General features: G+C 46.4%; 5 protein-coding genes and 3 long non-coding RNA genes across 15 annotated transcripts; 3 read left to right on the top strand and 5 right to left on the bottom strand.

The window, feature by feature from the left end:
* Window positions 1-79,292: 79,292 nt before the first annotated feature.
* On the bottom strand, window positions 79,293-102,802 carry LOC119170479 (cytosolic non-specific dipeptidase-like). Its single transcript, XM_037421656.2, has 12 exons — window positions 102,656-102,802; window positions 101,803-101,926; window positions 99,824-99,994; window positions 98,094-98,249; window positions 89,013-89,170; window positions 88,212-88,286; window positions 86,734-86,878; window positions 84,045-84,144; window positions 82,539-82,710; window positions 81,988-82,073; window positions 81,090-81,256; window positions 79,293-80,380 (listed from the first exon to the last, which is right to left on the bottom strand). The coding sequence occupies exons 1-12, from the start codon at window positions 102,697-102,699 to the stop codon at window positions 80,333-80,335; spliced, it is 1,446 nt and encodes a 481-aa protein (XP_037277553.2). The 5' UTR covers window positions 102,700-102,802; the 3' UTR covers window positions 79,293-80,332.
* A 10,553-nt stretch (window positions 102,803-113,355) lies between these two features.
* LOC119170480 (serine/arginine-rich splicing factor 5) lies at window positions 113,356-115,233 on the top strand. The gene has a single exon (XM_037421657.2). It carries the CDS (start codon window positions 113,842-113,844, stop codon window positions 114,760-114,762), a length of 921 nt encoding a protein of 306 aa, XP_037277554.1. The 5' UTR covers window positions 113,356-113,841; the 3' UTR covers window positions 114,763-115,233.
* Window positions 115,234-118,700: 3,467 nt separating this feature from the next.
* LOC119170482 (uncharacterized) lies at window positions 118,701-244,830 on the bottom strand. Of its 6 annotated transcripts, none has more exons than XM_075887257.1 (14): window positions 198,865-198,970; window positions 195,915-196,001; window positions 192,126-192,327; window positions 190,311-190,391; window positions 188,840-189,132; window positions 184,345-184,592; window positions 176,051-176,351; window positions 163,802-163,989; window positions 158,790-159,035; window positions 149,001-149,236; window positions 138,084-138,197; window positions 130,043-134,738; window positions 126,743-126,871; window positions 118,701-119,395 (listed from the first exon to the last, which is right to left on the bottom strand). In XM_075887257.1, exons 5-14 carry the CDS (start codon window positions 189,078-189,080, stop codon window positions 119,270-119,272), a joined length of 6,525 nt encoding a protein of 2,174 aa, XP_075743372.1. In that variant the 5' UTR covers window positions 189,081-189,132; window positions 190,311-190,391; window positions 192,126-192,327; window positions 195,915-196,001; window positions 198,865-198,970; the 3' UTR covers window positions 118,701-119,269. The 6 variants fall into 6 exon arrangements, with proteins under 6 accessions (XP_075743372.1, XP_037277556.2, XP_075743371.1 ...); XM_037421659.2 differs by having other exon boundaries at window positions 192,126-192,312; XM_075887256.1 differs by lacking the exons at window positions 192,126-192,327; window positions 198,865-198,970 and adding an exon at window positions 244,728-244,830.
* On the bottom strand, window positions 204,932-205,647 carry LOC142787022 (uncharacterized). 2 transcript variants are annotated; one of them, XR_012889217.1, is made up of 3 exons: window positions 205,542-205,647; window positions 205,309-205,462; window positions 204,932-205,219 (listed from the first exon to the last, which is right to left on the bottom strand). It is a non-coding gene; the product is annotated as an uncharacterized LOC142787022 (long non-coding RNA). The 2 variants fall into 2 exon arrangements; XR_012889218.1 differs by having other exon boundaries at window positions 205,538-205,645.
* Window positions 208,864-210,805, top strand: LOC142793466 (uncharacterized). The gene is made up of 2 exons (XM_075885777.1): window positions 208,864-209,231; window positions 210,599-210,805. Exons 1-2 carry the CDS (start codon window positions 208,864-208,866, stop codon window positions 210,789-210,791), a joined length of 561 nt encoding a protein of 186 aa, XP_075741892.1. The 3' UTR covers window positions 210,792-210,805.
* A 1,121-nt stretch (window positions 244,831-245,951) lies between the features above and the next one.
* Window positions 245,952-249,489, bottom strand: LOC142796491 (uncharacterized). Of its 2 annotated transcripts, none has more exons than XR_012893882.1 (3): window positions 249,397-249,489; window positions 249,164-249,317; window positions 245,952-249,074 (listed from the first exon to the last, which is right to left on the bottom strand). It is a non-coding gene; the product is annotated as an uncharacterized LOC142796491 (long non-coding RNA). The 2 variants fall into 2 exon arrangements; XR_012893881.1 differs by having other exon boundaries at window positions 249,393-249,473.
* Window positions 249,490-252,651: 3,162 nt separating this feature from the next.
* Window positions 252,652-259,961, top strand: LOC142793435 (uncharacterized). Its single transcript, XM_075885776.1, has 5 exons — window positions 252,652-252,742; window positions 252,899-253,297; window positions 253,770-253,774; window positions 254,136-254,299; window positions 259,380-259,961. The coding sequence occupies exons 2-5, from the start codon at window positions 252,930-252,932 to the stop codon at window positions 259,959-259,961; spliced, it is 1,119 nt and encodes a 372-aa protein (XP_075741891.1). The 5' UTR covers window positions 252,652-252,742; window positions 252,899-252,929.
* A 22,380-nt stretch (window positions 259,962-282,341) lies between these two features.
* Window positions 282,342-282,951, bottom strand: LOC142787016 (uncharacterized). Its single transcript, XR_012889216.1, has 3 exons — window positions 282,805-282,951; window positions 282,572-282,725; window positions 282,342-282,482 (listed from the first exon to the last, which is right to left on the bottom strand). It is a non-coding gene; the product is annotated as an uncharacterized LOC142787016 (long non-coding RNA).
* Between the last annotated feature and the right edge of the window lie 5,407 nt (window positions 282,952-288,358).

The following is a 288,358-nucleotide window of genomic DNA, read 5'->3' as shown; positions in this document are numbered from 1 at the left end:
GGAAACAGCCACCGAGACGGGAAAGGTGAGAGGAGAAAGAGAGAAAAGGGTGTGCAGAATAGGTTAGTGGTCGCGCCTTTCGATCGATCCACGAAGAAGAAATAAAAAAGGGCAGCAAAATGAATACGCATGAAACAAAGAGAGTTGAAAGATAGAGTTACCACCCAGAAGGGCGGAAATTGTGTTCAAAGGTTAGGTGGGCCAGCTTGGGCAGGTGGGCAGGCTGAACAAAAAATAAAAATATGCCTTAAATAAGATACTTTAGAACCAGGCGCTTCGTATAAATGGCTCTACTTCCCCTGCCAGTGAATGTATCCACACTCACCTACCCACCTTTTTTTTTTTTTTTTGCTTCAGTACCAACGACAAATATTTCAGTCGCCTGCCTCGACCACAAAAATATTTTCTTGAACAAGCAATGTCCCGCATGTGTGCACCATGGATACTGACCTTGTAATAAGAGAGCTGACAGATATAAAACCTAAAATTATGTAGAGAAGGTAACAGCATGAATATTCCAACCTATTAGCACTACACATCGTCTTCGACACGACAATGCAGATTAGACACAAGGTTATGCATTGGCAGTGTCTGTGCTCGTTTGCGCCCCCGGTGTGAGTATTGCGCGCACAAAATATAAATAGATTACTTGCTAAATTAGATTGTCGAATTTTTTGTCGAAGAATTGTCGAAGAATTTTTTTAGGAATATAGTATTTCCATTTTTTTTTCAGTAGACCTGTTCACCTTTGTAGATCTTTAATACCTGTTTTTTTTTGTCCTTATACTGTGCATTATTTCTTGGTTTCCTTCACTGATCCATGTAACCACCAATTTTCCGCTTTTTCATTATGTTGTGTAACCCACTCCCCTCTGTAATGCCCTCGGGCCCTGAGGGTATTGAAATAAATAAATAAATAAACAAGTGAAAACCACAATCTAATTGTGATGAGTGCAATTGTATGGTATTGCCCCCACAACAGGTGCTGAAAACAGTTCAATTAAAGCCAAATGCCGATTAATTTAAGTATTGTCTCATTTCATCTTACGATGAAAGAGCGATAACGGCAATACTGCGATGTCCAGCTGATCCGTGACAACGTACTGAAACGCCTGATGACAGCCAGGACGCTCGTATACTGCTGCATAGCAGCCCATGTATATTGTGCTGCGTAACACGAACATCCTGCTCCACCATGTAACAACGTTTATCTACCAGGTAATGTACGATACACTTCGATGACTTGAAAGATTTTCAGCGGCACGCCAATAGCATTTCTGTTGCTTTTATTGCTTTGTCAGCCTCGCCAGGTTACTTGTCAGATGAATGTCATGAGAACTTTGTTAACCTAAGTCTGATTATAAAATTGACAAAGCGTGAATCATATCGGTCTCTGGCAAGACAATTTCCTTCAGTGCTTGCACATAGCACAAAATAAATTGCATCAAAGAACACAACCATTGCGCCACGATGCCTGCTTATACGTATACACACACGCACACACATACACACACACCATATATATATATATACATATATATGTGTGGATACCGTTTCGGTCTACATTCCCCCAATCAACTAATGTTATATACTGGCCCCGCCACCATGGTCTAGTGGCATAGTGCTGCGCTCGGCCGCTGACCCGCAGCTCGCGGGATCGAATCCCGGCTGCGGCAGCTGAATTTTTGATGGCGGCGAAAACTCTGTAAGCCCGTGTGCTCAAATTTGGGTGCACGGTAAAGTATCCAAAGTGTAGGAATATTTCGCAGCCCTCCACTAGAACGTCTCTCATAATCATAGCGTAGTGTTGGGACGTTAAACACCACAAATCAATCAATCATTGTTATACGCTGCAGCTCCCGGTAGCATGCAAGATTTAAAAAGGTGTAAGAAAGAAATGTACTTGTTCCGATTGAATATTTCACGAAGGCCGTGACAATGCAAAGACTATCCTCGCCTGCTATTCTCTTTTTTTGCTATTTTTTGTGAATTATAGAAAACGTATCCTAATACGACGAGCTAGCGGAATACCGTACTTCAACTTTTGGTCCATGGCTCTGATACTTTTTAGAAAGTTGAATAGGAGGACGAGGCTAGGAGAACAGACCAGTATAATAACAGGTCATTATATCACCTCGATATAATAGTATAGCTATTGCAAGGGAAATTATCGGATCAGCGAGCTGAGGACACGACCTCCGGGGACAAAAAAGGAGCCGCCCCGGCAATGTTTCTGTTTCTCGTGCAAGCTTCACTGGCTGACGGCGATGCAAAAGCCGGTAATAAATAGCACGCAAGCCAGGAAGAAAGCGGGACGGGTAACAAAAAATGCATACGTATCGATCAGCGCTCAACAGCGGAATACACAAAGAAAAACGTGAGGCAGCGCACGTCCTGTGTCAATCTTCTGTCTTCAGTTGTCCCGCGTTGATCAATAAGTGCCCATGAATAGCCTACACAGAGACGTCATGCGACAATGCTCTACACACAAAGTTTATCCCCAGGTTTACTTTGTTCTTTATTTTTTTCTTCATACGAATATTTCTCATCTTTTTTTTTTTATGTGCGTTTATTACGCGGTCGACTTTCAGAGCAGGGCAATTTTCTAACAACGTACATTGATGTAAGTCGGAGATTATGAGGAGGAGGAATAAATGAGGAAGGACAGGGAGGTTAAGTCAGAGATTATAATATGCGAAAGCCTTATAGGCGCTTTCTCAGGCAGGAAATGTGGGCGTGGGCACGTAGTCGAAGTAATGCAGCGTAAAGAACAAATTGATGGCATAATTGGTGACGTCATCAAAACGGACCAGATCACCAAAATTAGTGACACGATTACGACTTATCTATGGTGTCACAAGATGACGCCATCACATGACATCTTGGTCAAAGATGCACCAATCTCGGAGGCTGTGTCAAACTACGTGAGGTGCAGAATGCTCACAATGCCTCCGATCTCAGAGGCAATGCAAAGCCACATTAGGTGCAGGAGGACTTCAGGGCAGAGGGAATGGGGCGACCATGTAGAATCGGAAGGGAAGAGGAAATAAGCAAGCAATCACCTTCCAGTAGTCCGAGGCGAATGTATTGGAGACAGTCTGAATATTTTAATGATTAAATTATACGGACGTGACAGCACAGAGAATTAAAGCCAATAAGCAATGAGTACGATCAATGAACATTTTGTAACTTTTGCTCCTTAAAGGCAAGACATTTCGAGCTTCTTACAAAGACACATGGGGGGAGGGGGGCTGAATATCAAGCGTTATAAAAATATGGCGCACTGACAAATGAATAAGTAAACCTTATTTAGGTCTAATAGGGCAGTTTCTATCGGGTGGAGCAGGAGGAAAAGGGGACTGACTGCTGCCCCGTCCCACCCTCCGTCAATGATAATGGTGGTGCCTAAGGTGATGGCTTAAAATCTTGGGGCTCGGACGGCGTCATAGACAAGCCGGGTGGCTCTAAGCTTGTCGGGTGACTCACCTCTCAGTGGAAATAAGATTGAAACTTTCTAGGCGTTGCTTTCAGACAATGCTTGTTACTCATGCAGCGTCTACTGCAATTTCTGAACAGTCTGTGACGACAAATCAACGAAACCCAGTGTCAAACTGAACTGCTTCCGTCAAGAACGCACTGGGAGTCAGTGGGAAGATCAAGGACGACTCAGAACAATACGTTCGCATTATACACAATCTTATAATAGTATAATATATTCAGTATAACAAATCAGTATGGAATATGTAAAGAATCTCGAAAGGTGGCAAGATTGGGGCGCAATCGGTATTTATATAAACCATAATGCATGTTGAGAAGGCACAAGTTTACGTTCAGTGGAGCTACCAAAATATTTTTTCTTTAATTTAAAAGCCTCATTTTAGGCATAATTATAATTTTACGTTAACAAGTTCGTATAGTGCAGGTAGTTCAATACTGAGTTATGGTGACGACACTTATCAAATTTCTAGGTAGAATCAAAGAACAACTTTTTACCTTTTTAAGGGTAATTGATTAAGGGGCAATAGGAAAGGGTGTGGTGATGAAGAAATACATGAAGTAGTTCTCCCCTACTCTCTCAGCACACTTCAGGATGGCCTCCTGAATGCCGGACCTCGAGCTACGCAAGGCAGCCTCCCACTGCTCCTCACTTGAAATTATGCGTTTCAGGAAAGGGGGTAGAGGGTGCTTAGGGCAGCGCCACACGAGGGAAGGGGGAAATAGAAGAAAAGAACGGCAGGGAAGTTAAGCAGCCTATAGACAACCGATTTGCTACCTTGCGCATGGGAGGAGGATGGGGGAGATTAAAGGTAGAGGGGACAGAAGAAATAGAAATAAACACAGCACATTAAGCAGCAGACGCGCGCACACTCAGTCATAGTCCAGTCTAGTCTTTCATGGTGAGTGACATTGCTGTTATAGCCGCTTGTTCAAGACCGTGTCGCGTAGGAATTTCAACAGAGTTTTCGTCGCCTTCTGTTGCAATGTCTTCTCTCGGGCACTTGACAGAAAAGTGTCCACAGACATTTGGCTGTTGTCGATGCGCGCAAGAACGGATGCCAGCGACTGTCTCTGGATGTCATACAACGGACAGTCGCACAGGATGTAGTGTAGCGTCTCTTCGCAACGACAGGCATCGCAGAGAGCGTTGTCGCCACACGAAGGTGGCAAAGTCGGATTTTATGCAGCCCGGGATTAATCTACCGCACGTGTTCTGCATACGTTTGCTGTACTGGTGTGGCAAAACAGTGAAAAAGAACCTCCATTTCTTCTTCTCACCTTGATGAAAATCAAGAAGCACAAGCGGGCAGGGACGGGCAATATTATGAGAAGCTAAGGAAGGCTGGTCACTTGTGACAATAGTTGTTGCGATGAGACATTAAAGCACACCTTTTCCGACTGTCCTCGCTATACAATGCACTGACGAAATTACTCGCAGCCGCTCTAGCTTGCGTACATCGCAGACCGATGACGGGGGAAAATATTCTGGAATGTCGTCCTGATAAGTAATTACCGGTAAAGTTGTCGTAGGCGATGCGGTGTTCAACTTTTTGAAGTCATCGGACTTGCACCATTGGGTATAGATAATGTAGTCATAATGACTGTAAGGTGAGGACCATGAGTACGTACTCTTCTCTTCCCCTCTTTCTCTTTGGCTATCTTTGAATCTCTCTCATCCCTTTCTCCATTGTAGAGTAGCACATCAATCCTCCTTGAGTGGTTAACACGTCCGCCTTTCTTTCTCCCCTGTTCTTTCCTTTTTTTAAGAGTAACAAAGTGTATTCCAAGACAAAGGAAGTGCGGTAGGAGGAAGGCCAAAAGTGAGGTGAGCCAATGGTATTGAGAAGTTCGCGACAATAAAGTGGCCACTGCAAGCGCAGGAGACGGTACAGTTGAAGAATCGTGGGAGACGCCTTTTACTCTACAGTGGGCGTAGTAAGGCTGATGCCTCTTTTGATATAGTTGTAGAAAGCAAGTTACTTATCAAACGTTAGGATTTCATACTTGTAGCTTCGCAAAATCGTTGCACAAGTTCCCTGTCACCATGTCTCTAAGGGGTAGCAGCTGCAGAGCGTTTAGTTATTGTGCGTCTCAACATGGGTGAAGACGGAAATATCGAATTCAGTGCACCCGAAGCACGGTGATGGGAGAGAACTGATCGTTAGACCTTTGGATTTTTGTTCGTTCGTGCCAGCGAACGTTGTCACTGGCAAGCACCGACCGAAGTTGAGAAGGTTCAAATGCGTCTATTCAAATGCACGGGCTTGCTCAGCTGGCGTCTCAGTTTACATTTCTGGAAAAAAATATTCCGGTTCGCCCTCAGGAAAGTTCGATGGCGCAAGAAACAGCAAGAGGCTCAGTTTGCTGTATAACGAGTGACACGTGTCGTGGAAAAGAGGGCTTGAAGGACAAGAAAAATATTTGTAATGACGAAGCGCAACTCAGCAAATTAGCTTTCTTTTTTTTTGTATGATACTAGACGCATTGAAGAATTCTCATTAGCTCACAAGCGTGTTCTGCGACCAATGTTTAAACTGTGATTCTGCATCAGCGCAAGCATTCGCGTCCGCATTTAGATTTTTTTTTGTTAAAGCAAACAGCGATAATTCTCAAGAAAATGGTCCGCGAATATGTTTGTTCTTTCAGTGACTATTGACGGAGGAAACAGATCATTAAGAATATAAAATGCAAAAAGTGGTTTCCAGCAGAAAGACGACACTATATTTATGAGTACTGAATACATATAAAAGCTTTTCTATGTTAGTATATTATGCACAAATAGTTGAACAAGATGGCATGCACGTGCTTCGGGTTGGTAAAAATGACGTGTACCAGCATGTATTGTGCAGGCACAGTGTGTAGGTACGCGTCTGTTATGTAGTTTCATATCTCTATCTTATCATCCTGTGATGTCAGTGACGTTTCCGTAATGTAATTTTATAATCAGTCCCCTCACTCTTTGTGATGCTATGAATATTATACTATATACTGGTGTCTTACGTCCAAATATCACAATAAATGGGGGCTTTTTAAACATTTTAGTTAGCGAAGATTCTTTAACGCGCTATTAAATATAAATACAACGTCATCACCTTAGCAGCGTATCACCGAAACCAGAACGCTGTCACAACGAATGCAGTGCTGTTGTACGCATTTCTAACTGCATATGGCACGATTAAGTCAGCGACGTCTGCTCAGTGAAATATATAACCGCTTCATAATAGAAAAATTAAGCACTGAAATGATGCTAAGGATGCATCGTAGAAAACGCACGCGACACGGGCTTTGGAAATTCATGTGGGGCCGTTTGTTTGGGGTTGCTGTCTCGGCTGTCTACAGGCTATATTATGAATGAGTTTCAGTGGAGTGTTAACCATTGCATTTTGCATCTTTAAAAATAAATAGTGTTACGGTAGGCTCATACGCATGACATGACCACCGGGCGCATGAAAATGGTTTGGTTGGCACATATGAAGTTTCATAATGGCCTTATTTTTTCATGTTGCAATTATAATGTAAATGCAAGGTCAAAAGCGGTATCAGCGTTGGTACAGAAGCAGCAAGAGCTGGCCGGGGATACGGGCAGCGTCGCAGCAGCAACCAGGCAGTCTTAGCTCGTACCTCGCGCCGACGTGTCGATGTCGCTGCAGTAGTGGCCATTCCTCTTCACTACACTTCGCCCCCGTCGTAAAAGGAGCCATCCTGGCGACTCACGGTGAACAGAGTACGAGTGGATCGTAATAAGGTTTCAACCGCTGTACGTGAACGGTTTCACGACCCCGAAAGCGCTGGTCTGTGGATGGCGTAACGGGTTCGACAATGTAGTTAACAGGTGAAGTCTGCGAGACAACGCGGTAGGGTCCCTGGTATTTTGAAACAAGCTTCGAGGAAAGGCCTGTAGGCTCAGCGGGAACCCAAAGCCACTCGAGAGTGTCCGGAACAAAGTTAGGGTGCGGCTGGTTATCATCACGTCGGAATTTTTGTCTCCATTGGTCGATGGTTGTAAACGACTGGGCGAGCTTAGGGCATTTCTCGGCACGGCGGGCAGCTTCAGAGATAGGCGTAGACTCGGAGGAATCTGGGTGGTAGGGTAGAATGGTATCTAGTGTGGTGGAAGGGTCTTGGCCATATAACAGGAGAAATGGCGAAAAGCCCGTGGTTGCCTGTGGAGCAGTGTTATATACGTACGTCACAATAGGCAGAATGAGCTCCCAATCGGAGTGGTAGGAGGCAACATACTTTGATATGGTGCGGTTGAATCTTTCCGTCAATCCATTCGTCTGCGGATGGTAGGCGGTGGTAGTCCGGTGAATGATACGGCATTCGGCAAGGAGTGCGTTGACGACTTCAGAGAGGAATACACGTCCTCTGTCGCTTAGAAGTTCACGTGGTGCACCGTGACGGAGAATGAAGTTCCGCAGGAGAAAAGAAGATACGTCGGGTGCTGTGGCAGCAGGCAAAGCGGCTGTTTCTGCGTGTCGCGTCAAGTAGTCGACAGCGACAACGATCCAACGGTTTCTGGAAGCCGTGAATGGAAGAGGCCCGTACAGATCTATTCCAATGTGGTCAAAAGGCCTGGCTGGGCAAGGGATTGGCTGGATCGGACCAGAGGTATGATGAGGCAGAGCTTTCCGTCGTTGGCAGTGCGGGCATGACTGAATGAATTTGCGCAAAAAGGTGTACGTGCCTCGCCAATAAAACCGGGAGGAAAGCCGAGCGTATGTTTTGAAGATGTCCGCATGTGCGCACTGAGGGTCAGCGTGGAAAGCGGAACATATTGCAGCACGAAGATGGCGAGGTATGACCAGTAACCACTTTCGACCGTCAGACTTGTAATTCCTGTGATAAAGGAGGCCATCGTGGACCTCAAAGTTAGCTGCTTGACAGCGCAACGTTCGAGAAGATGGAGAAGTCGACGGGTCTGAAAGGAATCGCAGAAGAGAGCTGATCCAGCCATCCTTACGTTGCTCAGACGCCATGTCACAGTTTTCAGGGAACGCAACCATTTCGTACACGGCAGATAGAGATGCGGAGCTTTCGGAGGACACAGGGGAGCGGAATAGAGCGTCGGCATCAGTGTGACGTCGGCCAGACCTGTAGACAACACGCATGTCGAACTCTTGCAGCCACAAAGCCCAGCGAGCTAAACGACTAGAGGGGTCCTTCAACGTGGATAACCAACAAAGCGCATGGTGATCGGTGACTACGTCGAAGGGGCGACCATATAGGTACGGTCTAAATTTACCTAGACCCCACATAATTGCCAGACACTCCTTCTCTGTCACAGAATAGTTCTTCTCCGCTTTGGTGAGGGTACGGCTTGCGTATGCGACTACGTACTCTTGGAATCCCAATTTTGCTGCGCGAGCACGGCGCTGAGTCCAACACCGCTGGCATCGGTGTGTACCTCAGTCGGAGCAGTCGCGTCGAAGTGACGCAAGATAGGCGGCGAAGTTAACAGGTGGCGCAACTTTTCGAAAGCATCGTCACAGGCGGGTGACCAAGCGTAACTTTTCAAATCACGGCGTAGAAGTTGAGTCAAGGAGGCGGTGATCATCGCGAAATTCCGAATAAAGCGGCGGAAATACGAGCAGAGGCCAAGAAAGCTGCGCAGATCCTTCAGAGATGCAGGTTTAGGGAACTCTGCAACTGCCCGAAGCTTGGCGGTGTCATGAATAATACCCTCTTTAGATACAACATGGCCGAGGATGGTGAGCTGACTTGCGCCGAAGCGGCATTTCTTCAGATTGAGCTTAAGGCAGGCGTCAGTTAGGCCCTGCAGTACTTCATCTAGCCTGCGGAGATGCGTTGGAAACTCTTGTGAAAATATAACCACGTCATCCAAGTAGCGCAGGCATGTTTTTCACTTCAGGCCACACACAAGATTGTCCATCATCCCCTCGAATGTTTCGGGCGCGTTGCAAAGACCAAAAGGCATGACACAGAATCCGTAAAGGCCATCAGGTGTGACAAAGGCTTGCTTAGGCTGATCTTCAGGTGCCAGAAGGACTTGCCAGTAGCCACTCCGTAAGTCAATAGAAGAGAAGAACTCCGCACCTTGGAGGCAATCAAGGGCATCGTCGATTCTCGGTAAGGGGTAAACGTCCTTTCGAGTTATTTTGTTAAGACGACGGTAGTCAACACAGAAGCGAATTGACCCGTCCTTATTCTTAACGAGAACGACTGGAGATGCCCAGGGGCTATTCGAAGGCCGGATGACGCCACGCTTGAGCATGTCAGCTACTTGGTCATCGATAACCTGGCGCTCGGCTGTGGAGCCGGATGACGCCACGCTTGAGCATGTCAGCTACTTGGTCATCGATAACCTGGCGCTCGGCTGCGGAGACACGATAGGGTCTTTGACACAATGGCGCAATGGTACCCGTGTTGATGCGGTGACACACAGCTGACGTGCGGCCGAGGGGAGTATGTTGGCAGTCGGAGGAAGAACGGAACTTGTTCAGCAGTCGTAGAAGCTGAGCACGTTGTGAAACGGTTAACGTGTCGGCGATGGAGCTGCTCAGTACGTCAGGTCTAGTAGTCAGCAGCGAAGAGGCACAGGTCACTCCAGCGACTTCGTGTTCGGCGGAAGGAACAGTCGGCATGTCGATGATTGCAGAAGGGTCGAGACTGTAAACATGCCCGACGCACTCACCCCGAAGTAGTGTTACAGGACATGACAAGAGGTTCGAGATGAGCAGTCAGCTGACGCCGTCATGAAGTTCTAGAAGGGCATTAGGTAGCGGCGAATACTTGCGAGGAACGAAAAGAGCAGATGGCGGGAAAAGGGCTCTAGACTCAGCGAGCGAGTTGCACGACACCATGGTAAGGGCGAAAGAGTGTGGCGGTATGATGACGTCTTCAGCAACAAATAGTTCGTCCCCGGTTTCAAGAGCATCATATAACGGAGTGTCACTAAACACTTCAAATACCACCTCAGCGCGAGAGCAGTCGATGAAGGCCTTATTAGCGGAAAGTCCCAACCCAAAATGAGGTCACGGGAGCAGGAATCCAACACTAGCAATTTGACGACATAGATAAGGCCATCGATCGCGATGCGAGCAGTACAGGCAGCGGCCGGCGTGACGTGATCTGCGCTGGCTGTACGAAGTGATATACTTGCTAGTGGCGTCAAAGCTTTTTGAGCAAGCGGCAGAGTCTAGCACTGATCACTGAAACTGCGACACCAGTGTCGACAAGAGTGAGTGTATCGACGCCGTCTACATGTACGTCCAGAACATTCGTTGGTGAAGTGAGAGGCCTTGGTCTTTTCCCGGGCAACGCAGTTCTTGCCTCTGGAACTGTGGCAATTAGTTTCCCCGCTCCGGCGATGAAGGACGACGACGCATTGGCGATGGCAAGCGGCGTCGAGGTGATGGCGAGCGGCGGTTAACAGGAGGGCGGTGGTCGGTGTACGATGACGTCTGGTTGGGAGCTGAGAGCCTGTGAACGAAGGGCGTGGTGGCACATAAGGGGCAGGTTCGAAGCTCTGGTCGTAGCTCTGGTGGTATACAGGAACGCGCCGATGGCAGTATCGCGCTATGTGGCCAGGTAGCCCACAGGCAAAGCATATTGGGCGATTGTCGAGTGTACACCATTGTCCACTACTCTGGACGGGCCTTGGCTGAGCGAACCGAGGAGTGGGTCGCAGCGGCACGGCTGAGGGTAGTGGCGTAAAAGTCTGAAGAGGTGGTCGAGCCGCCACTTCAGCATAGCTTAGAGGCGCTTTTAGCTTGGCACCGGCAACAGGGCTCGGCAACGGTGAAGTGTTACGGGCAGAAGGCAGAGCCGCGCAAACTTGCTCCTGGATGATCTGGCGAGTGTTTGCTGGCAGAGGGGATGGTGGTTGGCTGGCTGTTGATAGCAGCGATAGCTGGCGAGCGACCTCAGCATGAACAAACTCCTTGATCTGCGATAGCAGTGACTGAAGGTCAGATGTGGTGGTCAGGCTTGAGAGGGTGTCATTCGGGACGTTAGGGCGTCGCGTGAGAAGACGCTGTCGTCGCAGCTCGTCGAAACTCTGACACAACTCGATTACCTCAGAGACAGTGACAAAGTTCTTCGAGAGCAGCATTTGAAAGGCGTCGTCGAAAATGCCTTTCATGATATGGCGTACCTCGTCAGTTTCTGTCATCGTCGGGTCAACCCGTCGGCAGAGGTCGAGGATGTCCTCGATGTAGCTGGTGAATTTCTCACCAGTTTGTTGGGACCAGCCTCGTAGGCGTTGTTCTGCGCGAAGTTTGCACACACCAGGGCGTCCAAAAACATCTGCGATGCAGGTTTTGAAGGTCGTCCAAGTGGGGATATGCACCTCATGGTTTCTGTACCACAGCTTGGCAACATCCGTTAAATAAAACATCACGGTACCAAGCTTTGTGGAATCGTCCCATTTGTTAGTAGCACTGGCTCGTTCATAAAATTTCAGCCAATCCTCAACGTCTGTCTCGTCGGTGCCGCTGAAGATGTCGGGTTCTCGCAAGAGCTGGGCACCGGGACAGCTCCTGCGTGGCGAAGCCGGTGGGGGTGTGAAGACAGCGTCGTCAGGCATGACGAACGGCAGCTTCCGGCTACGCAGTTCCATGACCGGGGAAGACCGCAGCACTCTCCACCAAAATATATTGTAAATGCAAGGCCAAAAGCGGTATCAGTGGTATAGAAACAGCAAGAGCTGGCCGGGTATACGGGCAGCGTCGCAGCAGCAACCAGGCAGTCTTAGCTCGTGCCTCGCGCCAACGTGTCGATGTCGCTGCAGTTGTGGGCATTCCTCTTCACTACACAATATACAAAAACAAAAATATCGGGTTAAAAGACCAAGATAGCAGCGCCCAAATGTTCGAGGTAATATAGTCTGTTTGGAAAAATTTATTGTCACAGACGTCAATAACATTTTAACGAAACTTTTTTTTCTTAGACATATAATAACGATGATGATAAAACAGACTTCCCTTACATGAACACGGATATGAAATTATGTGGAAAAAAACGTGCACATTCAATGGTTCAAGCAAACATAGCCGCATAAAAGTGTGTCCCAAAAGAACAGATACACATATGAATATTGGAACGTAAACAAGAGGCACAAATAAAACATGAATATGTACAACATAAAATTGCTCTCTGTGGAGAGAGAGAATGAAGAAGCCCCGCCGCGGTGGTCTAGTGGCTAAGGTACTCGGCTGCTGACCCGCAGGTCGCGGGATCGAATCCCGGCTGCGGCGGCTGCATTTCCGATGGAGGCGGAAATGTTGTAGGCCCGTGTGCTCAGATTTGGGTGCATGTTAAAGAACCCCAGGTGGTCGAAATTTCCGGAGCCCTCCACTACGGCGTTTCTCATAGTCATATGGTGGTTTTGGTACGTTAAACCTCACATATCAATCAATCAGAGAATAAAGAAAAATGCCGGAAGAATAACCACTTAGTAGCATCCGGTTCGCTAGAACAGGTGCGGGGAAATAAGGGCAAGCAAGAGGGTGTAGAAAGAGAGAGAAAAAAAAAAAGACGCACGCGCGTTCCGCATTAAGAGCAGTGGCGCAGCCAGTGGGTGGTACCCTGGGCCCCCTCCCCTGGCGCCAAAATTTTTTTTTTATCGTGATAGCATTGAAGAGCTCGTTTCACACAAAGTCCGGTGTTGGCATTGTAGGCTGTGAGTGAGGAATCACCTTGTTTTTGACCGTAAACTTGAGAAGGGTTTTAAAAAATCTGAACGAAATACAAATTTTCGGGTCCGAGTGAGGCTTAAACTCAGGCCGTCTACGTACAAGCCGGTTTTCTACCACAGAGCCACGAGATCTTTCCTTCTTTATTGGAGCTCTTCAATTTTCAACAGTACAATTTTTTACATTTCTTTCACGTATAGTTATTCATGCGAAGTACCCTCGAAAGTATCCTATGGCGCGTCCAGCATCGAAATCTGCAGGGCGTATAGCCATGCATGATCTCCAAGTATTATGCAGGGCCAATAAGACGTTCAATGGCCGATTTCCGCGTAGCCGCTTCTCCGCTCTCTTAATAGTTGGGGGGCTGTTCAGCCTTTGGAGAAACCGATGTGAGGCCGTAGCTGCCAATTGCCGCCGGCGTGCCTTGTGGCCGATACTGGGGAGAATGAAACGAGAAATCCTCGCGTTCCTCTCCGAGGAGCTTTTCTTCCTCGAGGAGCAAGAGTTTCTGCGGCATTGGTCGTGCCCTTTCGTCAAGGTGGAACACGAAAGGATACAACTCATTTTTCGACCGACTTGGTGCTAAGCAGCGCCCGTTGAGTTATTATATATGGTTTCATTTGTTACAAATTGTGTTTCATTTGGATCTATTGTATCGTTATACCCTTGTATCGTGATATCACATTGAATTCTTGTGTACATGTATGCCAACATAGTCATGTATATTCGAGTAAATGTCTTCACTGTAACGTAGTGATATTAGTCATGAAATATAGATGCGCCGAAGTGTATGTGCCCTGTTACTGGAATGGTATGAAACCTTTGTGTTCTGTACATGCTGTAAATAATTTTTTTCTAAACAGAGTACCCGGTACTCTAAATCGTTACCAATTTTTTTCTAAACTCAACCTAGTACTCTAAATCGTTACCCACTTTTTCTAAACACACTGTACTACTTAATATTTATCGCGAAGTGGGCACTAACACAGTATACGCACTATGACAGTGCTCGCAGTATACGCATTCAATAATAATATTAAATGACCAATGTTACGCGCACAGTCATTCGTTTTCTTACAGTGCCCGTCTGTTATACTCGCCAGTGCTCGTCTCCTCTTTCTTATATTGTCTGTCTAAGTTGCTAAGTTCCCGCCTGAAATGTTCTGTACCAACTATACCCTACGGAAGTTTTGAATTAGTTTCTTTACGACACTGTTGAAGCATGCACCGGGAACCGCACCTGGTTACAAGTTCAGAGGGTGATACTCAAGTGTCCCGATTACGTTATCGCGACCTATGTTTGAAAACTAAGCTCAAGCGCTCTCATTGTCTGGTTGATTAATCATTAATTAGTTAATCAATTATTCTAACAATCAATTAACCAATTCGTTAATTATTTAATTATTTAAATAAATAATAAATAATTAATTAGCTATTCGGTTGATTGATGCAGAGCACGAAACGACACCCGACAATGTATGCCTGCTCGCTCCACATAGATCAAGAAAGTGCCTGCCTCAAACCACGAAAAATGTTTCTGCTTATGCCCTAATTAAGATGGCCGAGACCGCAGCCTGTGGCCACGGCAGCAATTTAGAAACTATTGAACGTATATTTAGTGACCTACCACAGCTCAGTTCTCAGCGACTGTACTTTTGCAACGCGCTCAAAAAAGTGGATAACCGACCTTTTTTTTTTTTTTTGTCGGACGAAGCTATTTTACGCTATCGACAGGACATGACATCGCAGAAGAAAGCCCTGACAGCGTTACCACGCTTCGTGCGATCGACCGGACTTTCTGAGCTGCTGTAATCAGAACACCCTTCCTGTGTGTGCGTTGTTTGTTCTACAGCCAACCTTATTGTTGTGCCTCCAGCGATGCTCGGCAAACACCATTTCGAAGAGGTCTGACGCACACTTGTCACAGCTCCGGGTCTCATTCTGTTCGTCGCGCTGGGCTTAGGAAGCGAAGGCTCGGAATGTGTGCGATCTCATAATGCTTGAGATTATTTTGATTCTTTCGTTATTTTTAAATACTGCAGCTTAATACAGATCTATTGCAGGAGTTAGGTGCATAACTACAACAGCAGAGTATAAGAGTAATGTCACAACTTCTTTACAGAACAAATCTCACCACCAAAGCTCAACCGGGTACAGAATGAAAGAGAAGATATCATCCTCACTCAGATGACTCCCCAAGGTCTGATATATTCATTTTGAAAACAGAACCAGGTAGATTGTTCTAGTAAAAATAATCCTTGCAAAAAACCTGTATTTAAACGTGTTAGTGCGTGCAAAAAATGTCTTTATGTTAAGATTGTAACTACATCTCGACGGCAGAGCATCAGCATACACGATGTGATTGCCGCTAACTGTCATGACAAATGAACAAAAGAGTGCAATAGTTTCAAAGAGCCGATATCGTGCTTAGTACGCAATGGTGATAACTTCAAATGTTTCATAGCAGAGGAGAGACAAATATTATGGTCATAACGATAAAAAAGAAACGACCAGTTTTGCTTTGGACAAATTCAGTTTTATTCAGATCACACACTTTGTATAGACCCATTCACTGTTTATAAACGCTGGCCCTTCATGACACCTGGTTCATCCGCCGATGTGCCCTAATAGCATGAGTGCACAACAAGAGCTTTGGAAAATAACCCGCGCATTTTCTACAGTTTTTCTCGCTTACTTCGCAAAATATATTCAAATAAAAGTTGTTTTGAGTTACATAAACATAAAAACTCCCTTGTGATTTACGCACGTTCTTATGTGAAAAACAGAAGAGGCAGTTTCCTTACTTTTGAAAAGAACTTGAAAACATGCTTTTAGTTTCAGCGTTAGGGGTTAGTAAATGAAGTGACCGGAAGTTTTCTTAGGGTACAACGCTTGCAACTTTGAAACCGTCCATAGATTACATACGCATGAAGCGTACTCTACTATAGGACAAATCAGTGTCTTGTACATTAGCAATTCAGTGCTCTTTGGAGATGTAGCTGACGTATGCCTTAAGTAACCTAATTTTATGTTGCTTTATATGTAATGTAGTGTTTCTTTATTGGTATGATATATAAGTAGATGTTGGCGCACAGTTATGGCACCGGCTACTCCTTAGCCGTTGAGTGAAACTTGAACACATATCTTGAAGCAAAACATACAAAGCAGTGCATGAAAAATAGAAAACTCGGGCACAGATATGCAAAGACACACTTATATGCGCATATCACAACATAATGGTAAGGGAATGGTCGAAAGTCAATGAATGAAGTCTCTGATAATGTCCCTCGTTAATATTCGGTTTACCAGCACAAAACAGCAGAGCACACGTCTGGTCCTTATAAAGATGCATTCGCTCGTGTGTACATAATAGTCGACACGTCATTCATTTCACAACACACACACATGATGGGTGTCACTTGATGCTGTACATAATAAGTACATGTGTTTCAAATGAAAGTTCGTTATTTTTTAATACTTGTCAGCAATCCCGCTGTCTTGTAAAAAAACGTGTTAATGCTTTTAAAGCGAGTGACTGTAAAACTCCAGTAGGCCATAGGCCCAAAAGTTTCTTTATGTTAAACGGTCTGCGGTCTATTGCCAACAGTTCAGACTTAAGACGGCGTCTCAGCGTGTCATGATGTGGACAGTCTATGAGAAAGTGACATACGTCTTCATCTGTAAATCCACATTCGCATTCGGGAGTTTCAGCTCTGCCGATTCTGTGCAAAAAAAAATGTTTTGTGTATGCGGTGCCTAGCCTCAATCGGTGAATTAGAGTTTCCATACTTCTATCTAATGCCGGCGTAGTTTTGAATTCAATAAATGGATCGATGTGATATAAATCGCAGCTCTTTGTACTTTGGTCAAACCAAGCAGTTTTGCTCATTATGAAAGTTGTATTCTTTGTAATACTACGCAATTAATTTTTTGAAATTCGTAACGAAACAGTAACGTCTTTACGATGTGCTTGTCATGCTGCTTCATCGGCAGCTGCGTTTCCAGGAATGTTTCAATGGCCAGGTATCTACTGGAATTTGATCTCATGTTGCGCCTTCTTTGCTTTGGTGAGCTCTTTCAGCGTTTCGTATGTCATACTATCACTTATTGCTGTCGTGTTTGTACTGAAAGTGATCTTAATGTGGCCTGTGAGTCACTGAAAAGTACCCATTTTCTAGCGTCTGCTACCGAGTTTATAAACTTTAGAGCATACAGAATAGCGAAGAGCTCAGATGTAGTATATGACGTCATGCGACATAATTTAAACGATTCCTGAATATTGAGCTGTGGTATGATAAATGCCGATGTTGAAGACGTTGTAGTACTTGAGCCTTCCGTGTAAATGTGTACGTACCCTGGATACCGCATGTGTATCTGATGAAGCACTAGTTGTTGAGCAGCTTGAATGAACATGTCTCTCTTTCTGATAATGCCATCCACTGAGAATTCAATGCTTCGTATTGCAAGCAGCCATGGAGGATAGTCCATTTCAGAGCTCCAAAATTCATTCCTCGATAATATATGTACATTACTCTGTACATCGTTATTAGCATTGCTTATATCTCTTAGTAAGATCTCCAGTGCCAATGGGTGGTCCTTGTGTTGCGTCTGTAAGCGAAAAAAATGGCGGCATGTTTCAATTATTCTCATGACTGGAAAGGGTGGTTGTCGAGTCTCTGCTACGACAAGGCTGCTGGAAGCCGCTCTTGAAACATCTATGCAGACGCGCAGTCCCCTAGCTAATGGTCTTTGAAGTCGCTCCTCTAAAGTGCGGGAAAGGCCGTGTAAGACTGCTGCAAAATATGCAATGTAGTGTATTTGGTGCGATTTTAGCGTGCTGCGTGTGAACATAACGCGAAGGTATCTGTATATTTGTGCTCGTTGAACGGCAAAGTGTTGAATGTGTTTATCACTACATACAACACCCATCATTTCTAACCTCATTGCTATGTGGTCAATGTCTTCGTTGGAATGAACAGTGATAGAAACCACGTTTAAGCTGATGTACGGCGGTAATGCATAACAAATACTTTACAGAATTTGAGACACCACAACAGTATTTCCAGCATTACGCGAATCACAGGAAGACCGGTGCACAAAAAGCAGTGAAGACGCTCGGCTATTCTGCAAGAACTCTTTTCCTAAGAACTTAACGAAACAAAGCATAACAAAAAAACAAGCGTAACTAGTGAAATGAAAAAATAAACAAAGCATCAAAAATAAATGTTAACACGTGAGAAGCGAAGTCTCGAAGGCACGTACGTGAAACTATACGGTGCGGAAACTTCACGAGAATTTTCGCCTCACTTGCTTCAAAACTCACGGCACAGAGTCGAGAATTAGGTGCCATAATTCTAAGCTTCGGCGCTAAAATAAATCGGACCAAAAAAGAGACACCTCTTAGTCATCGGAGAACCGGGCGTTATGCGCCAGCATTCACGCTGCGTGGGAAGACAACGGCTAAATGGCACATATAGTGCGAGGCTAGCGTTCCCCTAACGTCTGGTAGAACAAAGGAACGGGTCTTTGGGGATGTCTTGGAAGGGTCGTCACCTCCCTACCGTACCTGGTTTATTCAGATAAGGAAAACATTTAGCCCCGTCCTTGTGCATCCACTGATGCGCACAGCTTTACCCACATTTCTTGTGTCCCATTAGTGCGTTTTTTTTTTTTTGTTCCTTTTTTTTCGTGCGTGTTAGCTTTCTCTCTTATCTCCTCGCCAGCACTTTTTAAAGGAAACCCTTTACGAAATATGTTCACAGACAACGTTTAAGAAATTGTTTGTGGTATATTTTTTTTTTGTTCTTGCTCCGTGGTATACTATCGGCTGCCTAAACAAGTGATGCGTGAATGAATAATGAGGTATAAGCGTGGTTCGTTACAGGTTGTTAGCAATACTCCCATTCAAAATTTTTTTTTCAAAAAAAAAATCTATGTCGTGAGGCTTGCGATGAAAGCTTTCGTTCCGCAACGTTGCATTCGGTAAATGCGCCGTTGGTTCCCAAAAGTACGGGAAGCGTATACATCACTGAAGTAGCAGAATTATATTCTGAAAGAAATGCAGTAGGCGCATTAGCATAGCTTCTTGTATGGAATGCATTTTACGTACCTAGAAAGTTGAATGATGGTAGGTATGTGAAGATGGGCCTCATTTCCGATAATGAGTCGTGATTGAACTGAACACTAATAGCAGCTTGCAAAATCAAATAAACATTACCGATTAAAGAGAGGCATTTTGTTTAACTTTGTTAAAATGTATAAAAGTGAACAAATAAAGTTGTTTATTTTCTCACTCCTTTAGGAACGTCTTTGTCAAAGATAGTCCTCTTTCTAAAGAATGAAAGTTTTTGTCACAGCATTTCCAAACAGATGAAGTTAATTTCACTGTTTTTTTTTCAAGCAGACGCCCGCTTGCCACTCAAATGACCCGGGTGCAATCACCACTCGAACCAAGAATTTTTCACCGTTTATAAGCATGTTCAATGATTTCTCAGTCATGCACAGAATGATGATCTTTCGCTCACAACCAACTACGCCAACGCTGGAATCTCTGCGAAACGAGCCCTTTAACGATGGTACCTGTATTCGCAGAAGTACTTCACGCCAGAACTCTTTCTAAAAGAGATGTGGGGCATCTCATTAGTGGAGTTGGTCGGCCAACGAAACAAAAGTACGCACACAAAAGAAAATCCCTTGAATTTTACCCGCACTGAGCTCGTCGTCTCGTTACGCTCCTTGCATGTCACCTTGCTCGCTGGCACGCTCTTTTCGGTGGGCCCAGAACGTGGAGTATTGTTGGTGGTCCACACCGTAGATGCTTAGATGATCCACCCGCCAAAGACAGGTACGCTTTAGGCGCATCTAATTACGGCTACGGAACAGCAGCGCCTGTTTTTGGCTGCTTGAATAGTGTCGCTTTCGATTGACCACGTAGACCTCGGAATAGCGAAGGCCACTCGGAACTGCCCATGCCATTCCCTTAGCTCCATAAGTCACTTTTATTAACTCTACTAATTATCTCTAACGTACAATAATTAGCACTCACACTTGGGTACGACAAGCTGTTAAAGACCCCGGTATATGGTTGGTGCGTGAGATAAAGTAACATGGTCAAAAACTCATTCGCCTTAGACAACGCCAAGGTCACCTTCACGTCGTCTCCTTCCTTTGTGTCGTATTGTTCTTCAAATTCGTCTATTGATCTGCAGCCCTCCCTTGAAAGCATTCTGCACTTAACGATGTCTTGCATTGCCTCCAAGATTGAAGGTATCGCAGCTTTCGGCGTCTTACGTGGTTTTGCAGCACTGCTTCCGAGATTGGCCCACATTTGACTCCGTGACTACGTTGCATTGGTAATACCAGATTCGAAATGACCAAGCGACCATGTGGGTATGATTTATGTGTGAGAGGGGGTAGTGTGGTTAAGCTCTTCAATGAACATTCATTTGTCAGCCAAGAGCTTGTTCATGTCTGGTTGTTCCCCTTCGCAGTCTTCGAGTGTTCTTGCGCTCATCCGATTGCTATTAGAGAGCAATAGCTGAGCGGTTCGGTGTTCCAACAAGCCCAGCGAATAAGCAGAACGCAAAACGCGCATACGCGGCACGCTGAGCGAGCCAGCGATTTCACGAAGTGAGATGCTCTCCCGCTCATTTCCTCCCTCAGAGGAGCGCGCGCAGTGGACCTGCGTGCGCACGTTCTCCAGGCGAAGCCTCTGCTCAATCGACAGTAGCTTAAACTATGTTGAACAGGTGGCGCAGCGATGCGCTCGGCTGTACTCGGCTGTCTCGCTGAAACAAGCGGAGCAATGGCTCGGCTATAATGCTTCCTTTTTTGTTTAGCGCTCTGCTCGCCCCTCCGCTGTGCCCGCTGGCCCGCTCGGCCACTCTATATTAACCAACTCGCTGAGAAAGCTACGTTGCTGAACTAAGAGGTATGATGACGCCACTATGTGACGTCAAGTGATGCGACGTTCCAGTAAGACCGCGATGTCACCACCTTATCACGCCACTGATTCTGGTAACATCATTGCATGATATTTTAAATGCGGAGCACCTAGTCACAAATCATTCGACACCGCCACTGCACATGCTCGCGTCTCATGCCACATGCTCGCATAGAGTTTCCTAAAATTAACTAGAGAGGGATCTGGCGCTGCGATCATTCAGTGATTATGCTAATGATAGGTAGTATACATATTATGCTAATGATAGGTAGTATACATATATTTGCCTAGTCTTTGTAATTGCCGGTGGCGAATCGCACTTGAGGCTTCGTTTATTGCTGTGTTAAGGTTTTGTTTTCGAGAAAAGAACAAAGCCTTTTGAACTTCGTGACACGATTTGAAATGGTAAGCGTAAAATATTAAGGTGGTTAAGTGCAACCACTGAACATTCGCGGATTTTCGTTTCGCCGGAATACAGCTCCGAGTCACACGAACACACCTAGAGCCAGAAATACGAAGACTAGACAAATCCGTCTGCTCCCCATCATTCCAACGCTTGCTGAAGCACTGTGCGTTGCATCTCCCATAGACACCAGCGCCAGAGTTTTCTCTAGTGTAAATTTAGGAAACTCTATGCGTGCTCGCGTCTCGTGTGAACTGTCGCTCATCAGGCGTTTAACGTGCGGTGGCAGGCAATATAGGAAATCAAAGGTCAAGTAAAGTCCACGTCCCGATAGACGTTCAAAAAACGGTGAAATGCCTTCTTAGAAACACGCCCGACGACGCAGCTATTTGCGTGCACATAAAACGAAAGCTCATAAACAAGCCCTCTTAGTCCGGTCTATAGTCTAGAAACAGAACAGTCGCGATAGGCTGAAGTATACCTAGGAGACTCTCCCCTCTACAAAAACCTAAGTATAAAGAAACCATGCATAGACTTCGTGTTTGCCAACGTCAAGCTAAATTTTATCGAAGAAACATTGGCTCTACATTTCACAAACCACAGAGCAGTAGTAATGAAGGAGAACCGGAATGCAGAACTCATCACAACATACGAGCTATTACCATCAAAACATTGTTTATACTGTAGACATATTGTCACTAGTTTACATGCACGTGTGGGCGGGCTATTCCACTCACCAGCGCTTCGCCAACTCGTCGATCATGACGCGCTTCTTGAAGGTGCGTAGATTTTGTTCATGAGTATATCTCAAGGCCTTCGCTTCATTAAAAATGAATCAAGGAAAGAAAAGCTTTTAACTAGCAACAGTCGTTGCTCCGATTAACTTTTGTTAGATACGACACCACCGCTGTGCAAAATACATATAAAAAATGCATAGCGTAAACTTTGGCTCAAGCAGAGTAAATTACCTCATTTCGCTCTCAAAATCACATTCCCTCTCTACGAAGTGATACAGCAACAATTAAATGAGGAACGCAATAACACAAAGTTCAGAGGTTTCTGCAAGACATTTGATTATCTATGTCAGATGAGAACAAAGGATTGGTGATGAAAATTATATCCGCTAATAGATTAAAATACTGATCGTCAATCATGAACCCGGAGAATTTCCATGCTTGCAGTCACTAGCCACATTTGCGATAGCATTTCCGGCTCTATCAATATTGGTAAAAAGCTGTACACACATATGAGAGGCAAAAACGCAAAAGTTGGGGGGGGGGGGGGGGGCTTACGTCGATATTTTTACCTTTTATCTTACCGTGATTTTTGTGCAGGCTAGAGAATTGAACGGATTTTCCCAAAAGATTGCCGCCGCTACCACCCACTCGAGGGATTTCTTAAGAGCCACATCAGATAGCGTGTCGAAATCAGAACATAAGCCAAGTGTTGTTCGTTCACCGTTGTTGTGCCATATTCGCCATTTCAGGTACTAAATTCAAATTAACTACAAATGTAAAGTTTCGGAAAGCACTGCGCTGTTTCAAGGTAGAAGACCAGTGAGGCTTTTAAGGCGCACGATGAGAAGTTGTCACAGAATTTGCGACTGTGTGTCATTATACAGGCTACAACTAAACCCAAACTGACTATCCAGAAAGTCCGTTTGGGGTGTTGTCACAGGTACCGTTAATTTATGAGGCGATCGCCAGGCTAATTCCAAGAGCCGAAGTATCGGCCCCCCGAACCGCACCACGAAAGCGTGGACAATTCAGAAATGGTCATATTTGGTGCGCCAGCGGACGCCGGCTGTAGCCCAAAGAACAAGTCAGAGCCGAGAGTTGATAATCAAACAAAATTATATTCTCAATTATGGCAGATCAAAACGATACACAAGTATGCACACTCGACAATAGTTGAATACAATATGTCACCAATCAAACAATGTACTACACAGTACAATCAGCCACCCTCGAAACAACGGACACAGACAACAATACGCACTACAATACAGTCGCATGCATCGAACAACCAAGACACTTAAAGACTAAGGAGTTAGAAAACTTATTCAGTCCAAAGTTCTTGGAACAAAAGTCTGAACGATACTCTTCCGAGAATCACTCACTCAAAGTCCAGCGTTGTTGTCGTTCCGCTGCCCCCTAAGTTTCTCTTCCAGGAAACCTCGCGTATTCACTTGGCCGCTCTCCAAGCTTCAAACTTCTTCGCCGGAAACACGTCGGCTTCCCACACGCAGTTGTTGCCACGCGTCTTCGCTCGATAGCGGTAGACACACACTCTTGCCTGTAGCTCGAGTCTTCACCCCTCAGGTGGAAATCCTCTTCTTCTCCTCCTTTGTCACGGAAGACAAAAGGCTTCGCCCACAAGGCGGAACACCCTACGCACTCTGGCGCATACTTTCTTTTTCTCCTGCTTTGTCACTAAGGACAAAACCTTCACCGACAGACGCGCCGGAATACCCTAAGCACCCTGGCGCTAACTTCCTTCTTCTCCTGATCTCCCACCTCGGCTGCTCGATTAACTACCTTCCGCGCGAGATTCCAGAAAGTTCTCATTATTTCGTCGGCGCGATTTTCTTTCTCTATGGCGAAGGCTGGGGAAAGGGCGAGACGGTACGAGGGCCGTCCGCGACGGATGACGAAACCCTGCATCACCACACCCTTTCCATCGAGAACTTTCTAGGACTTGCTCGGCCGCCGATGCGAGGAGGTTTCGTCGGCGAACCCACGCTTCCCAGGGGAGAGGGACGCGCGCCCGGGGAGTCTTTGGATGCTTCTTTTCTTTTTTTTTATCGTTGACCTCGAGGCATCCTTCCGGCGTTTCGTCGCGAGAATTTGGCGGCGCGCCCTTTTTGAGCGCTCGTTTTGTGACAGGTGTATATTGTTTATAATCATTTTAAAGTTTTCGAGTTAGACTGAATGCGTCTTTTCGCTGTGGCATGCGCCGTCTTGCCTGGCTTTCCGCATGCCCCCATCGTTACCAATCTTAATTTGTACTTGCCACCCACGCCTCTCCTGCTTCATTACTATAGTGGACCGGCAGTGCTGGTACGCGCAATGACAATCGGGCAAACCTCTAGTTCGGTCAGTTCTTGTGGAACGCAAGAATGCTGATTGTTGGCCTAGTTGGTACTTGCTTAATGACATGCTTTAGGCACAAATAACACAAACACAGAGTAAAGGCACACACAACGACAAGACCAAGAGGAACGTGCTGTGGAACGGGCCTGCACATGATATGGCAAACGGACTAATTCGCCAAGTCAATATACAGCTTCACTGGAGAACCTCCCGGCATGCGTTCTCTCTTGACATTTTGTAGATTCTGCATTTTTAAAGACGATAGTCTTTCTTGGGGACCTTCGACGGAAAAAGTTTGGTCTGTCTGTCTGTCTGTCTGTCTGTCTGTCTGTCTGTCTGTCTGTCTGTCTGTCTGTCTGTCTGTCTGTCTGTTTGTCTTCGGCGAAGGGCCGCTAGTAAGTCCCACTATAAAGTACCAAGTAAGTCCCGTCTGTCTGTCTGTCTGTCTGTCTGTCTGTCTGTCTGTCTGTCTGTCTGTCTGTCTGTCTGTACAATTGTCTGTTTGTCCGCCCTTATGGATACCTCAAACGGCACCAAACGGCGAACCCCATTGGCAGCGCCCACCATTATTGCTCTAGGTTTAGCGTTGATAGTAGTGCGATTGTCAATGAAAAAGCAAATATTGCATGCACAGATCTGAGGCACCATAACAACACGTCGATGTTTTGCATGTCTGTCTTTATGCTAGAAGTGGCACACACAAGTAACACTAAGGTCTGAAGTGTTTATCGCGTTGCGCGGACAGTGCCACGCGATGCTCAAAAAGGTGTTTCCAACGCTTTGCTACGACGCCACGGTGGTGGCACCTGCCCGTCGCTTTGCTATCTACACCTTATCACCTCCGAGACTGGCGCGCATCTTTTTCCACGGGCGCGCACGCCTTCGTTTTCGAAGATAACTGCCAGATGGCGCTTGTGTCTAACGTGTCTAGATGCGCTCGTTGGCCTCTGCTACACGCTCGAGGCGCTCTGATTCAGCATCTACAGAATGTCATTCACCGATTTTCTTGCGCAGAACATCAAATAAACGTTTTGGTCACTCTCTACAGTCGCAATACTATCGTCTTTCGACGACGTTTGCAGGGTAACATGCAGATTTGTGCCAATTTTTTTTTTTTTAGGAAGAACGTCCAGCCCGCGCGCAACACACTCACAGCATAGCGTATGTACAGCCACAGCCATAACGAAAACTGTAAGAGTGGCCTCTCATATTAAACAATCCACTCGTTACGGCAATTACACTGTGTGACTTCTAGTTGCTGTTTTACTCATGCATGCTATACTTCCAAATTAACGCGATTCCTTGCCCGACATCGCGCCTGCATAGGTTGTTCTTGCGAGGAAGTTTCAAGCACCGCCACGGCTCTGTGATAGAATGCTGTACTGTCACGCAGAGGGACCGGGTTTCAAATCCCACACGATTCGAGATATATCTTTTTCGTATGTTTCTCCTCACTTATGGAGAGTGGCGGCGGTGACATGCAGCGCCATCAAAAATGTTATTGCTGTCAAATTACGCATACAAACGAGAAAAAGATGAATGCCTTGCTGCAAGCATAAAAAATTTCTGGCCACTTCATCAACGTTGTACTTCAGAGGCACTCACTGTGCTTTTTATCGCGCCATTGCACGCATTAATATATTATCACCCGAAGAGTGGAAGCATGAACGTGACCACGCTATACGACGATCGCCTCTGATGAAAAGTAGGTTGCACCGAACAGACGCCACGCCAAGTGCTATCGATCATTGCACGGGCAGACTTAGTCACAGATTATTCACGATGTTATGCGCTTGGCTATGCCTGACTTCGAGAGATCAGAGTTCGCTCGGCGGTGCAACATCATTCGTTCTTTTCTTACGTTGCAGCAATACAGTGACATCAAGAAAAAAAAGCAATTTGCCTTCACTTCTTGATGTTGGAGCAAATGCACGATGTCTAGTTTTATTGTTCTCACTCTCTGCTGAAAAATAAATGCCATAGGATACTTCTCGTACTTCGAATGAATTACATGCCTTGAGTGAACTCCTGAAGGTCGATGAAAAAAGGTAAATGATACGCTGTGTTCAGCAAGAGTTGCTGATTCTGAAATGTTGGGTACCGTTCTGTATGATTCTTTTTTTTTTTCGCTGCAGAACTTCGTGATATGGAGTAGTCGAGGCACTATGCACCTCAACCTCTTCACAGCAAAATAGTTAAAACAGAACAAAACAGATGTTAATAATAATATTTTTTGGATATTTTAGTCTTTTGTGGTTAGTGGCGCAAAGGGGAGGGGGGGGGCACTGTTTTCTCTTTAACAGTGAGGCTCACCAGGGGTGCTGCTTTTCAGCGTCCGCGTGTATTTCACAGTGTCCCTCACATAATTTATTTTTATTAATTTCATTTTCTTTTGACAATGCAATTGCGTTGCCCGCGGTCAGGACAAAAGGACAAAAGGAGGTGGTTTGCATCCTCACTCTCAAAATAAAGTTTCGAAAAATTCCGCAGATTCCCCGTACCTTGGGAATTGATATTATGAAGCATGCAGTTGCAAAGTGAACGAGTTCTAACTTTTTATTGAGCGAGACATTATGAAGCAGCGCTCAATATATGTACAAATCCGCACGCACACACACATACGTTATAGACAGCTGCATATGTTTTATGTAAGCAGTTCTTTGCAGTTGCATAACGATGCCAACAGCAACATGGATATTAGCATCACCAGAAGCGGTAAGCTGATATCAAACTTCATGGTGTTTGCGCTGGATCTCACGAGGATGGCAGCCATCAAGACTGCTACACAAATCAACCATCACGGATGGCGCTTAAGTACACTTCACATTTGCCTGACATGACGGCTGCAACAGAGGAGTACAAATGTAATGTTTACAAAACTTTATAGCTAGTACTTCAACCAGAATTGACATTTCACTAACATTGGGGCTATTCGCATAGTAGTTCTGAGACCTGGCGTGCCTCTGTGGTAGAATACCCGATTGCCACGCAGAATGCTCGGGTTCAGTTCCTGCTGGGACACCCACATTTATTCTTTGCATTCGTCAGGTCAACGCTGCCTATGTCACTTTGTTCTTAACGCTGAAGCGTTAAAAGTACCCATGCGTGTGTTAGTCATTCCTGGGTAGATATGACATCTGTCACCTGTGGCAAACACCCGCATACCAGTGGCACATCCCGGGTATGTGCCACTGTTTTTGGAAAGTGTTTGACGACGTACGCGACTGGATTATGACAGTCATGTAATGACCTGCGCGTCATATTTGCCAAATTATCTTACCCTCTCGTACTAATTTTCGTGTACCCCTCGCCCTTTTTTTCTCTTTTCTCGGTTTTATTTTGATGAATGCAAGAAGTCTTTTTTGCATGGGCCAGTGACAAAGAGCAAACACCCTGAAAATGTTAAGATATCGCGTTGCAACATAGAAACACAGAATTCGCATTCTGTAAGGATGCACATCTCTTTATGTTTCTCTATTATAATTTCCTTTCTAATTTCCGTTCATCTGTGCATAGTACAGCTTGCACAATTATGGAGACAATGGGAAGCAGTGACACCTGCGTCAATTCTTGAAGGCGAACATATGCAACAGAAAATGTAAAGCTTTGTTATATGGTCCCAGCAAAGCCGATGATTCGTTTCGATGATTAGATTCGGTTTAATTATTTATTTTCTTTCGTCATAAGACACAAAAAGCCACAATCTCGTCAAAGTCCCTCGTCATGTCTGTGATGACGCGTCAATATTTCGTAAAATAATCAATTGTGTGTAGACCCAACCCCCCCTTTTAACCCACCAGAAGAAAAAAACTCTCCTGTTTGATTACTTTTGATAGTACTTGCCATTCTCGTGATTGTTGTGCAGATATAATTCACGACCAGTTGACAACTGCTTTGCCACTAAGTAAATCGACGTCTCTGTTACTATTAGGACAGTGTGTGTTACCTTATAGTAAACAAGACGTCTGCACTTTCACATGCAAATATTGTACTCCATGTGGACTGCTCGATTTACTGATACTCCAAGCCCTGAAAAAAAAGCAAAATATTTGAAAGGTAATGAGCAATCGTAGGCCAAGCATTACTACAGTGGCTCGTCTTTTTTTTTTTGCATATACAAAACAGGTAAGATAAAAGGAAAGATTGTGCGGCTTCATTATTGAGTTGTTACAAATAGTTTTTCATGTGAGTCGAATGTTTTCCTTTAGCCGGCGTCTGCAAAACCAGAGCCAATTTTGGTTAGGGCTACTTGATTAAGTTCCCATGATAGGCGAAACACAGACTAATTGCGGCGCCCTGTTCTATTACAGCTTATGATTGAATTAAGGCACGAAAATAACACTGAGGGCCAAGTAAGTCCCGGCACGAAAAAAAAAATATCTATATAGGTTAGGAGCGCTTCTCCGATGCTTAAACTTACTTTGTATGGTGTCCTTTCTAGCGCTAAATTATCTTGTCAATCACGCATATGGTAGGCCTCAAAAAGGTTATTTTAGGCCAGGCAACGAGCACATACCACACCGGACTATAAACCTTTAAAAAAAAACAGGGACTGTGGTCGCCTGTCCCACGCCCACTCTACTATTATCTTCAAACATAACAAAGTGGAAGAAAATTAGTCCACTTTCAGCTCATAACCTAAGCACGTTTTTTTATTATTTTAATAATTTAAGGGTTATTGCCGGCCGCGTTAATGTTCAGGGCGTAGTACACAGAACGTAGAGCACCGTTCGTGCCCACGCACGAACTCGGTTTTTTTTTTTTCGCAGAAAAAGAAGGCAAGAAGAAAAAAAAGATAGAGTGACGCGGAGTATAATAGCGGACAGTGACTGCGTATCTATCGAGCGACAAACTTTCGGTCAGCTTAAAACCGCGATGCTTTGGCTAAACGGCAGTTAGCAGAAGTGCAGGGCGCGGCGCAGTTTGCCGGCCTTGTACATAATTCACGTGGGCTGACCGATGTGCCTCCACATAAAGGCTGCGTGTAACCACTCTCTCTCATTCTCTCTCTAGATTACAAAGTATGTTCTTGTGTGTGTTTGTGTGTTTATTCATTTTTTTCCATTGCTCATTTTGTTTTTGTTTCATGTTTGACAGATAGTCAAGTACAGAGAGGTTGGCTTTAGCTCTATACAGTACAGTGGGAAAAAAATGAAGTGGTTAAGCTTGGTCCCAGTAACGCAAGGCTTTAAACAGCGAAGCTGGACGGATCTGAAGACTAGTATGTTTGATTATAGCTTGTTAATAGGCCTTAGCTCGGTGATGCATGTTGTTTTTAGGTTGACTACAGGTTATTGCTAGTCTTTAGATGTGTGATGCTAAATTCTTTCTAGGTTGCTTCTCAGCGTAAAGAGATTCAAGTTAAACCACCAAAGATAACAGACATGATCCGTATGTCCAATTTCGAGCGACAATTTCGCACTGAAACCACGCGTTCGCTCCTCCCATAAATCTACGGGCCCGCCGTTGTTAGCGCAGGGTTTCCATCGCTTCGAGATTTTCTCGCAGGAGCCGTTGCTTTTTCAATTCCCTATAGCATTCTCTTGCTGTACGTACCACTGAAGCATTTCTTACAGAGGCTTCGGCAAAGCTAAAACGCGTCACCACGAAGTTCATCACTGGGTGAAACTCGGTGGTTCAATCAATATAGCTTTTCTCAATTACTTGTTCTGTCTTTTTGGATTGCTTAATTGTCGTTGGCCGCCCGTCCCTTTCGTCCTTAATCTTTTAGTAGGCCAGTGGTGAGAAGCAAGATTTGCTTAATTTCTGTGACGTCACATACCTGTTCTGGCCCGCCTTCTGCCTCCTTCATTTTTAGTTCACCGGAAGGGAGTAGCGGGATTTGCTCAACTGCTGTGGCACATACCCGTTCTAGTTTCACAAAAGTTTTATGTGGGGGTCCACCACGCCTCCTTGACGTACTTTCGTCATGTATATGACGCTATGAAATATTTACCAACAGAGTGAAAAGAAAGTGAGACGAAAAGCTCCGCAGCGTGGCGTCGAGCAAGCGCCTCAGCGTTCCTCCGCGCATGACACTAACCACTCTGCCACAGAGTGACCCTTTTCCATCAAGTTAACGGTGAGTGATTCATATACCTCATGTATCGCTGGCGGTCTTCAGAGCTCAGCAACTTCAGCGCGTTTCCATCATCACTAGAGTGATGTAACTACGAGTGTGCGTTTGGCGCGCCGCACCCCGCGCGTCGCTGTTCACGCGCGCCTCCACTCGGCGTGATCAAAGTGTGTTATTGAAGTTCTCTAGCATGGTGGCTCACACGCGCATGCGCTTATCTCGCAAGTCGGCTGCTTTGCGCCTCTTGTGCTTCCACCGCAAGTTTGCTTTGAATTTATGGTAGGCAAAAAGAGCACGAACGTAATTTCGCTCGCTCCCGCAGCCGCGTTTACGAAAGGAGCGCACTGCTCACACGAAGAAGTAAGAATTGCGACCGTTTGTCGCGCTCGTTTTGTGTATACTTGTGCGTTTATTTAGTGTGTCTTTGTTTCTCTTTGAGCACGGACTCGCTCGCTGGATTCCGTGCCGACTGGTCGTACCCTCGCGATCTCCGACGTGAGTGCAGCTCTGGCTGACTGGGTTGGTCCTACGCCACCTCCTAACGCCGGTTTCCGACGACGACGACAGCGTATAGCTCTGGGCCGACTGGATTAACCCTACGCCATCTCCTGTTGCCGCCAAGAGCTCTCGTCAAGTGGTGCCCCGTCCTCGGACTCCTGCGACCGTGTTCATCTTTCCTATCTTCTTTTTACTTCCGTCGCTTCCTGTCCCTGCGCCTCTCTCTGTAATATATACCTTTTAATCATATCATTTTAATCCCTCTTTACCCCCATCCCTCTTGAGCTACTGTTGAGGTGTCGCGCCCGATGCAGACAGTTACGGGGCTGACTTTTCTATCATTTTCCCTTTATTAACCACATAAGTAAAAAAAAAAGGTGTGTTCTGTTTGAGCAGCGTGCTGTAAGGGTCGAGCTGTGACAGTTGTTTGTCCGCGCTCGTGCTGTGTGTGTTCGTTTCGTGCATGGTTTAAGCTTGAAGTGTGCGCCTCATGTTTCGAGCAGCATGCCGTCTTGCGCGTGAGATTTAAGCTCTATTCTGCAGCATTCATTTGTTCGCCCTTGCGGCCAAACAATGCACAGTGTATCCTCAACTACGTCTACGAGGACATGTTTCACTTTCGTGCAACATCGATTGCTAAAAAGAGGGATCAGCAACGTTTTTTTTTTTTCTAGATATCATTTTGTATACAGCATGGTTTTTACGGTCGGCCAAACGAGCTTCGTTAGGGCGGCCGTGAAAAAGGAAGAAGCGAAAATGTTTCACGAAGAGTACTAGTGATAGAAAAATAGAAATATGCGTTTTTTTGAACATGTGTACTAGCAGCATAAACACTCAGATTAACTTTATAGCAAGGCAACTTAACATAGGGCCGACCTTAGTTTATGAACGACAACACAATAATGTAAACAATTTTTCATACGGATGTAGTTTTTTCTTTCAAGTTCATAACTATAAATAATGGAATATCAAGTACACGCACTTTCAGAATGAGCAGTTTGAAAAGAACACATGAGCTAACATTGCAGCTTCAGCTTAACATTAGGCTCACTTTTGCCAAATATTATATAGTGTTCCTCTTATGCAACCGCTCGACATTATCGCTAGGGGCATTGAGGCCTTGCTCAAGAACCTCGACGAAAGTAATCCTGGTTGGGTTTCTAAGAGTTAAAACAGAGTGCTCGTCCAACTTCACCTTACCTTTACTTAATTTTTGAAAAATTGTTATGTACTGGTCAGTTACCACAATATTGGTAAGTAGCGATTGTAGTACCAATTAGCAAAGGAGGTTCCAAGAAAGACGTCGTGAATTATTGACCTATTTTGCTTACATCGATATCCTGCAAGATTAGTGAACATCTAATACACAAGGCTCTAATGAAACACTGATTGGATCATGATTTATTAACAAAGGAACAACACGGTTTTATGAAGGTTTTTTATGTACGATGAAGATTCTTGTCTTTTTTAATGACCTGGCATCAGCAATTGACTTGGGTGGGCAAACAGACTGCATCTTTCTCAATTACAGCAAGACCTTTGACACCGTTGCCCATCCTCTGCTTCTTAAAAATTACGAGCGTTAATTATAAACGAAAACATTCTTAATTGGATAGAAAGTTAATTGTGTGAACGCCACCAATGGGTTGTTTTAAATGGCATTAAATCGGAATTACCTGAGGTCGCATCAGGCATCCCCCAGGGGTCTATGCTGGGGCCTCTGTTATCTATCATTTTTATCAATGACAATAATGTAGGCATAGGCTCCACTATTTGGCTGTTTGCTAATTATTGCGTTATTTACAGAAAAATCAAAATGAACATGATGTAAATAAATAGCAGGCTGACCCTGAACGTATCTATCAATGATGTCTTAAGGGGTAAATGAATTTAAACACGAAAAATTGCGTCCATGTGGGTTTTTCAAAGAAAAAATAAGTATTTCTAACTATTACTTACGGGGAAGCATTTTAGATAGGAAATGTAGGTACAAATACTTAAGTGTATTATTGTCGCAAGAGTCGTCCTGGAATGTGCATGTGGATTATGCGGTTGCTAAGGCTACGGTGGCATTGAGCTACATTGAAAGAATTTGAGATATGCAGATTATCAGCTTAAGAACACGCCTTACCTCACCTGTATTCGACCAACTTTAAAATATGCTTGTACTCTTTGGAACCCGTCTCAAGTAGGTTTAATTAATAAACTAAAGAAAATTCAAAACAGAGCAGCCATGTTTGTCTTGAGTCAGCATGGAAGAAATCACAGATGTACCGAAATGAAAAAAAAATTAACTAGGGGTCACTTTCATCACGACGTAAAAAATTACGTTTGAAGTTGTTATAATAAATATTTCATTATAAAACAGGAATTGAGAGAGTCCCTTAAAACAACCAGAGTACATATCTTAACGTATAGATCATATGCACAAAGTAAGGCCATACCGGCCAGGACGAACCTGTACGTGAATTAGTTTTTTGTGAAAACCATTAACGAGTGGAATGGAATGGTCTATTGTCTCAGATGTGTGCAGTAACAATGAAGATGTCTTTTTTTTTCATGTTTGTACCCCCCCTGCTGCAACAACTTCGAGCAAAGTGGGGTTATGTATGAATATATAATAAAGAATAAAGACTACCAGAAAAAAAAAGAAGTTTATAGCTTTGCTTATAGTCGCGCTGAAACATGAGCTGCACGCTAGTGTGACACCACAAATCGCAAGTTACTTTTATTTGTATATTTACAGCCTCGCATTTTTCAAGACTCCTAAAGGGGCATGTAGTATCACACACCAATATTAGGACTTTAATTTGAAGCATAGCGGGAGATTTCCAGTTCATTTTATCCAGCGTCGATATCTAATGTGAACTCAACGTGCGACACACTAGCATTTCCGAATTTTTCAGTTACGTCTTCTTCGGAAGGTAAGCGCAGAAACATTTCATTCTAAATAAACAACTAAATGCATACTTAATTAAGTATCTCCTCAATAGCGCGGTGAAATGGGTGCATAACACGAGCAGCGTGCCTCTGCATGCAGTTCACGGACCTCAGCTCGGAGGAGAGAGTCGGAAGAGGCATAAGAAGGATAGCCAGTATTCGGTTAACGACCCCTGTTTCGAAATGCTCATGGACTGCCAAAGTATTCGCGGACACGAAGGCCTTCGGAACAAAAGGAAAGCGCCGGCACCTGGACAGGGCGAGGGCAGCGAGATAATCTCGACGAAAACCAATTACCCCCATCGCGTTTTCAGTCCGAACGAGCCACCGCTAGACGATCTTCAAAAAAAAAAAATATGCGTCATATGCGGGATCATGTGCACTATGAGAAAACATCATTATAAGTCTATAGCCGCTTGTGCGAAGTATTCTCCTTAGAAATTTTAACGATGCCTTCATTGAGAAAAACACTAAAGAAACACGGCGTTCTCCTGTAATGTGGCACCTTCTCATCAGTCGCCTTCTTATCCAACTGGATCCGCACGCTGCTCCTTCTCTATGTCGGTGCCATTTCTGTAACCGGGTGTACGTACGCAAACCATTTTTGCTAAAGATTTGTTCAGACACGCATTACGCAGGACCTAAGGTGTCCTTTGATAGTGTAATTATGTGATTTTACGCGCACAACACTAACTTCTCAACTCATCTTATGCATATATAGAACATGTCATATACTACTGCATTGGTTTATTCATCACAAACAGCACACTGATCTATACTCGAAAGCGCATCATTAAACTTGTATCAACTATTTATCACGTCTCATAATCACGTTGGCTTTCCATTTCTGTATTAGTAAAGACTTGACTGCAGTATACTTGATCGTTGTTTGTTTTTTCTCTTCCATTTTCTCTAACAAAGGAACATAAAATCAAAGAAAAACTCAGTTTCATATAACTCAGTCGACAAGCGAAAACGAGCTTCAATGATTTTAATTGTGTGAGTCACATGCGTTCCTCGATTAAGGAACCGAACAACGTACAAACGAGTACAAAGGCATTCAACAGGCAGGTGTGGATAAAACTTCGCATCAATCAAGAAAACGAAAGCAAAAAGAGGAGTTTTTTGGGGCCCTGCCGAGAGATTCCTGAAGGCGTTTTAGTGTGCTGAAGTGAGTGTCTCAGGCTTCGGAACCTTCTTGTGACCACCTACGCCTATGAGCCACAGTTCAAAGTTGCGCTTTCAAATGCTAATCAACTAGTATAAAATAATCTTGCTTTGGCTTCCTCCACAGATCACTTCCACAATTTCAATATACGTGTCAGAGCTGTCTCGCACTTCAGCTCTGCCGGTATCACCGTCCTATAGCTTTACTCGGTTTGTTCACTGAGGTGTCACCCCACACCAATAAGGGTTGAAATCTTTTCTACAAAATGTGCTTCCATCCAAAGCTTTTCAAGGATGATGCCCAACGTGACTTGCTACGCCGGTCTACCAAGTCAATATACCGAGTTGCGTCGCCTCGCTAACTGTTCTAAAGTAAACTACCAAGTTCTTGACAAAGTTTCTTTCGCAAACCTAATCCCTTCTTAGAAAACGTTGACCAGCCTATCTAAAGAACATATACACTCTATTTACAAACGTCATTTTTTATTTTATTTTTTGCAGATACAACAACGGTCGCGCTAACTCGGTCTTCAAGAATGCCCTGCGCGTTCCATGGTGCTACACCGTAACCATGTTCTGCGAGCTTCGCTTGCTCGACTGTATTGAATTATGACGCGTCAAAGCCTTAGCTATACCGTGCAAGTAAGTTAAACTCGTTGCCCAAGCCTACATCCTCGTCGCGTTGCGCAGCCTTTCAACGAAACATCGCCTCCGCTCGGCTGCAGCCTATCCCCGTCCTCTACGTGCTCCCTCGCCGCAAAAGCTCATTAGCAAAATCAACGAAGGTCTAGCGGTACCTAAATGTGCGCCGTTCGTAATTAGTGTAACTTATGTCGGAAGCGAAGCTCTCGGCTTTCCCCCCGCTCCTAGAGAAAATTAGAAATTTCGATCGATACCCGTGATTAATCTCGTTTCGTATACGCTTATGAGTTGCTCTGTGCACGATGAAAGAAAACTAATTGAAAATAAAGGAAAAGGTAGGGAAGTGAAAGGTGAGAGAGAGAGACAAGCGATACGTTATAAGCCAGGGCCCCCTTTCTCCTCTATTGACTCTGCGCTATATAGACCTTGTGTATGCGCAGCGGATGCAACACTCATTCTTCATGTCACGAAAAAAACGATATAAGCGGTGCCCAAACTAGTGTTTAAAAAATTTGCTACTAAACTCAGTAACAACGAGGTCGAATTCAACTTGCTGACTGTTGCCTGGAGTGAGGCAGACTATCTATTGTGTTCAGATTTGTTTATTATTTATGCCACTTTAATGAACTAGTTCTTGAAGCAACGAGGCTGAACAAAAAATATCAAGATAAATTTGTAAATCTTGTCACTAAACGTCGGATCAGACCGTTTTTTTTTTACTTTCCATTGATTAATTATAAGTGTTTTTCTGCTTTCTACTCATACCCCAGCATTTTCAATAGAGACGAAAATGCTGTAGGCCCGTGTGCGCAGGTTTCGGTGCACGTTAAAGAATCCCAGGTGGTTCGAAATGTGCAGAGCCCTCCATAACGGCATCTCTTACCATATCTTAGTTTCGGAACGTAAAAACCCAAATATTATTTAATAATATTGCTACAGACACCTCATAAATACCAAAAGTAACACGTGGCATGCCCGCTTGTACGCCTATGCGCTCCGTGATTGCGGTGTTCTCTAACGTTCCGCGTACAAACGATATGCTTTTCTAACACCGGTTCTTGAAAGCGGTAAGCAGACGCAGTGGTTATCGTTTGTGTTGCTGCAACGCCTCCTCTGTTTTATCAACGCCAGCCATATGCGTCCAATCCAGCCGTTCAGCAGCCTCTCCTCTAGCCGTTTCTTGCTTTGGCCCATCGCTTTGTGGTCATGCGGGTAGAACACCTGTTCACGAAGACACTCAAATTAATTTTTTTATTTATTGTGTACAGATTGGCGGGGCAGTGTCTTTCGTTCGTCGTGCTCACAATATTAACTGTCACGCTTACTTCGTAAAAGATACTGTTAGTGTGTCGCCGTTCGTGGCGCTATGCGGCCAACCAATGGGGAAGCGTCCCAGCAAGGCTACAGCATGCGCTGACTTTAGTAGCGCTGTGACGCCGCGAAGCCATTGCTTCGAGCCACAAAGAAGGAGCCCGAAGGAACGAATCTGACCGACGTGTGATGTTAGAGTGGGAAGTACTTCTATCGCATCTCCGGGAAAAGGCGCTAGGATGCACGTGTGACGCAAGCAGCGCTACTCATCACGTAGCGTCGCATCACGACCACTCCCTGAACTAAGTCGGACCGAAGGTTCCCGTTGAGAAGCGCGCGTTTGCACTGGCAGTGAAATAAATAAACGAGGCGTTGGTTGCAGCTAGCGAAACGTGTTCGTCATACAGCCACCACATTGCTTCACTGCCCTGTCGACACACCACAAGCGGACGCAACCGGTGATTGTCATGTGCAGTGTTAAGGAGCACCAAAAAAGATCGCGCGCACTGGCACGCCAGTGGGCATGTGACGTGGTATTTATTTAATTAGTGATGTATTTCATTTTTTTCTTTTTTATTTTGTGGGCATCTGTAGTAAGCATAATTAACAGTACTATTTATTAGACTGAAAGCTAGAACCAACTTTCTGACTGGATGCTTTGCAAACTTATCTATGGCATCATCATTGGAACATGCAGGCCAGCTTTGTTGCTTCAATAATTAGCCACTTTAATAGGCCTCATGAAGAAAAATGACAGCACGATAAATAGTGTGACGTACTCCAGGAAAAATCAGCAATATGCAGTAACGTGGTCGCCCCGTCATTGAGTGTGTTACCCTACTACATAGGCTGAAGATAGCTAGGGACACCCTGTTTATATTATATATTATACACCTCTATCAGTTCGTTGATGGTAACTTGAACTAAAGTAGGAAACTAGTAGTTAGTTCTTACCAGTTGCTAAAAACCTGTACATTGCTTACCAATTTATAAATAAGTTAATACGCATGCGCTGCTTTTAAACGTTCTTAAACTTAAAGACGTTTGGTGCTGAAGTACAAAATACCAATGATTGTGATGTATCGGAATTCGTCTTAATTTGAAATACATACTCAAAACTTGCGACTGAAAATCCATCAAATCAGAGAAAAATGAACGACCAGATTTCCAAGTGGGAAATAAAAACATTGGACTACTTCCGAAGATGATAAAAAGGATCGACTACTTCCTTTATTCCCAAACTTGTCAACAACGCAAAAGTGGGATTATTTAATGTAAGCTTAAGATTAGTCACGCTTTTTGTGAAGCCTGTACTGTCAGATAATGATTCGAGCCCTCGCCTACTTGCCTCGCAGACGTTTGATTCATATTAACAATCATTCATATGTGCAATGTAATGTCCTGATTTATTAGGCCCAAGGGTACTTGTTCCGTAAAAGGTATAAGTCCACAAAACAGTCTAGTTCATCACTTACTGTTTCATTCGTAATCACACGCTTAAGTCAAGTATCGCCACCTGTCGAGTAAATGGCGAACTCTCTCTATGCGCGGGAGATGCAAATTGGATCAAACACCCGTTCCGATGAAGCAAATAGGAATTTTGAATTTGATTACTCAGCGCCAACGTACGTGTCCACTCTGCCCCGTTATCTTGCCCTAAATTATTTTATTGTTCAAAAGTCCAAGTGCGAGCGTTTGTCACATACTTTTGTCAGATGCCCTTATCACATTTACAGAAACGTTACAATGTAGCATCATGAAATAAATGTATGCAGTCGCTAATATAAAAGCTTTTGTTAGGCCAAGGTTTTTGTAATACCTTAAATGTGAGTTCTTCAAGGAAAATTAAGTAAATAAAGCTTGTCATAAGCAGTGAAAACACTCGAAGTGCCTGAAGCGGACGCTTGTCGTGTGTTGCAGTGGTGTCCTAGACTTCAAGGAAAGATAAAGTGTCAGTTGGCTGGTTTTCAGTGTAGTGACCTAGGCGATCATTACACCCTCTTGGAAGAGCCCAGAGACCCACCACCACCACCCAAGAGAGTGTTAACGAATCTTTACAAACAGCAAACCGGTTATCCTGGACTGGTTGACCACCTAATCTTTCCTTCTCTCCCATTTATATTCTATATTTATTCTATATTTCTTATTTTCTATATCTATATCTCTCTATAAGAGAGATATAGATATAAGAAAGAGAGCCGTATACGTGGCAGGCCAAGACTCGCCGATTTGGGCAACGCATACTACTTTTCGTTTCTTGGCTAAGGACACAAATCAAAGATAGCTTAGAGTTCCCGGGTCTCAGGCACAAGGACCCACAAACAGTGTAACGTTACTTATTCACAGAAAGTTGCGCACACCTCTCGTGCAGCTTGATTGTGAGTGACAATTGCACGCGTTTAGTTCACTCTCTTTAAACCGCATGACATACGTAATTGCAAACAAATAAAAAAACAAAAATCGAATTACACCACGTATATTTTCTACACTGAAAGAGCAATAATGGAATGGAAGTAAAATTTACTAAAGGTGAGCCGATGAAGAATAAAAACGTCCACAACTTTTCAGAACTTTACCGTTCACTTCAGCTAGAGTGGGTTACGGCGGATTAAGTCTGATGGATGATGAGCTCTTTCATAATGACTTTTAGAAATGATTACACACGCACCCACGTATAGGCCTTGTGTAAAAATTGCTGTCATCTATCAGCTGTCGCGTGCATAGCCGCGATGTTAGAGGCACCATGTTGCAGTACGCAGAGTTCGTGCACGCCGGCGCGTATTTACGTATACGTAACGTCAGGCGTATCGACATGAAGCGTGGATTGGCTGATAATCGCAATGCCAGCTTATTCCTGCGTCCCTTGCTGCACAGAGAGGGCAACTCGAAATGCTAAATGAAACAAAGCTAAGCTGTAAACTTTATGGTGTTTTTTTATTCAAGCTGACAACGCTTCCAGCATGCGCTCCGGCTACTGCTCCCAACAGACGTCGTTGCGTTTGCCTTTCTAGGCGATCAAAACGTGCACTAACATTTCTACTCATGTTCCCATAATTTTTTCCATGCTAAAGCAAGGTACATTTTGCGACGTTTTCGCTAGCAGCCATTTACCAAGTGAAGGTTGCTCGTAAGCATGACGTAGAAGTCATATTCCCACAACGAGCTTTATCAGAGCTAATTGAGCAAGCCTACCTTTCACTAATGTGCTGAGCACATGAAATGCTTCGAAAACGTGCGCAGTATTGCGCTGATCATCCGACTAAACGGTAACTTGTCACACTCCAGATGAGAAAACGAAACAACGTGAAACAAGAGTGCTTTAGCACCGCGTCACTCCCTTCTCAGGTTACACCGATGACGTGCACTTGCTTCTAGTTAAGCATGTCATAATATTGATGATAATAATAATAACTGTTGAGCCTTAATGCCCCAAAGCCACCATACGATTATGAGATACGCTGTAGTAGAGCGATCCAGAAATTTTTACCTGGAAATCTTCTGTAGCATTATCGTTACCACTAAAAATGCGGCTGCCATGGCTTGGATTCGATGCCGTGACCTGCGAGTCAGCAGACGGAGTCCCTAAGCCACTAGAATACCGTAGTAAATCAAATTCAGCGTGTGCCATTACCAAAACGCAATAAACAATTCAACACATTCAACAAAATGCAGGCACGCGCAATTAGCCGCGATAAAGCTCGTTGCGTGAAGCGTACGAGTCACCTTCGCTTCGTAAAAGGTTCTCAGCGAATACGTTGCAAAAACTGCCTTGCTTCGGCATGCAGCAATTTACGAAAACACGAGCACGAATGATAGTGCACGTCTCATTTGCCTAAAAAGGCGAAAGCAAAGACGTCTTTCGGAAGGAGTAGCCGGAGCACATGCTGGAAGCGTTGTCAGCTTAAAAAAAAATAACTAGTGCCATGAAGTTTAATGCCTACTTTTTTTCCTGTCAGCATTTCGAGTTCCCCTCTCTGTAGGAGCACTAGCCGGAGCACACGCTGCAAACAATGTCAGCTTGAAAGAAAATAACAATTGCCATAAATTTTATGGTTTACCCTTTTCCGTCAGCACTTTGAGTTCCCCTCTGTTCAACAAGGGACCAGCAATATGTCGGCATTGCGAATATCAGCCAATTCACGCCTCACGCTGATACGCCTCAAGTACACGTAAACACGCGCGGATCTGCCCGAACTGTGCGTAGCGCACCGCTATGAGTCTCTAATATGGCGGCTACGCATGCAATGGCCAATATATTGCCGCAGTTTCGCATAAGGTCTATACTTATCAAGTCCTATGACTGGCGCACAAATGTCCTTATAGGAAATAAAAAAAGCTGCAAGTGAGCTCCAAATGCCCACATATTAAACTGTTCAAAACGTAACAAAAAGCCCTTTTGTTGATACAAAACTTTTCCGTCAAGCTTAGGACCTCCGAAAGGTAAAGGCAATTACCCCTATTTTGTGTTGTGAGAGATGTGTTAAAGGCAGTATTTTTTAGGTAGCTTCACAAGTAATCAACTTGTCTTAATTGTTTAAGTGTATCGTGTTGATACTCTCACTGGAGCTTCACAGAGGATTATTAGACACGCGGTAGCAAAATTAAAGCAAGGCGTTAACCACTGAGCCCCCCCCCCTCCCCCCAGATCACAAGCAAGTGTTAAGCAATGTCCACATCCCTCGACAGCCCACAAGGCAGTGAAAGCCCTGCTGTGGTTCTTGAGAAAGACGGGTTTGTGCGAACGCCTCTGACATGCAGTGGAGTTCTACACGCTGCAATGAATTTACTGTCAGTCTCTCTTTTTTTTTTCTTCTCTTCCTTCTTTCTCGTCTTTCTTGTCTCCTTCGCTAATCCCGCAGTCTATTGGTAGCCAACCGGATGTATTTCTGGTTAACCTCTCTGCCTTCTCCCTTTTGTTGCTTCCTTTCTTCCGCAGCTAAACCTTACGACACAACTTTGACCATGTCCATTTCTGTTGACGATGCACAATTTAAATACTACCCGAGTGTTCTTGCACTCCACCCCTGTTGGAATAGTGCCCTCCAAGTACATAATCGAACCTGTAAATTCATGCTGTATACACGCTGCAGAACGCGATATGCAATGGACTACCTTGGTGATACCAAAAGGTGCAATCATCGCAAGCACGCATAATGAAATTATAGTCTTTGCTTCAAACGCATTAGCGAAACATACATGATTCACACTCTAAGGCAAAATTACCCGAAAAAAGGAGTAACGGGGCCCAATAGGCGCACGCGATGAACGAATAGACCGTTGAGAAGCAACCACAGAGGGAATCGCAGGGAATCCTCGGTATTATAGATATTACTAAATGGTGCTACGAAAACCAACTTATTATTAACCCAGCCAAAACCAAGTTTATGATATTTAGGTCCGCTCAAAGGCCATTGCCTTTTCATCAACCCTTAAACCTAGGTCCTCACTCTATACCCACCTGTGATACTGTAATTTTTCTTGGTGTACATCTTGACTGCCATTTAAAGTTTAATCTCCACACTGATCACCTCAGAAAGAAAACTGCATTCGGAATTCGGACTATAATAAAAGCTCGTGAAGTTTTTCATATAAACGTACTTATGTCTCTGTATTTCGCCTTCATTCATTCCCATATCATGTATGGTATCGCTGCTTGGGGAAACACGTATGACTGTCATCTATCACCCATTCAGAAAATACAAAATCAGGCGATCCGCATTATCAATAATAGCTCACGATACTCCAGTGCAGGCCATCTACTCCAAGTCAACAAAATCCTACCTGTTCGTAAGTTATTTTTTATAGCATAGCCGTTCTTCTGTTTCAATTGCGCAATGCACTGCTACCGTTTGAGTTCATTGATTCAGTTTTCTTACAAAACAACAATGTAACCAGATTTGCAATGAACCTTAACTTTCTGCTACCCGCGTCGCGCACAAATTATGGAAAAATGACTTCTGCCTTTGCGGCCATTACTTTTTGGAATAACATGCCTCTTTCTGTTAAAACGATGCCCACAATGTCATTATTCAAAAGGTCGCTTAAAAGTTTTCTGTTAAATTATTAGCTGCCTGTATATGGGCTTTATGGGGGCTTTGCGTTTTTGGTTATGCCATTTAGATCATTGCATTTCGATTGACAATGTCCGCCACTGAACGAGATGTTTTTTTTTTTCGTTCTTTCGATCTAGGAACTACGACGTGGTGCTTGTGTGTACGCCTGGATGAGCGTGGGCGGCTGCTTTAGCGTTTCGCTGCACCCATGAACTCTGGAGCAAGCCTCGACAGGTCACCACGCCGCGCTGCATATCTCTGGCTTCAAGATAGTCATGACCAACACACAACAGCAACAGTTGGGAAGGCCAATATGGCGGCTGAGAAGAACAGGCCTATCGGATATACACTTCAGTCCGACTCAGGGCAGAAAACGGCGCTGGATTCTAAGGCAAGTAGGTTATCATTCTTTATTCTGCTCTACTTATCGCGTTTGCGGTTGCAACACACGACAGCAACAGCTGGGAAGGCCAATATGGCGGCCGAGAAGAACAGGCCTATCGGATATATACTTCAGTCCGACTCAGGGCAGAAAACAGCGCTAGATTCTAAGGCAAGTAGGTTATCATTCTTTATTCTGCTCTACTTATCGCGTTTGCGATACGGATCGCGCTTGCCGGCAACGTGCTCGGTCGTGTTGTATATCGCGCACGCACGAAATGCATCACGAAGGTCAGCTTCGGCGTCTGCAGTTTGCTTGTGCTTTGCGACCGCCTGGTAATTGGCCGCCATTGCCGTCGGCCTCCCGCACGCTCGCTCATCGATTGCTCACCTGTCTTCGCCGCCGCGATGAGCCTTGTGCTGACGATATTGGGCTGAGACCTCGTCGCTGTGTTGGGAGTCGTCGAAAACACGTTGCGGGTTCTCGTAAAGAGCTTGGTTGTAGTATGTCCCGCGCTCTAAGTGCACCAGCACGGGCTGGCGGGGCTTTCGTTAGCGTCGGAACTCGCTGAAAATTGGCCGCCATTACAGTTGGCTTCCCCGTCAGTCGGTCGCAAGCAGCTCAGCGCAGTCCGTTGGCCGCGGCGGCGGACTCGCGTTTGCACGCTGCACTCGCTCGAGTTTGTGGAAAAAGGCCGCATTACCGCCAATTTCTTCGGCGCTAGCCCCAAACCAGCTCGGTGCTGTTCGTGGCGGCGGCCAAGCATACGCTCGCTCTCCTGTTCAATGTACAACGGCGGCAGACACTCCGCGTGCAGTGCCGTGTTTGGTCTCGCGTTCGCTTGCTCGAGCTGAACGACGTCCCTCGCTTAAGACTCGCCGACTTGTTAGCGACACGGTGGTTCGCGGATTCGTGACTGCGGCCGCCGCTCCTAAGCTTTTGCGCTACGGGGATCAAAATGAGTCTTTGACGATGTGTGACATCACGGTGAAATTATTAGCTTGTCATATCTCACATATGTTTGCATTTCACCTTGCACGTATTTCTCATATGCATTTGTATTCATCCTCTGTCACGTGTGACTCACTATTTTACATACTTATTGTGCAGCCGTCGGCACACGCCGTGCTGAAGACTGTGCGCTGGCGTCTGCGATGCCCGTCATCCATCTCTTTCGTCAGCGCAGCTTCAGAAGGACTGTGCGATATGTGAAGGTAAAGTCATTTGTGTGTCATATTTTAACACTTGTTTTTATATTAACGTGCACGTACTTGTCGTATGCGTGCATCTTTACCTTCTTTGACATGTTCCTAACTATTTTTACTATATTATTGTACGTGCAGCCATGGGAAAACAACAGGCAGAAGGCTGCTTGCGCTGGCGTCTGCAATGCCTGTCATCTATCGCTTCAGTCGGAGGAGCTCCCCAAGGAGTGAACAAGATTTGACAACGAGGCTGGACTTGTGCACTTCACCATGGATTCACTTAAATGAATGGGGAAACTCCATGTGTATGTAGAAAAATAAAAAATTTCGATGTCTCACTTTTGTCTTTCGTTGTTGCCGTGACTGTGAAAGCAGTTACACATAGGTGGCTAACTACTTTTTCCCGTGTTCTTTTTTGCGGAATTTGTTGCCCACTGCGCAGAAAAACAGTCGAAAAAAGTATTAGAGGCCTGGCGGGAAAGAAACCAAAAAAACAATGTTTGAACTGAGGACAAAAAGTTCATCCGATTGGAGTATTTGAGTGGATCAATCGTTCGTCCGGCAAGGTGCAACTGAGAGGACTAACGGTTGCCCGGTAAAGTGTAAATGTGGGGATTAACAGTTGCTCTATAGGTATCAAATATGAGGACTAAATGTTAGTCCTTTGGGGTGAACTGTGCGACTAATGGTTACTTACTAAGGTGTAAATGTGAGGACTAAATGTTAGTTCCTTTTGGGGACTAACTGTGGGACCCAGTGCCGTTAGTTCTTAAAGGGATTAATTGTTGTAGCAGTCTCATTAGTCCCCAAAAGGACGAACCACACACCCTTTTAACACCCTTTTGCCTTAGAGTGCATGTTGAGTACGCGCACATGATTCGGATAAGGAGTTGTCGCATGTACGAAAGATTCCGACGGCCCAAAGATTGCTTACGTGTCTTGCTATAATTTTTACCAGTAAATGTAATTGCACGGTTAAATACTAGTTTGAAAGAACATAAAAAGGAAAGAAGGAAGAGCATTGTTATTTCCTTGTTATAGAAAAATTGTTTCAAAGAGCTACCGAATAAAAAGGAAACTCTTGTTACGCTGAATACCGGCTCTTAATACTCGTCATACAGTAATTGAGGGTAACCCATTTTTTCTGGTAGAGCCATTTTTCCCTCTCTTGCTGTTTTCTTTCACTCTTGAGGTTCTCGCTGCTATGACGCGTTTATTGTACAGCAAACTTTGTTCGGTTCTGTCTACTATATTACTAGCATTAGAAGTGAAAGAAACTAGGAAAATAAAGAAAATTCATTGATACTATTTAAAGGTTGAGCAGCACCTTCGGCTTTAGGTAAGCTTTTATAGCGCCAAGCATGAAGTTCTGTAACCGTTTAAGATAATAACTGGTCCCCTATTCTTTGAATACGCCATGTTTCTTTCGTTCTTCACCGACCAGCGTAGAAATGCAAGGTATTTGCGACAGGCGTGAGCGTGATAAGAAGCCTATCAACGCGCTAACAGCGGACAGCGCATAGACTAATTTAGATATGTGAATAACTCGTCAGGTAACTCACAATTCACAAATCTTTTAGCTCTCAATAAGCTACCTCTCTAAGTTTTCTTTCGTTTTCATCTTGAAAGAGAGAAAGAGAGAGAATAAATTGAGAGGAAGTCTCATGCTAAATTCGTTTGCAACAACAGCAGCGTTCAGCTGATGCAAGAGTGACTACAAGTCACGGTCATATTAAACAAAAACAAAAAACACAATGTACTGTCGTTAGTGAGCACTACGTACGATGCAAGCAAATTATTAAAACCACTGAGCGCTTCTAAACTTGAATTATCGATTTCTTCAGGCCTCACTTTTTCATTCAGACGCAGGCCGACACACACACGCTGATCGTAATCATTTGTTTGTCATATTCAGGTACGCAGTAATTTTTCTCATGAACAACCTAAAATATACCTTGGATTGTAGATTCCATCAAGCGTAACGTTTGTGTAGTTTGACGTTTCAGTCAATAAGCGAAAGCTTCAGGTTTGCCTTACGAAATCACGTCGCCGCGTATATTATATACACGAACTTTTACGCATTCAGGTCTAGCCTACTGTCCCGGCGCTAGTGATAAGAATAATAACAATTCATGAAGTTCAAGTTCCCAAAACCACGATATGATTACGAGAAACGCTTTAGTGGAGATCTCCGGAAATTTTATCCACCTGAGGTCCTTTAACGTGAACCTAAAGATAATATAAAGATAAAGACAATATCTCGGTAACCGAATACTTCTCAACAAACACTCGTACAGCGCGGAAAAAGCTAATAGAATTTGGAAAAAGGCAACCCGGCTCACCACTTTTCAAACTTCGCTATAAAAAGTTGTCAATCGGTAACAAACAATACATGTACGACCCTGTTACCGATGCCGTTCAAGAAATACGGCCGCAAGCGGCACGTGTACGTCATTCTTCTAATCCTGCCTCGAGTTCCTCGCTGTAGGAAAACGAGAGGGGCAGTGGACAACCGATCTTATCTTATGTATCTGTTCTCTTTACAAATATAAGAAGCATCCTTAACAAACATAACGCTCTATCTTCCGCCATAGATACTTGTTCAGCCCATATAATCGCTCTGAAACCTGCAGCTTAATGCGCATGTGCGTGATTCTGAACTTTTTCTGAATTCCTCCCGCTTCTCAATTTATCGCTGCGACCGCACTGAAAAACGTGGAGGGGGTGTTTTGTTGGCAATATCAAAGGACATTTCTTCTTCGCCTGTGCACGTGCGCAGCAATCTAGAAATAATATTTAGCTCACTTACAGTAGGCCACGAAAAGTACATTGTTGGTGTATGTTATCGCCCTCCTTCCTTATCACCGACTTTCGTTAATGAATTACACGATGTTCTTAACATCATTCATACCCGTTTCCCTTCGTGTCCTTTGTTTCTTTTTGGCGATTTTAATCTCCCAAACATAAAGTGGCATGCCGCCCCACCCTTTTTGTCACCATCTTCAAGCGAAGCTAGCGAATTCCTGCAACTATTATCGACTTTTTCGCTTACACAATTAGTTACACTACCCACGCGGGTAACATCTCACGCCGCCAACACCCTTGATTTAATTTTAACAAATACACCTGACCTTGCATCCAACATTACCTGCTTACCGGATATAAGTGACCATTCAATACTCACATTCTCTATCAATGCGCCATCCCACACATGTAGCAAGAAAATAAAAATAATAAGGAACTGCAGGAAAGCAAATTTTGAGGCCATAAATGATGAACTTGCTGTATTCCTTGATGTTTTTTTGAAGGATTATGATGAGCGAACTGTTCAAACTAACTGGGATATGTTTTCTGCCGAAGTTCGCCGACTAACCGATAAGTACATCCCCACGAAATTCATTACGACTCATGCACAATGCCCATGGTACAACCCAAGCATCAAACGCCTATCAAACAAAAAGAAACGTTTATATCGTGCTGCTAAACTTTCTCAGACTAATGCAAAATGGGCTGCCTACAAAGAAGCTTCTGATAGCTATGTGACAGCTCTAAAAAATGCTAAAGAAAATTTCATGTTGAATGTATTACCTTCCATGCTAAAATCAAATGTGAAACAATTTTGGCGCACTATTAACCCGACGTCTAATGATTCCATCTCTCTCCTAGATATGTATGGTGATTATATTTCTGAAAGTGAATGTGCTGGTGTCCTTAATGAAACATTTGTAAACAATTTTTCGCATAAATCCAACAGCTCTTTGCCACACCTACCTTACTGCAATTACGTCCAAATGCCACCAGTGAACATAGACGCTCCTGGTATTGCCGCCCTTATAAGCAATTTGAAGTTTCATTCTTCACCTGGTTATGACAGCGTTGACGCTAAATTTTTGAAAAATACATCTGCAACTAGCTCAATCATCTTGGCAAAAATTTTTCAGCAATCACTCGATCAATCTACGCTACCTCTTCAATGGAAAATCGGGAAGGTGGTTCCTATCTATAAATCCGGAAATAAATGTTTTCCTACTAACTATCGCCCCATTTCCCTTACTAGCACCTGCTGCAAGCTTCTAGAACATGTATTATTCACAAATCTTGTAAATTTCCTCCAATCAAACTCCTTTTTCACTCCTGCGCAACACGGGTTTCGTAAAACATACTCCTGTGAAACACAGCTCATAACCTTCACTGAAAAACTGCACACTATCCTGGACAGTTCGTCTCAAGCAGACTGCATTTATTTAGATTTTTCTAAAGCATTCGATAAGGTCTGTCATCAACTTCTACTTCACAAACTAAGTAACCTCAACCTTGATAGAAACGTGCTAAAATGGATTGAATCATTCCTTACCCGCCGCACCCAATTTGTTCATGCTAATGGCTTTAACTCTTCTTTCAGCGAAGTGCGCTCTGGGGTCCCACAAGGATCCGTCCTAGGGCCCCTTCTATTTCTTATCTATATTAATGACCTCCCTTCAAAATTGTGCTCTAATATTCATTTGTTTGCAGACGACTGTGTGACATTTCGTAAGATTAATAATAGTGACGACATTAGAATCCTTCAGTCTGACCTAACCGCTGTTTCTAACTGGTGCCAAACTTGGCTGATGGAATTAAACATTAACAAATGTAAGGTTATGCATGTATCCCGCAACCCCAAGCATCAGTCAACTTATTACCTAAACAACATAGCTTTAGAACTAGTTACATCATATAAGTACCTTGGAGTGCACATTACAACTAATCTCAGCTGGTCAACACATATTGAACATATCATCAACAACGCTAATAGCATGTTAGGGTATTTACGCCGCAATTTTTCTAGAGCCCCATCGTCACTAAAATTATCGCTTTACAAATCCTTAATACGCCCCAAGTTAGAGTACGCAGCATCAGTACGGGATCCAAGCCAAAAAAAAATCTAATCGCTTCTCTCGATCTTGTACAAAATAATTCCGCTCGCTTTATCCTGTCAAACTATAACCGTACTGCCAGCATATCTTCAATGAAAAGCAGCCTTTCCCTTCCCTCTTTATCATCACGCAGGAAACTTTTTCGGTTAACCATGCTACATAAAATATATTATCATTCCTTCCTGCTCAACGAACTCTTACCCCAACCACTATACATTTCCCATCGCATTGACCACCGTCACAAGGTTGGCATTAACTATTATCATACAAAATCTGCCACTCAGTCATTCTTGCCCCGTTCGTCCCGGGAATGGAACCACCTTCCCGCTGAAATTGCGGGTATCACCGATAACCAACTGTTCCGTGCTGCCTTAGCCAATATTGTATATGCAGAAATATCTGATGTTTAATCTGTGTTTGTGTGACCACATTGTTGCGATAATACTAATTTGTTTTGTCTTTCCTTTTCCTTTTTATGTACACAACGTTTTTTGTAACCATGCTACCTCATGTTATGCCTTTGTTCTGTACCACTCCCCTCTGTAATGCCTCTGGCCCTGAGGGTATAATAAATAAATAAATAAATAAAGATAAGTACACAGACCTTGAGCATTTTCGAATCCATCTAAAGTGCGGATGCCGCGGCTGGTTTTCGATCTCGAACACAGCGGGTCAGATCGAGAACTATAGCCCATAAGACACCCCAACTAATCAGCCGCGGCTTCGGTGCTTTTGTATTTGATATTAAATATTGTCATTTCTTTTTGCCACGGTCACGTTTCACTAATTCTGGAGAAAAAAAAAGAATAGAACAATGTTTTCTATTGCGAACTTGGCCCAGCCTTGACGAATACCGTTCTGATTACTGCTATAGTATACATAATTGCCTTTGTAATAAGCCACTCTCATTTACTCAGCATTGTCACTTTCATCATAGCTTACTCTTCGTCCCTATTCCAAGATTGTTTCCAATCGTTTTAGCGTAACGACTTCCCCTACCAGAAGTTCACAGGGGACGAAGCTGCCAGCAGGAAGTTCATGCATACCGTAACCTACGCAAGCTTACCCTTCCTCAATCCTGGACAGGCTAGACTATCTCCGGCCTGCCTCCACCCACCTCCCCATCATTTGACCGAGTGAGTGTGGAGAGGCGAAAAGAGTTGCTGGCCAGCGATAATCTTCACAAACAGCTCAATTTTATTGACAAAGCACGCAGAGCACCAACTTTCCGGGCGCTCTGGGCTGAGAGCAGCCAGCACTGCTATATGAAACCCGCAGAACAAGCTTGCTTGCCTTGCCTTGCCTTGCCTTGCCTTGCCTTGCCTTGCCTTGCCTTGCTTTGCCTTGCTTTGCCTTGCCTTGCCTTGCTTTGCTTTGCTTTGCTTTGCTTTGCTTTGCTTTGCTTTGCTTTGCTTGCTTTGCTTGCTTGCTTGCTTGCTTGCTTGCTTGCTTGCTTGCTTGCTTGCTTGCTTGCTTGTACATATGTGTTCTGGCTCGTATACTACGGGGTACTGGCCATCTTCATCGTCATATTCCTCTTAATTTTCAGCTTCTTCTTCTCATCTGATCTTATCTCATGGCTCATACCCAATGCAGTGAAGCGACTGCAGTTGAATGGCCAAGTAAAGGGTGATTTTTCTTCCGTGTTTTTTAACATAGTGCTCGTATAAGCTGGAATCAACTTATGTGACTAATTTCACTATGATTTATTGGTAACGAAGTATTTGAATGATAAAGAATTTAGCTAGATATTCTTCTACACTGTCTGAAGAATCCCTCAATGGCGAAGAAAGCATCATTGTAACTGTAGCGCAGAGTTTAGGCGTCAAAAGAAAAAATAACTAGTTTCGATACTTCCGGACCCTACTTTCATCTGATATTTTCCTTCTCTTTCTAGCAAGCCCACCATAATAAAGAGTTCACCATAGTGGGACCGGGTCATATTTCTCACGGCGAGTAACCACAAGAAGTAGAAAAGGCAAAGGAAGAATGATAGGCGTCACCTCGAGGCCGCCTTGCAAGAAACACGGCGCGTCGTCGATGGACCCTCCCAGCGAGGAAATCAAGTCCCGCCAGGTGTCTACGGCCGTGGTGGCAGCCGCCCTTTCGGTGACCATGTGCGTATCGATGCTTCTGGGCGTGTTCACGTCGGTCATCTCTTACTACGAACATGCCAGCGGCACTGGTATCAACCAGGCCCTCAGCACCGAGCCGCCGCTCTCCGATTTGAATGACACGGGCCACCAAACCGTGATGCCAGGACCGCCTATCGGGGTTTCTGCGGCGGCTGCCAACAAGATCACGAAAGCTAATGAAAGTGACGAGGAAGTACCTATATGAGAGACACCTGCTGCATGGCGACCCTATTGGCGTATCGTTGCTCGATCAAGTTTAATGTTGAGCCATCAGACTGTCTTACTCGGCGATGCTTCGAACTGAGCACTTTTTGGTGTTGTGCGCATGCTTCGTTAAATATAGTTGTTTTGAAACGATGGCTGATCACGTCAGCAGGCTGACTCACTTTGCTCCACTTTTACAGAGTATACATTTTCAATAACACCCGCAAACAAAAAAAAGTGAGAACGACTTATTTTTCAACAAAATGTTCGCAGACAGACCGGAAATAAGTAGTGCGTGCGCCAAAAATGCACACTTAGATTTTTGTACTCCTCACTATTTCCTTTATAATAGTACAAGAAGACGTGTATTTACATATGTTTATAAGCAAGGTCATGGCTGGCACACTGGCGGCCTGGAACCAGTCTTTCCATTCAATTCGCATTTGTCTTCCTTGGAACGGGACCCTCTACGGCCTTATGCCCCAAATACACTACTGCTTCGTGACATAACCCGTGGAGTAAAAGCGCCGACCCGGCGCTTGTCACGGAGGTGGAGTGTTGGGTGCCCCGTACGACCTCAGTCTTACGAGGTGTACAACAATAAGACTGAAGTGGCGTTGGGTGCGCTGAATAGACGACTCGCTGTATCTTGTATGCGAGGTCAGTGACCTGGCGCAGGACATTGTATGGTCCGTCATCGCGAAATAAGAACTTTTCAGAGAGGCCGATGCGACGACATGGCGTCTACAATATTACTATATAGTTAATCTGCTGTACACTAAACCCGGTGGTCGCGATCGTTCCGGTCCTTCTGAGAGGCTTGACAAACGATGAGCCGTTCAGTCGAGGGTGATCTGTCGTGCTGCGTCGGCTCCTTCTATGGCATCGCCAACGTATGTGACAGGTGAGCTAGAACCAGCGGGAAGGAGTGTGTCAAAAGGCAGAGAGGGTTCTCGTCCATAAAGGATAAAACGGGGAAGATAAAATAGCCTGTGGTGTCATGTCTGGAGGAGTTGTAATCTGAGGTGACGAAGGGCAACGTTGCGTCCCAGTTGCAGTGGTCTGCCGAAACATACATCAATAACACGTCGGTGATAGTACAATTGAAGCGCTCTGTCAGTCTATTACTTTGTGGATGATATGCCGTTGTGAATTTGTAGTTCGTGGAACAGCAACAAACGATATTCTGCATGACGAGAGATAAGTATCGGCCTTGGTCAGTGGCGAGCTGTCAAGGAGCACCGTGATGCAAGATGGTGTCATGCAGTTGGCAACGTCGGTAGCGTATAGCTGGTTGAGAGAGCACGGGTGATTGCGTTGCGAGTCGCGTAGTTGGTCACTACGGTAACCCACTTGTTCTCGGATGCAGAAAGGGGAAATGACTCGAGAAAGTCGAGCCCTACGTGGTGGAATGGTTCAGCAGGTATCTCAATGGGGTTAAATAGGTCATTTTTAAGCATTGTTGGTCGTTTTCGACGTTCACAAAGGTCACAGCTGCGGACGCAATTTTGCGCAGATAGATGCAGGCGCGGCCAGAAAAAAAAACGCCAGGCCTGCGCGGAAGGAGCAGCACAGTCACAGCGAAAGCAAGAAAAGTGGCCTTTCGGAGCTTTTTCTAAACACTCATTGGGTAACTGCTGCAAACACACTTACTGGGTACCCGCTATGGCACTAATAATAATAAATTCTTGGTAGTATACCGGCATTCTTTATGCTATGCTTCGTCATTCTTCTGAGAAATGGGCTGTTCGCTAAACACTTGCAAGGAATTTTGTGCCTATTGTTCATGCAGTGGCTGACGACCATGAGTAATTATGCCTGAAGTGGGTATGCGCCACAGTTAATGAATGATCAAGAAGAAACTTTTGTAATGGGTTTGAACATTGGGCGACCAACTCGTTACGCTATTCGCATTGTGTGACAACTTTAGTTGCCCTTTTGCTGTTACATTCATCCATCCACCCATGCCTCTCCTGCGGCGCGCACACGGCCTAAAGGTGTTGCTCGATGTGAAACCATGAAATGATGGTTATCGACGAACAAGAGGGAGCAAGGGGGATTCTTCAAAAAGAATTCGGGGGGGGGGGGGACATATAGACGAGCGTCTCCTTTAAAATATAGAAACTAATGTTAACAAACTGCTCACCGCATAATGTAGGTATACGCATGTTCTGGTGGATAATACCAGCTGAAACTCAGTAAAAATGTGGAAGAATTGGTTAACGAGGCAGTTTGCAGGAGGCATAAAAAAAACACTAGCAAGTATCGGAGAGAACAAGACTATATATATATATATATATATATATATATATATATATATATATATATATATATATATAATATATATATATATATATATATATATATATATATATAACCAATTCCGGCAGTAAACCATGCTAGCCCGGAGGACACCGTGCAAGACGCGTATGCTGCAACGCTCCAGCAGTTGGACGTGATTTTCGACGAGCAAGTCGATCCGATGTGCCTGTGTGCCTCTTTCAAGACGTTGTGTCAACAACCAGCCGAGACCGCAGTGCAATACATTCTAGAAGTTAAACGGCTTGCTCGACTCTGCAATTTTGGTGCGAGTACCGACAAGCTGGCATTCACCCAAATTGTAGAATGAATCAAGTCCCCGAATCTGCAGAGCAAAATTCTGAAGATGGCAGCAGAATTCTCGATTCAAAGGGCCCTACATCTTGCCATAGAATAGGAGCGCGTCGACTGCGCGTTACAACAGCTGGATGCCCTTTCAAGCGACGCTGTTTCGTCGCGTCAGACGCGACTTGGCGACCTCCCTTGAACCCTTCAGAGCGTTCCTCCATCTCCAGCTGCTTCGCAAACCGGCGTCGTCTGCTCACCGACTGCGACCGCTCCCTCTACTACCGGCGCGTTTGACACCGGTTCTCCGGCATCGCCGTCAACTTGTGTGGGAGCGTGCTTCCGCAGTGGTTCGTCTAGGCACTGGGCCCAACGCTGCCGCTTGCCCTGCGAGCACCCGCACCTCTGTGTGCTACGGAAGGAGAGGACACTGCGGAAGCGTCTGCCGATCCACAAGGGATGTACCTACTGATAGATCGGGCAATGCTTCGACTTCCAGTACTACAACAATTCCAGCCTAGACTGAAAGTGTGCTCACTTTTGCTGCACCTTTCGGCGTCCCCGCTGGCCGCGCTCCTGATGTGCCTCCTCCTGTGGTGTTTCCTGCGGTTGGGCATACCCGGAATCTACCTGCTTCGACCAGGAGTATTTCTACTGCGACGATGGCTGTTCCGGTCGGGTCTGCTGCTGCTGACCGTGCTTTACCTGCTTGCGTCTCAGCTGCCCATACTTCGGCAGTGCCTGCGGCTCCCGTTTCGACTACTCCTGCGTCCACCCTGGTTGTGCTTCTTCCGAGTAGTGATGATCTCTGGGATACCGTTTCTGTTTGCCGTCCACCGGAGGTGCACCCACTAAGCGTGACAGCCCGGATTCCAGAGCAAGCCACTATTCTACGTGCTGCCGAGGTGCTTCCGCTGGTTGCGTATACGCCGACCACGCCCGTCTCTGCTCTCTGTGCGGCTTCTGCATCGGTGGCGCCGAGCCAGCTCTATCAGAGCGTCGTTACACGCTTGTTCCGTCCACTACTGCGCTGGAAGTGCACTGGAAAGAGAGTTAATGGGCCTATTCTCTCGCTCCACCGGACTGCTGCGGGCGGTGATAGTCCAGTCACCTCCTGTGGAAATGGCACCGGTACCGGTGCAGGCGCGGTAGGCACAAGCAGGACAGTGACTATGCGGACATTCTCTCTCAGGGAAGGGGACGATGTGGTGGTGATTTGGCAATGTTCCTTGTTGTTGCATTGTTGGTCTGCATGCTATACATTTTTAATCCTTCATCATTAGTTGTGCTACGTGCAGTGTTATTCTTTCTCAAGTGTGCATTACCTTTGTATTTTCGTGTGTTTGCAGTGCAATTTTGCACGCTGTTATGTTGTACATTTTCTTACTCTGCTGTGTATTCTGTGCATTGTATTATTGTGCATTGGTTGCGGGGAGGACCACATCATCTTTATATTAAGAGGAGGGGTGATGTGGTATCGGGGTTTCGGTTCCGGTTTTGGAACCTATTCTTTGGCCCGCTTGAGGGCGTTGTACATATGTACATATAGTAATGCTTGTGTATATAAAAAAAAATTCCTGCATGGCTACCGGCTGCTGCGTACTCCTTGTCGGCCGGCGCTTCAGCACCATGCCTTGGGTTCTCTGTGTGGCACGCCCACCACACGATACTACACCTTCGTTCAAGAAGAGCTTTTATAGATGCGAAGCACCTGTTTGACTACCGTGTGTGCCGGTGTGTAAAGCCGTACGTACGTCCGTACAAACGTGCCGCAACTCAAACCTCCTGCCATCGGCTCTTGTCAAATCCCCTTTTGTGGGTGAGTGCCATCAGCAAGAGGATATCATCATCATCATTGAACCCAGAGTCTGTTCGCATCGAATGATGAGTGCCGCGGCGTTGTCGCCCGTGCAACACAGCGAGGCCAGCATCATCGCGTCGGTGGTACGCGGTGGCGGTTGGGGCATGGTGGCTGTTGTGTTGACGACTGTACCGCTCACCCTCGCCGCCCTCATCGGGACCGCCCTGATCGTGTCGGCGTCCTCGTGGTCGACAATGCCCTCCTCACGCCGCGCAGCCGCCCTCCTCCACAGAGCCAACAGCCTCAGCCAAGCCGCGAACTCCACAGCCGACACAGCTGTTCAGGGAGACTTCACCGAGGGCCGGGCGCCGTTCAACGATGTGGTTGCGCGACTTTCCTCCGGAAGAAGCGGTGTCGCCGCATCATCTGCCGACAACGGCACTGAAACGGCCGCCCAAGAGAATGAAGTGGACGTGTTCGTCCTATCCTATGAGAGACGACTTCGGCCGCAATAACGCACGTTCTTAGCCTAATTGATACGATTATATATCCTGGATTCCTTCGAAGTGACTGCTCGCGATTCCGCGTAGTTTATCTATCGCGAAACACGTGCGCTCTAATCGTCTGATGGAAAATTTGTGTATTATTTTGTCGCTCGCAGTCTGTGTTATTAGGCACGAATAATTGTGCGTGATTACAAGTTATGACACAAGGTATGACTTTTCCTTGGGTACTCTTAATATGTGCGAGCCACCCCTGTGGTTCACTAATTATATTGCTCGGCTGCTGACCCAAACGACGTGTATTTTATCCAGCCCATGGTGACGGCATTTCCATTGAGGCGAAATGCTACAGAGTGCCATGCATTTTTTGACGTCAGTGCAAGATAAAAGACGTCGTTCACCATAGTCAAAGTCGCTTTGAGACACTAAACCCGATTAACCAACCAAATGCAGTATGTGCTGACCTTAACCAATTTGGGTTAGGTGATCAAGGATAGTATCTAGAATCATACGAAAAAAAACAGGATATATAATAATTGTTGGCGTGTAACGTCCCAAAACGAAGATATAAAAAGACACTGCAGTGGAAGGCTTTGAAAATTTTGAACACCTGGGGTTCTTTAACGTGCTCCTAAATCCAAGTACGCAGTCTCCAAGCATTTTTGCCTCCATCCAAAATGCGGCCGCTACGGCCGGGATTCGATCACGTGACCTTCATGTCAGACACGAAGCATTGTGACTACTGGATCACCATGACGGGTAATACCACGAGACAATTATGATCGAAGCACACCATAGGAGGGCTTCGCAAATTTCGACCGTCAGGTGCTTTTTAACATGCGCTGACATCGCCCAGAAAAGGCCAGAACACAGACCTTGTGATTTCGCTATTGCATTTGGCATTGGTCTTCACTGAATGCTTCCATATTACTACCGAACCCACACAAGATCTGCAGTTTTCCTGTCTCCTTCTCTGTAGACCATGTGCGTGTTCAATAGTAGTATAGAAGCATTCAGTCTATCACTTTACCTGCACCGAATTGCGATCGTACACGCGACCTTTTAGGCAGCAGGCGGACACCGTAAACATTTCTCCGTCTGTCCCTGTCTTGCTTATTTGGGCGCTTTTCCTCATAAACCAAACTAGTACCAATTCTCCCGACTTTCAACCAGTCTTCTATACTGGGGACAGTAATGCATACAATGCGTTGTTCTGGGGTAAAGCAACGCCAAGACTAGACAAACAAACAAAAAAACAAATCAGGAAACTGACTCACATAGTCCATTCTAGTTAGACGAAGTCATCTGAACTCAACGGATAAGGAAGTCAAAGAGCTCAGAGTTTTTACTTGTAGTTTTTAAGTAAGGTGCAGTAAATGAAGTGAAGATAATTATGATAACAAAAAACAACCAAGAAAAAAAAACAACTTTCCACCGTTGTAAACTGTACACTGCCTTCTCGTTGCGAGGCATCATACAGATGCAGCTCTGTAGAAGAAGGATTTCATCTCATTCTTGCGGGGTAGAGGGGGCCCGAAGGCTTTTGTAGATTTTTTTTTATTGTGCACCTGAAGAACTTCCAGCCGCATACATGTGGACCGCTCATACGCCGTCGATGCTAGGGCAGCACAAGCGCGCCGACGGTGACAACGCGCCTTGTGGTTCCCTATTACGGGATAAAATAGGGACTGAAGTATTTGAGAAATTGCATGAACAATGACTGCATTTCATGCAAAACAAAAAACAAAAATACAAGCATCTCCGCGATGTGAATCATGACGAGTGCATGTTCATAATGACACGTTGCAGTCGTGCACTAGTATAAAGGGTTTGTACTCTTATAGTCGGTTTCAACCTAGGACTGAAAATTGGCTTTGTATCTACATGTTTCACTGCCAATGTCGTCGAAATACGGTGGACTTGCGTCTGGAAGGAGTGAATAAAATGTTTATTTGATATTCTGCGTGTTGTCTTCAACCTCGTAATAAAAAGAATAGTTTACTCACAAAGAAACTCAAAGCCACACAGGCTACAAAAACACCACACATAGCCTGTGTGCCGTTTTCGTAGCCTGTGTAGCGTTTTCGTAGCCCGTGTAGCTCAGGCTACAAAAAACGCCACACAGGCCAAACTGCGCGAGTGTCTCTGAGTCCACGTTGTCGTCTTTCTTCACTATCTACAAAAATGCACGTGCATTTCTAACATGCGCCGGAATATCGGTGAATGAGATACTGGAGGCGCTGCGTGAAACATGAGCGCCATCTGGCAGTAACCTTGGAAAACGAAATGATGGCCTCCGATATAGCGAGCGCGCGGCGTGTGCGCGCTATCTCGGGACTGTAATTTGTAGAATGCAAGGCGAAGGGTAAGTGCTACCACCGTATTGTCTTAGAAGAGTGCAGAAAACACCCATATTTTCATGCATAGCATTTAATTGTCAGCGTAGCCTAATAAAGACTAAGTTCCTTAGAATTGCCTATGTATACCTTTTGTTGTATAAAGATACACGCCAAAGATATTGTCATGTTGTTGTGCCTCAGATATTGGCAGTATTTTTAGGGTCAAAGCTCTTAAAGTTGTGGGTTTGTCCATGCATGTCTGTGACCAGTTCGTAAACACCTAGTTGTATGACTCACTCAGCAGGTGGCGCTAGTGATAGTGACGGACAGACGGACGAACGGACGGACGGACGGACGGACGAACGGACGGACGGACGGACGGACGGACGGACGGACAGACAGACAGACAGACAGACAGACAGACAGACAGACAGACAGACAGACAGACGCATGGACGTACGAATGAACGGATAGACGGACACACGGGTGGACGAACGGATGGATGGACGGATGCTTTGCCCCACTCATCATGATTCACTCGATGGATATGCTGTGATATTTTTTTTTCAAACGACAATACACAAAAATATAAACGCCGAAACCAGATTAATATATACTCTTGGTGACATCCTTGACCACCTGCGATATTTTTTCAAGCATTTCAAGTAAACGCGCGCATCGTGTGCAGAATGCCGTCGCGATCAGCAATTCTACATGTGGCAGCACTACGCACCCCCGGCGCGCCACAAATTCAAAGAAACAGTCCCTTTTCTTTCCGGGCCTTTCGGGCATCCGCCTTAAGCCCCGTGTCACATCTCTGACGTGACGGGCCAAATATGCCAAATATGCTGTGAATGGTCGAGCAAGAGCCCACGACTTGCGGTGAGTCTGCAAGCAGCTGTCCGCTCTTCTTGTCGTTCATCGTGTTGCCCGCGTGCGTGCAACACGTGCAGCGCACAGCATGTCCTTATACGGGTCCATCGAGCTGCCAATCCTTTGAAGGCGGGCGCGCAACGCAGGGTCCATATCAGCACGATTACGGTAGCCACGGTTCGCCAACAAGCACGCAGCTACAACGTAACTCACACAGCCCGAGTCGTGCCAACCGGAAGTAGACGGTGTTTCAGGCAGTGCGTAAGCGATGACGTATGTCACGCGAGATCGGGAACGCTCGGGGAGAAGACAAGGCGGCGTGGGAGAAGATACCAGTGGATAAAAGCGCAGGAGAGAGCGAAAACAGCCCTTAGGAAAATGACTGTTGATTTTCCTTCGTCGGACTGTGATCGAATGATTGACTCTACTGATCATCGGTTGTTTCGCAATACTCATTGACTTGCTTCAATACTTCGTCGACAATATTTCTGTTGAGCATTTCGCAATAAAAATGTCACTCACTCATTTTTATTGAAATACCATTGAGGAAGTATTTCGTAAACATTACTTTTTGTTGAGCACTTTGCAATAAAAATTTTCTTCTATCATTTCTATCGAAAAACCATGGCCGAAATATTTCGTAAACATTACTTCTGTTGAGCACATTGCAATAAAACTTTTATTATCTCATTTCTATTAAAAAAACATGGACGTAAACATTTCGTAAACAATATTTCTGTTGAGCACTTTGCAATAAATTTTTATTGTTTAATTTCTATCAAAAAAAAACATGGACGAAATATTTTGTAAGCAATATTTCATAAGAAAAATAGAGATGCGCGCCCGCTCATGTTCTCTTCCGCGCACGCCTGAAGGAGGGGGAAAAAAGAAAAAGAAAACAGAGGCGAGAACCACGGAAGCTGGAAAGTTTCGTGTTCTCAGTGCGGCCGTTCTATAGCGCATGCGTGACAGTACTCAAACACTGGCTTACATGTTGATGCTCATGTTCTACAAAACAAACTGAACTGATGATTTTAGGAAAGCAGGGCAGAAAAGAAACAAATGGAAGGCGGCGAGACAGAGAAAGATCAAAATTGAAAATCGCTTGGTTGATGTTTGATTAGTGGTTGCGTAATTTTGTGATGGACTTGAACATTAAGTATTCAAGTATCAAGAAGTCAGGTGCATAAGTCAGCAGGAGAGCGTATGCTACCGACATTTGCTCACTCTTTTGAATATTAACTACAGTTCTCATATTCCAGCATGGATTTGTAACAATAAACCAAGAGCAAGACAACCAGTTTGCTGCTGTGGAGATAATTTATCAACTATAAAAATTCCTATTTTCTAAAGAGCAACTGAATGCAGTAAGAATGCAGATTTCGAGGTTTGCTCTGCACCGTTTCTTGACCACATCGGCACGTGGATGTCACGAAAGAGATGTGCAGAAGCATTATTTATTTGTAAGGAGATCTACCTGTCCGCCGCTAATTTGTGTGCGGCATACTTGAGCTTGGTGTGTGTTTCCGCATTCACTTGAACAGCGGTGTGATGCTGAATAAAGGTAAGAGTAGCCACTCCTCATAAATAAGATCAGTTAAAAACTGAAAACGAGTAAAAACCACTCTATACCGCGAAATAATGCGCATAAATTCTAATTGCAGAAATAAGTAATCGTCGAAATCCTAAAAATGAACTGCTGCCCCAGCGTGCAGCTCGCGGCAGTTCGCGCGTACGAAATGCGAATTTTGGAGTAAGCACGCGAAAATACGCATGCAACGTTTACGTGCGACAGCGCATTGTCTTCAAACAGTTGGGAATAGGCTGCAGTCACTGACACGCATGTACATCATGACACAAATAAGCGAAATTGTTTACAGCACACACACGTGGGAGAAACATATACGTAGGTTTCGACAGCTGAACACAGCCTCGTCGCGCTGGTATCCACGAATTTTGGTGAGCGAAACACCCGCGGTTCTGGGGAAACACTAAAACGACGCACGAACACATGTTAATCGCGCTCACCGTTGTCTCGACTTGATGAAGCCCTACAAGCTATTCGCTGATCAAATGTATGCACAAACAAATGCATATGGCTAAAAAAAAAATTGGCAGCATATCCGCGGAGATGATGGAGAGTGGGGCGAAGCATTCGTCCGTCCATTCGTTCTTGCTTTCGTCCGTTCATGCGTCTGTCTGTGTGACCGTCCATGAGTCCATCCGCCCGTCCGTGCGTGCATCTGTTCGTGCGTCTGTCCCTGCGTTCGTCCATGCATCCGCCCCTGCGTCCATTCATGCATCTGTCTGTGTGTCCGTTCCTCCATCTATTCAACACTCCAAGTACCACCATCTCGCATCTTTTCATCATATATTCCCCATACAGAAGCACCGCCATCCAGCGGGTATTCCACGGACTAAACGAGCGGTGGCACACGCACACTTTCTCAAGGCTTGCGCTTCGGGTCTACTTCCCACCAGTAGTAGTAGTAGTAGTAGTAGTAGTAGTAGTAGTAGTAGTAGTAGTAGTAGTAGTAGTAGTAGTAGTAGTAGTAGTAGTAGTAGTAGCCGTCGTCATCATAGTAGTAGTATGTAGTTACCTTCACGGCCAGACTAGAGGAGCGGCACGAGCGGACCCTTTTCAATTGAGAAGGAAACCCGCGCACGTTAATCATAAATAAAAAAGATAGATGTTTCCGATGAAATAACTTGCAGATACGAGTATTGGTGACTTATTCTCTAATAAAATATGCCTTGAATTTGATACTTACTAAAAAATTAGTATCAGAAGGACGCACTTTGAGCACTATCTGACCGTGAAGGGTTGCCACGTTAAACTTGGTTGCCAGAAAGGGTTTCCACCTCCTTTGTTTTAGCAAGGTTTAGCGAGGGTTCGGCCGCAGTACCATGAATATAGTGAACATGTATATAGCCATGAACTAGAGGCAGGGAAATGTGGGAAGTACACACGAAGCGCAGGCCGTAAGATGGTGCGCGAATGCCACCTCTCATTTAGTCCTTAGAATGCCCGCTGGATGGCTGTACTTCTGTATGCTGAATATAGTATCTGCTGTATGCTGAATATACTGTGATGAAAATATGCGAGATGGTGGTACTTGGAGTGTTCACTTAATGGACGGAGGGATGGACGGACGGACAGACAGACAGGCAGATGAACGGACGGCCGCACGGATGGATGAACGCAAGGATGGACGCACGGATGGACGGACAGACGGACGTATGCATGGTCAGATGCACGGACGGATGGACACACGGACGGTCGCACATACGAACGCACGGATGAACAGAAGCAAGAACGAATGGATGCATGGACACTTCACCCCACTCATCATCATGCACTCGGTGGATGTGCTGTGATTTCTTTTTAAGGGTGAAGCTCCTTAAGACGTTGGCTGAGCGTCCCGTCGTAATCGTATCTAGTCACCTCTCGATAGTTCTTGAACCAGCCGTAGAGGGCGGTACTTGTATATACAACGAAATGCATATACGTTGAAAAATGCAAATGGTACGATATACTAGAGGACGTTACTTGTAGTATGATAAATAATAAAAATAACAGCATATTCATGGAGTGAAAGATGAGTGGGGAGAAGCGTTTATCAGTTTGTTCTTGCTTCCGTCGATCCGTGCGTCCGTTCATCCATGCGTTCGTCCACCCATTCGAGCATCCCTCCATGCGTTCATCCATCCGTCTGTCCGTGCGTACCTGCGTTCGTCCATGCGTGCGTCCGTGCGTACCTGCGTTCGTCCATGCGTGCGTCCGTCCATGCATGCGTCTGTCCGAGTGTTCATCCGTGCGTCCATCCCTTCACGCATCCGTTCATGCATCCGTCCGTGCAGACGTCCGTCCCTATCTCTGTCCATTCATCTGTCCCTGCGTTCATCTATGCATCCGTCCGTCCATTCACGCATCCGTTCATGCTTCCGTCCGTCCTTTCGTGTGCCCATCCGTGCATCCGTTCATCCTTCCATGCGTTCGTTCATGCGTCTGTACGCACGTGTGACAGACAGACAGACGGACAGATCCGTCCGTATATATATATATATATATATATATATATATATATATATATATATATATATATATATATATATATATATATATATATATATATATACATATATATAGATAGATAGATAGATAGATAGATAGATAGATAGATAGATAGATAGATAGATAGATAGATAGATAGATAGATAGATAGATCCTTGTCATTCTTGTAAATATCCTGCCTCTAGAAAGTAAAATTGATTGGTAGCAGTCTGCGCTTCGTATACGTGCGTATTTTTATTTTCTATGTACATACGTATGCGTCGTCCTCTTCAACGCGATTGCGTTAAAGAGCTCGTTTCGCAAAAATCAGTTGAGCGAAAAATCAGCGTTGTGCGCGACCAGAAAATTGCAAAGCACGCGAATAAAATAAATAGTAAAAACCTTCGTCACGAGCAAGTGTTAATTGCAGGCCGCTTGCGTGGCAAGCCAATGTTCTACCCCACAGCGACAACACTTTTTGAAACTGCTTCGAGAAAAAAAAAACTCATGAATGTATTGTAATGGAGTATCCGCTACGTAATACTGCCTAGCTGAAGCGCACATTCGCACCAGGCATACAAAGACGTGAGCTGAGCAAAGACTGGGTATTTTGAATGCCCACCCATTATAGGGTGCTAAGAAATATTTCTTCATAATTGTCAGTAAAAGCATCGACAAAATGAGCAGCGGGATGTAGGTTTGCGTGTTGACTAAAGGACACATGGGCATTTCGCGCACTAGCAAAAAAGAATTCTGGTATTTTACCGTAGTGTACTTGCAACACTTGCAACAGTGCACTTGCATTAGGCATTGTGGTAAATTGTTAGATAGTTTGATGTTTCGCGCATAGACATTCGTTTCCTCGCGGCACGGTTGAAGCATACAACGAAAACTGAAGCCAGGCTAACTATTCAGGATGCGATGCGCGCGGGACCCTGTTATGGTATTATTATGTTCTAATTCCGGAAGCGAAGCTCAAGCATTCTTCAAGTTCTTGTCTAACAAGATGTTTTACCTAATAAGAATCAGTGATTTGAAGAAAAGTTGTTAACCCTGAATGAAACCAATGCCATATGATTCACCATCATGTGTTCCTCGTAAGGCTATTTTTATAATATTCTCGATTAGTTAGGCCACCAAGGTAAAGCACGCAATATTATTAATATTCACTTCGGGGCAAAGTTAATTTTGTTTACGCATGGTAGAAATGTTTCTAAAACAACGAATCCCAAATGTGTGTGTGTGTGTGTGTGTGAGTGTGAGTGTGCGTGTGCGTCTGCGTGTGCGTGTGTGTGTGTGTGTGTGTGTGTGTGTGTGTGTGTGTGTGTGTGTGTGTGTGTGTGTGTGTGTGTGTGTGTGTGTGTGTGTGTGTTTGTGTGTGTGTGTGTGTGTGTGTGTCTGTGGAAATGTACTGCATAATGCGTTGTGACTTTTTTTTTCGCCGTTTAAAGAAGGCCAGCAAAATATGAAATAAACCCACATGACTACGCACATGCGCTATGTGCCTCGATCCATGCACCCCCCTTAAGCGTGCATCACTGTAGAAGTATATATGGTAGAGAGCGAGCACTATTCAAGTCCTTTAACACAGAGAAAGTAGCGACACTTTTTCATATCCTTTTTGGAGTGTCCAACCCTCCTCTCCCGAGTGCCCAAGTCTTATCTATAACCTCTCACAAACTGCCACCCTACGCGTTGACCGTACGGGCTCCGGCTCCCGGCTCGCGCCACTTTCCAATCAAGAATGCTATGTCACGCTGATAACAAGCGCGTTCGTGGCGCCCAGAGGCGAGAGGCGGGAAAGGAGGGTGCTTGGCGTGACGGCTCTGTTAAAATAATGGTTGTAGTTTCCTAACAATATCCAGGGATTTTAAGTATTTTAAGCACTACCGTATCGCAGCGCTCTTATACTTCTACAGCAAAACAATTTGCACGGAGCGTGATGAAATGAGCGGTCGCAGCTATGGACTTCACAGTGCGTCAGGATCTTTCACGGCGGCACACCGCAAGCAAGCGCAGTCGTCCCTGATAAGTGATGGGTCGACAAACAGCGGCAGGATGCAGCTGCAGCGACAAACTTCGTCACGCCGTGGTCGAAGGTCGTCTAACGTGAGAACCGACACCGGAAAACGCATTACTGTCAACCATCTGGTCGCCTCTGCTAGAACGGGCGCAAAACGAATGGAGACTATGTTCCGTCTGATAGAACGGTCTTCAGACGATTTGGATTGAATGGAAACGTCAGTGCTCAGGCGGATGATCGAACTGGCAGCCTGTTTTGTGTTTGCGGTTTATCCAGTCCCGAGCGCCAGTAGCTTGTAAAGGTGGCAGGCAGTACGCGCACCCCGAACGTCTCATGCAATGCGGCACCACTTCGCCTCAATTAGGGTATTGAACCAAAAAATAAATACATAATGTCTTCGCACCCTTTCATTTCAAGCTTTGATACCCCCTCCCCCCAAATATTGGGACTCAGTTACAATTTTTTTATATTTATTGAGGTGCTTAACAAAATTCTCAAATCCATGAGTAGACGATTAAAACGTGACGCATTTTACCGAGACGCTTGCCCTTCACCTATCGACTGTTCGCTCTTTCACGATCTATCATGATGTCACGCTCCGTTCTGCCACAGAGTTTCTACACCTCGGCTGCTGACCCGCAGGTCGCGGGTTCGAATCCCGGCTGCGGCGGCTGCATTTCCGATGGAGGCGGAAATGTTGTAGGCCCGTGTGCTCAGATTTGGGTGCACGTTAAAGAACCCCAGGTGGTCAAAATTTCCGGAGCCCTCCACTACGGCGTCTCTCATAATCGTATGGTGGTTTTGGGACGTTAAACCCCACATATCAATCAATCAGAGTTTCTACACTTATTGCGCCCCATGCTGAATGTGGAACTAAATTAATATTTTACAAGAAAACTTGTAGGCATTTCGCCAGCTGTCGCCAGCCGATGCAGTGTCTATACTTCCCGTCATTCCAGGGGATATCTAGCGGTCGTAACGCCAGACCGCTCCATAGTTTTTGTATTGAGAAACTCTATGGCGTCGTCGTACAAGAAGGTAGCGAATTCGGCAAGTGCGAATGTGTTCACGATGGCCAGCACGAAGAAAACACAAGACGCAGGCGCTTCTGTCATGGACTTTTTCTGGTCACACCTTATTTGCGCTGGTCATAATGAGTCATGTCACTGCAGACTTGGCTACTGTTACTCTGGGGAACTCTATGCACCACACAATGCTTTTGTTTCCCCGCCTTATCCTGGCTAGCAAAGCATTGAGCAGCTATATGAGCCGTGAATGAACAAACACGTCCAATACTTGCTTCGCGAAATCTCAGCTAAGTGACAATGCCACTGAGAGTGATTTGTCTCAGACTATGGCTCCAGATTAATTGTAATATCTGAACCACGCTGCATACTTTTGAATCTACGTGAACTTTAATGACTGCTTTCGAATGTACGGTGATGTGTGCCGTACGGGCACAAGTCACGAGACGACATTTGACAACCCTCGACTGTCTTCATCGTTATTGTTATCAAGCATCATTTGCCGTTCACAAACTCCGATAATAAAGTTATTTATATATACTATTGGCTTCTTTTGCAGGGAGGGGGAGTGTTTTTTACGTTTCCTGCTTCTGACCCACCTTTTTCACCGTAACCTCGGTCATTTTACTAACTCGCAACCAAACTCTGACTATAATGCTTCTCATGCACCGTACTCAAGGGAGCGTGTGGCTTCATGAGCTAAGAAATCTCCTGTAGCTTTTGTTAGCCCTTACACCGACAACATAGCGCCGCTCTCTCATTCGGGTATGCTCTCAGGTAAGAAAAAAAACATTTAGTCGTGAAAACAAAGGTTAGTTGAAGCCATGTCCAAGCTCCGAGCATGTGAGGTCACACGCTTCCATGTTTTCATACCGAGCACAACTGTATTTCGTCAGGTCTGTTACATCAAGAAACCGAAAAAAAGAAACTATAACTACCCGCAATGTAGGCATTATCGTTCATCAAACTGGAAGCGCGGGAAAACACAACATGCGCTCCCAGTTCTCTGAACGATTATGAATTATCAACTATACTTTTGAAATCGTAGCAAAAGCTACCTATATCAACAGGCGATGAAAAATCTTTAAACCGATAATTTCGCCGGATCCAACAATTGGACAAGTGGACTCTTCTTCGACATGGCAGCCCTGACGTAGTCAAGCATTGTCGTCGAAACGCTACATCCAGCGACGTTTGGCGTCCCGCAATCTCATCACTTCAAACCAACATTTTCCCTTCGTTTGGATTCGAATCAAAATGGTTTTCTCCTTCCACATTAGTTTCTCGTAAGCGCCCCACTAGCGACCCCTTTATGTTGACAAAGAAAACTAGAAAAGACAAGCACAACGCCAGCGTATCACATCTTGGCCGTTCCTTGAACAGAAGCGGTAATTGCCAAAAGCCGTCACCGTCACAGTGGACATTCTGTCGGCCCTCAATCAATTATTTCGTTTACCGTGCTGTTTTTCTCCAATAGGCACGCATATGCTTCAATATCCAAATAAACCCAAGGTCAATAAAGACAGTACGCCACTTTTTTTTCTGTTCTTGCAACACTCCGTGTAATTGCCGAAAACTGAGCTCTACTCTCGACTGTCACGAGGAGAAATAGTGCCACCCGAACTGAGCAAGGAGGCAGAATAGACGAACGATCGCAACTTTGTTTTGCTTCCTCTTCTAATTTCCACACAAGCATTTTTTTTTCCTTGCAACTATCAACCAAATCGCTCAGCATAAAGTTATACTGACCATCTGGCATGCAGTTTTCTATTAACTACAAAATTTGCGAGAAAATGCAGGGAAACAAGAAAAGAAGGCGGTGAAGCTAAGTGTGGTACTCACCCAACCATGATTGGAGTTTCCAAACCCACGTAGTCTCTGAATGTCGTCCGCAAAAGCTGACGGAGCCGGCCCATGAAGACACATCGGAAACAACACAGCCCAGTCACAGCCCTGGCATCTGTCACATGCCTAGACCCTGGCTTCTGCCTGCTGCTCGCTACTGCGGTGTTGACGTCGAACTTCTCGTTCAAGACAGTATACACCGGAGGCAGGACAATAAACGCTGTCGGCAGTACCACCATGGCAAAGCAGGAGTTTACTGTGACACCAAAAAGTTTTTCTTCTCGCGTCAATACGGCTGCCGACCTGACGTCCGCTGCAGCAGGTGGCATCGACGCGTCCTCTCATCAAGAGAGTGTCGCACTGAACTGGCCGTCGTATGTGTCCAGCCGCTCATTGTGCCAAGTACCGGGACCTTTTCTCTTTCTGAAGCACATTTCTTTCGCTTTTCAGCAGGCCTATTATTCATCAAAGAACTTTAAAGTGCATGTTGGCACGCTTTCACGATGGCCGGCACCGGCGTTAAGTGACCACGGCGCTTTTGCGAAACAGCATAGTAATCGGGACCGATGCCTGACACAGCGAAAGGAGGCGTTGCCTGACGTCACTGGTTCGATGTGGCCAGCCCTAGTGATGAACGTTGAGCGCTTAGATCGCGATATCTTGTGCACAATCTAGAGGCGACTCGCGAAGCGCAATGGACTACATTCAACGATGTGCGCCCATCAGTCCAGTGACGGCAACACCTATCTCGCGTTGCTATGGCAACCGGCGCTTCGTGGATATCTGCGCGGCTAACCAGTGGCAGTTGCTGGACGGCCGCAATAAAATCGACTATTCCCCGATGACCCACTTTCGCCGCGCTACTTTTTCAAATTCCCGACGAAGTCTCGTCCAACCATTTATACATATCCACTGCCATAACCAGACCGATGAGCGTGCCTGCTTTACCTAGTCGATTGCGCCTTGCAAACAATCTAAATGGGCCGCCCCACTTAAGACATATTGCCCACAGCAGGCGGCAGGTGATTCCAAGTGGAATGGACGCGTATTCGAATCTACGCGCCAATGTAAAGTCTTACCTATGTGCTCTCCACCAACCAAAGTGAGCTGAGAACGTTCGAAGGCCTCTTTTTTATTTTTGTCCACAATGACAAAACACCCACTAAATGAAGACAGAACTACGCGTTTCCAATGTATCTGCGACGCTGCTCCCTCGAAGGACAGGACGTCCCCAGCACTGCAATCGCGGAAGCAAAACAAATCTTTTTTTCTTGCGGTTCGTACATCTCCAGCTATGAACAGAAAAGCGAAATTACGTCCAGTACATCAAACGTTCGACGTAAAAACCAACTGTTCCTTTACATCGGCACTCATGTGTCCCAAATGAAGCGTTCTCTCCACCTCATTCCCGACGACAACGCCCCACCGAGCTTCCAAATTGTGTACAAGAAGCTGCGTTGTCAGTGTGTCACTGCGCAGTCTGTCTAGCCGGTGGAGGAGGGGGATACAACTTATTTTTTTTTAATTTTCAGGAATTTACCCTCGTGTTCACACACGCTCTTGGACTCTAATTTCGTCCTTCGCTTGACAGAGTAGAACTCTGCGCCGCGGCTTGACTGATATTAACACCGCGCTTCTCAAGAATCGCTGCAAATTATCCCTCATGTGCAGTGACTTTCTCATCATAGAGACGGCGCTCTCTTCGAGTTTCTGAAATAAAGGTGGAGCGTTTGATGAATGGAAATTGTAGAATACTGGGGTTAGCATAGAGTTTGCTAAAATTAACCAGAAAAGACTCTGGCGCTGCGATTGTACCGCAACCATGGGAATGACATGAATTTGCCTAGTCTTCGTGCTTGCGGCTTTGTTTATTGTAGCTTTGTTTATTGCAGAGTTTTGGCTTCTTTCTTTTTAAACAAAATAACAAACCATTTTGAACTTCAAGACACTATTTAAATTCGTGAGCCTGAGAGGTTAATGTGGTGAAGCGTAACTGCTAAACCTTTGCTTATTGTCGTCTAGTGACAGAGCAGCTCCAAGCCACGCGAAGTCAAACGACACCCCAAGTACGAAGATTAGCCTAATAATCCATGTATATACTGCCTATCATTCTCCTCGCTCAAGCGTCATACGTCAGACACTGGCTCCATAGTTCCCTCTATAGTGTATTTATAAGAAACTCGATGGGTGTTAGAGATGGCCGTTCGTCAGCGGCGACCTCTTCCGAGCAAACAATCACTGATTTTTGCAGTTTTTTTTTTGGGGGGGGGGGGGTGACCTCACTAAATCGATACTAAATTGTAACGGCGAATTGACTTAGATTGATCAATTTTACTCTGTACTCACTAATGTCATTAGTTTTACGACCACAGTCATAGTATAGAGTAGAAACCAAAAGTAAAGTTTCGTTTTTAAATTTAAACGCACATTTTGCACACCAAACGTCATTTATTTTTAAAAAATTTGCGGAACGAAATGAGAACTTAATGTGTCTAATATGTGGCCCCCTTAAACCAAACTCAGAGTGCAGGTCGCGGGATCTAATCCCGACTGCGGCGGCTGCATTTTCGATGAAGGTGAAAACGCTGTTGGCCCGTGTACTCGGATTTGGTTGCCCGTTAAAGAATCCCAGGTGGTCAAAATTTCCGGAGCCCTCCACTACGGTGCCTCTCATAATCATATGGTAGTACTGGGACGTTAAACCCCACGTATCAATCAATAAATTAGAGCCAACTGCACTGACTTTTTTTTTTTACAGATTAGGAACTACGCAAGCACCAATAGACATTGTAGGCACCGTCAAAATCTGGGATGAAGAGGCGATTGGTGCGGCAATCTGAAAGTGGCGTAATGACCAGCATTTTGTTTTTTCGCATTTTTTCGCTCACCGATTGTCTACTCGCCGTAAGTGTGGCTGTTTTGGTACTGTGAAATAGTAGTTTACAAAAAAAAATTATTACAATTATGTTTGTTTTCTTCTTCTATTTAGTGTGCCTTTAAGGAGCCTCATGATTGAGAGTTGCGTGTTGCCTGAAGGTTGTGTTCTACACAGCGTCAGCTGGAACGCCACGTCGCATTTCGACTGTGAGGCTCGACTGTGAAGAAGCTGCCCGGGCTCAGGATCGGGCGGCAGTATCCTTATTGTTTTTTCAGAGTTCTTTATTTTCCGGTAACTGTATTGGTCTTTCTCAGCTGAAGCGAGTCATTCCATTTTGATGTCATTTTCTTCCCCCGGCCAAGGGCACTCCCCTTGGTTAGCGTCCACTCCCGCCAAGGATTGGCCGATAGACTATTTGTTACGCAGTGGAGCGAGAAGTGTCCCTGTGGCGCTGGTACCTACAGATGGGGGCAGTATTCCGATGAAGAACCCAAAGGCGATTCAAGTGGAGCTCCGAAAAGCCACTTCGCATCCCCAGGAGATCACTGAGGTCCGCCAGTTTGGTCGCGGAGGCATCCTGTGCTGTTCCGCAGATCAGGAATGCATTCGTGAGCTCCTGCAATGTTCCGAATTCGCAGCGCATCCGGTAAGCCCATTTATTCCGGCACACCTCGCATGCTCGAAAGGATTAGTCCGCGGTGTAGACACAAGCTTGACACCTGCAGAAGTGCTCGATTTGTTTTCGGTGGCGGGTGTAATTTCAGTGTACAGGTGCACCCGTACAATTGACAACATAAAATCACCAACGGAATCGGTGATAGTGACCTTTTTAGGAACAGTCCGACCTTCTGAAATTAAGGCATGGCCACTGATCTATAAGGTAGAGCCACTTTCCCCCAAACCCCTGCAGTGTTTGAAATGTTGGCGATATGGACATAGCGTCAGAGGGTGCCGATCAGTTCTTAGATGCCGTCTGTGTGGTGAAAATCATGACAGCCGCGAGTGCAGCTCTGAGAAAGAGAGGTGCTTCTTATGTAATGGAGCGCACCCTGCAGACTCCGCAGACTGTGCAGCAAAAGAAAGGGAGCTTGCCATATTGAATATTGTAGAACGCAAGAGGTGCTCTCGGAGAGAAGCTGTTGCAGAAATGCAGGAGCGATCCAAAGGATATGCCAGTGTTGCAGCACGTAATACCACCGCCATGGATGCATCTCTCGCAACATCTATCGCAGAGGCCGTAGAGAAGGCTATGGAAAAGGCAATGGAACGCCTCGCAAGCAACCTTTTTGAAAGCTTGGCACAATTGGTTTCCAATCAACTATCTCAAATTCTAGGTGTAGCATCTACAAACGATTGGGCTCCTCAGTCATCATTGGTATCGCAGCGTACGGAAATAGAAAGTGCGACAACACGTCAGCGAGCGGTTTCTCCTGAGGCAGGGACTTCCAAAGCAACGGAAGACGGTGATCTTACGGATGATTCGGAAGCATGTGCAGATATGGATATAGACTCTCATAAGGCTCTGAAGCGAACCCGATCTCCCCAATCCAAAAACTCTTCGCATAATTCGAAATCTAAAAAGTATCTATCCAAAAAAGAATTCTTTGAGAACATGTCTAAGAAAGACTTTTTGCAAAAGGACATTTTGGACCAAGCAGTTTCTGCGACGGTTCTGTCGTCAAAATAGGTTCACTAACCATATTACAGTGGAATTGCAGATCTATATTTTCCGCAGCCACAGACCTATCATACCTTTCTTCACAACTTTCCCCGGATATTATATCACTGCAAGAAACCTGGCTTTCAACCAGCCAGAAGTTTCACCTAAAAAATTATCGGCTATTTCGATTGGACCGACCTAGCAGAGGTGGTGGGCTTGCTGTCTTGATAGCAACTAAGTTTAGTCACAAAGCTACGATCTCTTATCGTTGTGTGACTCCAGAGTGTGAAATTTTGATAGTAGACATAATGTTACCAGACGCTTCTCCCTTGTCGTTTGTAAATGCGTATTTCCCAGCCGGGGTGCAAGACACACGAAGTCTAGACGATATGTTCTCTGCCTGCAGAAAGGATATATTAATCACTGGAGACTTCAATTCACATCATGTGGCCTGGGGTTTCAAAACAGATTTAAGCGGAAAACGATTGTGGGAATGGGCTATTGACAAGAATTTATCTTGTTTAAATTCGCAATCTGCTACTTTTGTCCGAGGCCTCTCTAAATCTGTAATTGACTTGACATTTTCAAGCTCATCTCTAAATATATGTTCGTGGCAAACTTTAGACTGTGCAACTAACAGTGACCACTTGCCTATTAGTTTTGTACTGAACTTTCCAAGAATACATGTCGCCGAAAAGGCCCGCTCATTCCTCAACTATAGAAAATTAGAAAAAGACTTGAGGGCTACTTTTGATCACCGCAAGGACATACAAGGTGACATTAGGGCTATGAGTCTGTGTGCAGTGTTAAAAAGATCAGTAAAAGACGCAACGTTTAAATTAGACTCGGCCACAAGAGGTTCTTTTAGTCCATGGTGGACTGAAGAGTGCACGAGGAGCTATAGAAAACGGAAAGCTGCATGGAAACAACTGCTGGTCAACCAATGTCCAAAAAATTGGTGTGATTATAAATTCGCAGCAGCAGACTTCAAACGCACAGTAAGTGCAGCAAAAGATGGTTATAATATGAAACGACATGAGTATCTTTCTAGGGCTAAAAACAAAAAAGCGCTCTTCAGATTTTTAAGATCTCAAAAGATCTTACCACCCGCTGAAAATATTGACTCTTCTGTTCTTTCCCCCCGTGAGCTCTCTGATTTAGTAGAAAATATTGCGAAAGGGCTCCAAGATAGATTTATGTCAACTCTACCACTGCACATTGTGAACCCAATGGCAGGCGAGGATTTCGAGGAGGTTACTTTAGATGAGCTGGCAGAGATAATAAGGCACTTATCTCCTTCGGCACCTGGACCAGACGGGGTAACAAATTCAATGATAAAAGTAATATTCGAGATTTGTCCAACTGAAGTACTTAATCTGGTGAATTTTTCTTTGACAAAAGCTTGGATACCTGCGGAATGGAAGCTGTCTAAAGTGATTCCACTTCTTAAAAAGCAGGAAAAAGGATTCGCCTTGGAAAATGTAAGGCCGATATCAATCACGTCAAATCTGGTTAAGCTAATTGAAAGAGTTTTGAATGCCCGGGTAATGAAATATATTAATAATAACGCAATATTAAACCCCAGTCAAATTGGTTTTAGATCCGGTTGCTCAATATGGTGTGCGCATGTTGATTTAGAGAGCCGAATACAACTGGCTCGGCGTCGGCGCCAATACTGTGCTTTAGTTACTTTAGATTTGGCTAAAGCGTACGATAGGGTTGAGCATTCAATTTTATTAAAACAGATGGCATATCACCACTTTCCCAACTACATCACTGCGTGGGTGTCGGAGTTTTTAAGAGGGAGAGAATATTACTGCTTTAAAGATGGGTACTCATCAAATAGATATAAGCAGACACGTGGCGTACCACAGGGGGCTGTCCTGTCGCCAGTTTTATTTAACATTTTCTTAAGCTCCATTCTATCAACTAAGGATATTCAGTTATATGTGTACGCGGACGATATTGCTTTCTTCGCAAGTAATACCGACCTTAAATCATTATACGAGAGTCTACAAAATTATCTCAATATGATAGAAAGATGGCTTAAAAATATTCATATGACCCTGAACGTAAATAAAAGTGTGCTCCTTGCATTCTCTTTTCTGCAGCCTATCAACATCTCGTTAATGTACAGTAATGAGCTCATTCCGCAGGCGAATTCCATTAAATATTTGGGCATCATATATAATGACACATTAAATTGGAGAAGTCACATTGATGATGTGTACTCCAAGGCAACACGGGCCATGGGGTGGCTACGGAAGCTTGCAAACCGTAAAGGGGGTTTAAGAAGAGATGTGCTAATAATGATATATAAACTTTATGTGCGGCCCATCATGGAATTCGGATGTGTACTATTTTCTGGCAGCGCAGCCTATAAAATGAGACCCCTAATACTGCTGGAAAGAGAAGCGTTGCGTTTGTGTCTGGGTCTACCAAAGTTTGTTGCAAATAACGTGTTGTATATGGAAGCTCGCCTACCTTCTCTGCTAAATAGGTTTAAAATTCTTACTGTGCAAGCATTCTTGAAGATATACAGTTCACACCAAAGACTCTCATTTTACGCTTTCATTCAAGAACCGACTTTATTTTTCGAAACCCATTGGTCGCGACTACACACCCCGCAAATAGTATTTGCACAAGCGCTACTAAAGCAACTGAATGTAAAAATTAGACATATTGGTCCAATACACAACCTAAAGTCAATGCTTAGCATACAATTCGATGATATATTTCCTCATAACGCGAAACAATTGGCATATAGGTATTTAAATGACCAGTTAGCAGATTATCTAGCCCACCTAGAGATAAGCAATATCATAGCGACTGATGCATCTGTGTCAAAAGAAAAGGCTGGGGTTGGCATCTTCTCTCCTTCTTTGGACTGGTCTTTTTCGATTCGACTCCCAGATTATACCCCGGTATTCATGGCAGAATTATTGGCCATTGTTCTTGCCCTACGCAAATTACCCTCAAGCGAATCATTAGCAGTTATCATTACAGACTCGTTATCAGTTTGTAATGCACTTTCTACGGCAATAAATTCAGAGCTGATGAATACGTTTCGGCATTTAGTACCGAATAACGTAAAAAAACTGCATTTGCTATGGGTACCAGGCCACCGCGGATTATATTTGAACGAAATGGCGGACTCTTTAGCAGCAGTATCCCTGGGTGGGCCCACCATCCCAGTTTTGCCAGATACGGCTTACGTAACCGCAATAAGGTTCCGAAATGCTTGCCTGCAATGGGGAAAAGGTAATTTGGATAAATTTAAAGATTTCGAGCATTTGAGCTATTGCTGGAATAAACAGTGGTGTGTATCTCGCCAGTTAGAGGTCACTTATACCAGATTGCGCTGTGCAGTTCCACAACTAAATTATTACCTTAATAAAGCTCAGCTCAAGGCGTCACCGCTATGCATTTGGTGCAACGAAATTGAAACAATTGAACATTTCTTTTTATTTTGTCATCGTTATTCTTATCAGAGAAAAAGATTTTTAGTAGCCCCATTACAAAAGCTAGGAATACAAGTAAATTTACCAGTAATTTTATCACTTGGCGGAACTTCATTTGGTTACTGCCACAGGGATGTATGCTCCGCTGTGTTTGATTACATCAACGCAACTAAAAGATTACCATGCTAGTCAACCACTACCTTTTCAGATCTTTAGTTTATAATTCGTAGTTATGTCTTTCAAAAACAAAAGATGGTTTGACCACTTGCTCAGCACACATTTTTGTTTTTTGGTAGTATTATTTTAAGCTACTTTTTCAGATTGGCTCCATTTTCAGTTTAGTTTCATTTAGGTATCCTGCCGCCCGGTTCTTGGCCCATCCCCCTTTGTGGGTAAGCGCCATTCATCAAAGGTCATCAGCATCAGCATCAGCCTCATGTCGCTTCTGAGGGAGTTGGCGAAATCTGTGTGTGAGAGCAGTGATCGTAAGCTAACAGGTTGCGAAGGCAACCAGCCCATAGTGGGTCAGCTCCCACACAGCACTAGTGAGGGACTCCACCCATTGGTCGTGGCCGCAGTCTTGGCACACCGCACCATGGCTTGTTGGGCCTCCTAGTTCTCTCGGGCCGGATTGGTGTTCCCGGGTAAACGGAAGGACATTGATTCCCAGAGGATGCAATTTTGGTTTGCTATGGCGTTTTTGGTTTGCTATGGCGTTTTTGTTCGCTATGGCGCATATGTTCAGGCGTTTTTTTCCCTTTAAAATGGGCACCAGAATAACCCCTTTCTATATAGTTCGGAGAAGTCAACACACGTTGTCGCTCAGTAATGGACTGTGTGTAACGTTACCTCTGCAAGATATTATGCGCCTGTTTTTAAAGTGAATTAGTCGACAGACTGCAGAATTTTAAAAAATCGAGGCGACGCGCGCCTGGATGAATATCCCCCAAAAAAGTTTTTTCTTGTGAATTTCAGCTTTACGGGGACCCTGCAGTCTTTTTTCAAGTAACCAAGTAATGGATTGAGATTATCGCCTTGTGAATTCACCACCACAAAAACTTTCTGAATAAATTCAGTACGAGCGGAGTGACAATTATTTTTCGCACGCTGCAATGGCATTCTCTCTCCTTTCGTCCCGACGAAAGCACTGGAAGCTAAGCAGAAAAGAATGGCACGGCCAAAGGAATTGCGTCGCGTGCGCCTCATAACCTTGAGCACTTTTTTCTCCGATTGCGCGGCTTTTCAGTGCGAAGGCTCGCGCACCCGTGGACAAGCCGTGGCGTTTCGTGGCGGTCCCTATAGCGACCGAACGCGCCATGCTCATCTCAGCCAATGGCTGATACAATGGCTGTGACAAGCAATTTTTGACCTTTTTCAAGCATTTTTATAGAGAAGAGAAAGCAATTTTCCGCCGACTTTGAGAACTTTGAGTGTATTCCAGGCCACGTGCCACGTTATATTTGACTCGCGTGTTCTCAGGAGCTTCGACTAGCGATCGGCTGAGTTTTCTGACCATGCTCGAAAAGTGTTGCAGGGCCCCTTTAACCTGAGATGTGCGAAGAAACCTTGCTAATTCAGATAATCCGACATACATTTTAGGTTACAATACAGTCGCGTAAGACAGTGCGCTTGTATTTACTGTTGCTCGTTTCATAAGCATCAGTGAAGATCGTTGATGGGCGCGATGGTCGACTATGCAGTCAGGGCCACATGGTAGCATGAATTGAAAAAAAAAAAAAACACTAGGCCGGCGCAGAACGAGCAGTATAGTCACAGCAAAAGCTGGATGAGCGACCTTTGAGAGCCCTTTGTAAACATCATCGTGTAACCGCTACAAGCACACTTGTAGAGCAGACTACGAGTGCACTTGCTCACAAATACTTACCTACAACGCCACAAATAGTTTCTTTGTAGTATTGAGGCATCAACCATGCAATCCCCATAGAGAAGCGTGGTGTCCGCTAAACACTTGCAAGAAAAAATATCTGCAATCGTTTTATGCGGTGGCTGACTACGATGAAGAATTTATTCCGAGCGCTATTGTAATAAGTTGTACCATTCGACGACCTACTCATTACACAGTTCGCATTATAAGACGCCTGGCTGTTCCTTTGATGTTATGAAGCACTTTATTACACACGAGATTCCTTTCCCAACATGAAGCCTGTTTAGGGTGCGTTTACAGTGCGACAAAGAATAAAAAAAAACTGGCGTTGCTCAGTGTTAGAATACTGGGCAAGCGCGCAGGAGACCCAGGTTCAAATCTCGTTGTGTTATTGGTGTTTTCATTTACTTTGTTTTGTTTTGTTTTCTCCTTTCGCACGATAATGGTTGCGGACATCGGCGGCGGCAGACAACTACGGCACCTTGTTGTGATCTCGTAACAGCTTTCGCAGTAAAATCTGAAAAGAGGAGTAGGAAGCTCCGACAGTTTTATTCCTATACACCATATTCTCACCAACAAACATTATAACGTTCACTCTTTATGGCAGATAAAACAGTGTTTTCTAAAAGCTCGCCACCTAGATGAGCGGTAGTTTATCATATTCCTTTTTGAGGCTCTACTTCTGAAACTGAAGGAAAAAATTCGACATAATAGCCGTTTAGCTTACACGTCGCGTCAGTATAATATTGTGATCAAGTACAGAAGACAATTTTTCATTTGCATTCGGATGTTGAAGAGCGCAGAAAGCATGTAATTTTCTTTTTTTTTTGCATACCAGAACCACAATTGCAGCGCTGCAGTGCGTTCTATAGTGGCAATAAATTTGTCATTAAATCCATAAATGTCAAAGCTATAGTGTTTCCCTAATTGCGAGATAAATAATAAAATTAACATTCTCGCCATTCAAGAAGGATGCTTAGCCACACAAAGAGTGCCCATTCAGTGGATGTCGAAGAATGCGTGTTATGTACACACAAAGGAGGAAAAAAAATGCCCAGTGCAAATGAAACCTTCCTTCAGTCTCCGCTGAAGACCCTTTCCTGGAAAGATGGCGTCACCACTGTACTTAATCCAACGAGTTAATTTCCAGAGTGGCTGCTCAAATTATGTTTTTATACCCCCGGAGAGAGTACGTGGTAAGTGCACCGCACTGCCTGCTTGGGTCCCTGATGATTGTCCATTCATGCGTCCGGCCATCTCATTACTTCAGCTTGGACAGCTCGTACATGTACGCAGCGAACAGCTTCGCCTGGAAAAATAAAGGAGAATGTGGAGAAAGTCCGATCGTCGTTTTTATGAAGCACATAAACAAAAAGTAGGTTGCATCCGATTGTTGTGCTCAGCTCAATACCCCAGACTATAGAGTCAGCGTTTCAGGCGCCTGTGGCTATGTTTCTCGATGTGTACTTCGTATAAGAAAGCGTGCCGGTGGATGCCTCTTTTACCCGAAGATAACAAATGTTCAACAAATATTTAAAGTCACACGCACACTTACGTACTCACCACACGAACGTCTCATTTAGAAAGACCTTCGAAAGTTTAACAATCGGTAGATCAAGCGCATTAAGTCAGGTTAGGCGGTTAGGTTAGACTAAGGTTAGGTTAGGCAAGGTTACGGTATGGGTCAGGTTATGTAGGGTTAGGCTGGGTTAGATTAGCCCGAGTGAACAGGTTCATCACAAGGTGCTGCAGGGCAAGGGTCTTCCCTTTAATCTAATCAGTTTACTGTTTACTCCTGTGGTGTTTGTCATGCTGAAATAAACAAGAAAGAACGGTACCTGGCCACTTCTCAATGCCAATGTGAAGAGTTTCATGCCACAGTATAGAACTATAAAGGACCTGAGAAGCCACACTTTATCCAGAAAGCAGGACTCGACGACTATTTCGCGAAAACCAGCCGTAAGCCACGCAGGTGTGGATATACGAAGACAAAAAGTAGCATGGTAGGCATGACGCACCCCAGCGACGAGATCGGCGACGCTGATGTGCTCGTTCTGCGAGTGGAACCCGCAGCCGGGTGGATTGATGGGCATCACGAGCACGTCACGACATACGTGCTCTTGTATCAGCTTCGCTGGGCCCACCGTGAAGCCACCGCGGGTCTTGTCGGGCACCAAACCATACGCTGCGTGGAAACGAAACAGAATAAAAGAATAATCCCGGCGAGGCATTGGACAAGTGTAACTCCTCTCGTCTCCTCACTGTAACCAATCAAAAGCGACAAATGCGTCCAGCATTACTAAAAAAAGGCGACGACTTGAGAACAGGCAACCTTCTCTAAAACATGTTTTGCGGCTTGTTGGTTCACCCTGAACGACAACGACTCAGCTAAGTAAGAACCGACTAGCTGATTAACGTATGTTGACAAATTACATTGCTTCCATAGTGGGCACCGATTTTTTTTTCTGCCCTTTCTTCTGTGGAACATTTATTCGTTGCACCGATTGCCTCTGGAGCCTGCTACACGCAGTACTTAACGTAATATATGAACAAGGCAAACCTTATAGGCACAAGCGATTCCTGAGCACCTATTTGAACTCTGAGAATTTCTGCAAAGACTTGCACGACTCCTTTTTCGCGCCCGGCCAATACGGATCTAAAGAAATTCTGTAAATTGATCTCGTGCTCTTCAAGCCAATACAGGCCAGGCTTAACCGTACGTGACTCTCTTCAGTCACGTCACAGCGTAAAGTGGGAATTACAGAAGTATAGTAAAAAATTCATAATTTTCTATGATATCATGCTCTTTAGCCGAGTCGTTTCTGACGTCTACCGATTTCTCATGTTATTATCAATTCGCCCAATACTAAACGTCCATTAACCAAGTTTTTTACCGACTTCGCCTCTCCAACGTACCATCTTTCACGGCGGCCTCAGCTGCTTGAAAGTTCGGCCCGCTGGGATCAGTGAACCAGGATTCGACACAGTGCGACGTGATGACTCTGAAACATCGCGTTGCATTCGGCTTCTGTAAGGCGCTCGCTACTTGGCACTTCATACGAGCGCATTGAAATAATGACAACAAGTGGACAAGGATCTTTTACGTGGCCCAATCACCACTTTTCTGAATTAAGCGTTGCGGCTGTGCTGTACACTGAGGATTACGTAGCTTACGGATGGCACGCTGCCTCAATGCACATACTCTATAGACTGAAGTGACGAGTATATCCGCACGCATATAATGAATCAGATATCACTTTACAGGCTTTTTATGATATCGTACTACATGGCACTATAGGTACGCCCATGCACATAAAGAAATGACAAGCTCTTCTCTTGCCTGTATACGTCCCTTTCACATTCCTTCGCTCTGCTATGATGCATATTACATCACGTTCATAACACGTATAAGGCTCTCCGCGGAGACCGATAGTAAACGAATCCCGCTCGGTGCACTTGACACTCACTTGACTTGGTTCGGGCTTCCCCGCTTCCTGAACTGTTCCTGCAGATGTTTCTCGACGCACTCGCGCACTTTCTGCACCTTCTGATTCGGCACGGTGCGGATGGAGAACTTGCCCACCACACGGCCAGGAATGACGGCCTTGTCACCGGCCGACCAGTGGGCGCCCTCGACACCTGAACCAATCCACGCGTCATGTTTCCAACGCATTTGTTCTAGCGGCAGCTACGTCTAGGCCTCTCACATGCAAGATGTTTTGTTTGTTTCTTTTTTGGCACTGTATAACCGTAATAATAATAATAATAATAATAATAATAATAATAATAATAATAATAATAATAATAATAATAATGTCTATTTTCTATCAATAGTTTGAAGGACAACTGCCGGTAAAGGCTGCTCTCCAAAACAGGCAGCTTGACTAAAAAACACAGCCGCCCTTTAGCACGACAGCAGTGGCAAACAATCAGCAATGTGAAGGCAACAACAATAACAACACCAAATAGATAAGTAATTAACAAAATAAATAAATATTTAAAAAATCAAGTCCAAATTTCAAAAATAAAAATAGCAATTATGATGATACAGCAACTGCAAAGAAATCTTAAAAACTAAACTTTTGTATGTCGCGCAATTGAATCTGTGTACAGTGTAAGAAATCTATGCCAGCTTTCACATATTTGTTAGGTAACGTAGGAACAATGTAGGATAACTTATCTGTGGAGTAGTTTGTTCTTGAAGTTTATTTTCGATGTTTCTATATTTCGTATTTCAAATAAAGTAATACTTGGCTGCAGTTTTGAGAGGTCATACAAAAAATGTCGACTTTCTTTCATATTCGCTATGTTATACTGTCTATGATGTTACTATTCCTACTGGGGCATTCTATCACTTGTCACTGCTTTCCCCTGTGTACCCTGTCGACTAGTTACCATTATTGAACTTCCTCTCATTTTCAACAATTATTTCTACTTCTGTTTATATGGCACAGCAAGATGGATTTAATAATCGTATCCTGGCTTCGTCACCTAAAACCATTCAGTTAATATTGCGAAACATGGTCACATTGAACCTCCCTCAACCGAAAAAAAAAGAAAACATGTGAGGGAGTCTATATTTCTTATATGTTCAAATTACATTATTAGACGTGAACAGAAGAAGCCATTGTCGCAGTGAATGTCGAAAGAACCCACGTACATGTCAATGAAAAGCATCAAGACAAATCAACATCCACCCACAGCTTTGAAAAAACACAAAGGCGTCGGCATGTTCGCCAGATGGCTTTTTTCATCGTTCGCCGAAAGTATAGAAGAACAAAACACGTTCCGGGGCTACTGTTGGTGACACATCTTGACTTAATAATTGTAGCGCTACATTTGATGAGGACAAGAAGATAAGTGCATGACAGCGGCCGTCCTGTCATGTATGGGCTTCTCTTCTTATCCTCGTCAAATGTAGTGCTACAACTTTCAAGTAAGAATCTATAAAAGACCTTGGCTACGTTTCTCACCGTGGATGGAGAGCGTAGGATAGCGCCACCGACGCATCAGTAATTCCACCTTGTCGGTTGTCGCGAGCCTGGCAACGCCAAGCTCCTTTCGATACTCTTCCTGCGAAGGTTCCCCGTCAGGGCAATCGTACAAATTAAGATCGCTCCGAAAGTAATTCACGCCAGGTGCATTCTTTCCTCCTCGGCATTCCTGATATTTTGTTCGATTCATTCACTATTCTGACACAGTCACTGCCATCAGGTTATGCGCACCAAGGCTCTAGTTACGCTTAGAATTACTTCGGAGTAAATTCCGGCTTGCGCCCATGAATACAATTATTCATTTATCCCTCAGGGTCATTCATCATTTCTATCTATTATGCAGACGCAGATACATACCACCTTCATTGAGGTGAACGGCCTAAATGTCGTTGAACAGTTGAAACAATAAATAGATGATACTAGAGAACATCGTAGGCGAATATAATTATTTTTCCATTGAAACTTCAAAAACGTAAGTACAATTAAATTAAAGCACATGAACAAACAACCTGACACAGCTGGCAGTTGAATTAACACCATCAATATGTAAGCGAGGACTTACTGATCAGGTTAGCAAGGCGGGCACGTCCGTAACCTACGTGGAGTACTCGTGAATCTTAAAACTTGAAAGCGCGAAATCGACGAGGACAGGAAGGAACACTGAACGATAGGACCGGGCGCTATCTTATCAGCGCCCTATACACTATCATTCTGTGTTCCTTCTTGTCCACTTCGATTTTCCGCTTCCAGGTTTTAGGATTATGGGCAAACTATAGCCCAGCTACGCATACTCTTAAACTGTATTCGTAAATATTTACTTTAAATATCCCGTAGCATTCATAGTATTGCCAGACACAGTTTGCTTCTTTGCATGGCTATATGCAACAAAATACGCGCAAAGAAAAAAGTCCCAGCCTTGCCGCAAAGTCGAAGCAATGAACGTGATAGCAATCAATTGGAAAGTCACGCGCAGAATGGCAAGCAGATCAAAACGTGCCCCGCGTTTCTCACGCACAAATGACGCACGAAACGTAGTCACAGATACAGATATACGCGAATAAGCGTCTCAATTCTTACCTCGCTGTGTCTGAAAAGTGCGCGCTTTTCGCAAACTGAGACTGCAATGATTGTAGTGATCTTTGTGCGCCCGGTAACTACAACAGAATAGTTCCATGTAAAACCCGACGCACGGTGTAAGATAGAAACACTTTGTGTTTGTATCTTACACCGTGGCCCCGCCACGGTGGTCTAGTGGCTAAGGTACTCGGCTGCTGACCCGCAGGTCGCGGGATCAAATCCCGGCTGTGGCGGCTGCATTTCCGATGGAGGCGGAAATGTTGTAGGCCCGTGTGCTCAGATTTGGGTGCATGTTAAAGAACCCCAGGTGGTCAAAATTTCCGGATCCCTCCACTACGGCGTCTCTCATAATCAAATAGTGGCTTTGGGACGTTAAACCCCACAAATCAATCAATCAATCTTACACTGTGGCCCAAGGCCAGCCTAGACGCATGATCCTCTTACCCGCGAGATAAGGGCGCGCGAAGGAGCGTCGCCCCCCTCCTCTAAGCGGGGCAAAGTACACGTGGGATTATAGCGCGCGCCGCCGCGCGATGTGGTGACGCTCGTTCGTTGCGCCGTCTTGCTGGTAATGCTGAAAACACGATATTTACCCCCCCCCCCCCCCCCAAGATGCCCGTCCGCATCGGTAAGTAGTAGATATAAAGAGCTTGCCGTTCGAAGGTTGGAGGATGTGCTCCTCGCTGGTGCAGTGGTTCACGGTTCGCACTCACTATTGGGAGGACCCAAGTTGGATTCCGCGCGCTGGAGTCTATTTCGGGAGTTTTTTCTTTCTTGCATGCATTTTCATATATATATATATATATATATATATATATATATATATATATATATATATATATATATATATATATATATATATATATATATATATATATATAAGGGAATGAAGTGTATACCTAAGGGCTCGTTTTTCCGTGTTTTAACACAATATTAATAAGATCTAACAGACAGTAATGCCAAGGAATGTACAAGGGAAGTTATTAGAACCAATGGAATGTAAATAAGAAGAAAAAAAAGTGGATGAAAAAATAACCAGCCGTGAGCAGGAATCGAACCTACGACCTTCGAATAACGCGTTCGATGCTCTAACCACTGAGCTACCACAGCGGCCTTCCCTCCATCCACTTTTTTGGGTTTATATGTGAATTTAGAAGTAGTAGTGACAGTATATATATATATATATATATATATATATATATATATATATATATATATATATATATATATATATATATATATATATACGGTGGGTGACGGCGGCAAACTCCAGCTGAGAGTGTCTATATCGCAATAAAAAATGCATGTTAATCAAATGTTCTCATTCTTATCACTGTAACAACAAAATCCTACCAGATCAGTAAAGGGTGCTTTGCTCACACGGGCAAAACTTAGTTTAGGCCTGCATGCAAGTTGTTATTTTTCTTTTCTGGTTGCATTCAATTAAAATTTGGATAGTTCTGAGCATGCGTTTAGCAGACGCTGTTTTCACGCTTCGCACTCTTGTACACCCCCCCCCCCCCCCTCTCTACGTCGCTTGGCGAGAAAAACTGGAAACACTATGGTGACTCGCTTATCAGTGCATACTTACGACGTCGAACTCGACGCCCTCGTACACCTTGCGCTCCTCGTGCGTCAAGGGCAGCACTTCGTCGTAGATGCCCGGCACCTTGATTCGCCCCTCGGCGTCAGTGAGGCTGTTGAGCAGGTACATCAGGTCGGGCATCGCCTCGATGCTGCCGGATGAAGAAATACGGTTGGAAAGACATACGCTAAACAGTCGCCATAAGCACATAAGACTGTCCAGAACCACACACAAAAAAAGCTTACAGACAGACCAAAACTTTTGCTTCGAAGGTCCCCAAAAAGGATCTTTAAAAAGCGTTTTTATTCGTCTAGGAACTAAGCCCCTTACGCCCGCACTTCGCTGTCACCGTCGAAGCTCCCTGCGCCGGGCAAGCGTGCCGGGCAAGCGTACCGAGCAACACTCACACGGGAGCGCAAGCGCGAAGGCAGATGGGGGGGTAGTGGTTAGAAGATGAGAAAAGGCACCTAATTTCTGCAACCCTCCGGATATTAATAAAGTTCTTTGCCTGCCTGCCTGTCTGCAACCCGGTCGGGAGCACGGCGCAGTGCCTGCAGATGGCTCGCGCTGCGCTGCGCGCGCCGCACACTCACTCGCTCCCGCCTCCGAGCGCAGCCGACGCTCTCCCCGCCCGCTCTCCACCCTACCGCCTTCATGAAAACCAGCAGTGAGATCAGGCGCATAGTCTTTCGCGTCCCATTTCTAAGGAGCTTCGCTCGCCGATTGTATTTATACACGGAGCAACTGCTGGTTTTATAAAGCGTCGCTCCTCAACCCACGTTCAAAATTAACACTTTGACTCGCTTCACTGCCATCTCAACTTCAATGAGAATGCGTACAAGGACAAAAGTTAAGAGAGTTGCGAGTTGAGCTAGTTGGAAGAAGTCATTCATAATGAATTTGACCGCAAAACAAAAACAAGACAACGGTCAAAAGACGCAATAATTGGACAAAAGACAAACGCCACAAATAAAACCCAACTTTCTACCAAAGAGGACGTATCGCTCCTGGACGTGCGGTGTTAACTAGTCGCAATTCACATTTAGAAAACTACTTTTCAATAAACACTCACCACGCGTTCCAGTTTGTATGCTATATTTTTATGCACCTTGACTTATCAGTCGAGGAAGCCATACAGTACTGTATACGCTGACATAGAATCGGTAGAGCAGTCGTAAAGATATCTACTATATATAGCATCATATCGCAACGATAAGATTACCCTTTCTTGAAGTACACAACGAACACATGCGTACAAGAAAGCCAGCGCAGTATTGAGAAATAATCTGTCGTCATTAGAAGTCTCCTTTTCTATTAACTCGCGTAATTTAAAATCTTTGACATTTCTTTCATTCGAACAACAAACATACCAGCTTATCGCAGTAAACTATGCTACCATTTTTCTTCTATACTACATATGTTCAAATAGGTCATGCTCGCAAGTATATAACAACATTCAATTTAAAGATGAATCAACTTCTTACACAGTTCCACCGAAGATTCCAGAATGAAGGTCTGCGTCGGCGCAAGTCACTTCCACTTGGAAATGGCATATACCCCTGAGAGAATAAAAAAAAGCAGTCTCTTTATACACAATGCATTCAACAACTTTGTGTGACCAAGCGCACCACCATTTGTCTTTAGCATTCTTAATGTAATGGTAACTCCAGCGAAGTAACGTAGCTCTATAGAATCATATATTCCCGTAAGCGCAAGATATCGCGTTTTTTTTTGTTGTTGTTGCTGCTGATTAGTTGAGAAACCTAAGATGTGTGAAATGCCTCTCATTCGTTTTTTACATATGTTCGTTTTTATACATATACTAAAATGTGTTAGCTCATGTTTTCATTTCATTTACTACTTTTACTTCATTATTGATTAGGATAACAAACAGTTTGTTATTTACAAGTATATGGACAATAGCATGTCTCAGTAGGAAAGCACACCAGAGCGGTCATATGTATACAATATTCTGTTGTGAGCACTAGCACGCTCTAAAGCTACCTGGCAAACCGAGTCCGCAGTAATCCATGCATCTATCTATCTATCTATCTATCTATCTATCTATCTATCTATCTATCTATCTATCTATCTATCTATCTATCTATCTGTCTGTCTGTCTGTCTGTCTGTCTGTCTGTCTGTCTGTCTGTCTGTCTGTCTGTCTGTCTGTCTGTCTGTCTGTGTGTCTGTCTGTCCGTCCGTCCGTCTGTCCGTCCGTCTGTCTGTCTTTTATTCTTAGTTAAAGTGTAACACGTGTAAGGCCACCCTAGTGGCCTTTCTAACCTGAGCGCGTAGGTGAGGCAGGGCGACTTCGGCCGCAACCACACGCCATCCGCGATACAGACGTAGTCGATACCACCCAGAAGATCGCTTTTCTTGCTCGACTTGAGGTAAGCGGCAATGCCCTCCGAGTCGACCTCTTGCATGCTGTCGATCATCATCTGCACGTAACAACGACAAAGCCCACAGTGTAAGAGACACCACTCGAAGAAACACTTCTCCCTTTGTGATGAACTAATGCAGTGAAGCCAGTGTCTGCTGTTTTGGCTGTGTCTTATCCGTAAGTTATTTCGCCTGACAATGTAAAATGCTTCAGCCCATCCAAAGCGACCTTGAAGAAACACATTTTGTCTGTGTGTGAAGATTTGCTCGAAGAGATCCTGCAAGATGTATTCAAAGAGTTGTGAGGAAAAATGTGCAAAGGAATTTTTTTTTATCTTTAGTGAATTTCGCAACAATGTCGTCGTGGTTCGAGATGATGATGAAACAATTGGACCTAGTAACAAAATACGAAGGTAAATATACTACATCACAAGCAAAAAAAGAGAAGGGGGAAATTTTGGAAGGCCATAAAGCCCATAAAAATGTTTTGGTGGCAAAAACCTCCAAAAAAGTTTCAAGGGTGTTTTAAACCATCCTAAATACACCCCGATGGTAAAAGCCTTAGCGGCGATGGTCTAAAGACATAAACGTGAAGTCAGAATCCAACGAGTCGTTTGGTTCATCGCGTCTCCTTTTAACGCAGCACCGTTAAAGAGCCCGCGTCGTGGAAATTCTGGTGTCTGCGTCAGCGTCGTCGGCAGTGAGCGAAAAACCGCGATCGATGCAGATGAAGATGATGGGTCTGAGCCGGAATCTAACCGAAGCGCTCGCTCTCATGTTCTGCCACAGAACCACGCCAGTGCTGGAAGTCGTATAGCGGGAGAAAACTCTGCACATGCCTCAGGCAGTGCGAAGAGTGGCGTTTATGCATGGAATACTGCATGGAAGATAAGTTACACCAGGTAGGAACTGCCTAACGAGTAGCTGATTTAAAGGCGCAATCATTACGAAGCGCTAAGTCGTCATTAATCACCATCAGCAACAGTGTCAACAATGTGTGCAGCAGAGTATGCGCGCGTCGCCTTATAGGCGCCCGGCAATGCAGTTTACGAGACCTGAGGGTAGCGCCAGAACACACAGCCTAGCGGGTAGGTGCAGAGAAACCGAGTCTTCCAATGCGTAGCCTAGCGACTAGACGCAGCAAAATCGAGCTTGCACGTGCATATCATTTTCTTTAGTTTTGAGCAAGCGGTGATGGCTGAAGATGTAAGCGCCCAGGAAGCGTTCTTTGCAAACGTGCCAAAAAGGGCACTGACACTTCAGCGTGTCACTGTGTTCAGCGAGCGTTCCGTTTTCTTAGTATCCCTGGTGGTCGGTACCAGCAACGCTGAGGTGGCCCAAAGAGCTTCGTTGCGCCCTCTGGTTCACTGTCGGGTGCCTCTCTCTGTTGAATACTGAAGTACTGGGGTCATTGCAAGTGTACTTCACCGTGCATTCTAAATAGAAGAGTACAAAACATGTAGTCATGGGCATTCCTCTCCTCGCGGTGTGGTTGAGGTGTCCATCAGGAATTAATCGAAGCACACTATAGCAAAAGGTAAGACGATGCAAACGCGGCCCTATCACGCTTTGGCGTTCGACTATTAGTGGGGGGTCTCTCTCGAGCGTTCACAGAGAGCAGACGTGTTGCCCGGTGCTCCCGATTCTGCGAGAGACGCTACCGCGTCAGCCCGCGAGAGACGCGACCGCGTTCCGCGCAGTGCTCCTCGCGTTCCTGGACTCTCATACCCGTTCGAGTCTTGTCAAGGAGAGTAATCTTTACAGATTATGCCCTTGGATCCCTGCCACCGCTTTCGGTGACCTGAGCCCTGTGACAGCGTCCTCTGCTCCTGCGCGTCGCTGGGGCAGCTGTCATCCCGACTACCATGGCAGAGCAGTCCCCTCCATTCTCGGCTACGCCATTGGAACGCCCGTCGCGTTCCCTGGTTCCCACATCGTCACACAGACGCTCAGCGAGCGTCGCGTGCACCCGCGTGCTGTGGAACCTCATCTCCAGTGCCAAAGCGGTGCGGTTGCATCATGAACAGGCACAGAAACTGTGCAGAGTCGTCAGCGAGAAACCGACATCACTTCGCCTACCGGTGCTTGCTGCCGACGTCGAGACAACTGCAAGGGGCCTGACGTTCTCGGCGGCCTCCAGCCCTACCACTAGCACCACAGCATCTTCGACCGCTGTAGCGGCGCATCATACAGCCCAACTCGAAGATGCCGGGTCAATTCTGTGCGTGAACGTCACCGTCCCGCAGAACGTACCACTGCCGTTAGACGAGGAACCTGATATTGCAGACATGGATACTACGTCAACGCGTAAGCGCTCGCGTCCTAGCGAGTCGGGCAGCGACGATGAGGGTGGCTCGCGGAAGATGCACGCAGTAGCGCCTGAACGTGCCACAGTTGCGTGTCTTACCCCAACGTCAAATGATGCGGTTGCCCACGAAGACGCCGTCACACACGCAACTGACGAAATCAGTCAGTCTGAGTTTCAGACCGTCCTCTCCAAGTCTAAGAAGCGCCGACAGCGAGCCTCGACATCTCAAGGACCCGCTGCCCACACTGGTCCTCGTCCCGCCACTGAATCGACGGCTATGCTTGCCCACGTTGCTCCAGGGACTTCTAATGCGCCCACTGCGACTCAGACCGCTCCTGCAGGGGTACGCGCCACTGAACACACCACGCCGGCTTCTGCTTCATCGTCGCTAGACTCGGGCACTATTCTTTTTCGACCAGCAAACGCCAGCGCCTCCTTTCACCGCACCTCTCGTCTTGCCATTGCGCAAGCTCTCTCTGCGCTGCCCGGAGTCAAGGAGGTGAGAGTAAACACGAAAAAGAACATCGTGGCAGCAGACGCATCTACACCAGAATGGATGAATCGCCTACTAGCAACATCGGAGCTCGCAGGAATACCCGTGACTGCCCGCCTCCCTGCTGACCGTTCACAAAGCAGTGGCGTGGTGCAAGGCGTCGATGGCGACTATACCGACGAAGCCCTCCTGGCCGCCGTGTCGTCCGATGTGCCGGTGATTGCAGCCAGGCGACAAGGGACATCACTAGTCTTGCGGTTCGCCTCTCCCGTGCCTCCCACCCGGGTCCGCCTTTTTCGCATGGTGTTCGAAGTGAGGCCATCCCGACCTCGCCCGCTTCAGTGCCGGCGGTGCGGACGCTACGGGCATATCGCCGTCACTTGCCGAGGACCAGAGCGGTGCCTGCGATGTGGTGGCCACCATGGGAAAGACGCCAACTGCACCAACAAATTAAGATGTCTGCACTGCGGCAGGCCACATTCAGCTGATTCCGCAGACTGTCAGCTCTGGCAAAGAGAGCGGCACCTGGCCACCATCAAGGCATCAGCTCCCACCTACCTGCCTCACCGCGAGGCTCAAGCAGTCTTGCGGGCAAGCCCTAGTGTAACTGATAGTCCTCAGCTGAAGCAGACCACGGGCAAGAGCTATGCTGCCGCAGTGGGATCACCATCCAAGATGACGGTCAGCTCGACCCATCCAGGCCAGACAGGCGTACAACAACGGGGCCCTTCGGCTGGTCTCAAGCACCCAGACTCTACCACGACTCGTCCACCCGCGAAGGTACCTTCCCAGCCTCGTGTGGACCAGGAAAATGCAAACCTGAGGCTCCTGTTAAGAGCAGTTGCGGACCTGCTGCCTCCTGAAAACCAGCTGCGCTCCATCTGCCTTCAGGCAGGTGGCGCGCACTCTCATAGCAGCCACCATGGCTGACACTCATCCGCATGCTGCAGAGAACCACCGCCGCCGCCGCCCGTGTGTGCTTCAATGGAACGCTCACTCGTTGCGGCGGCGGCATGCAGACCTCTCCTCACATCTCCTGCAGAGCGAGTATGATGTGCTTGCTTTGCAGGAAGTGTACGTAGCAGCGACCGACTTGCGACTTCCCGGATACATCGGTTACCAAAGTATCACGTCGTGTACTCTAGACACGTGCCAGGACGCGCCGTGCATAGCGAGTGCACATCCCCAGGGTCGACCACGTTGTGCAGTGTACGTGCGACGAGAACTACCACATGTGCACATAAACGTGGCTGATGTCACTGGAGGGGCTCTTGAGTGTTGTGCCGTGACGGTGCGGCTTCGCGGTGTGGACACGACAGTGGCCTCTGTGTATGTGCGACCTGGACAGCGGTGGGACGCCTCCATGCTGTTACAGCTCACGGCTAAATTCGGAAGAGACTACCTCATATGTGGGGACATGAATGCTCATCACACCATGTGGGGGAGTAGCACCTGCTCCTCTCGAGGAAGGGATCTGGTGGACGTTATCCATCAACTGGGCCTACAAGTTTTGAACACCGGATCCTTCACTTTCGTCCGCAGAACAGCACGACCGTCATGCTCCGCCATTGACGTCACCTTGGCCAGTGAAGGGGACCGGTACGATTGGGCAGTGGAGCCTGACTCCTGGGGTTCAGACCACCTGCCGATCGTCATCTCACCTGTGGGCGGAAAGATCCCAAGGAGGAGGCTGTGTAGTACGATCGATTGGCGGGCTTTTCGAAGGCAGCTTCGAGACGTCCCAGAGGATCAGGATTTCCTGAATCTGGTAGCAGTGGCAGCGCAGGCGGCAACTATCCAGACCAGGGTGCCAGAGCACCACCCTGTGCCAGACCTCCATCACTTGAACTTACGGGCTGCGAGGCGCAGGGCTGAGAGAAGGTACCTAAAATCCCATGACCCAGCTCAACGTACACTCTTCAATCGTGTGGATGCGGTATGTCGGCGACATGCCAACCGTCGCAGGCGGCAAAGCTGGCAAGGCATCTGCCTCTCCCTGAGTCAGGCAAGAGGTGGCGCAAAAGCATGGCGACTTCTACGATCCCTCGTCACTGGACCAATGGTGCGGCAACCCGTCATTGCGGTGGCCATCTACTTAGGCATTAGTGAAAAAGAACTGGCAGAGCGACTGGCCGATCGCTTCACAGAACTCCCACCTGCCAATCCTTCAGCCCTCATCGCCACGCCTGCTCCCAAGCCACCGCAAGGTCATCACCCTGCCTGGACGGCCAGCCAGATCGCATCTCTGTGTCAGGACCCTATTTTCGAACACGAACTGAACGTTGCTCTAGCCAGAACCAAGCGCCGCAGTTCCCCTGGTGCCGACGGCATCACATACCAGATGCTGCGCAACCTGGATATGGCCTCACGACGACACCTGTTGAGGACTTTTAATGAAATATGGCAGAGCGGCAACCTACCTGAAGCCTGGCTGACCGCTGTTGTGGTGCCGATCCGGAAACCTCGCCGCCCTTGTGCCGCCATTACGTCCTACAGACCCGTTTCTCTCACCTCTGCTGCCTGCAAGCTCATGGAAGCCATAGCACTGGCACGCCTAAATTGGATTGCGGGGGCAAAGGATTTCCTACCAGAACAGCAGACGGGCTTCCGACGCCACCGATGCACAGCAGACTCGATCGCGGACGTCGTCTCTACCTTGGAGGAGGCCAAGCGCAACGGCGAAGTGGCCCTCCTCGTCCTGCTGGATGTACAGAGCGCTTTTGACAGCTTGCCTCACATAGCGATAGAGAGTGCTTTGGACACACTCGGCATCGTGAGCTGCCTACGTACCTTTATCAGTGCCTTTCTGGCAAAACGCACCCTCCGGGTTAGAGTACGACGCGCGCTCAGCGATCCACGGCCAGTGACAGCAGGCGTTCCACAAGGTTCCGTCCTGAGCCCCTTTCTGTTCAACCTGGTGCTAGCGGGGCTGCCGACCGCGATGCCCGCAGACAAGCGTTACCCCACGCAGTGCTCCTTGTACGCAGACGATGTGGCACTGTGGGTTAAGGGGCCTAGGCAAAACTTCACGGCCATAAGGCGTTCCCTGCAGCGCTCCTTGGATGCCGTCGTCTCTTTCTTCAAGGCAATCGGACTGAACGTCTCGCCCACGAAGACGGAGGCACTGCTGGTTCACCCCAGAGCCACTGCGCGGAGGGCCGTCCGAAGGCTTGTGCTAGGTGACCGACCTATCCCGTGGAGCGATGCAGTGACGTACCTGGGGCTAAGGATCGACCACCGCCTTACCTGGATACCAGCCGTTAAGCTCGCCGTCCTCAAGGCCACCAGGGTCGAGACTGCCGTAAGCAAACTGCTCAGCAGGGGCCAAGGGTGCACCTCACGGCTGGCTCTAAGACTCTACGAAGGGGCTGCAACGACAGCGCAAACTTATGCACTGCCCTTGGTGCAGCTAGCGCCACACCGCAAGGAGCAACTGGAGCGGCAACATCGCATGGCAATTCGGCGCTTCATGGGACTTCCCCGTCAGTCACCCATAGCTGCAACCCTGGCGGAGGCCCAGACCTGGCCTCTGTCACTCTTGATGCTACGACAGGCGCTGCATCACGTGGATCGCCTTCACAGGGCCCTCGGGGGCGCTGCCCTCCTTCGGAGACTGCGGAGCCGACCAGCGTCACGGATGGCACAGATCTGCGCTCTCTATGAAGAGCTGGTCCCCGATCCCCCCAGTCCAATCCAACCCCCTCCACCACACCAGCAGCCTCTGGACGTACAATTAACTCTGGACAACCTCAGAAAAAGGCGCACACCGGCATGCGAGCTCCATCAGGCAGCCGTGGCGAAACTTCATGAAAGACTTAAGGGGCAGCTCCTGGTATTCACGGACGGGTCCGTTCGGGACAGCCCCCATTCGGCCGCGGCTGCCTGCGTCATACCATCGACTGGGACAACCATCCGCTGCCGACTTCCCTTTCACGCCAGCTCCACTGCAGCTGAATTGGCCGGCCTTCACTTGGCAGCCGACCACCTTGCTGCCACGTTACCCCAGTTGCCTGTGGCGATTCTGTGCGACTCCCGACCAGCCCTACAAGCGCTGCTCCAACCAGACCAAGCAGGCATAACTGTGGCGTTGCTGCACGCAAAACTGACCGCCATCAAAGAGAGTGGTGTGCGCCTGTCCCTCCACTGGCTTCCCTCGCACGTTGGAATAGCTGGCAACGAGGAGGCTGACGCCGCCGCTAAGGCAGCACACCACTGCGACACGCCAGTCACTAAGGCGGTAACCCAGTCGGATTACTCACGGCAGCGACTGCGGAAGCTCTTACCAACGGCCCACCCTGACACACGGGTGGCAAGCGGCAAACCTCCACCATCCCTTCCGGAGACCGGCCTGGACAGATGCGAGCGGCGGTTGTTGCTTCGCCTGCGTACTGGCAGCGTCTGGCCTGCGGCACGCATGTATTCCGCGGGTCGCTCTTCATCGCCAGCGTGCCGAAGGTGCGGTGATGACGAAACGCTGCAGCATATTGTTTGCTCCTGCCCTGACCTGGCCACTGAGCGTTGCGCACTGGTAAGCCGCTATCGTCTGCTTGGACTACCTGCCGAAACAATGGAAGACATACTTTTTCCCGCGCGCTCGAAGACGAAAGCCCTTCGAGCCTTCCTCGAGTTCTGTGCTTGCGCGGACCTCGCCGCCTTATAGACGGACTCTTTTCACTCGCACTACTGACTGTACTGACAAGACGTTCTCTTGCCATGACATTCACTTTTTCTTTCCTTCCTCTCTTCTTCCTATCATCTTTACTTCCCCTTCCCCGATCCCTAAAGGCGCTGAGCCGTGCCCCCGCGACGGGAGGCAGAAAATAGCGTCCTTTTTGTCTCTTCCTCTTTCATTAATCTCTCTCTCTCTCTCTCTCTCTCTATTAGTGGCGAAGCTCCAACGTCCACTACGTTTTGGGGCTTGTCGAGCCCATTTCGGCGTTGCGTACGTTTTCGGCCTGCCGCACAATTCCTGCTCGGCGTCTTCCACAGCGTGCCCCCTCCGCATTGTAGTGTCGACAGACATATGTAGGCCGAGTCGCGCGAAGGCCGCTTTCTATATATTTTTTACAGCAGAACTGTCGAGGTTTGCCTACAGGCACGAAGACAAAGAGAGCAAGCATAGCCATGTAGAACCCTTTCACTGTTTGGAAACACATCCCCTTGATGACATCCCGTTATGTCCACCGATGTGCCTTAATAGCATCGGTGGGCAAGAAGAGATTCAGAAAACAGCCTGCTGATTTCCTATACACTTTCTTTCTCTTATTTGACAAAATATATTCAAATAAATGCTCTTTCGAGCTACATTAGAATTATAAGAGATTCCCTTGAACTTTACGCACGTTTCTTTTATCTAAAATACTACAGAGACATTTCTTATCCTTAAAAGGAACATGAAAGCGTGCTTTCAGTTTCAACGTTAAGAGCTGGTAAATGAGGTGACCAGAAGTTTTCTGGGGTACAGCGCTTGCAATCTTGAAACCGCCTATAGACCCATTCCATGTCTGTAAGCACAGGTAGGCCGATGTCGACATTATGAGTAAAATTATAGCACCGTCCGCGGGTAACTTCCGCCATATGCACTGAGGGCTGTGATGTGCGCCAACAAAACGACGTTGTGAGACGCCATAAGCATTGTGAAAGACATAAGCGCTGAGGGCTGCGATGTGCGCCAACAAACAAAACTAAGTGGATGTACTGTTTATGCACTGCATTAGTATTGGGTGATGTGCAAAAGCAAGTAATAAAAAAAAAGTTGTGAGACGCGACTCACATTCAACCGCGACGCAGTTCGTCGGCATACCGTTTTTTTTTTCTCGTTGCTTCACTGATAACACTGCATGCACCATTGAAAACCCAGCAGAAACTGCGGTAGGCAGAGCGTCTTTTGCCTACCAAATCAGCGCCACCACATTTTCGTGACGTAAGTCCGGTGGAATTTGTCTATACATGATGTGGTAAAGGGACAGGTGAGAGGGTACAAGCCAGCCAAGCCAGCTTCGAGCGACATGGTGCAAGCTGTGCTAATATTTTTCAAGGCGAAGGCCTTACTATCTCTATACGCTTCAATGTCACGCTTCGAGGTGCTCGCAAGATGCCCTTCCATTTCTTCTTTGCAGCGGCGCAGAACGGGGCAAGCGCGGTGGTGACGCGCCAGGTAGACGCGTGCACTGAGACCCACCCTGACATTGAGGGGCGGCCTTCCCGCCGTCTGCAGGTAGGCGCACAGAGCCCAGATGCAGGCGGTCAGCGGACCCTTGTTGTGGGCGGTGCCGCGACCGTACAGGCGGCCGTCTTTCTCCACGGGCTGGAAAGGCTCCGTATCCCATCCGTCGTCCTGGGAAAGGTCAACGCAACAATATCCGCAAAAACGGCCTCACAGCATAACACATCGCTTCCGGACATCAGCATACGCAGCTTCCCACATCATTAAAGGGCCCCTGAATTACTCGGAGATCAAAGACGAGAGAGTGGTTTCTTTCTCCCGTTCGCTATATCTTTCCCACAAGCCACAGCCTAAACATTTTTTCATCAAACACGTGAACAATATCTTTGTCGATCATGTCAGATTTTTTAAACTTTTTGGCTACTGCTGTTATTTCTGCTGCGCCGTCAAAAACGCGCAAAGTGAAGTGAAATCAGTTCACCGCGTGCGATAGCCGTGTGATACAAAGTAAATTGGGCGTGCGACCGTACGGCAAGGCCGGATAAGAGACGATTCGCAACCGATATCCCTCGTATATCGACCAATCGAGAGCTATTTTCATGACGTCACGTGAACAGACTGGCACTGCTGCACCGAAGAGACGGAAAGCCAGGAAAGGACGATGTGATTCTTTGTATTTTGAGCAGTTTTTGAGTGGCCCTTTATTTATATATGATATTGCACGAATGTCAACCGAACGCTGTGTGCAGCGCCTTACAACAGTAATGACTTGTGATAGCAGCGCCAGCACGCGTGGGTGCGTAGTATACATTCACGAAGCAATAAAGCATACGTTGGCACAGCGTTTTCTCGTCGGCGACAGCGGTGACTTTCATTATAACTGAGTAGAAAATTGGCGGGAAAAATGATACGTGACGAAAGACGGCAGTTATGAAGAACAACTACAGCTTATATTTTGCAGAGATCCAATGGAACATTCTGGTATAACTACAATGTCGCACTGTATACAAACCGCGTGGCTTCCTTCCAACAATATTTTGCAATGGCGTAACATGTGTGTGTATTTTTTTTTCTCTTCTAATGGGCGCACAAAGTTCCCGAAAAGCCGCATGCTTCTTGGTGCTATGCTGCGATATCACCAGAATGTTCCAGCGGATCAATGCAGTACATAACTATGCGCAATTTTCGGAGACCAGATTTTTTCGTCAGATGTGATTTATTCTACCTATTTCTCAGAACACCGTTTCTGTCGCCGAGAGGTAGCACCACGTACAGAATGTCCCCCAAAATCCTGGTGATGTCTTTGAAACATAGAGTTTCCTCAAATAAACTGTGGCGCTACCATCGTTCATCCACCATGAGAATGATGGGTAGTGCGCGAAATTAGTCTTCGTGCTTTGCACGCCTCGAATGCACTTGAGGCTTTGTTGTTGTGTTTTAGTTTTGTTTTCGAATTAAAGAACGGATCGTTGAGATCTCTGCGACCCGATTTCAATTGGTAAGCCTAAATTTTAAGGCTGTGAAGTGCAACTGCCAATCGTCGATTGCCGTTTCGGGACAAAGTAGCTGCAAGCATCGCGAAGCCAAAAGAACGAAGATTTAGACAACTTTGTGTACGACCCATCATTCCCACGCAGGCTGAAGCACCGTGCGTTGCAGCCCCCCACAGACACTGTCGCAAGTGTTCCCCCTACAGAGTGCACTTACAGGAAACTCTGTGCCTTGTAACACATCCTTCAGCTTACCTTGCGCGCAGGCTGCACGTCTAAGTGGCCGTAGACGCACAGCGTCTTCCGCTTCACGTCGTGGGTGGTGCTGGCCAGCAGCAGAGGTGGGTACGGTACCTTGCTGCCGTCCGAAAGCCTCTGGTCACCCAGCGGCTCCAAGGTGACGTGCACGCCGTGCTTCTTCAGCTTCTAAGGTGACGGGATGAGGCGAACGGAAAGAACAAAGCGTTGTTCGGAGCTACACGCTGAATTTGCCGTCGCTCAAACAAAACGAAGATGTGTCGCCAGAAAATGAGTGAATTCTTCTAATTTAAGGCCTCGTTTTTTTTTTAAGGACACAATTGCGCGTGTCATTTTAGGAATAATAATGAGCAAGACGAACCAAGTGGAATATTGTTAAGTAACAAGGATCTTAAATGTTATAGTTGTCGGGAACTGCTTGACACTTGCACTTGCGGAGCAGCGAGAATTTAGTCACTGCTCCGCTCTCCAGAGACAAGAGACTGCACTGCAAAAAACATTACCACAAATTTTTTATGCGCATTGCGAATAACTGAAGCGATCAACTACGTATCCCAACAAAGTGATCTTCATAATATTGTACTGACATATTACATATAAACATATCGTAATTGTGATAACGAACAATGAACAAGCTTTCGACGTTCTTCCGATGGAGGCGGAAATGTTGTAGGCCCGTGTGCTCAGATTTGGGTGCACGTTAAAGAACCCCAGGTGGTCGAAATTTCCGGAGCCCTCCACTACGGCGTCTCTCATAATCATATGGTGGTTTTGGGACGTTAAACCCCACATAATCAATCAAGTTTTCGACGTTCGAGCGGTTAATGACCGCCGTTGTTCGCGGAAATTCCGTGCGTCAAAGTGAATCAACATCCTATGCAAACCAACTGATGCCCCAAAGCCAAGAGTAACTTTTCAACGTATATGTCTCGCCAATGACGCGTTGCGAGTTTCTCTCTACTTCGCAAGTTCCTTCACTCGCCCCTTAATTGCGCTCGTTTCATGTTCCCGGTATAGCTCCCACGTTTCGCCGCGCTGGTCATGCAGTTTTCCGCCCTTGTGCACGTATCAAAATATTTCCTGGTTCATTTTTTTCCTACAGAGTAGCAAACGGCTGGAACGGCCTTTCACCCAACGCCGCCGCTATCACCTGCTCGTCAAGCTTCACGTATAACATAACTAATGTGACATTATGTTGATATTTCTACAACAAAAATGTTTGTACAACAACCCGCCGCTTATGTAATGCCCCCTCCAAGGTCCTTAAATAGTGCTCCGCCGCGGTGGTCTAGTGACTAACGTACTCGGCTGCTGACCCGCAAGTCGCGGGTTTGAATCCCGGCTGCAGCGGCTGCATTTTCGATGGAGGCGAGAATGCTGTAGGCCCGTGTGGTCAGATTTGGGTGCCTGTTAAAGAACGCCAAGTGGTCGAAATTTCCGGAGGCCTCCACTACGGCGTCTATCATAATCATATGGTAGCTTTGAAACGATAAACCCCACATATCGATCGATCAGGTCCTTAAAGAAATACACACGAAATTAAAGTTGTTTGCACTTATGGTTATTTAACTACGACACTAAGTTTGGGTCTAAAATGACTGTTAACTTAAATTATACCATGTATATTTGTTCTGACCCACGTGAAGTAATGTCAAAACTACGGGTCATGGCGGGAATAGGGCACATCAGATGACAAACTCTTCCTGTGTTTGCGTCTGATCCCCTTCTAACTTCCGCCAATCAAACTGAATGTGAAACAATTGCTTAGCCTTTTTTATCACTTTGACTCACTCGACCCACCTTCGTAAATGATAGCGTTTTCTGCGAGGCACGGAATCTCTTAAAACATAATCTCAGCGAGCAACCATGCACATGAGTTTGCGAACTGGATGCGTTACAGCGACATTAGATATGGTGTAAATGCGCAAGAAAGTTTTACGTGAACTGTTCAGATAAAAAATATTGTCGGCACAAACCTCTTGTGTCTGCTCTATGAGACGCATGATGTCCTGGCGGTGGCTCAGTTCTGCAGAGACCGTAGGGATGGCAACCAACTCCTTCAGCCAGGACAACATAACATCCTTGTCTTCTTCGATTATCCTGTGCAAATCATCGCATTAATAACCAAAGCAACGTGAGATAGTTATGTACTAAACATCTGCACAAATGTAGAAAAACGACGTTTTCTCTTCGTCTATCTCTATTCATTCATCGCACACACACGCAACACAACCAGCATACCATCAAAATACTTTGGGAAACAATTACACATCAACAAAAGGCAGTATACTTTGTCCTATTTTATTGATTGGGCTTGCTGTTCTTTCATCCGACAAGCTATACAACGTGCAAGCGGTGGTGAGCTTGAAAAAAATAAAAGAAAAATAGAAAAGACGCACGCCAAAGCTTTGTTCACCGTCGTCTGACTACGAATTCAAATGTACAGACAATGTCTATGTCGAAAAACACAGCCTTGTGAGTCGACTATTCGCGCAAGAATCACGAAAATCGTAAAATGTATGCTTCAAATGCGCAGCTCCGACTTGATACAGCAGATATATTTCATTCAGGTGCGGTGGTTTAGTGTCTGTGTACCTTATACTTGACACGATCGTAATCACCTTATTTGATAGACGCCCACAATATCATGGTTTCTTTCAAATATACGCACGTTAATGCTTTTCTTTCGGTAATTATTGCCGTAATTTTTGTAGTTCTTCACCCACTGCAATCATCTGGACGAGGACAGAAGCGTGCGAAAGTGTTCTACGAAACACATATTTGAATAAACTTTACCGTAGTTACAGTATAATATTCAGCGGGTCTCACCTGAACACCGAAGCCAGATCCTTGGATATGGCGCTTTCGTCCATCGCAACTTACCGCGTCGAGATCTACGGCGAGAAGTGAACGGGCAGGATGTTCAAAGCAAAAAAATGACGACTCCGATGCAGGCGTCTTGCCAATTTCTTCTTTTTCTTTTCATAACGCGCCTCTTGGCGCGTGCCCTTGGAGCTTCTTTTTTTTTTTTTAGTTATACATATCCGCCGTTTTCAGTGCGCCCTGAAACGTGGATCACCATCGACTGATTAACGGACTAATTAAAGGCTGATGTTTGAAGTATGTAAATTATTAGGGAGTTTTAGAATAACGTTTGCAGGCGCTGCGAGAACCATGTGAGTTTTAGAATAACGTTTGCCCCTCCTAGGGAACAATTTAGAGACTTCAGCTTCGCCGCAAACTCAAATGCACGGACACTACACATAGCCTCGACACCAGCGTTCGTGGAACGCATGAGGGCCGCAGACGCCACCCGCTATTTCGGATTTTCTGCGGGCTGGCCGCTAACCCGAACGGCGGCTCGCGTACGACGCATGCGCAGTGGCAGTGGCCGCACCGCAAGGGTTCGAGGTGCGCTATTCTAAATCTCCCTATTATAAGGTCGCGTATTGCAACGCACCGCTACGCCAGAGTTTTGAGCGTCCTCTATTTTATAGCAGTGCTGCAACTGTACATGACTTTCGGCGTCAGGGTTCTTTACAACAGAATCCACCATTATTCACATCATTACAAGAGAAACAATTTAGGCAATCCCGATGGCTTGGACCTGTGCCGTAACCCACCTGTATCGAGAAAAAAATGAAACAAGTGGAAGATGGCATGAGACCAGGGGCGTAGGCGAGGGGGAGAGATTAGGGGGTTTAACCCCCCGCCCAAAAAAAAAAATATGTGTCAATTTTACTTGCGTATGTACAACGCATACAAATGAACGTTCAAATATAAACAAAACGTTTGGTAGACACCCCCCCCCCCCCCCACGCACCTGCATGACAGAGTTACACTTCCTATGATGGCAACCTCCTCTGTTGTTAGTCTCTTAATTGGTGGGACTGGCATCAGAAAAGACTGGCATCATTTTAACTATACCCCCAATGCCTACATTGAGTGCTCAATCTCTGAAGTGCAAGCATGCGGATTGTCTACCACAAATGGTCACGGCTCTGCTTGTCGCAAGTTACATGATAAGTTCGTGATTTCAGCGTCGTCGGTCTTGCTGCCGCCTTCTGTCAGTAATTTTTAACATACGCCCAATGACACTAGTTTTCTGCAGGACACTGCAGCCCGGCACCGCAGTGACCCAGGACATCGGGGCAATATGTGAAAGGTGGGGACGACGATCAAGCCAATGTACTTCGACTAACCGCAATTGACGTCGTCGTTGGAGTGCCAGCTCAGTAAAGAAAGCCGAATGTTGAACTTCAAATGGCACGCCTGATAATTGCTTGTACTTTTTTTCTTATCGTATAGACATAGACCTGATTTGATTGATTGATATGTGGCGTTTAACGTCCCAAAACCACCATATGATTATGAGGGATGCCGTAGTGGAGGGCTCCGGAAATTTCGACCACCTGGGGTTCTTTAACGTGCACCCAAATCTGAGCACACGGGCCTACAACATTTCCGCCTCCATGGGAAATGCAGCCGCCGCAGCCGGGATTCGAACCCGCGACCTGCGGGTCAGCAGCCGAGTACCTTAGCCACTAGACCACCGCGGCGGGGCAGACATAGACCTGCCCATGAAATATGCAGTCAGTGGTGGATTTTCGTAGTTTCTCATCGAGCATCATGATTAATCTAATGAACTTCACTACGGGAGGAAGACTTCTGCAAGTGGGATTTTACCCATCTTCTGTGTGAGTTTATTTTATAGCTGCAACATCCACAACGTTCCTCGCAAGCTATCTAGAATACTTGTCGTTTGCCAACATTACTTCTATGCAGTTGTAAAACGGACCTTCTATGTGGTTACATAACTGCTGCTATGCTGCGTTGATAGTGGGGGAAAAAAGCATCAATCTGTTGTAAAGCACAGTAACAAAGTAAAAAAAAAGACAACGTTGGAAAGCAATTTAAAACAAGCGTGTTTTGCATAGGTGCGCTGAGAATTGAAGGTGATATTGCCGCACAGCTTTTTTTATCACTGTGCCAATGCACTCATAGCTATTTCTCTGCCACTATTTTTTTTTTCATTTATTTTTGGCCAGGGAGACTTTCTAGACTTGCTCAACGTAGAAAATTGCTTCTCCGTCAGTGTTTCGAACTTCCGCCATGGAAACTCTATCATCATTACGTACACTCAGAGAATGCATAAAATTCAATAATCACTTCTTGGACCTCTTATCTACCCAGAAAACACAATATCTAACATTTAATACAAATAATAATTTCTCCACGTCAATGCGCACACCTGTGCGCATGTGTTTCAGAACAGAAGCCTAGTAAGAGCATTGCGAATTCAACGCGTTTTTTTTTTTTTGCTACGCAGAAAAGAAAAAAAAAACGCCAGCAACTGAGCCTTACACAATCGATTCTCATTGCAAATGGAACCCCGAATTCGACATCATTTCGTTTCACTTCGACGGCTTCGTCCACATTGGTCAAACACGAACTCACCATACTAGGTCTTTTTCGGGTGGGCAGTGTGCGCATGCGAGGGAGACGTCGACCAGGCACGCAACATGTTATGGTATACTGTTAAGCTATACAAGTTAAGCTATACGAGACAAGCGATTGATTGATATGTGGGGTTTAACGTCCCAAAACCACCATATGATTACGAGAGACGCCGTAGTGGAGGACTCCGGAAATTTCGACCACCTGGGGTTCTTTAACGTGCACCCAAATCTGAGCACACGGGCCTACAACATTTCCGCCTCCATAGGAAATGCAGCCGCCGCAACCGGGATTCGATTCCGCGACCTGCGGGTCAGCAGCCAAGTACCTTAGCCCCTAGACCACCACGGCGGGGCATACGAGGCATGCGACATGATATGTTATACTGTTAAGCTATACAAGTTAAGCTATACCGAGGCACGCGAAATGTTATGTTATACAGTTAAGCTATACTGTAGCTTATGGGAGCGGCGGCCGCGAGCACACCGACATTAGAATGAAGACGACAATGACGGTCGCGGGTGCACTCGTGGCACGCTGCAGCTGCTATAGCAGCGGGCAGTCGCGGCCCGGATTCCGATCAGTAAACATGGTTTCTTTCGGCCTCCGCTTCTTAATTCCCTGAGGGATCTCGGGCTAGCCTCAGCGTCAAACCCCTACGTTTGGCGCCCAACGTGGGGCGCCCAATTGTGAAGACATGAGTGGGCCTAGTGACATCTGGCGTCAGAAGCTTACATACCACCATAGTCCCCGATACCTCCAAAGAAAGGTGAGAATGCAAGCCTACTAGCTGGTCTACCAGCGAAAGGCCACCGATTCCGAGATGCTGTGCGGAAGCAAATAAAAATGAACAAAATTTTGACCAATCGTGCACATTGTTGCGCAAAATTAGCGGAGTGTTTAGCACAATAAACTTGCTATAGACGAGAGCACGCCTATCGCGCACCCGTGTGCCTTTGGCAGTATACCCTCGCTCCCAGAGACGCCATAATTTGTTTGTAACTGCCAAGTCGCACCTCGCCAGCATGGCATGCGGTGGCTCTGGGAGTTTAAAATGCGAGAAAGCGCCTGTTCACGCTGCGCCCGCTTATAAAATGTCATCTGGGTACCACTGCGCTGTTATCTGATGCGACAACAACCAGCGCAAGAGGAAGAGATTGCTGAGTACTGCCTGTGAAGTTCACAGTGCATCGCGGGAATCGTGCCGGTGCGGTGTTTTGTGATTGAACAGATTTCTGTCTACAACGAAAAACGCTGAGCTCAGGCGCCCTATAGGATATAATCGCAATCAGCAGGAAAAACTACGAGCCCAGTGAAGTGTACGAGTAAGTATACTTATTGCGTTTATTCAAGCGCGACTCCAGCTTTTCCACTTCACAGCAGCGATTTGCGTGCAGTATGCCTGTAGTATGAGGCACAAAACTATAGCCGTAATCTTTCGCAGGCCCCATGTCAATAATGGGATATACGGTAATTATTACGACTCACGCGTGGATGCGCGCGCCGTGCATGTATAGTACAACTGTAACGGCCTACTATCGCGATGAAAAGAGATGTGGACGGCGCGGAAAGGATGGCTTTCGACTCGGTCGAACTGCGACATGCCATGACTGTCGCTAGGCGTATATACATGTGCTTTCGGCAGGCGTCACCATAGCATTTTAAAATCTTGTTCTGGCTGGCAATATTGCACCACGTGTGTGTTTTGTGTGCCCGGCAGGACTGGCAATTGATACACAAGCAGTGCATAAAAGCAACTTGGAGCCAGATTCTAGCTCCACGTTGACGCCGACTTACAGCACAAATTCTGCCTTGTCACAGCCAAGGCACGCCGCAGTTAATGCTGTTAACGTTTCTTTCAGTCGGATAATACGTACCTGATGAAGTTGCTTGATATGTGGGGTTTAACGTCCCAAAACCACCATATGATTATGAGAGACGCCGTAGTGGAGGGCTCCGGAAATTTCGACCACCTGGGGTTCTTTAACGTGCACCCAAATCTGAGCACACGGGCCTACAACATTTCCGCCTCGATCGGAAATGCAGCCGCCGCAGCCAGGATTCGAACCCGCGACCTGCGGGTCAGCAGCCGAGTACCTTAGCCACTAGACCACCGAGGCGGGGCCTGATGAAGTTGCTTGCTCAGTCTGCAATGCACGCGCTGCAGACATTTCGGACTATTGAGAAAGGTCTCCTCCACGTTTCACACGAAATCAGCATAAAATTCCAGCACAGGAACAGCGCGCAACATAATTACAGCTCGAGTTGTGAAGTTTCGCGTTTGATTTGCAGAGCGTCTGCTCGCGTGGCAGTTATTGGTGACGCTTCGCCGTGCTTGCAACAGATGGCGCCACGCGCTTTTCAATATGGCAGCAAGCACTGAGCTCACCATGGAGGAAGGAAAAACTGAGGAAAGGTCCTATCCTATACCAATGCATTGCGAGAAGTGTGGCGGAAGTGACGTCAAATTTATGGGGCATATAAACCGGTATGTGGCAAACAAAACAGCACACGCTCCGCGGCCTGCTCTCAGCGCTGGTTCGCTTCTGAGCGGACTTATGGCCCCGGCGTAAACTTCACGCGTATTGTATGGTTTGCATGCAGTAAATGTTGCGAGCACACATTTCCGGAACTGTTCGTACGGGGCAGGCGCGAGCGCGGCGTGCTGAGATACTTCGTGAAGTGTTTTTGTGCAACTGCACAAAAATCACCGTTACATGTCGTAATCGAAATCATTCAGCGCCTGCATCATCGTACTCGAACTCACTCGGCAGTGACTCACGCGTTCTACTCGCCATAAGGCCTTTTTTTTTTCTTCTTAGCCAGATTTCTCGATCTTCGGGCCAATTAGCAGTTCTTTGCTCACATATAGTCAGCGTGACAATGCACAATTTTGAGAGCTTGCTTCGCAGCTATTCCGTGCAACGCCAGCCTGGTACTTGACGTACTTCACGTCGGTAAGAAGGCACCACTGTATTGTATACGCGATCATGCACGTAAAGTGTGTAATTCCAGGGCGCGCACACACAACACGCAGCGAGCGCACACCGTACAATGCATACACATTCAGTCCGATAACAAGAAAAGTTTATGGTCCCGTATGAACAACACAACTAAAAACGTGACATGATGCCTAAAACACTAAAAACGAAAGTTCGCGTGTGTTCTAGCTCAGTTGGCGCAATGAGTAAGAACCAACGTAGCGTACAGCTGAGAGATCCGCATGCAAATACAATGCAATATTGATCAACAGTGCAGCGAACATACGTGAAAAGTGCGACCAGGTACATACGGCGGTGCACGCGATTCGCACCGAGTATGCACTACAGCTGGGCATCACACAGCTTTCCTAAAACACGCAAGAGAAGCAGCACTCGTGCTTTGCCTCGCTGCCGGCAGAGAACATCTACCACTCAGCTGGCACCACTTCGTAGGCCGCTGTGGCGGCTCCTCGCCGGAAATCGCGAAGTGTTTATCTGCTTTCCCGCTAGAAGGTAGTTCGAATGTTTGCGATGCGGCGGCTTCACGAATATGACGTCATGGCCTCTCCTATATTTTTCCTTCCTCCGTGGAGCTCACTGTGTTCTGGTGTATAGGGAACCAGTGCTGGAGTTTCCCCGACCACCCTGGCGGTGAGAGCGCGCACTTCTCAGCTGCTCCCGCAGACGAGAGTGGTGGCTGGTAGAGGTGGTGGGTGCGCGCATCGCAGTAACGAAACTAAAGGGCGCTGTTGGTACTGCTGTGTATTCAAGTTCAACGATATATAATAAGAGGGAAGACGTATAGAGAAAGGGAAGGACGTAGAAAGAGGAGGCTGCGTTGCATCCAAGTGGTCAGGCGAGCAAAATTCTTCTCTCGCTCTCCTGTCAACTGCTGTCGTGTTCGTTTCTGAACCTAATAGCGCGTGTCTGCTATATTTATTTGATAGTGATGACAGCCACCAGTGATAACCAGGGCCAAGCAGTCGAGTTTAAACGGCATTTTGCCGAAAATAAAATGAGCGTATTATGCAACATGCAGCATATGTAATTTGTTTTTATCTGGCCCGCTGAGCGTTGAGTCAGGACTAACAGAATTTCCATGCATCCATCCATTTGGCCACAACCACCAAACTCCATCTGATGCCACCGCGTGAAGTGAATGATACGATAGGCATGTATATATATATATATATATATATATATATATATATATATATATATATATATATATATATATATATATATATATATATATATATATATATATATATATATATATATATATATATATATATATATATATATATATATATATATATATATATATATATATATATATATTTGTAAACAGCTGGATGTAAAGGAAAGCTACCTTGTACACAAGACTCTTTCATAATTCCTGTTATCTGTTTGCTCGCGATTTCTGTGCCTTAAAAGTGTATTTCCTTGTATTGTGTCTTTCATTTTTCTTTTTCTGTTATGTTATGCACATTTGGTTGTGTTTTTTTTTAATTCTTGAATCCTTGCTTTTCGCCAAGTTAGGGGTCAGCAGCTCAGTCAAGCTGTTTTTTTTTTTTTGGAGTTTTCATTGGAACGATCCTCGGATTTTGCAGCTTTTACAGCGGGCCCCTGTCATCATGTACACAATGATGATGAAATAAACGTATTATTATTATAATTATTATTATTATTATTATTATTATTATTATTATTATTATTATTATTATTATTATTATTATTATTATTATTATTATTATTATTATTATTATTATTATTATTATTATTATTATTATTATTATTATTATTATTATTATTATTATTATTATTATTATTATTATTATTATTATTATTATTATTATTATTATTACTCTCGCAGGGAACATGCGATGCCGAGATGCTTCTGTTGAACTTAATTTGTGCAAAAGACAGGGTTCTTGCTATGAACAAAGCAGCGGACTATAAGCTTAGCTTTCTGAATCAGCCGATGCGGGAAGTGTTTTAAAAACGATAGTCTTTCTTGGGGACCTTCGACGCAAAAATTTTGGACTGCCTATCTGTACATTGATCTGTTTGTACACCCTTAACGGTACCCTAAACGGCACCAAAGTGCCCAAACGATACTCCGAACGGTCGACCCCATCCGCAGCGCCCACCAATATTGCTCAAGGTTTAGCGCTCATACTTGTGCGATGTTCAATTAAAAAGCAATTATTACGCATATCTGAGGCACTATAACAACACGTCAATATTATGTATGTGTATTTTTAACTAGAAAAGGCATGCATAGGTAATTTTAAGGATCATAGCCTTTATAACGCGGCGCTGACCATGCAACGCTTGCACGAAACGGCTAGCGTTTTTAACGCTTTCCTAAGACGACACGGTGGCGGCACCTACCCGTCGCCTTGCGTTCTACACCTTATCACCTCCGAGAGGGGCGCGCACGGCACGCGCCCCATTTTCCAGGATAACTGCCAGATAGCGCTCATGTCTCACGTTTGAAGTGACTTGATGCGCTCGTTCGCCTCCACTGCACGCTCGAGGCACTCTAACGCAGCGCCTTCAGAATACCATTCAACGATTTTCTTGCGCAGAACTTCAAATAAACGTTTTGTTCACTCTCTCCAGACGCAAGACTATCGTCTTTCGACGACATTTGCGGTGTAACATGCAGATACGGAGCCATTTTTTTTTTCCTCACTGGCTGCCGTGGCTAAGTAACATCAAAATTTATACCTTGTTAGAGAAGTTTCAAATGTCTTCGATTTTTACTCGTTGTTTAGTTCGCCTAACACACAGTTTCAGTTTTTCCGCTTGCCTGGGTCTGCCTAAAGTGAAGGTGTCTGTTCAGCATCAATAATTGCTAGGTTTTCATGTGGCAAACAAGATGTAATTTCGAGGCACGCTATAGTGTGCGCATCGTCATTGTTACCGCTTGGGGTTCTCCAATGCGCACATATATCGTGGTTCACGGTTGTTCTTTTTACATTTCACCACCATCGAAGTGCAGCCACCGTGTTCGCTAAACTATCCCGCGCCTTCAAGAATAGCAGCGTGACACCACACGTGCTATGCTGCCTCGGTGGTTTGCTTGATTAACTTCCCTGTGCATTAATGCCTTGGACAGGTCGGACAAACGATGCCAGAAAAAAATTGACGCAGGTATACCGCTTACTCTGCCGTTGTTTTGTTTTACTGCAGATGTTGGCAGCGTGGTATCGTCGCAGCACGGGAGGGCATGTCAGTGAGCATTAGCATTAACCCAAAACCCAGCACGCAACCAGAAAATGAGGATGAGGGAGCTGCCATCACGGCACAGCACCGTCCCTTCGACACTATGTTGGCACGTGCGTCCCGCGAGAAAGACGAAGGCGACAGTGCATACGTGCATTTGCACGCTTTTATGCAGAACGCATTAACGAGAAAGACGAGGAAACTCTCGGGCGCGCGGTAAATAAAAAGACCGACCCGCTGCTGCTTTCTCGGCGTCTTCAAATACGACCTCTGTCTTCACGTCGCGACAATATGCATATACGCAGTCCACTTCACAGGACTTCTCTCCGTTTTTTAGTGCTTTTTATGTGAGAATAGCCTTCAGAAAAAAAGGTATTTTTCTAAACCACAGTGCAGTATTACTGCCTCAATGACTTTTCGAGCCCTTTGTTCCAAAATGAAGAAGGGCAGTGGCGCGCGTGAGTGCTCTCAGAGTGGTACACTGCGGCAAGTCGTTTGGGCGCGAGCAGCTGAGTTGTGTCGCGACTCTCCGTCAGGTGCTCTTTATTAGTGCCACCTATCCAGCGCTGGCCTCTCATACAGCCCCAGCGCACCTCGTCATACAGCAACAAAAGAGTGAATAAAAGATGCAAAACACCGGCTTCTGGTGAGGACCTTGCGGTGAACTGCCCCGCCGTGATGCCACTGTTCCGAACAGGTATGTGACAGCGCTTGGTTAGCGAGTGGAGAGTGGGGGACATTTGCTACGCGGTGTAACTTCCCTCTCTCTGCTGGTGCACAACCACTGGAACACATTTTATAGTTAATTATGCAGTACTACATGAGACTTACAACTTTTTAATTCGTTTTACTGGCTTTATAGCAGAAAAATGGTGCAAAGAGCAGCTGCCCAAATAGCAGCGCTCGTGCACCTGCGAGATCATGAATATAACTGACAGTGCGTGGTTGCGTAAATTAAAATGTACGATGATACAACAAGAACAAAATAAGCTGAATTCACTCAATTGAGCCACGCGTAAAGTTATGATGTTTGCATTAGTAAAACTGCAGTGCGAATTCGCAGTTAAGACAACGGTCGATCAACGCCTCCACAATTGCTGTCATGGTCGTCAGTAGTCTTACATGCTAGGCATATGACTATAAGGCGAAAGCTTTTAATCTTTTATACTCCCATCCGTCCCTCCGTCCGTGCCCAGTCATAATACAGAACCACAATTGTGTGCTCGTTCCATTTCGGAAACTTGAACATTCTGATAAATTTCGTTCGCTATCGGGACATCGCTTATTCTCAGCCAAACAAAATAATATTAACAGTGGCAACGAACCTTTACACAGTGCTTATACTTGTCCACAAAGAGTACTTGCACCTTGAGCAGAAGCCAAATAGCGAGACTGTCTTTTACAAGAGAATGGTAGGTGCGTCCGCGTGCGATTCCACGGCAAGCGATGGATGGACGTCGCACATATAGGTGCAGAAAATAAGCAATCATGATATAAATGCTACAAATAATAATAGCACTAATGATAATAGCAATAATGAACTTATGCATTTATTTAATCGAATTTTCCATTCCTCAACCGCATAACAGCCGATAACATATGCTGGAAGCTCGCGAACAATTAAGTCGCACCGCCAAGCACAAAACAAACACATCTAGTTTGTGCAGAAATCAGCTGTCTACTCATTTTCTAGTCACGTACAACCAAACAATACTCATGTGGCTTATAGAAGCCGCAATAATCAACACTACAGCATACGACTGCAGCTTTCAGAGCAGAGATATTCAATGAGTGAAGTACAGCAGCACCTCTAGCGGGAGTTTACTGCAAAAGTTGTTCTTTCGGCGCCTTCACAACTGTTTTGCTTTTTGTATCACCCCAGCAGCGCGAGCCAGCAAGCTTCGTCGCTTTCGTCTTCTTCGTAATCAGATTGCAGGGAGCGTATTCGTTGCATGGTTTCGGCGGCTTTGGGATTGCTGAGAACGTCAGCTGCAACGAAGGATGATGCGGGATAGTGACCTACGCCAACGCCCATAGAGAAGTGCCCTCACTGCACGGCGGGCCTCCGTGCAGCAGCCGATCGCCATTTGGTGGAACCGACGGTGCCGGGCGGTGCGACGCGTCACGTGAGTTTCTGGACTCGTATCGCCCTACAGCTGGGCTGTAGTCGAGCCACGAACCGTTCTACCCAGGTTCCATGTTTCAAACACTGATTAACACCTACCTGGAGCAGCGTCTGAGTGCGGTCCTCGTGCGCTGAAAGCATCGGAGAGTTGCGGTCGCTGGCGGCCTCTCATTTCGCGTGTTTACGGTATCGGTGATTGCAGTGACTGAGGCGAAACCATGGCGACACGGGTGTTCGTAGGCCGGCTCAACTACGACGTTCGCGAACGTGACTTGGAGCGCTTTTTTCGAGGCTACGGTCGCATCGAAGACATCGTTCTCAAAAATGGCTTCGGGTTCGTGGATATCACCGACTACCGCGACGCAGAGGACGCCGTGCGCGATCTGAACGGCAAGCGGCTCATGGGCGAACGAGTCACGGTCGAGCTGGCGAGGGGCATGCGGCGCGGGCCTCCGGACTACGATCGTGGTTCGCGGCGCTTCGGGCCTCCGACTCGCACAAACTACCAGCTGCTTGTGGAGAACTTGAGCAGCAGTGTGAGTTGGCAGGACTTGAAAGACTTCATGCGCCAGGCGGGCGACGTGACGTACACGGACGCGCACAAGCTGCGACGCCACCAGGGAGTCGTTGAGTTTGCCAGTTATTCAGACATGAAGAACGCTTTGAGAAGTCTCGACAACGTGAGCTTGGACGGACGGAGGATCCGTCTTGTGGAGACCAAACGCCTGCAACGCCGCTCTAGCCGATCCAGCTCGCGCTCGAGGTCGCCGCGACGCTCAAGGTCCAACTCGAGACCGCGCCAGTCCTCGGGTCGCCGCAGGTCTTCGTCCGGCTCCGAACGTGCCTCTGCGCGCCGTCGTTCGCGTTCTTCGTCGAGACGCCCGAGCAGCAGCCGCTCGGGCTCCAGGTCGCCACGCCGAGTTAGCAACAATCGTCGGAGCCGCTCGAAGTCGCCGCGTTCACCGGCAAAGCGCCTCAGCTCACGATCGTCGTCCAGGGAGCGTCGAGTGGGCCCAGACCAGAATCGCTCTGATACCGATCAACCTGAGGACCGAGCCGACCGCAAAGCCCAAGAAAACAATATTGGTCCCTGCGAAGAAGCCAGCAGCTCGCATTCGCCGTCGGGACACGCCGACTGAAACAGCAACCATCGCTTCAACATTGCTCATTTCGTCGTTCTTAACCGTGATTCCACTTGGCACCATTTTCGAGTCAGCGAGAGGTACTACCAGCCTATTTACACGTGGAACTCTAATCATAGTCACTCGTGCGCGAAAAAAAAAAAAAAAACTCTCCGTCACCGTTGTAAGAGCTCTTCTCAGGAAGCAGTGTTGGTTGGTTTGTGTTTCTGGTGTGGTTGTGTGGCAAAGAGAGCCACTGCTCGTTAAGTCTTTTTCCTTGGGTTTTGTGGTCAATAAAGCAACAGCTTTCACCACATCTTCCATGCGAAACCGATGAAATTGAAAAGGTAAAGGCATTGTAGCTACAATGTGCTGCAGCAACTGCAGTGCATGCAAGCAATCTGCCGACTGAAAGCCCTTATCACTCTGCTTGTTGTTGATTGCTTTGTTGAACAAATAAAGTTTGCAGTCATTATGTACAAGCTGTAACCGTTCTCCATGAGTGCACTTTTGCAATGGGGTAAGTCTGGCATACGTCGCACTGCTAGACTAATCCATTGACGACCGTGAAATGCAGGAACTTATTTAACATATTCAACACTTTGTGAAATCAACATGTCATGTAACCAAATTCTACTTTCATTACACCAGTCAATGTTACATAACGCTTGACACACCTTCCCTCCTGTAATCACTACCATTGGCAAAGGTGCAACGTACGTAAGCAAGGGCAAACAGTTGGGGCGAGTAGTACGTGGAAATACGACTGGCATAACTGTATTGCACATCCGCAACAATCGGCAGATGCAGTACATAGGTGCAAACTACACCCATCTCTAAAATTTAGTTGCGACTCGCCACATTGGCGAAGTGGTTGTGGTGCTTGACTTGCTGACCTGAAAGTCGCAGGATCGAATCCCACCTGCCATGGCTGCATTTTTGATGAAGGCAAAAATGTTTGAGGCCTGTTTACTATAATTTAGCTGCGCATGAAAGAATCCCTGGTGGTTCAAGTTTCTGGAGCCTTCCACAATTGTATTGTAGTTCTTGGACATCATTGAACCCAAGAAATTATGAGTTTCCTACGACATGCTTATGTTTAAGCATGGCTGCTTTAGTCAAGGTGATCGTGTATCTGGAAAGAATTGCAGAGCTGCATGCTTAAAGAGACAGTTTCGAATGCATTAGTGTTAGTAATGTGACAAGATACTATAAATTTAGTGCAGTCGCAGTGATGATTGCCACTAAAACCTTGACAGAAGCATCACAATTGTTTTTTCCCACAATCATGGGCCTTTTGCTAACAAGTAAATGAAAATAAGGTTCTATATCAACTGGTAGACAACTAATCTCGCACTATTCATTTGCACCCATAGCTTTTATGAACATGGATGCAACTTAAGTGGGACTGTTACAAGCCTGTGTACGAGTTTACATATAGATACACACACACAAAGGATTATGGTATGCCATGTGGGAAAATGTTCACCACAATAAAAAAAAACTTTTCAGCAATGCATACTGTGAGATTTATGCACACTTTCATTTCCTTGTTCAACAAGGCTACCGAGACTTTACCTCACAAAGCCAGTATTCCTTGAACTACCATTGTAGCCTTGGCCAGATTCTGCACAGAATTTCAGTAAAGCTATCTGCAATTTCAATAAAATGCCACGTCATCTGCATAAATATTTCACTCACTTGAGTGATCTCTGTGATTTAGCAGACACTATTACCACAGGCAAGAAGCTTTAACCAGCACATAGGCTGGAATAATCTGGCAGTTATATTACGTATAGAATGTGCCAGAACAAATGAGAAAACATACATTTTTAAGCATTGCCCATACACACACGCACAAAAACAGTTGATGTACAGCTGGAATTTCTTTAATGAGAAGGATTCACTCAATGGTTAAGTCGCTGAACGCTTTCAAATATTGTGAGACTAAGGCCAACTGGTGGCCTAGACCAAAAAAAAAAAAAAATCACAGCATATCCATGGAGTGAATGATGATGAGTGGGGCGAAGCGTCCGTCAGTGCCTCCGTCCATTCTTGCTTCTGTCCGCCTGCTAGTCTGTCTGTCCGTCCATCCGTGCATCCATCTAGTGAACACTCCAAGTACTGCCATCTCGTACCCTCTGTGGCACATACCCGCTCTAGAGCTAGTACATGCCACAGGGGATGAGAGAGGGGATGAGAGATGGGAGAGGGGATGAGAGATGGGAGAGTACTGCCACCGGTGGCTAGATTCTACTCCATACGAAGGAGCGACAGACTCACGCCCTAAGGAGCTTCGCTCCTAAAAGTCTCTCTTCTGTTTTCTGGACTATCCAGCATAAGTAGGGTTGCCACCTAGCCAGAGTTAGACCAGCTGGGCCCGTTTTTTTTAGATAATCACCCAGTTGTCCGTCCATACCTAAAACATCGCCAGTTTTTTGCTCATCATATTTTGAGTATGTTTCTTTTTTCAAGGGAGGGGGAGATTATGCAATAACGAAAGTAAATACTTGTTAGTGCAAATAAAACTTAAAATATACAAGTACCGCGAACACACACGAGCAGCTAGAGGAAGTAAATGGACGAGTGCCCTTCCAGAGATGTATAGGGGGAAGGAAAGCGGGGGTGGTAGTAATTGGATGTTTAATTGAGCAAATAGATACAAGCGAGGCGCCGATGGGGGAGAGAGTACATAATCAAAATAACCGAGCTGCTTACACCTGAGTGGAGGCCATTAATGAATGAGGGCACTGTAAAAAAATAGAGGGAACACACAGTGAAACAGTGGACGCACAGTCACCACAAATGAAAGCAGGAAAATGGCGGAAGGTTGGAGAAAAGAAGTCAGTGGACAGTAGATTGCTCCTTTTTAGGTTCTATATCCCACCTAGGACCACTGCTGCAGGTGCCCCATGTCGCAGTGGTTTTAGGGAGGGGAGTGAGGGCTGAGCTAGGTGAGATATGCTGGCGACAAATGGCATTGTTGGCACGCCAGTTTAAGGCCTGGCTGTTTATGAATGTCTAAGGCATGGTAGTCAGTGAAAAATGCAGTAAGTTCATCATTTTACACTAGTTTCTGTATGAAATTGAGGTTGTGTCTATGAATTACAGCATCAAATATTTTAGTTCGATTGAAAGCCTTGGTGGCAGATATTTGTTCAGGATACATAAGCCTTTTAATGCTCGTGTGACTTAGAGTACAAATATTGTAATACTCGTGGTAACTGAGCGCTAGCCGGCAGACTAGCTGTCTCACTCAACGTGGACGTCATGTTGATATTGAAGAGTACAATAAATGTCATCACAAGCCAAAGATTCACCATGGAGACATGCACCTTTTTGATTTTCAGCACATCAATTCACTGATGTGTTCAACTTACCGATGGTGTTCTTTCTTGCCTGTGCAACCTCATAAAAACAGACCATTCCAATGCGCTCTGCTAAACACTGCAATGCAGATACATGAAAGCATCTGAAGTGATTTTTGTTACATGAGCTGCTACGTGTTCTTCAATCTTGCAGGCTTCAGCCTTTGATGCATTTAGAATGAAGGGGGAAGTAAATAATACTAATAATAAAACGTGCCCGAGCAGGCGTCTTCAAATACCAAGCTATAGCAAGCCACTGCAAAGACTTTCAAGGAGGACTCCTCACCCATCTTTCCTCTTTGTGGCTTACTACGCATAATGAAACTTGGGAAGTGATTTCTCAGGAGTCAGAGATGAGAAACTTATTAAAACAGCATAAACTTGAATTTGTTTGCATTCTCTTTGTTTCAGCAGCAGTTGGCTTTCAAAAACTGTTGCACTCTTACCCGATTGAAAGCTAACATGTTGGCAAAATAAACGAGCATGGAAATGCCTTAATCACTGAAAGCACGCATCTTCCGGAAGGAAAAAAAAAAAGGGGGGGGGGGGGGGGGGTGAGAGAGCAAAGGGGACCACAGTAACGAACAGTTTTCCAATGTGTTAGTCGTCTTTAATTTCATCGCACGATCCACACACACTATTTACACAAGGTCTGGGCACGGGTAAGAGAGACTGCGTGCACAGCAGTTACTAATAGTTGCGCGCCATTCGGAGTACTGTTTCACACACATGCACAAGATTGTACTGCTGAAAGCACGCACAACGGTCTCTCTTGTCTCTCTTTTTTTTTTTTTTTACGACGTATTAAAGATGCGGCCATAGCCGAAAGATCTGTGGTGACAATGTGGGTTTCTTCTGTCGTGGACCAGTCGTTGCAGCTGTCTCGGCTGAGAGGCTGGGCCGGATGGTGGGGCAGTGGGCAAAGGGAGGGCTCACGGTGCATTGTAGTGGGACGAAGGGGGCGGGATAAGGGAAGGAGTCTGTCCTTTGTACAACACGCAGCTGGCAGAACGCGCGATGACGAGTGACCCCCACCACGCGATGACGATGACTTGGATGGGTGCTGCTGCCAGGCAAAGACTCCAGTGGCCACTTCGCGAGGCGAAGATTTCCTTTCAGGGTGATGACGAGAGAGCCAGGTGGCGGTCACTCGTTGCTCAGGATGCTTTGTACCGCTGCTCGCTGCCCAGCCTCTTGTGGTAGTGCTTGATCTTCCGGACGTACCCCTCGACAAATGCCTTGATTTTCATAGGGTTGATCTCGCCCTTCTTGTTATGGCAGATCTGCAATTTTTGTTTCATTGAGAAAGATCATTGTCACTACTGCTGTTTGTGACAGAAAAAAAAAAGTCACTACTGTTGTTTGTGACAGAAAAAAAAAGTCAAGGCAGTTGGTCCTTACATAAATTCTCAGAGCACCACTTATAGCTTTGCTCAAGACTTTCTGGTGGGCATACTGTACTGCTAATATTCATTTAAAAGCACAAGGCTCCACATACTTTTTAATCAATAATTTTATGCAATAATCATATTAAAGGGGTTGTTAACTATCAAGAACTATAAATTTAGTTGTTCTGAAATGAAATAGTGCATTGACTACAAGGAACATGCAGCTGCAAGAATTTATCAAAATGGTGTCGTAATAGTGAAGCTACACGATTTTAATGACGGAAATTCAGCCCCACTCAATTCACTCTTTCTTTGGCTACACTCCATTCGTCTACTTGTGTCTTGTCCACGACAAATGCTCACCCTGGTCTAACATCGAACAAGACAAGGAAAGGCAGTGCAGGCATAGCTGCCAGCAAACAGGTTCTCATTGGCGAATTGTGAATGTCTGTTGCTCTTGACAACAGCAGATTGAGCCTAGTGACATGAGAACGCACACTGCAGATGCCAAAAAGGCTCGGACAGAAGCATAATACAAAGGCTCGAAAGAGGCGCCCGCTGCCATGTTTGATTGCATTGATTGTGATGGCTTTCTGAAGTCGATGCAGGTGGCTTAAGGGCGCCTTAGGAAGGAAGCTTGCGTTCCAAGAACAGGGCCTCTAGAAGTATTCATGTGTGACTTAATACTTCACAGATTAGCCTTGATATTACACTTCTGAAGACTCGAGCAAAATTTTATGTGAAAGGTCATTGATGCAATACTGTATTAAACAACAAAAAAGTTTGTGTGGCCAAATGAAGAGAGCTTAGTGACTTAACCACCGCCTAAGCCATTTAGTTGAGGCTCCTGCTGCGCCTTTAGTTATAAGGAATGGTTACACACTTCAAAAAAGGGCCTTTTATTCAACTGATATTTTCCCATCAGGTCTCTCTTAATGATAAGACTCGGCACACCCGAACATTGTTTGAGAAAACACACAGTCAAACCCTGCATAGTTTCATCCTATTAATAGTAAGAATACCTTTGTTATACCTCATATTTGTTATAAACACACAGTAATATCGATGAAGACAAATTTCAGTAAGTTATTGCAAAAGAAGAACAAGCATGGTGCCTTGTACTAGAAGCGCAGCCAACCAACAGGTCAATGAAGGCACTCCTGCTATTGCTTCAACAGTTGATTCAACATCATTGCGAATGGAGCACATATTTAAAGCTTGAAGCAAATACACAGCCATGTTGCTGTAGCGAAAACTGCTTTGAACTTTGAATTTCTGGTCTCGCTGCATTAGGCAACGAAAACCACTGTGGCCACCGACACAACTGCAGCACTTTTTCAGGACCAACACAAATACAAACGTTTTATCCATGCTAACAAAGTACTCACAATAAGTAATTTAAAATGTACAGCACCGATTCAGTGGCACAAACACTTCTGTATTACGACTGCCTAGCCTGGTATAGTACTTAGCTTTTGTATGTTTATCATGGACGAGAGGATACTTGCGTATGCCACACAATTTCACACAGGTTGCCCATACACCACTAATTGTTTCGGGTTAATCCTAATACATTATGTATTTCAGTTCCATCATTGAAATATAGCAGCTGCTCCAATTACCATAATAATTTGAATCTAGGCTGATAGGTTTTTCAAATTTCTTTGTTTCAAACTCCAGGATCGGCTTAGATTTGAGAATTTTGAAAAATGCGACATTTTTAATCGAGCAAAGTGGTGCACAACTAGAACCACCGAGATGGTATTGCAGTCGTTGGCAGCCAAGCCAACACCTGGCCTAAATACGCACGCGAGGCCGCCATTTTTATTTTTGTGGCGAGAGTTAAGGCGAGCTGTTTGCCAGTTCGAGCCTCGCTTTGAGTGGACTGTGTGTGGCGTAGCTCAATCGCGTTGAACAGGCAATGTCGATATAGTGCAGAGTATAAAAGGAAAGTTGTCCTGGCCACAGAGTCGTCTAACATTCAAGCTGAGCGGGGCCGTGGAGTCGATGAAAAGAATGCTCATCGCTGGAGGGGCCGACGGCAAAAGCTCATCGTGTACGCCGCAACGAGGATGGCTTTTACCGGTCCACGGAAAGGACGTCACCCTGAAATGGAAACGGCATTGGCCGACTTTGTTTGGACGCAGCGAGCAGCTGCCCTTCCTGTGCCAACGGAAGTGCTCAAGGCAAATGCGAGGTGGCTTACAAAGGAATCAAGGTGTTTTGACGATAGGCTTCGAAGCCAGCCGAGGCTGGTCGCAGAAATTCATGAAGCACTCCGGCTTCAGCCTCCGTCGTTGCGCCTCAATCACCCAATAGTCACCGGCTGACTAGGAATAGAAGTTGCTGGAGTTCCAGCCTTTCATGCTTCGCAGGAGAGAAGCGAGAGCGTATCTGCTAGGCCAAATCGGCAATGCGGACCAAACGCCAGTGTGCTGGTGGTTACACAATCTCTGAAAAAGGGGCCAAGAAAATGAATGTGCACTCTGCGTGATGTGAAAAGCAGCGCGCGACTCTGATGCTGTGCTGAACAGTGGATGGGCATATGCTCCTTCCTCATATCGTTTTTAAGAGGAAGACGCAGCTCGCCAAAGGGGCCTTCCTGCGAAACATCATTGTGCAGGCCAACGAGAACAGGTGGATTACCAGCGCCATGGTCGAGAAATGGCTGAATATCTTGTGGCAGCGACGTCCAGGCACCCTTCTTGCAACCACTCTCTTCTTGTGCTGGACTCTTACTGTGGACACTTGACCAACAGCGTCAAGGCTGCACTGGCTAAAATGAACACTGACCTCGCCATGATACCGGGTGGAATAACGGGGTAGCTGCAGCCCCTTGATGTGTGCATTGACAAGCCGTTCAAGAATTGCATGCGAGGATTATACAGTCGACGACCGATAATTCGGACTCCACGAGGAATGCAAATAAGTCCGAATTATCGAAAGTCCGAAAAAACGAATGCGTCAGAAAAAAAAAAACTTTTATTGACACTTTAGTCTACCGGTGGCCGAAAAAAGTCGTTATAGCGTTGCTGCATGCACTTCCGCTTACGTGCACGCAAGTCCGCCTGTATCTCCGCCAGTGTGATACGATCGCTGTACGACGACAAAAGAACAGCGAGGGCTCGAGACAGGTCCACATGCGACGGCTCCGGAGCACACGGCGCGTCATTATCGTCAGAGTCAGAACCGCTGTTTGACGGTCGCAGAACCTGCTCAATTATGTTGTCGTCATTCAATTCAGCACACGACGACACTGCACTGTCGACGTTTGCAAAGTCCTCAAACGTAACAATGTCGGGAATCGGAACACCACAGCCTCACAGGTCGTCGATAACGTCCGCACCTGAGCTCGATGCGCTGGGCGGCAGGTCCGGCTCTTCAGTTGCATTGTCGGGTTCTTCGGCTGCAGTGTCGGTGGTGTTGGGCTCACTACGCAATGTAAATCCTGCGTGCCGGAAACAGTTGCTGATCGTGCCTGCCGACACTGCCTTCCAGGCATCAGCAAGCATGCTCACGGCTGACATCAAATCAACGTTGTATTTTATCTGGCTCTCTAAGCAGAGCGCTGCAGTAAGCGTGAACGATACAGCACCTTCAAATTCTTGATAATACCTTGGTCCATAGGTTGCAGAATACTAGTCGTATTCCGCGGCAGGTATTCTAGCTCGATGGCTTTCAGACAGCTGATCGGCGCATGGGCAGTACAGTTATCTACGAACAAAAGGACCTTGCGCTTTGGCAATTCAAACTTTCGGTCCAATTTTCCGACATACTCTGCGAACAGCTTCTGCGTGACCCACGCCTTCGTATTGGCTTTGTACCAGTCAGGCAGATTTTTTTCCCCTTAAATCATCCGAGGGTTTTTCGATTTCCCGATTACCAGAAGCAGGAGCTTTTCTGTGCCAGAAGCGTTGCAGCCGACAACGACAGTGACTTGTTCCTTGCTGAGTTTACCTCCGTGGCAAGGTTCTCCAGAATGGGCGAGTGTCTTCTCCGGTAGTAGCTTATAGAAAAGCCCGGTTTCATTGAGGTTGAAGGTGTCGTCAGCCGAGTAGCGCTGAAGCAGCTCCACCAACTTTCCACTGCGGTAGTTCGCTACCAGTGTGCTATCCACGGCACCGCTCTCACCGCACATTTTTTTGAAAACAAGGTCGTACCGCTTTTTAAAGTTCCGGAGCCAGCCATCGTTGAACTTAAATCCATCGATTCCAAGGCGAAGTGCCAATGTCTCGGCCTTTTGCTTCAAGAGGTGGCCGGAAACGGGAACCCATTGAGCGACGGTAGCGTTAAGCCAAATGCTCAACGCTTCTTCCAACTGCGGATGAACACCTTGGCGCACCCTCTTTTGTTCACTTCCGGATGATGTCTCCGTCGCGCCTAAAATCTTGTCCTTATTCTTCATGTAGTCCGATATGGCTTGCTTCGAAATGTTGAACGCTCGAGCAACTTCGACTTGCGGACGACCACTGAGCACTTGCTGAATGATGGCTGCTTTCTTTGCCATGGTTAGCGTTGTATATCTGCGGCGTTTCGTCGGCGTGGCAGTGAGGGCACCGTTGGTGCCATTTAACTTCAGATCTTGTGAGACAGCTGGACGTAAAATAAAGCAAGTCTCAAAATAAATATGAACGCGCGGAGAATTCAGCAAAACGCTGTACCGCACACACATGTGACAAAACGGCGGCGATCGCCGCACAGCGAGGGTGGCGAGGGTATACAGGAACCGGAATGTGGGATGATCGCGATGTCGACACGATCCCCCACAGTTAAGCCGTGCCTCCAAGATGGGCATTTTTAAGTACAAATCTCTGAGGCATAAAGTTGCGATCGAAATAAAGCCTCATAGGTTACCAATTATGTAGCTTTCGTTTTGATCTCTGAGGCCATACTTTGTATGGTGTGAGTGCCGGAGGAGATAATGGCTGCCGATACGGCGTGCGCGACAGTCGGGCGGGGTCCGAATTATCGAATGCAGATCTGGCAGCTGTCCGATATATCGGTCGTCTTTACACATTACTTCTATTGGACCATCGGCGGTGCCGCGCGACTGTCCGAATTACCGAGCATGTCCGAATTATCGGTGTCTGATTTATCGGTCGGCGATTGTACATGGACTGGTTGAGCAAGGAGGACCACCAGCTGACGCCGACCGGCCGCATCAAGCGGGCATCGCTGTCTCAGTTGGCAGGCTGGGTGGTTGTAGCGTGGGACGACATCCCAGGGACTTTGATCATGCGCTCTTTCAAGAAGTGGGGCATATAAAATGCGCTTGACGGCACTAAGGATTGCGCACTGTTGCGACAGCGACAAAGAGATCAGTGACGACAACTCGGCACAAGCGTGGCATCTTGATGATGAACCAACTGCTCCGTTTCATCCTCATATCCAATAAATGTTTTCTTTTTGTGAATGCTGTCTTTGCTGTTTTGTCTGGCCTACATTCGAGATATAAGTTTCTTGTTTCTTTTTCTCCGGGATTCATACCTTAGGGGGTTGGCTTAGAACCGGGGTTGGCCTAGATTTGAGTAAATTTGGTAGCTTAACTTTGGTCTGTAACAAGATATACTTGCAGCAGCATGATATGCCTACAACACTTCAGCTGAAAGCAATAGTCAAGCCACATTACAACGAAGATACACATGACACGAAGATAAATTCACTGCAGCACTGAGTATTCATTGCAAGCACATATATTTGCTTTAGGCATGAAAATGTTTAGATTAACCTAAATACATTCTACAGTTCACGTTAGTGTTCATTACAGGCTCAAATTCAGCGGCACATTGAGCGTCGTGGCATAAGCTCGGTGAGCAGTACAGTAAAATGCAGTTAATTTGATGCCAGTTTTGGATCAAGACGTGGGTCTTGTGCCACAGTCACATGCTGAAGGAAGTCATGACATGATGATAGTGACATCTATCACACCATTCTTATTCATATAACAAATTTGCAGATTCATTCCATAAATCAGATATAGTGCCATTTGTTTATTGCTTTCTTGATACCATAAACCCATTGGCTTCGTGGCCGGCATTCTACCATCCGGGTTGGCGAGGGCAAAAGCGCTTTTACTGGCGAATCGCTGGCTGCCTAGAAAATGTTTATTTTAGACATTGTTTCATAGACGGCAGCACAGTATTTTGTGTTTGCCTTTTGCTTGGTTAATTATTTTGTAGATGAACGTAGTTGTCCATGTTTTTACCAATTTGTAAGGGTGTTTTTTTTTAGCAGCGAAGGGTGCACTATCCCGGCTTTTTCGAAACACGATGTGGCAGGAAAAACGCGGAAGAAACCCGCCTGATGTGGCCTCATCAATGCGCCTACAAGCCGCCGAATGGGCTCATTTTCCTCAGCACATCCTGGCAAACAAAGTCAAGCAGAATCCATCAAGACTTTGCTTAGTTTATGAGGTGCAGGGCAAACAGTCCCGAGAGCCCATGGGAGTATCAAAAATGTGAAATAGCTCTTCACATGCCCTTGTGCTTCACACACGAAAATCATACTGAAGCACCTGATGCAATCAGGCATTGTTAAAGGAATAAAACAAGGTTTGTTATTCTATGGTGTTTTTGTGAATTTTATAGCCGTTTAGGTGCACCAACCCATGCCGCTGGTGGCTAAAAAGTTTTCCGGCAGAATACCAGGCAGGAAAAGGCCACGGAGAGCACGGAAGCCAATGGGTTAATAATTCGATATTTGGTTAGTTTGAACAATTTTTCTGGATTCATGAAATCTAAATAAATTACGTTTCAGCATGAGTTACCTGCCAACGCATTGGGCAGTTATTTTAAGGTCACTTGCTCTGCCATAAGTTCTGTTATACACTCTCCACATGTTAGAACACTCTCCACATGCACTAGAGCAGGTGCCCCCCTGTTGGCCAGCACTGAAATTAAGAAAGAAAAGTTCGGCGCCTTACTTAGCGTGCAGTGTTGGCCACCTGGTCCCTATTTGTCCTATCACTTTTTCTCGCAGATCCTCTCAGAACATACAAATGAATTCACAGGGACGAATGCTCTAAAGCAGTTAGCAGGCTTGGTTGCGAGTGGTCCTACCCAATTTACGTCACCGATTTTGTGGGCTGCGCTTGCTCAAATGCAGCCACTGCAGGAAGAAATAGAGTTTCCAGCCTTGCGTTCTGCAGCAGACTGTTACAGCCATGGAACCACCATGGCAAGGTCAGAGCTAGAACAAATAGCAGAAACACTGCAATTAAAAGTCATCATCAAAGACCGTTACCTTCGGGACAGATTTCCGAAGGATGTCCTTGTACTCCTCCTTTGAGATTTCGCGGCGATTGTAGTAAGGCTTGAGTGCTAGCTTTACTTCGTCCACCACGCGTTCCTGCCTGTTCAGCTTCTTCAGGAACTGCAACACGGAAAAAAGGGGACACTATAATTCGTGCACAGAATGAGACCTGCTGATGAGACAATTAAACCGAAAAAGATAATTCAAGTTACTGAATGATAATGATTTATCTGGCTGGAAAATGAAACCTCCTTTTACTATCCTTAATGTTGTTTATGAAGTGAGGGTGTGTAAACATTTAAACAGTGAGACTTTCGATTCACATCGGAATTTTTTAATGAACGATCCATCATGAAGAGAAAAAGAAAAAGCAAGTCATAAAAAGAAAAATTTAATGTTCTGGCAGTTCCCCTTTTTTTTCTTCAGTGCTTTGACCGCGAGCTCTGTCTACACGGAGCTACTTGCAACATCTGCAAGCCTGTCATCGAGGTACAGAAACTTTTTCTGGTCGACTCACAGTTGGAGACCCCAACTAGTTTGTACTACGCATGGACGAATGTTCTGTGCACGCAAAATAGAAGCAATGTATGTACCTGTTCTCGGTCTGCAAATTACCTCTTTAAATTATTCTTCATAATGAAGAAGGGTCGTCACCATTTATATCTTCCTGGAAAAAAATCCCACTCAGGCTGATCGTACCCGAGCACAAAACGAACCAGGTTGGAGAAACTCTAAAAATGATTCCATAGATACTTTGTGGTGGCGATGTCACTACATCTGCTACTGACTCTCTGTGCTGCTAATGCTGCAAAAATGATTTCGGTTTCATAATTCATCAACTTGCTTTGTGAAACGCATTTTTTTAATTATGCCTTGGTACTGCGAGGTCAGCCAGCAATATAAAGTTCATAGGTATTGCTCTAGAAATGGTGGAATATCAAGTTATCCAAACATGTGCCAAGAGCCCAATACTGCCCGTTACGTCACCCACATCACCATGCAACAGCTATCGGCAAAGTTCATTCTTGTACAACAGACAGCACACTACCTCCATGTGTACAAGTTACCATGCAAAAAGTATTGTTTACGGCCATGTCTTGCACTACATTTTAACGTGAAAACGCTACTTGGCCCAGTTTGCGAAAGTGTGCACTCGTTGCTCGCATCCATAGAGCAGGAGGGGTGCAGTGCAAGAGGAACTCCAAACTCGAAAGGGCCCTTGTCCACCAATTCAGTTGGCCTTCAATGTCAGCGAATGCAGTGTTGCAGCAGCCTGCAACACTTTAACGTGAAAACGCTACTTGGCCCAGTTTGCGAAAGTGTGCACTCGTTGCTCGCATCCATAGAGCAGGAGGGGTGCAGTGCAAGAGGAACTCCAAACTCGAAAGGGCCCTTGTCCACCAATTCAGTTGGCCTTCAATGTCAGCGAATGCAGTGTTGCAGCAGCCTGCAACACTGCCTCCAAAGATATTAAAACACAAAGCTGCAGTAATACTAACAAGGACATTTTAGGCTTAGTGCCAACATTGAAACTTACAGTACCTTAACGAAAAAGCTTAAGAGGACATTTTAATTATTGTTGACACCCCCTCCGTTTTACCAAACCGCATGAATAAATACAATTTAGCCTCTGCATTGTATCTCTATATCGCAACAGACGTACACCACTTGGCAGCACCCTCGTAACCTAGAGAAAAGGAACACTTTCAAGTTTCTACCTCATAAAAATCACAAATCATCAACAACTTTTCGAATAATTTAGCTTGGAAGTATTTGAAAACTATTTCAGAAATGTTCGAAAAATATTCTATTCTATTCGCACTCGACCTTTAACATGAGAATTTGCTTCGCACCTCATACTTGCCATTCGCAGAGTTCTGATAAAAAGGCATGTGGGATCGTGCCTTTTTTTAAACGGAGAAACAGAAAAAGCTTTTCTATAGAACACAGCTGAGTTTCATTCAGCTACTGCAGCTACTTATTTGCTCCATACGTCACAGCAGGTGGCAGAGTAGGCATGCTAACCACCTGTCCAGGCTATGATCAGATGTGACCACGGCGCAACAGAAATACGCACATTACACTAGACTCGGATTATTCAAACTCTGATAATTCATACTTTCGGTCAAATCGAACAAAATCCAATGTTTTGGTTGGCCCTCTATTTTTCCAATGTATTTAAAAGCCTCTTGATTCAAACTCCATCATTCAGTTAATTCATATTTTTTCAGATCCACAACAGAAAATATCTGCTGCTTTCCCACTACTGTATAAAAATGTGTTTGCTTTCATCACATATATAATACTAACAGTCTAAAAATTTTAAGTAAGCACCTGAGGCCTTAAAGAAAAAAAGGTTTTGCAAAATAAACAAATGCTTGAAAGGAAATACACGCATGGTAAACCTCACATGATGCTTCTCAACTGGTATAGAGAGCATTGCACTGAAGGCACATACCTATAGCAATGAAGCAGTTGGCAATTCACAATTTCTTTAAAAGGTCTGATCAGCTGTAAATGGCCAATAGGCTTGTGGGCTTTACACCTCTGCTCCCTGTTACTGTGTGCATTTAGGGCTTAAAACCACCCAAAATTCTTGAATGTGATAATATCAATGCCTTATCATAATGTGTGGTGTCACCTCAGCCAGAGTAATCTCATCTGAGAACTTCTGATAATACAAACTTCTTGATACTTTGAACAACAAAATTCAGAGGTCCCTTTGAGTTTGAATTAACAAGAGTCGACCATATAAAGAGTGCAGTACCTTTAAATTGCGCTTCGCTTGAACCACACAAGAGAAAACCACACACATTTGTTCATCATTAGACATGCAATGTGTCAATGACTGGTGAAGACTGCTACACCTGCTCCAAACTGTCTGCATAAGGCGGTAAGGTATCCATTCATAGTTACTCATAGTATCACCAGACTTTCAAAAAAAAAAAAAAGCACGGCAATGACAGTGTTGAGACCAGCACTTGCAGGCACCATGAGTGAACTGAACTGTGTTACTGTGGCAATGTGACCAAAACACACAGGATATGGATGCGGCCGCATTCTTCCTGTAGCAAACACTCAGTGTTGCTCGGTCGACAATAAGACTCCACTAGATTTGGCACGTCAGACTTCCAATGGATAATTATAACAGAAATCGCTGTTTACATGCAGAATGGCGCAGAACTTTCAGCACCCCTGAATGCAGAAAAAACAACTTATGGCTCAAAGACCCCAACTTTCTAATGGTAAATGTGACAGAAAAGAAGCATTTTTTCCTGTCTCAGCACTCACCTTGTCCTTGACCTGCATCTCAACAGCCGAGCTGGGCAGTTCGTCGAGGATCTGGAGCTGGCTTTCGTCCATGCTACGACTACTAAACTTGGACTCCGGCCGGCTCCGGGTCACAACCGACGAACCACCCTTGGCCTTGTCAACAACAAAGTGTATAACATGTTTGGCATCCTGTGAAGCACCACCAGTACTGCTGGAGTGTTGCCGTTTGGACTTGGAACTGCCTTTGCCACTTTTTCGGTCCGCGGGTAAAAGGGAGTCAAATGACCCTTTCTGTGCAACAGGTGCTGGTTGCAGAGGCACAGCAGCAGGCTCCGGAGGTGAAACGGGAATGTCCGTGGGGGAATACAGCGGTGGTGTGGAAACATCCATGTCAACGACACCTGTCTGCTCTGTCACCCGAGCTGCTGGTTCAGGGGGCAGGCTCACAGTTTGTGGAGGAGCAGCAGCAGCAGGTGCAGTGACAATGGGCGGGGCTGTCAGCTGCACCATAGGTGCTGGTGGTGGCCTCAGTGGCAAGAGGCCCATTGGCGGAGGCAGAAGTGCGCCAAGGGCCGGTGGCACAAATGGCGCCCGAAGACCAAGAATCACGGGCGTTGGAGCAGGAGCCCAGGCACCTGCCAGAGTGCCCATCACAGTAGTCAGAGGCCGCGCTGGCAGGAACGGTGGCGGTGGTTGCAACTGTAGCCCCGCCATAGCTGGGAGCACCGGAGGGCCACTCACAGGTGCTGCAACTGTCATAGATGGAACGGGCTGAGTCAAAGGCAAGGACACTGCTGTTGCCTTGACAGCACGTGTTGGTGGCTCTGGTTCTGGTGGAAGCGGTGGCAGCTCGAGCTCGGGAGGTGGCCGAGGATCACTCTCGGTAGCCGCTGTAGATGCGACCATCGGTGGTGGCGGTGGGCTCGGGCTTTTGGTTGGCTCACATGGGTCATAACTGTTGTCTTCTGGCGGTGATGGGGGCGAACGTGGTGACAGCTGCTTCGCAGAGCCACTCGACATAGTCGGCTGTGGTAGTGGTGGCGAAGGCGGCTGTGGCAGCGGTGGTGACGGCGGCTCTGGTGCTTGAGGAGTTGTTTGTGATGATACTGGCGACTTGTCCACAGTAGCAGGTGATACGGGTGACGGATGCACTTCTGGGGGTGTGCTTGGCTTGTTGTCAGCAAAGCCGTCACTCCCCGATGATGAAGATGCCGATGCCTGATCACCAAAGTCATACGCTGGAGAAACTGGAGACCTCTCCATACCCTCTTGCTCGTCCTGCTCACTTGCTTCACTGTCATCTCTACTGACATCATGGCCAATCAGATGGTGACGGCGCCTCTTTTTGGTCAAACCCTCGTTGACGTCACTGTCACTTCCGTACTGCGGAGTGGCGGGAGAAGAGGCCTCACGTTTCCGTGACCTCGATTCCCTTGTGCTAGATTTTGAATGTGTATCAGGATCTTTTAATGGGGTTGCTGCCACCATTGTTTCCTTTTTGCTGCGATTGAAATTTACATTGATTATAATACTGTCACCCTTGGCAATCACTTCTTTAGACTCGATGGGCGTGTGCTCCTCTGCCTCCTCTAAATCAGGACTGGGTGACCTCTCTTTCTGCCGCTCATGCTTATCTCGCCAGTAGTCCTTCTCAACAACCACCTTTATTTTTTCTTCAGTCCGTCGTGGCTCCCTAGTTACTTCACGTGACTCCCTCGTTTCTCTGCTTTCCCTAGATTCCCTGCTCTCTTTTGATTCCCTACTGTCCCTCGATTCTCTGCTGTCCCTTGCGGCATCTCTCGATTCCCTGTTTTCTCTGGACTCCCGCACATCCCTAGACTCCCTACTATCTCTTGAATCTCTAGCATCTCTAGACTCTCTTCCTCGGCTGCCATCATCCCTTGAATCCCTGGTTTCCCTAGAGCTGCGAGTATCCCTTGAATCACGCTTTTCCCTTGAATCCCTAGTGTCCCTGTCATCATAGCGTCTTGACTCTCGGTCATCTGTTCGACGTGAATCCTTGTGCTTTGAGGACTTCTCGGATGAGCGCTCTTCTGAGTGGTCTCTACGGTGGCGACTGCTGTGCCTGTGCTCGTGGCGTTCTCTTGAGCTGCTCCGTCGTCGGTCTTTGCTGCTGTGCCGAGTGTGTTCTTTGCTGCTGCTGCCACTGCTGCTATGCTTGTCTCTCTCCTTGTACTTGTCCCTGTGATCTTTGTGAGATGATGACTTGCTCTCTTTATATGACGACTTCTCCTTTTCCTTCTTTTCGTTTTTATTCCAGTCACGTTTCTTGTCAGGGCGAACATACAGCTCTCGATCAGGGCGCCGTTCCTTCTTTTTCGGTGGCGGTGGTGGCGATGGAGAGCTTGCTCTCACATCAGCGTCCTTGCGTGTCGGATTATCAGAGCGCTCGGTGCGACTTTCTTTTTCACGCTTCTTGATTTCACGCTCTTTGTACAACACTGTGTCATCCCGTTGCTTTCCGTCTCGGTAGCTACGCTCCCGTGAGTGCTTTGACAGCTTCTTCCAGCTGATATCACTGCCTGAGTCAACCCGGCCCAACACACTAGTGCGCTTCACTTCGACATGCGATGCTGCAGTTGCACTTGTGCTATCACCTCCAATGCTTGATTCACTGTCAGCAGTGTGACTTGCTACTTTTTCACTACGTTTGAGCTTGGGTATACGCGGCAACTCTGAAATGTTGATGCGTGGTGCCAACTCAGCCAAGTCATCAGCAGTTGTCTCTACCTCCTTTCGTCGTCGGCTTGAAGATGACGGAGACCTTTCTTCAACAATCTCACCTTCTTCACGGTCCTCATTATTGCTGTTTGTCCGCCGGTGACGCCGGTGCTTCCGATGATGACAAGTTTCTTTCTTGTGCTTTGTCTTCCGCTCCTTATGCACTGGGCATTCACTGTCCTTTGACTCTTGTCGCCAAGGCTCCTCCTGCTCCCTGACAACAGCTTCAAGATTGTCCACCAAGCCATCTGTGCTACCAGGCTCCGATATATCCTCCATGCCATTACTGGTATCTTCAAGAAGGCCTTCTTCTTCAGAAGAAGAAGATATATCTTCAGTATCAAGGAGGTTGCCCAGGAGGACACCACCATCATCTGCCTCTTTAGACTCCTCTGGTGCAGGGGAAGCGATGTCGTCACTTGGTCCACCAGCTGCCAAACTGCTCTCTTCCAGCTCTTCTCCCTCCTCTTCTTCCGGTTCAGCCTCGGGACTTTCAATTTCCTTTGGCGAAGACGCATTGTCCTGTGTGTCTTCTTCGTCGCCTTCATTGATGTCTGTGATCCCCTTTTCGTCATTTTCTTGCCCATCTTCACCTTCTCTTGAAACCTCTGCTGATTGCTCATCTGCTGGCACTTCTTCAGGAGAGGCAGGTGCCGAGGAGTCCTCTCCACTCTCAATAGGTGATGCCCCAGGGACCACATCTTCCGTTGGCGATGCCGGCACATCAACAGGGGTAGAAGGAGATGGTGTCGCTTCTAGTGGAGATGATGGACTTTCTTCAGCAGGGGGAGACGCAGGCGCATCATGCATGAATGAAGAGTCCTCTTCGGTAGGGGATGCTGGAGTGTCTTCTACAGGCACTGAACCTGTTTCTTCCTCTTGAGGGTTCATCTGTAAGCTTTCTTCCTCTTCAGCTTGAGGCTGCACTTCTGGTTTTTCTTCGCCCTCTTCCTCTACCCCACCCTCCTCCGCCTCATCGCCATCTCCTGCTTCATCACCACCATCATCATTTTCTTTGGCTCCATTACTTTCATCTTCACCCTGTTCACCATCACTTGAGTTTCCATCCTCGACGATTTCCAGCCCACCCTCTTCATCTGACACTTGTGATGCGCCCTCATCGTTCTCGGGGGATGGGCTCCTCACATTGTCCGTTTCCAGGATGGGACCTTCCTCCTCGCTCTCTTCAGCTGCTTTCAAGTTATCAACTGCAACTTCTTCATCTTCTGCAGCATCAGCAGCATTTTCCTGCTCGTCAATAACCAGCTCATTTTCACTCGACGATGCTTCCTCGTCATGATCCACAACGCCTGCTGGGACATGTCGCGACACGCTCTCTCTGCTAATGGACAATGAGGCAGACACTCTTGTTGGGCTTTCACCATTTACCGAAAGCTCTGTATCTTCTCCATTATGATTCATGCTATCCCCCGCACCATCACCACCACCACCACTGTCATCCCCATCATCAATGTCACTGTAAATGTCAATGTCGTCGTCTTCCTCCACAGCACCATTCTTAGTCCGGTCCCGGCCATTCTTGCGAGCATAGGCATCTGATGGAGAGGGAACCATCAAGTGGTGGTAGCTACCACAACCTTCCCGTTGGGCATGATCATCATGCCGACTAGGTGTTGCGCCGTTGTCCCCTGAAGCACCAACACAGCTTGAAGTGTAGCTACTACCACTCGACGCACGTCGGCTGGGAGCCTGGTTGGCCGAGCCCATTGAGTGACCACCTATGCTTGAAGGTGGAGGAGAAGCTGGAGATTCGGCAGGTGAACCAGGGGGACTTCGGGGGCACTTGCGCGCTGACGAAGGCACTGCACGCAGGTCCAAAGAACCATCACGTTGCACAATAGCACCTGTGAGGCCACCCTTGGAATGGAACACAGACTGCATCTCCAAGATGCTGCCTAGCAAGTCACCGCATGCTGGAGGAGGAGAAACTTTGGCCAGAGCTGCACGCACCCTGCAAATAGTACACATGCAGCTTAGTAGACTAGTAGTTTGGGCTTGGTGGTGCTGCATTACTAGTACAGATGGTGAAGCGCTAAGAGGACGACATAGACAGGGGTGGACTAGAGGCACCTATTTTTTGTACACCCTAGTCCATCTTGCTCTTTTAGCACTTCATTCCCCTCGTTAATTGTACACATGCACCCTCGTAATAAAGTGCTTTTGTAGCAGTTTCCCAGTTGCAATGTGGCAAGCTAAGTATTTAACTCACAAAATCAAACATTTTATTACATTGATATTTATTCATCTTCAAGTATTCACCCACTTGTTTGCACACAAGAAAGCACTTGTACCCCAACTAAATTTGTCCTGCATGTACCTTTATCAGGAAACGCCGATTTTCTACTGAGCTCGCATTTACATTGCCGCTTAAACTGCATTAGAGATGAGCGAATAACAAAATTTTGCAAATTAAATATTTTTCTAATACAATGAAGTGATGTTGGAGGAAAATAACAGTTGATCCTGGATATAATGATTGATATGTGGGGATTAACATCCTAAAGCCACCATATGATTATGAGAGGCGCCGTTGTGGAGGACTCCGGAAATTTCGACCAACTGGAGTTTTTTAACAGGCACCCAAACCTGAGCACACAGGCCTACAGCATTTTTGCCTCATTCAAAAATGCAGCTGCCACAGCCGGGATTCAATCCCGCGATCAGCGAGTCAGCAGCTGAGTACCTTAGCCAACTGAGGCTGAGACATTTACACTGTCATTGCTTGCATCCACTGTGATTGCAAAAACACAAAGTTTCAAAGCCTCCATCATAGTGTTTTTGTCATCTGTAGGCATTTCCTCGGTGATGGCAGTTTGTTTTCGTACGTTTGCACCCGAACCGCTTCGCACCGTCGCCCCTCGCAAAAATTGTCTGAAGCAACTGCCCTGCATGATCCATAACACTTAGCGGCAAGTTGTGTTCCACAAGAAATTCCGCGAATAGACATTCTGCACATATCCTACTTTTCTTAGAGGAAACTTGCGATGTTGTCCTGCCTTTCTGCAGCTTGAACATACAGTTGAACACGGATATATCGAGCTCGAAGGGGATCGCGAATTAGCTCGATATATGAAAGATTCGATCTAAAAAATAGATGGCCAGAGAGCTTAACTGTAGCAGATCATCACCTACAATAGGTGCATTGAAGAACAACAACTAATTCCGCACACATGCCGCCACAGAATTACTTATTTACGTGAAAAAAAAAAATAAATAAAAATCGCTAACCTCAGCCTGCTTCTTCGTTTTTAAAATGTTGAAGACGCTAGTCTGGATGTTATCACAACTCGCGAAATGCGTCGTGTATGCGCTCGTCATCATCATCCTGCTGTCTTGAAGCCTACCTTGTGGAAGCAGTTGACCATTGTGTCCGTCTTCATGTCTTGCCAAGCATTGAAAATCTCCACGGGAGAAAACTTTGTGGAGATCTGACAAAGTGAAGCTGCCGACAGCTTTACTTTCGCCAGAAATAGTTTTGAAAACGATGTTGTAGCACTGCTTAAATCAGTGAAGTCACTCGGTCTTGTTGGCGAAGTTGTTTCACCGAGTACAGCGGCAAGCCATTTGGCCTTGGCGATCGGCATCGGGCCATCCACTGTAATGTCCTTCGCGCGCACTTCTGAAAACAAGGCAGTGTTTTTCTACATTGCCGTGGGCAGAAGCCCGCACATGATAGGCTCCTGACGTTTGCTGCTTCGCCGCCTTTGCCTTGATATCTGCCTTGTTTTTCAACAAGGTATTCAGAATGCTCCGTAGTATCCCGAAGTCGTCCGCAACGGTCGAACATTTCTCGCCCGTCTCAACACGCTGGATAGACTAACCTTGTCGCAAAGTCAAGGGTACTTCTCGACGCTGGCCATAGCTACACGAGAAGTCGACAATTCAAGGAGTCCGCAGCGGCTTTGCACACCATGCATGCAAGAGAGAAATGCTAGGCATGCGGTGGTACGTAGACGACACGACAGCTCGAGAGCAATACGCCCGCGAGGCTCTGCGAGGGCAACAGCAAAAGGCACGAGCTGTGGTTCGCTGATCAAACCTCGCAAAACAGCAACAAAAAACAAAAAAAAAGGCGAAAGGAGGAGGACGTCGACTCCTTCATTCCTGCTTTACGAGCAGAGGTGTACGCGGAGAAAGCATGAGAGAGATTAAAAAAAAAAAAGCTGTTCTGCAAGTTGGAGATCGCGAAGTCTGAGCCAATGTTGGTCCGAGCCCTCTCGCCCTTACCTTTTTGGGTTTTGGCAGAGGCGTGGTGCCGCACAGAGGTCACTGGGCGCTGCTGCGAGTGCCAAAAATGCGCCTTCCAGCACGCACGCGGAGATCGCAGGAGGGGGTTAGGGAGGGGAGGGGGGGCAAGTGCTGAAACGCACCTTCTAGCTCGCGCGGCGTTTGATATATCTGAAGGCGGATAAAAATGCCGTTTGATATAAACGTGCAAATTTATACACTTTTACAAAGGACTTTCAAGAGGATAACATAAGAGTTCGATACACTCGAAGATTCGATAAATGTGTGTTCGATATAACCGTGTTCGACTGTAGTTTCGATGGTTCTGTGAAGTGATGTGCGCCTCTATGACGGCCTGGCCGCCATGCAAAACGCTTCCATCACAGGTGCACATGGTGCAAAAGCCACACGTGCCACTTTTCTGTCACAAATCACAGAATCCCAGTCCCAGCCCAAAAACACTAGCAAGTACTTCTTTGCTTTTGACACGGACATCCCCCTTCTAAGTGAACTTAAGGAAATACTCCCCCCCCTCCCATGAATGTAACAAACAGAACTGACACCTGGGCAGGCAGCGTAGGCTTAGCGCACAAAATGCAAGGAGGCAGACAGACAGAGACATGCAGAAGTTGTGGTACCTCTTCCTTCGCCTTCTTTTGGTACGGCGGCAACCAAGTCTCGCTACCGCCGGCCTTCGCCCAAATGCGCGGTGCTGTAGTGCTAGAATATACCTAGTGGTACTCTATGGTATGGATACAATGAACTACAGAAGTGTAGTGGCGAGTATTCTTCCAAAGCACAGTAGCTGTTGCAGCAGGAAAAGCTGACTTACACGCGTAATCAAAAACAAACAAACGAAAAATCCTCTGCTGCGCCAGCCACTTTTCGGGAGATTCGAGATAGCATTCATAAAATAGGGAGATCAGGTCAAAATTCCGGAGTCTCCCTGACGATTCGGGAGAGTTGGCAGGAGAGCATGTGTGTGACCTCTGCCTGTAATACAATGAGCTGCTATTCAAAATGAAATTAAGTATTACAACAACAACAAAAGAGAAAAGTGTTTTCTCACCGACTGAGTGATGATGGTGGTGGTCTTGAGATGGCTTTTTTGACTTGGGTGAAGGAGTGCCGGGGTAACCTTGGTCGGGCAACCATTACATTGCCCCCATTGTCCTCATCACAGCTGAAACCAAGGGAGAGCACAAGGACAAATCAGTACAATGCTACAAAGGCACTTTCCCTCAATAGGGACAGCGACGAACTCAATATCTCACAAGTGTACAGAGTTCACATGAAGCTTAAAGTTTCGTAATATGTCATGTATATCGCGACTAGACATTGACTTCACTTTATTTTGACATAACCCGTGAGATCACAAGCAAAATGTACACACTCAGAACTCAGAAGTATTAGAGGTGAATCACATGCACCATGTACAGCTGAAGTTGGTAAGCAAAACTACAGTGGGATAAATAAAAGCACATGTAGAGTCTCATCATTGCTTTGCAAGCCCAACGAAAGGTTAACCAATGCCTGCAACATTTCTTAAACTAAAGCTCAGCATTGTGGTGTTTCCAGAGGAGCACTAATGTCAAATTTAAATTTCGCAGTGGATTCAAACGAAACCAAAATGATTTTTAACAGCAAGACATCAGGAAATGGAAAAAGAAAGTTTGCTGCGCAACAAATATCCAGAAAAAATGATACATTCAGCAGTGCTACCTTTACTGAGTGCAGACTATGTCAAACCAAAAACTATCACATTACCCAGAAATCGAATGATTTCACAATATGGTGGTTCTGAAAGGAGAATATATAAACCAAAACTACAGTTATATCGAAAAAAATAATAAGTGCCAATTCAATTGATCCCGGATATATCAAACTCGGATACATGAAATTGTTGGCTATATCAAACAGTTAAAAATCCCCTTGAATTTTTCATGCAAAAATATGGGACCAGTGCAACCATATACCGAAGGCTGCAACGCTCTAAAGGCCAGGAAGTGCATTTTTCCTAGGAAATATCGATCAATTTTCAGCCGCATTCTATGAGGTTTGGATCTTTTTTTTATGTGCTGGTGACAAAAAGACGGTTTTTTCCATCGCACTGATCTAGTTCGTTGCGCGGTGCTTGCGAGTGCACCGGTATGTTTGATGCGCAATGTACAGGTCTCAATGCGCGGGAATAGTGTTTTTTAAATTAAAAGACCAATTGCTGAAGAGCCACCAAAATGAAAATGCTAAGTGGCTCTGCGATCTTGTTGCAATGTTCGAATTCCCTCCCTTGTTTGTTAGCACACAATGGCATGCGAGCCTGAAAAGCATGGCATTCAAGATTTGCCACCTCGTGATGCATTATCAGTGTTTCCAGTCTTAAAACGCATATCTTGGAGGCTATGCTTTTTCTAGCTTTCCACATCAAAGGTGCTGAAAGCAGTAGCTGCCAGCTACAAAGCAACAAGTGACCTCGATATCGTCAACATGTTGTCGGTGGGAACTCGACGTTGTCTTTTGCGCCTTGTTTACTTTTTGCCTCGTTCCTACCCTCCTTCAGGAGTTGAACAGAACGTTGACCCGCACATACTAGCAATAAAGATGACTGGTGCTTGGAGCGACGTCAAGTAAAGCACTGTCGTAAACTTTTCTTGCGGGCCACGAGACGGCTTTCAGTGTGCCACGACCGCTGACAAAGGTGTACGGCGCCTCAGTGAATTCTGTGACTTATCAGCCCTTGCGGGCATCGTCTCAGACAGTGAACGACTTCATCGGTGCAGATAATAATGTAGCTGTTTCAGACTACATCAATGCAGAAATCATGGCTGCCGTTGCCGGTGCCACAGAAGTGTAACCGTGTGGTTATGAAGATGCCAACGCCGCCGTCGCTAACCAACCTTTTCCCGCACTTCATAGCTTGCATCGGCATTTTGGGTAAATCAATGCTGTTATGGCCTAAGGAGCCGACTTCACTTATTTGAAAAGCTTCAATGATATTGATGATGACTGCAACTTGACGGCGCGCAAGAAGCAAGACAAGTTTACGGACTATTTTCATGTCAAATAAAGTGCGATAACTTACAGTTCACACCTTGTTCTTTATTATACTGTGAGCGAATAGTTACGTTAGTGCTTGTAACGTTTTCCAAGGCCTAAAATGCTTTATAGGCCTTAAATATGCATATTTTGTATTATGAATCATCAATATATCGAACTATTTCGCGATCCCCTTTGAGTTCAATATATCCGGAATCGACTGTATAGTGCACATAAAGCATTTGTATCAGACGTGTGCTTTAAACATTATGGAGTGAAAAGTCGTCACAACAAGCATGACTGCCGGTTACTTTTTTCTTCTAAAAAATGATAAAGACTTCTTACAGCGATGTACAGATTGAACAGAAGCTGTATTTGGAAATTTTTGATGATTGCTTATTTCCTTTCAAATCCATCAAAGAACCCTTCAGAGTTGGTGTCAAACAACAGAATGTAGCATTCAGCCTGCAGTTCCTTGAAATGTTTTGGACGAATGTCGCCATCGTCGGACAACCGGCTGTGTAGAAGGCCGTGTAGAATGCCAGTGCATTCGATATTCCGCAGCTCTTTAAACTCTGAACAATGGTCACCTGTGGTACAGCATCCCATGCTACAGCACAAAATTCAGTACGTCCTGATGCGACAGTTTCTGCAGATTTCTTTTCTGCTATGTTCTGCTATGCGCATGATACTATGCGCTCTTTCTGTTATGCGCATGAATTCCTCCCAGCTCTTTCGAAGACTGGCTTTGAAGGACCGGTTCCAGTACACGTCAGCTGGCTGCAATAGACTTGTGCATCCAGTCGGCACGTATGCAATGTCTGCATCTCACTCTTCCACGGCATTCTTTCCTGCCTGCGTTTTGTGCATAGGAGCTTGGTCTGATACCAACAACCACCTAACGTCGTCGGTGCTCAGACCCCACAGCCGTGACGGCCACTCTTGGAATTTTTCGGATGTCATCCACCTGTTCTTCGATGATGTCACACGGACGTTCACTATAAGAAAAAAATAATAATATAGCGTGCTCGCGTTACCCCACTAACAAGAGAAAAAAAATAGAAACCCACCTGGAAAACGAATTTTTGTGACAGCTTTCATTGGAATCCTGCCGCTCGGCTCCTCCAAAATAATGTAGGCCGGAAGTTTGTGGCCGGACACGCAGGCAGCGAGTGCGACTGTGAATATTCGCCTTGCACATCCAGTACTGGGGATCCTGACAGAACTTTCCCTGATGATAATGTTTGTTTGAGATGCCGGGCAGTCCATGCAGACCATTGTCTGGTCCATGTTGGCCACATTAAAAGGCGTGTAGTCATATATCAATCGCAGCTCGTTCACGGACAACTGAAAGGCACGCACTGCTTCTGCGTAGTCATCCAGCATCTTTTGGCTTTCATTCGTTGCCTGTCGTATGAAGATGCCGAAACGCTCTTCTACCTGGCAATATAATGGTCCGACGATACCAAGTTTTCGAGCTGCAGGCTCCTGGCTACGCGCACTGCCTCTTCTGCAAGCAACCTGTTGCTAACAGCGCGCCCGGCACTGCGCTCACTTTCGAAAAACTCGAAGTGGGCATCGTCGATCGATGTTGAAGTGCCGCGAGGTTGCATGCGCATATCTTTCACCTTGGCGATGTCACTGAACCACCTCAATTTTCTTCGCAACAGTGTAAGAACGCATCTACAACATCGTGCAGCAAAGTCAACGTAGAGGAACAACGAACAATACCGCCTGGCTACGTTAACACACCGAACACACGCCAAGCCTAACGGCTATGGCTAGATCCAGCAATGACTAGAGACAGAGCAAGGGCGCCAGTTTTGATAGGGGGCGCTTGCTCGGGTGGGGGCGTTTGCTCGGAATTTTACGGTAGTACACAGCAGGCCAATGGGCGTTGGTTGAGACCACAGGGAAATTTGTATAACCTCGCTATTCGTGATGATGATGATGATATGCAAAGTTCAACGTCCCAAGAGCACCATATGTTTATGAGACGCCGTACTGGAGGACTCTGGAAATTTCGACCAACTGGGATTCTTTAACGTGCACTCATATCTGAGCACACGGGCCTTCAGCATTTTCGTTTTCACCAAAAATGCAGCTGCCGCAGCCAGGATTTGATTCCACGACCTGCGGGTCAGCCCCCGAGTGCCTTAGCCGCTAGACCACCGCGGCGGGGCCTTCGCAATTCGTATAAGCCGCAATTATACCACCAAGATTTTACTGTGCCGACTTTTAAAGCTATACAGTAGAACCTCGTTATAACAAAGTGGGATATAACAAACTAATGAATGTAACGAAGCAATAATAATTCCCCTTGCAATTCCCAAAGACATACTTGTATATAAAACATCATTTTAACTAAGCGAAAGTTTTCTCACAATGGATATAATGAACCTGTTTTTGTACACAACGAGCATTTACTGATCATTTTGGTATACATCAATTCCATATGTTATAGTGCGCGAGGGTTTATATCTCATCATAGCTGAGGCCCTTCAAAATTCGTGCCTTGCGCTCCCATAGTCGCCTGCCAACACGCGCGTGGGTGCGAGTCTCCCTGCCTCCCCTCTTTCCTCGGGAACTAATGTACTCGCCCGCACAGCAACTCGCACGAGCCTGCGCGTCAGTCGGCCTCCCCTCTCATGTAGAACTCGTTGACCTGCCTGCGCATTTGACGTCCTTCTTCCCTTTCAGCTCCGTGCTGGGGCAGCGGAGATGGTGGCCTTTTTCCCTGTTGCTGGCTGTCAGAGAAGACACAAGATGCAAAATGGCAGCGGCAAACGTAAGCGCGAAAATATAACAATTAAGCAGAAGTCGTTGCGCCCGACGCCAAGAAAAAAAAAGTGACCAAACATTTCGGCGTATTGTTGAGCACGTTGTCGACAATCTTAAACAAGAGAAAGAGCATTACCGGCGCTGCCGCACGTGGCGCCAAAGGCGACCGAATGAAGTTGCGAGCCCCCACCTTCGAAGCTATCGAAAAGGCGGTGTTCAACTGGTTTTGAGAAATCAGAGCAATCGGTCCTCCTGTGAGCTGGGCACTTCTGCAGCAGAAGGCAAGGAACTTCACGTGCATTATGGGGCACGATGATTTTGTGGCTAGCAACGGCTGACTGCAGCGCTTCAAGGAGCGCCACGACTTTGTCGGCAGGGCTGTCAGCGGGGAATCGCTATTTGTCAACCACGAACCTGCACTGACGTGGATCGAAAAGAACACTGGGCAGCTGCTCGAAAAATACAACCCCAGGGATCTGTTCAACCTAGATGAGACTGCCCTGTTCTATCAGATGCTGCCGAAAAAAAAAAAAAAAACTAGGCCCTCAAAGGTGACCACCGAAGCGGTAAAGAAAGGAGGCTCCATGTGACCGTGCTATGTGCGAATATGGACGGGCCCGAAAAGGTGCTGGCCCTCGTGATTGGCAAAAATGCATCACCGCGATGCTTCAAAGAAAAGCGGAAACTCCAAGTGAGTTATGTCTCCAACTGCAAGGCCTGGATGACAAGAGAGATCGTTGCATAATAACTGCGTGAGTGAGACGAGTGGCTGAGCAAGCACACCTGCAAGATATGCCATGTCGTGGATAACTGTGAGGCTTACCACGCTACCGTCGTGCTTAAAAACATGGAGGTGTGCTTTTTGCTGCCTAACACTACAGTCTACTCCTCTTAAACGGAACTCGAAAGGAATCCAGAAAACTGTTTCATTTATCAGAAGTTTCATTTAAGCAAAGCACACTTACTTAACAAAAAACTTTACTCAAATCGCACAAACCTCACCTTACTCATGCGAATGAGTGAGAGAGAAAAAGGAGAGAAAGGTGGTTTGTTTGGCAAGCTTGAGTTGTTTCTTCGCAAAGTACGCACCCATGCCTGACAAACTAGCTAGAAATTCTGGACAAGTCTCTTTAGCTGAACTGTATAATGGCACCACTGCAGTGGCAATATTGTCATCACATTCATCGTTGGAAGGTTCATCCTCATCTTGCACTTCAGCAATTATTTCATCGACTGTCTGGTTACGACAGGTACGAATATTTTCATCAATTGATTCGTAGTCCTGCAGCGTGAAAGGGGCAGAGGGCACGACCTGACTGAATAGTGCTTCTATGTCGGCGTTAGTAGGGCTTTCTTTTTCATTAGGTACTGCTTCTTGCGCTTGAAAGCCAGCATGGTGAAAGAATCTGTGTATTGTTGTGGCCTTCACTTGCTCCCAGGCACGAGCCAAAATGTGGATGGCTGCCAATAAGTCTATGCTGTAGCATTTTCGCTGTCTGCACAAAGCAGCATTTGATGGAGCAATTGTCTGTGGTAATAAACCTTAACATTCTGAATAACCCTTTGATCCATTGGCTAGACCACTGCCGTTGTGTTCGCTCGCAAGAATTCTAGAGTGATGGCTTGGAGTCCTTCAACCTGACCGTGAGCTGGGTAATCATCCACGATGAAGACAACCTTCCCGCCTTGCCTCATAAATCTTGCCTCTTTTTCCCATAGCCAGTTTTTGAAAATGGCCATGGTCATCTACGCTCTTCCGTTCACATGGTACACAACCGGAAGGTGTCAAACGCCTTTAAAACAACGTAAGCACCTTGATTTTCCTATTACCAACAGCTTCAATTTCTCATCTCCTGCCATGTTTGCACCCACCAACACAGTGATGCGATCTTTCCTCCGCTACAGGCTTCGCCTTTGAAGACAAGGGTCTTTGATGAAAGCGCGTTATAAGAAAGACTCATCTCGTCGAGGTTGAAGATGTCTTGTGGCTCCAAGCTCATCAAAATTTCCTTAAGCCGCCCCAGTTGCCAGTCGGTGCAAATGTCTCTGTTGACTGCAGCACTCTCACCGGAGATTGCTTTGGAGACTAGACCATGGTATGTCTTGAAGCGGCTGAACCATCCCTCGCTTAGGGCGAAATTCTGAACACCCATTTGCATGGTGATCTTCCGAGCTTTCTGCTCGAGACTTGGTCCGCTTATGGGCAAATTACAACTCTGTGCACGCCTGAACAACAGAAAAAGAACTTTTTCTAGTTGTTCATAAGGCGTCGTCCACATCCGCATCCATTTAGATGTAGAGGTCCCGTTCTTTACAGTGCCTTAAATTTTTTCTGTCTTTCTAGATTCGCGACAGCATCGATTTCGGGATGTTGCATTTTTTCACCACTTCTATCTTGGGCAAGCCGCTTCGATCGAGCTCCTGAACAATTTGGTGCATGGTGCAGCCGCTTCCTCTCCATTGGGCTGAAATATACACTGTGATCCACTGCACCTAGCTGCACAAATAGGCCTAATGTACAACTGACTCACCGACTCGTCTCCCACAGCTACCACAAGCGAGAATGGCTACTGGATTGGCTTGTCTCGAGGTGTTGCCATGGTTGTGAGGCTACCTTTGGCATGAGCGAGTCTATGCTGGGTTTAGCGTTCGAGCCGTTTAACAGTAGGGTACAAATAAGCAGTGTTGCAATTAACCGATTAATTTTACAGCACAAGACAAAAATACAGCCACATGAGCCCATTAAGTTCTGTTCATGAGGCATTTTCATTTAAGCATTTGATTTATAGGGATTCCTCTGTACTGCAGTTGTGCAACCCCTCAATCAAGGGGTGATCATAAACTTCAAGTCAGGCTACTAGTGCAAACAGTTCATTGATCGAATTTTGCTGAATGTGAGCATGAAGCACAAAATGACGATCGACATGGCGATCGAGATGTTGTAAGCTGTCTGGATGGCCGTAACGGCAAGCAGGATTGCTAACTGCTTCCGGCATGCCTCATTTGGCGTCAGCAGCTCTGGAGAGCCCAGACTTCGGCGATGTCGCAAGTGAGGGTGGCGCGGGCAACCAGGCCCAGTCGTCGTGTGGGGCTCTCCTTGATGCCGGCGTTGTGCCTGAGTGCGACACTTTCTGTACATTCGTCGATGCCAATGCCGACATAATGACAACCAAAGAGTTATCAGATGCGGAAATCGTGCGCGCAGTGACGGGGGTGCATGACGACAGAGACGATTTTGTCGACAACCCGGAGCCTAATGTTGGGAATGCACTGACGCCCACCTAAGCGCTGGATGCGACAAACCTGCTGCACCGCTTCTTCGATGCTTACAATGATGACGAGGACGAACTCGAAATGGCTGTTGCAGCTGAAAAAGTAGACATCCGCGTAAGAAATAGTCAGCGAAAGTCAATTAAGAATTTTTTTTTTTTTAGGGGATCTGCCAGCTGGTGTGCTGAAGATGGCTGAAATAAAGCGCATTGTTCGTTATTTTGCTAGCTTTTGCCTTACGGAGGCTGTTTTTCTCTGCGCTGCGGGCTGCCAATATATTCGGTAGTGAGTACATTCTCTCTTGCTGGTTGATTGTAGGTAGAAATGGATATTGGCTAAAACAAACTAATGGTTATAAGGAGGTAATTACGAATCCCCCTTAAACTTTGTTATAATGAAGTTTGACTCTATGCTTGCATGTAGGCATTGCTTTCACAGATAGTGCATGCTTTTGCAGCATGCAACTACAGTAAAACCTCATTATAGCGAAGCGGGATATAACGAACTAATGGATGTAATGAAGCCATTGTAATTCCCCCGGAAACTCCCATAGACACCCATGTATTCAAAACCTCGTCGAAGTGAAAATTTCCCCACAATGAATGTAACGAACTATTCCTCGTCCACAATGAGCATTTACTGAACATTTTGGTACACGTCAATTCTCAATATCTTATAGCACGCAACAGTTTACGCCTCATAGCGGCGAACATAAGCGCAAAAATATAACAACCGAGCAGAAGTCGACAATGTTGAAAGCCCTTGAGTTTGGCATCAAGAAAAAAAAGTGGCCGAATATTTCGCCGATGTGTTGGTGCCGCGGGCGACCAGGCCTAGGCGATGTGGGATGCTCTCTCTGACGCCGGTGTTGTGCCTGACTGCAACACTTTCTGCATGTACGCCAGTGTTGATGTTGACGCGGTGACAACCGAACAGTTGTCAAATGCGGAAATTTTGCCCGCGGTGACGGGCGTGCATGATGACAGTGACGAATGTTTCGACACCCCGGAGCCTAACGTTGGCGAACTTGGTGAACCCGATGTACCGCCGCCCGCGCAAGTGCTGGATGCCACAGACCCGCTGTGCCGCTTTTTTGGTGCTTACGATGACGGCGAGGACGGACTCAAAATAGCTGCTGCAGCTGAAAACGCATTCATCCGCTTGAGGAAAAGTCGGCAAAAGTCTATTGAGGAATATTTTTCTTCGAAGTGATCTGTCAACTGGTGTGCTGAATTTGGCCAAAATAAAGTGCATTGTTCTTTATTATTTTGCTAGTTTTTAGCCTTACGACGGCCATTTTAACCTGCGCGGAGGGCAGCTGTGATATTTGTTGGCGAGTACGTTCTCTCCTGCTGGCCAATTGTTGGTAGGAATGGATATTGACTATAACAAACTAATGGTTATAACTAAGTAACTACGACTCCCCTTTCAACTTCGTCATAACGAAGTTTGACTGTAGTATTTAGCAAGTGTTACGTTGAACTATTCCTCACACCGAAGCTGTTGCTTTGAAGGTTTCATGTACAGTGGAACTTTGATTACATATTCTCCCGGTTTCGAGACAACCCGCATTTTATGACAAATCGGTTTGGTCCCGGCAAACTCACCGTAGAAATAATGTACTAAAAACCTTGGTTTTACAATGCAGTTTTACACCAACACCGGACGACTTTCAGATTCTAAAAAAACCACATTAGCTCTAATAAAACATCGACCAAATATTCACAAGAGCAAGGTATGAACCTGCATTCCCTTAGGTTGACGATTAGAAATCTACAAAGTGAGACAGATGTCCCTTTATGAATGGAAAATTGATTCTCCTGGAAGTTCATGCGCTTCTACACACCCCTCGACCGCATGCGTACGTATCCAGGGACGTTACCTAGTCAAGCTCTGTTCACACAGAGTAGCTTCAGCCGGCCAAAAAGCTGATATCTTCATCTTTTTGCATCTGATCTCCTGCCTTTGTCGCACTCGCAGTCACAGGCTTACGCACGCATTAGGGCGTGACGCAGCTGTTTTCACAGTGCAGAATTACTTTCACTTGACGTAAACGTTCATAATAACAGAGGGACATCACAATTTGCACTTTACAAGACAACAAATTACGATGCACACAGCTAAATCACACACGAAGGCATTCTAAGCATGGAGGAAGGAACCATGCTTCTACGAAAACTCATGGTCGGTCGCCATTATGTGATAGCAATGACACTGTGTTTGACTCTTCTGATGACAGGCTATTGGCAACGTGGTTTCGGTTTCATTTTTGTGCACAGGCAATTTTCGGACTATATTTATTGATAGAAAGATGGCCGTTGGATTGCTGGAAAAAATTAGCGCTTTTCAGAAAAATTGCTCGTACTTAGCAGCTCTTCCGCAGCAGTTTCTAATGTTTGTTTCCGTGCAGGTTTAAAAGAGAAAAGAGTAACACAGAATAGACAGGAAGGTTGGCCGCTCTGGCATTTCGCAGCCATACAATCAATGCCACTTCAACGTCTAGCAAATTCGACCCTTGAACACGCTTCCGTTTGCTGGAGAAGCTCTGCTTAAATCCATCCAGCACCTTCTGCTTGCTTTTCAGCACGGTCGAAAGCGTAGACAAAGGCATGAAACAAAGTTAAACCAGTTGAGAATAATTTTCGCTCACACCTTCTCCAACTATGAAGCACTGCCATTAGCTGTCACCTTTCACGAATAACTTAATCTACCTTCCTTGCATGCAGAGGCACAAGGTCATACTATGGGCTGATTCAGGTGGTCTGTACTCGTTTTTTGGGCAAGGCTCAGTGTCACTGCCTATAACTGGGGTTCCACTGTAGCTAGGTTCGACTGTGTTTGGTGCAACCATCTTGCACCAGAATGATCCCTACTAAGCTTATTTAACAGCAGCAACCCTCACCTGCCATCGAGCGAGACCAGCTCATCTCGATCACCAAACAAGGAGAACGACGGGCCATAAGTTGAGCCTACAGATTGCGGGCCCGTGGCAAAAGCAGAAGAGCCCAGGTCGACGCGGCGCATGAGTGGCAAGCTTTGGCCGGGTGGAGGCCGTGCAAGTCCTAATCGATCGGCAATCCGCTGCCGCACTGATGGAGGACAGGCCAGCGGTCTTGAGGACAGACGTGATCGGCGTGTCTGCAATAACAACCAAAAAAAGTACCGAAAAGCTTATTCCGCTGGCACAACTGTGACCGAAATCGTATGGCTTAGAGGGTCTCTGAACCACTCCCTGTTTGACTACAAGAGAGTGGCTTATTTCTCATATTCACTACGCTTCCTACAGATGCTATCCCCTCCTCGCCATTCATTGCTCCACAAAACAGGTTGTCAATATCAACACTGAGTGTTGAGCCTACCGAGACGTCACACTTCTTGACTACACGCAGCGACTCCCGCTTGTACAGTAGCGAACGCATGAAACAAAGTTAAACCAGTTTATCGCACAAGACAATCATGCCAGCAAAGACAAAACAGGTGTGCAACTACAGAGCAAGGAAGGGTAGGAGACCATTCACAACTGACATCCCTCGTATACACAGTAATACCTTGTTAAGTTGAAGTCATAAGAATGAGCGAAAATTTCGAGATAAATGGATTTTTTAGATAAGCAAAGTTGCGCTAATCGCTGGGAAAAATCAACACTTTTCAGAAAAATCAATAGTACTTACCAGCTCTACAGCAGCAGTTTCTAATCTTTGTTACCGTGCAGGTTTAAAAGAGAAAAGAGTAACATAAAATAGATGGAAAGGTTGGCCGCTCTGGCATTTCACAGTCATACCATCAACGCCACTTCAAGGTCTAGCAAATTCGACCCTTGAACCCGCTTCCGTTTGCTAGAGAAGCTCTGCTGAAATCCATCCAGCACCTTCTGCTTGTTTTTAAGCACGGTCGAAAGCGTAGACAAAGAAATGCCCAAATTCCTGCACGATACTCGTTTTTGTTCGGGTTCCTTCCTCCACTTCCTTAATTAGGGCAACCTTTTTTGTAGCATTAGCGACTTGCACTGCTTTGACGCCATGCTTGCTGCACTCACGCTAAGTTGCCACTCCTCACAGTCAGTGAAAAATCCGTACCGCTCGTTTTGCATCGATGAACGGAAATCACACCTCGGGGAAAATTACGAGCACTGCACAAAGGGAACGAAACAAACTATGCCAAGTGTGGGCAGAGGGCCTCCCTGCTCAGCGCATGTATCACATGACACGCCACAGGGTTGCTTGACGAAGTTGATGTCGCTGGGCTGAGACTTTGCGCACTTCACGTTTGCAGACAAGTATTGACGTAGTGGCAGGTGCCGCTGCATAAGAATAAAAAAAAAAAATCAACGAACTTTAGGCATGGCAGCATCGCGTGAATCCTGCCAAATGGTCTGGCGGCAGAATTTCGTCCCACTCCTAGTTAAGATTTTCCAGTTATCCGCAATCCGACTCAAAAATACTTTGAGATAAAGGGAAAAGCACACATGGGACGTAAAGGAAAATGTTCGGTGCCCCGGAAAAGTTCGACTTAGCTGATTTTTCCAAATATGCGAGTTCGAATTATTACTGTAGAAAAATCGAGAGCTTATTTCCTCTTCATGTCGTGTGCACAGACTGCTGGCATCACTATCTGCAGAAGAGACGGTAAACAATAGGAGAGAATAACACGCTCATTCTTCATAGTATTTTCAAAAGTTTGTTTATGGGCTCTTCCATCTTCGTTCAGTATGTTGGTCAATCTGTCACACTATCTAGGAGTAAAGAGCAATTGAAACATAACATAGTCCAAGAAACACATGCGTTGTGCAGCCAAATCATTAAACTCCTAAAACACACTGCTAAGCAAAATAAGAGCGGCACATTACACTTTTTTTAAGTGCAGTGCAATCACATTTTATACAGGACTGGGCAAGAATGAAAAGCTGGAGAAAGAACAGAAGGTGAGGCATGCGTACCTCAATTTGCATTCCTGTGCCACCTCTCCATAATATCAGATTTTAACATCTGCTCACATTCCAAACATCTACTTATCAATAAATACATATAACACGGCAGTAGCACTGCTGGAAGTAACATCTGATGATGAGGAGGCTTGCTAGAGAGCATGAAAACAAAATGCTGAAGTGACCAAACTACAGTTGCCAACCGCTTATTCGGAGTTGGCGGGAACAGCCGAAGAGTCAGAATCGACAGTCAGAAAAAAAGAGTTCAACAGAAAAAAAAAGCACCCTTAATGGTGGCCCGGTGGCCGGTAAAACTTGTCATGCACATCTGCACACAAGCATGGTCACAGACAACCAACTCTGCCTGTAGTTAGGTCAGTGTTTGCCCATAACTGAGCTTCTTCGATTTACCTGTCTCGAAAAGCTCCGGACGTCCCCGGACGCCGGCGCCGCATTTGTTTTTCTCGGAGACCTAAAGAGAAGCTCCACCCACTGGTCCAGAACTGCTCGAACGCATGTTCTTTTTCACATGCCTGGCGGCCTGCGGGCGGCCTGGAACTGTGTGAACGATTTCTTTCGGGCAGCCTACTGACGACGGCACGGTGTGCATGGCTGTTCGGCCATCTCAAGCTAGACATGAGAAATTTTCGACGCGCTCCTGCTTTCTGTTCATTTCTCGGTCCACTTCTTGCGTGTCTCTTAATTCTGCGTTGTTTGCACACACAGTTCTTGTCATCGGCATTCTGAGCCACGTCGAGAGCGTGCATATTCCCGAAGATCGGGCAAACATGCATGATACTCGCCAGGAGAAACAGCGGTGCAAGGACCATGTGGGTCTACGATGCATGTGCACTCAAGTAGTTCAGCGCACATGCTAAACTATTAGAGCGGCACATCACTCTATTAGTTCCATCATGGAAATAGGTATAATACATTATATAACTACTGTTGAAGTTGTGATTGGGCCGGCGTTGTGGCCTGTGTCGCTGCCATGAACGGAGCAGTTTAGAGCAGACGGTATAGCAGACGCCACAGTGGACGCAGACAGCATCAAGCGCGCAGATGGCTCGAGGACTGGCTCGGGACTTTTGGATCATATGCATGTGACATAGCCGCCTATGAGCCGAGGAGTCTGCAAGCCGCCGGTGAGGGGTCCGGGACTTGGTAAATCCATGAAGCTCACTGTAGGTTGTAGCGCCGTTACGGCCAGCGTTTCACTGGAGTCACTGTTTACCTGCGCTGGTTCGGGGACCTGATAGATGATTTCATCCTTGCCCAAGTTGACGAAAGCTCCTGAGCAACATTGCATAAAGGCTGAGCAGCCTTCGAATAGCAGCTTTTTTCCTCCATCATCAATGTCTTGTGGTTTATGCATTTCATGGTTAGTACTGATGGCACAGATGGAACAAGCATAGAAGCCATATCCGCAGATCAGGCCTCGCATGTCAAGCAACGTACAAAAGAGCAATACAGATCAGGCCTAGCCACAGAGACAATTGACAAGCGATCTCTCTAAGGGCAAAAAGAAACAAACTAAGCCTCTTTTCTGCTGCAGAACTTGTGATTCTGTCCTGTTTTTGTCCATTTAGTACGTCCAGCCACTTCGAATGTCACAATCAGCTTTGGACTTGACTTTCTGTACAACCGTGGTAGCCATTCGATACACTCTCAGTTGGCTCAAGCGGAAAAATGGCTTTTACGAGTAGTCGAAACTCGTAGCCTTCAAGATAGGGAAGTGTTATTTCTGCCTTGACTTTTGCACTGGCACGATCTCTTAGCCATAGTCAGTGCAACCGGGCAACCTAGCAAAGATATTGTAAGCATCACGACCAGCTTGGTGTTCAACACTGCACTCCATCAGCCAGCGAACTGGAAAAAATCAAACAGTGCACTGTGGGACGCAAGTTTACACTAATTTTATGGGATGGGCGGTGGTGCCGCGAGGGTGTCCAAATAAACGGGCATGTCTAAATTAATGATCGGCGACTGTATACTGCTCACCTGCTAGTGAATGGTCAGTAATGAGATGATCTGCAAAAATCTAGCAACACTACAAAGTTTTTCTTTTAACAAAACAGTGACATGACATGGATGTTCTTTCAGTGGTGATGTAGCAGTTGCGCATAACGCCACAAGGCGTATCTACCAGCTTTGCTACAACTGTTCTTACCGACAGTAACCCAGTAACCTTTTTTTCTAAACAGCAATATATTGATGGTCCCCACATAAACCTTTTAATATTAACAACCATTATGGCACTCTTGTCCTTTCTGCCACTTTTTCAATCAACACATGCACCCATATGATGTTATGACTACAATCAAAAGGGCCCTGAAACACTTTTTTGAGTAACCGTGAAATTAATTCACTGGAAAAGTGTATTGCCTCAAAAAGTCAACGCCACAAAACTTTTAAAAATCTGTCCAGTACAAGCGGAGCTAAAAAGATTTGTCACATGCTGCAATCGCATTCTCTCTTCTCTCGTCCCAACGAAAGCGCTGGAAGCTAAGCAGGGAGGGATGGGAGGGGCAAACAAAAAATGTCACGCGCGCCTCCTGACCTTGAGCACTTTTTCTTTTTTTTTTTCTTCTAATGCGCAAGTTTTTCAGTGTGATTGCGCGTGCACGTGTGGACAAGTAGCGGCCTCCCGCGGCGATCTCTGTAAGGACTGAGCGCGCCATGTTCAAATCAGCCAATGGAAGACAGATGGGCTTAATACGAGTGATTTTTGGGCTTATTCCGTGATTTGTAGAGAGAAGAGAAAGCAATTTTTAGCTGACTTTGATAATTTATTGCGAATTCTAGGCCACGTGCTGTGCTATAGTATTTGGATGATTTGATTGATATGTGGGGTTTAACGTCCCAAAACCACTACATGATTATGAGAGACGCCGTAGTGGAGGGCTCCGGAAATTTAGACCACCTGGGGTTCTTTAACGTGCACCCAAATCTGAGCACACGGGCCTACAACATTTCCGCCTCCATCGGAAATGAAGCCGCCGCAGCCGGGATTCGAACCCTATAGTATTTGGCTCGCGTGTTGTCGGGAGCCTCTACTACTGATTGGCAGTGCTTGTTGACCATGCTCAAAAAGTTTTGCAAGGCCCCTTTAAAGGAAGTCCTCAAAAATACCGTATTTACTCGCATAATCCTCACGCTTTTTTTTGTCCAGAAAACTGACGAAAAGTTGGGGGGTGTGAGAATCATGCGAGAAAAATTTTCCGCGAAAAGTATGAAGCAAAAAAAAAAAAAAAAGAAAATTGGCCCCGATTCACAATTCTAATGCTAGCAACTAACTGTAAGTTTTGAGAAGTACTAATAAAGACCTACCTTAAGAATAAAAGCACTAGTTTAACAGAAGGCAAGATTTATTTGAGACACAAAAACTGCAAGAAAATTGTAGAGTTTTGGCATACCGTACACAAAGCTTTACGCATTGCGGGTGCAGCATTACAATCATTTTAAGCTTGAAAGCAGCCGTCTAGCTTCCACATCGCCACGTAGTGTAACCATAAAACCGATACAACGTACACTAACATTCCGCAACACACACTTGCCACTCTGGCTTAGCTTAGATTGGGGCTTCGTGCGTTCATAGTATATGCATAACGCTTAAGAGATGGCGCTGCGCTGTCGTGCACTATCATCATGAGTGGCTAAGGAGCAGACGACATTACAGCTGCAATTTTTGAGGGTGCGACAATTACAGTGCAGTCCACTTATAACGATACCACATATAACGATATATCGGTTATAACGATGGGTCGACTTAAGGGGGGAAGAGGGTTTTAAATTTTTTTTTTATATTTCTTGACCAAATTCAATGAAAATTGTAACCCAGACAGAGTTTTTCAAGCTGATTTCAAAAATATAATTGCTTTTGAAATTGGTTGGCCAGTTGCAGAGATAATTAAAATTAATCCTATATTGTTTATCAGAACAATGGAAAGGCAATTATTGGCCAGAATATTAATATTGACATATGGCTAGATACTATGAAGTGTAATTAACACAAATGTAGGATTACTTTTTTAATATTACAAGTATTACCAATTTTATAGCAATTTGAAGTTTAATCTCCAGATATCTCTATCAAGCGATTAAATTAGTACCAAGAATAAAAATTTAGAAAGACTAGATTGAAAAATCTGTTCCTACATTTGTGTAGGAGACATATGTAGCTACATGCCACCACAAGAATTGTGGCTCTATGTGACCTCAAGACCAAGATATCGCTTTGGCAAGTTTCAAAAACATCGAAAATGACATTCTGAGAAAACGTCAAAAAACAAAATAGGCTCATATTTAATACAGAAAATCACAAACTATTTACAATGTTCACAAATGGCCTAGCATCAGTACCCTCCAGGAACATAGTCTGTCTGTTTAGAGTCATTTCGGTGTTGTTTTCGTAGCACACGCTGCAAGTTTTCTGCAGAAGCATGCTTGCGTGCGCATGCTTCAGCACGGTGGCGATCTTTTTCACTCATGCGCTTGGTCAACTGTTGGCCAGGGTTTAGCTGAAGTTCTTGAAGTATGGCTGTAGAAGCTTTTTCATACCCAGAATTGAACTTCATTACAGCCTCTGCCACAGCAGCTTGCACAGCAAACAATGATGCATGTTTCTCCTTCGGCGCCAGTGCCCAAATAATTGAGTGGAGACACTCGTTGTTATTTTGGGTCTTCCCTCTTAGGCATCGCCGAAGAAGCGATTCATCAGACAAACGTCTGTAAACTGGAAGAAGCGCCTCACATACATGGGGTGGCAGATTGTGGCGGTGTTTTGGAGCAGGCTCACCTTTGGCCTTTGCTGCGTTTTGGCGGCACCATGAATCTGGGCCCTCTGGACAGAGAGTGTGGTTAGAAGTGACATCGTTTGAGGTGATGTGGTAGTATGTGGCCATGACTGCTTTATGCATGGCCTTGACATCACCTTTGTGCGATTTCAAGGCCCAGCCATAGTAGCTGCTGAGCTTGGTGATAAGCTCACCAGTCAGCTTTCCTTTCCCACCGAGACTCTCTGTACCAGAGGACTTCTGCTTGGAAACTAGATTTCGCAGTGCTGTGCCCATTCTCTTGTGAATGTGGTTAACACAATCTTCCTTGTCCACGGGTATGTATCCATAGACTTTCGCATCTTGAAGAGCAAGGTAAGCGCGGCTGTCACCATCCGACAACAAGGTCGTGTACCGCAGCTTATGCTTCTGCAGCGATCTTTGGAAGAGGATCAGTGCCGCTTCCACCTCCATCTCCCCAGCTTTTTTGTCCGTGTTTTTCTGGCATGCGTGTGCCTCCTTCCAAGCCTGGTAGGCAGGGTCAACTTCTTTTGGTGCCCGTGCGCACCCAGCACAGAAATTGCTGAGCACTACATAATCGAGCACAAATCCTGTGTAGAGCTCAATTACGGTGCCGACGCCGATATGAGACGAGTGGCCGCGCGTCATCCATGTGCCATCGAACGATATAGCGATGTTGTCCGGGCTGTTTATATTTAGGTCACGGTACAAATCGCGCACTAATTGTGCACATGTCCCCATCAACTTTTCTGCCCCATCGGTTGCCGCGGGGACGAGTTTCGTTTTCAAGTGTCCCTGCCATGTTTTATTGTGCATTCCTCTCTCCGAAATGTTCATCGCCGCAAAAATGTCGTTCATTGCGGTTTGCCCGTTTCCGGTGCTCTGCATTGCACGCTCCGCAAGGATGTTTATGACAAAAGGCCTGAGCTTTGCTTTGCCGCTCACGCGCGGCGAGCTCCATCCCTGCACATTATCGCCGCAGATCGCACATTCGGCAACAAACTTCACAGCAAGGCCAAAATCCCGCTCACCTTTTCGCACCGTGAGGTTACCACCACAAATTGTACACTTGCAACTGGTAGACGCCAGCAGCGCGTTCATCGAGTCGTAACTAGCGATGAAAAAACTTGTAGCGAGATCGTTGCTAGCTTGTGTGGCAGCGTCATCACGATCCAAAAAGTCAGATTTTCGGGCAGTAGCAGGAGTTGAAGCAAGTACATTAAGTTTTTCTTGAGCTTCACTCTCTATACGCCGCAAATCTTCTGGCTGCAACATTGCAGTGTCGTGCCGAAACGACGACGAAGACCCGCGGCGGTTGTCAAGAGCGCTTTGGGGGACTAGGCCTAACACGCCCGCATCGGCGCCGCTCGACTCGGGAAGCACGCCGTTCTCCGCATGGTCAGGAACTGGTGGTGGCACAGCAGCGCATTTCTGGAAGTTGTACGGAGTCTTCCTCTTCCTTTTTGTTCCGAATTTGTACTTCGTAGCGAACTTCGGCGACGGCGTCGACATCGTTGCTCACGTGCGAAAACCAGTTGACGCGTACGGTGTGCGCACAGTCGCCGCGGAGTGATGCAGACGATGCCTGTCAGGCCAATGGCGTGACCCGCTGCGGGTCACGTGCCGTAACTGGCCAATTACTGCGCGTGTTGGGACTTCTTTTTGAATCGGGATATCTTCACAGCCAACGCGCGCTCGGAGCCGAAAATGGCGCGAAAATCAAGACGAGAGGCTGCGCTTTCAAACGATATATGATTCGCGGCTGTCGGACAAATATGACGGCCGTCGCGTGTCACGGAAAAGGCGCTTTATTTACCAAATTCTTGGCTCATATTTAGCTGGCACTGGTGCTAAAATTGATATTACGGCTAAGATATCGTTTCAAACTGCATAAAACTTGGCGAAATGGTAGAATATTGGATGGAAATAGCAAAACTGCCATTTCCAAAAAATCAACTTTTTGACGATTTTTCGGCTTTTAAAACCCGTGTCCCCCCTTAACAGTCTCATTTTATGCATTGGGGCTATGGGGAAAAAAACCATATATAACGATATGTTATCCACCGCATATTGGATACAACGATGAAAAGTTTGCCGTGGACGGCATGTTTCATTCAGAATAATCGTAACACTTAGACTGATAAGTTCCTCTGAAACGAACTATGCCGAGACAAGACGAAAAGTTAGCGTAGGCGAGTACGTATCTGCCACCACTGCAGCACAGCGCCAGCAGCGCGTCCCGGCCACTCAAAAAGCTGAGGAGAGCATCGCGAGTTGGCGCGGCGCGCACAGATGGCGCCAGCTGTGTCACGTTTTGCGCCTCGCCGCGCATCGACCGCGGAGAGGGTGAGAGAATTAAAAAAAAAAAAATGCGAAAAGCAAAGCGCCGCGCTCCGCGGCTCCCCGCCTTCTACAACGGCAAGCCGGCAAGCTACTCGTAGCTTGCCGAACGAAAGCGAGAAAGAGAGAGAAAATAAAAAAAGCGAAAAGCAAAGCGGCGCGGCCGCATCGGGGCAGGGCCTCGTTGGCATTCCGGCTGTGTACCTCTGGCTGTGCTTTCTTCCTCCCACTGCTCCCACCCCGCCGTCGGTCAGTCTCTCTTCCTCAGCGAACCCGTGATGCGTTCTTCGGAGTAAGAAATAAAGTCTTGTTTTTGACATCCTACTATCTACAATATTTATTAATTGGTGAAAATAGCGAAATGAAGCCTGGAGCTACAAAAGGTACGTCCAGCGACGATTTTTTGGCGGTAGTCAAGATATAACGATCACCGGTCATAACGATCATATTTTTAGGTTTTCTCGATATCGTTATAAGTGGACTGCACTGTACTATAGAAAAAGAAATGATATTTTTGTTGGGCTATGCGGGAGATGTGAGAACTATGTGTGTGGGAGGACTATGTGAGTAAATACAGTAGATTTAAAGCGTAAGACAGCAATGGCAGTACGAAGTACGACAGTGTACTCACAGTGCGTCGACTGCTCTTGCGCTTGCCACCTTTTCGGTGAGACTTGCGGCTGCTGCCAGTTGTTGTCTTGCGCCGCTTGACCGAACTTGCCTTGGTCTTAGTCTTGCGCTTGCGGCGGTGGCCAGTGCTGCGTCGCTTGCGCTTTGTTGCTTTGCGGCCCGATGACTTGCGACTTGATGCTTTCCGACGTGTAGGTGCTGAGGTACGTTTTGCTGGGGTACGTCTAGCTGATGATAACGAGCGCTGCTGAAATCGACAACAGGAGAAGGACTGAATGAAACAGTTCACAAAGTCATGTCTAAACATTTACCTCTGCTGTTGTGCACCTTCTACCCATTCCCACCAGCGCAACAAAAGCTATGAAGACAATTAAAGTGAGGTCCCTTGTCAAGAGCAGACATGAAGATAAAATAGGACATTGACCAAGATAAAACCAAATAAACACAAGACGTTTCAATCCCCGTATGGCAGCCTTACGCACAAATAAAAAATTGGTGCATGAGCAGCCAGTTTATGTATGACGTTTCCACAAAACACACGAAAATGTCTGGACACAAAATAGACTGGGGTAACGCAAGAAAAACAGAAAAAACTAGTCATCTAGGCTTCATATTGAATCTACCACAATCAAGACAACGGTGCAAACACTGAATCGAAATGGCACAAACTTTCCACACGTCTACACACGTTGCTTATATCACATTTTGTAATATACATGGCCAGACTTCTGCGGCACTGATTTTTCGTGAGCTGGAGCAGCTGCTGAAGCACAATTATCATCGACCCGCAAAAACAGAACAAGTCCGAACGTGACTAAAAAGTGTAAAAGTGTGATTATCAACAGCCATGATCTCGTGACGTGAAAGCTGCAGACCATGTACACACGGAGCGATCATCCGACTAGCGGCGTACCATGACAGAGCATCACGGCGGCCGCAGCCAATCGAGGGCCTCGAAACGACCTACAGACATTTGCTTTTTGCGCGTTTGTCCAATGCCTCCTCTAGAAAGATGCCTGCGATGTGAACCGAAGAGCTGGTTTCTGGCCCTCTCCTGCTCTCTCCTCGTCCACTCCCCCAAACAGTGTCGGCTGCGAGAACTCGCTACGGCGGCTGCTTTATTCCTCATGGCTTTTGAGATTAAAGCAATGTCTACTGCCGTCCAGGAGGCAACACAGTCATGCCTCTGTAATGGCATCACTTCTGAATCCAGTGGAAGTAGCCTATTTACGCCCATATTATCTGCAATTTTTTTCCCGATTTTGATGCCCTGAGGAGGGAGCGTGCAAATTACGCGTAAATTTCACAAGCGCATACGAAATATTGTGTCACAGTTCTAACGCACGCAGTATATATTTAAAGAAATAAATAGGAGCACAAACGAAGTGCACTTATTATTTGGAAAGAATTAGCGCGTACTTTAACCAGTCAGACCCGGTCACGCGTGGTTTAGCGGAAATCGCTGATTGCGAAGTTCAATTGGGAATCATTGTAGTGGCCGCTGCCACCGCCTTCTCAAAGCGCATCGTCCTCAGTTCCGTCGAGTGCGTTCAAACATTTCATTTTCCAGAAGCTCTTTCGACAATGCTGAGAAAAACTAGGTCCCACGACACGGCGTTACCGGAAGAGCTAAGTATCCGCACACATTGTAAAGGCCCCCTTCAGTGACAGGAAACTTGCATTAGCAAGAGCACACTCTTATGCTTTTTTGCGTGCCGATCGCGCCGGTCATCACGTTGAAGTTCGTTCCCTTGAGGTGCTTTGAGGTGCATGCTTCCCGTTTTTTTCGACGAAATTAACGACAGCGAGCTTCAATATCGCCGTATATATAATTACAGTACCACATCGCAAGGGAACCGTGAAACTACGTCAGCCAGATGGCTGTGAGCGCTCCTCAGGAAGGAAGCACTGAACCACGAGGAACCACACGTCCCCATGGGAAAGCATGTGATGTTGCAGGCGTCTAAAGGAGGCATTGGGTTGTTTCTAGAGGGAGGAGCCAGCTGAGGCGGGAAATTTGAATGCGGAGAAATTTTCTCTCCGCTGAGCTCAAGATCCCCGTACCTGGTTGCGCCATTGCAAAGCAATTATTGTTTTAAAAACGCTTTCTTTTTTTCTTTAGATTTCCGCAATACTTTTTACCACCTCTGCAGGCCCCCCAATTTTTGAACACACTTCTGCATGTTTTTCAGTGAAGATATTTTGGAACTAGAGAAATGCCTACAGAAACTGAAACTGAGATTTTCAGAAAAACCAATTTTTCTTTTCCATTTTTTTTTTTTGCAATTTGATCCCCATGCCCCACTCGTTGGTGCTGAGTTGGTGCTGAGCTTCTGGTTGAAAAAGTGCAACTCATTATTGGCTACATCAGCACCACGCCTAATGAGAAGCATAGGTAGCGTCAAGATGTCGAGGCATTCATCCAGCCAGATTTATGATGAAACAAGCACAATATGCACTAAGACTTGACAAGGACACAAGACAAAATGCTTACTAGCAAATGAAAGTTTTGATTTTGGAGAGAAGGTTCTTATACACATGCATCACACAAATACACAACACCACAAACCACCTTGTTCTCACAAACAGTGTGAATAAACGAAAGACTGCAATGATAAAAAAATTTTGTACAGAAGGGAAGCACATGTTCAACCCCCAAGTACAGTCGACTCCTCTTCTCTAAACGGAACTCAAAGGGGATCCATAAAACTGTTCCATTTATCAGAAGTTTCATTTAGGCAAGGTACACTTATTTTGTGAACCAAGACCTGTATTCAAATTGCACAAACCTCACCTTACTCATGAGGATGAGTAGGAGAAAACAAAGGAGTGAAGAGTGGTTTGTTTGGCAAGCTTGAGTTGTTTTTTTACAAAGTTTCACCCATGCCTGACAAACTAGCTAGAAATTCTGTACAAGCCTCATGCTCAAAACAGCACTGCAAAAGTTCAACAGCCTCTTTAGCTGATCGGTCTGGTGGCACCACTGCACTGGCAGTATTGTCATTACATTCATCGCTGAAGGGTTGATTCTCATCGTGCACTTCGGCAATCATTTCCTCGAGTCTCTTCACAACAGGTACACAACAACATTTTCATCAACCGATTTGTAGTCCTGCAGCGTCAAAGGGGCAGAGGGTACGACCTGACTGAATACGATCTCAACGTCAGCATCAGCAGGGCTTTTTTCTTCATCAGGTACTGCTTTCTTGTGCTTGAAAGCCAGCATGGTGAAAGCATCTGGGTATTGTTGTTACCTTCACTTGCTCCCAGGCACAAGCCAAAATGTGGATGGCTGCCAATAAATCTATGCTGTAGCATTTCCTGCTGCCTGCTCTACGCAGCATTTGATGGAGCAATTGTCTGCGGTAATGAACTTTATTGTTCTGAATAACCCCTTGATCCATTGGCTAGATCACTCCCTTTGCATTGGCTGGCAAGAACTCCAGAGTGATGGCTTGGAGTACTTAAACCTGACGGTGGGCTGGGCAATTATTCGCGATGAAGACAACCTTCCTGCCTTGCCTCGTAAATCTTGCGCCTTCCTCCCGAAGCCAGTTTTCAACAATGGCCATGGTCATCGGCGCCTTTCCGTTCCCATGATATGCAATGGGAAGGTGTCGAACGTTTTTGAAACAACGTGGGTGCCTTGATTTTCCTGTTACCAACAGCTTCAATTTCACATCTCCTGCCATGTTTGCACCCACCAGCACAGTGATGCGATCTTGACTGCATTTTCCTCCACTACAGGCTTTGCCTTTGAAGGTGAGTGTCTTTGATGGAAGCGCCTTATAAAAAAGACCCATCTCGTCGACGGTGAAGACGTCTCGTGGCTCAAAGCTCATCAAAATTTCCTTAAACCGCCCCTGTTGCCAGTTGGTGCAAATGTCCCTGTTGACTGCACCACTCTCACCTGAGATTGCTTTGAAGACTAGGCCATGGCGTGCTTTAAAGCGGCTGAGCCATCCATCGCTTAAGACAAAGTTCTTAACACCCATTTGCATGGCGATCTGTCGAGCTTTGTGCTCGAGAATTGGTCCGCTTATGGTCAAATTGAAACTCCGTGCACGCTTGAACCACAGAAAATGAACTCTTCTAGTTGTTCATAAGGCGTTGTACGCATCCGCATCTGTTTAGATGTAAGGGTCCCATTCTTAACAGTGCCTTCAATCTTTCCTCCGTCTTTCCAGATCCGTGACAGCGTCGATTTCGGGATGTATTTTTTCGCCACCTCTATTTTGGGCAGGCCGCTTCAAACCAGCTCCTGAAGAATTTGCAGCTTTTTTTCAAGCGAGAGTGTATGGTGCAGCCGCTTCTTTTCCATGAGGCTGAAATAACACCGTGATCCACCGCACTTCGCCGCACAAATAGGCCCCACGCACAATTGACTCGCCGACTTGGCTCCCACAGCCACAAGCGAAAATGGCTACTGCATTGGCTTGTCTCGATCTCAAAGTGTTGCTATGGTTGTGAGACGACCTTTGGCATGAGCGAGTCTATGCTGTGTTTAGAGTTTGTGCCGTTTAACCGTAGGTGAACAATAAGCGCTGCTTCGATTAACCGACGAATTTTACTGCGCAACACATAGAAATCCAGCCATATGAGCCCGTTTATCTTTGTTAATGAGGCATTTTCGTTTCAGTGAGTTCCATTTATTGGAAGTCCACTGCAACAAGACAAAACATGCACTGGGTCATGTTATGCCTGAAACAGCAATTCCAGAATCTATTTGCAGAACAAATGCTTGGCTGACACACCTATCTTCTTCTTCAATTCAAAAGGCTTCAATCCTTTCTCCTGTGGTTAGCTTATCGTGCTTGTCGATTATTACTGTATCAAAAAAGTTTGCCTGGCCCCTTGGCCTGAACAGAGTTTTTAAATCATCGTGAATATTGCGCTTCTTTCGTCATGAACCTTTACCAACATGTTACTGGCAGTCATCCTAATCCAGCTAGTCTCTTCACCACTTAGTGTTAACACCAGGAACAACAAGAAACAGGGTTGGTCACTACTCACGCAGGGTTCAGGTGACGACGCAGTTACTTCCTCAATGGCTGCACGACGGCGCTGAATGCGGGTGCGCACAGTTTCACTGGCTCGTGTACGGGCAATGGCTCGGCGAAGGCCGCCCACTTGCCCAGGCCTAAACCGTGATGCCAGCATGTCTCTGAACTCTTCCATCACATCATCAGGCAGGGGCTCATCTGTGACATCAGTTCAGAAAACACATAAGGAACACTGAGACTCTCAGAACAGTCCTAGGCACCTAAATTTCACAACAAAGAGTGACAGCCAAAAAAGTGGCTGCAAGGATAAAGTAAAAATATTCTATTTGAAATCCCTTTTGTTCTTCTTATTTTAAAATAAACAAAAGAGAATACGTATATTTGAGGAGCAGCAAAGAGCTATGTACAGCAGCCGCTTGACAGGGTTCTCGAAACCCAGCAATGAAATTTTCACAGCAGCCGATGAAAACAGAGTGGTCTACTCAGCTTAGAATTGTAACTACCGTAGCGGACTGTCAACTTGGCAACACCAAAGTCACACATGAGCTATCTAAACCACACCAGGCCTTTTCACAGGTAAACGTGAAACGCACACGTGGCCTTGAGCATATTAAAATTTCGGGTAGGTAAATTACTTCCAACTAAGCACAACACAAACAGAAGTTTTTATGCAGAGCTTATTCCTCGTGGTGCTGTAGCTAAGAAAACAAGCCTGAATCGGCTCGCGATTGTCCATGTTGTTTAAAGGAACACTAAAAGCAACTATTAAGTTGACGCTGATTGTTGAAATGACGGTCCAGAAACCTTGTAGTGTTACTTTAATGCCAACAAAAGGCTTACTTTGAAACAAAATCGCGTTTTAGAGGTCCGCATCAGGTTAGCGCACTTGAAATCACCCGCTTCAACAAAACATCTGACGTTACTGTTGCCGTGAAGAACGTTGCCCAGCTTTAATGCCCGACCTCCAACACTATAGTAGCAGCAGAGGGAAAGTAGCGGGAGCCAAAGCAGCAACAACGGCCACTGAACAATTTTTAGCCATGGCCTTCAAAATTGCAGGCGCGCTTGGTTCAACTGGGCCCTGCTGGATGGCACTACCTGTTCACTTTAACCAGGCGAAAATTGAATTTTTGAACCACTCGTGCCATTCTCCATAGTAAAGTCCGGTGGTTCATTTTTCCATGAATCAAACAGACACCAACAAGCAGCATTTTATTGCGTCTCTTAATGCACAGAAGGTTCTTTATTTAACGCAGCTAGATCGATTACTATTTATTAACCGTAGCCAATTTTTCTGACGTTATTGGAACCATTTTGAGAATGTCCTACTGCAGCGCATCTACTCTTGTGCGTTTACCTTAATTTCTCGGTAAGTAGGGCACTGATGTTGATAATATTGTCATTTTCGACATTGTCATACATTAAGCTTTCACTCTGATGTAAATTGTTATTTGACTTTTGTGTCCCTTTACCTCCTTATGTCTATCGTCTCACTGCACCAATATTCTGCTGTACTGCGCAAAAAACCTCCATATTATGCTCTTTCACAATTCAAAACTTGGATTATTTCATTTGAAGCTTTTAGCTCTCAACCTATTATTTCAAGGATTCAACATGCGTTCCAGACTGTTTGACCAGACACAAAAACACCTACCGTACTTACTCGATTCTAGGCGCCCCCTTTTTTCATGATCGCGATATTAAAAGTTAGGGGGGGTGTGTGTGTGTGCTTAGATACGAGAAATCGAAAAATGACCGCACAACCCCACCCCCTTTTGCGACACGAGGTAGACACGAGAAACTGCATTTTAATTGGACAAAAAAAATGAAAAGAAAAAATAGGCTCACACAGTGAACCCACCAACTTTGTATTAGGTCAGCCACTATCACTGCCGCTCAAGTCCGTTGCACTACTCGAGTGCGTTCCACCATACTCTCTATGTCCCACAATAGATCGTCTTCAGTGCCGTAAGCTGTTGGTTATACAACATTTCTTGAACAACTTCGAGATAACATCGACTTTGATTCGTTTTCCAGCGTCCGAAATCTATCTAGCCACGGTGGACCCTTTCTGCATCTTTCCTGTCGGCATTTTATTTCGGTTGGGGTTCCGGATCCACTCTTCGTACTCATGTAGAAGGAAAGCCTTGAACGGCTTGTTTACCGAGACGTCCAGGGGTTGCAGCACTGGTGTCATGCCTCCTGGAATCACGACCAAGTCGCATTCGCTCGCAGCTTGGTCTTCACACACGGGGTAACGTGGCCGCAAAAAGCATCTAGAACAAGCATGAACTGCGTACCCGAAGCTCCCCCAAGCAGTGCCCAGGGTGCCACTGCTACACAACCCAGATCCAATCTTCCATTATCCATCATTTCTCATGGACTCAGACGATGACATCATTCGGAAAACACTCATTTTGGGCATGTTTTTCCTCTTCAGAATTATGTAGGCCGGAAGCTTGCGGCCGCATGACTGTGACACGCTGCTTCTCGTACCCTGTCATCATCACCCTCACTTCCCAGGCTCCTATCTCATTAATGGTGCTTGCTCTCGGCATATCGGAAAAATGAGAATCTCATCGGCGTTGCCGATCTGGCTGCAATCGTAGCTGTTGAGTCTGCGGAGATCCAGCACATGTTGCTGAAACGCAACCAGTTTGTTATTAAAATCACTTGGCAGCTTTAGGCATATCATGCAAAGAAAATCCATTCCTTTGCATCATGCGCTCCACCCAGTCATGGCTAGCACGAAACGTGGCGCGGGAGATCTCCGTTCCTCTCGCGATCTCCATTGCCTTCGTCTAAAAGGCATCGGCAGTGACAGCGAAGCCCCTGTTTCTTTCGCTCAGCGAACAAACTCACAGACTTCCTCTTCGAGTTCGGGGTGTAGGCCCTTGCACGGTCTCATTAATTTCTTGCGAGTCGCGGCATCCTTGAGAATCTGTTCCCGCTGCTTCCTCCACCTGATGATACAGGTTCGGTCCACGCCTAACTCTGCAGCAGCTTTGTGGTTGCCATTGTCTTCGACAAACACGATCGCAGCTCGCTTAAACTTTGCAGGATGCCCTCTTTGAACTCATTCTGACCGATATAAGGGCTATCAAAAATCTGACAAAGAAACGTCAACATGCTAACCACCAGCGCTACCTGTCCGGACTTGTGAATTGGATTGGCTGCTGACTCTTTTGCCCCCATCTCTTGTGTAAACCTAGCAACATACGACATGGCGGCTTCAGAGATTAGCAACGAGAGTGCGAGCTTGGCAGCCCTGACTGCACCATGTTCACAGAAAAAAAAAAGAAAGAGGGTTGCTTAGATTCGCAATCAAACTTTTTTCCAAAATATTTATAGTGAAAACAGGGGGGGTGCTCAGAAGCGCGTAAACACAGTATATTCGAAATGACACATTTCTCTGTTGAATATAAATTTGAAAATACATTGAAATATATACATTGAAAATACATTTTTCTGTTGAACATACATCTGAAGATACGTTGAAAAGCATGCATTGAAAATACGTCTTTCTGTTGCCCACACAGTGGGTAGAGCCTCATATGCATACCGTATTTACTCACATAATAGATGCACTCGCATAATAAACGCACTCCCAACATCAGTCGTCAAAATCTGTTTTTTTTTTTCTCCAGCATAATAAACGCACCCCCCACATTCGTGCGCTGCTGTTCTGCTAAACGACGCCTGCCACATTCTTGCCCTTTCGATCTCTTGTTTCTTATTATTATGCCGACCCCCTTCAGCCACCGCGGCTTGCTCCCTTCCCCTCTTTGCCCGCTGCCACACGCTCTACTGTTGCTCTTTCCATCTGAGAGGCACTGCGCCGTGCTCCCGACCAAGTTGCAGAAATTAGGTGCCTTTTCTCATCTTCTAACCACTACCACCACCACCATCTGAGCGCGGCACATCCCATGTTTTTTTGTTATCCGTGCCCCACAGAAGGGTTCGCGAATGGTGCGAGTGTAGAGACATCGCAGCTGATAAGTACACAGCGAGCAAAGGTCACGAAACTGCCCATGCCAACCGACGGTTGCTTCCTGCAAGTACGAAACCTTAAGGCCCACCCACATGCCCGTGATTTTCGAGCGACGACTGTTGCCATTGCTCTCCCGAATGGCCATGCGTCACTATCGCGTTGCAGGTTTCTGAAAAAAAAATCGCTTGTCGCCCAGGAAACATCGCGGCAATTACCGCAACAAGCAGCACCCCGAATTCTTGCTTCGATTGAAATTTGCTCTACGTGCTTGTTATTTGCACATACTTCAAGTTTCTACACAAACTTCTCATGTGAACAGTGAGACGGCAGCCGTATTTCATTGTTAATCCTGTTATCGACAGTTCGTTTTGTTGCTTCAGTGGTAGCTTAGTGCAATGTCAATGGTGTCGTCACGGTCGTTCTGCAAGGTTGCCCCGAAGTTGGCGAAGTGCATAGCGAACACTTCTGGGTGCCCCTCGTGATCACAGCAAATAGTACCAGTTGCGGTTAAACGATTGCGAGAAAATAAAGCCGCAAAACAATTTCATGGAGTGCACGGGCAGTTCAGGGACAGCATGCAAAAGACAGCATGCCTTCAACCACAGAAGATGAGTGAAGTGCAAAAGAGATGCTTCCAAACAGCGTACGCATATGTCAATTGCAAAAAGCGAAGCAACCTAACTTTTTTTTTTTTTTAATACCGAATTTTTCGCTCCTCTCGAAAAAAGTTTTCGTAAAATTTGCCCCGCATAATAAACGCACACACAACTCTGCTCCGATTTTTCGAGAAAAAGAAAGTGCATTCATTCCGTGAGTAAATACCGTACTTGATACTATGCGCACACATAATTTGTAACATCACCACCTCACCACCACCGCCAAAAGAGAAATCCCTTGTCAACACAGCACACCTTATCCGTCCGTACAGAAACACAACTTACATTTGAAACAAGAATTTACAGCCAATGCACGATCATCACCACTGAAAATGGGCATTGAAGTGAGGTGATACACAGTGAACGACACTAAATGAAAACTGTACATCTTGTCCTGAAGGATATTTTAACTATGCTGGTACAAGTTACACAAAACAATAAACATACCTCGTTGCTGCCAGACAACAAACTCCTCATGACTACCAATTGACCAAAGCATTTGATCCTTTATGCCATATGTGGCATTCAGCGGCGTGGCAATGCAGATTCAGGGTAGTGCTCGATTGTAATTCTACCAGTAAATTGGTGCACGTTTAACTAGATATAGTCACCCATAACCTAAAAAGGTTTTACACCATAACAGAGGCAATGATGCACTTCTGTTCCCTTTAGTACACGAAAGAACGCATAGGCTCTGTTATGTGGGTGCAGACGGTAAAAGAAGTGTAATATACATAGCATGTCAAGAGATAACAATAATTGTTTCGTTGGCTTTATGTTCCAAAACCATGTTATGATTATCAGAAGCATTGTAATGGGGGGATCTTGAAATTTCGCTCAGCAGGGGTTCTTTAGCGTGCCCCTAAATCTAAGTACATCAGCCACTAGCATATCACATCCATCGAAATCTGGCTGCCGTAGGCGAAATTCTATTCTATGACCTTCAAGACAGCAGTCGAGTGCCATAACCACTAGACAACTGTGGTGGCTTGACATGCCGGGTGAATCGAAGTGATAAACTGAAAGTGCTGTTGTAAGCAATTCGAGTGCTTCTTGTCTGATCTGTAGACAAAGCAGATGTCGTGTTCCTGTAAGCAAAGCACCCAACGCCCCTTGCTGGCTGTCCTCGTCGAAAGATCCATCAGGACGCCTCAAGTGTTGGGTGCTTCGCTTACAGGAACATGATATCTGCGTTGTTTACAGATCAGGCAAGCAGCAGTCTGACGCTGATGTGCTTTCCCAATTGCTGATACCTTTCGATGTGGTTTCCACATCAATGTGCTTAGCATTTCTGTCACCCACTGACGTAGCCAACATGCCGGTTGAGCAACGTCTTTCAGCTATGCTAAACTTCCTTGAGGATCCAACCACCCCACCCTCTTCTCGCACACTTCGTCGCCAAGCCACTGACCTTGCTGCACATGACAATGACCTTTACCAGCGGGACTGATTCCCTGACAGTCACAAGTGGCTGCTCATGATTCCCCGACACTTGCATTCTGAAACATGTTAATGTTTTCACGCTGCTCTTCATAATGATCATGCCGGTGTGCTCAAAACACATACAAGGCTAGGGCCCCGCTTCTCCTGGGCCGAAATGTATCGCTTCGTCCACCAGTACCATTCGCACTTGCAACAGCATGCCAGCGGCGAAAAGTTTACCAGCGGCCTTCTGCGGAATTGCAACCATTGCCTTGTCTGACTCATCCTTTTGATTGCTTTGGCATAGGCCTACAGTGGCCGACCGACTTTCCGGACCTGGCGGGGACTGCGAAATACTTGGAAAAATCCAACAATCTGAAAAAATGGTCAAGCCCTGAAAATGAAGTTTATTCAGATTAGAAAACTCAAAAAGACGCCCAATAATGCTATGCTTCATTCTGTTCTTTGAGACGAGCGAATTCGTTTCTATTCAGACTACGATAACATCGTTAGCAAGCGCCTTGGCAATTTCTGTCGCCAACTGTTGCGGATGGCAGAGTTGGTAGCTCCATGGAGCCAAGCGAACAAAACTTGATGACAGTTGCAAAAAGATGCATGCAACGTCTCGCCTGTTTGGTGGGTTTTAACAACATGGTCTGGGCTTGTTTTACCTGCACCGACACTATAGCATTATAGCATTATAGCATTATACCACCATCAAAACCCGACCGCCGAAGCCACGATCAAACCTGCGTGTTCCAGCTTAGCTGCAGAGCACCATAACCACGGAGTGCTAGTGAGCGATCGCGAACAGCAGCGAGCATGTGACATGTATGACGGCTCAAACACACTTGGCACACCACTAACACGACCAGAAAAAAATAAAAACCTGCCAAAGTATTAATGATGATGATAAGGCTCACTGAATAAGAAATTTTGCCATTTTGATAGCCAAGGAAGATCAGACATGGCCTCCCAAACTAGAAGATTGTGCACACTTCCAATCTTCCGAGGCCACGAAACTAGCCACTGCAAGCCTAACTCGACGAAGCCAACCGAAATTCCAACATGGTGGCTTTAAGAATCGAGTGGTGTAGCTCAAAACAAACGATTTACTCCGGAAAATCAGATTTTTGAACAAAATTCACCCGAAAAATGGGTTGCAAAAATGCAGTAGTGCGATGGAAACCTTGACGATGCATTTCTGAAGTCCGAAATATCCAACAAATCCGAATTCTTGAGTCCGAAAAATCTGTCAGCGACTGTACATGATCCACTTTCCGGCAGCTCCTTGGGTAACCGATGAGTCATTGTGGAAGTCAATCACCTGACGCGCTACACTGAGACCACAGCACTTTCGGCTGCTACTGCGAGCAAAGTCGCATTCTTCAATTTGTGGAACTTCGTTCTTCAGCATGGAGCCCCAAGGGAATCGCGAGGTGACAGAGGGCACATGTTCCTTTTCGAAGTAATACAAGCCCTTCTTGCTGCAAGCAACCAAACAACCTTCCATCCGCAAATGAACGGCTTGACGGAGAGGTTCAACTGCACTACCGGCGAGCTGTGCACTATGTACGTCGCCTCGGATTATAGCAATGGGATACTATTTTGCCATTCGTAACATTACCTTACAACACTGCCAAACAAGCTACCTCTGGCCTTATGCTGTTCTTTCTGCTAAATGGACAAGGGTCCTCTTGCACCATAGATATGCTGTTTTCGTACCGGCCTAACCCTTCCAAGTGCATGACGTTGTCTGAAAGAGCCAAACACACAAAGGACTGTAGGCAACTTGCACGTACACTTTCAACCGCCGCACAAGGTCGTGAAAAGCTGCGGTATGACACCGATGGGTCTACACTACATTTTGCGACTGGTTTACTAATTTGGTTGTCAGTCCCACCACACAGCCCTGGACTTTCAACAAAGTTTCTTGTCCATTGTCATGGCCCCTCTCGCATAATTGACCGCACATCCTCTGACAATTACGTCGTTAAACCCGTGATGCCATCCCTCGACTAAAGGCATCACGGTCATGATATGGTGCATGTTAGCCAACTGAAGCCATATTAGGACCCTTTGATACTACCTGCGCCTTGGTTGGCAGGATGGCTCCTCTTTACTCCTAGGGGCCATTGTAAAGAGAAAGACAACGAGTTTTGCGGTTGTTGCTGTGCGCACGATCTACTTCCGTGTTCCCTTGATACTACCTTGACTGTTTAAGGGGAGACACGGCTCCTGGGACCCGAAAAATTTGCCCAAAAATTCAATTTTCAAGTGTCATTTTCGTACCCGTGTTCATGTTTTCGTTTCGAGATCCCGCTTATCAGCAGCCTAACAGTAAATCAAAGATGCGTTGGCATGCCCCCAGCTGTTTAAACTTTGGACAAATCGCGCTTATTTTGGCTGCCTGTAACTTTTGAACGGCCCGCTACAACGCGGCCATTTTGGTATAGTAGTTGAAAAGCTCTTGCGTTCGGCTTTTTTATTGCTCGGTCGGGTAGCACTGAGCTTGCCACTTTCTCAAATAAGAAGGAAAAAGAAAGGCGTAGAACATTGTCACTGGCCACTTCTGATCAAGTGGCTAAAATGGCGTCGTCTGATTGGCTTTGGCCGCTGTATTTGAAAACCTGGCTAGTTGAGACACCATTTTGGCTTAGGTTACTATACTACAACGAACGTGCTTTGAGGACCGAGAAAGTTCCACTCTGTGTATGAGATTGGCCGAAGGCGAGCCAAAATAAAAAAAAGAAAAGCACGAATAACACGACATCACGGGTTTCTGCAAGCAATCAGCAAGTGAGCGTTATTGCTTAGGCACCCGATATTGGCGATGGAGGCGATTGCGGTCCTCTCCACAAAGGCACGGTATCGTGCCACTCTGCAACCGAGGAGCAAGCGACTCGCAGTGCCGGAGCATCTGACATTGTTGGCGCAGGTAATAGCGGTCCGCAAGATAAGGGCATGCCATCGCCTGGCTTTACAAGCGATAAGCAAGCGGCCCACGACAATGCAGCTGACAGTGATCCGCCGGAGAACGATGGCATCCTTCGCCCCGACTATAGTCTCGCGTGAGTTCACACTGAAGCTGTCACGAGCAGCTACATAGCACGAGTGAGTGCTCGTGAGCAGGTCATGCCTGAACAACTTGAATCAACACCGGCGACAACGCGAAAGACTGTGGTTTTCACCGTTACAAGCAATGCGTCATATCGGACTTTGCCGCGGACACTGAAGCTTCGTATTTGACGGTCCACTTGGAGATTCTGAATGCGCTTCTCGTCGATTCCCTATGGTGCAAAGCGTGGTGCAAAGTAAGTGGCGGGTGTGGGAAACTAGTCACGGGTGACCGCGACTACGGCCTCGCTAAGAAATTGATAGTGAAGTGCCGCTGTTGCGGCGAAGTGACGATGGCATAGAACTCGCGCAGAGTCGATGGTGAAAAGTTGTGCAATGCATTTGAAATACAACATTTTATCTATGTATGATATGCTCTGTTGTAGGAATGACCAGACATTCATGAATGATAGTTTCGCGTCGATGGGACTGCCACAGCGAGGGCTGTACAATAAAACAGCAATTTTTTTCACTTGGTTACCCAAAGTTGCGTTTCTGATGGTGTCATATTGGAGCAACAATATCTCTGGTTCTACTCAACCAGTTTTATTAATTCTTTTTTTTTTGTCAGAAAGGTGGTGAATTGACAAGTGCACTAGGACTAGCACATAGTAACATATTATTAAAGAACATTTAAAAAATGTTTTTTGAAGTTATTATTGGGTTTTACAAATGAATTTTCAGATGCCCTAATTTATTCGTGATTGTTGTAAAATATTCATTCTTGGCTGATTGAACCTGTATATCATCCTAAATCAGTGTAGTGTTCAAGAGATTTCCATACTTATTTCTAACTTGTCCTGAAATGTTTTTCCTTGTTTTCTCAAAACTGCATTTTCGATCACGGTGTAGTTTTAGAGTGACGATACCTCTGGTGGTATTTACTCGCATAATCCTCGCTCTTTTTTTGGCGGAATAGCGATGCAAAGTTGGGGGTGCGAGAATTACGCGGCGAATACTTTCCACAAATATGTACAGAGCGAAAAAGAAAACGAAGTGGTCGCAAATTGGGATATTCACACCAGCAACTAACAGCAAGCTTTGAGAAGTACCAATTAAAAGTAAGCTCAACAATAAAAGCACAGGTTCAACACAAGGCAAGATTTATTTGAGACACAAAAAGTGCAAGCAAATAGTTGAGAATTAGAATACCATATGCAAGGCTTGTGGGCGTTGCGGGCGTAGCGGTAGCATTCGCCGCTCAACAGGAGCCCTCGAAAGGTAAGCCTAGGACGTCAGTACAGTTGCCGACCGATTTTCCGGACTCCAAAAATTCGGACTTGTTGGATATTCCGGACTTCATAAATGCACCGTCAGGGATCCCATAGAGCTAATGCATTGTTTCGACCGATTTTTCGGGCGAATTTGCCCCTGAAAGTTCGATGTTTCTGACTAAATCGCTCGTTTTGTGCCACGCCCCAAGCCATTGTGAACGCCGCCATGTTGGATTTTCTGTCGGCTTGGCTAAGCTTGGTCTTCAGATGCTTTTCCTGCCTCTGAGATTGGAATGCGCACGCCATACTTTAAGTTTCGGAGGCCGTGTTTGCTTTTTAAAAGACGCGGTGATGGATGCCGTTTTTTCGTCTTCGGTCAGCACTATCGTCATCACATCGCACGGGGAGGAGGCGAAAGAAGGATTCTCTACCTGCCACAATGACATTTAAAGACTTCACTCGTGCGGACGACAACATTGTTTCGTGCGCGGAGGCCACTGACGATGAAATTCTTCGCCAGGTTGTCCCGGAGCCGGAGAGCCGGAGGTTGTCCCGGATGACGACAACGACGACCGCCCGCAGCCGTCGGCGGCGGAGATCGCCAACGCGGTGACAATTTTGTCGAGCGTTTATGGCGACGATGTCACCTTGGCGCAAACACGGGCAAACCAAATTGCCTCCAAGCGTAGTTTGAGGCAAGGCAGCATCAAGGACTTTTTTAAACCTGCCTGATGCAATAAACTTCAGATTTTTGGCGAAAACGAATTTTTCGGACTGTTCGATTTTTCCTACTTTTTTTCGGTCCCCGCCAGGTCCGAAAAATCAATCGGCGACTGTATTGGGCTAATGGTTATTTAACAGAATCATCCGCAGTTTCCTTCTGAAGAAATAAAGTTTACCGTCAATCCCAGTTTTAGGCACACGGCAGGCCCAACAGGTCTTGGTGGCTTTCAGCTGCCGCCACAAGTAGCGAACACAAAACTTGTAGACTCCGAAAGGCCTACCAGCAGCTCTGTTGCCGTTGTTAAGCGCATGATCTACCACTTTCAACTTGAAATAGGCCGTGTAGCTTCAGTATCGCCCCACAACGTGGCAAGATTACCAACACAACATACAAAACACCCCGCAACGCGCACTTGCCACTTTGGCTTGACTTAGACTGAATTGAATCTCCGTGCAATAATAGTGCGCTTGACGCTCAAGAGATGGCTGGAACGAGCAGAGGACATTATTGCGGCAGTTTTCGGGGGTGCGATAATTACTCGAAGAAAAAAAGAAATCGTATTTTTGTTGGGCGATGCGGGGGGTGCGGGAAATATGCGAGTGCGAGGGTTACGCGAGTAAATACGGTACTTACCCTATCGTAGTGATTTTTGTTTCGTTAGAAAAGTGGACAAATGGGGAGTGCAGTAAGCATACAATTTCATTGAATAACATGAGATATGTTTTCAAAAAGTAAAAATTTATGCAGTGTGTTACTAAAGCATCTTGCTTACAAATGATTGACAAGCTGTAACTTTGGCCCAAATCAGTCTAGAGCATTCTTGTAGCGCTGCAAGCTGCGTCTATACAACACAATTTTTTCATATGCCACTGTCTTTTAGCACTACCAGCATTCAAGAAAAAAAATCACCCCGAAATTAAAATTAGTCAATGCAAAAAACATGAATTTCTCAATACTTTGAAAGTACTTGTTGCACAGAAAAGGTAACTGCATATTTGAAATCAGCGTGTCAAAATACATAAAGGATGAATGTTTGATAAAAAATGACCCATAAATAAAAAAATTTTCAGGTGGGGTGTACCTCATCACTGCCTTGTAATAAATCATCGTACGACAACATGAACAAAAAGCTCACCTTCCAGCGGCGCATGGTCCGGTGCACAGTCAGGGCAGTACCATTCCTCTATTGGAACGGAGTCTAGCGGGGGGCTCAGACACTCACAGTGATAGCCCAGATCACAGGCATCGCAAAGTAGCAGCCGGTCCTCGCGATCACACCGACCACACACCTCGCAGTACGTCAGGTCTTCCTCTTCCTGTTGCTCCTGTTCCTGCTCACCAGGGGCTGGCACAGAGATTTGGTGCACGACACGGTCCCCCTTGCGCACCAAGATGAGCCGGAACACTGACCGGTCCACAGGGCAGGTGTTCATGTTCTGCACATGTGCAACAGTCCCACCAGAAACGTTTGCTCATGCATCTTGTATTCTTGATTACTCAATTAAATAAAATACAATTCGTTAAAGTTGTCTCCGTGCGACTGAACGTTTCAGTAATGTTGAACCCAACCAGAACTTTCATCTGACGCTCATAAAAACTTACACGAGACAAACTTGACTGGAATTCCCGTGCCCGCCTACAGTGACAACTCGTATCGCTTGGTGCTTCATTTTTCCACAAGGGTGCAGCAGAACACCACTGATGTTTTTAGGGTGACCACGAAACCATGAAGAAAAAAAACAAAGACTTGCGAGTGGAGAAATGCAAGAAGCGAGAAATACGAAAAAGTTTTAAAATGAGTTTCAACAACATCCACAATACTATTTCAATGCTTAAATTTGAAAAATGCAGCACTGGATGGTACTATCAGAGTCAAATAAAACCTGAACAGCGGCAAGCCTTCATGATAGTATAGTGCGTGCCAGTCCAGTTATCATGGTTGACAGACGCGCGCATCCTCTTCGGCAACTCTGCGCACATACCGTAATTACTCAAATCTAACGCGCACATTTTTCCGGTTAAGGGGAGACACGGGTATGGGAGGCCGAAAATTTTCCGAAAAACCGATTTTTTGAAGTATTTTTTTTCATAATCATTAAGGTCTAAGGAAGCTGTTCCTAAAATATTATAGCCCTGTAATGCGTATTTGTCGAGTTATTAGGTCACAAAGTCAGTTTGATGACCATTTTCACTTCCGAAACCCCCTCAAAAACGGTCGTATTCAACACCGCAGAGCGCGAGAACCGTACCAAGTAGCGCGGCCATTTTGGTCTCATTTTAAAGACGCATTTTTCTATTATCTGTTCTTAGCAGAAGAGCGTTTTTCGTCTAGCAACAACGCAGCTATCGCGCATAAAGAAAAACTGAATACTCGCACATCATTGGTGCGTTTTTGTCACGTGGGGCAGTTCCCGGTTTCCTATTGGACGCGAAGGAATTTGTCTGCTAGACAGCGGCGTGCAAGCCGCCATTTTGCGTAGAGGCGTAACAACGGCTGTGCATTTGGTGCAATGGCAGGCGGTCATCGCAAGTTCCGGAGTGCTCATGCGTTCGGAAAAAAGGCGAAAACGGTCTTTTTTTCGAGACTCGGATGGAGCCGCAACGCCTGGTACGCCGTTCACCGTCGTTAGCTTAGAGTTGGTCAACGAACTTCTTCAGTGTATGAAGTGCGGTGTGTGTGGCGGGCCTGGCAGAATCTCCAAGGAAGACCACGAATATGGCATAGCCGCGAAACTTGTTTTCACATGTGACGAGTGCGGTAAACTGAGGACCGTATGGAGCTCGCCGAGAGCAGGGGGGGACGCAGCGCACGGCCCCTCCGAAATTAACGAGCTCGCGGTTCGCGCGGCAATGAGCACAGGAAACAGGTAAACTGCGCTCAACGATATTTTTTCTGCCCTAAATATTTCACGGAAAGGCCTGCACACTAAGACATACCAGGATTATGTGAAATTGAAAGTGAACCCTGCCGCGCAGAAGGCTGCCGCGCGCGTTATTGACGACTGCGCGAGCACCGTGAAAACGGTGTATTCCGAACTCAACTATGGAAATCCTGGAAATATCGCCGTTTCCTTTGATGTGACTTGGCTGACCAGGGGCCACTCATCCCATATTTGTGTAAGGACCGTGATTGAACTATTTACGGGTTATGTGCTCGACTTCGTCGTCCTATCGAACTTTTGTTTGGGCTGCCAGCTAGGGCCGAAGGAGGACAACCCAAAATATGCCGAGTGGCTAGCTGGTCACACTTGCCAAAATAATACCTCCAGTAAGCCAGGACAAATGGAGGTGGAAGCAGCACAAATTTTATTTGGCCGCTCATTGGAGAGACATGGGCTCCGCTACACAACCATGTTGTGTGATGGAGACAACCGGGCCTTCAACAGTCTGCAGGAGGCACAGGTATATGGCTTCGTGCCGATAGAAAAAGAGGACTGTGTCAACCATGTGCATAAGCGCATGGGCACAGCACTTCAAAACCTCCTGCAAAAACGAAGAGCCGAAGGAAAGCCAAGCCTTGGCGGCAAAGGCAAATTGACAGGCGAGCTGGTCACAATGCTCACGTCATATTATGGATGGGCTTTACAAAGCAACCAAGGAAGCATTGAGGCCATGAATAATGCTGTCTGGGCAACCTTTTATCACGTAGCATCTACTGATGCAATCCCTCAGCACTCTCACTGCCCAACTGGTGAAGAGTCATGGTGCAAGTACAACAAGGCTGTTGCCAAGCAGGAGACTCCTCCGAATCATCGCTACAGCCTGCCGGAGTATGTGGTTGATGCCTTGCGGCCTATTTACACGCGCCTCTCTGACAAGAAATTGCTAGAGCATTGTCAGCGAGGCAAAACACAGAACCCAAACGAGAGCCTGCACTCCTTCATCTGGTCGCTCGTGTCCAAAAACAAACATGCGTCGCTTTTCATCTTTGAAGCTGCTGTGGCCGAAGCTGTCGCAAGGTTCAACGCTGGCAAAGGGAGAGCAGATGCCGCCATATTGAAGGAGCTGCACCTGCAGCAGAGTGTTGTGGCCGCTGAAAGATGCTCAGAAAAGGACAGTCGCCGACTAGTGGCATCGGAGAAGAAGCATGAGCGTGCTGAAAACTTCAAGCATGCCATGAAAAGAAAGCGCACCAAGGAGAATGATGATGACTACATTCCTGGTGGCTTCTAACATGGTTAATACACCGATTCACACCTTTTCTTGTTAAATATAAGTGCTCAGCATGTTCCTAAACTTCTTTTCTCGTTTTCTCAAAACATTTTTCATCACACCCTAAGCCATTGCCCACAGTATCTTTTGATGTAGCAGTCGGATTTTGATAATTCTTGCAGAATTTGAAAGCTCATACATTGATTAGTGCAAGAAAACCAAAAAAACGTAATATTTTTATTTACAATAGAGATTTATTTAGCAACAAACTTAAGCAACATTTTCCGATTTCTAATGAGTATAATTGTTAAGGCCATAACTCTGGTACCAATGAAGCTAAATATAAAATTATAGTTTTGTTGCACTCCCTGGCCTTCATGGAATGCTGTCATATCAAATTTGTAGCAACATTTTATGAGGAAGATGTCAAAAGGCTGGGCAGAATGCAAGTTTATGTAACAGTCAATATTTAAAAATCTAAAAGTGATAGCAGAAAACTAATTGCATATTTGTTTTCAGCTGTGAAAAATACATATTGTATTAAAATTTCAGCTGGAAATACTGAAAATTAAAAAAAAATTTTTCAGACCAGTGTCTCCCCTTAAGCGACTTCATAAATCGCATGCGCAATAGAATCGAGTACGAAAAAAAAAAAAACGAATTCGGTCATTCTATTGCCAACGGCATTATCAAAATGGCTGCCCCCTACGTGCGTCGGCATGGCGCGGCGGCCATTTCTATCTATGTGTTTCCCATTTGTGGCACTTCGTACGTGTACTGAGGAGTTCGTCATCTTGTAGTGCATTAGCATCGACGGCATGGAAGCGCCGACTCCAAAAACTCGAGTGCACCACGATGCCACTTTTAAAAGAAAAGTCATCGCGTGTGCAGAAACAAACGGAAATCCGGCCGCATCGCGGTCGTTCGGAGTTCCGGAAACGTGCGTGCGAGACTGGCGGAAACAAAAGCAGAAGATTGTGTAGGTGTTCTGTGAGATTGTCGACAGCAAAGCTTCACGCAAAGGCTTCAGTGGACCACAGCAGGGTTGGTTTCCGCAAATTGAAGAGCTGCTCGGTGAGTATGTGCTTGAGCAGCGAGTGGCCCGTGACGACAGAACTACTCCAAGTGCGGGCTATGCAGTTAGCCTTAGAAAAAGGGCTAATGCGGAGCCAGTTGAAAGCGAGCAGATGCTGGCTAACTAACTTTATGAAAAGGAAAGGCTTTTCCCTCCGAAAGCGAACGGCATATGCGAAAAGTTTCTGGAGGAGTACGATGAAAAGCTTCACAGTTTTCAGAGGTTCGTCCAAAACTTGCGGAACAATAACGGCTACCTGCTTGGGCAAATCGGGAATGCCGATCAGACGCCTCTTTACTTCGACATGCCTGGCACCACAACCGTTGAAAAGAAAGGGGCGAAGCAAGTTCGCGTGCTGACATCGATCCACGGTAAAACTGCAGTGACGGTAATGCTCTGTTACACATCAGATGGGCACAAGCTTCCGCAGTACCTCATATTTAAGGGGAGATGCTACTCGAAAAAGGTTTTTTTTTATTACATAACCCAGCTCCTTGAAATTTTAGGTGTTAGTAAAGCTTGCAGTGCTGATTTCATAACTGCAATTATTTGTTTGATAGCTATAGTAGTTCCGGAGTTACTACAACTTTGATATCAAAATATAGTGTTTTTTGTGCACATAATAAAGCTTACTAAAAATTTTCACACAGAATTGCAAAATGGCTCATTCTGCTGCACTTGAGCAGTGCAATACAGAAAAGTACCTCAAACAGAAAATTTATTTGCTACATTAAAAAAAAAAAATTAAAAGTACTAAATGCATATTTTACATCCCTCTATCAGTGTATCAAGTTGTGCAACAAAAAATCTGTGATGTATAATGCAACCTAAAGTAGATACTTGTATTCTAGAGTGGCTGATTAAGCTCTGTGCAAAATTTCATCAAGATAGGACTATTTTATGCCTAAAAAAGATTGTGCACAAGATGAGAGAATTACCTCAAAATGGAAATCGAGAAAAATGCATTTGAAAGTTGTAAATATGTTTACTCATGATTACACAGTGCGATTTGCACAAAACTTGGTGATATCATAGAAGGGACACAGCTAGAGCACCTAAAATTGTCCTGCTCCATATGTGGATCCTTCTCGCCGCTTGAGAAGGGAGTCATCAAGGCGCGCTTTCTTTGCCACGTTCCGCCGATGGGCCCTTGCCTCGGCTGTTTCACACGCAGACATTCTTTCGATTCTCCTCTGGTCGCGGGATTGGCCCAGGGTGATCAGTTGATCTGGTGGGACTACACCAAGCTCCTCTAGCACGTGTTCAAAGCTTGAATGTCCTTTATTGAACCACAACACGGCCATAGCAGCTGCAGTTTCCACTGTTGTCCGGGAGGCAAACTTAGTCTTCGGACACAACAACCAGATTTTGCTGTTCAAAGATTCTGCAGCGTTTTGGGTCTTCCCTTGGATACAACGCACCAGCAACTTTTCATCTGCGAGCCGCTTGTAAATGGGAAGCACAGCCAATCCTTGAGCCTTGGTCAAGATTGGTGTGTGGTCGGGTGGGGCCTCCCCAAGCGCTTCAGCTCGCCTATGCTTGCACCAGGAAGTCGCCCCTTCTGGACAGTATCGGTGGCTGCCTGCTGTGTTGCTCGATGATGAATGGAAATATGAGGCCCAGATGGCACGATGCATTTTCAGAATATCACCTCTGTTGTTTGTGATTGCAATACGGTAATAGTTCTGCAGCTTCTGAATTGTGCCATCTGTCAGCTTTTCCCCTCGTGGAAGTCTTGTTGGCAGTTTCCGAAGTGCAGTGCCTAGACGCTTGGCCACATGGTTTGTGCACTCCTCCTTGTCCACAACAGCTTCACCATATACCTTGGCCTCAGCGACAGCGGTATAAGCTTTGCTGTCCCCATCACTGAGGAACTTGGTGAAGCGCAATGGTGTTGTGTATGAGGATGTCCTGCCCCATATGCGCAAAGCTGCCTCAGTCTCCATGGCATGAGAGGAGCACTCTGTATTTTTTTCGCAGACAGGTGTGTGGAATGCTTGCCATATTTCTTCCTCATCACCCAAGTCCTGGTGCCGGCTACAGGCAAGGCAGTAATTCGATAGCACTTCAAAATCTAGGCACAAACCAGTGTCCACAGACACAGCAGTGCCGATGCCATTGTGGCTCTTGTGCCCTCTTTTTTGCCATGTGCCATCATACATGACAGCAACATCAGCCCCATCCACTTTCTCTTTAGTTATCATCCGCGCTTTCGCCAGGTTTTCTTGCACAGCTTTGGTAGCTGCAGCATGAACTTTTTTGCCAATTGCAATAAAAGTCTTATGATGCATAGGTATTGGCAGTCCAAGAATAGCGCAAAAACGCGACAGCTGTTCATGCCCAATGCCTATTGCACGCGCAGCCACAACTACCTTCACATTGACAGCGAAGCTGTCACGCGAGCTGCCGCTTCGGTAGCTCCAGTCATCACCGGCATCGGTGGGCTGTCTTTCCGGCAGAACACGCCGCGAACTATGCGCGGCAGAAACCACTGACTCAGGACACTCACTGTTATCACAGTGCAGCTCGAGGAACGAAGAGAGGCCCTTACGTTTACTTGCGGTGTCGCGAACGACGAGTCCAGCGGTGTGGCATGTTGGACAAACAGCACGGCTTACCATCGATGTCAGTGCGCCGATGTCACAAAATACTCCGCTCACAGAGCCACAAACACTCTTCGTTCTTTCGCTTTCGAACTGTTCAATCTTTTTTTCTGATGCGCTGATGAACTTGATCGCGGCGTCGATTTCGTCAAAGTTCCCGCAAGCCGCCGTATCCCCGCTGCCTTGATTAGGCCTAGTGGCCCGCGGCTCGCATTCTTCTACCGCTGCTTTGCGCTTCGGTTTACGTCGACGCCCTTGGTACTTGTTCTTGCTTGCAAACTTTCGTGCTCGGAAGTCTCGCTTCTTCGAGTTATCCATGGTGAACTCGGAAAAACGTAGAAACGCACGGCAAGTGCCGATCGTCGCAAGCGCTCAGCGAGCGAGGCCGATCAGATGTAGCCAATGGCGGCCTCGGTAGCGTACCATGTGACCGGTAGAGATGCGCGAAGCGGCTGCAGCTTGGCTGCAAACCGACTTGGAAACGACTGTTTTGTGAAATTCCTCACTAAAATACGAAACTAGGGGGACGCCTGTACACTAGAAGGAGCCTTGATCTACACCACCGAACAAACCCCGATGGCGGACGTCATCGTGTTGCCGAGTGGCGGATTTTCAAAAATAGCCGTCGGATGCGTGAATTCGCGACTTCGGCAGCTACCTTCACTAGCGCAGATCGACTTTTTACCACTTTCTCGTTTGAATTCAGCTATGACCTTTGGGGAAATGATAGTTGAATGATCAAAAGTGATTTTAGAAGCAATATCTCAAAAGTGGAAATTTTCGCAAAAAACGCGATTTTTCGACCCGCATCTCCCCTTAAATGGAAGACGCTCCCGAAAGGAGTCGTTTTTTCGAGTGGTGTGATCGTGCGGGCCAACGAGAAAAATGGGTGCCTGTTGCAATCGATGTCTTATTTTCCTTCTTTTTTTCTGTCGCGGAAACCGGGTGCGCGTTACAATCGAGGGCGCGGTAGAATCGAGTAAATACGGTATGCCTGTCCATGGTAATAGGCGGACGGCATGCACTATGCCATCCGAAGGCGTGCCACTGTTCGGGTTTGATTTGACACAGATAGTACAGATTTACAGCGAAGCTGTCATAAGGTAGTTTCAGAAAATTGCATGCGCCTACAAGGAGTGTTGAAAAGAGTGGCCATGTGAGCCCCATGCTCTTCGCATCCTGGCGCGAGACCCTGATTCTTCACACATCCTGAAGTTCTTATCGAAAACCATGAGCTTAAAACGGTGCGATACTTTTTGTATGTGACGGTGTGAAATTACCCACAATACCGACGAGCCACAGACCAGACTGCTTTGCTGGTCACTCATCTTTACAGAGTGGACTGGCTCTGAATTCTTTCCCAGCAAATATGCAAAGGGTGTTGTTCAAGCACCTGTGGTGGCATGTAGCTATCGATATTGTCTTTATGGCCACTGAGTGAGCTTGAAACAGGGGTCATAAACATTCTGGAGGCCCCAAAGAAATAGTAACCAGATCACTACAAGTGCACACAACCCAAACAGTATTTCGTTTGGGTCTTGTGTTGGGGAAGTTGTTCCTCGAACCAGGCATGTGCTCCAAAGCCTGCCCGATACCCACCTTAGCCCACTCTTGGATGCAGTCGAGGCAGAATATGTGGTCACAGCTTTCAGGTGTGCCCACTTCTTGGCCCAGGAAACGATTGAGGCAAACAGCACATCGCTCAGCCTGTGCGTCGCTCAAGTCACTGTCACTAGCCTCGCCTGTAGCATCGGCAGCCTTGCGTGGAGCAACGGAGACGGCTTTTTTGGTTGGCGCTGCTGCCACAGCAACGGCCACCTGCTGCTGGCAGCTCTCCAAGAGCAGCTCTGCAATGCAGCAAGCATGGATGAGCAGCTGCAGTCATTCAAAGCTACGAATGATGGGAATCGTGTACCACACTCCATATTACAGCAAGTAAAAACTACGAAAGCGTCAGCAAGAATTTTTTCATTTGTTCACATCAGTTAACAAATAATGTGTAACAGTGTAGTAGCATTCAAAAGAAAAACATATGCCATAAAATTTCATGCAAAAATGAAGACTGATACTTCTATTTCATGAGGTAAGACAAAACTGCGTGAAAGGTGTTCAAGATATGAAACTTACCATCAAATGAGCAGAGTAATGTGATTCTGCAATGGGGCGGAAAGCTGAGCAAATTTGTTTTTGGAAATTTATGTGCCAACATGTACCGTATTTACTAAGGTAATCCTCGCACCCCTCACATCGCCCAACAAAAATACGACTTTTTTTTTCCTCGAGTAATTATCGCACCCTTGAAAATTGCCGGAATAATGTCGTCTGCTCATTCCAGCCGTTGATGATGATAGCGTGCGCCATCTCTTAAGCGTCAAGTGTACTATTATTGCACGAAGATTCAATCCAAGCCAAGCCAAAGCGGCAAGTGCGTGTTGTGGCGTGTTTTGTTTGTTGTGTCACTAATCTTGTTACGTTATGGGGCAATACTGAAGCTACACGGCTGCTTTCAAGTTGAAAGTGATTGATCATGCACTAAACAACGGCAACAGGGCCTCTGGTAGGCCCTTTTGAGTCTACGAGTTTTGTGTTCGCTACTAGTGACGGCAGCTGAAAGCCACCAAGATGCAAACGGGCCTGCCTAGTGTCTAAGACTGGGATTGATGGTAAAATTTATTTCTTCAGAAGGAAACTGAAGACGATTCCGTTAAATAGCCATCAGCCCAATACTGACATCCTAAGCTTACCTTTTGAGGGCTCCTATTGAGTGACGAACGCTATCGCTACGCCCGCAACGCCCATAGGCTTTGCCTATGGTATTTTAATTCTCGACTAATTGCTTGCACTTTTTGTGTCTCAAATAAATTTTGCCTTGTGTTGAACCTCTGCTTTTATTGTCGAGGTAAATTTTAATTAGTACCGCTCAAAGCTTGCTGTTAGTTGCTGGTTTCAGAATCTCTATTTGCAGCCACTTCGTATTCTTTTTCGCTCGGTACGTTTTCGTGGAAAGTTTTCCCCACGTAATTCTCGCACCCCCAACTTTGCGTGGTTTTTCCGCCAAAAAAGGTGCAAGAATAATGCGAATAAATACGGTATGTGAGCATGTTGCAAGTACAGATACTTTTGAAAGACTCAAGTAGGTGGTTATGGTTCATATACAAGTGAAGTTCATATTGATGTCGCAAGGTGTTGCATGTTCTACTCGGTTGCGTGGCAAACACATTTCAAAATTTATTTCAAAGATGTTTCAGGCTACATATGCCGTTGATATAGTGCGGCTGAAGCGTGTGGTGTGTCCATCTAAATCAATCTCACCACTTATCTTGCATTGTAATCATCCCTTTTAAACATACGATTGAGCCTACAAATCAAATGCAAAATAGATTCCTGACATACCATGTTTGACATGGCCACACAAGTGGTTGTTTCACCATACCAACATCACTTAGCTGGGTGTAGGCACAACAAAAGCTCGCTAATTTCGATTTCAAGGGACTGGAAGAAATGTCCGAGTTAACCGAATGCCAAATTACCAAATGTATATGAAAACAACAAACAAATACCTGTTACGTGAATACACTTTCATTTTCCTGATGAATATGAAATACCGCACTTATCACAAAGAAGAGCAGTGTAAAAGCAGCATTATTTGTTGTCCTCAAACTTCATTCACAATGCGACTTACGGCGCAATATTCGCCCTTCCTCATTACAGCCCCCAGCAACAACACCACACGATAGTTTTTATTTTGCTTGTAAAGAGGCCCATAAGTAACTATTCGTCCTTCATCATACAGCAAGAGTGTTTTGTGGAGACAGCGACCGAAAGCTCGTGATCCTAAACAGTTTCAGCCATGTTTGAGCCTTAAACATGTGTGCACACAACACAAGTTAAAGCAAAGCTGCTTAGTGTTGGATTCACATTAGGACAAAACCATGGTAACTGATTGAAAGAGCGATTTGGACTGTGCTGCCTCACTCTGGTTGTCCGCAAGCCAGTTTGTGCTCTTTCCCGTCGCACAATTGCAGCGCTCCGTGCTTGGCACGCTTAGAGGGTCGTCCAAACGAACCGGGTTGCAGCCAAATGTGACTCAATTACCTAGAGTTTGATGCCTTAGAATAATGCACATGCTGGCCCGGACCAGAGCAAACTGCCAAATTAGCCGATTTCCCAAATTAACAAGGATCAAATGAGGAAACTTTTACTGTAGTTATCAATTGGTGCGAGGTTGCTGCAAGTACTGTTTAGAAATCGCTGCACGCATAAATTAGCAATGAATATCTGTGGCATAAGAAAGCAGAAGATTACAAACAAGTACTTTTTGCTCCCTGTACCGGAATATTTTGCCATTTGTGACGGTACGTTGAACAACACTATCACGTTTTTAATGCACTGACGGAAAAATGAAAACGAACCAGTGAAGATAAAATATTTTGAGTTAAGGGTACTGCCAAAATGTCACTTCGATTACATGTTGTTAGGTTAATTGAGGAAAGGGGGCAAATTAGTTGCTTCAGTCATTCAGCATGAAAGATTCTACACCACACAATGCGGCACTTTTGCTGAAAGCAATTGCCTCAGAATACAACCTTTGCGATGCAGGCTACAATGATCAATTGTCGTGCACTGGGGCAAGTGATGGTAACACAATTGTGCAGGGACTTCAAGGGAGGCATCTGCAATAGGAACCATGCCTACAATAATGGTGCAATTGTATACTTTTCCCACTATACGCACTAGGTGTCACCCACTTAAGAGTTACCTAAATAAATTTAATGTATCCTAAGCATCTTCCCCTATATTGCAGTGGTAGGATAGAGGTAGCACCATCACGTCGAAACAATGGACTTCCACAATGCTGCCAAAATCTAAATGCTAGTTTAGTACGCCCTAGGCCTTCTGCCATCAGGCATAGCTACTTGATGGACAGCGAGAGCAACTATGCTACAGCCACCACATTAGAAGGTTCAACGGAGGTTTAACTGGCACGTAATTACAAGAGAGACTGTGTTGGCACCGTTTAATACTGCGATCAGCAGCAATACTACTGCTTCCCTCGTATGATTCCATGCACATATAGGTAATTCATGAATAGCTGATGATACTGATAAGCTGACAGTTACATGTAGAAAGTTTCACTTCAACAACTGTTATAGATATAGTGGAACATCCATTATACATCCCCCGGTTTCGTGACGACCTGCATATTACGGCGAATCAGTTCGGTCCCAGCAAAATCCCCATATAAGTAATGTATTAAAGACCTTGGTTATACAATGTGGTTTTACACCAACCCTGCATCTTACGACATTGAGATTCCATCCGAACGAAAAAACTATCTTCACTTGAATCGAACGTCAACCCAATATTCACGAGAGCGAAGTATGAACCTGTGTTCCCCTACGTTGACGATTAGAAAAGTAGAAAGTGAGGCAGATGTCCTTCTTAGAATGGAAAATTTATACTCCTGGAAGTTCATGCGCTTCATGAGATTCCAGGAGTATAAACTTCGGAAGTTCATGAGGCACAAGGTGTGCCATGGGCTTATTCAGGTGGTCTGTACCCGTTTTCGGAGCAAGGCTCAGTGTCACGGCCCACATTAGTTTTTCGATTATATGACCACCGGATTATACGGAAGTTTTGCATGGTCCATGAAAGTCACATAATCGGGGTTCCACTGTATTTGCAGTTTCTCCTACGAAGTTGATATGTACAAGTCGTGTAGGTTTACATAACTAGCAAACAGCTAAGAAAGAACAGTTCTGCATGAATCTCTGTATTTTAGCAATGGTTTAAACGAAGAAAAAGCTGTACCAGAGACATGGCATTACATGTGCAAACAGTTAATGTGATAAAGAGCCCTGCAACAGTTCTTGAGCATGGTCAGAAAACGCTCAAACTGGACGGATCCTAAAACTTTTTTGCGATCGTAAATTTGTGAGGCAATAAGCCCTGTCAGTGAATTCATTCCATGTCTACTTGAAAAAACTTTGCAGGGTCCTTTTAAAGGGGTTTATATTGCTCACGAGGTCTATCGAATGATAGCACTTTTCGTATCGTTCAACAGCAAGATCGGATCAATCAACTGCCTACGTACCTTGGGGAATCTCCTCCCACTCCGACTCGCCACCAGCGTCGTCCTCTGCCGCTGAGTCAGCTTCTTCCGAGGATGACCCAGACTCTCCGCTGCTGCCCTCTTCATCCTCGTCATCCTCATCACCACTGCCTCCCTCCGATTCGCTGTCTGATGAAGACGATGACTGCTCCTCCTCTTCGTCGACTATCACTCTTACGTTGCGCTTGCGCCGCGGAACTATCTCCTCCTCGTCGGAGCTCATGGCAGTTGCACCTCAGTGAACTATTTCAACTGGTCATGGTAGAGTTTGCCTCCTAGAGAGCACAGAAGAATGACATGAGGCACTGGTACTGCAGAGTATGCATATGCCTAGCTGCAAGTGACATCCATATGTGCGCGTATTGCAGCACCACACAATTCTGCAGCTCATAATTCAGTAACAAGTGCATTGCAATGCCAAAGGAAGTGCAGGTTTGTTGGTCTACTGCAAACGGGCACACTTTCAGGCACGGCATTGTGGGCTTAGGTCTCTGAAAGCAAAGTGAAACAGTGTAGCAAGTGCTTTGCACATGCTCCAAGTCAATGAACACGCGTTCTCTACTGCACAGGTAAAATTTCTGCAGTTATCTCCTATACACATCAGTTGCACACATCTTTCATTTAGTGAAATGCATAAAACTCAGTCACTGCAGCACATACAAATTATAATACTGCTGCAATTATTTACATAATGACAGAAGTTCCAGCTAAACATCAATGCGGCTGCAGGCAATCAGGCACTGCAAAGAGCTAACTGCTGTTTCTGGAATTTTCTTTTTTTATAATTGAACCTTCCACAGCCACAAAAAAAGCACACCGCCAAGCTGTGCTTAATTAGCTTGGCAGTTGTGAATTAAACACACAAGATAATCATCACTAATTTAATAATCATACATTTATTACTAGAAGAAAAAAATTTGGTTAAATTCTGCCCTTATACTCTGGCACTAAATACCAGTGCGGTGTCAGGAAATTAAATCTTTTTCTATTTTGATGCCTTTGACCCCATAAAACTAGCCGAAACTTTAGACATTCAGTCTCTGACTCCCTTAGAACACAGTGTAACTTATGTATAGTGATACAGATTTATGCAATTTCTAGCACATGGTATTGAAATTGACGACGCCCTCATTAGCTGGTTAGGGAAATTCGATGCTTCCATGTGGATAAATATGGAATGCTTTGTGACAGTGCTTACAAGTTCCAAGCCAAGCAATTCGCTGAATATTGTGCGAATTTCACTACCCTGTGGCAGGTTTGCCGAGTGTAACAGCGCATGCATAAAATACCTTCTATTACCGCCTCAAACCAATCTTTCTACATTTCTGCAAAAAAGTGCTGTCCTCTTTTTCGATTTGTTCGTCATCCGCAACACATCCCTTCTAATTATTGAGACAAGAACACCCTTAGCAACAGGTCTGTTAAAAAACAGAGCGAACAGCTCTGCACTCACTCGTGTTTGTTGTAGCCAGTAGTAGCCTTATTTACTTCGACAGTAAGGGGCCAGCATGGATGGCATGTTCTCTTCTTCCCCCTGATGAATAACATAGAAAAAAAATCTAACATAATACCTTATCAAACCGACCTCATATTATCACTTATCTAGCAACTAGAAAGGTTCATAACATTAAACAAAGCATAAAATATCGCAACTCTTGGAGAGAAGATTGTGATCACGTGAATCAAGATCTATAGAGTTAAAAAACAATCGCGTATGACAGACTGACTATACTGTACTTCTACGGCTTTCCCAATCCTCCAGCTTATCTTGGATTCTATCACTGAGGTTAAACTAGAGTGCAATACAGCAAACTATGTTTCTCAACATACACCTCTTGTCGCCATTGAGTGACACCAATGGCGCTCTATTTGTCAAAAACCTCAATTAACTAACTTGGTCACCAAACTTAGACACAGACAGCTTTATTTTGGAGTGTCCGCTCTAAAACGCATGCTACATGGGCCCAAGAAATGATATTCAGCTGCTGAAGCATCAAGTTGCCGAATGGCATTTTTTTCGAAGAGCTGTCGCACACCTAAATTTAGTGACATTTCATTAGATGGTGCCACCAAATGACCTTCGGCTTATAATAAAATGAGAACACTCATCTTAACAATTTTAATGTGGATTCAGGGATAGTGAAATGTAGAAATAAGGAAGCTATAGTGCCATCAGCATAAGTATATTCCATTCTTTTGAAAACGTTTTAGCTGACCACAACAGCTTCGGTTATAGCAAGTTGAGCATAAAGCCCAGAATCTCGCATAGGACCAGTCATGTTAAAGCCGTTACAATTGTGATGTGAATGTCGTTATATTGCATTCAGGAAAAGACATGCAATTTGTTAATGAACATGAAAAGCCGAAGTATTTTTGATTAGGCAAGTGTTATTTCCTATAGTTCGTGTGCACTGCAGTTAACAAGTTTTGGTATCGAGAGTGCGCATTTCACTGTCGGTCGATTTCCAGCAAAACCATAATGTGATGAATGGCATTAAGGTGACCACGTGTGTATGCCATGAATGGCATATCCACGTGTGGCACTACAAAAAAGGCCTTAACCTTTTACTTGCCAATGTTCCAAAATTGGAACATACGAAACCTAATTTTTATTTCCTCTCCAATATATCACATAATAAAATTTTTTGTTCACGCATACTCATTAATGCTTGTGAAAAACGTAGCAATTTAAATTTTTAGTATGAACCTACGGAGAATCATTAGATAAATTTTCAAAAACAGGCATATTTTGCGCTCCTTGACCACCAGATGTTTGTTGCATTATTCCGCGGGAAAAAATAGTGTTGCAGGGAGCAAGGCAGAACTAAAATATCGGCAAATAGTTCGGGATTACGCGGCAAAACAATAAAAAAATAACAAAGAAATTCTAATTTTCAGCTTGAGAGTCTCGTGCGGATGTTCCTTTTTTGGAACATTGGCGTGTCACAGTGTCAAACGCAGCGTAGACACACGCGAGCGTATCGCCTCGTTTTTTTTTTTTTTCGATTTTTGGCTTGTCGATGCCACCCTCTGGGCGGCGCTTGACAGAAACTTGAACATAAGCATTCCTGGGCGTCATTTTGAGTTTGCCAGACACGTGGAAAGAGCAGCATTGAACTACAGTGCCTAGCCACATCAATCCCTGCGAGTGTAAGTAGAAAACTGCCTTGCGGCTGGTATTATTTTTGTAGTACTGTGCTTTACACCGCAATAACTTTCGTTTTAGGTCATGGCACAACGCTTCCTCACTTTGGAGGCAGCAATTTACCTTTTGTTCAGCCTTCCCGATGACGAACGCGAAGGTGCATCTGTATGCCAATTGCCGCCTGTTGAAGATGGCAATATTACTGACGAGGAGCACGTGAACTAAAACGACTTCTCTGAAGTTGTTCCCGATGATGTTTGTGGGCACGTTGAAGTTATGCAGTGCAGGGATGAAGACGTTGATTCGCCTTCTGCATGTTCGAGTCCTGAGCCACGACAAAAGAAACCAGCGGGGCGGCAATTCACTGCTAGAAAAGAACGCAAAGCTTCAACGAACGCTCGGAAAACAGACACTCCAAAGCGCTCCCATACACCAGTATGGGGTGACCATGCCACGTTTGACAAAACACTTCCCAGCGAGAGCCCTCCGTTCTTGCTAGAGGCATTTCCTGAGCTTGCAAACATGAGCCCATTTATGCTGTTCAGCAAATAAATTTCTCCGGAGTATCTTGGTTCACTGGCTGAACTAACTGCAAGATACGCACTCCAAAAGGGGGAGGAGGTGGACGTCACAGGAGCGGACATAGGTCAGTTTTTCGGCTTCTTACTTTTCAGCGGGTACCACTCCGTTCCATCTGAGGACTCGTATCGGAGCACTGCAGGCACTGCAGAAGATCTTTGTGTGCCTATAGTCGCGACAGTGATGGCCCGCAATAGGTTCCGGCAGCTGAAAAGGTTCTTTCATGTTGTTGACAACACTCAGTTGAAGGCAGGTGACAAAATGGGCAAAATTCAGCCATTTTACGACGAAATCTCCAAATGTTTCCGCCACTTTGGAGTGTTCAATGAAAGCCTCAGCATCGACGAGTCAATGGTGCCCTATTATGGCCACCACTCGTGCAAAATGTTCATTCGTGGTAAACCCATTCGATTTGGGTACAAAATATGGATGATGTGCTCTTCGAATGGAATTGCGATGGAATTATATTGTGGGAGGAAAGAGAAGGAAGACAAGACACCTCTCGGGATCAGGGTTGTTAGCAATATGGTATCGGTCCTGGAAGCGCCTGAACAGCACGAAGTCTACTTTGACAACTTCTTCACTTCGCACGGTCTCTTGACGAAACTGGCTGACCAGGGGATTCGAGCAATAGGGACTGTGCGAGATACAAGAACCGGTGGTTGTCCACTGAAGAGCTTGAAAAACATCGAAAACGAAGAAAGAGAATCTTTCCACTGCAAGTGTGACGGGGCAGTCTACGCATGCAGGTGGAATGACAATGCAGTCGTCTCAGTTTCTTCTAACCACCTAAGCCACGAGCCTGTTGAAAGTGCGAAACGCTTCTCACGACGCTCAAGTAAAAAGGTGGACATCCCTCAACCACATTTGATCAAAAAATACAATGAGGGCATGGGCGGAGTAGATGTGATGGACCGCCTCCTCGGTAGCTATCGACCGAAACTGAGGAGCAAGAAATGGTGGTGGAACCTTTTCAGCAATGGTTTGAACATGGCTGTCGTCGCAGCATGGCTCCTCCACTGCGAGCTTCACAAGGGTAGTGATGCCGCCATGACGCACATTGCCTTTCGGCGGGACGTCACCATGTCCTTGCTACAGCTCAAGCAGAAACTCACTGTGAGACCTGGACCCCGCGTTCATCCGAGACATGAGGACAGAAAAACTGATGGCCACTACATCATCTCAACGACTCAGGGAAGATGCGCGGAATGCAAGAAGAATACAACGAATCAGTGCCAGCAGTGCAAAAAGTGGCTGCGCAAGAAATGCTTTGCCGCTTACCACGGTTTGTGATTTGCTCACTGTAGTACAGCCAGTAGTATGAAAGAAGAAATTTTCGTAAAATATTGTTATAAATATTTATACTTTTCAGAGACATCGTATGATGCTAAATATTATTCTTCAGTTATCTTAAATAAGGAAACCCGACTGAAAAGTCAATAAAAGTTGTTCCAGAGAAAATGTGTGTTTTGCATATGGGAAATGCCAATGTTCCAAAAATGGAACATTCGAAAACATATGCTTAGTCATTGTGAATATGGCTGTATTTTTTATCATAGTTAATTTAGAAGGCCAATGCAAATTATCAACATAAATTTTAGTTTTTTTCCTACTGCTTCATAGTGCGGCGTTTAAAAGGTTTAAACCTTAAAGGGGCCCCACAAAATAAGCGTGTAGCTTTCATTGCTTCTTGTTGTACAAGGCATTAATATCGTAGTGCTAGTTGTAATGCCATAAACGAACCTGTTATTTCTATGCAGAAACCATACTGTTTTCAAACAAGAGCAACAGCCAACGGCTATTTTCGTGCTTGGAAGCGACATTTGCCGCACGTATCGATTGGATCGATGCGACAAGTCGTACGTAGTATTCATATGGACCCAGATAGAGCATGCTATTGTGTGCTAAAAATTATAAAACCACTCTTAATACTTTATCACATAAAGAAGATTTCCATGTCTGTTTTTATTACAAAAATTTGAAAACAATTGGAAAACGACGCGGGGACATCTGCACAATGACCACTACGAGGCAAGTCGTCCGGTATGTTTGTAAGCGGTACATGGTGATTGGAACCAGCCTTCGACCAGGGGTGGATCCAGCCACTCGTTTTAGGGGGGGGGGGGGGGGGGTCGTTTAAAGTAACATAGGAGAGGAGGCGTGGTCACTAATTTTTTTTTTGTTTTTACTAGCACAAAAACCCTATCATAGCATAAATACTGTTGAGGTGTGCTCAAAGGGATCCCACTCATTTGTTCTAATGGGCGATAGCAGGTGGAGGGCAATCACTGAAGAGAGGGGAGCGGGTGCTCACAGGCTTTGGGGGGGGGGGGTGGGGAGGGGCAATTGCTCTTACTGCCCCGCCCCCCTCTGGATCCATCACTGCCTTCGACGCTGATGGGATAGCGAAAGGGAACGTTTTTTTCTTGTCACCTGCTGAGATATTGAAGTTGGAAAGCTCATAACCTTCGTTACCTTGCACCTGTTTCAATCTTTTAGCATTCATCTCAGTATTCGGCACCCCACGCGCTCCATCACTGCAAAATGCAGATGAAGAAGCATCGCAGGGCCCCTTGAAGGCATTAAGAAGTTAAGGCCATTTTTTTATGCCTGTCTGCCACAGGCATAAAAGTGTCACAATAAAACATATACACGCATAGTAACGACCCTAGCTTTATTTGAACAGGCTGCATGCCGAACCCGTGTACAAAACAAACTCTGCTGTCGGTGAGGGTGATAGGGGTGGCTGCCTTACTACATGGTTTATGCGACTTAGCACTGACCGTATTATTCTCGCAAATTTTTTGCTCCGTCTCAACAAACAATTATTTCACTTGTTCAATGCGTCTTTGCATATCGGAAGCCTGTGATTGCCTCATGTGACCATCTTCCTGCCTGTTTCGTGGAGTCCTACATATTCGGGTGACTCGAGAGGATCCAGTCCATGCTGCTCCTTGGATGCCACCCAGAGATCATTTACACATGCAGGCATCGGTTTTCCGCAATACCGATGCAGTGATGGTTTTCCAGTGCCGCTACAATACAATTTTAGATATCGAAGGATCAAATCAATTCCCTTTTCGATTTCACGATTTTATGAAATAATTTGAGCGTAGTGATTAGTCCATCAAGCCAAGTTTTAGCCGTGGTTGTGTTGCATGCATCTGAACAAAATGACTGAACAAACCCCACTAGTAATATTTTCTAGTATTCGTAATACATTCATTATCTTACAGCTAAAGTCATAGTCATACTCAAGGAACTGTGAAAATTCTTGCAATGTGTGTGTTCAATGCAGCACCTTTCCACGAGACGTAAGGAAAGCGCACTCACCCGAAAACCCAGTAAGAAAAGCCAAGCCAATCTCTACTGCAGTCAATAACCACTTGATGAACAGATGGCCATGTTCTCAGCACAAGTCTGCACAAAATAAAAGAACACTGTAACAATGACAGCAAAGCACGCTTACAATCTCCATAGCCTATTTTTTTTATCTAAGGCAGGTTATCAACAAGTAAAAATTTGTCCAATATAGAGAGAATGGTCATGGACCTATATGCTTGTCATTTAAAGAGTAATAAAGATCAATGCTCAGATTTTCATGTATTTGATGAGCGAAATCCTTTAGACTGCTAAGATATGCAGTTTTGATGCAACAGGCCTGCCATTTTATTCTCACCCTGAAGAACCACTAGATTTCAGCCAAATGCCCAGTGTAACAAACTATACACCTATTATATTCAACTAAAAGATAACTCGAGTTTTCAAGAACGTAACTGTGTATATAGACTTTTGAAAGGAGAGAAGGTCAACTCCCAATTAAGCTGTTGCACGGGAGTACAATGCTGAAGCCACAGCCTAAATAGTGCATTTTTAGGGAGCAACAACAGCCCATAGGTAATTATGATGGAGGTCAGGGACAGCCTTCGACAAGGTCATTATAGTACGATGCGCAGCACACGGAATGACACTTATGTTTATTCATAACCATATCTGCGTATGCATATAAGCACTTAAATTGCTGCACGTGAAGCTATTCCTGGTCATGAATATCACAACAGATGTTCACATAGCGAAACACTCTTTTTTGGGTGTTAGTATTTGCAACGTGTCAAAACATAAGCTGCGGAAAGCACTGCACGAACGCAACACAGACAATTTTTTATTTACTCGTCACATTAGGCCTTTTGTGCAGACCTTCAAAACAGAGTCCGGTCGTGCTGTCAGTGACCAATTACCTATCCAAAATTCGCCTTGCCGAAAAGCTCCAATAATAAAATATCTCACATCGGAAACCCTTGATTTACATGATACCCTAATTGTAAATAGTCTTATGGCCCCACTTATAGTGCCAGCAAATTATCCCAGAAAAGAAGTTGCCGGTAGTTTTTCTCTATTGTTTGCCCATGAACATGTGACTTATGTGGCAAGCCTGTCATGCTGCCGATGTATGTGCCAGCAGAATAGGGGCTGCACTTGTAGTGCCGGCAGATGGCATAATACATCAGAAACCAGCAAGTTCGTAGCACCCTGCTGTATTTTTAGCTTTTACACCGCCATTAGCCATTTTCGCTCTCCTACACTTAGCAACACTGATCACCATTGTCAAGGACCTGGGAGCAAGATCAAGTGGCTTTAGAGCTACAGTGTCTGAGCTTCCATCTATTGTCCAAAGCAAGTCGATGGAGTCAACCCGGCCTCTAGCATTTGTCGACGTAGCCGCTGGCAGTGGCGTGAAAAATGTAAGTACATTTTCTTTGTAACGTGAATGGCGTGAACCTAATCTAACCTAACCGATCCTTGTTACTTGCAACCCTAAAACTGCCGGCATTCGGTCAACGCATATAACCTACCGGCAATATAGACACTACCTAGTTTTATCAGGTTCACTTGGTTGCAACTTTTTATTTTATATTTTTCTTCTCTCTCTACTACAATCTTTCAGTCCCCTTCCCCATACCTATACAGAATAGCATGCCAGCAATATACAGACACTAGCAAAAATCTGTTTTTCCTGATAAAGAGTCTCTCTCTCTTATTGAATCGTTCTTCACTGTCTAGTTACGCGCTCTACATATAGTACGTATAAGTATTTATGGATACAACGTACTCGGCGAAAAATGCATAAACCTAGCGAAGGCACGCCATCACAGCGGCTACTTTCTCAGCAGCGACGTGCCCTGCGAATGAAACCCAACAAGACCAGTCGAAAAGGAAGAACGGGATCTGCGGCCACATCACGCAACCTCGTTCTACGGCTGCGCTATAGAGGACTAGTCAATTATATAAGCTGCAAACTACGCCAAGCATAGTCCCGAATCGGCTTATCGGGTTTGAATGGAAAAGAAAGAGACACAAATACATCACCGGATCCCTACACAGGGCGACTTAAACGACCGCGGTAATGGCTCCTACAGATAAGCACGCCAGGCAAGCAGCAACTGACGTGTCGCACATGCTGCTTCGCCGGCAAACTAATTTTCTTTTTTTGCTTTCAGCATCGCTAAGCACCATCAACCTAATGCGCGAAGCACTGCATCCGAATGTTGTGCCAGATACGCAAGATCAAAAATCCAATGTCGCGGAGGAAACGTCATACTGGAAACATGGTTCGATGCCGCACACGATCATTACGACGGTCTCAAGAGCTACTATTTGCAGATCGCGTGGAACGCAGCGCTGTTACACACCTGAACGCAGTGGCAAAACGCACTTCACGCGGCGTAAAAAATGCTTCCTAGACGAACACAACACAGAGCACTCATTCTCGAAGCAAAGAAAATACCTATAAAACAACCTCGGCAACGAAGGTTCAAGCACGGCAGGCTTAAAATATGCGCCTGCTAACTCTCACACTGTAGTAGTGGGCAAAAACAGCCATCGGGAAAGTGCACCATGGCTCAAACGGCCGCAGACATCGCACACTAGCAGCCCATGGCAAGTAGTGTTGAAGTTTCTGCTTGTTAGGCTTATCGCGGAAACGGTGCGCTAAGTAAGTGTATTTCTGCTGACGTATGGCCACCGAGATCGTCGCAATCAACGATAAAGGAGAACAGTAGTTACAGAATGCGTCCGGAAGGAGATCTTGGCCGACATTTCGCACTGTGGTATGCGTAACAAGGAAACGACAAGCACGAATGAGCTCCCGGCACCTCATCCGAACGGCAGCTTCGGACAACCGATCCGTCAGCGCGCGATATTCCGCCACAGAAAGCGCACTGGTCAGCAGTACAGGCATCCGTGCTAGCGCGTAACACTGAGAGAGAAACTGATAAATTATTACCAAACGGCGAGTGCCGTAGGCGCACACCCAATTCTTTATACGAAGCTCGACATTTAATTCTCGCCGAGACGGCAGCCATTATTGTACATAACCTCAGCTCTTCCCGGCAACCATTGCGAGAAAAACCCGGATGTGACATTTTCGAATTTTTCAAGAGATGGCACTGCTATAGCTTTGTCTAAAGGAGCGTGATATTTAAAATTTCTGTTTAAAAACGTGGGTTAATCCCTCCTCCCCCCACCTCGCATGGTGACAACTCCCAAACTTTAAATAAAGTATACTAATTCATTAGGTTTAATTGCTTCAAGATCAAAATTTTTGGATTTTTCAAAAGATGACACTCCTATAACATTTTTGTTGTTGCTCAAGATATTTAAAAATTTCGTGTTGCTATTGCTTCTACTGCAACGGCAGCCGCAGCAGGTAAAAGTCCAACTAGTTTGAAGATCCTACCGCCCAATTCTTGTCCGATACCTCTTTAGAGGCGATGTCAGCAATATAAGAGGATCATCATCATCATCATCAGATTGCTCCCGCTGAACTGGTGGTGCAGCAGCAGCATTTACCGCCGAGTCTGAGCAGCAGCACTGATAGCAACAGATTTGTACATTTTAAAATCGTTTAGGTTGCTGTTGATTTCACTGAGAGGCAGCCGCAGCAGGTCAAAGTCAAACTAACTTGAAGAACCTGCCGGCCGATTCTTGGCCGATCCAACTTATAAAGGCAATATAAAGAGAACTATTACCTATAATACAAGGAAATTGTAGGAGCACTCTAATGTAATAAAATAAAACTATAAGGCTATATGAAGCGATATATATAGTGTGAAAAACATAGGAGCAATATAAATTTGCTGCCGTGTGCTGGTAGCAGGGATACACGGTGTATGCGATCCGCCCACTCGCACGGACAAGGAGACGCGGCCATCGAGTATTATTTCGACTGGCCGCAGCCTTTTTTCGCAGCTAGGCATGCAGTTCTGGCACCGCCGTCACACTGGAAAACTCCGCTGCACGGCGTTTAGGTAAGGCATTTCATCTGGTTGCTACTGTGGGCTGGTTGTGCAGAAGCGGCATTTACCGCCGAGTTTGTACAGCGGCACAGGTAGCAAAGGTTTTGTACAATGTGAAAGCCCTTGCCTAATGCACAATATTTTAGCCGCCTTTACACTTTGCTAAACCGTTTGCCTACATGAAGTCAATAGATAAAAATTCCGATAGCCAGGAAGATAACTTTATTTTAGCTGTCCGGGAGGCACGGAGAGGACCAAAGCCGCTAGGAAATTCGGGGATGTCTTGAAATGTACGCGGTGAAGAGCAGGTCCATCGGAGAGTCAGTCCCCTTCAGCTGGCGACGGCGCTGGAGCCAGCGCCACAGGTCCGTCTTTACTATGGGCAGGTAGCAGCCGAACTGGTCGGCTCAATTGCTGCGGCTCTTGTGTTGCAGCGCCCTTCGATATGGCCATGAACAGAAGCGGACGAGCGGAGCTATAGTGAAGCCACTGCTAGGCTCGTTTTCGGACCTCCCCCTTCCACGCCCCTGACAGGTTCCAGAGAGACTTCAGCCGAAGAGGGCCGTCAGGAGAAGTCTGCAGAAAAATATGATCAGTAGAGGCATGCAGATTTATGACAAGGTTCCGTTCACATGAGAAAGCAGGTCCACCAGAGAGTCCCCTTCAGCTGCCGACGGCGCTGGAGCCAGCGCCACAGGTCCGTCTTTGCTATGGGCAGGTAACAGCCGAACTGGTCGGCTCAACTGCTGCGGCTTTTTTGTGTTGCAGCGCCCTTGGATATGGCCATGAACAGAAGCGGACGAGCGGAGTTATAGTGAAGCCACTGCTAGGCTCGTCTTCGGGGCCTCCCCCTTCCACGCCCCTGACAGGTTCCAGAGAGACTTCAGCCAAAGAGGGCCGTCAGGAGTAGTCTGCAGAAAAATATGATCACTAGAGGCATGCAGATTTGTGACAACGTTCCGTTCACATGAGAAAGCAGGTCCACCAGAGAGTCCCCTTCAGCTGCCGACGGCGCTGGAGCCAGCGCCACAGGTCCGTCTTTGCTATGGGCAGGTAACAGCCGAACTGGTCGGCTCAACTGCTGCGGCTTTTTTGTGTTGCAGCGCCCTTGGTTATGGCCATGAACAGAAGCGGACGAGCGGAGCTATAGTGAAGCAACTGCTAGGCTCGTCTTCGGGGCCTCCCCCTTCCACGCCCCTGACAGGTTCCAGAGAGACTTCAGCCGAAGAGGGCCGTCAGGAGTAGTCTGCAGAAAAATATGATCAGTAGAGGCATGCAGATTTGCGACAACGTTCCGTTCACATGAGAAAGCAGGTCCACCAGAGAGTCCCCTTCAGCTGCCGACGGCGCTGGAGCCAGCGCCACAGGTCCGTCTTTGCTATGGGCAGGTAACAGCCGAACTGGTCGGCTCAACTGCTGCGGCTTTTTTGTGTTGCAGCGCCCTTGGTTATGGCCATGAACAGAAGCGGACGAGCGGAGCTATAGTGAAGCCACTGCTAGGCTCGTCTTCGGGGCCTCCCCCTTCCACGCCCCTGACAGGTTCCAGAGAGACTTCAGCCGAAGAGGGCCGTCAGGAGTAGTCTGCAGAAAAATATGATCAGTAGAGGCATGCAGATTTGTGACAACGTTCCGTTCACATGAGAAAGCAGGTCCACCAGAGAGTCCCCTTCAGCTGCCGATGGCGCTGGAGCCAGCGCCACAGGTCCGTCTTTGCTATGGGCAGGTAACAGCCGAACTGGTCGGCTCAACTGCTGCGGCTTTTTTGTGTTGCAGCGCCCTTGGTTATGGCCATGAACAGAAGCGGACGAGCGGAGCTATAGTGAAGCCACTGCTAGGCTCGTCTTCGGGGCCTCCCCCTTCCACGCCCCTGACAGGTTCCAGAGAGACTTCAGCCGAAGAGGGCCGTCAGGAGTAGTCTGCCGAAAAATATGATCAGTAGAGGCATGCAGACTTATGACAAGGTTCCGTTCACATGAGAAAGCAGGTCCACCAGAGAGTCCCCTTCAGCTGCCGCTGGCGCTGGAGCCAGCTCCACAGGTCCGTCTTTGCTATTGGCAGGTAACAGCCAGACTGGTCGGCTCAACTGCGGCGGCCTTTTTGTGTTTCAGCGCCCTTGGATATGGCCATGAACAGAAGCGGACGAGCGGAGCTATAGTGAAGCCACTGCTAGGCTCGTCTTCGGGGCCTCCCCCTTCCACGCCCCTGACAGGTTCCAGAGAGACTTCAGACGAAGAGGGCCGTCAGGAGTAGTCTGCAGAAAAATATGATCAGTAGAGGCATGCAGATTTGTGACAACGTTCCGTTCACATAAGAAAGCAGGTCCACCAGAGAGTCCCCTTCAGCTGCCGACGGCGCTGGAGCCAGCGCCACAGGTCCGTCTTTGCTATGGGCAGGTAACAGCCGAACTGGTCGGCTCAACTGCTGCGGCTTTTTTGTGTTGCAGCGCCCTTGGTTATGGCCATGAACAGAAGCGGACGAGCGGAGCTATAGTGAAGCCACTGCTAGGCTCGTCTTCGGGGCCTCCCCCTTCCACGCCCCCTACAGGTTCCAGAGAGACTTCAGCCGAAGAGGGCCGTCAGGAGAAGTCTGCAGAAAAATATGATCAGTAGAGGCATGCAGATTTATGACAAGGTTCCGTTCACATGAGAAAGCAGGTCCACCAGAGAGTCCCCTTCAGCTGCCGACGGCGCTGGAGCCAGCGCCACAGGTCCGTCTTTGCTATGGGCAGGTAACAGCCGAACTGGTCGGCTCAACTGCTGCGGCTTTTTTGTGTTGCAGCGCCCTTGGTTATGGCCATGAACAGAAGCGGACGAGCGGAGCTATAGTGAAGCCACTGCTAGGCTCGTCTTCGGGGCCTCCCCCTTCCACGCCCCTCACAGGTTCCAGAGAGACTTCAGCCGAAGAGGGCCATGAGGAGACGTCTGCAGAAAAATATGATCAGTAGAGGCATGCAGATTTATGACAAGGTTCCGTTCACATGAGAAAGCAGGTCCACCAGAGAGTCCCCTTTAGCTGCCGACGGCGCTGGAGCCAGCGCCACAGGTCCGTCTTTGCTATGGGCAGGTAACAGCCAAACTGGTCGGCTCAACTGCTGCGGCTTTTTTGTGTTTCAGCGCCCTTGGATATGGCCATGAACAGAAGCGGACGAGCGGAGCTATAGTGAAGCCACTGCTACGCTCGTCTTCGGGGCCTCCCCCTTCCACGCCCCTGACAGGTTCCAGAGAGACTTCAGACGAAGAGGGCCGTCAGGAGTAGTCTGCAGAAAAATATGATCAGTAGAGGCATGCAGATTTGTGACAACGTTCCGTTCACATGAGAAAGCAGGTCCACCAGAGAGTCCCCTTCAGCTGCCGACGGCGCTGGAGCCAGCGCCACAGGTCCGTCTTTGCTATGGGCAGGTAACAGCCGAACTGGTCGGCTCAACTGCTGCGGCTTTTTTGTGTTGCAGCGCCCTTGGTTATGGCCATGAACAGAAGCGGACGAGCGGAGCTATAGTGAAGCCACTGCTAGGCTCGTCTTCGGGGCCTCCCCCTTCCACGCCCCTGACAGGTTCCAGAGAGACTTCAGCCGAAGAAGGCCGTCAGGAGTAGTCTGCAGAAAAATATGATCAGTAGAGGCATGCAGACTTGTGACAAGGTTCCGTTCACATGAGAAAGCAGGTCCACCAGAGAGTCCCCTTCAGCTGCCGACGGCGCTGGAGCCAGCGCCACAGGTCCGTCTTTGCTATGGGCAGGTAACAGCCGAACTGGTCGGCTCAACTGCTGCGGCTTTTTTGTGTTGCAGCGCCCTTGGATATGGCCATGAACAGAAGCGGACGAGCGGAGCTATAGTGAAGCCACTGCTAGGCTCGTCTTCGGGGCCTCCCCCTTCCACGCCCCTTACAGGTTCCAGAGAGACTTCAGCCGAAGAAGACCGTCAGGAGTAGTCTGCACAAAAATATGATCAGTAGAGGCATGCAGATTTATGACAAGGTTCCGTTCACATCAGAAAGCAGGTCCACCAGAGAGTCCCCTTCAGCTGCCGACGGCGCTGGAGCCAGCGCCACAGGTCCGTCTTTGCTATGGGCAGGTAACAGCCGAACTGGTCGGCTCAACTGCTGCGGCTTTTTTGTGTTGCAGCGCCCTTGGATATGGCCATGAACAGAAGCGGACGAGCGGAGCTATAGTGAAGCCACTGCTAGGCTCGTCTTCGGGGCCTCCCCCTTCCACGCCCCTGACAGGTTCCAGAGAGACTTCAGCCGAAGAGGGCCGTCAGGAGAAGTCTGCAGAAAAATATGATCAGTAGAGGCATGCAGATTTATGACAAGGTTCCGTTCACATGAGAAAGCAGGTCCACCAGAGAGTCCCCTTCAGCTGCCGACGGCGCTGGAGCCAGCGCTACAGGTCCGTCTTTGCTATGGGCAGGTAACAGCCGAACTGGTCGGCTCAACTGCTGCGGCTTTTTTGTGTTGCAGCGCCCTTGGTTATGGCCATGAACAGAAGCGGACGAGCGGAGCTATAGTGAAGCCACTGCTAGGCTCGTCTTCGGGGCCTCCCCCTTCCACGCCCCTGACAGGTTCCAGAGAGACTTCAGCCGAAGAGGGCCGTCAGGAGCAGTCTGCAGAGAGTTGTGATCAATAGAGGCATGCCCAATTATGACAAAGTTCTGTTCAAAGGAAAGGGCAGGTCCACCAGAGAGTCCCCTTCAGCAACCGACGGCGCTGGGGGCAGCGCCACAGGTAAGTCTTTGCTATGGGCAGGTAACAGCCGAACTGGTCGGCTCAACTGCTGCGGCTTTTTTGTGTTGCAGCGCCCTTGGATATGGCCATGAACAGAAGCGGACGAGCGGAGCTATAGTGAAGCCACTGCTAGTCTCGTCTTCGGGGCCTCCCCCTTCCACGCCCCTGACAGGTTCCAGAGAGACTTCAGCCGAAGAGGGCCGTCAGGAGAAGTCTGCAGAAAAATATGATCAGTAGAGGCATGCAGATTTATGACAAGGTTCCGTTCACATGAGAAAGCAGGTCCACCAGAGAGTCCCCTTCAGCTGCCGACGGCGCTGGAGCCAGCGCTACAGGTCCGTCTTTGCTATGGGCAGGTAACAGCCGAACTGGTCGGCTTAACTGCTGCGGCTCTTTTGTGTTGCAGCGCCCTTGGATATGGCCATGAACAGAAGCGGACGAGCGGAGCTGTTGTGAAGCCACTGCTGAGCACGTCTTCGGTGCTTCCTCTTTCACGCCCCCGACAGGTTCCAGTAGACATGACGTCGTGCAGGATCATCAAGCAGGTTGCATACGGCTGGTTCGTTTCACGGGAAAACGCTAAGGTCGTCGAGGTCATCGCCTTGGCTGAGTTCCGTGAAGGGCACCTGCGTGCGTTTATCAACCGAACTTAAATTAGCTGACACAATGTGGCTACAGCTATTTCCGATATTTATGCTGTAGGAAGCGGCCTTACCTACCCAAAAGCTCCCGGATAAGTTCCTCGAGGTGCATCCATACCTCCTTACTCCAGCAGGTACCGCATGGAAAGGCCACCACTGCGCCACCGGCCTGTTGGCTCGATCAGGTTGCATCCTCCCGTAGGCGCCATGACAGCGAAGAGCTTGCGACTAAACGTCAAAGCTTCTTGTTAATAGGGAAGGTTGGTTGGGCATTACTGCAGGGAGACGAGATGAAAGACGTACTCACGGGCGCGGTTCATCCGGCTGGTCCAAGCCGCGCCCCCCGGACAGCTAGTGCCGAATGCCGATGCGGGGTGTGCTTATATAGCCGATGGCTTCGTCTTCATCGCGCTTCTTCGTCTCCTTCATTTACTGTTTGTCGCAAGGGGTCGCTACACTCCCGTTCTTTGTGCGAGGTCACTAGAAGCCCTGTAATGTTACGTGGCGTCGCATTTCTGAAGCACTTGTTCCAGCATGGTGGAACATACGCGTCGTCGTCCATTAACGATCACGTTTTGCCTCTTTTGGACGAAATTAAGTTTTTCGGCTATATTAGTGTCGGCTCGCGTACCGTCGTCTTCGTCCTTTGAGTTGTTAGCGCATGCAAAGCTGTTGGGCTCGTGCGAACAATTGTCAACAGGTGTTTATGAAAAGCGTAGAAGTTGCGATGCGAATTTGACTGTTTATTGCAAAAATCTTGACACCTGCGAATATGGCGACTAGCATTGACATATTATCAAATGAGCGTACGTTATAAAAGAATTTTTGTTCAGCCTGAATCCAACTTTTGTTCGGCCAGATATATTTGTTGGAATATAAGTGGGTGTGAAGCGGAGAAAGAAGAAGTTGCACCTAAATGACATATGAATAAGACAGTTTTGAGGGCATGCCTTGTTCTAGGCCGAGAAAATGACCATATATATTAGATCTTGAGTTAATCATTCCTGAGATATTAGCACTTGGTTTGTAGAAGTTCGCCAACTTCAAAGCAACAGAAATAAATTTCAGAAATAAAGACTTTCAAAGCGATCAAAGATAAAACGACAGCCACAGTTTTTGCAGTCTCGTTTAGTCTATTATGTCTACATTCAGGAAGCGTTTGAAGGACATTCACTAATCTGCCATTCGAGCCACTCAGGTGTATTTAAAGTGGGACGCCTTTGAGGGATGCGCCTAGGCTCGTAGCCCTCAGGCCTTAATTGGGACTAAGCTGTACTGTATCGCTCTCTGGATTCTCTGTTATTTGGCGTCTGATCTGAAAGCGTTCAAGGCTCCTTCTCCAGGAAACAGTGCTGGGCGAGATGTGTATACACACGTGGGCGAGAGGGCTGTGCAAAGGAATGAAAGTGCACCTTGCGTGAATAATATATCAATTGTCCAGCGGGCTGATTATCGGCACCTGCCATTCGCGTGTTCATTCAAAGGAATCGTGAAACGCTTACACGACGCCAACTCATGAAAAGTGTGTCAGGCTAGTGCCCGAACGAAACACTCCCGTAACGATATTGCGAAAAAATGTTGCGTGCTGACGCGCAGTGATGTGTATACACTCGGCACAGCTTCCCGCGATGCATAAGGTATATCAAGTTGTCAAACCGTGGCTATGGTTCATCTATATCAATAAGTGACAAAGAATCCATGGCAATTTCTCATATCGGTGTCAGTTCCTAGGCGTAGAAAGACGGGGATACCAACACAACTGACATACTATCCACAAAGCACTGGAGACAGCAGTCATGCTTAAGCTATATGTGATTGAGAAGGTATATTTGAGCATGTCGTTTAGTCAACGTCTGTGATACCATGCCGCAAACCAATGCCCTTATGGTTGATGGTTTATCGATACAAGGGTTTGTACATGTACACAATTGTTAACATATTGGGTTCTTTTTTTTGTAAGTTTGCCGTGCGGAATTGAAGCCGGTACTGCTACGATCTAACACGTATACCTTTTCTGCAAACTGCTGTTCCATTCATAACATTACGAGCCCATTCCTAATGAATACGGGTGCGGATTTGTGAACGTGAAATCAATGTGCATACAATATGTGTCCCCGTTTCTGATCCAGGTGAAGTGCCTTTGCTTATATTTGTTTGCATTAAATTAGTGTCGCTGTGGTTTTGTTGCACAGGACTTGAACTCTGTATGTTTAATGCGTTCTTGCAGCTGTCCATGGGATGATACGTATACCTTCGTCGTTCTCTTTCTTTGATGAAATGTTCCCCTCGAAGGAGGGCTCATACCCAGTGCAGGGGATTTTTCGATAGTAGTAGGTGCATTTCATTTTTTTAGTGTATCACACGTAGAAAACACAATACAGCCACACTCAAATATATATATATATATATATATATATATATATATATATATATATATTTGTGTGTGTGTGTGTGTGTGTGTGACATGTACTTTTATACATACAATGTCGATAACGATTCATTTTTGCATGGCGCGTATTCACTGATAGGGTATCAACCAAGAATCGGATGACAGAAAGTATTTAACGTAGATTTTAACAAGCAGAATGGGACGATAAATATAAGTTCAAATACAACAGCAAGAAGCGCACTGAGCTATCAATCTCTCCTCTTCCCTTCTTACATACACGGCGCTATGTGTTCTGTGTTTTCTTCTCTGTACCGTCCTGGATGCGCTATACCTCGAACAACATGAATAACCAAGAAGCCCGCCGTGCAACCTCCGTGATCCTCATTATCAGAAAGAAACAGAACAGTATAGTGAGCGCCGAAGCCCTGATACCTATACTTTATTTAGCTGTAGCTTCTATTTTTCGGCATTTATGATGGTGAGAATAATTCTCCGAGCATCAGCATTTCATATGTATATATCTATGCCAGTGACGCGCTCATATTCTACAGTGCATGCGTTAACCTCACTGCTCGCTCTTATAGCATTATTTATCAATGCTACATATTTGTTTGTTTCTTTAATTTATGGTTCACCTTTTAATTTCGTTAGCTACATACTTCCTGCCACCCGATGCTTGTAGCGCGTCTTTCAGTGGGTTCGCGCAAGTAGTGTGGATCATCATCATTGTCATCATCGACGTCGTCGCCTACACTAGTTCCCCCAACTATTTCATTTCAAACTTTGACTCGCGTGTACACTTGATCGTAAAATGCTTGCCAAGTCGTCTATGTGAATTGATTAGATTCCAATAAGCAACTTCACATGCAAGACGTACGTAAGTCGGGCGTTTTATATTTGATAAAACAAAAGAGCAAGAAAACAGACGCAGTACGTGGCTCACGTTCGCGCTACTGTAGGTCGCGAGTGAGCACGAGCAGAAGAAGAAGAAGAAACGAACAGACAGGCAGGTTAATCTTGTTCTTGATAAAAAGGGCAATCAACCAATCAATCAGTCTTGTGCGGGGATACTCTACTCTACAAGGTAAGTTGATTCCTTTTATCGTGCACTTCAATCAATCAATCCATCAATCAATAATTGACACAGTGTAGGTTGATTTCACTTATCGTGGACTGTGACTAATCCACCTATTTCGTTCTCCATATAAGACCAGGAAGGAGACATCACTCGGGGGTCGTAATGGATTCTGTCCTCCTGTTATTGACATCGTCTCCGGCCAGTGGCAGCCAAGGTTTATCCGATGGCTGGATGCCACCGGGACATCCTGCGCAGGACGCCGAGCGGCGTCAAGAACCCGACTTGGCGGGATCCTGCGGGCCGGCACGAGAGCACTTGCTGCCCAAGGAGGACACGTCGTACCCGGACCGCTGGCTGCGATACACCTCGTTTGTGGTGACCATGGCCGTGACCATGTCGGCGACGCTGTTTACCCTGCCCGTCGTGCTCATGGCGGGCGTCGGGGCATGTCCGCACGGCTGTCTGTCCCTCGCCAAAGACCTGAGGTTCTCGCTCAACGAGAGCGTGCATCCATGTGACGATTTCTACGGGTGAGTCACAGCTGTCAACACTTAACGGGTTATATTTTAGAGGGGTGCGAGAGAAAAAAAGTCCTAAATCCAGCGCCTAATGCAGCGCTAGTATTGCTCTAATCTAGAGCTAGTTCTGTGGTTCCTGCAAAGCGGTCTCGTAGTTCTTGTTTAGGCTTCGAAGTAGTTCTAAAGCCACGTTAAATAAATCCTTCCCCAGTGTCCTTCTTAAGTCAGTATTACCGTAGTTCTAAGTTCGCTACTGAAGGGCCAAACCTCATAAGCGCGAAAATGCACGCGACAGCGACGAGCGACGCTACGAGCGACGAAACAGGGCGTTCGCGCGACGTGTCGCGTGCTCGTTTTCGCGCGATCGCTCGGTTCTCCAGATTTGGAAACCGTCGCTCATCGCCCGGAAGTGCTGGGCTCAAGCAGCCAATAGCGAAATACCGAAAAAGACAAAGACTACATAGGTGCACGTGACCCTGCCCGAGGCACGTATGCGCAACAAAAAATAACGCAATGTTTACGCATGTGCATATAAAGAAAGTGCTGCAAGGCAATATTAAACACTTTCCGTTCCATTACACAACAATATATCTTATTTTTCAATTGCATACCACTCGCTAAGCGGTTTTCTTTGTGCGAGTAGACGGCGTCATGCCAGCAACAGTGGAATTCGCTTGCCGAAGCCGTCGCGTGAATGAGTTTGCCTGCGCTAGCGACTGATCGCGCGAAGCCGATCTACCTCGCGTCGCTTGTCGCTGTCGCGTGCATTTTCGCGCTTATGAGGTTTGGCCTTAATGCAGCTTCTCTACCGCAAAACCTGAGGAATAGCGTAGCAAGAGAAACTCACCAATTCCCTTGGCAATCGAGCTTTCTGAGGTGGTGGCGCCCTCTCTCGCGTGGTGCGGGTATCAGACCAATGTTTCAGGAGCATTTTTCGCTACTTAGGATAAGCTATCACATTCAATTTTTGGTTAATTCTGTAGTTTCAAATATTTTTGAGACTTTAAAGTTTCAATTATTTTAGAGCTTGTTAGTTTATGTCGCACTTGTTTTCAGCATTTCTATCCTTGTTCTACGCGTCTATTGAGCACTGCGTGACCACGGCGGTGACTTCACAACGCTCATTACTGACACAGTTATGACATGTCAGTCGGCTATTTATGCTGTTCTAGCGAGTTGAATGCCTAGCCAAGAGAACTTGATTTTTTTTGCGCGCACACTATGTATCCGTTTCGCCGGAAAAAAGACAGCGGAAACGCCAAAACGATGTCAAACTGAGTACACGAACTACGAGCGACCTCTCCTCTTGTACGAATGCTCAGTACAGGGGCCTCAGTTCAGACAATTACTGGTAAAACGTATGCTCTTCATATTCGCAGACACGTGTGCGGCGGCTGGGAAGGAACTGGAATCCGGTACACGTCTCCCTTGAGCAGGTACAAGTCCAGATTCAGCCGAAGCATCGTCAATCGCATACTCCTCGAGCACATCCCCAAACGTCCCACCAACGCCAGGGAAAGGGCGGCGGGCTTCCTCTTTCGGTGCCTGAGCCGAGTAAGCAATTGCTCGTAGTTATCACAGTCGGCAACAACTAAAGTAATTCTAAGATGCCCCGCCCAGATGTACGAAGCGCAGTTGCAAGTTGCCTCCGAGACTAAGAAAATAGTTCCGCTTGTGCTAAATGGGGAAGTTCTCCGAAAAAGGAGCCACCGGTCCTTAGGGATCATGGCGTCAATCTACAGTGTACGCCAATTGGTGCGACCTTTGTGTGCATCCACCTTTGAGGCGAAAACGCTGCGGGCTTCTTAAGTTCTATCTTACCATACTCATAAGAGCGTCTTCTAAAAGAAATGATAATTTCATTATATAGCCAAATCCCACTATACCGTACTCTTCAAAGTAAAACAATTCCTTGTATAGAAACATTTCCGAACATGACAAGCTTTAACGTCAGTGCATGGAGAATTTTATGGTTACGTCGAACCAAAATGGAGAGACACATATATCAAACATTAGGCGATGCGATATGCTCCGAGAAGTTGGCCTTCCCTCATAAACGCCTTTTTTTTCTCTCACGGAAGGGTGTTTTCAAGTATGAATTTGAAGGATGACCGGAGTGATTCACTGCGCCCCACCGCGGAGGTCAAGTGGCTAAATTACTCGGACGCTGACCCGCAGGTCGTGGGATTGAATCCCGGCTGCGGCGGCTGCATTTCCGATGGAGGCGAAAACGTTGTCGGCCAGTGTGCTCAGATTTGGGTGCACGTTAAAGAACCCCAAATGGTCTAAGTATTCGGCGCCCTCCACTACGGCGTCTCTCATATGGTGGTTTGGGAACGTTAAACCCCACATATCAATAAATAAATAAATAAATAAATAAATAAATAAATAAATAAATATATTGGTAAATAGTGTTGAAATCAGCTATGAAAGATTGAGTTTCACTTTCACTATGGCACCGGATAAGTAAAACGTCCATTATAAATCGCTTATAGTTAATGGTTATGTGAGGTTTATTGTCCCAAAACCACCGTATGATTATGAGACACGCCGTGTAGTGGAGGGCTCCGGGAATTTTGGGTTTGTTTAACGTGCATCCAAATCTGAGCACACGGGCCTACATCATTTTTGCCTCCATCGAAAATGCAGCTGCCACAGCCGCGGGATTCGATCCCATGACCTGCGGGTCAGCAGCCGTGTACTTTAGCCACTAGAGCACGACGACAAGGCTATAAATCGCTTATAATAAAGTGTATTTAAAACCCGATGTCTAATGGAGTCATCTTCCAGAACAGTCATGCAAAATACTAGCGTAATTAGGTGTAATGCGAGTGTTGTTCCGCTTACTTGAAGAGTATGAGAGCCATCAAAGTCAAAATGGTCACCCTGTAGGATTATTTCAATAAGGCAGCCAATGTGTTACTTTCAATGCGTTCTTCTGCACGTTTCTTCGTACGCGTGAACTACTGCCTGGATACCATCGCTATGGGGTTTATTGGTATACAGTGAAAGCACATCTAATCAGCGAATCATTTCGTATCGCGACGTTAATGTCTGACAAAAAATGGTTGGCGTCTCTGAGATAGGACGAGAATTTGCATAGAAGACCCTTGATTAACTGATTATTGCAGCAAAGTAGCGTGAAAGTTGCTCCGTGACAGTACCAATGTCCAAAACAATGGGGCGTTCTGGACAGTTTTCCTTAATGTATTTTAGGCAGCTAATAAAACATGCCTTGGACCGTACTGAGCGAGACAAGGGAACTGTCATATCGCCTGCTTGACTTGCTTTTACGAGAGGATTGATAGTATCTTGTACAACTACACGAAACTTTTCAGTATAATAATAGTCTAGGTGCTTATAAAATTAGATGGTTAAGCTCTCTGAGGGCTTCACTCATATAATCTGCCTTTCTCATAATTACAAGGGGACCACATTTGTCGGCTGGCTTTATCAGATATCACTGCGTTTAGCCAGTGACGCAATAATATTAAACTTTTGCTTTTCGTAGGTTCTGAGAACATCTTGTTTGACCACTTCAATATACATGTCTAAATATTTGTGACGTTGGACTGGAGGGGCCTAACGATTGTTGCTGAACATAACTGGCTGCATGTTGCTAGTGGACGGATGGTTGTAGTGATTCCTGTGGATGCATGTATCGTAACGTTTTTTTTACTATATTCTTAGCCAATTGAAAATCATCGTATCCGCCATTTGCTGGACAAAAGGTGAGCCCCCTTAGCAGGACCAGCAGTTCGCCCTTATTTAAGCTTAACATGTGAAAGGTTTACTGTGTTGGTGGACGGCGGTGGGCTATTATCAGGAAACGAGTTTGCCGGGACCGCCGTTATTGCCTGCTTTAAAAAAAAAAAAACAAAGAGTGGGGCTTGCCATCACGGAGCAGCTTTTTTAGATTTTGGGTCATGAATCTCAGTCCGCTTCATCACTTTACATCTTTCCAATTCGGCAACTTCATGCATACTGAGGTCACCAGTCACGTACAATTGTCGTTCCGTATTTAAAAAGTGTTAAAGCATGCTGGTAATGGTTTTGAATTACCAGGGTAAGTAAGACCCATAGATGCCTGTGTAAGGATGCCATGCCATTGAGTGAAATTTTTAGCCGACATATGACTCTTCTAACAATCGCACAAACAACAACAACAATTTACACAAACTGCTTCAACAACTGCTTCAACTTCAACAATTTACACAAACTGCTTGCAGACAGAGAAAGTAAACACGACGACGTTTACCATGTTCCTCAACGATCTCGGTCTCCCCTTTCCGAGCAAATCTTCCACGACCCGATTTCAACTTCTGGACACCCTTGTGCGAGCATCCCTGCAGTTAGGCATGCCCATGTTCTGGGCCTTCTATGTCGGTCGGCATCTTTCGCGCCCATCGGAGAACACCATTTACATGACGCTGGAACCACGCTTCAGCCATTGGATCCGAGATATCGAAGCGCTCGCAGCCGACGGAAAAGAGGGCCACTACCTCAGGCGCTGCGCCGAGATCGTCGGCCGCACGGGTCAGTCGTACTCGCTCATGATACAGCAGGTGCTGCAGACGCACGCGGAGATTGTCGAGCTCGTGCTCCGCTTCTGGGGCAGGGGCTCCGTGCCGCAGTACCACAATATGAGCGACCCGGACCTCCGAAGGGCCGTCAACGGCTACCTGCCCGACGACTCGCAGCTCTGGCCCGTCGACGAGATTGTGAACATGCAGCCCGAATTCTTCTCGAGACATGACGCGACGCACTTGCGCAAGACTGGATACCAGGAGTGCTTCAAGCTGTTCCTCGGAGCATACGTCGTGTGGGCGCTGTCCCCGATGGTGTCCAGTTACCTGACCAACAGCATGCTGGCGGATAGGAGCCGCCTGAGCACTGCGGACGACTGCCGATTCTCCAAATGCATCGAGGCAATGGAGGCGCTGATGCCGCTCGTCAATTGGCAGCTACACCGAGACGGCCAGGAGGACCTCGAGACCAAGTGGAGAGCAGCGCGGTCGTCGGAGCGCGCCCTCAGCGACTGGATGGGTTCGTACGATGGCGACACGGAGAGACTGGTCGCCTCCCTCGTGTCTCGGCTGGGCACCAATGCCTTCAACATGACGAACACGTGGCAAATGATCGACAACGCGTTCGCTTACCTCCCAAACGACTCACAGGGGATTTTCATCAATGTGTACCACACATACGCCAAGGCTACCGTGGACTTCTTTAAGCAGTCGCTGCGGCGGCCGCCGCACAGTATCTACCACATGCCGGGAATCGTCTCTACCAGACTGTATCAAACGCTGGTGGGAAGGGAGGTGATACTCCCACACTTCCTAATGTCGTGGCCTCTCTATGAGCCATGGCATCCACCGTCCGTGCTCTCAGCTCTAGGCGGCATCACTGTCACGACGCAGGTTCTCTTGCTGCTTCGTGTCGCCATATACTACGACAGCCGTTTCCGAGTGAGTCACGCTGCGTAACTCAACGAGTTACTCTTGAAGCCTGTATAGCCGTGACTCTGAAAAGCCCATGAGGATTCAGTTTAAATCAGGTCAATTTGGATGAAGTAGGAACATCAATTTGAGCTTTCATAATTGAAATAACGAGACCAAATTAAACTCATACTTCAGTTCAAAATGCGTTTTCAGAAATAAAACAGTACTACGTCATAATCCTTCTGCGAATGAAAAAAAGGTCACAGTTTGGCAACAAGGGCGAAGCATGAATGCGATAGCAACGACTTGTAATGAAATGCTGAGAACGCCTAGCAGATCGAAACGTGCAGCGCGCTGCTCACACACAAATCACGCACGATAACACTCACAAGAAGAGAGCGAACTAACAACGTTTACTGCTCGACACGTAATGCACTATTTAAACGAAAACGACGCACAAAACGTAATTACAGGTAAAGATGGGTGCAAACTAACCAGTTGTTATACCTCGCTGTGTATGAAAAGCGCGTTATTTTCGCAATCGAAGCCTGTGCAGAGGCCGAAGTGACCTCTGTAAGCCCAGCAGCTAACGCATTCCTTTCAGTGAAAGCCGAAGGAACACGACTTTCCCCACCAAAGAATGAGCGCGCGCACCCTAACACTTGACCCCCCCCCCCCCAACCCATCCACGGGTCAAATTACGCGTAAGAAACAAGCGCGCGTCGGCAGAGCGCGATGGGCTGGGTCTCAGTGTGGGCGGGTTTTTTATTGGGTGTTCACATATATAGATACCTATATAAATATGCTGAAGGACGGTGGTGGCGGCAGAGATGGCAAGAAAACAGCTGAGACTGTCCATATAATTTCTATCGCAATAACTGATTTTGATATGGTAAAAGTGCGTAGTCGGGGAGACAGTAATCTTACCTGCCACATGCGCAGGCGTACGGGTTTTAGAATCTACAGCCGGGACCACGAGCCCTGGGGGAGGACGTTCACCGGTTCGAAAAAGTGCTCCGTGCCAGCGGCGAGTTGCCCGACGCCAGCAAGCACGAGTTTCGAATGCTGTACGAAGTGGGCATCGCAGCGCATACAGCGAGTCGCATGCCACAGTCACCCGAGTGGCAGCCGCTCGCACCTGACCAGAGCCTCTCCGCTGCGACACCCGAGAGCAAGCAGAACTCGTTCTGGAGCTTCAAACCGGAACAGCTCTTTTTCTACTTGGCCTGTTTCATGCACTGCGGTGCGTGGGCACGTGAGCGTAACACGAAAGTGAGTGCTGTCGGGGTGTGCTACATATAATAAATCGGGAGCCGAATTCCCAAAACGTTTACGACCAACTTTACGAACGCTACTGTCAGGCGTGACCAAAATATTGACATACAAACCTCTTTAGCGTAATATAATATGCTAGTACAGGCATAGGAGTCTGAATTCACCTCAACTAACCTAATCTATAGCTGCAGCATAGCCGCAGCCTAACTTAGCCTAAAAAACCCTATACCTACCTAACGTAACCCAACCTAATCTAACCATGTCCCGAAAGGGCTGGAACGGCCTCCACGATAAGACCGGGGGTCGGGGAGGGGGTGGAGAATTTATTATACATGGAAAGGCCGTTCTTCAAATGTCAACTAGCAATAATCATAAGAAAGAAGGTCGTACCATATCATATAGCGGTCATTCTGATGACAATTTGATGTCAGGTTTGGAGAGACGATATCGATACTGATCTTCATGGTACATTGTATAAAATATGGGTGGCCAATTCCTAATTATATGTTATTTTTCATACAGAGCTATACATACTTATACAGTATTTGTTTATGGTTATGTTTTGTGCGTGCCTGTAAGAACGGAGAACTCGGTGTCGCGTGAGGAAACCTTTATCTGCGCGTTACCCGTTTACGTTGCGGCGCGTCAGACAGACAGAAAGACAAAGAACTTTATTGTAGTCCTAAGAAATTGCATTGTGACGCTCCTATCAGGGGAAATCTGTAGCAGCCACGGGCCACTCCCACCTAGGAAGCGAAATACCACGGCCCTTAGCCCTCTCACAGGCCTTCTGGACAGCCGAAATCTAACCCAGAGGCCACCGCTATTTAGGGCTTCCTTCCGGTCCTCTTCTCAGTTAAACTCGGCGTCACTTAACGCAGGACATTTCCACAGCATGTGAGGTAATGAGCCTCTCCGCAGTCCGGACAACGCAGTTCGATGGTGGGCGAGAAATGACTGAACCTGCCCCGCGAATGGAAAAACCCTGTTTAGAGCATCCTGAAGGCTGACGATTGCGGTCGAGTAGGCTTAGTATGAGGAAGTGGAAAAGCCCTCCGGGAGAGGTGATAGTCTATCGTGTCCTCGGGGAAAGCGAACCCCTTCTGGCGTTCCCGCCTGCGAATTTACCGGAATCGCAGCGCACCGTCATGGGCAAACTCATTGGTGTTATAGGGACATCATGCGATGCGTATGTTCCTTCTCTCCAACAGGCTGCCCTGTGCAACGTCGCGCTTCCCGCGTCGCCACGTTTCCGGCAGGCGTTCCAATGCCTGCGGCAACACGCGCTGTTCACGAACTTCACGTGGCTGAAACCTTCCGAGCAACCCACCGCTGTGTGACACCTTACTGGAAAGTGAAGATTGGTGTTCCATCGGCTGTGGCGACGAGGTCGGCTGCGGCTGTGCGCGGTGCAGTCATTTCGACTGGAACTTATACAAGACCTTACAGTATTTTGTTCTGAAGTGTTTTTAGCTGTTATTTGCTTCATTTCAGCTTTTCTTGAGCTGTCGTGCAGGGAGTGCTCGCTTGCGTCTTTAATGTGACGTTTCGGTGATTCAGAGAGAGAAGGAAACCTCGAGTGGTGTATGGAAGCCTTGCGTCGGCTCTCACATGTCACTCGATGGTATGCAGGCGCTTAAGGTATGCTGTAGTACTATCATACCCATCTTACGGAACACTATATTTGTATCTATTCTTAGAATCTAAAATAATGGTTGATCTCCCGTTCACCATGCACATCAAGAGCAATAACTTAAGATATTATCAATCGTAAAGCAATAAAATACATTTGGTAAGGATGGTTTGTGATTATGATTTAGTGTTAAACCCTTCAAGGCTTTCATTGGCCGTTCATTTTCGATTTTTTTATACCATGATGTCATCTAATTAGGCACACGAATGTCACTGTCTGTGGCGCCCGGCTTTCAGAGAATGATGATAATTTTTCAGGAATTTTCGCCGCAGAACTTGCAGCACTGCTTTTATAACTTGCCATTGTTGTTAAAAAGAGCTCATGGAAAAATATTCGCAGTAGAGATTAAAGAGGATTTTGTATAGTACTTACATACCGGGTGTTCAAAATTAAGCTTTATGATTTTTTTAAAATTAGGCGCTCGAAGGCACGTGAGAACCACTTGTGCAAATAAGTTAAGCGGCCAGGGGGACAGAAAGTTAGATGATAATTATCGCTGTCAGCAGCCCAATTAACTAAAATTTAATAATTAACTTTTTACTGGCTGCGGTAAGTTGGCATGTTTATATTGAAAAAATGTAGGCAGTGGTGTTTGTACACAGTTTCAGTTGGAAGATTTTTTCTAGCACGCCTGTGTTCCGAGATATCCGGCTCCAAAGTTTAATTGTCTTTCGCACGATTACGCATGCAAGAGGGTGAGGGTCCGCGCAAAGCTCCTCCCTAAAGTGACGCATCTGTTGCGTGTGGTGTTTAGTGTGTGAAGAGGGTGGAAGCGTAGGCATAGGTGATAGCAATTACCCTTGCCCTCTTCGGCCGGCGAAATCAAAATGTGACAGCGCGGTGCGCCATGAGCCTTACGCATGATCCTGATGAACGCGATAACAGGAGACCATTTTTCGCGACGTTTTTTCGTGACTTTAGATCACACTGAGACATCTTCTTGTGAACGCGTTAGCAGGACCGTCCTGCACTAGGGTGCCTCCGGTTAGAGCACAGCGTCTCTGCATTGAAGGTCTACCAAGGAAATCCACGTGGAGTCCTTTCGAGCTAATATGGCTGCTTCTGGCGTGAGGTATTCTACCAAAGTAAAAGTAGACGTGGTGCTTGCAATGGCTGAAATGAATGGCAACGCTTCGTTAGCAATGGAGCTTTACGCGTCTCGCCACCCACACCGTCCCCTTCCAACAAGGCCCACTTTCACAAACCTGTTTCGACGCTTCTGCACAACAGGCTCTGTCCACCTTCCGAGACGGACCAGGAAGGCAATCGTCGATGAAGACTTTGAAATCGACGTTGTCGCGTGCGTAACCTCGATGCCAGTGCTCAGCATCCGACAGATTGCCGATCAGTGCGGTCGCAGCATCGGAACAGTCACAAATGTTTTAAGAAAGCACAAGTTCCATCCATATCACGTTTACCTTCATCAGGACCTAAATGAGGCGGACTTTGAAAGGCGAGTTGACTTCTGCAATTGGGGCCTCATCAAAACTGATCAAGAAAATGACTTTTTGCACAGAATAATTTGGACTGATGAAGCTCGGTTTTGCCGAAATGGAAGTGTTAATCTTCACAACGCCCATTATTGGGCACAAGAAAACCCACACTGGCTGAGGCAGCACAAGCATCAAGTTCGCTGGAGTGTGAATGTGTGGTGCGGCATACTCGGGGACAGGATCATCGGACTTCACTTTTTTGAGGACAACTTGAACGGAAAGATGTACACAGAAGAAATATTAGGTGTTGTCATTGATGATCTTGTCTGCAGTCTTTCCCTGAATGACCTGCGCCAAGTATGGTTTCAGCACGATGGAGCACCACCACATTTTTCTACCAGGGCGAAGAACTGGTTGGACAGACGTTTTCCACAACAGTGGATTGGGCGCGCAGGAGCGATGTTTTGGCCACCAAGATCACCTGACCTTTCTCCGCTCGACTTTTTCCTTTGGGGCTACGTTAAAGATCGAGTTTACGTAACAGAGCCCAGCGATGTTAATGACATGAAGGACAGGATAACATCTGCCTGTGCGAGTATTCCTGCAGAAGTACTGCGCCGAGTCATCGAGTCGACGCGACAGCGGTTCATGCTTTGCGTTGCTGCCGAAGGCAGGCATTTTGAACACTTTTTGGGGCATTGACGTCTTGAGAGGTGAAGAGTTTCGATGAGATTTGTGCATGACCGAAATATGCTTATGTAGCAGCAGGAAATATGCGTTAGCAAGGATAAAACTGTTTCAGTTATTATTGGTGGAGTTGTTGCTCTTGTTTCAATAAAAGTTACAGTACTCGGACATCAGCAGTCACGCTATTCGCGTAGCCCAGGCAACGACCACGCATGCTTCTCTAGTGATTATTACGCACGCGCACTGGCATCCAGATTCTCCGCTCGCACCATTATCTCGGCATGGTATCTGCCACTATCGTTAGAGGCTCTGCAGTTGCGTGTTACGACACTGGTTGCAAGCGTTCTTCGATTTTTGATTTCGCCGGCCGAAGAGGGCAAGGGTAATTGCTATCACCTATGCCTACGCTTCCACCCTCTTCACACACTAAACACCACACGCAACAGATGCGTCACTTTAGGGAGGAGCTTTGCGCGGACCCTCACCCTCTTGCATGCGTAATCGTGCGAAAGACAATTAAACTTTGGAGCCGGATATCTCGGAACACAGGCGTGCTAGAAAAAATCTTCCAACTGAAACTGTGTACAAACACCACTGCCTACATTTTTTCAATATAAACATGCCAACTTACCGCAGCCAGTAAAAAGTTAATTATTAAATTTTAGTTAATTGGGCTGCTGACAGCGATAATTATCATCTAACTTTCTGTCCCCCTGGCCGCTTAACTTATTTGCACAAGTGGTTCTCACGTGCCTTCGAGCGCCTAATTTTAAAAAAATCATAAAGCTTAATTTTGAACACCCGGTATAATGACTTGCCTTTGTCTCTTGACTAAAGAGTACAGTTTTATGTAGGCTGTGCTATGCTTATCACAATACACCAGTGTGATCCACCCAACAATTACATTTTTTACAAGATTTGACAAATGACACAAGAACACCAAAAGCTATCGGATCATTCTATATCTATTCCATTTCTTTATTTTTCTTTTACCTTTTCTCATCTTTCTTTCTCTTTCTCTCATTCGTTAGTTTTCTTCCCTCTATCGCTTTATTATCGACTCGTTTTACCTATCGAGATTACCTGCACTAGCAATGTTATCAGGGTGCTGACACCCACAATAAAGTTGTTTGTGCCCCGTGGCGTGCATGTCTTCTACAGAAGCCGCGCTTCGGAGTCACAACTATTGAGTGGTAGGTAACGTTGTGTTCGCCAGCGTTGATCACTACTATCATCATCATGGTTAGATCTGTAGCGCTGGCGGTGACCCCTGGCGGCAAGCCCTGGTGGCGGCCTGAGAGAATTGAGAGAGTATCTTTCTCTGGTAGCGTTTGGCGCGATCGGTTGTCTCTTGCAGGAGGACCTCGGTGCACGGCCCCATGGGACGTCTTCCGGGGGCCCTTATGGAGACTTGGGCGTTAACAACACCACCTTGTTTGTCATGTTGCTGAGTGTTGTTTAATACTGTGCAAGGGCATCTTAGCGTGTATATCACAAATGATGTTATAATAAATCAGTTGACGATATCGTCGATCAAAAGCAGTTAAATAAATGTTTGTTGTTTTGGTTTCTTCGCCCAGTGTCTGTCTCTTCACTTCAAGAGCATGGAATCTCTCCACAGCGAGATCCCACAATGTTCTTATTAAGACAGTCGCAACGTGTGGCGCCAAGCGCGATTGTACCGCCATCTTTCTCGCGAGAGGAGGCAGCATCGTTACGCCAGCTACAGATTAAAACATTTCCCAATCTAGTATCACTTCATAAATTCTACCCGCAGTGTTATGCAGACCGTTGGCCCGGCTGTGGAAACTCGCCCACGACCTTTTATGTCTCGATCGAGTGCACTGCGAATATCTTTCATCCCTTACCTGCTTTGCTTCACCCTTTACGTAACGAGGAGCTGTGGGATGATGCTCTCCGCGATGGACCTTCCGAGGTCCTCCGAGCTCTGATACAGCGGGTCCGACTCGTCGCTGTAGTTGTCCTAGGGACCTCGGACTAGGGGTTCTTCCTACGCCCTCCTGCTCTATGCTTTTGTGAATAAAGACGTTTCTCTCTCTCTGTGCAGTATTGGCGCGATAGCGTTAAAGAGCTCGTATCGCCGAAATTCCGACGTTTGGGTCGGCGTTGTTGGTTGTGAGCGATCTTAAGCGTGACCGAAAAATCGAAAACGATTGCAAATAATAAAAGAAATAGTTAAAAATCCCGGGTCAGAATGGGGATGAAACACAAGGTCATTTGGGTGCAAGTGAAACTGGGACGTGTGCATGGCAAGCGGATGTTCTCACACAAAGCCACGCATCTGCTCGGAAATATACAGATAATATGCATTACAAACGTAGTGAACTTGCATGCTTTACAAACATACGCATCCAGTATACATGCTTCACAATACACCATGAAATATTGCAGTAATAACGCGTTGTACAAGTGTACACTACCACCGGGCATCAGAACACGTGATTATATATCATTACAACTTCATCGTTTAAAACCGGTCACACACTGCAAAAGGCATACACGTTACCATGCCTATTCCCTTAAAGCCACCTAGTGGGTGTATAGCAAGTCCAGAAAGGTATAATGGGCTAAGTGTTTGAAGTATACGCATGGACAGGATATCGCCATCGCGTTCAATTCTTGCGAAGCTAAAAAGTCCCGCAATCTTTTTTAACGTATGTTAGGCATACTTTTTGTCCTACATGATGTCTAAGGCACTGGTATAGCTCTACGGTGATATGCTTCACCACCATCCTGAAAATCAATCGATCCATCAATCGCGTATTTTCACTCATGGGCAGCGCCAATCTTCCGCACACAGCTAACGTCAACCCGGGAAGGGTGATATTCTGACGATGCAGTGACCAAGATGATGGCGATGCGCAAAATGAAGTTGGTAAATGATATGAATTGTTTGAATGTGCCGCTCGGAATCTATGCATAAAAATAGGCCGAGGCGCGTCTTGTCCATGACGCCCTTCGAACGCTTCAACCTGGAGCGCTGTAACAGCGACGCGAGCTGCGTTGTTCGCCTCCGCATTCTGCACACTGACCAGAGGGAGCTGCGTTGCTCACACTGCTAAACACACTGCCCCGTCTCAAAGTCTTCGACATTCGCCGTTAGGGGCAGGCAGAATATAGACGCATGCTCGCATCTCCGATGTATCCCGGCCACAATCCGCCGACAGATGCCGGGCGCGAAACGCCTGCGCCGCGTTCCATTTTCATTGATGGATGTATGGTAAAATTTTATTTCGTCAGAAAGCAACTGCGGATGAATCCGTGTTAGATGGTCATCAACCCAAGGTTGGCGGTGACCTGTGTCCGTCTCAAGGTTGCTTTTTTTATCCGCCAGGCTATGTATTCTGGCGCTGCAGTCAGACTAGAAAACTCGACCGAACGCGGCCTTTTCACCTTTTCGGGCGGTTTTATCATAGCAAGAGCACCAACACGTGTTGCTACCGAAGACATTTCCGGTCAGTTAAATATCACTCCTTAACGCTGAAAAGGAAAGCTTGTTTTTTAAGTTCCGCTAAAGTGAAATAAATCTTTTTTTTCTGCTTTAAGATAAAATAAAAGCACTTGAACTTAAACACTAACTTTTGTATTGTTGTTTATAGCTTAAAAGAAAGTGTCTTCTAAATATTTTGCCAGGAAAAAGAATAAAGTGTTCTAAATGAGCTGGCTACTCGCTAAGGCTTTCGTTCCCCGCCAATTCAAATGTAGTCCTGCGAGAGCCCTAAACCGGAAGCCGCCCAGGAGCTAAGCTTGTAACCGCGAGAATGTCTATACGGTGGTCGGTTGGTCACGTGCGAGATTACAAGCTTGCTGTGTTGCTTGATTTTCTTGCCGGCTATCGATGATTGATGTCAAGCACACTGCTGCTGTGCCGAAAACCCCAGACTGAGAAAGTTCCTACACTATGCGTGCGTTCACCCCGGCAGCTCATGGAAAATGAACGCCATGAGAGAGGGGCATCTGTGCGAAACAGGTGGCATATCGACGCACGTTCGGTCACGGCTGCACTAAATAAAAAAAATCACAGCATATCCACGGAGTGAATCGCGATGAGTGGAGCAAAGCGTAAGTCAGCCCGTCCACGCTTCCGTACTTCCGTTCATTTTTGCTTCCGTCCGTTCATGCATCCGTCCATGCAACAGTCCGTCCGTTCGTTCGTCCATCCGTGCGTCCATGCATTCGTCCATGTATCCATCCGTTGATCCGTCTGTCCATCCGTCGGGGCGTCCATCCATCCGTCGATGCGTCCGTCCATCTGTTCGTGCGTCCATCTGTCTGTCCGTCCGTCCCCACGTCGACACATTCGTCTGTCCGCTTTTATGTCTGTTCGTTCGTGCCTCGCTCCATCCGTCCGTTCATCTAGCGAAAACTCCAAGTACCGCCATCTCGCCGTTTTTCATCATATATTCTTGATATAGGAGTACCACTATCTAGCAGTCATCTTAAGGACTAAACGAGATGTGGCTACCTACTGCTATTACTATCACCACCACCACTACTACTACTACATGCATCGCGGACGTAGAACCCACCGCTTAAGAAGCTTCACCCCTAAAAGACGCGACCACGGGAGCGCGTGCACGTCCCCTTTTCCTTGAGAATGGCTCTGTCACGGCTGCTTGAGCGGCCATTGTGCTCACGCACATCTTCTCTAGGCACTGAAAGGAAAGCTGCAGAAGCTGCACGTGTACTCCTACGCATAAGCTCCGATGAATACACTAGATGGAAGTTTTGCGCTATAGTCTCTACGGGAGCTGCAACGCATGGCAATTTACCCAGAATGAGAATGATAGGTAGCACACTAATTTGTCTGATCTCGTACCTTTGGCCCTGTTTCCCTTCGCGTGGATTGTAGCCACTTTGTCACCAGACGACAATCAGCAACTGCTCAGCAGGTGCACTTCATCGCCTTAACCTTTTAGGCTCACCAACTCAAATCAGGTCACGAAGTTAACAGTTAGTTCTTTATCTTGAAACGAAAATCAAAACACAACAATAAACAAAGCCAGAAGCGCGTTTGAAGACTGCAAGCATGAAGACTAGGCAAATTTGTGTACTACCCATTATTTTCACGGTAGTGAACGTTCTCAGCGCTGGAGTTCCCTCTAGTTAATTTTTGAAACATTATGCTTCTACGCGATGAAGTCATTCATGAACTGCGGCGTCTCTCATGACTATACTGTGGCGTTTGAAAGTTAAACCATAGCAGTTATTATTTACTCGTTGTCGAATAGGCTGGCTCAATCGGCAGACAATTTACTTAAGCTCTGGAACTCAAAGTTCATGACGGTTTTGCATCGTCCTTCAATGCTTCCTAACTTTGTTTTTGGCAAACCATTTCTCACAAGCCCCAAATATCATTTATGTATGCTGCAAGCAACCGAAGTGTCTGCAAATTCCACTCGTCAACGAATACACTTTGCCACATGACATGAGAGTGCGAACGCAACCCATCAGTACCGTCTATAACGAGGAGAAAGGTCGAGTGGTATAGAAGGCGCAAATGACTAACTGAAATCTTCGACCACCAGTGACATCCAGTGAAGAGGGCCAAGCTGCCACCTCTGGCCCACGACATTCAGGACTGTTGTCGTATTCAGCTTTAGAGGTAAGGACACGTCCCACCTAAGGTTCCTTAGCCCCATTCAGACGACCAAAGTGTGGCTGCTGATGACCTTTGCGACTAAAAGCATAGTCCCTCTCATGTATGCTTGACAATGTTCTCCAAAGCAGGTCCACCAGTCCGGCTCATGACATCAGTCTGAAGTGCGCGTTCATTAGTGTAGGCTTGGGTGCATCTGTCTTTATGAAGCAAATGTCGCAGTCCTCTAAAGCCACGTCTTAGTATAGGGACAGAAAAATTACACTTGGGCAAGTTGGAATTGGTCATGCGTATTTGAAATGGGCAGCGCAAAAAATGAGGACACAAGAAGAGGCACTGTTTAATGCGTTACACTCTTCTTGTGTCCTTGTATTTAGCACTGCCCATTTCAAATATGCAAACTAGAGGGACTCCGCCGCTCACCTTGGACTACTGTGTCATTGGCTCACAGACAAGCCTAACACCATGAGTTTATGTGCTTTATCACTGTCTTGATAAATAACTCCTTAAATACTTAATAAGTGTAATATGGTGAAACAACAAACCTGTGCATCAGTTTATGTAATGGGGATAACAATGCGTCTTCCAGCTGCAATACCAAACAGAGTTATCAATCGATAATATGCACATCGGCAGCAGTCGCGGTTCTCTAGTTGGTCATAGTCGCCCTAATCTGTGCAGTGAACATTTTCTAGCTGCCTCTAGCAGTTATGAAGTGCTGAACTTAAAACCAATGGAGTATGGCTACTTTCGTGGTGCCTAATCATTGTATAACTATTCCGTCTAGAATCTGAGGCCCCCCATCTTAGAATTCTGCAGCAATATTCATATATTCCTTCGCACAATTTTATTAACTATTGACTAATCGATAATAACCAACTTCTGCTTATTTCTAACTGAGGACACACTTGTCAGCGGCACTCGAGTTCGCACAGCTGAATTCTCCGGCAGCGTCTCATTCTCCGGCAGCGCCTCCTTCTCCGGCAGCGTCTCCGTGCTTGCTCGGGAAACGCTGCACTGCGTTAACGTGGACTCCGAGCCCTGAGCGCGTCCACTCGACGCGGTTTCTCATTGGTTCAACGAACATTCAAAAAACAAAAGTGAGCCTTCGAGCCGGGACCGCATAGCAACGCATCGCCAGAGAGATGAGAACGAGCCGAGATTCGAGCCGGGACCGCAGAGCAACGCATCGCAGAGCGAGCCGATACGCGACCGGCGTCGGACGTATCCGATCGAGCTCCTGCACCGAGTCCAGTTTCCTTATACATGTAACCACTGCCGATTCACCTGTAACTTAGCACAATACAGTTTTTCTTAAAATGTGAACTTTGCCTTGACTACATTCATTCGGACATCGCTGACATGACGCAGCCGACAGGATGTGAATCGACCGAGCTGCATGCGGAGGAGGAAACGACGCCACGAGAAGGAGCGACGCCACGCCGTACATCGTCTCGGGACTCCGAAACGACCATCGTCGAAAGCGTTTTCACGACCCTCGACCACAGCACGATGGCCAATGCAACGAAAAAGCAACTCGACGACAAGCTGAGAGCACGAGGTCTACGGTGCTCCGGACGAAAGGGCGAGCTCATCGCAAGAATCATCCGCGACATCACTCGCCAAGCCCTAGAGCCGACGGACTCGTCAACGAAGGACCAGGCTGCCTACAACGACGACAGGCAGGCGCACCTGGAGACACTGTCCGCCGACAACGCAAGGCTCTGCGCTGAACTGAGCAGCCTGCGAGCCCAGCTCAACCGTGCCGCCACGAGTGAACGTGAGACATGGCACGAAGCCCATCAGAACGCTTCACTGCGAACGGAACGGGTGACGACTCCAACCCTCGGGCTGTACCATTCCGTCCCTGCTGACATAACGATGTCCTCGGGTTCGACGCGGCCACCATCACTGAACGACGGCACCAACCAAGGCGCGGCACGCCTCGCCGCGCCAACCGTTCCAACGCACGAGGGAGAACCTTCCATGGCCCAGATTCTCGCCGCGCTCGTGAACACACAAGCCCTGCTCGCCAACACGCTGTCGAGAAGCCCACCGACGACGAGCGTGATCCAGATTCATTCCACAAGCGACACGTCATCCTCAATCCCCTTGTTCGATGGGACGCCACAACAAAGTGCTCACGAATGGATTACGCAAGTGGAGAGAATCGCAGCGCTCGCCCACTGGACGCCATCGCTGACGTTGGCGTTAGCAGCAAGCCGCTTGACGGGATCTGCCAAGGATTGGCACAGCGCCTACGGCTCGCAGTATGACACCTGAGAGCAATGGAAGGAAGCGCTCATTCTCCGATTCAAACGAAAGCTGACAATGCACGAGTTCTTCGAACTGCAGACGAAGCGACGCCTTCAGAGCCACGAGACCATCGCCGAGTACATGTACTCGAAGAACGCCATTCTGAACAAGGCGCCGTACCTTTTAACAGAGGAAGAACGTATTTCCCTCATTCTCAGCGGCATTGAGGACGACACATGGGCCAACCCACTTGCAGCGCAGCTGTGTGGCACAGTAACCGAACTCATTGACAGAGTGGCTTTGCTCGACGCGAGGCGTCGCACGACCGTGTGTGCCGAGAACGACAAGAAACCGTCATCTTCTACAGCGAGCCGTGGTCAGGGTTGAACCAGCGGGTGCCAGCCAGCAGCTCTGCCAACTTGCCGAAGGCCAACCCGCGCAGCGATTTCTCGGGAGCTCCACACCCACGGCCTATCTCTGCTCGTTCGTGCTTCAACTGCGGCGACATCGGTCACCTGTCCCGTGATTGTAGAAAGCCGAAAACGCCAGCAACGATCAGAGTGGACGAGAAACGAGCGAAGAGGGACAATAGCAGCCACGAAACAGGGACTACGTCACCTAGGCAAGCGAACTGGTTTTTGCATTCGACGGGCGGCACATTACCAATAGTGTCCCGTACTGCTAACAACCGACCCGTCCGCGTGTGAATTGACAGTGGCGCCAACTTATCCATCATGAGTGCCAATGCCTTGACGGACGACATTCCCACGCACGCATGGGTATCGCGCGAGAACATTGAAGTTCTCAACCGCAGCATATGCCCAACTCTCGCTGCAACGCTTGATGTGACACTGGGCACCACGAATGTGCGACTCGAAGACGTCGTGGTAACGGAACTGCCCAGTGGCATTAACCTGATTCTGGGATCAGACCGGTGACGAGTCGCGAACGTCGACGTAACGTTTCACACGTCAAACGATGTGACTATCGTTCCAGTCGAGCCCTCCGGAAAATTTTCATCGTCCGAAGTGCCACCCCCGAAACAAGGCACACCACACCGCACCGGGGAAACGCTTATTGCGACGTTCTGCCGGCAATCGGACGAGAGTGTTTCCAAAGACGAAGGGTACGTGCGCCTCAACACGAAATTTCCCGCACCAGACGAAGACTTCACGAGTCTAGTCGAAGACGCCACACGGAAGATAACGAAGGATGCCACCGAGGCAGAGAGGGAACAACTTCACGCAATTCTGTTAAGGCATCACCAAGCGTTCACTTCCACTGATCTCCACTAGGGTTGCTGGATGGCGCTTCGCCGCTGTCGCGGCCTGGCGCGCGCACGGCCACCGGAAGTTCAATGGCTCGTCCCGGAAGTTGAGCGTCTGCTACGCTTCTCAACCGCTAATCAGCGTTCCCATTGACGCATTTTGCTCTCACTTAATTGCATTTTGGTGATACACATCGCGTTCAGATCACAACTTATGCTATACCGAAACATGCGACGTTAATATGAAGCAGTTTATAATTGCGAAGGAGAACAAAAATGTCACTTAGGTATCGGTTCGAGAGGAGACGACGCAGCTCGAACGGGATTTATGCTGGCGAGTGGACTTTATGATTCGTGTAAGGATGCACGTCTTACAATAAATTAACAGTCATGAAGGGGCTTGTATTAGTCGAAAACAATAAATCAACAGCCGTGAAAGGCCTTGGATTATCGGAAAATCAACTAGCTAAGCGAGTTCGATAACAACGCGGAGGAAGCTGCCTGAAACAGAATAACCGATTTGATGTTTGCTACGTGCCGGCCAAAAAAAAAAAATCCTGAATTGGCTGTGCGCAGCTTGCTCCTGTTTTACCTTTGAAGGTTAGTACATCGGAACCCTTTACAATATGAATTCAAGCATATATGTGTAACCAGCAGGTCAAAGTAAATTCTTTTAAAACGCGCTTTCTCATCATTGCCTGACAAAAAGTATCGCCCTTTCTCTTGAAGGAAAATTTCTAGCTTATGAACACATTTATTGCTAGTTTTCAGGGACGCCCGCCCATTGCGCACACGCAGTGCCTAATGCAAACTGGTCTATCCAGATTTAGATTTGCCTAGTGGTTACGGCTTCAATTGGACATTTTAGTGTAACTCTTAAAGAATGATAAAGGAGGACGCGTGGAACTGCTTCATTCGAATTGAGAGGCCTGTAATTGTACGAAAAACTCATTTACTCAGAACGTTTGTGCACGTGTCCTTGTTACTGACAATGCAGTGCCTGGAGATGGTTGGCAATAGTGCATGCAGACTAATATTTAAGTATGCTTGCTGCCTCGCCATTGAAAACAAAAGAGGCATACATGTACAAAGATGGATTTCACGTGTTTATTGTACTCGAAGCACTTAAGAACTGCCACGTCACGTCACTTCACTGGTGACTGAAAATAATCAACTCTGCAAGTCGCTTGAAGCACTTAAGAAATGCCACGTCACATCACTTCACTGGTGACTGAAAATAATCAACTTTGCAAGTCGCTTGCGGATGTTTGGTCCTGTTATCTTTGCAGTAGCTTGCTTCGCGGCATGGTGCATCCTGATCTTCACGTAGCAGCCGATGACACATTTAACAAGACGCACAAAGTGGTTGGAGTCAACTGCTGATTCGAACGTATGGCCATGCAGTTCCGGATAGAGCTTGTTCGTGCTCAGCACTCCCGAAAGTTCTGCCATAACCTTGGCTGTCACAGTGTCAGCTGCATTCTTTTTGGGAAGGCCTCCGTCGTGAACCTTCTCCTGCAGTCGAACAGCTTTTTCAGTCAGCTGACAGATGTACGTTGTCGATGACGACGGCTTGGAAAGACCTCCACGGTTTTTTCTGTTCAGGAGTGCCGAACCACATGTCTCGGCAATGGTGGCCAAGTAGCATACTGCGCAAGGTATTTTACGTTTGACCATTCGGCAAACGAACCCTGCGATGTAACCAACGACGTTTCCAAGGTACGGAGACAGTGCAGGGAGATCCTCAACTATGACATCCAGCTCGCTCTCGTCGGGTAGGTCTATGCCTTGCATGAGGTCTTGTGTGCCGCTTCGCTTTGCTGTGGCCATGTCGAGCTCATCGTTGGAGCAAAACTGACTGCTCACGTACAGTATGCGCGTATTGTCAAGAGACTCACAGTTCCCTCGCCCACCCTTCACCTGGTTGTGTGTGACAAGTCGCTTGTATGCCGCCACAAATTGTGAGACTGTGGGATTGTTATTCCAGCCCCCTTTAGAACGCACAGCGGCAAAGAACAGTTCAATATGGTCTTGTGAAAGCTTGTAAGTAAGAAAGTAACGGAGTGGAGCATTGTCCGAGAGGAGGAGCGCGGATGCCAGACCGATGACACTTTCAATGGTCACCAGAAATCCTAGAGATGGAGTTCTTCTGGGCGTCCTGAAAATGGGAACACCTGATCCGTCAGTCAGCCCCCTAATGTACTCCTTGGCTTCTTCGAAGAAGTTCATCCAGGTTCCCTTGTTGCTAGGTCGGAGCGGCGCTTTGAAACCATTGGCCACTGGGTTGCGTGAATTGAGGAAATCAAACAGTTTATCGAACATTCGAATAAATTTCACAGTTCCTTCTGAATTTTTGAACTGTGGGAGTTGCAAGTCTTCACGACAAAAATCTATGGCGTCAGCTACACTAGTGCATAAAGTCTGGACAGTAAGGTTGACTTTCATCTTCTGTTTCTGCCACTGAATGTGTGCAGCACGTAGTTTTGTTGCTGCATGCAGGCCTTCTTTTTCTTGAAGTTCTTGTAGCTGGACAATGTAGTCCCAGCTCACCGATGCGCCTGATGCGTCCCTGAGGCACCCTAGAGCAGAAAGAGCATTTCTAACTAACTTGACCATGTGACATGCGTCTAAAAGGCAGTACACCTTTTATTGTGTTACAGGGTGAGGGAATGATGTTGACATCGCTGATGCATCTTCAACGGAAGCCCCCAGGTCTTTGAACATTGTAAAGTTACAACGGAGACCATCACATGTCAATGATGTCACGTGCACTCCTGTCTCATGCAACTTTGTCAGACAGAGCTTCACAATGTTCGCACGCTCTTTTCCTGAAAGACCATTGATCAAAAAATAGCCACACGGTACCTTCCAGTGGGAGTCCAGAGATGCGAGCATGAAAACAAGGGCTTCAGACGCAACTGCGTTACTGTCATCGTCCACTTCATTGCCAATATCCACGTAGCCTCGAAATTTTTTGCCGTCCCATTCAAGGTGCTTTCTAATGGCCATTTCATCAACAACAAGGTTGCAGAGAAGCTGTTTGTTGTTCTTCTTAGCCTCATTGGCTTTTGCTCGGATGGCGTTGATTGCTTCGCTTGTGAATCCAGGTTCTCCGTTAATGGAGCTATACCATTTAGTTATAGTCGATGGATGTGGCAAGGAACATTTAAATGTTTCTCTGACATAGTTATATGCCTTTGTCGAGTAAAACTGTAGCGTGAGTGCAAATGCACGCAGTGCAGGAGAATATTTGTCTCGGCTTAACTTAACAGACGACTTGTCGCCTTCACTGGATGTTTGCTTGAGCAACCGTTTCGTAACTTCCAAGGGGATCCCCATGAAGCACCTTTCAAGCATTGCCGAGGCATCTTCTGAAATGAGCTGCTTGTGCTTGAGGTCATCAATTATTTCATTAAATGAGCTGACCTTCCTTCTTAACCGACGTTCTCGTTCAAGGCTGAGCTTCAGCTTTCTTTTCACTGTCGCCGCTGAATCTGTGCAAGCATCCAGTTTCCTCTTCAGTGTTTTTGGCGTGTCAAGGACTGCATAGCTGTGCTCGGCGACCTGAAAACAAAACAGTGAAAGTTAAAGCTGTTGAAAAAGACACCTTTCACAAAAACCACTCATCATATGACAGTCTTTGTAAAGCAGGCATCTGTTCGTAGCTTACGTGGTTTAACGCAGAAAATAAGCAACCAGGTGCACAGGGAAGTTAAAAAATAACTTTGTCCCCTTCATTTACCGGTGCACTCGAGAAATGCCACATCAGACAGGAATTTCAATATTTTTCCTGGATTAGAAAAACTGGTGCTGCAGCCATGAATAAAACCAATGTTCTGCTATGACTACAGAACATACCAGGACTACTAACTTGATTCAAATTGGATGCTATCCTAGTGTGCGTAATGTATACAAAGTTATCGTGTTGGTTACCACGAGATTACAAGAAAGTGGCCTGACTAACATCGGACTAGTTACATTCAACCGAGGACGGACCAAGTAGCTGCACTCGGGCAGCGTAGTACAAAAAAAGGCAACTTGCATGGGCTGAGTTCTCTTGCACCGTGGTTGGAGCGTTGTCGTTTGGCTGTTCCACTGGGGTCACATCCACAATGGCAGTTCTCTGCTTAGGCGGCTTTCTCTCAGCAGTCCTCTGAAACAGCCGTGTTTCATTCACAGTTATGCTAATTTATTACTGCGAGTGCAAGCACCACTATCTGTCAAGAAGACTGCTGCCTCTACCACACTCCTCGCTATGCAGGGCCCAAGCTGTTACTCTCCGACTGCTACAAACAAACACTTACCCGAGTCCTGCGGCACTGCACAAAATGTACCCTGAACGGTTTCCAAGCCCGGACTGCCCCCTGTGTGGTGGTTATGCGGACTTCGAACATGTACTGTGGGGCTGCGCCTCTGCCGGTCCCCCTTTCACCCAAGAGGAAATGAAGCGACTCATCAAGGCCCAGGACCAGACCTCTCAAATCCTGGCCGTCCAGAGGGCCCGCGCGAGGGCCGTCAGGTTTAACCTAATGGTCCCCGAGTGGGCCTAGCCAGGTGACGCTGAGTTTACTCGCGTCTATTGTGGACCAAATAAAGTTGTTTCACTCACTCACTGCGAGTGCAAAATGCTGTAAGTAAAAAAATATGCTGGCGTCAAGCATATTATAGCAGTCTAGCAGTTTCTGAATTATACCACTAGCATCTTAGACAGCTATCATAGCACCACTGAGATATATAACGCAGATAGGAGCATTTCAGAAATTGAAAGAAAAAATTGGGCACTTAAAATTCAAGACCTCGCGCTTTGTAACGTAATGGACATGTTTTTCCAATTCCGTTTCATTGCTTACAGTACATGGTTTTCAGAGTAAGTGTGCCAAACAATTTCTCAACCACAGCTTCTCACAGCTACATGTAGACTTTATTGTGCTCCGAGCTAATTTGTAGGGCGTCATTTTTAAAGTGACTCAGCAGATGAACTACAAAAGAAGGTAGCGCCCATTCAGGCGATTTCAGTGTCTAATAAACGTAGCATCAACTAGTTATACGAACGCTAAACGAGCGAACTGCGATGGCCGAACAGTATGCTTTTTTTTCCGGGCCGCTATACCAAAATGCCGAGATGTCCTACTATACCTTTTCCAGGTGCTTCGGGAAAGAAAACAAGGTGGGCACGGCGTCAGGCTGTAGCCGAGTTCGTGCGCCCGTTCTGTCAAAACAGTTGTCAGTAAAGTGGTCACTGCAGAGTCTGCTATCTGGGGATGGAGTCCATTTGTCCCTTCTTAAGTTTACCACCCAACTCCGATATAAATCCGGCTTAGAGCGTGGGAACCTGCGTAACAAGAGCCACAGCTTAACAACGACACTGATATCACGTTTGCGTTTCGCTGCGTATCACGCACGTCGCGCAGAATATTGTAATACTTACAAGTGGAACGTCTTCCCAGACGACTTCTCTGATCTGCTGGTGCAGTTGATGGCGCAACAAGCAGGCATATTTAGCGGAATGCGCGCGAAACCAGCCCATACGTAGCACACGCTATGCTGGAACGGCGGCCATTTGTCCGACTTCCGGGACAAGCGCTCGAACTTCCGGCGGCCGCGCGCCGGAGAGCTCGAAGCGCCATCCAGCAACCCTAGTGGAGATCAGTGTTCACTTCCAAAAGCGACACTTTGGGCGTGTGTCCTCACACCGAACACAGCATCGAACTCAGAGACAATATACCAGTGTCATCGAGGCCGTACAGGTGCTCACCGGCTGATCGCAAGTTCATCCGAGAACAGGTGAATGACTACCTCTCCAAGGGCATCATAAGGCCGAGCGAAAGCGAGTACGGTGCCCCAACGATAGTCGTCGACCAACCGCACCACCCGACGACTCCACGAAGAATGGTACACGACTATCGCAAGCTCAACGAGAAAACCATCAACCCTTCTTATCCAATGCCCGTCATGGAAGACGTCATTGATGATGTGATGCGTGACGGATCGGCTTACTTCACTGTGTTGGACGTGAAGACGGCATTTCTGACTATACGAATGAAGCCGGACGACGTACACAAGACCGCATTCGTCACTCCAGACGGAAAGTACGAATACCTTCGAATGGCCTTTGGGTTTTGCAAGGCCCCTCAGACCATGCAAAGAGTCATGCGTCGCACGTTCGATGGCTTACCTAGGACAGCTACGTACATGGACGATGTCGGGCAGGGAGCCACAACAGTGAGGGAGGCTTTGGATTTGCTGAACGAAGCACTCAGGAGAGTCGTGATCAACGGCTTGAAGATGGATCTCCGGAAATTCCAGTTGATCCAAGACAAAGTATCTTTCCTGGGTTACGTAATCTTCGCCGAAGGACGAACACTGGACGAATCCAGAGTTGCCGCTGTCGAGAAGTTCGAGCCGCATCGCAACGCAAAGAAGCTATACTCCTTCCTGCCGTTCGCTAACCACTACCAAAAGTTCATACCGGAGCTTGCAAAAGTCACGCACAAGCTACGGCACCTTCTGGCGAAGGACGTTCCTTTCGTATGGACTGACGCTCATGAAGCTAGCGTCAACGCCATAAAACACGTCTTGAAGAACCCGCCGATTTTGGCGAGCTTCCGCCCAGACTGCCCGACTAACGTTCACGTCGACGCTTCGCAAACCGGGCTGGGTGCGGTGTTTTCTCAAACTCAAGACGGAAAGGAGCGAAACATAGAGTACGCAAGCAGATCACTAAACGAGGACGATCGTGGATGCTCGAGTGCATGGCGCTCCAATGGGCGATCACTGAGAAGTTTTCGGTCTAACTAAGAGGAGGCCCTCTATTTACAGTGTTCATGGATAACTTCACCTTGTCATACCTCGTCCAGAAGGGAGCCAGCAACCGCAGATTTGCGAGGTGGACGCTCGACTTAGCAGAGTACACCTTCGACGTCAAGCACAAGCCAGGACGCCAGAGCTCCGCTGCTGACGCACTCTCGAGGCAGCCGGAATCTGCAGAGGCTTTCTACCAGGGCGTTTCGACCCGAGACCTCCACTGCTAAGCAGTAGTGGTAGGCAAACGCAGTCGCCTACGAGAGTTTCAGGAGAGGGATACTGACTGCAAAAGATTTCGGGAGGAGGCCAAGCACAAATCTTCAGACTACGAGATCGAAAACGACATACTGGTAAAGAAATCTCTCGAGGGAGGACGGGTCCGTCGGAGGGTGATCATTCTCGCTGCCCTCCGAAGCAGTGTGATGATCGTTTTCCACGACAACAACGTCCACCTAGGCGTCGAGAAGACAAGAGACCTGATCCAACGAAAGTACTGGTGGCCATCGATGAGAAAGGACATACACGAGTATGTTGACTCCTGCCACACGTGCCAGACTATCAGCGCCCGCAGGACACGGAATGAAGGTTGCCTCATCCCACGCGATATTCCTACTGAGCCAAACGCGGTGATATCCCTGGAACACATGGGTCCGCTAAACGAGAAGGGAGACCACATCCTCGTGTGTATCGACCACGCCACGACATACATAGACGCCGTGACCGTACCGAGCACTTCGTCGACGCACTGCCTTGACTTCATGACAAACCGGTGGAATCCGAGATTTGGAGTTCTCAGCGTCATTATTACGGACCAAGCCAAGGGATTCGTGAACAAAAAAACCAACCAATTCCATCACAGACTGGGAATTGCTCATCAGAACTCCCCACCGTACTGGCCACAATCAAACGGACTGATTGAGCGAATGGTAGGAACATTGAAACAGGTGCTACGCAAAATGCTAAACAACAAGGACAAATGGCAGAAGGAACTACCCCGAGCAGCGCTAGCAATCAATGCCACGAAGCATCGTCACAGGGGCTACAGCCCATTTCGACTCATGCACGGCTACGACCCAAAACTGCCAGGAGAGCTCAACCTCGCCTCAGTCGAGGGAGACATCGACGAGTCTCATAGACTACACGACTTGGCAAGGGGACGTGCAGAGACAAGAGAGAGGCTACTGCAGAGTCAGCGCAAAACAACGGTCCGATACCACAAGAAGCGGCGAACTCCGAGGTTCATAACGGGGGACATCGTCCTGCTTGAGTTGAGTGCTCGAGGCACATTAGACCCTCGCTATGAAGGTCCGCTCGAGATAACGGCCCTCGTCGGAGGAAACAGGGCCGAGATCCAAAGAGTACCCCACACACCGGGCATGATCAACCAAAAAATCGTCAACGTGGAGCAGCTTCGTAGATATAAGGAGCCGCTCCTAGAAGTTACGGAACCATCGCCATCTAACGACACGCACGCATGAGGACAGGCGCAACTTTCGGGAGGGCCGTGTCAGCAGCACTCGAGTTCGCACAGCTGAATTCTCCGGCAGCGTCTCATTCTCCGGCAGCGCCTCCTTCTCCGGCAGCGTCTCCCTGCTTGCTCGGGAAACGCTGCACTGCGATAACGTGGACTCCGAGCCCTGAGCGCGTCCACTCGACGCGGTTGCCCATTGGATCAACGAACATTCAAAAAAACTCCCAAGCATTTCCCCGAGGGTGAACATGGTTAAGTGCGAATACACGGGGTGAAGCTATGAGGGGTATTTATTATTTCGCACTATTATATTTATTATTCACACTATGTTGCCTTTATGGTGTAATGGTTCCTGGGAATCGCAATTTGATCACACGGGGGAGTTTACGTTAACTCACTGGCGAATGCCAACGGATTTTAACTTTACTCCCCCTCACGACTTGCTCCCGACGGGAGACTGAGAGAGAAGGCGGGCGCGCGAGAGAGAGGGGTGCGCGCGCAGCTGCAGCGAGCGAGGAGAGCGCAGGAGCGAGCGAAGGGGGAGGGGGTATAAGGCGCGTTACTGACACCGATATCAGCGTCGCGTTCGTGGCTTATTCGGTAGAGCGTCGCGCTGCGGCCCGCCAAGTCCTCTTTCTTTTAAAGATAGAGAGAAGACTGCGGACGCCGCCGAGAGTGGTGGATGGTTTGGGGTCGCTTATAAAGTGTATTCACACTTAAAACAAAAGTGAGCCTTCGAGCCGGGACCGCATTGCAACGCATCGCCAGAGAGAGGAGAACGAGCCGAGATTCGAGCCGGGACCGCAGAGCAACGCATCGCAGAGCGAGGCGAGACGCGAGCGGCGTCGGACGTATCCAATCGAGCTCCTGCACCGAGTCCAGTTTCCTTATACAAGTAACCACTGCCGATTCACCTGTAACTTAGCACAATACAGTTTTTCTTAAAATTTGGACCTTGCCTTGACTACATTCGTTCGGACATCGCTGACACGCTTATGAGTAGTATCTATTTACACAGTAAGGGCAACGATGCTCCTTGTCGCCAACACGCAGAGTCACGTTTTATTGATCACTACTATCATCGTCGTCCTCGGCAGTAGTCGCCGCGATCATCTTGGCCGTGGTAGTCTTGACGTATGGAGTAGAACGCTTCGGCGTTATGAACGACAGCAGTGGCGTGGACATATGCACCCTTTTGCGGACGCTCGGCGCGGATCTAGACGTCTTGATGGTGTGGGCGCGCAAGTAGGATGCCTGCTGTTTGTAAAAAGAGATAGCTGACATGACAACGGCCAACCCTAGCAGCACGCACATCACTCCACAGGCTAGTGCTACGGTTGAGGCTAGGCTGTCTGCTCTTTCGACATCGAGGTACCGTGGTTCAACCGTCCTAAACTGCCGCTGGTCTCGCGAGGGTGTGGCGACGTTGCTCATAGCACGGTTGGGGCAGCGGAATACCGTTCCTCCGGGACGTGGCCTTCACTACGGCGGACTTTACCTTGACGTATGCCGACGTCTCGCGAAAGCCAGTTGATGATGGAAGTGCTCACAGAAGCTGTCCGTTGGCTTGGGAAAGAAACGGCACTGATTGGGCAAAAACCGCTTGTTCTTATTCTTGGTCACCTTAACCCGGTGGCTCACATCCACTGTGGGGAGTAGGCCAATAATTGGGTGGTTTTGTAACTTTACGTAAACATTTACGATAGTGTAACATGAAGAATAGAAAAAATTACGAATTGCTCAGGACGTTAATTTCAGGCTAATAAGAGTCAGAACCTAATAACAATGAAATAATATTATTAATACTACTACTACTACTACTGCTACTACTACTACTACTACTACTACTACTTCTACTACAAATATTAATAATAATAATAATAATAATAATAATAATTAATAATAATAAATTATAATAACACAAACACACGCATCCTGTATACAGGCTTCACAATGCAGCATGTAACATCACAGCAATATTGCGTGGTACAAGCGTACATGGCCAGCAAGCGTGAGGATATGTCATTATCAAAACGAATTCGTGGTGTAAAGCCAGCCGCCCATTACAAAAGACACATACGTTACTACGCGTATTCTCTTTAGACCACGTAGTGGTTGAGTGGCAAGTTCGAAAGCATTTCACGTGCACATATTTACTCATGCATGGTTTAAAGCATGCTACCCATTACACAGAATGTAGCCATATGCACCAACCCAAGGCACAATTTCAATTTATCGAGTGACATCATACAATAAAATATATGCACTAAATCGCTAAAGTACACACTAGGGACAGGACATCGCTATCTCGTTTAACTCTTAAACGAGAAACTTAAGGTGTCTCCTTTTTGTAAGACTTTGTACTCTACAATGCTGGAACAATCAGCCATCCCGAGAAATAGCGCTATCAAATCAGTTCACTATGAGTTTGTACTTAAAAACAGTATTTGACGATTTAGTGTATATACACGGTACTTTACTACGAGAGAACATAAAGCCGTCACTATCAAGCGAAATTGCACTGTTTAGAACAGGCTTATTCACACTATAAAAAGCAAAAAAATCGGACAACATTTCAATAGTAACAGGAACATAGACATCGGCACAATTACGTGCCATGGTAAAAATGAATATGTTGTAGTCAAGTAATATTTACACCAAATATGCGTTTAGAAAAATGGTTTAACGATTTAAAGTACTTTGAACATTACCATGGGAGTGGATTAAGCCGCCCCTTTACATGCCAAACAATATTTACATTTCATTGCTGCCCGCGCTATACTCCTACAGTTCTCCTCGATGAGCGCCAATCTTAAGGAAGCTGAGGCACACTAAATAAACACCGCTGGTTTGAAATGACGTAGAGTCCTTGAGTTTGGGGATCGATAAACCAAGTATGCAGCTCCACAATACCCAACCTCACAATCTGTTTACCAAACTTTACTGTTGTCTTTTGATATATTCTCTGGCAAGCAAGACTGATTGACAGAAAGGCTGAACATCCGAGATGAACAAAATATTTTTCAGAAGCTAAGTAAAAATACTCAGGACACATGAAAGTTCCAATGACACCTATTTTTGTGCTTGGAAGCGACATTTGCCGCACGTATTGATTGAATCGATGCAACAAGTCATACGTAATATTCATATGGACCGAGATAGAGCATGCTATTGTGTGCTAAAACTTATAAGACTGCTCTTTATACTTCATCACATAAAGAAGATTTCTATGTCTGTTCTTATTACGAAAATTTGGAACCAATTGGAAAACGACGCTGGGACCTCTGCACAATGACCACTGGCAAGTCGCCTGGTATGTTTGTAAGCGGTACATGGTGATTGGAACCAGCCTTCGACCAGGGGAGGATCCAGCCACTCATTTTAGGGGTGGGGGGTCGTTTAAAAGTAACATAGGAGAGGGGGCGTGGTCATTACTTTTTTGTTTTCACTAGCACAACAACTCTATCATAGCATAAATACTGTTGATGTGTGCTCAAAGGGATCCCACTCATTTTTCCTAATGGGTGATAGCAGGTGGAGGGCAAGCAATGAAGAGGGGGGAGGGGGTGCTCACAGGCTTTGGGGAGGCAATTACTCCTATCATCCCCCCCCCCCCCCCCTGGATCCATCACTGCCTTCGACGCTGATAGGATAGCGAAAAGGAACATTTTTTTTTCTTGTCACCTGCTGAGATATTGAAGTTGGAAAGCTAATAACTTCCGTTACCTTGCACCTGTTTCAATCATTTAGCGTTCATCTCAGTATTCGGCACCAGACGCGCTCCATCACTGCAAAATGCAGATGAAGAAGCATCGCAGTGCCCCTTGAATGTATTAAGAAGTTAATGTCATTTTCTATGCCTGTGTGCCACAGGTATAACAGTGTCACATTAAAACATCTACACGCATTGTAACGACCATAGCTTTATTTGAACAGGCTGCATGCTGAACCCGTGAACATAACAAACTTGGCTGTAGGTGAGGGCAATAGGGGTGGCTGCCTTACTACATGGTTTATGCGACTTAGCACTGACCGTATTCTCGCAAATTTTTTGCCCCGTCTCATCAAACAAATATTTAACTTGTTAAATGCGTCTTTGCATATCGGAAGCCTGTGATTGCCTCATGTGACCATCTTCCCACCTGTTTCGTGGAGTCCTACATATTCGGGTGACGCGAGAGGATCCAGTCCATGCTGCTCTTTGGATGCCACCCAGAGATCATTTACACATACAGGCATCAATTTTCGGCAATACCGATGCAGTGATGGCTTTCCACTGCGGCTGCAATACAATTTTAGATATTGAAATATTGAATCAATTCCCTTTTCAATTTCACGATTTTATGAAATAATTTGAGCGTAGTGATTACTTCGTCAAGCCAAGTTTTAATCGTGGTTGTGTTGCATGCATCTGAACAAAATGGGTGAACAAACCCCACTAGTAATATTTTCTATTATTCACAATAACACTCGCTTTTTACATTCATTATCTTACAGGTAAAATCATAGTCATACTCAAGGAACTGTGAAAACTCTTGCAATGTCTGTGTTCAATGCAGCACCTTTCTACGAGACGTAAGGAAAGAAAGCGCACTCACCCAAAAACCCAGTAAGAAAAGCCAAGCCAATCTCTACTGCAGTCAATAACCACTTGATGAACCGATGAGCATGTTCTCAGCACAAGTCTGCACAAAATAAATTAACACTGTAACACTGACAGCAAAGCACGCTTACAAACTCCATAGCTAATTTTTTTTTTATCTAAGGCAGGTTATCAACAAGTAAAAAGTGTTCCAATATAGAGAGGATGGTCATGGACCTATATGCCTGTCATTTAAAGAGTAATAAAGATCAATGCTCAGAGTTTCAAGTATTTGATGAGCGAAATCCTTTACACTGCTAAGATGTACAGTTTTGATGCACCAGGCCTGTCATTTTATTCTTACCCTGAAGAACCGCTAGATTTCAGACAAATGTCCACTGTAACAAACGATACTCATATTATCTTCAACTAAAGGTAACTCGAGTTTTCAAGAATGTAACTGTGTATATAGACTTTTCAAAGGAGAGAAGGTCAACTCCCGTTTAAGCTGTTGCACGGGAGTACAATACTGACGCCGCGGCCTAAATAGTGCGTTTTTGGGGAGCAACAACAGCCCATAGACAAACGTGGTGGAGCTCGAGGACAGCCGTCGACAAGGTCAATATAATACGATGCGCCGCACATGGAATGACACTTATGTTTATTCATACCTATATCTGCGTATGCATATAAGCACTGAAATGGCTGTACGTGAAGCGATTCCTGGTTAAGAATACAACAACAGATGTTCACATAGCCAAACACTCTTTTTTGGGTGTTAGTATTTGCAACGTGTCAAAACATAAGCTGCAGAAAGCACTGCACGAACTGGCGCGCAATGCAACACGGGTAGTTTTTATTTACTCGTCACATTAGGCCTTGTGCGCAGACCTTCGAAACAAAGTCCGGTCGCACTGTCAAAGACCAATTAGCTATCTGAAATTCGCCTTGTCGAAAAGCTCCAATAATAAAATATCTCACATCGGAAAGCCTTGATTTACATTATACCCTAATTGTAAATAGTCTTATGGCCCCACTTATAGTGCCAGCAAATTATCCGAGAAAAGAAGTTGCCGGTAGTTTTTCTCTATTGCCTGCCCATGAACATGTGACTTATATGGCGAGACTGTCATGCTGCCGATATTTGTGCCATCAGAACAGGGGCTGCACTTGTAGTGCCGGCAGCTGGCATAATACATCAGAAACCAGCAAGTTCGTAGCACCCTGCTGAATTTTTAGCTTTTACGCCACCATTAGCCATTTTCGCTCTCCGACACTTAGCAACACTGAACACCATTGTCAAGGACCTGGGACCAAGATCAAGGGGCTTTAGAGCTACAGTGTCTGAGCTTCCATCTATTGTTCAAAGCAAGGCGATGGAGTCAGCCCGGCCTCTAGCATTTGTCGACGTAGCCGCTGGCAGTGGCGTGAAAAATGCAAGTACATTTTGTTTGTAACGTGAATGGCGTGAACCTAATCTAACCTAACTTATCCTTGTTACTTGCAACCCTAAAACTGCCGGCATTCGGTCAACGCATATAACCTACCGGCAATATAGACACTACCTAGTTTTATCAGTTTCACTTGGTTGCAACTTTTTATTTTATATTTTTTGCTCTCTCTACTACAATCTTTCAGTCCCCTTCCCCATCCCTATACAGAATAGCATGCCAGCAATATACAGACACTAGCAAAATCTGTTTTTCCTGATAAAGAGTCTCTCTCTCTCTCTCTCTTATTGAATCGTTCTTCACTGTCTAGTCACGCGCACTACATATAGTACGTATAAGTATTTACGGATACAACGTACTCGGCGAAAAATGCATAAACCTGGCGAAGGCACGCATTCATAACGGCTACTTTCTCAGCAGTGACGTGCTCTGCGAATGAAACCCAACAAGACCAGTCGAAAAGGAAGAACGGGGTCTGCGGCCACATCACGCAACCTCATTCTACGGCTGCGCAATAGAGGACACGTCAATTATATGAGCTGCAAACTACGTCAAGCATAGTACCGAATCGGCTTACCCGGTTCGAATCGAAAAGAAAGAGCCACAATTACATCACCAAGTCCCTACACAGGGCGACTCTAACGACCGCGGTAATGGCTCCTACAGATAAGCACGCCAAGCTAGCAGCAACTGACGTGTCGCACATGCTACTTCGCCGGTAAAATAATATTCTTTTTGCTTTCAGCATCGCTAAGCACCATCAACCTAATGCGCAAAGCACTGCACCCGAATGTTGTGCCAGATACGCAAGATCAAAAAACCAATGTCGCGGAGGAGACGTCATACTGGAAACGTGGTTCGATGCCGCACACGATCATTATGACGGTCTCAAGAGCTACTATTTGCAGATCGCGTGGAACGCAGCGCTGTTACACACCTGAAGGCAGTGGCAAAACGCACTTCACGCGGCGTAAAAAATGCTTCCTAGACGAACACATCGCAGAGCACTCATTCTCGAAGCAAAAAAAAAAAATACCTATAAACAACCTCGGCAACGAAGGTTCAAGCAGGCTTAAAATATGCGCCTGCTAACTCTCACACTGTAGTAGTGGGCAAGGACAGCCATCGGGAAAGTGCACCATGGCTCAAACGGCCGCAGACATCGCACACTAGCAGCCCGTGGCAAGTAGTGTTGAAGTTTCTGCTTGTTAGGCTTATCGCGGAAACGGTGCGCTAAGTAAGTGTATTTCTGCTGACGTATGGCCACCGAGATCGTCGTAATCAACGATAAAGGAGAACCGTAGTTACAGAATGCGTCCGGAAGGAGATCTTGGCCGACATTTCGCACTGTGGTATGCGTAAAAGGGAAACGACAAGCACGAATGAGCTCCCGGCACCTCATCCGAACGGCAGCTTCGGACAACCGATCCGTCAGCGCGCGATATTCCGCCACAGAAAGCGCACTGGTCAGCAGTACAGGCATCCGTGCTAGCGCGCAACACTGAGAGAGAAACTGATAAATTATTACCAAACGGCGAGTGCCGTAGGTGCACACCCAATTCTTTATACGAAGCTCGACATTTAATTCTCGCCGAGACGGCAGCCATTATTGTACATAACCTCAGCTCTTCCCGGCCACCATTGCGAGAAAAACCCGGATGTGACATTTTCGAATTTTTCAAGAGATGGCACTCCTATAGCTTTGTCTAAAGGAGCGGGATATTTAAAAATTCTGTTTAAAAACGTGGGTTAATCCCTCTTTCCCCCACATCGCCCGGTAACAACTCCCAAACTTTAAATAAAGTATACTAATTCATTAGGTTTAATTGCTTCAACATCAAAATTTTTCGATTTTTCAAAAGATGGCACTCCTATAACATTTTTGTTGTTGCTCAAGATATTTGAAAATTTCGTGTTGCTATTGCTTCTACTGCAACGGCAGCCACAGCAGGTAAAAGTCCAACTAGTTTAAAGATCCTACCGCCCAATTCTTGTCCGATACCTCTTTAGAGGCGATGTCAGCAATATAAGAGGATCATCATCATCATCATCATCATCAGATTGCTCCCGCTGCACTGGTGGTGCAGCAGCAACATTTACCGCCGAGTTTGAGCAGCAGCACTGATAGCAACAGATTTGTACATTATAAAATCCTTTAGGTTGCTGTTGCTTTCACTGCAAAGGCAGCCGCAGCAGGTAAAAGTCTAACTAACTTGAAGAACCTGCCAGCCGATTCTTGGCCGATCCAACTTATAAAGGCAATATGAACAGAACTATTAGCTATAATACAAGGAAATTGTAGGAAAACTCTAATGTAATAAAAGAGAACTATAAGGCTATATGAAGCGATATATGTGTGTAAAACATAGGAGCAATATAAATTTGCTGCCGTGTGCCGGTAGCAGGGATACACCGTGTATGCGATCCGCCCGCTCGCTCGGACAAGGAGACGCGGCCATCGAGTATTATTTCGACTGGCCGCAGCCTTTTTTCGCAGCTAGGCATGCAGTTCTGGCACCGCCGTCACACTGGAAAACTCCGCTGCACGGCGTTTAGGTAAGGCATTTCATCTGGTTGCTACTCTGGGCTGTTTGTGCAGAAGCGGCATTCACCGCCGAGTTTGTACAGCAGCACAGGTAGCAATGGTTTTGTACAATGTGAAAGCCCTTGCCTAATGCACAATATTTTAGCCGCCTTTACACTTTGCTAAACCATTTTGCTTACAAGAAGTCAATAGATAAAAATACCGATAGCAAGGAGGATAACTTTATTTTAGCTGTCCGGGAGGCACGGAGAGGACCAAAGCCGCTAGGAAATTCGGGGGATGTCTTGAAATGTACGCGGTGAAGAGCAGGTCCATCGGAGAGTCCCCTTCAGCTGGCGACGGCGCTGGAGCCAGCGCCACAGGTCCGTCTTTACTATGGGCAGGTAGCAGCCGAACTGGTCGGCTGAATTGCTGCGGCTCTTGTGTTGCAGCGCCCTTCGATATGGCCATGAACAGAAGCGGACGAGCGGAGCTATAGTGAAGCCACTGCTAGGCTCGTCTTCGGGGCCTCCCCCTTCCACGCCACTGACAGGTTCCAGAGAGACTTCAGCCAAAGAGGGCCGTCAGGAGTAGTCTGCAGAAAAATATGATCAATAGAGGCATGCAGATTTGTGACAACGTTCCGTTCACATGAGAAAGCAGGTCCACCAGAGAGTCCCATTCAGCTGCCGACGGCGCTGGAGCCAGCGCCACAGGTCCGTCTTTGCTATGGGCAGGTAACAGCCGAACTGGTCGGCTCAACTGCTGCGGCTTTTTGTGTTGCAGCGCCCTTGGATATGGCCATGAACAGAAGCGGACGAGCGGAGCTATAGTGAAGCCACTTCTAGGCTCGTCTTCGGGGCCTCCCCCTTCCACGCCCCTGACAGGTTCCAGAGAGACTTCAGCCGAAGAAGGCCGTCAGTAGTAGTCTGCAAAAAAATATGATCAGTAGAGGCATGCAGACTTATGACAAGGTTCCGTTCACATGAGAAAGCAGGTCCACCAGAGAGTCCCCTTCAGCTGCCGACGGCGCTGGAGCCAGCGCCACAGGTCCGTCTTTGCTATGGGCAGGTAACAGCCGAACTGGTCGGCTCAACTGCTGCGGCTTTTTTGTGTTGCAGCGCCCTTGGATATGGCCATGAACAGAAGCGGACGAGTGGAGCTATAGTGAAGCCACTGCTAGGCTCGTCTTCGGGGCCTCCCCCTTCCACGCCCCTGACAGGTTCCAGAGAGACTTCAGCCAAAGAGGGCCGTCAGGAGTAGTCTGCAGAAAAATATGATCAGTAGAGGCATGCAGATTTATGACAGGGTTCCGTTCACATGAGAAAGCAGGTCCACCAGAGAGTCCCCTTCAGCTGCCGACGGCGCTGGAGCCAGCGCCACAGGGCCGTCTTTGCTATGGGCAGGTAACAGCCGAACTGGTCGGCTCAACTGCTGCGGCTTTTTTGTGTTGCAGCGCCCTTGGATATGGCTATGAACAGAAGCGGACGAGCGGAGCTATAGTGAAGCCACTGCTAGGCTCGTCTTCGGGGCCTCCCCCTTCCACGCCCCTGACAGGTTCCAGAGAGACTTCAGCCGAAGAGGGCCGTCAGGAGTAGTCTGCAGAAAAATATGATCAGTAGAGGCATGCAGATTTATGACAAGGTTCCGTTCACATGAGAAAGCAGGTCCACCAGAGAGTCCCCTTCAGCTGCCGACGGCGCTGGAGCCAGCGCCACAGGTCCGTCTTTGCTATGGGCAGGTAACAGCCGAACTGGTCGGCTCAACTGCTGCAGCTTTTTTGTGTTGCAGCGCCCTTGGATATGGCCATGAACAGAAGCGGACGAGAGGAGCTATAGTGAAGCCACTGCTAGGCTCGTCTTCGGGGCCTCCCCATTCCACGCCCCTGACAGGTTCCAGAGAGACTTCAGCCAAAGAGGGCCGTCAGGAGTAGTCTGCAGAAAAATATGATCAGTAGAGGCATGCAGATTTGTGACAACGTTCCGTTCACATGAGAAAGCAGGTCCACCAGAGAGTCCCCTTCAGCTGCCGACGGCGCTGGAGCCAGCGCCACAGGTCCGTCTTTGCTATGGGCAGGTAACAGCCGAACTGGTCGGCTCAACTGCTGCGGCTTTTTTGTGTTGCAGCGCCCTTGGATATGGCCATGAACAGAAGCGGACGAGCGGAGCTATAGTGAAGCCACTGCTAGGCTCGTCTTCGGGGCCTCCCCCTTCCACGCCCCTGACAGGTTCCAGAGAGACTTCAGCCGAAGAGGGCCGTCAGTAGTAGTCTGCAAAAAAATATGATCAGTAGAGGCATGCAGACTTCGGACAAGGTTCCGTTCACATGAGAAAGCAGGTCCAACAGAGAGTCCCCTTCAGCTGCCGACGGCGCTGGAGCCAGCGCCACAGGTCCGTCTTTGCTATGGGCAGGTAACAGCCGAACTGGTCGGCTCAACTGCTGCGGCTTTTTTGTGTTGCAGCGCCCTTGGATATGGCCATGAACAGAAGCGGACGAGCGGAGCTATAGTGAAGCCACTGCTAGGCTCGTCTTCGGGGCCTCCCCCTTCCACGCCCCTGACAGGTTCCAGAGAGACTTCAGCCAAAGAGGGCCGTCAGGAGTAGTCTGCAGAAAAATATGATCAGTAGAGGCATGCAGATTTATGACAAGGTTCCGTTCACATGAGAAAGCAGCTCCACCAGAGAGTCCCCTTCAGTTGCCGACGGCGCTGGAGCCAGCGCCACAGGTCCGTCTTTGCTATGGGCAGGTAACAGCCGAACTGGTTGGCTCAACTGCTGCGGCTTTTTTGTGTTGCAGCGCCCTTGGATATGGCCACGAACAGAAGCGGATGAGCGGAGCTATAGTGAAGCCACTGCTAGGCTCGTCTTCGGGGCCTCCCCCTTCCACGCCCCTGACAGGTTCCAGAGAGACTTCAGCCGAAGAGGGCCGTCAGGAGCAGTCTGCAGAGAATTGTGATGAATAGAGGCATGCCCAATGATGACAAAGTTCTGTTCAAAGGAAAGGGCAGGTCCACCAGAGAGTCCCCTTTAGCATCCGACGGCACTGGGGGCAGTGCCACAGGTCAGTCTTTGCTATGGGCAGGTAACAGCCGAACTGGTCGGCTTAACTGCTGCGGCTCTTTTGTGTTGCAGCGCCCTTAGATATGGCCATGAGCAGAAGCGGACGAGCGGAGCTGTTGTGAAGCCACTGCTGAGCACGTCTTCGGTGCTTCCTCTTTCATGCCCCCGACAGGTTCCAGTAGACATGACGTCTTGCAGGATCGTCAAGCAGGTTGCATACGGCTGGTTCGTTTCACGGGAAAACGCTAAGGTCGTCGAGGTAATCGCCTTGGCAGAGTTCCGTGAAGGGCACCTGCGTGCGTTTATCAACCGAACTTAAATTAGCTGACACAATGTGGCTACGGCTATTTCCGATATTTATGCTGTCGGAAGTGGCCTTACCTACATAAAAGCTCCCGGATAAGTTCCTCGAGGTGCATCCATACCTCCTTACTCCAGCAGGTACCGCATGGAAAGGCCACCACTGCGCCACCGGCCTGTTGGCTCGATCAGGTTGCATCCTCCCGTAGGCGCCATGACAGCGAAGAGCTTGCGACTAAACGTCAAAGCTACTTGTTAATAGGGAAGGTTGGTTGGGCATTACTGCAGGGAGACGAGATCAAAGACGTACTCACGGGCGCCGTTCATCCGTCTGGTCCAAGCCGCGCCCCCCGGACAGCTAGTGCCGAATGCTGATGCGGGGTGTGCTTATATAGCCGATGGCTTCGTCTTCATCGCGCTTCTTCGTCTCCTTCATTTACTGTTTGTCGCAAGGGGTCGCTACACTCCCGTTCTTTGTGCGAGGTCACTAGAAGCCCTGTAATGTTACGTGGTGTCGCATTTCTGAAGCACTTGTTCCAGCATGGTGGAACATACGCGTCGTCGTCCATTAATGATCATGTTTTGCCTCTTTTGGACGAAATTAAGTTTTTTGGCTATATTAGTGTCGGCTCGCGTACCGTTGTCTTCGTCTTCTGAGTTGTTAGCGCATGCAAAGCTGTTGGGCTCGTGCGAACAATTGTCAACAGGTGTTTATGAAAAGCGTAGAAGTTGCGATGCGAAATTCACTGTTTATTGCAAAAATGTTGACACCTGCGAATATGGCGACTAGGATTGACATATTATCAAATGAGCGTACGTTATAAAAGAATTTTTGTTCAGCCTGAATCCAACTTTTGTTCGGCCAGATATATTTGTTGGAATATAAGCGGGTGTGAAGCAGAGAAAGAAGAAGGTACACTTAAATGACATATGAATAAGACAGTTTTGAGTGCATGCCATGTTCTAGGCCGAGAAAATGACCATATATATTAGATCTTGAGTTAATCATTCCTGAGTTATTAGCACTTGGTTTGCAGAAGTTCGCCAACTTCAAAGCAACAGAAATAAATATCAGAAATAAAGACCTTCAAAGCGATCAAAAATAAAACGGCGGCCACAGTTTTTGCAATATCGTTTAGTCTATTATGTCTACATTCAGGAAGCGTTGGAAGGACATTCACTAATCTGCTGTTCGAGCCACTGAGGTGTACTCAAAGTTGGACGCCTTTGAGGGATACGCCTAGGCTCATAGCCCTCAGGCCTTAATTGGGACTAAGCTGTACTATATATCGCTCTCAGGATTCTCTGTTATTTGGGGTCTGATCTGAAAGCGTTAAGGCTCCTGCTCCAGGAAACAGTGCTGCGCGAGATGTGTATACACACATGGGCGAGATGGCTGTGCAAAGGAATGAAAGTGCACAGTGCGTGAATATTATATCAATTGGCCAGTGGGCTGATTATCGGCACCTGCCATTCGCGTGTTTATTCAAGGGAATCGTGAAACGCTTACGCGACGCCAACTCTTGAAAAGTGTGTCAGGCTAGTGCCCGAACGAAACACTCCCGGAACGATATTTCGAAAAAATGTTGCGTGCTGACGCGCAGTGATGTGTATACACTCGGCACAGTTTCCCGTGATGCATAAGGTATATAGAGTTGTCAAACCGTGGCTATGGTTCATCTATATCAATAAGTGACAAAGAATCCATGGCAATTTCTCATAGCGGTGTCAGTTCCTAGGCGTAGAAAGACGGGGATACCAACACAACTGACATACTATCCACAAAGCACTGGAGACAGCAGTCATGCTTAAGCTATATGTGATTGAGAAGGGATATTTGAGCATGTCGTTTAGTCAACGTCTGTGATACCATGCCGCAAACCAATGCCCTTATGGTTGATGGTTTATCGATACAAGGGTTTGTACATGTACAATATTGTTAACATATTGGGTTCTTTTTTTTTGTAAGTTTGCCGTGCGGAATTGAAGCCGGTACTGCAACGATCTAACACGTATACCTTTTCTGCAAACTGCTTTTCCATTCATAACATTACGAGCCCATCCCTAATGGATACGGGTGCGGATTTGTGAACGTGTAATCAGTGTGCATACAATATGTGTCCCCGTTTCTGATCCAGGTGAAGTGCCTTTGCTTATATTTGTTTGCATTAAATTAGTGTCGCTGTGGTTTTGTTGCACAGGACTTGACCTCTGTAAGTTTAATGCGTTCTTGCAGCTGTCCATGGGATGATATGTATACCTTCGTCGTTCTCTTTCTTTGATGAAATGTTCCCCTCGAAGGAGGGCTCATACCCAGTGCAGGGGATTTTTCGATAGTAGTAGGTGCATTTCATTTTTTTAGTGTATCACACGTAGAAAACACAATACAGGCAATACACAATATATAGGCACAATACACAATACACAATACAGGCAATACACAATATATATATATATATATATATATATATATATATATATATATATATATATATATATATATATATATATATATATATATATATATATATATATATATATATATATATATATATATATATATATATATATATATATATATATATATGTGTGTGTGTGTGTGTGTGTGTGTGTGTGTGTGTGTGTGTGTGTGTGTGTGTGTGTGTGTGTGACATGTACTTTTATACATACAATGTCAATAATGATTCATTTGTGCATGGCGCGTATACACTGATAGGGTATCGACCAAGAATCGGATGACAGAAAGTATTTAACGTAGATTTTAACAAGCAGAAAGGGACGATAAATATAAGTTTAAATACAACAGCAAGAAGCGCACTGAGCTATCAATCTCTCCTCTTCCCTTCTTACATACACGGCGCTATGTGTTCTGTGTTTTCTTCTCTGTACCGTCCTGGATGCGCTATACCTCGAACAACATGAATAACCAAGAAGCCCGCCGTGCAACCTCCGTGATGCTCATTATCAGAAAGAAACAGGACAGTATAGTGAGCGCCGAAGCCCTGATACCTATACTTTATTTAGCTGTAGCTTCTATTTTTCGACATTTATGATGGTGAGAATAGTTCTCCGAGCATCAGCATTTCGTATGTATATATCTATGCCAGTGACGCGCTCATTCTACAGTGCATGCGTTAACCTCACTGCTCGCTCTTAAAGCATTATTTATCAATGCTACATATTTGTTTGTTTCTTTAATTTATGGTTCGCCTTTTAATTTCGTAAGCTACATACTTCCTACCACCCGATGCTTGTAGCGCGTCTTTCAGTTGGTTCGCGCAAGTAGTGTGGATCATCATCATTGTCATCATCGACACCGTCGTCTACACTAGTTCCTTCAACTATTTCATTTTGAACTTTGACTCGCGGGTACACCTCACGTAAAATGCTTGCCAAGTCGTCCATGTGAATTTTTTAGATTCCAATAAGCAACTTCACATGCAAGACGTACGTAAGTCGAGCATTTGATATATGATTAAACAAACAAGCAAGGAAACAGACGCAGTACTACGTGGCTCACGCTCGCGCTACTGTAGGTCGCGAGTGAGCACGAGCAGAAGAAGAAGAAGAAGCGAACAGACAGGCAGGTAATCTTGTTCTTGATAAAAAGGGCAATCAACCAATCAATCAGTCTTGTGCTGGGATACTGTACTCTACAAGGTAAGTTGATTCCTCTTATCGTGCAGTTCAATGAATCAATCCATCAATCAATAATTGATTCAATCAATCAATCTTGTGCTAGGCTACTCTACAGGGTAGGTTGATTTCACTAATCGTGGACTTTGACCAATCCACCTATTTTGTTCTCCATATAAGACCAGCAAGGTGACATCACTCGGGGGTCGTAATGGATTCCGTCCTCCTGTCATTGACATCGTCTCCGGCCAGTGGCAGCCAAGGTTTATCCGATGGATGGATGCCACCGGGACATCCTGCGCAGGACGCCGAGCGGCGTCAAGAACCCGACTTGGCGGGATCCAGCGGGCCGGCCCAAGAGCACTTGCTTCCCAACGAGGACACACCGTACCCGGACCGCTGGCTGCGATACACCTCGTTTGTGGTGACCATGGCCGTGACCATGTCGGCGACGCTGTTTACCCTGCCCGTCGTGCTCATGGCGGGCGTCGGGGCATGTCCGCACGGCTGTCTGTCCCTCGCCAAAGACCTGAGGTTCTCGCTCAACGAGAGCGTGCATCCATGTGACGATGTCTACGGGTGAGTGCCAGCTGTCAACATTTACCGGGTGATATTTTGCAGGGGTGAGAGAGAACAAAAGTCCTAAATCCAGTGCCTAATGCAGCGCTAGTATTGCTCTAATCTAGAGCTAGTTCTATGGTTCCTGCAGAGCGGTCTCGTAGTTCTTGTGCAGGCCTCGAATTAGTTCTAAAGCCACGCTAAATCCTTTCCTAGTGACCTTATAAAGTCAGTATTACTGTAGTTCTAAGTTGACCACTTCATGCAGCACCTCTACCGCGAAACCCGAGGAATTGCGTAGCAAGAGAAACTCACCAATTCCCTTGAAAATCGCGTGCTTTCTGAGGTGGTGGCGCCCTCTCTCGCGTGGCGGGGGTATCAGACCTTTGTTTCAGGAGCATTTTTTGCTACTTTATATAAGATATCGCAATTTTTTCTGGTTATTTCTGCAGTTTCAAATATTTTTGAGACTTTGGAGTTTAAATTACATTAGAGCTTGTCAGTTTATGTCGCACTTGTTTTCAGCATTTCTATCCTTGTTCTAGGCCTGTATTGAGCACTGCGTGACCACGGCGGTGACTTCGCAACACACATTAACTGACACAGTTATGACATGTCAGTCGGCTATTTATGCTGTTCTAGCGAGTTGAATGCCTAGCCAGGGGAACTTGATTTTTTTGCGCGCACACCATGTATCTGTTACGCCGGAAAAAAGACAGCGAAAACGCCAAAACGATGTCAAACTGAGTACACGAACTACGAGCGACCTCTCCTCTTGTACGAATGCTCAGTACAGGGGCCTCAGTTCAGACAATTACTGGTAAAACGTATGCTCTTCATATTCGCAGGCACGTGTGAGGCGGCTGGGAAAAAACTGGAATCCGGTACACGTCTCCCTTGAGCAGGTACAAGTCCAGATTCAGCCGAAGCATCGTCAATCGCATACTCCTCGAGCACATCCCCAAACGTCCCACCAACGCCAGGGAAAGAGCGGCGGGCTTCCTGTTTCGGTGCCTGAGCCGAGTAAGTTATCGCTTGTAGTTATCACAGTCGGCCACAACTAGAGTAGTTCTGAGATGCCCCGCTCAGTTGTACAAAGCGCAGTTCCAAGTCCCCTCCGAGAAAATAGTTCCGCTCATGCTATTGGGGCAAGTTCTTCGAAATAGGATCCACTGGTCCTGAGGGATCATGGCGTCAGTCTACAGTGCACGCCAATTGGTGCAAGCTTTGTGTGCATCCACCTTTGAGACGAAAATGCCGCTGACTTCTAAAGTTTTATCTTACCATAGTCATAACAGCGTCATCTAAAAAAATGATAACTTTATTATATAGCCGAATTGGACTATACCGAACTCTGCAAAGTAGAATAACTCATTCTATAGAAATACTTCCGAACATGACAAGCTTTAACGTCAGTGCATGGAAAATTTTATGGGTACGTCGAACCAATATAGCACAGGGACTTACATATATCGGACATTGGGCGATGCGATATGCTCCGAGAAGTTGGCCTTCCCTCATAAACGGTTTTGTTTTTTACTCTCACGGAAGGGTGTTTTCAAGTATGAATTTGAAGGATGACCGGAGTGATTCGCTGCGCCCCACTGCGGTGGTCTAGTGGCTGAGGTACTCGGCTGCTGACCCACAGGTCGCGGCATTGAATCCCGGCTGCGGTGGCTGAATTTCCGATGGAGGCGGAAATGTTGTAGGCCCTTGGGCTCAGATTTTGGTGCACGTTAAAGAACCCCAGGTGGTCTAAATTTTCATATCCCTTCACTACGGCGTCTCTCATATGGTAGAATTGGAACGTTAAACCCCACATATCAATCAATCAATCAATAGATTGGTAAATAGTGCTGAAATCAGCTATGAAAGATTAAGGTTCACTTTCACCATGGCACCGGATAAGGAAAACATCCATTATAAATCGCTTATAGGTAATGGTTATGTGAGGTTTAATGTCCCAAAACCACCGCATGATTATGAGAGATGCCGTGTAGTGGAGGGCTCCGGGAAATAAGGGTTTCTTCAACGTGCATCCATATCTGAGCACATCGGCCTATATCATTTTTGCCTCCATCGAAAATGCAGCTGCCATAGCCGCGGGATTCAACCCCATGACCTGCGGGTAAGTAGCCGAGTACTTTAGCCACTAGAGCACGACGGCAGGGCTATAAATCACTTATAATAAAGTGTCTTTAACACCCGATTTTTAATTAAGTCATCTTCCAGAACAGTAATGCAAAATACTAGCGTAATTAGGTGTAATGCCAGTGTTGTTCCGCTTACTTGAAGATTGGGAGAGCCATCAAATTCGAAATGGTCACCCTGTAGGATTAATTTCGATAAGGTAGCCAAAGTGTTACTTACAATGCGTTTTTCTGCACGATTCTTCATACGCGTGAACTACTGCCTGGATGCCATCGCTATGGGGTTTGTTGGTATACAGTGAAAGCACATCTAAGCAGCGAATCATCTCGTATCGCGAGGTTAGTGTCTGACAAAAAATGGTTGGTGTCTCTGAGATAGGACGAGAATCTGCATAGAAGACCCTTGATTAACTGATTATTGCATCAACGTAGCGTGAAAGTTGCTCCGTGACAGTACCAATGTCCGAAAAAATGGGACGTTTTGGACAGTATTCCTTAATGTATTTTAGACAGCTAACCACACCTGCCTTGGACCGTACTGAGCGAAACGAGGGAACTAACTGTCTTATCGCCTGATTGACTTGCTTTTACGAGAGCATTGATGGTATCGTGTACAACTACACCAAACCTTTCTGTATAATAATAGTCTAGGTGCTTATAAAATTAGATGGTTAAGCTGTCTGTTTGCTTCACTCATATAATCCGTCTTTCTCATAATTACAACGGCACCACCTTTGTCGGCTGGATTTATCAGATATCACTGCGTTTAGCCAGTGACGCAATAGCTTTCCTCAAAGGAAATATTAGATTAAAATTTCGCTTTTCGTATGTTTTGAGGACATCGTGTTGGACCGCTTCAATATACATGTCTAGATATTTGTGACGTTGGGCTGGAGGGGTCTAACGGTTGTTGCTGAACATAACTGGCTGCATGTCGCTAGTGGATGGATGGTTATAGCGATTCATGTGGATGCATGTATCGTAACATTTTTTCTAAATTCTTAGCCAATTGAAAATTGTCGTATCCGCCATTTGCTGGACAAAAGGTGAGCACCCTTAGCAGGACCAGCAGTTCGCCCTTATTTAAGCTTAACATGTGAAAGGTTTACTGTGTTGGTGGACGGCGTTGTGCTATATTCTCAGGAAACGAGTTTGCCGGGACCGCCGTTATTGCCTGCTTTGGAAGCAATCAGCGGGGTACGCCATCACGGAGCAGCTTTTTTTAGATTTTGGGTCATGAGTCTCACTCCGCTTCATCACGTTACATCATTCCAATTCGGCTATTTCATGCATACTGAGATCACCAGTCACGTACAATTGTCGTTCCGTATTTAAAGAGTGTTGCAGCATGCTGGTAATGGTTTTGAATTACCAGGGTAAGTAAGACCCATAGATGCCTTTGTAAGGATGCCATGCCATTGAGTGAAATTTTTAGCCGACATATGACTCTTCTAACAATCGCCTGTCTAACAGTCACTTGTCTAACAGTCGCTTCTAACAATCGCATGCCAGTCAGTAACAGGGCTGTACAACGTCGTTGCTTGTCTTGTATTACGCTATACTGTCGCATGTGTGCATCAATCCGACGAAAGTCAGTCCCGCAGCCGAAACGTCAATCTTTTTCCGGAACAATTTTTCACGGGCTTGATTATATACAAACCCACACACACACACACACACACACACACACACATATATATATATATATATATATATATATATATATATATATATATATATATATATATATATATATATATATATATAAACAAATTGCAATATAATTGTGAAGAAACGATAACTTGCCGTGAGCAGGAACTGAACCTGTGACCTTAGAATAACGCCCCTATACATTATTTGGCATTATTATTTGTTAGACCTCATTAATATTGTGCCAAAACACGGAAAAACGAGCCCTTAAGTATACACTTCTTTTCTTTAATAATTAACTAGGGTCTTGTACTGCCAGACTTGGTGCCGTTAGGTTGTATAGGAAGGACTATCGGTAAGCTGCCAGCTCGTAATAAGTTCACGTGCTACGTGACACCAGACAGACTCATGAATGAGTGTGCCACACTTGCCTTCATGGATACAGGTGGCGCTTACTGACACTTGCACGTTTAAGGTCACGTATAAACCCAATAATGTGGCTGGGGGGATAGCCACTGTTGTAGCTCAGTGGTAGGGCATCGAAAGCGTTATTCGAAGGTCGCAGATTCGGTTCCTGCTCACGGCAAGTCACCTTTTCAACCCCTTTTCTTTCTTCACATCTATATTACAATTGGTTTACTAACTTTCCCTACACATTCCTTGGCATTATTGCATTATTGTCTGTTAGACCTCATTATATGTTGTTGTGTAATTTAATATATATATATATATATATATATATATATATATATATATATATATATATATATATATATATATATATATATATATATATATATATATATATATAGAAATAGAGAGAAAGAGAGAGAGAAAGAAGGGAAAGAAATGTATACTTAAGGGCTCGTTTTTCCGTGTTTTGACATAATATTAGTGAGATCTAACAGACAATAATGCCAAGGAAAGTATACACTCTTAGAAAAAACGTTTAGAAAACGTTTAGAAAAAACTCTTAGAAAACACGTGTGTTAACTAGTTTTCGGAGTACTTTACTACCTTTGCGGCATACTTCTACTAGCCACCAGCTAGTACAGCTAGTAATTTTAGCAGTTACTAACCAGAGAACCTTTCTTAGTGCTTTTAACTAAGCAACTACTAAGACCTATGTTGCCAGATCTTTCGTAGATTCCGCAGTATGTTTTGCCGTAAGCAATAATTTGTAAGCAATATTTAGGCAAGCTCTAAATTTATTGACTACTTTGGAATAAAAGTTTTGTGCTACGTAATGGCAGACACATAAGCAAATAGAATGGGACATGACGATGCATAGAAAAAAACATTTATCTTATAAACTCTGTGACTGATAACCCATACGTGGTGTGCGGTCCCGAAGCAGGGGTATACATAGTCTTGGAGCTGCTGCTACAGTAGAATTCATCTATGCCCATGTCTCGAAGATTTACTTGTGCATGTGTTTTTGTGATCCACTCAAATGAGGTCTCAAAACTTCTCATACTCAGATGAGCATATATTCATGTGAATATGAAAATCATATGCTCATGTGAACTCACATGAGCATAGCATATGGTCATATGAGTCCATATAAACATATGAGATTCACATATAATCACAAATATGTGAATCTGATTCGATCATATGATCATGTCGTCAATTCTCTTCAAGTATGTAGCTGTGATGCGCACATACCCCTGTATAGTTACATGACATAATAAAAAGCCAATAATAATTTACGAGGGCCATTTCAATTCGTTTTTTATCCTATGCTTTTATTATATAATCATATTGATATGGCCACGCGCACGAACATTTAAGAAAATAGACGTAGACGTCAACTTGGGGAGGTTTAACAAGTTAGTAAGGAACAAACCAATCGAGTCAGCACTATTCACTCATTAACTAGGTAGTAATTTTAACTACCCAACGACATCGTACTTTTAATCAGCCTGATAGTGTTTGGGCTAGTGCTTGTTACTACCCCGACGATGTAGTGTCTTTCACTAGGGTTACTATTACAAGCAGCATTTATTAGCTGGTTAGTGGATTCTGTGACAAGTAACGGGCTAGTACTTGCTTAGTGAATATACCAACCTTTTTTTATGAGAGGATAGGGGAAGTTATTAGACCGAATTGTTGCGTAAATGCGAAGAAAAAAAAGTGGGTGAAAAGATAACTTGCCGTGGGCAGGAACCATTAAATCGATCTCACTAATATATATATATATATATATATATATATATATATATATATATATATAGATATATATAAGAAGAAATGACGGCCACACGTCCTGGCTGATTGGAATATAGACATACTGATTGCAGACAGAGAAAGAAAACACGACGACGTTTACCACGTTCCTCAACGAACTTGGTCTTCCCTGGCCGAGCAAATCTTCCACGACCCGATTCCAGCTCCTGGACACCCTTGTGCGAGCATCCCTGCAGTTAGGCATGCCCATGTTCTGGGCCTTCTACGTCGGTAGGCATCCTTCGCGTCCATCGGAGAACACCATTTACATGACGCTGGAACCGCGCTTCAGCCAGTGGATCCGAGATATCGAAGCGCTCGCCGCCGACGGAAAAGAGGGCCACTACCTCAGGCACTGCGCCGAGATCGTCGGCCGCACGGGACAGTCGTACTCGCTGATGATACAGCAAGTGCTGCAGACGCACGCGGAGATTGTCGAGCTCGTGCTCCGCTTCTGGGGCAGGGGCTCCGTGCCGCAGTACCACAATATAAGCGACCCGGACCTCCGAAGGGCCGTCAACGGCTACCTGCCCGATGACTCGCAGCTCTGGCCCATCGACGAGATCGTGAACATGCAGCCCGAATTCTTCTCGAGGCTGGACGCGACGCACTTGCGCAAGACTGGGTACCAGGAGCGCTTCAAGCTGTTCCTTTGAGCATACGTCGTGTGGGCGCTGTCCCCGATGGTGTCCACGTACCTGACCAACAGCATGCTGGCGGATATGAACCGCCCGAGCAGTGCGGACGACTACCGTTTCTCCAAATGCATCGAGGCCATAGAGGCGCCGATGCCGCTCGTCAATTGGCAGCTACACCGAGACGGCCAGGAGGACCTCGAGCCCACGTGGAGAGCAGCGCGGTTGTCGGAGCGCGCCCTGAGTGACTGGATGGGTTCATACGATGGCGACACGGAGAGACTGGTCGCCTCCCTCGTGTCTCGGCTGGGCACCAATGCCTTCAACATGACGAACACGTGGAAAATGATCGACAACGCATTCGCTTACCTCCCGAACGACACCCAGGGGATTTTCATCAAGCTGTACCACACATACGCCAAGGCTACCGTGGACTTCTTTAAGCAGTCGCTGCGGCGGCCGCCGCACAGTATCTACCACATGCCGGGAGTCGTCTCTACCAGACTGTATCAAACGCTTGTGGGAAGGGAGGTGATACTCCCACACTTCCTAACGTCGTGGCCTCTCAATGAGCCATGGCATCCACCGTCCGTGCTCTCAGCTCTAGGCGGCATCACTGTTACGACGCAGGTCCTCTCGCTGCTTCGTTTCGCCATATACTACGACAGCCGTTTTCGAGTGAGTCACGCTTCGTAACTCAACGAGTTACTCTTGAAGCCTGTATAGCCGTGACTCTGAAAAGCCCATGAGGATTCAGTTTAAATCAGGTCAATTGGGATAAAGTAGGAACATCAAATTGAGCTTTCATAATTGAAATTAACGAGACCAAATTAAATAAATTCATACTTCCATTCCAAATGCGTTTTCAGAATTAAAACAGTACTACGTCATATTCCTGCTGCCAATGAAAAACAAGTCTCAGTTTGACCGCAAGGGCGAAGCATGAATGCGATAGCAACGACTTGTAATGTAATGCTGAGAAAGCCTAGCAGATTGAAACGTGCAGCGCGCTGCTCACGCAGAAATCACGCGCGATAACACTCACAGGAAGAGAGCGAACTAACAACGTTTACCGCTCGACACGTAATGCACTGTTTAAACAAAACCGACGCATGAAACGTAATCACACGTAAAGTAGAGTGCAAACTAACCAGTTCTTATACCTCGCTGTGTATTAAAAGCGTGTTCTTTTCGCAATCGAGGCCTGTGCAGGGGCCGAAGTAACCTCTGTAAGCCCAGCAATATAATGCAATCCTTTCAGTGAAAGCCGAAGGAACACGACTTTCCCCACCAAAAAAATGAGCGCGCGCATCCTAACATCTGACCCCCCCCTCCCCCATCCACGGGTCAAAGTACGCGTAAGAAACAAGCGCGCGTCGGCACAGCGCGACGAGCTGGGTCTCAATGTGGGCGGCTTTTTTTATTGGGTGTTCATATATATAAAAACCTATATATGGTGGCAGTGATGGCAAAAAACCAGCTCAGACTGTGCATATAATTGCTATTGCAGTAACTGATTTTGATATGGTCAAAAGTTTGTAGTCGGGGAGATGGCGATCTCACCTGCCACATGCGTAGGCGTACGGGTTCGAGAATCTACAGCCGGGACCGAGAGCCCTGGGCGAGGACGTGCACCGGTTCGAAAAAGTGCTCCGTGCCAGCGGCGAGTTGCCTGACGCCAGCAAGCACGAGTTTCGAATGCTGTACGAAGTGAGCATCGCAGCGCATACAGCGAGTCGCATGCCACAGTCACCCGAGTGGCAGCCGCTCGCACCTGACCAGAGCCTCTCCGCTGCGACACCAGAGAGCAAGCAGAACTCGTTCTGGAGCTTCAAACCGGAACAGCTCTTTTTCTACTTGGCCTGTTTCATGCACTGCGGTGCGTGGGCACGTGAGCGTCACACGAAAGTGAGTGCTGTCGGGGTGTCGGGGTGTGTCGGGAGCCGAATTCCCAAAACGTTTCTGCCTTAAGTTATATGTCACACAGGCCAACCGACTTTACGAACGCTACTATCAGGAGGGACCAAAATATTGACATACAAACCTCTTAAGCGTAATATATTAAGCTAATACAGGCATAGGAGTCTGAACTCACCTCAGCTAACCCAATCTATAGCTGCCGCATAGCCGCAGCCTAACTTAGCCTAACGAACCCTATACCTACCTAACGTAACCACACCTAATCTAACCATCTCTCGAAAGGGCTGGAACGGTGTAGACGATAAGACCAGGGGTTGGGGAGGGGGTGGAGAACTTATTATACATGGAAAGGCCGTTCTTAAATTGTTAACTAGCATTAATCATTCGAAAGAAGGTCTTACCATATCATATAGCGGTCGTTCTGATGACAATTTCATGTCAGGTTTGTAGAGACGATATTGATACTGATCTCTATGGTACATTGTATGCAATATGGGCGCCGATTCTGAATTATACGGTATTTTTCATACAGAGCTCTAAATAATTATACAATATTTGTTTATGGTTAGGTTTTGTGCGTATATGTAGGAATGGAGAACCCGATGACGCATGATGAAACGTTGAGCTGCGCGTTAAACGTGTACGTTGCGGCGCGTCCGACAGACAGAAAGACAAAGAACGTTATTATGGTCTTAAGAAATTGCATTGTGACGCCCCTATCAGGGGGAATCCGCAGCAGTCGTGGGCCACTCCAGCGTAGGAAGCGGTAGACCATGGCGCTCCGCCCTCTCGCAGGCCCTCTGGACAGCCCGAAGTTGAACCGAGAGGCCTCCACTGTTTAGGGCTTAATTCCGGTCATCCTCTCTGTTAAACTCGGCGTCACGTAACGCAGGACATTGCCACAGCATGTGAGGTAATGAGCCTTTCGCAGTCCGGACAACGCAGTTTGATGGTGGGCGAGAAATGACTTAACCCGCCCCGCGAATGGAAAGACCCTGTTGGGAGCATCCTAAAGGCTGACGATTGCGGTCGAGTAGGCTTAGTATGAGGAAGTGGAAAAGCCCTTTGGGAGAGATGATAGTCTCTCGTGCCCTCGTGGAAAGCGATCCCCTTCCGGCGTTCCCGCCTGCGAATTTACCGGAACCGCCGCGCACCGTCACGGGCAAATTCATTGGTGTTATAGGGACATCATGCGATGCGTATGTTCCTGTTCTCCAACAGGCTGCTCTGTGCAACGTCGCGCTTCCCGCGTCGCCACGTTTCCGGCAAGCGTTCCAATGCCTGCAGCAACACGCGCTGTTCACAAACTTCACGTGGACGGAGCCTTTCGAGCAACCCACCGCTGTGTGACACCTTGCTGGAAAGTGAAGATTGGCGTTCCATCGGCTGTGGTGACGAGGTCGGCTGCGGCTGTGCGCGGTGCAGTCATTTCGACTGGAACCTATACAAGACCTTACAGTCTTTTGTTTTGAAGTGGTTTTAGCTATTATTTGCTTGATTCGTTATTCTTGGGCTGTTGGGCAGGGAGTACTCGCTTGCGTCTTTATTGTGACGTTTTGGCGATTCAGACAGAAGGAAACCTCGAGTGGTGTATGGAAGCCTTGCGTAGGCTCTCACATGTCATTCGATAGTATGCAGGCGCTTAAGGTATGCTGTACTACTATCATACCTATTTTACGGAACACTATATTCGTATCTTTTCTTAGAATATAAAATAATAGTTAATCTCCCGTTTACCATGCACATCAAGAGCAATAACTTAAGATATTATTAATAGTAAAGCAATAAAATGAATCTGTTAATGATGGCTTGTGAATATGTTTTAGTGTTAAATCCTTGAAGGCTTTCATTGACCATTCATTTTCCTATTTTTTATACCATGATGTCATGTACTTAGGAACTTGAGTGTCACTGCCTGCGGCGTCAGGCTTTCAGAGAATGATGATAATTCTTCAGGAATTTTCGCCGCAGAACTTGCAGTACTGCTTTTATAAATGGCCAGTGTTGTTAAAAAGAGTTCAGTTAAAAATATGCGCAGTAGAGATTAGAGAGCAATTTGTATAGTACTTCCATATTAATGACTTGCCTTTGTCTCTTAACTAAAGACTACAGTTTTAAGTAGGCTGTGCTATGCTTATCACGAAATACCATTGTGATCCACCCAATAATTACATTGTGTACAAGATTTGACAAATGACACGAGAACACCAAAAGCTATCAGATCGCTCTATATCTATTCCATTTCTTTCTTTTTCTTTTACGCTTCTCATCTTTCTTTCTCTTTCTCTCATTCGTAAGTTTTCTCCGCTCTATCGCTTTATTATCGACTCGTTTTGCCGATAGAGATTACCTGCACTAGCAATGTTGCCATGGTGCTGACGCCCACCATAAAGTTGTTTGCGCCCCGTGGCGCGCGTGTCTCGCATAGAAGCCGCTCTTCGGATTTACTACTATTGAGTGGTAGGTGGCGTTGTGTTCGCCAGCGTTGTTCACTACTATCATCATCATGGTTAGATTTGTAGAGCTGGCGGTGACCCTTGGCGGCAAGCCTTATGGGCGGCACGAGAGAATTGAGAGAGTATCTATCTGTGGTGGCGTTTGGCGGGATCGGTTGTCTCTTACAAGGGGACCCCGGTGCACGGCACCGCGGGACGTCTGCTGGGGGCCCTTATGGTGATTCGGGCGTTAACGACACCGCCTTGTTTGTCATGTTGTTGAGTGTTGTTTAATATTGAGCAAGGATATCTTAGCGTGTATATCACAATTGATGTTATAATAATTCAGTTGACGATATCGTCGATCAAAAGCAGTTAAATAAATGTGTGTTGTTTAGGTTTTTTCCGACAGTGTCTACTGTGTCTGTTCACTTCAAGAGCATGGAATCTCTCCACAGCGAGACCCCACAATGTTCTAATTACGACATTCGCAACGTGTGGCACCAAGCGCAAATGTACTGCCATCTTTCTCGCGAGAGGAGGCAGCATCGTTACGCTAGCTACAGATTAAAACATTTCCCAATCTAGTATCACTTCATAAATTCTACCCGCAGTGCTACGCAGACCATTGGCCCGGCTGTGGAAACTCGCCCACGACCTTTCATGTCTCGATCGAGTGCACTGCGAATATCTTTCCTCCCTCACCTGCTTTGCTTCGCCCTTTACGTAACGAGGAGCTGTGAGATGATGCTGTCCGCGATGGAGCTCCCGAGGTCGTCCGAGCTCTGATACAGCGGGTCCGACTCGTCTCTGTAGTTGTCCTAGGGACCCCGGACCAGGGGTTCCTCCCACGCCCTCCTGCTCCATGCTTTTGTGAATAAAGACGTTTCTCTCTCTCTGTACAGTATTGACGCGATAGCGTTAAAGAACTCGTATCGCCGAAATTCCGACGTTGGTGTTGGCGTCGTTGGTTGTGAGCCTACCGGAGCATCCACTACACTGGTGACCACGCTGGTTCAGTTATGGTCTGACATAACGTCAGCAATCACGTCGGAACGCAAACGTCAGTACTATCGAAACGAAGTGCTCTTGACGGTGTGAAGTTGCCGCTCGTTTTTGTTAGCGTACTCCCTCGGAGTCGAGCAACGCTTACTGAATCGCAGTAGTACAAATGAAATGGAACAGCTGTAATCAAAAGGGCAGTCAATATGGCAACCACAATTGACGTTAACCCGTCCCAACGTTTGTCTCATAGGTTTACATACGTAGTGTTTTCAGCTTTGTTTTAAATTAGATAGCCAGCGTTGGAACCCTTAATGAAGTTACACATGTGTCTTTTCCATAAGGCACCTTCAAGGCCTGACATGGCTCTGTGGTAAAATCAGTGTTGGTGCTGACGCATTACAAGGAAGGCTGTGACCGGTAACGCGTTACTTTATTTGGTAGCTTAGTTACGTACTCGTTACAATCTCTGAACTGTAGCTGGTGACGTACTTACGTTACTATTTCTAGGTAACGTGTGGTGTCACGTTGCTTGTTACTTTAACATTACATCCATTGCCATTTTTCCTATAGAGCTCGCCCGATCGAAATTCTTTTGACACAGCGTCGAACAGCTGCTGGCCTGCCAGCCATGGACGAAGAATGGGTCGGGGGAACCGGCTTTGTTAAAGGATATCGCGGGTACAAATTTTCTAAGACACACCAACTTCCTGGGAGGAAGGTAGGATCATCGCCACAGAAAGTTTCAAGAATGCCGCAGAATGCGCCGAGAGCAACTGTACAAATTTGCTTTTTGTGGAAGTGTATTGTAGCAGGTGCATTGCTGGCACCTGTCCCCTACCACAGCAAACGGGCATTGTGGATTTTTCGGGCCACACGCTATTTCGGATTCTTGGCAAGTGGGCCGCGAACGCGAACGGTGGTTCGCGTTACGACGCATGCGCAGTGGCAGCACCTGCACCGCGAACGCTTGCGGTATGCTATTCAAATACTCCCAAGTCTATGATAACTTACGTAACGTACTCCATTCATACTTCACTCATAAATCTTATGCATGCCGAGCTAGCAATGAATGCCACTCCTCAAGCTTGAAATTCAATCGCAGCTCCTTTAATATTGCTCCTCCAAGCGGTACCCTAAAATTAAGTGGCGCGTAAAAACCAGCTTATCGAAAGCAGTAAATGTGGATGGCTTACTTTCGTTTCAGCGTCTCCCGCTTGCCATTTTAAATCAATCAATCAATCAATCAATCAATCAATCAATAAATCAATCATTCAATCGTTGAATCGGTGTTTTCCGCTGACAGACACAACCAATTTCGCGCTGACAATTTCACCTAAAGCGTTATCGACTTCTCTGTGACACGAGCTTTTCAGCATTATCGCGTTGATACTGCTACTCTAAAGGGTAAACGATAACGTAGTACGTGAAAGCCACCTTATCGAAATGACCAACGTAGTGGCTTACCTGAGTTTTTTAAGCGTGGCACGCCTCCCAGTTGCTCTTCCCAAGCTGCTGTCCTGGCTCGTTACACAGTTTACTCCAAATATTGTTGGTGAAGACGCAGGAACATACGCTGTACATGTCAAGTGCGCTTGACTTGCCGGGAAGGGTGATATTCTGACGATGCAGTGACCAAGATGATGATGACGGGCAAAATGAAGTTGGATTGTCTGAATGTGCCGATCGGAATCTATGCATCAAAATATGCCGAAACGCGTCTTGTTCATGCATGACGCCCTTCGAACGCTGCTACCAGGAGCGTTGTAACAGCGACGCGAGCTGCGTTGTCCGTCTCCGCTTTCCGCACACTGACCAGAGGGAGCGGCGTTGCTCACACTGCTAAGCACACTGCCCTGTCTCAAAGTCTTCGACATTAATCTTTAGGGGCAGGCATAAATTAGACGCGTGCTCACATCTCCCATGTATCCCGGCTATTATCCGCCGACAGATGCAGGGCGCGAAACGCGCGCGTCGAGTTCCATTTTCATTGTGGCCGTCTCAATCTTGCTTTTTTATCCGCCAAGCTATGTATTCCGGCACTGCAGTCAGACTAGAAAACTCGACCGAATGGTGCCCTTCCACCTTTTCGGTCGGTTTCAACAGAGCAAGAGCAGCAACACGTGTTGCTACCGAATACATATCCGGTCAGTTCAAATATCACTCCTTAGCGCTGAAAAAAAAAGCTTGTTTTTTTTTTAAAATTTGCGCTAAAGTGAAAAACTTCTTTTCCACTTGAGGATAAAGTAAAGGCGCTTGAAGTTAAACACTAACTTTTTAATTGTTGTTCATTGCTTAAAAGAAAGTGTGTTTTAAATATTTTCATGGGAAAAGGATTAAACTGTTCTAAATGAGTGGGCTACTCGCTAAGGCTTTCGTTCACCGCCAATTCAAATGTAGTGATGCGGGAGCCCCAAACCGGAAGCCGTCCAGAAGCTATGTTTTAAACCGCGAGAAAGTCGATTGGGTGGTTGGTTGCGTGTGGGATTACAAGCTTGTTGCATTGCTTTTCTTGCCGGCGTTCGATGTTCGGTGTCAAACACACTGCTGCTGTGCCGAAAACACCCGACTGATAAAGTTCCCACACTATGCGTGCGTTCACCCCAGCAGCTGACTGAAAAGTGAACTTCATGACAGAGGGGCATTCGTGCTAAACAGATGGCTTATCGACGGACGTTCGGTCATGGCTGCAGTAAACAAAAACAGCGTATCTACGGAGTGAACCATGATGAGGGCAGCGAATCATCTCTCTGTCCGTCCACGCTTCCATCCGTCCTTGCATCCGTCCATGCAACAGTGCGTCCGTTCGTGCATCCATCTGTGCGTGCGTCCATCCGTGCGTCCGTCTGGGCGTCCGTCCCTGCATTCGTTTTTGTATCCGTCCATGCATCCGTTCGTGCGTTCATTCATCCGTCCACCCGTACATCTATCTGTCCGTCCATCCCCACGTCCATACATCCGTTTGTCCGCTTCTCTGTCTGTCCGTTCGTGCGTCCACCCATCCGTCCGTCCATCTAGTGAAAACTGCAAGTACCGCCATCTCGCCTCTTTTCATCATATATTCTTCATATAGAAATACCGCTATCGAGCGGACATCCCAAGGACTAAACGAGAGGTGGCTACCTACTGCTACTACTATTACTACCACTACATCATCATCATCATCATCATCATCATCATCAGCCTGACTACGTCCACTGCAGGACAAAGGCCTCTCCCATGTTCCGCCAGTTAACCCTGTCCTGTGCTTGCTGCTGCGAATTTATACCCGCAAACTTCTTAATCTCATCTGCCCACCTAACCTTCTGTCTCCCCCTAACCCGCTTGCCTTCTCTGGGAATCCAGTTAGTTACCCTTAATGACCAGTGGTTATCCTGTCTACGAGCCCCGCCATGGGGGTCTAGTGGCTAACGTACTCGGCTGCTGACCCGCAGGTCACGGGATCAAATCCCGGCTGTGGCGGCTGCATTTCCGATGGAGGCGGAAATGTTGTAGGCCCGTGTGCTCAGATTTGGGTGCACGTTAAAGAACCCCAGGCGGTCGAATATTCCGGAGCCCTCCACTACAGCGTCTCGGATAATCATATGGTGGTTTTGGGACGTTGAACCCCACAAATCAATCAATTATCCTGTCTACGCGCTACATGCCCGGCCCATGTCCACTTCGTCTTCTTTATTTCAACTATGATATCCTTAACCCCAGTTTGTCCCCTAATCCACTCTGCCCTCTTGTTGTCTCTTAAGGTTACACCTACCATTTTTCTTTCCATTGCTCGCTACGTCGTCCTCAATTTAGGCTGAACCCTCTTTGTAAGTCTCCAGGTTTCTGCTCCGTAGCTAAGTACCGGCAAGATTCAGCTGTTATATACCTTCCTCTTGAGGGATGGTGGCAATCTACCTGTCATAAGTTGACAGTGCTTGCCAAATGTGCTCCACCCCATTCTTATTCTTCTAGTTACTTCAATCTCGTGGTTCGGCTTCACGGTTATTACGCGCCCTAAGTAGACCTATCTCGAAGCACTGCTCTTTTCCGAGGTTGCTGTACATTACTTTCGTTTTTCTGCACATTCAACTTAAGACCCACCTCTCTGCTCTCCTTGTCTAACTCCGTAATCATGAGTTGCCATTCGGCCCCTGAGTTATTCAGCAATGCAATGTCATCGGCGAAGCGCAGGTTACTAAGGTACTCTCCATTACCTCTTATCCTTAACAGTTCCCATTCTAGGCTTCTGAAAACCTCTTGTAAGCATGCGGTAAATATCATTGGAGAGATTGTGTCCCCTGCCTTACACCCCTCTTGATTGGTATTCTGTTGCTTTCTTTATGAAGCACTATGGTAGCAGTTGATCCCCTGTAGAGTTCTTCCAGGATGCTAATATATACTTCATCTACGCCCTGATTCCACAGTGTCCGCATGACGGCTGATATTTCGACTGAATCAAATGCCTTCTCCTAATCTATGAAGGCTATGTATAATGGTGGGTTATAGTCTGAGCATTTTTCTACCACCTGATTGACAGTATGAATGTGGTCGATTGTTGAGTTGCCCGATGTTCGAAATCCTGCTTGTTCCTTTGGTTGATTGAATTCTAATGTTTTTTTACTCTGTTAGCGATTACCTTTGTAAATAGCTTGTATACTACAGGGAGCAAGCTGATCAGCCTGTAATTCTTCAAGTCCTTGTCATCTCCTTTCTTATGTATTAAGATGATGTTAGCGTTCGATACCATTATTCTACCATCTCGATACCATTATCCAAACGGAGAGGAGAACTACAAGTCGTAGGCGGCTAGATAGATAAATGAATACGCTGAAAGTCGCCGAAGTACGCTAAGAAATGCTTCTCATTTAACACTTAATAAGTGTAATAATATAGTGAAACAACAAACAACAACAAACATGTGCATCAGTTTACGTAATGGGGATAACAATGCGTCTTCCAGCTGCAATACCAAACAGAGTTATCAATTGATAACATGGACATCGGCAGCAGTCACGGTTCTCGAGTTGGTCATAGTTGCCCTAATCTGTACAGTGAACATTTTCTAGCTGACTAGCAGTTATGAAGTGCTGAACTTAAAACGAATGGTGTATGGCTACTTTCGGGGTGCCTATTCATTGTATAATTATTCAGTCTAGAATCTGAGGCCTCCCATCTTACAATCCTGCAGCACAACTATTCATATATTCCGTTGCACACTTTTATTAACAAATACATAACCAACTTCTGATTATTTCTAACTGAGGACACACTTATGAGTAGTCTCTATTTATAAAGTAAGGGCAACGATGCTCCTTGTCGCCAATACGCAGAGTCACGTTTTATTGATCAGTACTATCGTCGTCTTCCTCGGCAGTAGTCACCGCGATCATCTTGGCCGTGGTAGTCTTGACGTATGGAGTAGAACGCTTCGGTGTTATAAACGACAGCAGTGGCGTCGACATATGCGCCCTTTTTCGGACACTCGGTGTGGTCCGAGACGTCTTCATGGTTTGGGCGCGCAAGTGGGATGCCTGCTGTTTGTAAAAAGAGATAGCTGACATGAAAACGGCCAACCCTAGCAGCACGCACAGCACTCCACAGGCTAGTGCTGTGGTTGAGGCTAGGCTGGCTACTCTGTCGACATCGAGGTGCCGTGGTTCAACCGCCCAAAAATGCTGCTGGTCTCGCGAGGGTGTGGCGACGTTGCTCATAGCACGGTTGGGGCAGCGGAATACCGTTCCCCCGGGACGTGGCCTTCACTACGGCGGGCTTTTTCTTGACGTATGCCGACGTCTCGCGAAAGCCAGTTGATGATGGAAGTGCTCACAGAAGCTCTCCATTGGCTTGGCAAATAAACGGCACTGATTGGGCAGAAACTGCTTGTTCTTATTCTTGGTCACCTTAACCCGCTGGCTCACACCCACTGTGGGAAGTAGGCCAATATTTGGGTGGTTTTGTAACTTTACGTAAACATTTACGATAGTGTAACATGAAGAATAGAAAAAAATTACGAATTGCTCAGGACGTTAGTTTCAGGCTAATGAGAGCCAGAACTTTAATAATAATAATGATAATAATAATAATAATAATAATAATAATAATAATAATAATAATAATAATAATAATAATAATAATAATAATAATAATAATAATAATAATAATAATAATAATAGTAATAATAATAATAATAATAATAATATGATAATAAATGATAATAACGCAAACACACGCGTCCTGTATACAGGCTTCCCAATGCAGCATGTATAACATCACAGCAATATTGCGTGGTACAAGCGTACATGGCCAGCAAGCGTGAGGATATGTCATTATCAAAACGAATTCGTGGTGTAAAGCCAGCCGCCCATTACAAAAGACACATACGTTACTACGCGTATTCTCTTTAGACCACGTAGTGGGTGAGTGGCAAGTTCGAAAGCATTTCACGTGCATATATTTGCTCATGCATGGTTTAAAGCATGCTACCCATTACACAGAATGTAGCCATATGCACCAACCCAAGGCACAATTTCAATTTCTCGAGTAACATCATACAATAAAATGTATGCACTAAATGGCTAAAGTACACACTAGGGACAGGACATCGCTATCTCGTGTAACTCTTGAAGGAGAAGCTTCCCGCGTCTCTTTTTTTGTAGTAACTCTACAATGCTGGAACAATCAACCATCCCGAGAAATATTGCAAGTGCCATCAAATCAGTTCACCATGCGTTTGTACTTAAAAACAGTGTTTAACGATTTAGAGTATATGCATGGTACTCTACTACGAGAGAACATAAAGCCGTCACTATTAAGCGAAAATGCACTGTTTAGAACAGGTTTATTCACACTATAAAAAGCAAAAAAAAATTGGACCACATTTCAATAGTAATGGGCACACAGACAACGGCCCATGTACGTGCCATGGTAAAAATGAATATGTTGCAGTCAAGTAATATTTACACCAAATATGCGTTTAGAAATATGGTTTAACGAATTAACGTACTTTGAACATTTTCATGGGAGTGCATTAAGCCGCCCCTTTACATGCCAAACAGTATTTACATTCTATTGCTGCCCGCGCTATACTCCTACTGTTCTCCTCGATGAGCGCTAATCTTAAGGAAGCTGAGGCACACTAAACAAACACAGCTGGTTCGAAATGACGTAGAGCCCTTCAGTTTGGGGATCAATAAACCAAGTAAGCAGCTCCACAACGCCCAACCTCACAATCTGTTTACCAAACTTTACTGTTGTCTTTTGATATATTCTCTGGCAAGCAAGACTGATTGACAGAAAGACTGTACGTTCGCAATGAACAAAAATATTTTTCAGAAACTATAAGTGAAAATACTCAGGACACATGAAAGTTCCAATGACACCTATTTTTGTGCTTGGAAGCGACATTTGCCGCACGTATTGATTGGATCGATGCGACAAGTCGTACGTAATATTCATATGGACCCAGATAGAGCATGCTATTGTGTGCTAAAAACTATAAAATTGCTTTTTATACTTCATCACATAAAGAAGATTTCTATGTCTGTTTTTATTACGAAAATTTGGAACCAATTGGAAAACGACGCTGGGACCTCTGCACAATGACCACTGGCAAGTCGCCCGGTATGTTTGTAAGCGGTACATGGTGATTGAAACCAGCCTTCGACCAGGAGTGGATCCAGCCACTCGTTTTAGGGGGGGGGGGGGTCGTTTAAAAGTAACATAGGAGAGGGGGCGTGGTCATTACTTTTTTGTTTTTACTAGCACAAAAACTCTATCATAGCATAAATACTTTTGATGTGTGCTCAAAGGGATCCCACTCAATTGTCCTATTGGGTGATACCAGGTGGAGGGAAAGCACTGAAGAGGGGGGAGGGGGTACTCACACGTTTTTTTTGGGGGGGGGGGCAATTACTCCTACCGTCCCGCCCCCCTCTGGATCCATCACTGCCTTCGACGCTGATAGGATAGCGAAAAGGAACATTTTTTTTCTTGTCACCTGCTGAGATATTGAAGTTGGAAAGCTAATAACCTCCGTTACCTTGCACCTGTTTCTAACTTTTAGCGTTCATCTTAGTATTCGGCACCACACGCACTCCATCACTGCAAAATGCAGATGAAGAAGCATCGCAGTGCCGCTTGAATGTATTAGGAAGGTAATGTCATTTTCTACGCCTGTGTGCCACAGGTATAAAAGTGTCACATTAAAACATCTTCACGCATAGTAACGACCATAGCTTTATTTGAACAGGCTGCATGCTGAACCCGTGCACATAACAAACTCGGCTGTCGGTGAGGGCAATAGGTGTGGCTGCCTTACTACATGGTTTATGCGACTTAGCACTGACCGTATTCTCGCAAATTCTTTGCTCCGTCTCATCAAACAATTATTTCACTTGCTCAATTTGTCTTTGCATATCAAAAGCCTGTGATTGCCTCATGTGACCATCTTCCTGCCTGTTTCGTGGAATCCTACATATTCGGGTGACTCGAGAGGATCCAGTCCATGCTGCTCCTTGGATGCCACCCAGAGATCTTTACACATACAGGCATCGGTTTTCCGCAATACCGATGCAGTGATGGTTTTCCAGTGCCGCTACAATACAATTTTAGATATCGAAGGATCGAATCAATTCCCTTTTCGATTTCACGATTTTATGAAATAATTTGAGCGTAGTGATTAGTCCATCAAGCCAAGTTTTAGCCGTGGTTGTGTTGCATGCATCTGAACAAAATGACTGAACAAACCCCACGATTAATATTTTTTAGTATTCGCAATAACACTCGCTTTTTACATTCATTATCTTACAGCTTAAGTCATAGTCATACTCAAGGAACTGTGAAAATTCTTCCAATGTGTGTGTTTAATGCAGCACCTTTCCACGAGACGTAAGGAAAGCGCACTCACCCGAAAACCCAGTAAGAAAAGCCAAGCCAATCTCTACTGCAGTCAATAACCACTTGATGAACAGATGACCATGTTCTCAGCACAAGTTTACACAAAACAAAAGAACACTGTAACAATGACAGCAAAGCACGCTTATAATCTCCATAGCTTATTTTTTCGTCTAAGGCAGGTTATCAACAAGTAAAAATTTGTCCAATATAGAGAGGATGGTCATGGACCTATATGCCTGTCATTTAAAGAGTAATAAAGATCAATGCTCAGATTTTCATGTATTTGATGAGCAAAATCCTTTAGACTGCTAAGATATGCAGTTTTGATGCAACTGACCTGCCATTTTATTCTGACCCTAAAGAACCACTAGATTTCAGCCAAACGCCCAGTGTAACAAACTATACACCTATTATATTCAACTAAAAGATAACTCGAGTTTTCAAGAACGTAACTGTGTATATAGACTTTCAAAGGAGAGAAGGTCAACTCTTGTTTAAGCTGTTGCACAGGAGTACAATGCTGAAGCTACAGCCTAAATAGTGCATTTTTGGGGAGCAACTACAGCCCATAGATAATTATGGTGGAGCTCGGGGACAGCCTTCGACAAGGTCATTATAGTACGATGTGCAGCACATGGAATGACACTTATGTTTATTCATAACCATATCTGCGTATGCATATAAGCACTTAAATTGCTGCACGTGAAGCCATTCCTGGTCATGAATACCACAACAGATGTTCACATAGCGAAACACTCTTTTTGGGTGTTAGTATTTGCAACGTGTCAAAACATAAGCTGCGGAAAGCACTGCACGAATGCAACACAGACAATTTTTTATTTACTCGTCACATTAGGCCTTTTGCGCAGACCTTCAAAACAGAGTCCGGTCGTGCTGTCAGTGACCAATTACCTATCCGAAATTCGCCTCGCCGAAAAGCTCCAATAAATAAATATGTCACATCGGAAAGCCTTGATTTACATGATACCCTAACTGTATATAGTCTTATGCCCCCGCTTATAGTGCCAGCAAATTATCCCAGAAAAGAAGTGGCCGGTAGTTTTTCTCTATTGCCTGCCCATGAACATGTGACTTACGTGGCGAGCTTGTCATGCTGCCGATATATGTGCCAGCAGAATAGGGGCTGCACTTGTAGTGCCGGCAGCTGGCATAATACATCAGAAACCAGCAAGTTCGTAGCACCCTGCTGTAGTTTTAACTTTTACACCGCCATTAGCCATTTTCGCTCTCCTACACTTAGCAACACTGAACACCATTGTCAAGGACCTGGGACCAAGATCAAGGGGCTTTAGAGCTACAGTGTCTGAGCTTCCATCTATTGTTCAAAGCAAGGCGATGGAGTCAGCCCGGCCTCTAGCATTTGTCGACGTAGCCGCTGGCAGTGGCGTGAAAAATGTAAGTACATTTTGTTTGTAACGTGAATGGCGTGAACCTAATCTAACCTAACCGATCCTTGTTACTTGCAACCCTAAAACTGCCGGTATTCGGTCAACGCATATAACCTACCGGCAATATAGACACTACCTAGTTTTATCAGGTTCACTTGGTTGCAACTTTTTATTTTATATTTTTTTCTCTCTCTACTACAATCTTTCAGTCCCCTTCCCCATCCCTATACAGAATAGCATGCCAGCAATATACAGACACTAGCAAAAATCTGTTTTTCCTGATAAAGAGTCTCTCTCTCTCTCTCTCTTATTGAATCGTTCTTCACTGTCTAGTCACGCGCACTACATATAGTACGTATAAGTATCTATGGATGCAACGTACTCGGCGAAAAATGCATAAACCTGGCGAAGGCACGCATTCATAACAGCTACTTTCTCAGCAGCGACGTGCTCTGCGAATGAAACCCAACAAGACCAGTCGAAAAGGAAGAACGGGATCTGCGGCCACATCACGCAACCTCGTTCTACGGCTGCACTATAGAGGACACGTCAATTATATAAGCTGAAAACTACGCCAAGCATAGTCCCGATTCGGTTTATCGGGTTTGAATGGAAAAGAAAGAGACACAAATACATCACCAAGTCCCTACACAAGGCGACTTAAAACGACCGCGGTAATGGCTCCTACAGATAAGCACGCCAGGCAAGCAGCAACTGACGTGTCGCACATGCTGCTTCGCCGGCAAACTAATTTTCTTTTTTTGCTTTCAGCATCGCTAAGCACCATCAACCTAATGCGCGAAGCACTGCATCCGAATGTTGTGCCAGATACGCAAGATCAAAAATCCAATGTCGCGGAGGAAACGTCATACTGGAAACATGGTTCGATGCCGCACACGATCATTACGACGGTCTCAAGAGCTACTATTTGCAGATCGCGTGGAACGCAGCGCTGTTACACACCTGAACGCAGTGGCAAAACGCACTTCACGCGGCGTAAAAAATGCTTCCTAGACGAACACAACGCAGAGCACTCATTCTCGAAGCAAAGAAAATACCTATAAAACAACCTCGGCAACGAAGGTTCAAGCACGGCAGGCTTAAAATATGCGCCTGCTAACTCTCACACTGTAGTAGTGGGCAAAAACAGCCATCGGGAAAGTGCACCATGGCTCAAACGGCCGCAGACATCGCACACTAGCAGCCCGTGGCAAGTAGTGTTGACGTTTCTGCTTGTTAGGCTTATCGCGGAAACGGTGCGCTAATTAGTGTATTTCTGCTGACGTATGGCCACCGAGATCGTCGTAATCAACGATAAAGGAGAACAGTAGTTACAGAATGCGTCCGGAAGGAAATCTTGGCCGACATTTCGCACTGTGGTATGCGTAACAAGGAAACGACAAGCACGAATGAGTTCCCGGCACCTCATCCGAACGGCAGCTTCGGACAACCGATCCGTCAGCGCGCGATATTCCGCCACAGAAAGCGCACTGGTCAGCAGTACAGGCATCCGTGCTAGCGCGTAACACTGAGAGAGAAACTGATAAATTATTACCAAACGGCGAGTGCCGTAGGTGCACACCCAATTCTTTATACGAAGCTCGACATTTAATTCTCACAGAGACGGCAGCCATTATTGTACATAACCTCAGCTCTTCCCGGCAACCATTGCGAGAAAAACCCGCATGTGACATTTTCGAATTTTTCAAGAGATGGCACTCCTATAGCTTTGTCTAAAGGAGCGGGATATTTAAAATTTCTGTTTAAAAACGTGGGTTAATCCCTCCTTCCCCCACCTCGCCCGGTGACAACTCCCAAACTTTAAATAAAGTATACTAATTCGTTAGGTTTAATTGCTTCAACATCAAAATTTTTGGATTTTTCAAAAGATGGCACTCCTATAACATTTTTGTTGTTGCTCAAGATATTTAAAAATTTCGTGTTGCTATTGCTTCTACTGCAACGGCAGCCACAGCAGGTAAAAGTCCAACTAGTTTAAAGATCCTACCGATCAATTCTTGTCCGATACCTCTTTAGAGGCGATGTCAGCAATATAAGAGGATCATGATCATCATCATCGGATTGCTCCCGCTGCACTGGTGGTGCAGCAGCAACATTTACCGCCGAGTTTGAGCAGCAGCACTGATAGCAACAGATTTGTACATTTTAAAATCGTTTAGGTTGCTGTTGCTTTCACTGCAAAGGCAGCCGAGGCAGGTAAAAGTCCAACTAACTTGAAGAACCTTCCGGCCGATTCTTGGCCGATCCAACTTATAAAGGCAATATAAAGAGAACTATTAGCTATAATACCAGGAAATTGTAGGAGAACTCTAATGTAATAAAAGAGAATTATAAGGCTATATGAAGCGATATATAATGTGTGTAAAACATAGGAGCAATATAAATTTGCTGCCGTGTGCTGGTAGCAGGGATACACGGTGTATGCGAACCGCCCGCTCGCTCGGACAAGGAGACGCGGCCATCGAGTATTATTTCGACTGGCCGCAGCCTTTTTGCGCAGCTAGGCATGCAATTCTGGCACCGCCGTCACACTGGAAAACTCCGCTGCACGGCGTTTAGGTAAGGCATTTCATCTGGTTGCTACTGTGGGCTGGTTGTGCAGAAGCGGCATTTACCGCCGAGTTTGTACAGCGGCACAGGTAGCAATGCTTTTGTACAATGTGAAAGCCCTTGCCTAATGCACAATATTTTAGCCGCCTTTACACTTTGCTAAACCGTTTGCCTACATGAGGTCAATAGATAAAAATACCGATAGCCAGGAGGATAATTTTATTTTAGCTGTCCGGAAGGCATGGAGAGGACCAAAGCCGCTAGGAAATTCGGAGGATGTCTTGAAATGTACGCGGTGAAGAGCAGGTCCATCGGACAGTCCCCTTCAGCTGGCGACGGCGCTGGAGCCAGCGCCACAGGTCCGTCTTTACTATGGGCAGGTAGCAGCCGAACTAGTCGGCTCAATTGCTGCGGCTCTTGTGTTGCAGCGCCCTTCGATATGGCCATGAACAGAAGCGGACGAGCGGAGCTATAGTGAAGCCACTGCTAGGCTCGTCTTCGGGGCCTTCCCTTCCACGCCCCTGACAGGTTCCAGAGAGACTTCAGCCGAAGAGGGCCGCCAGGAGTAGTATGCAGAAAAATATGATCAGTAGAGGCATGCAGATTTATGACAAGGTTCCGTTCACATGAGAAAGCAGGTCCACCAGAGAGTCCCCTTCAGCTGCCGACGGCGCTGGAGCCAGCGCCACAGGTCTGTCTTTGGTATGGGCAGGTAACAGCCGAACTGGTCGGCTCAACTGCTGCGGCTTTTTTGTGTTGCAGCGCCCTTGGATATGGCCATGAGCAGAAGCGGACAAGCGGAGCTATAGTGAAGCCACTGCTAGGCTCGTCTTCGGGGCTTCCCCCTTCCACGCCTCTGACAGGTTCCACAGAGACTTCAGCCAAAGAGGGCCGTCAGGAGTAGTCTACAGAAAAATATGATCAGTAGAGGCTCAGATTTATGACAAGGTTCCGTTCACATGAGAAAGCAGCTCCACCAGAGAGTCCCCTTCAGCTGCCGACGGCGCTGGAGCCAGCGCCACAGGTCCGTCTTTGCTAAGGGCAGGTAACAGCCGAACTGGTCGGCTCAACTGCTGCGGCTTTTTTGTGTTGCAGCGCCCTTGGTTATGGCCATGAACAGAAGCGGACGAGCGGAGCTATAGTAAAGCCACTGCTAGGCTCGTCTTCGGGGCCTCCCCCTTCCACGTCCCTGACAGGTTCCAGAGAGACTTCAGCCGAAGAGGGCCGTCAGGAGTAGTCTGCAGAAAAATATGTTCTGTAGAGGCATGCAGACTTATGACAAGGTTCCGTTGACATGAGAAAGCAGCTCCACCAGAGAGTCCCCTTCAGCTGCCGACGGCGCTGGAGCCAGCGCCGCAGGTCCGTCTTTGCTATGGGCAGGTAACAGCCGAACTGGTCGGCTCAACTGCTGCGGCTTTTTTGTGTTGCAGCGCCCTTGGTTATGGCCATGAACAGAAGCGGACGAGCGGAGCTATAGTAAAGCCACTGCTAGGCTCGTCTTCGGGGCCTCCCCCTTCCACGCCCCTGACAGGTTCCAGAGAGACTTCAGATGAAGAGGGCCGTCAGGAGTAGTCTGCAGAAAAATATGTTCAGTAGAGGCATGCAGACTTATGACAAGGTTCCGTTGACATTTGAAAGCAGGTCCACCAGAGAGTCCCCTTCAGCTGCCGATGGCGCTGGAGCCAGCGCCACAGGTCCGTCTTTGCTATGGGCAGGTAACAGCCGAACTTTTCGGCTCAACTGCTGCGGCTTTTTTGTGTTGCAGCGCCCTTGGATATGGCCATGAACAGAAGCGGACGAGCGGAGCTATAGTGAAGCCACTGCTAGGCTCGTCTTCTGGGCCTTCCCCTTCCACGCCCCTGACAGGTTCTAGAGAGACTTCAGCCGAAGAGGGCCGTCAGGAGTAGTCTGCAGAAAAATATGATCAGTAGAGGCATGCAGACTTATGACAAGGTTCCGTTGACATGACAAAGCAGGTGCACCAGAGAGTCCCCTTCAGCTGCCGACGGCGCTGGAGCCAGCGCCACAGGTCCGTCTTTGGTATGGGCAGGTAACAGCCGAACTGGTCGGCTCAACTGCTTCGGCTTTTTTGTGTTGCAGCGCCCTTGGTTATGGCCATGAACAGAAGCGGACGAGCGGAGCGATAGTGAAGCCACTGCTAGGCTCGTCTTCGGGGCCTCCCCCTTCCACGCCTCTGACAGGTTCCAGAGAGACTTCAGCCAAAGAGGGCCGTCAGGAGTAGTCTGCAGAAAAATATGATCAGTAGAGGCATGCAGATTTATGACAAGGTTCCGTTGACATGACAAAGCAGGTCCACCAGAGAGTTCATTTCAGCTGCCGACGGCGCTGGAGCCAGCGCCACAGGTCCGTCTTTGCTATGGGCAGGTAACAGCCGAACTGGTCGGCTCAACTGCTGCGGCTTTTTTGTGTTGCAGCGCCCTTGGTTATGGCCATGAACAGAAGCGGACGAGCGGAGCTATAGTAAAGCCACTGCTAGGCTCGTCTTCGGGGCCTCCCCCTTCCACGCCCCTGACAGGTTCCAGAGAGACTTCAGCCGAAGAGGGCCGTCAGGAGTAGTCTGCAGAAAAATATGTTCAGTAGAGGCATGCAGACTTATGACAAGGTTCCGTTGACATGAGAAAGCAGGTCCACCAGAGAGTCCCCTTCAGCTGCCGATGGCGCTGGAGCCAGCGCCACAGGTCCGTCTTTGCTATGGGCAGGTAACAGCCGAACTGGTCGGCTCAACTGCTGCGGCTTTTTTGTGTTGCAGCGCCCTTGGTCATGGCCATGAAGAGAAGCGGACGAGCGGAGCTATAGTGAAGCCACTGCTAGGCTCGTCTTCGGGGCCTCCCCCTTCCACGCCTCTGACAGGTTCCAGAGAGACTTCAGCCAAAGAGGGCCGTCAGGAGTAGTCTGCAGAAAAATATGATCAGTAGAGGCATGCAGATTTATGACAAGGTTCCGTTCACACGAGAAAGCAGGTCCACCAGAGAGTCCCCTTCAGCTGCCGACGGCGCTGGAGCCAGCGCCACAGGTCCGTCTTTGGTATGGGCAGGTAACAGCCGAACTGGTCGGCTCAACTGCTGCGGCTTTTTTGTGTTGCAGCGCCCTTGGTTATGGGCATGAACAGAAGCGGATGAGCGGAGCTATAGTGAAGCCACTGCTAGGCTCGTCTTCGGGGCCTCCCCCTTCCACGCCTCTGACAGGTTCCAGAGAGACTTCAGCCAAAGAGGGCCGTCAGGAGTAGTCTGCAGAAAAATATGATCAGTAGAGGCATGCAGATTTATGACAAGGTTCCGTTGACATGACAAAGCAGGTCCACCAGAGAGTTCCCTTCAGCTGCCGACGGCGCTGGAGCCAGCGCCACAGGTCCGTCTTTGCTATGGGCAGGTAACAGCCGAACTGGTCGGCTCAACTGCTGCGGCTTTTTTGTGTTGCAGCGCCCTTGGTTATGGCCATGAACAGAAGCGGACGAGCGGAGCTATAGTGAAGCCACTGCTAGGCTCGTCTTCGGGGCCTCCCCCTTCCACGCCCCTGACAGGTTCCAGAGAGACTTCAGCCGAAGAGGGCCGTCAGGAGTAGTCTGCAGAAAAATACGATCAGTAGAGGCATGCAGATTTATGACAAGGTTCCGTTCACATGGGAAAGCAGGTCCACCAGAGAGTCCCCTTCAGCTGCCGACGGCGCTGGAGCCAGCGCCACAGGCGCGTCTTTGCTATGGGCAGGTAACAGCCGAACTGGTCGGCTCAACTGCTGCGGATTTTTATGTTGCAGCGCCCTTGGTTATGGCCATGAACAGAAGCGGACGAGCGGAGCTATAGTGAAGCCACTGCTAGGCTCGTCTTCGGGGCCTCCCCTTTCCACGCCCCTGACAGGTTCCAGAGAGACTTCAGCTGAAGAGGGCCGTCAGGAGCAGTCTGCAGAGAATTGTGATGAATAGAGGCATGCCCAATTATGACAAAGTTCTGTTCAAAGGAAAGGGCAGGTCCACCAGAGAGTCCCCTTCAGCAACCGACGGCGCTGGGGGCAGCGCCACAGGTCACTCTTTGCTATGGGCAGGTAACAGCCGAACTGGTCGGCTTAACTGCTGCGGCTCTTTTGTGTTGCAGCGCCTTGGATATGGCCATGAACAGAAGTGGACGAGAGGAGCTGTTGTGAAGCCACTGCTGAGCACGTCTTCAGTGCTTCCTCTTTCACGCCCCCGACAGGTTCCAGTAGACATGACGTCGAGCAGGATCGTCAAGCAGGTTGCATACGGCTGGTTCGTTCCACGGGAAAATGCTAAGGTCGTCGAGGTCATCGCCTTGGCTGAGTTCCGTGAAGGGCACCTGCGTGCGTTTATCAACCGTACTTAAATTAGCTGACACAATGTGGCTACGGCCATTTCCGATATTTATGCTGTTGGAAGTGGCCTTACCTACCCAAAAGCTCCCGGATAAGTTCCTCGAGGTGCATTCATACCTCCTTACTCCAGCAGGTACCGCATGGAAAGGCCACCACTGCGCCACCGGCCTGTTGGCTCGATCAGGTTGCATCCTCCCGTAGGCGCCATGACAGCGAAGAGCTTGCGACTAAACGACAAAGCTACTTGTTAATAGGGAAGATTGGTTGGGCATTAGTGCAGGGAGACGAGATGAAAGACGTACTCACTGGCGCGGTTCATCCGGCTGGTCCAAGCCGCGCCCCCCGGACAGCTAGTGCCGAATGCCGATGCGGGGTGTGCTTATATAGCCGATGGCTTCGTCTTCATCGCGCTTCTTCGTCTCCTTCATTTACTGTTTGTCGCAAGGGGTCGCTACACTCCCGTTCTTTGTGCGAGGTCACTAGAAGCCCTGTAATGTTACGTGGGGTCGCATTTCTGAAGCACTTGTTCCAGCATGGTGAAACATACGCGTCGTCGTCCATTAATGATCTCGTTTTGCCTCTTTTGGACGAAATTAAGTTTTTTGGCTATATTAGTGCCGGCTCGCGTACCGTCGTCTTCGTCTTCTGTGTTGTTAGCGCATGCAAAGCTGTTGGGCTCGTGCGAACAATTGTCAACAGGTGTTTATGAAAAGCGTAGAAGTTGCAATGCGAAATTGACTGTTTATTGCAAAAATCTTGACACCTGCGAATATGGCGACTAGCATTGACATATTATCAAATAAGCGTACGTTATAAAAGAATTTTTGTTCAGCCTGAATCCAACTTTTGTTCGGCCAGATATATTTGTTGGAATATAAGCGGGTGTGAAGCAGAGAAAGAAGAAGGTACACTTAAATGACATATGAATAAGACAGTTTTGAGGGCATGCCATGTTCTAGGCCGAGAAAATGACCATTTATATTAGATCTTGAGTTAATCATTCCTGAGTTATTAGCACTTGATTTGCAGAAGTTCGCCAACTTCAAAGCAACCGAAATAAATATCAGAAATAAAGACCTTCAAAGCGATCAAAAAAAAAACGACGGCCACAGTTTTTGCAGTATCGTTTAGTCTATTATGTCTACAATCAGGAAGCGTTGGAAGGACATTCACTAATCTGCTGTTCGAGCCACTCAGGTGTACTCAAAGTTGGACGCCTTTGAGGGATACGCCTAGGCTGATAGCCCTCAGGCCTTAATTGGGACTAAGCTGTACTGTATCGCTCTCTGGATTCTCTGTTATTTGGGGTCTGATCTGAAAGCGTTAAGGCTCCTGCTCCAGGAAACAGTGCTGGGCGAGATGTGTATACACACATGGGCGAGAGGGCTGTGCAAAGGAATGATAGTGCACAGTGCGTGAATATTATATCAATTGGCCAGCGGGCTGTTTATCGGCACCTGCCATTCGCGCGTTTATTCAAGGGAATCGTGAAACGCTTACGCGACGCCAACTCATGAAAACTGTGTCAGGCTAGTGCCCGAACCAAGCACTCCCGGAACGATATTGCGAAAAAATGTTGCGTGCTGACGCGCAGTGATGTGTAAACACTCGGCACAGCTTCCCGCGATGCATAAGGTATATCAAGTTGTCAAACTGTGGCAATGGTTCATCTATATCAATAAGTGACAAAGAATCCATTGCAATTTATCATATCGGTGTCACTTCCTAGGCGTACAAAGACGGTGATACCAACACAACTGACATACTATCCACAAAGCACTGGAGACAGCAGTCATGCTTAAGCTATATGTGATTGAGAAGGGATATTTGAGCATGTCGTTTAGTCAACGTCTGTGATACCATGCCGCAAACCAATGCCCTTATGGTTGATGGTTTATCGATACAAGGGTTTGTACATGTACACAATTGTTAACATATTGGGTTCTTTTTTTTGTAAGTTTGCCGTGCGGAATTGAAGCCGGTACTGCTACGATCTAACACGTATATCTTTTCTGCAAACTGCTTTTCCATTCATAACATTACGAGCCCATCCCTAATGGATACGGGTGCGGATTTGTGAACGTGAAATCAATGTGCATACAATATGTGTCCCCGTTTCTGATCCAGGTGAAGTGCCTTTGCTTATATTTGTTTGCATTAAATTAGTGTCGCTGTGGTTTTGTTGCACAGGACTTGACCTCTGTAAGTTTAATGCGTTCTTGCAGCTGTCCATGGGATGATATGTATACCTTCGTCGTTTTCTTTCTTTGATGAAATGTTCCCCTCGAAGGAGGGCTCATACCCAGTGCAGGGGATTTTTCGATAGTAGTAGGTGCATTTCATTTTTTTTTAGTGTATCACACGTAGAAAACACAATACAGGCACACTCATATATATATATATATATATATATATATATATATATATAAAGAACACAAGCGAGTACACGTACGAAAGAGCAATACTTTTATGCCAACGTTTCAGCCGTGGCACGGCCTTCGTCAGCTAACGGCCTTCGTCAGCTTCCTGACGAAGGCCGTGCCACGGCTGAAACGTTGGCATAAAAGTATTGCTCTTTCGTACGTGTACTCGCTTGTGTTCTTTATACGTACCAGACCCCTTGAACTTCCTGCTGAATATATATATATATATATATATATATATATATATATATATATATATATATATATATATATATATATATATATATATGCGCCGTGGATCGACGGAGCACCGGCCTCAGTGACGTCACCGGCAGCGCAGTTACTTAAAGAGCAGCACATCAAGCAACTCCTCAGAGGGCACGGCAACGTCCATGCGAACGAAATGCCTAAACTGCCGCCGTTCGTCTTCCAGGTTGTGCCGTGGATTTTGACAGCGATCGCGACAAGCGGATCTGATGGGACGCCTTTCCTGCTTCCTTATCTCAGCCTGGTTTTGGAAGATGCGCCGTGGATCGACGGAGCAGCGGCCTCAGTGACGTCACCGGCAGCGCAGTTACTTAAAGAGCAGCACATCAAGCAACTCCTCAGAGGGCACGGCAACGTCCATGCGAACGAAATGCCTAAACTGCCGCTGTTCGTCTTCCAGGTTGGTTTTCAAACTACTGTTGTCACTTACCGTAGTGATAATAGATTTTTGATTGTCCTGCCGTGCCCTCACAGATGTTCCTTGATTCTTGTTGATTGCTGGTCTGTGTTGCTGCGGTTGTTGATGGCGGGGGATGTCGAAGAAAACCCCGGCCCTACTGTGGCCCAGCAGCTACAGACTATTTTGGAAAATCAGGCAGCATTTGACCGTCGGTTGACTGACATTCATGATCAATTAGCCCAGATACAGACAAATACCGATGGATTGGCTGGCTTAGCTGCTTCAGTCCAAGAACTGAACGCAAAAATTGAAGTTCTGGAACACACTGTAAAAACACAGGCAGAAAAGCTAAGTGAACTTGAAAACAGAAGTAGACGCAATAACCTCTTGGTTTTTGGCGTAAAGGAAGGCAGCCCGGAATCGGAGTCAGACCTGAAAGTTTCTGTAGTCGACAATATATTTGGCAAAAAACTGAACGTCCATGTTAAAACAATAGAAAGAATTCATAGATTGGGCAAGCAACGGCCGGGGCATATTAGACCAGTCATAATGAGGTTCTACGATTTCAAAGAAAAAGATGCTATACTCCGAAACTGCAGCAAACTAAAGGGAACTTCTATTGGCGTGAGCAATGATTATTCGAAGGAGACGGTCGCGGTGCGGAAAAAGTTGTGGGACAGCGCAGCTGCGGACAGGGGCAGCGGAAAGAAGGTATCGCTGGTTTATGACAAATTGAAGGTAGGCAAAAGCTTATTTACTTGGGACTACAACCGAGATGAACGCCAACCATATCATAAGGAGCGATATGATAAAGGATCGCCAGCAGCAACGCGCAACTCTGATAGCGTTGGCGGCGCCCCGGCGGGAGGGGCAGTGGCTGCATCGTCACATGCGTAGCTAGTGCTTCTCCTGTTCAATGCTCGTAGTCTTGTTAATAAGGTAACTGAACTCGAACATTTATTGCTGTCGAGATCTCCCTCTGTGGTGATCGTAACAGAGACTTGGCTAAACAACGATATTCCGAATGATGTGGTTGTTCCTCCTGGGTACAGAGTGTTTCGCTGGGACAGAAATTCCCGTGGTGGGGGCGTTGCAATTGTCATAAAAAAAATGTATCTCAGCAGTTCCAATTAATTGCAATTTATCGGAATCTGTATGGTGTAAATTTACGTACGCGAACACCAATTACCTTATCGGAGCCGTATACAGACCACCTGCCACTTCGCCCGAGTTCCTGGAAGACCTTCAGAGGTTTTTGAACTCAAATGTAAACAAGACAACAAAATTAGTCCTGGCCGGAGACTTTAACCTACCAAATATAGACTGGATTTCTTTATCGGCCGGTAATAAGGATGCTACTAGCAGCGAAAAGTTATTTGAAATAATGATCAGCCATAATCTAACCCAAATTGTTCAACAGGCCACTAGAGTAACATCGGGTTCTCAGTCACTGCTAGACCTGGTATTCCTTTCGGGCACTATTGAGGACTTCAGTGTTACGGTCGAAGACGGCATATCTGATCACAAACTGATTTCGGTTGAGATTCTATGTGGTACAAAACCTGGAAAACGACCCTTCGTTCGGGTGCCTGTTAGTGACTACGGCCGGGCAGATGACACGTCAATATTAGACTTTTTGGAAACTGCTTTTGATGATTTCAAGCAAGCCTCTGATAGCGAGCCAGTTGATTGTTTGTGGCAGAAATTGAAATCAATAATTAACAGCTGTATGGAAAGGTTTGTTCCCATTCGATTGAAAAAAACAAGGAAGACTAATCCCTGGATCACTAGAGATGTTATTCACACTAAACGCAAAATAAAGAGATTACGCAAAAGACAAGGCCACTCTGAGCAGATTTCCCAACTACGAGCAGCGTTGAAAATCCAAATCTCCAAGTCCAAAAAAAAGTTCTTCAATGAAACGCTTTCTGGGTTCTTGCGCACTTCGCCTAGAAAATTTTGGCTATACTTGAGCGATAGGAAAGAAGCGATTGAACATATCGCGGTTGGCTCTGATGTTGTAACCCAGAAACAAGATATAGCTAATGGTTTCAATCGCTTTTTCCAATCTGTATTTACAAAGATGGCATTCACGGATGAAGATAAGGAAATGGCCGATACTTGCACATGCGCCATGGATCCAGTTTCATTTGATCAAGCGGGCGTGTTTCAGCAGCTACTTAATTTGAACGAAAAGAAGGCTAATGGACCGGATGGAATACCAACTGTGTTTTTGAGGCGGTATGCGGAGTGGATGTCGTTTTACTTAGTCATTATCTTCGAAAAATCACTCTTGACACATTCGCTTCCAAAAGACTGGCTGAGCGCCATTGTGAAACCGGTATTTAAAAGTGGCGACAGGATGCTTTTTACCAACTACAGGCCAGTGTCTCTGACGTGTGTTTGGTGTAAGGCTTTTTAACACGTCATTGCCAAACAGATGGCTATTTTCTTGGAGACAAATGGGCTGATATGTAGGCAACAGCACGGGTTTAGGCAAGGGCTTTCCACGTTATCCCAACTGATTGAAACTCTCCACGATTTTGCCGCTGCCGTAGATAACAGAGAACAAGTCGACGTGATATGCATAGACTTTGCGAAAGCCTTCGATAAGGTCTCCCACCATGAATTGCTCTTCAAGCTCAAACGAACAGGCGTAAATGAAAATATCCTGAAGTGGATTGAAGCATACTTAACGAACCGCAAGCAGTTGGTACGAATTGATGAGTTTGAGTCTGAATCACTTGATGTTTATTCCGGTGTGCCCCAA

The sequence above is a fragment of the Rhipicephalus microplus genome, chromosome 2 (assembly GCF_043290135.1).
Source record: "Rhipicephalus microplus isolate Deutch F79 chromosome 2, USDA_Rmic, whole genome shotgun sequence".
NCBI classification, from domain to species: Eukaryota; Metazoa; Arthropoda; class Arachnida; order Ixodida; family Ixodidae; genus Rhipicephalus; species Rhipicephalus microplus.
Note: the sequence above shows the minus strand (reverse complement) of the source record. Positions and strands in the feature narration are given on the sequence as shown.

Bases quoted from the DNA above. Each gene is read 5' to 3' on its own strand.
- LOC119170479 (XM_037421656.2), bottom strand. From the start codon at position 102,699: ATGGACGAAAGCGCCATATCCAAGGATCTGGCTTCGGTGTTCAG. The intron at 88,287-89,012 runs GTTAGAAAGGCC...TTATTCTCTCAG, and splicing joins TGCCTCACCTACGCGCTCAG to GGGTATATGCCATTTCCAAG. The intron at 81,257-81,987 runs GTACGTTGGAGA...GTTTCCACGCAG, and splicing joins TGAGGCCGCCGTGAAAGATG to CGTATGGTTTGGTGCCCGAC.
- LOC119170480 (XM_037421657.2), top strand. From the start codon at position 113,842: ATGGCGACACGGGTGTTCGTAGGCCGGCTCAACTACGACGTTCGCGAA.
- LOC119170482 (XM_075887256.1), bottom strand. From the start codon at position 189,080: ATGAGCTCCGACGAGGAGGAGATAGTTCCGCGGCGCAAGCGCAACGTA. The intron at 163,990-176,050 runs GTGAGCTTTTTG...CTGATGTCACAG, and splicing joins GGACCATGCGCCGCTGGAAG to ATGAGCCCCTGCCTGATGAT. The intron at 159,036-163,801 runs GTGAGTAGTGAC...TGTCGATTTCAG, and splicing joins CGTCGTCACCTGAACCCTGC to CAGCGCTCGTTATCATCAGC.
- LOC142793466 (XM_075885777.1), top strand. From the start codon at position 208,864: ATGGATTCTGTCCTCCTGTTATTGACATCGTCTCCGGCCAGTGGCAGC. The intron at 209,232-210,598 runs GTGAGTCACAGC...TCATATTCGCAG, and splicing joins CCATGTGACGATTTCTACGG to ACACGTGTGCGGCGGCTGGG.
- LOC142793435 (XM_075885776.1), top strand. From the start codon at position 252,930: ATGGATTCCGTCCTCCTGTCATTGACATCGTCTCCGGCCAGTGGCAGC. The intron at 254,300-259,379 runs GTAAGTTATCGC...TACTGATTGCAG, and splicing joins TGTTTCGGTGCCTGAGCCGA to ACAGAGAAAGAAAACACGAC.